Here is a 259,816-nt window from a genome sequence, read left to right as displayed (position 1 = left end):
ACTGCCCCCCAAACACGTTTCTACAATTAAGCTAAGCACAAATGGAATCGGGTCAATGAGAGAGGGTTCCCGTGACAAAAGTGCTTGTTAACTAACCTGATGACCTGAATTTGATCCCCTAGGCCTCCATGATGGAGGGAACCAACTTCTGAAAGTTGTCCTCTGACCTTCACAAATGCTTCATGTTACACGGGTACACACACGCACATGTGCACACACAAATATGTAAAAATTTTAATTAAAAAAAAAAAAAACACATGCAATGGGTGAGCTGTCAGCGGTTTTGATGGTCAGTGTTCAGAAAGAACAATTGCTACACCATGATGCCTTTTTAAAATTATAGCTATGACCTTTTTCCCCCAAAATACAATTATTAGATGTTTTATTATGTCAGGCTTATAGTCACCTATAGATATTCATCTGGGTATTACTAAAATTAAAAATAAATCAAGTAAAAAAGATTTGAAAAACTTTATTTACTAGCCACCAAAGGAGTCCTTTCTCAAAAACCTTTCTCCTAGTCCATGCTGAAGGATGACACCAAAGTAGTTTGAACGTTGAAAGTAATTAGAAAGTAAATGAAAGCCTGGCAGTGGTGGGGTACACCTTTGATCCCAGCACTTGGGAGGCAGAGGCAGGCAGATTTCTGAGTTCAAGGCCAGCCTGGTCTACAGAGTGAGAGAGTGAGTTCCAGGATAGCCAGGACTACACAGAGAAACCCCGTCTAAAAAAAAAAAAGAAAGAAAGAAAAAAAAAGAAAGAAAGAAAGAAAAAAAGAAACAAAACAAAAAACAAAACAAAACAAACAAACAAAAAAACCACACACACACAAAAGGAAATCAAATCAAATCATTCTTAGGGCTTGTTGATGGAGTGATGGAGACAGGCAGAAGCCATGCATAAGATAAGAAACGAGACCTGGGAAATAGACTGGTTTTCTGTGATGTGATGAGGGGATCAAACACATGGCCTCCAGGCTTCACCACTGAACTGCAACCTGAACCCTGCGTGTGTGGCTTCTGTCTCCGATGTATCTTAGCATTAGTTGCTGTGAGCCCTGCTCTGTGTGGTCACCCATCCTCTCCATGTTCCCCTTTCTCTATGTTCAAACACCCACTTCCTGTGTGGTCTCCACGGCCAACTGTGTACCCCTCAGCAGACTTCCTCCTGTCTCCTGAGCGAGGGGAGCTCGGAGTGCACAATTCACACTAATCTCTCCTTTACCAGTTCAGTCCTCTGTCTACTGAACATCTGTGATAGCAACTGTGTGGCCCCCGGGGCTCCCAAATCTTCTAACGTGAGATTCCATTTCATGTTTGTCTTAGTTAGGGTTTCTATTGCTGTGAGAGACACCAGGACCAAGGCAACTCTTATAAAGGTTGATATTTAACTGGGGCTGGCTTACAGTTTCAGAGGTTCAGTTTATCATCACCATGGCTGAAAGCATGGTAGCTTACAGGCAGATATGGTGCCGGAGGAGCCAAAAGTCCTACATCTTGATCCAATGGCAGCCAGGAGGAGACTGTTTTCCACACTGAGTGGAGCTGAGGCACAGGAGACCTCAAAGCCCATCCATTCCCATGGTGCCACACTGCCTCTAACAAGGCCACACCTCCTAATAATTCCACTTCCTGGAAGTGGAACACACAAATCTATGGGGAACATACCTGTTAAAACCCCCACAATGTTCATGTGGCTAAGTATGCCACACAAAAATATATTGACAATTTAGGCACAGGTCATTGGCCTTACAGAGCATGCATTTGATTGCAATGGATCAAGTCTTATGCTTCTGATGGTGTCCAGAGTGGCCCTTGACATGAACCATTAGAAACGCTGAAGAGAGGGCATGGCAGCCTTGAAGTTCTAAGCCGTGGTTTATAAGGGTTGAAGACACCCAAATGACTGGGCCAGCTCCACAGTCATTGTATAGCAGGTGCTGAGAGCACGTGGAGGTAAGATCGGTGTCTCTGGGCAGGGCATGATGACACATGCTTTTAATGCCTCTGTACTCAAGGGGCAGAAGCAGGCAGATCTCTGTGAGCTCAAAACCAGCCTGATCTATAGTGAGTTCCGGGCTAGCCATGGCTACAAAGTGAGACCCAGCCTCAAAATAAAACTATGAAAAACAGATGTCTTAGTTTGGGTTTTATTGCTGTGAGGAGACACCATGACCCCAGCAACTTTCATAAGGAAGCATTTAATTAGGGCTGGCTTACAGTTCAGAGGTTCAGGCCATTATCTTCACGTCAGGAAGCACGTCAACACAAAGGCAGACTTGGTGCTGGAGAGGTGGCTGGGAGTTCTACATTAGGATGAGCAGACAGCAGGAAAAACAGTGACCTGCTAGGCCTGGTGTGAGCTTCTGAAACCTCAAAGCCCACCCCCAGTGACACATCTCCAATAAGGCCACACCTACTCCAACGAGGCCACACCTACTCCAACGAGGCCACACCTACTCCAACAAGGCCACACCTACTCTAACGAGGCCACACCTACTCTAACGAGGCCACACCTACTCTAACGAAGCCACACCTACTCTAACGAGGCCACACCTACTCCAACGAGGCCACACCTACTCTAACAAGGCCACACCTACTCCAACGAGGCCACACCTACTCCAACGAGGCCATACCTACTCCAACAAGGCCACACCTACTCCAACAAGGCCACACCTACTCTAACGAGGCCACACCTACTCTAACAAGGCCACACCTACTCCAACGAGGCCACACCTACTCTAACAAGGCCACACCTACTCCAACGAGGCGCGCATATGTGTGTGTGTGTGTGTGTGTGTGTGTGTGTATAAGTGTTCACGTGTGTGTTTTCTGTGAATGAGTGTTTTGCCAGCATGCGTGTATGTGTACTATTTCTGGGAGACTGAGAAAGAGCATCATGTTCCCCCCCCACCCCCGGAAGTTGTTTGTGAGCCACCATGTGCATTCTGGGAACTGAACCCAAGTCCTCTTCAAGAGCAGCTCCTAACTGCTGAGCCATCTGTCCATTCTTTGACTCTTTTGTTTTGTTCTAAACACCCTGTAAAGCTGAAAAAGGAAGGGCGTGTGACAGATCATAGGAAGCCTTGAAGCATTTGTACTGGAAGTAATTCCAGCCTGCGTTTGTTAAATGAGTCAAGGAGGTTACACTGAGGTTCAGAGAAGAAAATACTATAACTTGTGCTTTAGGGAAACTTTCCTGAATGGTGGAGATTTCAAACCAAAGGGAAAGTAGGACATAATTGTAGAATGTAGGGCAAGCCACGCCGAGTTCTGGAGTCACACAGTAACTGAAAATGGGGAAAGATAGAAATTTAGAAGAACTTAAAATAAAATGAGTTATAGTGTTTGGGGATAAGAGGTGGTGGGGGAGGGGCATTCATGATTACTGAATTTCATAACCTTGGTTGCTAAGAAAATAATAACCATTAAAAGAGTAGGGGGAGTGATCCTGGGCCAGAAGGCTGAAGATCAGATACTTTTTTGTAGTATAGGGACTGTCCAGGTGTTCAGCAGTCTCTATAAATTGGCTAAGTTTTAGAAACTATGCTTTGTGCTTCCCATAATTTCAGTTAACTCAGTCATTCTGGATTTCTGACACGGTTGAAGATTTATAGTCTCATAGCCAATCCCGGCTATTTACTTTGAGAGAAAAGATTTGAGAGGATGGTTTTCAGCTGACATTCATTCTAAAGCCAAGAATAAAAGCCAGGTTCAGAACTAAGTCTTTTAGTTAGGAGAGATGACAGAGGTTCTGGTTAGTCAACAAAATGATGGACTGGGTATTAGGTCTATCTTGTACCTCACTGACACAAATTGGTATAGTTATGCTCTAATTGTATTTTGAGAGAAAAGTTTTATTTTAACAGGAAGAGTGATAATGTAGGCAGAGCTAAGGTGGGAGGAGTAAAAAGAGGAAAAGGAATAAGGAGAGGAGGAAGAGCTAGGAGAAGGGGGGGAGGGGACATGGAGGCAGATGGAGTGTCTCTGCCAGTCAAGATAGTTGGTATATCTAGGTTGCGTATTGGGTTACATTTCTGACTGTTTGGACATCTGGTTATTGAGCATTACCAAACTTATAAAGCCTTTGATTAACATTTTTTAAAAAGTTACTAATAAAAAAAAAGAGTAGGGGGAAAAAAAACCTGTGAGAAACACGACGGATTAAACGATGTCTTGGCTGTCGTATGCCAGCCCTGGGGTTGGACTCAGGCCTTCATGCATGTGCGTTATTCGGAGCTTTGTTGAAGCAATTTTTTATAAAAAAAAAATAATAGTCTAACAAGTTGATGCAAAGTCTACATGCAGATTTCAAGAAGAGTGAAACCAGAGCTACAGGTTTGAGATTCTTTGGCACAGAGGTGGCAATGGGAAATAGTTCATACAGAAAGAAAAAAGAAGAATGGGCGGAGAAAGAGCCTTGGGGGGTCCAAGGCCCCGCCCACCCACTCCACCTAATCTCATCTGACTTCTGCTGTTCAACCAGGCAGGTCCTAGTTAGTATTTAGACAGAAGAGCCTATAAAACATTTGGATTCTGGGTCCAAAAGTGGCAAAGGAATCAAAGAGACGGTCTGAGAAAAAAAAAAAAAGAAAAACAGAGATAGGAGAATCAAAACTGTCCAAGGTCAAGGAACCTAAGGACAAAATTAATGCCAAGGTGTGAGTTTGGCCAAGTCACCATAAAGAAAGACCAAATCACGAGTTAATACATAGAAGTTTGCTGTCTCAGCATTCGAAAGATAGAAGTCACCATCAAGGTTGTCTTCTTCTTTCTTTCTCTCTTTCTCTCTCTCTTTCTTTCTTTCTTTTTCTTAATTAAACAATGGGTATTTTTCTAACTGTGTATGTGCACTAGTGCGTGTATACCACTGCATATGGGTAGGGGATGGTTATCAGGACCAACTTTTGGAGGTCAGTTCTTTCCTTCCACCATGTGCGTCTTTGGGGCTCGAACTCAAGTCCTTAGGCTTGGTGGCAAATTTTTTTTTTTTTTTTTTTTTTTGGTTTTTTGAGACAGGGTTTCTCTGTGTAGCCCTGGCTGTCCTGGAACTCACTCTGTAGACCAGGCTGACCTCGAACTCAGAAATCCACCTGCCTCTGCCTCCCAAGTGCTGGGATTAAAGGCATGCGCCACCACTGCCCGGCCCGTGGCAAGTATTTTTAAAGCCTCTCTCCTTAGCTTGTAGTTGGCTGTCTTCTCTACTGTGGTTCTCCTTGTACGTGCATCAGTACTTAGCCCCTCCTCCTAGAAGGAGACCAGTCATATTGGATTAGACTTTTGCAGTGGATCTCAACCTTCCTAACGCTGGGACCCTTTAATACAGTTCCTCATGTTGTGGTGACCCCCAACCATATTTTGTTGCTACTTCATAACTGTAATTTTGCTACTGTTATGAATCATATTGTAAGTATCTGATATGCAGGATATCTGATGTCCAACCCACAAGGGAGTCGAAACTCACCCTTCAAAGATCCCAAGTGGTCACATTGTGATGTCCCTGGGGTTTGGAATTCAACGTGTGAACTCAGCAGGGGACACATTCAATCCACAAGTTATAATATCTGGGAAATCCTCTCCATTGCAAGAACATGGGAGAGACTAGTAACAGCTAGGCTTTCCTGCAGAGACTGTTGTTGGGCCAAGTCATGAGTACTTTGCATAAGCTGGTTCACTGAACATTTGCTACGGCACGAATATTAATCGAGGGTTCGTGTATCAAAGGCCAGATGCCCAGTGCAATGACTAGATCATGAGAGTTCTAGTCTTGTGAGTGAATCCATCCAGTTTCAGATCCATAGCTTTCAAATTGGCTTTCAGAGGTGGGCTCTGTTATCCATGTGATATCCATGGCTTCCCCATACAGAAAGTAAGATGTCCTCCCTCAGGTGCCAACTTCTTGCTGACATAAAGACAACCATGCCAACGGACAACAGGCTGAAACCTATAAATCGTGAGTCGAGATGAACTTTTCCTCGTTTAAGGTGATTAACCTCAAGTGTTTTGTCACCGTGACAGGAAGCTGACCGCATAGCGCCCAACACCATGAGGCAGGCACTATTTAACACCATCTTCACGCAGAGGAGGGCACAGAGACCCCGAGACACTAAGTAACCACCCCACTGATGTCATGCCACCCCGAGAGTAAATGCCAGAATCTGTGTGCTCACTTCAGTTCCCGAGTGTACTGTCCACAGCAGAGCTCCAAAGACAATGACTATTCACATTCATAGGTATAAGGTAAATTATGGCTGCCAGAGGAGAAAGCAGAAAAAAAAAAAAAAAACTATTAGATGCTCCTAATGCCCCTATTGAAAAAATGATTTAGATAAAAAAAAAAATAAAAATAAAAAAAATTTTAAAAATTAAAAAAAAAAGAAAGAAAAATGATTTAGAATTTCAAATATATGCATTTACCTCAGTTACCTTTGGGACTGAGGTTCCCCAAAGGTGCTGTAAAATGCAAAGAAAACATTCAATACCTCACTTAAAATGCTTAAAGATTTTCTTTTGACTCTGTGAACTCTTCTGACGCTGGCTAAGGTTAAGCACAGACCTGAGGAGAAAACAGCTCACACACAGACAGATACACAACAAAGAGAGACACTCATACATGAACCTCAACATGTATGCACAGAAGTAAAGTGAGAAGGAAAAAAAAAAACCACGCTACTGGGCAGGAGAGATGGCTCAGTGGTTAGGAGCACCTGCTGCTCTCTCAGAGGACCGGAGTTCAGTTCTTAGCACACACATCAGGAGGCTCACAACCCGTGAGTCTATATTCAAAACATTAGATACCTTCTGCCAGCCTCTTTGAGTAAATACACACACATATGAATGAATGAATGAATGAATGGATAAATAAATAAATAAATAAATAAATAAGTAAACTTTAAAAGATAAAATAAACACAGGTATCAAGAGCTCCAGAGAGAAGCCTGGAGCCTTTTACTCCCCCCAGAAGAGTACTTGTTACTTTTATCAAAGACAGAAAAATTCTCAAGAGACTAACACAGAAGTTGGGAAATGGTTCTAGAAAGGTTTAAGACAAGCCTCTCGTCAGTCGTCTTAGATCCCTCTTTTTTGAGAATGAAAGGCACATAAACCACGCTGGGCTTGCCTGAAGGCTAAACTGAAGGACAGAGGTGAATGCCCAGAGTGCAACGTGGTGGCCTTCCTCCTTTACGCCATTCATCACCCATGGGGAGCGCTGATTGGCTGAATCACGTTCAGTCTCTCACTCTCACTCTCACTCTCCCCCCCTCCCCCAACACACACAAAGCATCTAATTGGCAGAATCCTGGCTGGATTTCTTCCCTGTTTTCTCCAGCTGGAGGCATCGACCCTTCAAGACTCCAAGGCTCCTATTCCCAAATTTAGGAATTAGGAAAACAGTTTAGTATTGGGGGGGGGGGGGTCTGTTATAATTTTCAACACTTATTGCAAGAAATGTTGAAAGGTTCGATGTCATGAGATTCCTGAATTAGGAAATTAATTAGCTGGGCATAGTGACCTGTGCCTTTAACCTCAGCAGAGGCAGGCGGATCTCTGAGTTCGAGGTCAGCCTGGTCTACAAACTGAGTTCCAGGAAGGCCAAGTCTATTTCACAGAGAAATCCTATCTCGAAAAACAAAACAATTGATTAGCGTAGGTCAAATATTTTAAAATGTATTGCCAGTGAGATGGCTCAGTGGATAAAGACGCTTGCCAGGAAAGCTTGGCGACTCGAATTAATCCCCAGAACCCAGGTAAAAACGGGAGAAAACTGACTCCATATAGTTGCTGGCTGTTTCTCACCGCCACACACACGCGTGAGTGTGGATGCTCACTGCCGCACGCATCATGCACACACATAACGACAGAAATAAGACTTAAAAACGTTATTTTTTTTTTCCTCAAACAATTGCAGATTTTGGTTGCAGTAAGGCGATAAAGAGAGGAGTGACAAAGAAAGACAAGGCCATCAGCGGACGGACGATAAAGGCAAAGGAAGAGGAAGCAATTCTAAACGATGCCTTACGTCAGACCCACCGAGACTCGGGATCCCAATACTTACACAACTCCTGGGGTAGGTGAAAACGGAAACCTAGACAGGAAGATGTCCCAGCTAGTCTAATGCAACCAGGAATCCAACAAAGATCTTCCTGACCCTAGACTCCGGGATACCCACTAAGCCCCAGCCCCGCGGGGACCATGACACTATGTCACATAATTGAAGCTAAGGGGCAGTGGGTAGGCGGTGTGAAAACTTTGGCAGCAATAAAAAGTTTCTGAACAAACAAGAACAACAAAGCCAACCGTGTATCAAAACTGAGATGTTTTCTAGCAGTGCCTGCTCCTGTTACTCTGTTTGACTGCCCTGCAGCCTTGATTCTGAAGTCACACGGGGAAGCACATTGCGCATGCGTCACCCCTAGCATCACCACTGCTGTCTTAAACAGTTCAGTCCAGACTAGAGTGTTGAATGTTACTGGCTGCAGTGTTTTATTGGGCCTAGAAAGTTTTCTGCTTTAATCCCAGCACTTGGGAGGCAGAGGCAGGCGGATTTCTGAGTTCGAGGCCAGCCTGGTCTACAGAGTGAGTTCCAGGACAGCCAAGACTACACAGAGAAACCCTGTCTCGAAAAACCAGAAGAAGAAGAAGAAGAAGAAGAAGAAGAAGAAGAAGAAGAAGAAGAAGAAGAAGAAGAAGAAGAAGAAGAAGAGAGAAGAAGAAGAAGAAGAAGAAGAAGAAGAAGAAGAAGAAGAAGAAGAAGAAGAAGAAGAAGAAGAAGAAGAAGAAGAAGAAGAAGAAGAAAGAAGAAGAGAAAAAAAAAGAAAGTTTTCTGCTCTTAGGAGGAACATAAATGATTTAATTACAGAACACAAAGCCTCTCCTCCCTACGACACCTCTTAGCAGGTAACAAATTAGAGCGGTTTTTTTGTTTTTTGTTTGTTTTTGGTTTTTGTTTTGTTTTGTTTTGTTTTTGCTATTGCATTGCTTTAAAAGGCTTTATTTTAAAACGGTCTTGGAGTTGCTGATTTGAGTTTCATTTTTAAAATTATTAAATAAAGTTTCTTGTGAGACTAGGACAGAATTTCCAACAATTTCTGAATGGTTCTAACCACACTCTTGGGATTTTTGTGCTATGGATTTATGCAAAACGGCACACTCAGCTATGCCAGCTCTAACATCAAACTTTCAACTATGAAAAATGTTGACGATGCTCTGTGCCCTGCAGAACCAAATACTCAGCTAAAACATCGTTCTTGATTTAAAGCTAAACGAACATCTCGTTAATATACAAATTCCCTTTAATCGTGAATAAATGGAAAGATTATATGAATGCCAACAAATCATTTAAAAATACATTTCTGTATGAGTTATTATCGCTGTTTGATGTGTATGCCTATAGACCAAGGGTCGTATAAAAAAAAAAAAATCCCTCAGCTATAAAGCAGAAACCAATAGTTCCTAAGAAGAATTGTTGGGTACATGTGCACAAAAAAAAATAAATACAACCAAAAAAAAAAAAAAAAAGAATGAAAAAGAATACACAGACATACATGTCCATGTAACCCAAATGTATGTGTATGCAGGTGTTACGTCTGTGTCATTAAAAGAAAAAGAGGAAAGGGGGAGATGTAGCAGGTTTTGGAATGATGTTCAGGTTCTCCAGCTGGTCTCTGTGCTAGGCTCCGAGAGTCCGGATGTCAGCCTTTCCTGTAGCCACAGGATGTCAGTTTTGCACAGCTCTCGGCAGCATACCTGCGTGTGGGTGGCTGTGGATCTGCACACTTACAAGGACTCTCAGGCCAGGTGTGAAGCCAGAATGGCGAAGGTCTTCACCACTCAAGAACAACGGGGTAAAAGAGTGGACTTAACAGGGAAGAGGCGATCTCTTCCCTCTGCGGTGAGAGTCACTAGCTTACAGCTTGGACTTCTCAAGAGGCCAAGAATTCTGTCTTCCAAAGGAGAAAATGTAATTGTGCCTACGGTTTCTCTTGTCAAGTCTTTGTTGTTGTTGTTGTTGCTGCTGCTGCTGTTGTTGTTTTCCACTGTGTAACCAAAGCAAAACACAGCAACAAATTTTGCAGTAATCTTACTCCAAGGAACAGCCAGGTTGCTAAGAAACTAAAAATGATTGGGTGACTTTATCACTGCATGTGCGCAAATGCTCATGGGCATTCAAGAACACATGCGGACATGCATTTGCAGGCCAGAGGACAACCCCAGGTGTCATTCCTCAGGGGCTGACTGAATCCTCTCCCCAGCCCTGGATCGCTATAATTTTTAACTGCACATTTGCAAATGCTCTTATGCATTGCCTTATATAAACTGGTATGCAAACTGGCTTTGTCATGGGTAACCTCTTCTACAATCAAGCGCAAATTAGTACTGGTGCCATGACATATCTGTCTGCCTTCATTCAGTTAACTGAAAGCCCACCAAGACAAACTGCTCATAGGTGGCTCTATTGTAGCTATTTAAATCACAGACATCCCAATCTGAGGTTTCTCTGGGCATTGAGCCCAAATCAATTCTGTGATGCATGATCTCTTACATTGTCTTATTGGATGCTTTATAAATTCTTATCCTATTGTCCGGGATATTTCGGTAGATCAAAATATAAGAATGGACCAGCATGGCGGCACGTGTCTGTAATCTAGGTATATAGGAGGCTGAGGCAGAAGATCAGGAATTCAAGGTCGTCTTTGATTATACAGTGAATTTCAGGCTATTCTGGTCTGCATGAAACTGGGTCTCAAACAAAACTCTGTGTGTCTGTCTTTGTGTATGTGTGTGTGTGCATGTGTGTATGCGCGCTTATGTGCAGGAATGTACATGTATGCTCATATTACATTATATTTTTATCTAGCTAATCTATAATCTATCTAATGTATACAGTTATACTGCTTACAACCGCACATAGCTGAAGAATTGACTTTTTATTAGTTACAATATGAGAGCCAAAATAGACAGGAGAATTTTCTGGCCTCTATGGCGGGTCAGAGACCATCTGTTTCCTCTGTATTTAGCTGTCTGAACAGTTGGACTTGATTTCCTCTGCATAATGCTTAACTTTTAAGACCAAAAAGTTTTATCTAAGGATGGTGCACAGATGTGCTGCATCACAAATTTAAACAGGCATTTATATGCGCCTCGGCTTTGCATCTGAAATAGCTGGTGGAATTTGGTCTAGAATTATATTTTTGGAACATTTAACCCATGGTTGTCCCCAGCGCCATTAATATGTCATATATTCTAGAATGGTGGGTTTGAAAAAAATATGGTCAGCTCATACAAACTGTAAAAGCAAACAAAATTATTTAGAATTAGTGCTACTAGTTTTCTGTTTTGTTTTTTCTGGACTTGGGATGTACTCAGTGTCAGAGCACTAAGCTAATATGGTCCTGGGGGGCGGGGGGGGGACATTGTCCATGTGTATATTCTGAAACGCTAATAATGATTGTTTTACCAAAAAAAAAATGATATTTGATGAGGTCTGTATACAATACAATACATAAAGACTACTGTTGCATACTAAATAAATGATGTTTCTGAATAGCATGTGCGACCTATATTTCTTGGTATCCATAGATTATTACCTGTGGTGGTTTAAATGAGAATGACCCCCAAAGGCTCATATATTTGAATGTTTGGCTCCTAGTTGGTGAACTATAGAGAAAGGATTAGGAGGTGTGGCCTTGTTGGAGGAGGTGTGTCTTTGGGAGTGGGTTTTGATGTTTCAAAAGCTCACACCAGGCCCAACCTGGACCTCTCTGCCTGCTGCACATGGATAAGAGATAAGCTGTCAGCTACTGGCCCAGTGCCATGCTGGTCACAGACTCATCCTTTGGAACTGTAAGCAAGGTCCCAATTAAATGCTTTCTTTTGTAAGATGCCTTGGTCATGGTGTCTCTTTACAGCAATAGAACAGTCACTAAAGATACTACCAGGGCTGGAGAGACTGAGTTAAATTGAATGCTTATCAAAGAGGAATCACAGGTCTTGAAGAAATCTCAAGCAATACATGACAATATCATCAGAGGTGGAAGGCTTACCATTCTCCTGAAAGGATTACCTTCACACATTTAAAGATGTCTTCTGACCAGGAGATGTCATAGTGTGTCCTTCTTAAGCTGGTTGGACGTTTAGTCTTTTGAAGAAGTTGCCTTGATCCCCACCCCCTCCAAGTTACTTTCCCTTAGAGAAGCCTTCGTTTGGAATGCTTTTGCATCTATGGTTTATGGTGTGGACTCTTCATACACATACAAGCTCCCATCAATCTCCCCAAATGCTAAAAGCTTTCAAAACCACTTGTCCCAGTAAGAAATTTAGTGCATTGGTAAGAACGTAATGCATTGCCATCCACTAAATTCCAGTCTGGGGGACATTTAGTTATCATACCACTGAGAGAGATGACTCCAGTCTCGACGGCTCCTCCGTGTCCTCTGTTCTGTCCTGACTTGTAGACTGTTCCTCAGTCCTGGCTTAACTCAAGCTTTCCCGTGATTAGATTGGAGTTAGGGGCTAGGGAAAAGCTTGCAGTGGGATGGATATCCCTTCTTATCACAGTTCACCAGGGGACTATGATTTATCACTACTAATATTAACCTTGACCGTATAGTTTAGTGTTTACCAAGTTCTTCACTGTGAAGTTACTCCTTTTAAACAATAGTGACACTACCTCCAGGCTATCCATCCTCAAAGGATGAAGAATTAGGACTCTTCTTCTCTTGCTCATTCATTCATTCATTCATTCAGGCAATCTCAATATTTTATATTTCAACTCCTGTATAATTTTATTTTGGGTTATAATCCTATGTTTGGGGTCTTGTGTAGTAGCCTGAGATAGCCTTGAGCTCCATACGTAGTCAGGGATGGCCCTACAATCCTGCTTCTTCTGTCTCCCTTTGTCAGGTACTGAGACTCTAGTCATCACACCTGGCTCGGAGTATAATCCAGTTCTGTATCACTAATTTCATTTCTTAAAATATTCCAAGAATTGTGAGGTGGTTTTAGTAGGCAAAGTGCTTGATGTATAAGCATAGTGGGAATCGGGGGCCCTAGAACCCTTGTGAAAGCCAGGTCCAGTGCTATACATCTGCAAACCCAATACTGGGAGGTGGACGCAGACAGTTTTCTAGAGCTCGCTGGCCAGTCAGGGTAGCAAAAATGGAAAGCTCCAGGTTCCAAGGACAGACCTTGTCTCCAATCAATCAATCAACCAGTCAATAGAGTGATAGATGAAGGCACCCAGTATCAACTCTGGCCTACACACATGTACACCCAAGTACATACACATGGGCACCACGCCCATACACACATAAAATGGTAAATTTCGTCACAGAGTTTTCGTGTCTGGATACAACCTACTTCTATCACATTTGACTCAGTTACTGGGAAGCCCTGCCTTGTGCTACTCACCTTTGCCTTCCTTGCCTGGCATTCTGCAGCTAAGAACAGACATGGGGGCCATTCCCTCCAATTGAGTCCTGGCTTCATTACTCGATAGCTGCACGCCCTTGGCTCAACACGTTTAATTACCGATGCTTCAGTTTCTTTGGTTTTTCAAAAGTGTTGTACTCTGGAGGCTGAGGTGGATGCATAGCCACAGACACAAGACTGGGTCACACATAGAGTGAGTTCCAGGACAGTGCCCGGAGAATAAGATGTTCTTGTCTAAAAAAAGAAAGAAAGAAAGAGAGAGAGAGAGAGAGAGAGAGAGAGAGAGAGAGAGAGAGAGAGAGAGAGAGAATTCACCTAGCATTGATCAGATGAGTTTATACATAAAGCAGTGCCCTGCTTATAATAAAGTGCTAAACAACTGACTTTTTAAAAAGTCTAAATCAGCCAGGCAGTGGTGGTGCACGCCTTTAATCCCAGCACTTGGGAGGCAGAGGCAGGTGGATTTCTGAGTTCGAGGCCAGCCTGGTCTACAGAGTGAGTTCCAGAACAGCCAGGGCTACACAGAGAAACCCCGTCTCGAAAAACCAAAAATATCAGTAGCCAACAGGAACATGATGACTAAGTTTTAAAAGTGTTTGTAAAAATATTCAAAAATAATTATACTACATAAAGAAAAACCATCCCAATATGAACAAATAAAAACCCTTTATTCATTTAGTATTTATTCTCCGAGCATCGGCGTGTTTCTCTGTGGCGAACCTTTAGCCGCAGTTTGCTGGCACTTACCCCACCCTTCACGTGCAACATGAAAGGCACCCATTTCCCTCTTCCTAACCAGTATTATCAGTTTTGGCTGCACACAGTTTCGTTATGTTGGAAACCTGATTTTTTTTATTATTATTATTTTATTTCAAGTCTGATCTTCCTTTGGGTGTGAAGGGTTTTATTTTCCTTTTTTTAAAATTGAACATTATATTTACATTTCAGAAGGGTGTGAAGGTTTTATTTTACTTCCTAGCATTCCATCATTTTAATATTTCCAGGGAGAAAACAGTGCGGCTGTATTGGTATGCAGCTTTGGCATTTTAGGAATATTTTAAATCTTTGAAGTGACAGTTCCTTTAAAAATGGAAAAAATATCTGAAATATTTAGGCTCGACAAAGATACAAATGCTGTGTCCTGAACCATCATTTATATTTATCTCGTTCGGACACTATGCTTTCTTAAGCAGTCCAGCTGAGGGATGGCTCCGCCCACAGTGTGCCGGGCCCTCCTACATCAAGCATCAATCAAGAAAAGAGTGCACAGATCTCCCTAGTACGCAATCTTTCGGAGGCATTTTCTTGATTAAGGGTCCGTCTTCCAAGATGACTTTATCCTGTGTTAAACTGACAAATCAACCAGCTCATGGACCTACCTTTTTCAAAAGAAGCTAAAGGTCACAACTGAACATACGTGTTCTGGATCTCTTACTCTGAATGGCCTAATGTAAAGCCTATGATGGAGCTTTTTAATGGTTCCAAGAGCCTCATTACAGGACAAATTTGGGAAAACTGATATAACCTACGACCTAATTCTATATGCGGAAATTAAGGCCCAGGGAGAAGACGACCCAGCCATTATGGAACACACTTGGCACCTACTTTTCTAGGGCACTACGGAAGCACAACAAGAACGATCAGAAAAATGGAGATGGGGCCGGGCGGTGGTGGCTCACGCCTTTAATCCCAGCACTTGGGAGGCAGAGACAGGCGGATTTCTGAGTTCGATGCCAGCGTGGTCTACAGAGTGAGTTCCAGGACAGCCAGAACACAGAACACTGTCTCGAAAAACAAACAAACAAACAAACAAACAAACAAAAAAAAAAAAAAAAAGAAAGAAAGAAAGACATTGTGGGACTACCCTTACCACATCATGTAAACCTACCTAATAAATCTCCTTTCCTTTTTTTCAGTGTGTGTATGGTGTGGGGTGTGTGTGTATGTGTATGTATGTATATATGTTAGTCAGGGTTCTTTTCAGAAAAAGAACATATAGAATAATAATGAATCCATCTATTTTCTAACTATTGACCAATCAATTTATTTATCTAATCTATGTATGTATGTATGTATGTATGTATGTATGTATGTGTCTATCTATCTATCTATCTATCTAACTATCTATCTATCATCTATCATTTTCTATCCATCTAATCTATTTTTCTATCTAATCTATTTTCTATTTACCTATCTCATCTATCTATCTATCTATCTATCTATCATCTAATCTATTTTCCTATCTAGTTATATCTCCTCTATCTATCTATCTATCTATCTATCTATCTATCTATCTATCTATCATCTAATCTATTTTCCTATCTATTTATATGTAAAATCTATTTGTTAGAATGTTTTACAGGCTGTACTCCCCCTGAACATCTATGCTCCTGTGTCATCCCCTTCCCCACATCCTGCATTTTCGTGTTTATAACCCCTGTGTTAAAAAGTAAAAATTATGATTTGATAATAATAAAAAAAGACAAAAAAGAAATGAAAAGAAAAGAAATGACACACAGTGTCCCCCTGGCTTTGCTGACTTAGCTTCTGACAATCCATTTTCTTGTTCTCAGAAATACTTTGAATTATAAAATGTTATTGTGGTTTTTGTTAGTATGCTGGGCAAAATAATTTTTATTGATTTCATTTTAAATTTCAAAGTTTGTAATGAGTTAAAATGTCCTTCAACATAATTATAGGTCATATTTATTTTCTTTTTTTTTAGTTTATTTATTTATTTATTTATTTATTTATTTATTTATTTTCTGTGAGTACAAGGTTGCTGTCTTCAGACACACCAGAAGAGGGCATCCGATCTCATTACAGGTGGTTGTGAGCCACCATGTGGTTGCTGGGAATTGAACTCAGGACCTCTGGAAGAGCAGTCAGTGCTCTTAACCACTGAGCCACATCTCCAGCCCCATATTTATTTTCATATTGTAAAATGCAAGTTAATCTGTTGAACATTTTTTTAAAAAATGGATTCATTTTGAGAATTTCATATATGAGCACTGTATTTACATAATTTTTTCTTTCTCTCCTTCCTCCCACTCTTTCCAACCCCCAATACTGTTCAAATACATCTTATTTAATTATTGTTCATATATGTATGTATATATGTATACATGTATAAGTATGTATGTATATACAAATACTGATAAATAAAGTGTTTTGGGGGAAAAAAAGAGAATGTTTTACAGGCTGTAGTCTGGTCAGTCCAACAATGGCAATCTAAGAATCTCGTAGTTGTACGGTCAATGAGACTGGATGTCTCATTGGTCTTCTGTATATACCAGAATCCTGAAGAAGCAGGCTCTAATGGCAGTGAAGGAATGGGCTTGCTGGTGGGAGTGAGAACAAGCAGGCAGAGAGCAAGTTTCCTTCTTTATGTCCTTCACGTAGGCTCTCAGCAGAAGCTGTGGCCCTGATTAAGGATGGACCTTCCCACCTCAAAAGATCTGGGTTAAAAGTGTATCTTCCAAACCCAAAGATGCAGATTAGAAATGGGTCTTCTCAGCTGAAAAGATTTAAGTAAGAAAAAAAATCCCTCACAGGGGTACCCAGCCATCTGGGTTTTAGTCACTTCCAGATGTAGGTTGACAACCAAGAATAACCATCACAGTGTGTATAATCAGTTCTGTTCATTTAGAAAACCCTAGCATTCATTTTTTTTCATTCATTAGTTTATTTATTCACTTTACATCCTTATCTCCTGATCTCAGGCCCCCTCCCTCCTCTCATCCCAGTTCCATCCTCACAAACCCCTCCCCCCAAGCCCCCATGGGTACCAACCAGTCCTGGCACATCAAGTCACAGCAGGACTCAGCACATCTTCTCCCACTGAGGCTACACAAGGCAGCCCAGCTTGGGGAAAGGGATCCAAAGGCAGGCAACAGAATCAGAGACAGACACTCATTTTTGTTTTCTATATTCAAATGGAAAGAAACTGAAAACCTGATAACCCAGAACTATGTGATACTCTTGCCAGGGTCCTGTTTTTAAGAAGCAACAAGAGCTTCAAAGGACATTGTGTGTGTGTGTGTGTGTGTGTGTGTGTGTGTGTGTGTGTGTGTGTATTTCTGTCCTTCTGTCTGTCTGTCTGCCTGCCTGCCTATCTTTCTGTTGCATGCATGCATGTTTCCTGTGGATTCCTGTAAGCATGGGGACAGTGTCAGGCATTCTCCTCTGTCAGTCTCTGAGGTCTTTGCTTCCCTCAGTGTTGCTCAGTGTTGATGTTAAAGGCAGGCATTTGACCATACCTGGCTTCTTTACATGATTGCTAGGAATTAAATAGCTGGTCCTTATGCTTGTGAAGAAGTTGCCACCACTACAAGATGCCTATGGGACAGTATGAAGGCCATTTGTAAATTAAGGTTATTTAGTAATTAGTTAAAACTATTTGTTTGTTTGTTTGTTTGTTTATGGTAACCTCAAGACTTAGGAGGCTGAGGCAGAAGGATTGCTATGAGTTCAAGGCCAGACTGGGTGTCATAGTAAGTTCTAGGATAGCCTGGACTTACAGAGTGAGACCCTGTAGCTCTGGTACAGGGTAAGAGTTTGAAAAGATAGAGCTTTGCTTTGTAGAATTATCATAAGTGAATCTTATTTGTCTACATGTACTCATCAACTATCGAGAGAGGTATAAGATTATTTTTAGAAGAATAATCTTTAACAAAACAAAGCATTTGCCTCTACTCTAAATGTGCTATGGGTAAGCACATTTCTACTCATTAAAGCATCATTCCCAGTGCAGGAATAGGTGTTGAGCAATCTTCACACTTTACTATTAATTCTATAGCATTGGGGGGGGAGGGGGAGGGTTGGGGTGAGGGTTTAAGGCAGGAGTTTGGAATCAGGTATTGTGGAGGAACCTTGCTTATTTTCTAGTTCCCTGACAGACTCATGTTTAGCTAGTATCTTTATATAGCCCAGGCCCATCTTTTTTAAAAAATGCATTTTTATTTTATGTATATGAGTGCTCTCTCTCTGCATGTACACATGTACACCAGAAGAGGGCATCAGATTCCACTATAGATGGTTGTGAGCCACCATGTGGGTACTGAGAATTGAACTTAGGACCTCTGGAAGAACAGCCAGCACTCTTAACCACTGAACCACCTCTCCAACCTAGCCTAGGCTTATCTTGCACAGGGATGGTGTCACCCTCAGTGGCCTGAGCTTTCCGGCACCAAATAACAAGAAAATCCCCCGAAAGTATGTCCCCAGGCCAATCATCTAGGCAATTTCTCAGTGGAAGCTTTCCTCTCAGATAGCCCCTAGCCTCAATTTGACAACAATAACTAGGAGAACACCATTCCATGCTAACTGGCAAAAACATTTTCCTTCTTTTTTCCTCATTAATTATTTTATTTATTCACAATATCCTAATCGCTGCCCACCCCACTCATATTTTCCTCCTTTTAAATTTGACTATCTCTCAATCAAAACAAATTTGGGAAGTTATATTATATAGACATTTCTTTTAGTTATCTTTACTCCTTGTATTACATTACATTTTGTTTGTTTTTTCAAGACAGGATTTCTCTGTGTAGCCCTGGCTGTCCTGGAACTCACTCTGTAGACCAGGCTGGCCTCGAACTCAGAAATCTGCCTGCCTCTGTCTCCCAAGTGCTGGGATTAAAGGCATGCACCACCACTGCCTGGCTTCTTTTGTTTTTTGATTTTATGTAGCCCAGGCTGGCCTTGAACTTGTTATGAAGATGAGGATAACCTTGAACTCCTGACATCTGCCTTTATCTCCAGGAGCTAGGGTCACAGGTAGGGTATATGACTGTGGGTGTGACGTTATTTTTCGAGACAACATCTCCTTGTCTTTCCTACCCCTCCCATGGCTTTCCTGTTGGGTTCACAGGCTTAAGCTACACATTTTTTGAAGACAAACTCTCAGGTGCTTAAGTCAGCATCAAGGAGACAAACACCTAGGGAGAAGATGAAGTCTGCTCCTCTGTTTCCCAGCATCCAGCATTGCATTTGTAAGAGTCACTCAGAGGGTTTTGTGTAGCTGTAGTTCAGTCGTCTACCGCTTCAGACAGACTAATTCCACTGGCAGATTTAAACAGAGTAAGATTTTTATTGCTGCATTTCTTTAGTTCTGTGTTAGGAGTGGGAGGTAAGGGGTGTGAGCAGACAGCCTGCTGGAGTCTGATCTCACCTTGCACCATACAGTTTCTAGGAATTTAACTCAGGTCATAAGGTCGAGTAGCAAGCTTTACATGGTGTTGTCTCACTGGTTCCAAGATAAAAAAAAAAATTTAATAAGAAATTCAGAGAGGCAAGGCAGAAAGGGCAAAATAGTTTAAAAAGACTGAGATGACAAACAATCTCAGTGTGTGTGTGTGTGTGTGTGTGTGTGTGTGTGTGTGTGTACATGCCACAGTGCACACACATAAGGAGGCCAGTGGACAAACTCTGGTCTGAATCCCTGCCTTCCATCTTGTCTCTGTTTGGGTGTGGTGGCACATTCTTTTAGTCTCAGCACTCAGAAGGCAGAGGCAGGAGGAGCTCTGTGAGTTCAAGGCCAGCCTGGTCTACACAGGGAGTTCCAGGACTACAACGAGAGACCTTGTCTCAAAAAGACAATAGAAAACATGAGATAAAACGTCTGTGTTGTTCATTGCTGCACAGGTCCGGCTGGCTGACCTAGGAGCTTCATGGCAGTCTCTCGTCCCTGCCTCCCACCTGCTGTGCTAGGAACATTGTGAGTATAGAAATGTGCTACAATGCCTGGCATTACGCAGGCTCCAGGGATTCAAACTCAGGTCCTTATAAATGCATGGCAAGTGTCTTATCCACTGAGCCATCTCCCTAGCTTCCACAATCCCATTTTTAAAAGGAGCTGTTTTTCCGTACAGTATAAAGTTGGCATGGGGGAAAGCTACAGATCAAATGGAGATAGAATGTGGTATTATGTCTACCCCAGAGAACGCCAGTGGATCTTCAGACAGCCTTACAGGAGATCCTGATGTCTGAGCTTCTTTTCTTTGTAAGATTAGCTGCTTTGGCTTTTGAATGGGGTGAGAGCAAACCTTGGGTCCTCTGTGTGTTAGGCAAGTACTTTCCAACGAGCCACCTTCTTCACCTGAGACCTGGCTTCTCCTGAGCTCTTATCTTCTTGGTAATCAGAGTCTGCTCAGTGGGGTCTCCTAGGAGTGATTAAGGTAAAGCCCAATCTGGTTGGTGATGCTTATTACTGAGTCAAAATGAGTGTTTTGGCCTAAGGTGTTGGTGCAATGATTAACTGGAAGAGAAGTAGTTATGGTAATGAGAGACTCCAGTTTGGCCCAGCCATGGAAGTTTTTAAAGATCAGCATACTAAGCTTCTGAAAGACCTTTTAGATGATAAAGTTTAGGAAGTGTGGATTAGGTTACCTATTTATAATAACTAAATACATTATTTAACTCGTTTGGTTGCACAAGAGCCAAAAAAATAAAAAAATAAAAAAATCCCAAGTTTGATGAAGGGAGGGGGGATGTGTTCTCTTTATTTAGAATTTCCGTTTATATAATCCTTGATCCCCTTGAGAAAACAAGGGATATTAAAATATTGAAACCAGTTCATCTTGCCTTACACAGAGTTGATTCACTAGCATAACATAGGACAACGGTTCCTTCCAAGTCGGTTTCCATTGTAGCTACTAATTCTTACACACCTCACTGGAAGTGGAGGTCATAAAAAAATAAACAAAATCGTATCACATTACCAAAGAAGTGCAGGCTAGGAGTAGGATTATAGGTGAGCTTCTTAGTTCAGTTCCACCTGCCTACTTCCGACTCAATCCTGGAGCTTCAGCAGTCTACAAACTTCCAGCGGGTATTCCAAGTCCTGACCTTTTCAGTGAGCTGCACCTCGGCCAAGTATCTCTAATTTCTCAACTCAAATCCTATATCAGATTCCCCTGTGGACTTCCTCATCCCCCCTTACCGCACCCCCACCCCACCCCAGTTCTCAGAGTTTCTTTCAACTGCCTAAAAACTTGGACGGATCCCAGATCCCAGATTCCTCCTTCTAGTCCCTCGGCCTCTCCCCTCCTAATCTAATCAGTTGCAAATTCCTGCCAGGTCGTTCCTTTTCATCCCCCAAAAGCCTCAAGTCTAACCCTAGCTCTTGTCTATCTCATGTGTACACTACCACTGCGGCCTCCATAACTGGATGGCTCCAGTCAGTCTTGGGTTCTTCACGCCAGATGCATTTTTGAACTTGGGCTTGTCCATTTCTTTCTACAAACACGGCCGGCTGAGCTTGTACATTCTGGCATCACATCTGTTCTCTAAGCAGTCTCAGGATCATTTACCTGCTGCAGAATTCTCTGATGGGCTTTTTCTGACCGCTTCACACTTGTCGTAACCTCTCTTCATTAAGAGCTGTGCTGTTCTTTTGACGTGGAGCTAGTATTTAGGAGACTATGTTGGTCTTTACATTTTCTGTCGCCTGTCCTTCAACTGCAGAATGCCACTAAAGTAATCTAGCGAGCATCTTTTTGCCTCTTGGTTTTTCCTCTGCTTAATATCTCCTTCCTTTCAGTTAAGAACCTGTGTTGTGCTCACCTGATGCTTTGAAATTACTTCCTGTATATAGATAAAGAGACTCAATCAGTAAGGGGGCGGGAACTTCACTGATAGCACCGGAGTGGGCTTTTCTGTTTGTTTGGTGTGTGTGTGTGTGTGTGTGAAATAAGTTCCAATACACATCTTTCGTAAACACGGTTGGGAACTTCAGCCAGTGATAGGCAGCTATCAGTGAACTGGGACTGCTGGATTCAAATTATGCATATTTCAAATTCAGATGTACTCACGATTTTTGAAGTATTTTTTTTTTTTTAACATTTATTTATGTGCTCCCTTACTGTATGTGTGTATCTCTACATTCCTGGGTGTGAAAGCGGGCATGTGCACGGAGATCAGAGGACAATCTCAGGTGCAGGTCTGTGTCTTTCACCTCACTTGAGACAATCTCTCTGTTGTTTTGCTGCTATGTAGGCCAGGCTAACACCCAAGAGCCTCCCCCCTCTTTTTCCTCCTTGGAGTGCCGAGAATGCTCAAGCTAGCTATGTACTTGGCTTTTATTTTTGTTTTTTGAGACAGGGTTTCTCTGTGTAGCCCTGGCTGTCCTAGAACTCACTCTGCAGACCAGGCTGGCCTCACCACTCAGAGGTCTGTCTTCTCTGCCTCCCGAGTGCCAGGTTTAAAGGTGTGCCTCACCAACACCCAGCTACAACACTTGGCTTTTAAGAAGATTCTGTGTATTCAAACTCAGGTCTTTACATTTGTGTGGAAAACACTTTTGCCCAGTGAACCACCTCCCCAGCCATCTTTTGTAACAAGTGCTACCACATCTGATTTTATACTCTGCTGGAAACTGATCTGGGGCTCACCAGTTTAGCAAGTTACCACTTGGGCTATATCCCTTTGTGTTTGTGGGCTTTGTTGTTGTTATTGATGTTGCTTTGTTTTGTTTTCCATCCTTCCTTCCTTCCTTCCTTCCTTCCTTCCTTCCTTCCTTCCTTCCTTCCTTCCTTCCTTCCTTCTGTCCACCACCTACTAGTTTGCTTATTGCACCACATCCCAACAGACTATTAACACTGGTGAATACAAAACTAGAAGAAAAGGCAAGTCTCAGGGCCAGTGAACAGACTCTTTGCTGGTCAGTCCATGGTAACTGGTATCCCCAAGCAGCCTGAATACCTTTCCTGGCAGACGATCACCAGAAACCAAAACGTGCAAACTGAAACGTGCCCATCTCTAGAAGGGGATAATCTGTAAATTTCACAGATATGAATATAAATAAAGTCTTATTGCTTAACCCTCAGGGAGTCCCCAAAGGAATCATAGGAACTCATAACTTGATCCTAATAAAATCGGACTGGAGAACTGCCACCTCCTCCTTTCTGTCATTTGAACTGCTTTTGCCTAACATTTCCTGTGCCAGTCAACAGAAGTGAGCCTGTGTCTTCGGGGCTTTGTCAATTTGGCATTTCTTTTCGAAGTCTGGCAATTAATGGGACAACAAATGCCACTGACGCTGTGAGCCACTTTGGATTCTTGAGTAATAGTTATACGGAGGGGCTCCTGTGGAGGATTCATTCCAGGGAAGCAAGTCAGTAAGAGTGGAGCACATTCCTGTTACTGTGGAGTTGTAAGGTGTTGACATGCTCGCACAATAAATATTTTCAAATTCTTTAGGGGAAAGGAGAAACCCACTAAGGAAGTCTCAAATTAGGATAGTTTGGATTAGTCGCTCGTTACATTTTGGCCATGTGAATGGGCCAACATAGAGAATTATACATTCAGTAGTGTAACAGGTTAATTTTGGACAGGATCCCTCTACCCACTGAGGACCAGGACCTTGACTGATTATCTTACTGTTAATGGGCTGAGGCAGAATACAGGCTAGGAAGCAGAAACTTCCCTCAACAAAGCACAAAACTTCGACAGGCCTTGGTATTATGGGGAAGGCCTAGAAAGTGAGAGGTTTCTCTTGGGAACTTCTGCCTCTCTCTGGTTGTCCTTTCCAGGTGGACTTGGCTTTCCAGTTGCAGGGGATTTCAAGTGTCTGCTGCTGCACAAACTGTTTCATTCAGAATACATTCCCTTCCTCTTCTTAAAGTCCCCTTCAGGCCCCTTCTGGAAGCTTGATCCAAGGCTTGGTTCTTACAGTCTAGCTCTATTCACAAATGCCCAGACACAGAAAATGTCCTGCCCAGTGCCAGGTCCTGAAGTTATTACACTAGCAGGTATGGTTAAGGGACTTCAGACCGAGAGCTGAAGGCCTCAGCTCCGGGGGGCCTTTCTTCCTAAGGTGCTGCTATTTCGAAAGAATCTGCTTAGAGGCCTGGAAGAATATTAATAAGGGTGGTGTTGCACACCAGGCTGTAAAGGTTGGGGACAGAAAGGCTCCACCCCAGAACGAGGACAAGGGACATTGAAAGCTTAGTGCCTGGACCCTGCCAAGGCTTTGTCGTCTAGTCTGACATCCGGCTCCTACTCAGTGCAGACCAGCACTTAACAGCTACATAGATAAATGTGAGAGAAGATCTACATCTCATACCAGATGGACCCTTGATCTAGCAAAGTGTGGCCTCCCACTCCCGCCTTGGGCTCCCTTCGGAGGAGGGATTATTAACACCTTCTGGGCCCCCGTGCGTCCGGGACAGGGGTGGAGAACTTCCCGGGACAGGGTTGGAAGGAAGGGACTAGATATTGGACGCAGCCATGTCCCTTGGACTTAAACCCAGAAGGGGACGCTAGATGCACAGGGCCCTGACCTCGCTGGTGCAGCGCCCTGACCCAGCGAGGAGGCGCGGGTCATTCGGACCCCCAGGGCCCGCATGTGGCGAGTGGCGGCAACAGTGGCGGGGTGGCCTTGTCGCTTCTAAAGATCAGGCCGGAGTTGCCCCGTGGGCCACTGGGGCGGACATGTCACAGCACTCACGGATAGGGACCCGCCTTTACTTTGCTCCCTTAGGCCCGCGAGGTCCCTGGTGAGGTCACCGAGGGCCAGACTCTAAGCAGAAGGCTCCGGGGCGCCGCGGCCCCGGACACGCCCCGGACACACTCCCAACGCTTTTGCACACTTCCCCACCGCCGGGAACAGCCAAGGCACGGGGCGCGGCGTGGGGGGTGGGGGTGGGGGCGTTCTGTGCCCTTACTGTTTGTTGGGACTTCTTCCCAGGACAGCATTCCCCACCCTTTCCTCTCGAAAGTCTTGTGGTTTCCCTAGAAGACGGAAAGAGGTTGGGAAGGTTGCAGACTTTTTTCTTTGGCTTCTTTTTTTTTTTTTTTTTTCGTCCAAAAACCCTCTAAATCCCCAAAGGGTCTGGCCGAGAGGGGACACCTCGGGTTGGAGAGGAGGGAGCGAGCTGTGCATTCCTTCGCCCTCCCGCCTCCCACCTGGCCTCCCCGCTCCCCTCCCCCGCGCGGGTTCAGCCCCGCGTCCCGCCGCGGCCGCCCCGGCAGCTGCAGGGTTAAGCTCAGGAATGTGGCGGCGAGGAATGTGCATGCAGATGAGGCGGGCGCGGGGCGGGCCGGGGGCGGGGCGCATGCTAATCGCACGCAAATGAGGAGGCCAGTCGCCGCCGGGCTGTTGCTCCGCGGAGCTTCCCGGATCCGAGCCCAGACGGCGTCGGCCGGGGCACCCTGGGCGCCGCGACCCTCGGCGGCCACAGGGGGACGGGGAGGAGGAGGAAGAGGCGGAGGCAGCGGCGGCAAAGAGGAGGAGGGCTCGCTCGCCTGTTCCGACGCAGACATGGTGGACTGATCCCGGGCAGGGCTGAGAGCAGGGATTCCCGAGGCTCCCCCGCGCGTGGCCCGCAGTGCCCCGAGCCCCGCACGCCCCTCGCCGGCACCCGCGTTCCCGCCGCGCCCCGCGCCCGGTCCCTATGGAGGCGCCGCTCGCCGGCGAGGCCGCCGACCATGCCTAGGAGGGCCGGGAGCGGGCAGCTGCCGCTACCCCGGGGCTGGGAGGAGGCCAGGGACTACGACGGCAAGGTTTTCTACATCGACCACAACACCAGGAGGACCAGCTGGATCGACCCCCGGGACAGGTGGGCGGCCGGGCCCCGGCCGGGTGCGGGGACCCGCCTCGGGAAGTGCCGCGGCGGCTGTTGTCTGGGAGACCTGGAGGGCGCGGGGGGCGTGGGGCGTCGCCGGCCTTGCACCCTTGAGGGACTCCGGGGTAGGCGCAGGACCGTCGGCCTAGGCGCGGCTGTATCTGCCCGCCAGGCGCCCCTTCTTGGGCCCCATTGCCCACTGCCTTCCCCACGCCCCTCGGGGACTTGTAGACACTCCCTGTCCCAAGGGAAGGGCCGCATTGGGCCCTGGGTTGGCACCCTAAGTCCAGTTAGCCGGCTTAGGGTGGGGGGCACTTGAACCTCTTTAGACCTCCGGTGTTCTCTTTAAAGTTGCTCAGATGGAGGGGGAGGGCACCTTTTGACCTCCGAGGCACGCTGAGTTCGGGGCCTCCCGGAGGCCTAAGTGATGGTGAACAACTAGCCATCTGGGCCACCTGTGGCATCATCTCTCCAGCCATACCTACCTAGCTCCTGAGCACTGGCTGCAAGCGTTTTACTAGGGCGCACCCTGAACCTTGCCCTAGGTCTTGAATGTGGAGAGGGGGGTCCCACTTCTGGCTCGACCTTTGTAGTTTTGCCCCTACCATTTTAAAAAACACTCTTCTGGAGTTTTGCTTCTAACCGTAGTTCCTCACCTGAAAACTTGGTCAGATTTTCTTGTGAAGTGGCATGGAGGCTGGGACTGAACGTGGGCTACAGCCACAGGTAGCCCAGACTTGAAGCTTGGTCTGGTTTAGCCCGGGTTCTCAATACAAGCATTTTGTTCTTACCTGGAGATCTGAACGAAGCAAACAGACATCTAAGAAGTTTAGGAGCTGAAGTTTAGGGGCGTGCTCACCAGCGTTCTGTTTCTCAACTTTCTCTTTACTTTTAGGAGGAACATTTCTTAGGATTAAAGTTGTTAGAGAGCACGGATGGTCTCACACATCTGGCTAAACTCAGCACTTGGGAAAGGAGGGTCAAGAGGTCAAGGCCAATTTGGGTTATTTGAAATCCTGTCTCAAAAAAAAAATTAAAAATTAAAAAATAAACGTAAAGAAATGCTAGGGAGAAATTTTACTTGTAAATTTGAAAACTGTCCATTAAGGAGGTATTTTTGTTTTGTTATATTTTTCTGGACTGCCTCAGACTGTTTTGTAGCTCAGGCTGGCTGGCTGGCTTGGAACTCATTATGTAGCACAGGCTGGTCCCAAAGTCACAGCAGTCCCCCCTGCCTCAGCTTCTCAATGCAGGAATTACAGGTGCCAGCCACCATGCTAGATTAGTTCCTCGTTGTAAATTTAAGTAATATCTCTTCAGGGATGCCCCTGCCATTTGCAGTTTCAGCATTTCTGAAGAGTCCTATGGGTTTTTTATGCAATGTGGTCTGAGAGGTTGTAGTGGTTTCAGGAGCTTTTCCTGTTAAGCCCCACCCCCCTCTTGTTAGTTTGAAACACACTTTTCTATTTGATATCCCCAGGCACTCATTACCTACAGCCATTGTATTTGAAAGCTATTAAAAAGCAGTTATAAGAAAGTCCTGAATGACATAAATTTATGGAACAATCCTTGTTAAATTATCCATGAAGATAGGGTTTAGGTTTCCCTCTCCATGAGGAGAGGCACCTGTGCCCAGGCCCCACCTCCTCACACACACCCCACGGGCTATTGCTGGCTTGATGAAGGTTATGACAGGAGTCACGCCTCCACATAGTCTCTCCAGGCACATTAGCTGTCATAAACTTCATCATGCTCCAAGCCTGTTACTTATACGGCTGCACTTTGTAACTACTTAACGGACAGTAAACGGTGGTGCTGATGGTGCACACACAACAGTGGTTTGTAGGGCACCTGTATAAATATTTGACTTTTACAGTTGGGCCGCAGTTCCTCGGATACTCCGAGTCTCAGGTTCACTGCGGTGTAGGTGTAAAAGCTTACACTGTCTAAGCACTTCACAGCCTGTAGTCCTGTCGTCTGGTTTGTCTACTAGGGAGGCTTTTAAGAATACGCAGGGGCTGGGTGAGGCAAACAGAAAGCGAAGTTACATGATTTGGCCTATCTGTATCACTGCTGTCTTACACGAGCCAGATGTGCCGTTTGCTTCAGACTGGAATGGTCTGGCAGGTACTATGGATGCTGATTTATCAAGTCTTATGTTGAGGACCAACAGATTTGACTAAGACAAACTCTTTTTCAGTTTTTCCTTGCGGCTGCTAGGCCTTTCAGTACTTGAGGATATACACGGGAATTATTAGAAAGATTTCTGAATTTTGGTATGAGAACTTTAGAAGCTATTCTGTGACACCAGCCACTGTGATAGGTCAGTTTAAATTATGTTTTCTTTCAGTGCAGCTAAGCAATAGTGAGTCTTCCTACACAGTGTTAGAACTGATTAGAGAAGGTATTTGGAGTAACTACTAACTGTCGTTAATTTTGTTACACAGCCAACATGGAAAGAGAGATGTTCCCCAGGTCAGTAGGGGATGGGTGGATTCTTCTGCATGGTCAGATTACAAATCCCGAAAGAAAAAGGAAAAATGACCCGGGATGCTGTGTCTCTGCAGTGGTGTTGGGTCGTTAAAGCCACTTCACTAAAATGGTTAGAGGGATTCACCCATTCGCCGCTGTTCCTTTCATGCCATGAAGAGTGAGCACTTTGCTTTTGATAGCTCATCAAGAGTGGTCTAGGATTTCTGGTTGGACAGAGAGTTATGTTGAGTGAATGGGAGGAGGCTGGAGGACTCCACAGTGCCATAATTTCATCCAAGGAGTAGTGGTACTAACTAGAGCATGGGGCATCAGCCGTGTTTCCGGATGCTTTAGGCCTTTGGAGGTAGGTCACATTGTGCAGGCTTTGCTGTTGTGTATCACACTACTCAGTTCTGTCAAGTGCTCAGCTGAGTTTCTGAGTCAACTCTAAAATGTGGGTGATGCCATTCCCTCATACAATGTTCCCAACTCACGGTGAGGGCCCACAGCATTATTAGTACGATTTGCCCTGTAACATTGTCTTTTCATTTAATTAAAAAAACAACTGTGTGTATGGGGGCCTCTCTGTTCCATGCCTGTGTAGTGTCCTCAGAGGACAGAAGAGGGCATTGGGCTCCCCTGGAGTCGGAGTTACAGAGCTGCCACGTGGATGCTGGCCCTAGGGGCCACTGGGAAAGGGTTGTTCGACCCCCAAAGAGGTCTCAACCCATTGTTTGAGAACTGCCTCTCTGAAGCTTGTACCTGGTGCCTTCCCCTCTTACTTGCTCACTACCAAGAGTCTTTGACCACACCACTTGGTGTTTATGGTATTATGGTGACCAAATGCGCTGGTGTTTTAAAACACTAGATTCAACACAGGAGAAAGGACAGGAAGGAAGGGTTGCCTCTTTCAGTAGAGGGTGACATGAACAGGCAGGGCTGTTCTGCATTCTTCTCAGCCCTGCCCTGGATGCTAGCCAGAGATGCCATATTTTTTGTCCACTGAAGCTTGCAGGTTGCCACACAAAGGAATTCTGTGTTAAGACTGATGGAGCCTAATCTGTAGCTTATGACTAGGGTGGGATACAGAGCAGCTTGCGGCTTGGAGCTGGAGAGAGACTTGTATGGGTGGCGGTGGGTGACTGAAGGAGGAAGGAGCGCCCGGCCCGCAGCATTGATGTCAGGTAGACGTGTGTCTTTCCACACTCAGTTGCTGACACGTGATTAGGATCCTGGGAACCCAGAATCTTCTTTCAAATTGGAGTAATTAAGTAAATGGATCAACCCACTGCTAATGTGTAAATTTCAAAAATACAAATTCTGCATCACTGTCTTAATGGGTCCTTTGTGTGTGGTGAATGTGAACCGAGTGTTGGTTAGGTCAGTTAAAGGCTAAACTCAATGAGAGTGTACGTTGAGCTACTCTCCTATTTTAGTTTTATTGGGAATACACACACACACACACACACATCCTGAGCTACCAACAACCAGAGATAATCAATTTTCCAGTTGGATTAGAAATAATGAGAGAACTGAGCTGCTACATTTTGAAGAATAATATAAATATGTGAATTACTTATAACAGCAAAACCAAAGAAAACCGAAACGAGCAACCCACTGTCAGCTCTGATCGCCGGAATGATAGCACCATGGTCATGGTTGCTGGACCATGTTCCTTCCCAGCAGGGTCAGCATCTGCTGCCAGGTGATGCTGAGGAGGAACTGACTGGGAGTGGGGTTGGAGATGGTGGAGAGGTTGTTGAAGGAGTCTGGGTTTTAATCACTTGAGGGAGTGTTAACTTAAACCCAACTCTGATGTCTCCCAGGAATAACCGTAGAAATATTTCTTGTTTTCAGGGGGATCAGCACTAATAGTTGCTTGGTGCATTTGAATGACTAAGGTTTCTTCTATGACTTTAATGGTCTGTAGTCTGCAGCTTAATTTTGCTGCAAGATTCAGGACAATAGTTGGTTTTTCAAGAAAGACTGTTATTTATAAACAGGCTATTTGTTTTGAGCTGCAAATTGCTAAGTTGTCAGCTCCAGTCAGCCATTGTGACATGTGGTCTACAAGCAAGCTGTATTTAAATTTAATGAGAGAAGCCTGGTGTACTGAAGAGTGTGGAAGCTGCCTGCAGGCCCTGCTCTGCCTTGTAAATGGCACTTGCTTCCTTTCCTGGGTAAAATCCTATAGAAAAGGAGCCATTCTCTGTGTAGGGGTGTGACTAGCTTCATCTTGCTCCTGTGGGAGTTGGGGACATAGCAGGAAACAGAACTACTGCCCTAATGCGTGGATTACTACACAAAGAATGTAAATCTGTGTGTGCTGGTACTGTAAACATGACTGAAGTTGGTTGACTGACTTTTGTTAGGTTTTGGACTTAATTCTTTATCCACTTCTGAAATTGAAAAAATTACCACATACCTCTAGTATGTGGGACAAGAAAGAAAAATTTAAAGGCACAGGGTGTAGGCAAAAAATTATGAAAGTCTATGAAAATGTAAATGCAGAATGTTTTCACCATCTTGAGTGTTTTCTTCTTAGTCATTTTTATTGAGATAAAACAAACCACACAAAATTCGCAATTTTAGCCAAAGTTTACAATTTAGGGATTTGTTTTTTTTTAGGTATATTTGCACTGTTAGGCAACCGTAACTACTACAGTATTCCTGGACCTCAAAATGACCCCCTACCTATTAAAAACTCCCTTCCCATTCAACCCCCCCCAAGGCTTTTGGCAGTCATTGATCTACATCCTGTGTCTGGTTTCCCTGTGGACCTTGGTATAGACAGAGTAACACACTGTGTGTCCATCCCTCTGCCACTGGCCTCATCCACCTAGCAGTGTTTCCGAGGTTCCTCCTGTTGGCCTTAGCAGGCTCTTCATTCTCTCATGGCCCACACAGCAATTCTAAACTTGGAACCCTTTCATTATTACTGTTACTATTATTTTAGAGGGCTACAATGTCAGATTTGTCATCTTAATGTAAATACAATTATTTAGTTGTTTTTCATATTGCAGTGTTTAATATCTTAACATAGTAGTTCTTTAAAAAAAAAAGTATTGTGGTGGTGGTGCACACCTTTAATCTCAGCACTGGGGAGGCAGAGGCAGGTGGTCTATAGAGAGTTCCAGGACAGCCAGGGCTACAGAGAAACCCTGTCTTGGAAAACATAAACAAAACAAAACATTATTTATGTGTGTGTGTGTGTGTGTGTGTGTGTGTGTGTGTGTGCTGTGTATGAGACCAGTGTGTGTCAAAGATTGTGTGCTGTGTGGGTATAAGACCGTATGTTGGTAAGACCGTGGATACTGTTTCTTGTTTGTTTGTTTTGTTTTTTGAGACAGGGTTTCTCTGTATAGCCCTGGCTGTCCTGGACCTCACCCTGTAGACCAGGCTGGCCTCAAACTCAGAAATCTGCCTGCTTCTGCCTCTCAAGTGCTGGGATCAAAGGCGTGCGCCACCACTGCCCAGCAGTGGACACTGTTTCTTGACTAGGAAAATCTATATCAGAGACATTTCAAATTCTTCTTGGTTTTGCATTTCTTTTTCTTTTCTGACTGAGATGCTTTACTTATTTTTATTTTATTTTATTTTTATTTTTATTTAAGAAAGGGTCTCCCTGTGTAGCCCTGGCTGGCTTGCAACTTGCTATGTAGACTGGCCTGCCTTCCACCTCAGAGATCTGCATGCCTCTGTTCTGGGATTAAAGGTGTGTGCCACCACACCTGACTGAATGATTTGAACTCTGACATTGTAGAGTCATTGTAACCAGTGTGTTAACCAGCTTGGCGTCTGGGACAAGAGGAGAGAGAGGTAAGTAAGAGTTGGCTCTAGGTCAGCCTGCTTATAAGCTAGTTTGCACAGCTATCTAGTGAAAGGAAGTTTGAAGCCTGGCCTTGATATTTCCTCTGTATTCTTTTAATTCAGCCTAGTGAGTACCACTCCAACACATGGGGTAAACGCTCGGGGAATTAAGTGTAGAATATCGATTCAAAGCACACATTAAATTTTGTCTTCATGTCAGATGTGCTTGTTAGGAAGTATGTATATGAACCATACCATGAAACAAACCGTGTATCATATATATTTATGAGTTTGTTCTAAATGAGTTAAGAGCTACTTTTTCTACAGAGCCGTTTATTAATTAAACCTGCCTTATTATAATTTAAAATGTTACAAGAGACCTGCAAACGTTACAGCACACTCAGATGACAGAGGTCACCTCAAGAGCCTTGCATGCTGTCAGTGTGTCTGTCACCTCATCCCCATTGCAGCCCAGCCCAGCCACAAGGACACCCCTTAAGTAAGTAGAGGGGCCTCTTGAGAAACTGTCAGAAGGACCTGAGGGGACATAGCACTAAATGTGATTTGACATCTCAGGACAGAAAAGGGAAAAGCTAAGAAATGTGAGGTCTTGGCTGGGAAAAGTCCCGTCGTAGGCACAGAGGCACAGAGGCACATTAGCTTCAGGAAATGTGCTGAGCTTCTGGGAGGAGCCACGTGCGGGAGCATGGCACCATTCTGAATCAACCTTGTGTTTTCCTGTGTATCGAAAACACCTTTGGAAATGGTTTATTAAAATATTAAAATTTCTTTAAACAGCTGCCTATTTATTTATTTATTTTTATTGTTTATATGAAAAGTGGTGGTGGGTAACTATGGCCTAGAGCCGAGTCCTGCCTGCCCTGTAGGCTTGTTTCCATGCAGCCCTCCCGCCAGCCAGCGTGGGCTTCGCACCATGAAGAGATTGTGAATAAGTAGGAGTAAAGAATTGTGGCTCAAAGATAGTTCCCAAAGCCCCAGGGGCGTGCTCTGTAAAGGAGAATGATGGGATTCTTACATTTATTACCTCTGCCACTACCACTACTACTATTATTATTACTTATTTTTTAAGATTCGGTTTCACTTTGTAGTCTTGGCTGGCATGGAACTCACTATGTAGCCCAGGGTGGCCTTGAAGTCACCTCAAAAGAACAACCTTCTTGCCCAACCCAAGCCTTAAAAATATTTTATATAAATATTTAAAAGAAATATTAGCCATTTATGATCACCTGTTTTTTTTCATGATCATTTATTATACAAATGATTTTTAGATACTGTAGAGCATGAAAATGTGCCCAGGCCAGCACAGAAGCTAAGTTTGAGGAATTATCTCTGTCTTGGATTGGTTTTCTTGCAATGAGATGAAACACATCACTTAAAGTTTTCCATAATCCATTTCTTTTGGGGGTATCTGGAAACATGGCATCCAAGTTTTGGCTTGTAGAGTTCATGGACATTGTTGCTTGCTAATACTGTATATCACTTCATATGTTGCCTTGAAACCAGGTGCTGTCCTGAGAGCCTGGCTTTGCAGTACAGGCCTGAAGTAGAGACTATTTGTATGGTATACAGACAAGGCTTATTTAGTTTGGTAAGTTACCAAATGCTAGGCATTTATCAGATTATTTTTTCTTTTTCTTCTTCTTCTCCTTCTCCTTCTCCTTCTCCTTCTCCTTCTCCTTCTCCTTCTCCTTCTCCTTCTCCTCCTCCTCCTCCTCCTCCTCCTCCTCCTCCTCCTCCTCCTCCTCCTCCTCCTCCTTCTCCTCCTTCTCCTCCTTCTTCTGCTTTTGTTTTTTGAGACAGGGTTTCTCTGTGTAGCCCTGGCTATCCTGGAACTCACTCTGTAGACCAGGCTGGCCTCGAACTCAGAAATCTGCCTGCCTCTGCCTCCCAAGTGCTGGGATCAAAGGCATGCGCCACCACTGCCCGGCTTTCTTTCTTCTTTCTTCTTTCTTCTTTCTTCTTTCTTCTTTCTTCTTTCTTCTTTCTTCTTTCTTCTCCTCCTCCTCCTTCTTCTCCTTTTCCTTCTCCTTTTCCTCCTCCTCTTCTTCTTCCTTCTCCTCCCCTCCTTTTCCTCCTCTTCTTTCTCCTCCTCCTTCTTTTTCTTGTATTGGTTTTGGGAACAGTCTGTAGCCTAGATTGGCAGCCGGCTTTCTGTGTAGTTGAGGATGACCTTGAAGCTTTGTTTCTCCTGCTTTCACTTCCAAGTCCTGGGATGGTGGTGGTGTTGATGATGATGGTGATGATTATTTTGTGTATATTTGTAGGTGTGATGTGCATTTGTATATGTGTGAGGGACTAAAGTTGATGATGAATATTTGCTTTTCACCTATTGAATCAGGGTCTCTCACTGAACCCAGAACTCAGCAATTCCAGGTAGTCTAGCTAGCCAGCTAACTCCTGGATCCTGAGAAAGTAGGCTCTAAAGCCAATGAAGGAATGGCCTTGCCAGGAAGAGCAAGGGCAAGCAGGCAAAGAGCAGGTGCTTCCTTCCTCCATGGCCTTTGTACAAGCTCCTGTCAGAAGGTGTGTCCCAGATGCAAGGGAGACTTCCTAATGAAAAGGTCTGAGTTTAGGGTAGGTCTTCCCATCTCGAATGATTCAATGAAGGAGAATCCTTCATTGGTGAACCTACCTGCCTTGGCTTTTAGTTAACTCCAGATGTAATCAATTGGGTTGACAACCAAGAATAGCCAGCACATCCAGTTTCTGCTTTCTGAGTCCTAGGATGCTGGGCAGTCAGTCCTCCATGTCCACCTGCTTTCCCGTGGGTTCTGATCCAGCCTCTGGGCCTCACATTTACACAGCAAGAGCTTGTTACCTGCTGAGCCATCTCCAAGCCTTGGCCCCAACATGGATGTCAGAGGCCTGTCCTTGTGAGTCTGGTCTCTTCTTCCACTGTGGGAGTACATGCAGCACCAGGCTTGGGTGTCTAGCAGTCTCACTGGCCCCATTGACTTTAATTTGTGAGACAGACCCTCTCTCCATAGTTGCAGGCCACTTTAACTCTTCATTCTGCGGCTTCACCTTCCCTAATGCTGAGAGTGTGGATGTGCCTCACCTCATCTGTAAAAAGAATTATAAATAAAGTTACAGAAAAAACATCCAACAAAATATCAGATTTCAAAGGCACAATAGCAGTTCATTGTAGGAGGTATACATACAATATTATGTCTTAATATATGGAGATGCTAGTTTTTTTAGGATGTGTATGTGAGGGATGAATGAGTGTGTGTTTGTGTAGACGTGCATGAGCATGGGTATGCATGGGTGTGGAGGCTGGAGAGCAGCTTTGGCTGTCCCCGGAAATACTGACCACCTCTTTTCCGTTGTCCTGAAGCCCCCCAATTATGCTAGGTTGACTGCTTCTGAGCTCCAGGGATCCTCCTGACTCCGCCTCCTTGGGGTTGAGATTCCAAGTATATATTGCACATAGCATTTTATCTGTCAACTTGACACAAACTAAAGTCATCTGACAGAAGGGAACCTCAGGTAAGAAAATGTCTCTGTCAGATGGGTGAAGTGGAAATTTCTGGTTTCTTTATCAACCCAGTTGTGTTACATGATGTTTTTCTGGAAGCTGTCTTGTGAGAGGGCATGTAATGCTTTCCTGAAAACCAACATTTGAGAGGGCGCGGGATGTTAGAAAGATCATAAATGGAACCCCACAAACACTGAGAAGATGCTCTTGTATTGCTATGCCAAATAACTCCTGGTATTCTGGCTGATTTTGGCAGATTCTGCTTGTATTGAACTGGACTGCTGGTATCCTGACAATGAAGGGTGGTTGCTTGGGGGTGATTTCACGCTTCTAAACAACAGGTCCACAGCATCCTTTCCTATTAACCTTCTTCTTCCTCTTCTCTGGTTGATGGGTTAGAAGTCAGTTAAGATCCCTAAATAAAGTAGGTTTTGAATAAAAGTCTAAGCCCCTAGGTAAGCCTTTAGGGCATTTTCTTAGTGATTGATTGGAGGGACCCAGCCCATTGTGGGTGGTGCCGCCCTTGGCCTGGTTGTTCTGGGTGTTATAATAAAGCAGGCTGAGCAAGCCATGATGAGCAAGCCAGTAAGCAGCACCCCTCCATGGCTTCTGTATCAGCTCCTACTTCCAGGTTCCTGTTCTGCTTAAGTTTCTGTCCTGACTTCCTTCAGTGATGGACTGTGATGTGGAGGCATAAGATGAATAAACCCTTTCCTCTCCACATTGCTTTGGTCATAGTGTTACATCATAGCAATAGTAACACCTTTAAGACACATGGTTTCTGGCCACTGAACTCAGGATCTCTTGCTTGCAAAGCAAATGATTGACCTTCTCGCTCTAGAAGCATTACCTTCTTTATGGCAGATTGGTATTATTTATAAGGTCACAAGCTAGTGATGATCAAACAAAAGATAATCCCATGTAATAACCTTATTTATTATACAGAGATAAAACTTGTTAGAGTCAAGGGTGCCTGTCTCCCAAATATACCATGCTTGTAATTTTTTTTGTGTATTGTTAGCTCTGCTTTTAGTAAGTGATTCACAGTTCTAAAAGTGTAATAGTGAGACTATCTGGGGGCTGGAGAGATGGCTCAGTGGTTAAGATCACTGGCTAATCTTTCAGAAGGCCTGGATTCAAGTCCTAGCACCCACATGGCAGCTCTTAACTGTGTGGAACTCTTGTCCAAGGGAATCTGATGCCCTCTTCTGGCCTTTGAGGGCACTGCATGCATGCGTGTACAGTTGTAGGCAAAGCTCCTACATGTAAAAAAACAAGTGAGAATGTTTGGAATTAGAACTGCCTGTGAAGTTGCATGTTAGTACAATTAGGCGTTGGGAACTGGTTCTTCACCCCATAGCTTAGGAGGAGTTCAGTATAGTCTTCTGTGCTTGCACTTGTGCAGGGACTTTGAGTGTCCTGGCTATGCTGGTTGACAGATCTGAATGTGAACATCGGTAGTAAATGTTGAGCTACAGAGTTTTGCTATAAATTCCTGTCTGAAATTCCGCCCAACTAACAGACTGTGGGATGTGTTTTGGCTCTTTATTGATGTTTCTCTGTCCTATAAGAAGGCTGTTTTATTAAGTGGCAGTGGTCCTCAGTAAAATTTAAAACACTGTAGGCAACTTTTACTGCAGATTTGAAGGACACAGTTTCATTTAGTATAAAGCTTCAATCTCTCAGTTTCCTTTGCAGGTTCAGTAGAGATGAGAGCTTAGGGTTTTTTTCTCCCTTGAAACTGAAGAGAGTGGCTATGTGGGATCTGTGGTGTCCACGGAGTCAGTGGTCATCAGTCTGTCACTGCACTGGCCCAGGAGAGGTTTGGGCTGGTCAGGAATTCTGTCCCACGCTGCTTCTTTTTCTTGTCTTTTTGCTGATTATCCAGGTATTTGAATTTGGTTGAAATAGGTGTTGTATTTACCTTCTCTTTGCTTCCCTGTCATTTCTGCTGAGTGGCATGACTCATGACACTTGTGTTAGCACGGTAGAAGTGTCAGCAGCATCTGACTGCCAGGATGTTCAGCGCCCTGGTTTGCTATAGGTCCCCAGAACCAATGTGGGCGTGACGCAGCCCTGCGCTCAGCTGTCTAGCAGGAGGAGGTGTGGAGATGCATTCTTGACCTCAGAAGCGAGGATCACCTGCCACCTGCTTGTCTGCATCACTAATGATTTCTCAGAGCTTGTTTGTGTCCATTGAGAATGGAGTCCTGTTTTGGATGTGTATATCCCCTTCGATCCTCTTTAGGTTAGCTGTCCCCACAGGGCACAGCACTGTAGATGTTTGTTTTCATACAGAACGACATATAAGCATTTCAGGGACCCGTTCTCAGATTTTTCCAAGATGCAGGCATTTGCCCCTGGTTTAGTTTATCTGACATAACCCCATAGTCATTCGTCAAACATGTCTTGAAACCATTACAAATATCATGAGGAAACAGTGCTGAATAAAATAAGTAAGGTCTTTCATAGATTTTTATATTCTAATTTGGGGAGGGCAAAGAAATTATGATATCCTTGGCAAAGGCGGAGGCTTCATTAGAAGCTGCTTTGAGTTGGGAGATCCTTCCTTTTTAAGGATATATTTAATTAAGATTTTTTTTGTTTGTTTTTTATTTTTTATTTTTTTTGGTTTTTCAAGACAGGGTTTCTCTGTATAGCCCTGGCTGTCATGGAACTCTGTAGACTAGGCTGACCTCGAACTCAGAAATCTGCCTGCCTCTGCTTCCCAAGTGCTGGGATTAAAGGCGTGCGCCACCACTGCCTGGCAATTAAGATCTTTCGTCCACTTGAAGATCTTGTGGGCACAGGCCTAAGAAAGGGCCAGAGGAAGTCCCTGACCAAGGCTTAGGGTGTGATAGCTTCTAGGAGTGTGTGGCTATTTCCATATGAACTAGGTCAAGTTCAGCATTTGATGATGGAGCCTCACTAGCCCTATGTTAAGTGTGCAGTAGCCCTGTGTACATATAAAGAACATGCCTTCACTGCAGAAGGGTCTGCTGGGCTGCCTTCTCCCAAACAGATGGGGCATTGATGTTGTAAGAAACTGAAGGGAAAGGCTGTGAGTGACTGGGGCTGAGACTGAGGGAGAAGAGGTCTGGCCATTTCCGCCTTGTACAGCATCACACTTTTAATGCATTTTGGGAGTTTTTAAAACTTGGAGACTTTTAGTTGGGTAGGGAGTGTTGTAATCCTGCCTCTCAGGAGGCAGGAACAGGATTGTTAGTTCGAGGCCAGCCTGAGCTACAGGTATGTTAGTGGTGGAGTTCTTGTCTAGTTTGGACAAGGCCCTGGGTTCAATCCCTAGCACTGAAGAAGTTGGGAAGATGTATGTATGTAAAGAAAAACAGCACTGAAGAAGTTGAGATGGTACGTGATGAGACTTCTGTGTTCTGTACGTAAGGATGGCTCAGGAGGTAAAGGCACAAGCCTGAGGATCCAGCAGCCATGTAACTAACTCATTTGTAACCCTGGCACTCCTACTGTGAGGTGGGAGCCAGAGACAGGAGCAAGAGGTACACTGCCTGTGGAAGATGTGAACCAACCTCTGAAAGCTGCCCTCTGACCTGCACATGCGCGTCACGGTGTGTGCATGCCTGTGCGTGTGCACAGGTGAAACAGACAAATAGTCACTCCTCCCTAGAGAAGGGATCAGGATGCTACTGTTGGTGAGAAATTGTTGGAGCTTGGATTAAAATGATGGTTTTTGCAACAGGAAGCAGTGAATGGATTTTTCTATTTTTAGGTTAAAAAAAAAAAAGGAAAGAGAAAGAACATGTTAACAGTGTAGGTCCTAGAAGCCTGAGGAGGGGTGACAGGGACTTCTGTGACTTACTGATGGGGAGAGACGAGGGTGGGGTGGGGTGGGGGGGTGGTTAGCTTGTACCTGATTGCACTGGAAATCCAGAATTCTTTTTCAGTTGTGTATATCTAAGGTGTTCAAAAATGACATCTAGTCCACACCTGGACATAGGGTCTGGAGTTTTGGAGCTGGCTCAGACCTGGAGATACATAGCATTTAAAGCTGTTGGACCTTGAGCCATGTGTCACTGTGTACGTGTGTTTTGAAACTGTTCTAGCCAAGATGGCTTAATTTTTTTTTCCACTAGGAACATACACCTTATACTTACTGAACACTGCTGTGCTAAAGATGACGACGATGACGATGTTAATTAAATACCATTTACTGAGCCCTTCACGTGTTATCTCAAGGTCTATGAGGGTAGGCACCGTGTCTTGTTCACTGTTACATTTTAGTGTCCATCCGTGCACAAGCTCTTCCTTTATTAGACAAATGAAGCCTTTGATAGCTCTGTTATCACCCTCTGCTGTGGTTTGAATGAAGTTTGAGTTTGTCCTCCACAGCCTCAGGAGGTGCCTTAGGTCTTGGGGGGCTTGCCTTTGGGGGGTGGGGGGGATTAAAGTTCTCTCAAGAGGGAACCAGCTTGGCCATCTCTGCCTGGGGGGCTTCTTGCATCATGATGCCATCTACCCTCAAGGTCTTCACTAGAGCTGAGCAGAAGGGCACCACGTGACCTGGAACCTCAAGACTTTCTTGATAAAGTTAGCCAGTTTAGAATATTTTGGTATTATAAGAAAGCACTTCGTTAATACACCCCAGCCTAGGAATGGGAGGCTTACAAGGTTAAAGGACGTGTCCTAAGGCATGAAGCTTTGGGCTGGGGGGGCAGAGCTAGGCTTGGGAGTTTGACTTCAAGGCTCTGCTTTAGCCACATGCCATCTACAAACATTCCCTGGACAGCCGTTGCCCTCTTGTCTGGGGCTAAGAGTCACAGCTACCTTTGGGGACTTAGTCTGAACTTCATCATTTGACCTTAACTGCCCCTAGGACCTCGCAGGACCTTAATTGTTCGACTTGATTCTAGCTTCTGTGATGCGTACAGTGTTTGCTACCTCCGACTGAACCCCTGTTTTCTGTTTGTTCTCTAATCTTCCCAGGTTGAGCGGGTAGGTAACAGTTAGTCAGATCATACACAGCATTACTTGTTACACCCCGCTCAGGACGTAGAGCAGGATAGCCTGGCGGTAGTAGTTGCATACACACTGCTAATTTGATTCTGTCCCTTGTGCCTTATTCCAGTGTTCTAACTTCTGAGGCTGAGACCTGACAGGCTGTAAATCCTCTCTATCCCCGTCATCTGGCTCTAAAACCCCTCTGCCCTTGGGCTGTAGCCTCCGCCCTCCACCTGTACGCCCTCCAGGCTCCACTCTCAGGAGCCCTGTGTGAAGGAGTGGGCCTTTTCTGATAAAGGCAGGAAAGGGCTGCTTGCAGGTTCTCCCTTTCCTGTGCAGCTCTTTTCATCAGTTTCAAACCTGATCTGATCTGTTGTATGAGCGAGCCTGGGTTCTACTACAGATGTGTGAACTACAGATCTTGATTGGAATTGCTTTCTACCTGGACTCTTGTAATTAGTCCTAAATCTTGGGTGGGGCGAGTGGTGCCGGCAGGGTAGTGTCAGTTTACCTCAGCAATATCTCAGTGCACCTTTTGGTGTTTGTGGTAATTGAGCAACATACCATATATCTGCTTCTATTGGGGCATCTAGGAGTCCCAACGCTTCTACCTTCTACCGTTTACTTCCTCAGAGAGCCTAGTTTGTGGACTCTAATTAAGCGCTTAGATTATGCATGCAAAAATCTTTTGTTCCTGTGTTGCTATGAGCAACAGTTGGGAAAGTTAACCTTCCCTTTCAATAGGAGGTGTGGACAAATGCTCCGTGTTAGCAGAGTTTACGAGTTTACGAGACTCGTGAAGCATTGAGTGTTGCATCTGTAACAGTCTACTGAGCAGTTCGACCATAGTTATGGGGAAGGAAGAATGCAGTAGATGTGAGTAATCACGGGACAGATTGACAGAACATTCCTAAAATACTATTCAAATGAGGCAAGACCTTGCTGGGCTCTGGCTGAGTAGCCAGAGAGTGAGTCTTTAGCTGCTTGTCTGACTGGCTTTGTTGTTGTGTCTAAAAGCCCTGCTCAGTGGTTGCTGGACAGGCCATGACTTACCTGGAATCTGCCTGACTTATTAAATAGTTTTTTCCTTCTTTCCTTCTCTCTCTTTCCCACACTGCAGCTTGAACTGCCTCCACCATCCGCTCTACACTGACCGACCCTGATGACTGCTCGGAGTTGTTGGGATTCTCTTGTATGCTTTGTTTGCTTGTTTGTTCCATTTCTTTTGAATTAACTGTTTACTTACCTAAATTAGTGGCAGTATTGAAGAACTCAGATTGACCCATTTGAATAAACGTCTAGAACAGTGGTTCTTAACCTTGCTAACTCTGCAACTCTTGAATACAGTTCCTCATGTTGTGGTGACCCCTGACCATAAAAGTATTTTGTTGCTACTTCACAACTGTAATTTTGCTACTGTTATGAATCACATTTTAAATATCTTATATATAGGATATCTAATATGTAGCCCCCCAAAGGAGTAACAGCCCACAGGTTAAAAACCACTGCTCTACAGCTTTTGAACACCAAGAGGTATTCATGAATTCTCTCTCCAGAAGCCACAGAGAACTGGGCTAGGCTGTGGAAGTGGGCCAGACAAGGAAGGCAGAGAGAGGGGATGCTCTGATGTAGGGGTTTCCAGTGACAGTGTAATTATTTCTCCCTCCTCAGACAGAGTGCTCATGGAAGAGGAGCCCGTGCCCTTTCCCTGTGTCCTCTCCTCTGCCCAATCTCTTGGGTGCAAACCCTAGAGGATAGGTGGGCATGCCTTGTGAGGGACTCTGCAAGGGCCTCCATGGGGAGTGCTCACGATCACACCTGTTTTATGTCAAGTATTTAAATTACATTTTTGTATATCTTAACAAGATTCTATCTATCTGTCTGTCTGTCTGTCTGTCTGTCATCTACAAGGGTAATCTTAGGTTATGCTTCATTGCCAATTAGGCAGTCCATCCATTGATGGTTGTTGATGTGCTTTTAAGAAAGAGGACCAGGATGGAAATGGAAACATCTGATTTCATTCCTGTGCCAGACATGACCCTGCAGCTGTAGAGAGGAAGCCTCATCTCTGCAAGTTTAGAAAGGAAGTTTGGCTACTTCATGATATAGTCATTCCAAGTTAACTAGTAATTTGGAGATAAAAAAGCAGGAAAACCAGTTTTCTTTTCCTGGTTTTAGGTCAATGAGGAATCAGTTGGAAAACCAGGTATCTTTAGAATTTTAGGATCAGCTATGTGAAAGGGTGTTTATTTGTACATTTTACTGAAAAATATCCTGTGTTTGTGTTCATGAAATGATGGCATACAGAATGACATATTATGAATTGATAACAAAGATATTTAATTCTGAGATACAAAGATCCCCACAATGGTTTCATTTGAGTTAAAACTAATGCATAAAGCCATATGTTCTGACATCTATAAACTAGTGATTTTGAACAAGGAATTTTTATTACTGGCTCTTCTGGGAGGAAATAGAATGAAGACTGGGAGAAATTGAAGTTTATATAATAGCTCTGGAGGCCACTTGAAATGATTCTATACATAATTGTATTGTTTAAAAAGTCATAAATTAATAGAACTCTGACTTTACATGAAGTAAAATGTTCAAATGTTTCAAGTTTGAGTGCAAAAATATTTAATATTATTTAACTTACCATGACTTTATCTACATAGGAATTGTTGTGAGGTCTCTGGGGTAAGGTAGACTTGAATATCTAAAATGCATTAACATTCTCATAGCATTGGACATTGAGCCTGGGCCACATGTGGCAGGCCAGCGCTGTGCCTTGAGCTGCCACAGTTCCTGAATCACAGGTTAACAAGCGACAGCGTAGGAGAGCATGATGGAGTTGTTGATGAGTTAATCCCTTGTGATGATGGTTGCCCTACTGTAGAGGCACAGAGGTGTCTGTGGGTGAAGATTGTCAATGGAGAGAGTATCTTTAGTACCTATGTCTTTCTGTTTTGCTGGGCTAAACTAGTACCACTTGGGTACCTGGTTTAGTTAAATATTAGTCCAAGGGAAAAGTTCTGTGCAGCTGAGGATCATCTAAACTGAAAATACTTTGCTTCTTTTTTCCCAGTGACATGACAGTTCTAGAAAATTCACATTTTAGTTTCCATAAGTAAAGTTTTATAGTAACTAAGCCTGTTCATTCATTTCCAGACTGCTTGTCTTCCCACTGTGATGGCAGAGTTGAAGAGTGACCGAAAACGCATGGCCCACTAAGGCTAAATGAGTCCTCTGGGTCTTTTAAAAGTAGCTTAAAGAAGGATTTATTTTGGCTCACAGTTTGCAAGGTTATAGTTCATTGTGATGGGGAAAGCACGGCAGAGGTCATGGCAGAGTGTGCGTGTGCGTGTGCGTGTGCGTGTGTGTGTGTGTGTGTGTGTGTGCTTGCTTGCTCGAGTGTATGGGCACTCACATGGCTCCCAACTAGGAAGCAGAGAGAGCCAGAGGGAAACAGAGGTGTTTTCTCACCCCAAAGGCCCACCTCAGTAGCTTGTGCCACAGAGAAGTCTCAGACTTCACAAGCTTGTGGAGGACATTTCAGAGACAAACTATCTCAGTGAAACCTTTTTGAGGAACTGCTTCTCCTAGAGCCCGGCTGCCTGTAGGCAGTGCATTCTGCTGTGCTGCCTTAGCCCCAAGTCAACCATTCGCCTCCTCGGACTCTTTCTGGGCACCTGAGTTTTCTGCCCCATTGATCAGCAGGTCTGACTTCATTCATTAACAAGCTCTCAGACCAGCATCCTCCCTGGGATGGGAAGACAGGTTTGTTGGAATGTTGAGGGCACTGTGTGCACTTTTTTTCTGTCTGTGCTGGTAAGTTGTAACCTCCATGAAAGTGAGAATGGAGTTCTCTCTCTCTCTCTCTCTCTCTCTCTCTCTCTCTCTCTCTCTCTCTCTCTCTGTGTGTGTGTGTGTGTTTATAATGCTGTCACTTAAGGGGCAGGGTCTCTCACTGAACCTGGAGCTCACTGTTTGGGTGAGGCCTCCTGGCCAGCAAGCCCCACAGGTCCTCCTGGCTAAGCAGTGGCGGGACCACCGGCGGGTTTACTGTAACCAGCCTCATCTCTCTTAATTCTTACCACAGCATCTTGGGCTGGATATGTTCAATTGCTCTAGCATTAGATTCCATTAAAAAAAAATCTGCTTAAATTATTTCTTCAGACTGTCCTGGGCTCTGAAGCTCTCCTCCTACCACAGCACAGGGAAATACTGCTTTTCCCACCCCCTCAGAAGGAAGATCCTCTATCATTCCAGTGAAGACAGGCACTTCCAGCCACTCTCTTCCCTTTAAATGAGTTTTAAATTTATTATTTTTGAACTGGTGATAGCTACACAGGTGACACAATTCAGACAAATAAAATTACGCTGCTGTGAGGTGGAGCTGGTTTCCAAGTGTCCCCAGGGCTCATTCCTATGGCCTTGGCCTCCAAGGGGCTGTTGAAAGGTTTGTGTCCTGGGAGGTCCTCAGGTCAGGGGAGGCTGCCATCTGAAGGGAGTAAGGTAGTTCTTGTCAGACTGGGTATCTGTGTTAGAGCTGGAGCCCTGCCTTCCTGTCTGTCCCTTTCTCTTGCACAGGCTCCTGCCATTGTGATTCTGTCCAGAGGCCCTCATCAGGCCCAGCAGTTGCTAATGTCCCTGAACTTGCAGAACCCTGAAGTGTCTAAACCACTTTTCTTTATAAAGTTTCCTAGGCTCAGGTATTTTATTAAAGTAACAAGAATTGTACAAACAGATATGTTCAGTGAGAAGAGCTCTTCCATGGCTCCTGGAACCCACTTCTCTTCTCAAAGAGAACATGCAAGTTAGCTGTAAAAGAAAAAAATTGAGGTCTTAGAGATTATATGATCCATTTGTGTATACATTTGCCTTTTAATAGCCTCATTTTGTGAGTGCACTGAACTTTTTAAAAAGAGCTTTCTCATTTATGAACATTTCATTCATTCATTCATTCATTCATTCACTCATTCCGGGGATTGAGCTCAGGGCCTTACTCATGCTAGGCAAATGGTAGGCAGCATCCACCGGGCCTAAGGACCTCCCAAGACAAGAGCCTTTGAACAGCCCCACTAGATACCCCAAAGCGCATCCCCACTGGAGACCAAGGCCATGAATGAGTCCTGGGGAGACACTGAAAGCGGCCCCGCCTCGCAGTGGCATTCTGCGGCGTCACCTACACAGCTATCACCTGTTCAAAAATAATAGAGAGATTTAAACTATCTCCAGCCGTCCAGTTTGTACTTTGTCAGTCCTAATGATAATAACAGAGCTCTGTTGACACTAACGTGTGTCTCTAAACTGCAGATCTGTTTCTAGTCTTAGATGAATGCATTTTTAATTTTGATACATTACTTGCTTGCAGTTGCTTTACATGGAGTTTGTATCAATTTATAATCCCAGTGACCCGTGAATGAGAGCTTGTTGTCACACTCCACTCAACAACGTATTTGGAAAGATTTGATGTTTGGAATGGATATGAGAAATACAAATTGATAGTACAACGAAATATTATTTTTATCTTTTATGAAAAAAGTGAGGTTGAACTTTCTCTCTGCTTGTTAAAAATCATTTATTGACAAACGAAGGAGGCAGAAACTTGAGGCCGAGAAGCCGCTTGGTGGGCTCCCAGGGAAGGGTCACTACCATCCAGCTGTTAGTGTAGGACACAGCTATGGCAGCGGAAGGGTGGGTAGGACACCTTCATGAACCTGTTCAGAAAGGCAACCTGGAACAGATTGAGGCTGATGGCCTCCCCAAACTGTAGGACCCAGCTGGATAAAGCTGGACTGAGTTCAGGGGCGGCTTGTCCCTGCCCTGGAAAATGGAGGGAGTGGGAAAAGCCCCGGCTGCCAGGGAGAGAGGTGTAGAGGTTAGTAAAAACTTGGCCCCAGAAGATGCGGGATGAGCTCCAGGAAACTGGTAGTTATGATTACCGGAGGAGACTTGGGACCCATAGGAAGGATGAGGTAAGCTGGCAGTCCTGTTGTAGCAGGCCGAATGAGCAGATCAGACTGATGGGCAGGACCATCTGAGCGCAGCTAGGGAAGAGGATTGCCAAAGAAGACAAATCAAAGGAGGCAGAGACCCCCAAAGAGCTGGCTGAAGGAGTGGCCGCCAGTCCACCAAAGATGACTGCTGCATTGGAAGACAGGCATGGAAGAGGAGCTGGCGTTCAGGATGGATGCTGGGCTGTCTCTGTTTCTCCTCTGTCTGTCTGGGCTGCTGGGAACTGACTTTGGAACTGAGTTGGTCTTTAACTAGAAAGTTGTTCTCTCCTTTCCCTCTCTGCCCTCCATCCCTCCTGTCTTGCTGACCAGCCTAGCTCTGCGGAGGCTGAACACATTTGGGAACAACACTTAAGGGACTATGGGCAGCATGTCAAGTGTCTTTAAAAGCATGTTGTGATGTGCGCGATGTGTAATTACGTTTTGTTGCTGTCGTAGTCTGATTCCTTTCTGCCTTGGGAAGGTAGCTTTTCAGCCTAATGCGAAGTTCCTCTGCACAGTGGAGGAAGCGGGGATGGAGCTGCCTTGCTGAGTTCTAGAGAGAGTCAGGCAAAGGCTTCACCCAGGGAAACCTCTTTAAACTGTACCAAAGTACCAACCAGTCAAACCTGCAGGGGAATCCAGGAGGCATTAGCCTCCCCCAAATAGAAATAAAGCAATAAAACACTGCATTGTGAAGGTTTTCAGTTGTAGCTATCTTTAGACAGCTTTATCTTTTGATTGGTTGATTGATTGATTGATTGATTGAGGTACAGGCATAAAGTGCTTTGTCCAAAACAATATCTACAATTCTTCATGTTTCTAAATCTAAAGGTAAATGCCAGAAAAGCATTACCTAAATCTTGGTGATATAGACACAGATTTTCATTTGTCTTTGCTTTTAAAGTAACATTAAGCATGTATTTTGAGTATTTCTGTATGCCTCTCCCTATATAGTTATTTGTGATTTAAGCCATTGATATGGTAACTTTCAGTAGTAATGGACTTTCTAACTTTGAATTTGGATCTGACGCGCATTTGGCTCTTTAGAAATGTATAGCTAGGATCTTTCGATTGTAGTGTTAATATTTAATACACCCCTGCCTCAGTGCCTTGGACCAGTTGTAGGCCTTTACCCCTGGGCTAAGTCCCAGGCACCTACCTATCGGTAGGACCTTATTGAGAACATTTACAACGGAGTTTCTCACTCCACGCACCACTCCTGGGGCTCTGTCCACCAGATCTTGGTTGGAACTCAGTAATTTGGTTCTTTCATCATAGCTGGTTCTGGAGTAGTCCACCTCCTTAGAGGTGGGTGGCCCTTGCCGTTGGGTGGAGTTGGTGTCCTGAGTCTGTTTCATCTTGCACTTGGTTGGGATGTGTGGGGCAGTTAGTCATTCTTGCCCTTTACTGTGTGGGCAGTTCCCCGTTCTCATTTACACTCAGTTCATCTCTGGCTTTGCCTTTCCCCGTTTCTTATTTAGATTACTTAATTGTTCAGTTACTGCATTATCTTTTCTTTTCTTTTCTTTTCTTTTTTTTTTGTTTTTATAGACAGGGTTTCTCTGTGTAGCCCTGGCTGTCCTGGAACTCACTCTGTAGACCAGGCTGGCCTCGAACTCAGAAATCCGCCTGCTTCTGCCTCCCAAGTGCTGGGATAACAGGCGTGCGCCACCACTGCCCGGCTTGCATTATCTTTTCTTAAAGTGACCACCATCTCCTGGAACAGCTTCTGTTTTTTCTTTTTTTGAGTTAATGATTTTTCACTTTTTGCCTTTGTTCTTTCATTCTGCGTTGATTTTCATTTTTATTTTTAAAGTTTTTGAGATAGGGTCTCTCTTTGTAGCCCTAGCTGGCCTGGAAGTCACTGTGTAGACCAGGCTGGCTTCAGACTCAGAGCGACCTGTCTCTGTCTCCCAAGAGCTGGGATTAAAGGCTGTGCTGGGCTGGAGAGATGGCTCAGTGGTTAAGGGCACTGACTGCTCTTCCAGAGGTTCTGAGTTCAATTCCCAGCAACCACATGGTGGGTCACAACCATCTGTAATGGAATCTGATGCCTTCTTCTGGTTTACCTGAAGACAGCTACAGTGTATGCATATATATAAAACAAATAAATAAATAAATAAATCTTTTTAAAAATATAAAAAAAAAATAAAGCCTTGTGTCACTATATCTGGCTCTCCACTTTGACTTTCAGTTTTTCAAAATTTAATTAATGATAATTTGAGATTTTGTTTCCATTATTACACTGTGTTCATTTGTATTTTAATTATAAGGATGATTTACTTGTTTAATATGAAAAATTAGCCTATTGGATTTCAAAAAAAGTTTTTTTTTTTTAATTATTATATGTGTATGGGTTTTTTTTTTTTCCCCTGCACATATGATTGTGTAACTGTATGTTTGGTGCTGGGAGAGGTCAAAGACAGTTTTGGATTTCCTGGAACTAAAGTTACAGATGCCATGTTGGTGCTGGGAATTGAACCCAGTCCTCTGGAAGAGCAGCCAGTGCTCTTAACTGATGAGCCACCTCTCCAGCCCTTTTATTGTATCTTTTTAAAGACTTATTTTATTTTCACTTGTGTGTATCTGAAATCAAAGAGCTATAATTGGCTATTATGCTGTTAGTACTTGGTGTAAAATCTTGTCCATCTGGTTCACACTGGTCCCTCCCTGCTCTCACACAGTGTCAAGCCCGTAAAGTGTTCAGTGTTCAACTAAGTGTGCCTTTTTAGCAACTGTTTGAATTTCAAAACAGAAAACCATGTAGTCTTTGTGGGTGTTTATTTATCTTCACATTCCAGAAGAATTCACTCTTGTTTCATGTTCTCCTGTCCAGGTTAGAAAGGAGCAGGGTCCTGGCTTCCTCGGTGCACAGCGCACACAGGCTGACTCTGCTAGGAGTGTACACTGCTCACCGGTGAGATAGAATTGTGGTCTCCAGTGAGACCAGGCCGTACACTTCTGCAGAGGTGAGGCCAGCACTTGGTGGCCCAGGTCTGTTTAGGGTTACCTGGCCTGTGAACCTCAGGTGTTGTTCCTCAGAAGCCACACACCTTGTTTTTTGAGACAGGGTCACCTTCTAGGACCTGGGGTTCCCAGATTAAGCTATGGTGGCTGGCCAGAGATCTCTAGATTTCTACCTGTTTCTGTCTGCCCAGAGCCAAGATTAAAGCACAGTTTTTAAGAGGCTTACAGAGACTGAACTCAGGCCCTTAGGTACTTAATCATCTGAGCCATCTCCTCAGCCCCCCCAGTGGCATTCTGCATTAGGTACAAGATTGCATGGACATGGCTATGTGGTGTGTCTGGTTACCTTGTGGCTTCTGTAGGTTCTCAGTGGCAGTATCCACACCATGGTGGTCTTTCTTCAGAATACTGGCCCACGCTTGTCTAGTCAAAGAGTGGCATCCTCCGTGTCTGTGGAACAAGAACTCTCCATGCTTTCAGGCTTTCTGTTTTCCCCACCTGAATCTATTCCCCTTCTGTGCCTGTAAGACAAAGTGTTATCTTCTCTACCTTTCTCTTAGGTCAACTCAGCTTTGTTTCCCTTAAGCTAGCACACATCTTGTCTCTCTGCCTTTCATGATGCCTGCTGACAGTTCTGACATGTGTGGATTAGTATGTTCCTCAATGTGAGTTTGTCTCCTGCCACCTTTGGTTTTTGGTCATTTATCTCACCACAGCATTATATACAATAAATTATATCTTAATTAATATGCTACATGCGGAGGCATACCATGTTCCTCGGCTCTTTCCTGGATGCCGCTTCTTTTGATTGCTGGTGAAAGACATTGCCTTGCTTTATTTTGTACTGTACATTTACTGCTTTTGAGTCTTATAACAAAATCCTGGTTTTGGGGGTTGCCAAGATAGCTCAGTGGGTAGAAGTGTTTGTGGTGCAGGGCTGCGTTCTATCCCAGGAGCCCAAAAGACAGGTGGCACGTGTCTGCAAGCCCAGCACTTCTATGGGAGAAACGAGAGAGACCCCATCTCAGCAAGGCGGGATGAGAGAGCTGACTCCCTAAAGGTGTGTGTGCCACAAGAGTGTGTGTGCGCGCGCACACACACACACACACACACACACACACACACTACAAAATAGAAAAATAACCCAGTACTAGGAACATTTGATACATTGTATTTATTGAATGAATTAGTGAATAAATTGATATATTTTTATCCTTCTTTCGGTTGCTTTCAGGATGTTCTGTATAGACATATAGATGCCTTCTTCAACAGCATCTTTAAAATAACCTCACCCAATAGACATGGTTCACAGAGTCTGAACATCATAAGCATTTTTATCAGGCACATTTATTAGTGATTGACTGAATTGTCTATGTACATGATTACCCAGTGGAAGTAGAAAGAAAGAGATTTGAAAGTTTGAATTAAAGTTTCTGCTAAGGTGATCTTCTATGACCAGAGGTGTACGTTCTGCTTTTTCTTATGACTCTATACCTGGAAGATCAGGTTGGGGACACCAGTTGCCTGGAACTAGTTTGGAGCAAGGATGAAGGGTTGGCCATGGGGCTGGAGAATCTGTGGGAGGTTCTGCGCTGTTGTTTCACTGGGAGTGTGGGGGCATCTTGTAACTAGATGATCGTATATTTTACTGTCTGGACTAAGACTCTCCAAGGATAGAAAAGGACATGTTAAGGTTATAGGTGTAGACTAGGATTAGCTAGAAAATGGAAACACATGGTCACCTACTTAAATACCTTTAAATATTTGGAAGTCTGTCATGTGAACAGAAAACTAGACCATCTCTGGGAGAGCCAGGACCAGAGGACTCAGAAGCAGGCTTCCTTGTAGCCCTCCAGTTGTTGGAAAGTGGAGGGGTCTTCCTTACTGAGTGAGGTGCTTTTTATTGCTGTGGGTGCCAAAGCTTTGCATAGCTCCCTCCTAAGGCCTGGTGCTGTGCAGGTAAGGTGAGCCCTTGCTTGATGAAGGTCAGGTTCATCAGATGTTTGTTTACGTATTCTTTCCAAACGTTAATATGGATGCCTGTTTTCTTGTTAAGTATAGTTCAGCCTTTCACGAACTCCTGGTCTTGTACTACTGAAGGCTAGGATTCACTTCTCTGATGGCTTTTATGAAAGGCCTGTCTCTCCAGTCATCTGATCTCTTGTACCAGCTGCAGCATTTGCCCATTCTGTATTATGTATAAGCCCTTCCTCCTCATTCAGTGGAGTGCATGGCTGTTTTTTTTTTCTTAACCCTTTCACCACCTTCATTCTCTGTTCTTGTCTAGAGACATTTATTTATTTATTTATTTATTTATTTATTTATTTATTTTGGTTTTTCGAGACAGGGTTTCTCTGTGTAAGCCTGGCTGTCCTGGAACTCTGTAGACCAGGCTGGCCTTGAACTCAGAAATCCACCTGCCTCTGCCTCCCAAGTGCTGGGATTAAAGGCGTGCGCCACCACTGTCTAGAGACTTCTAAATGCAGGTTCTGTGCCTTCTGCTTCCCTGTATGGTTTGTTATCAGCTCCTTCTAGTCTTATATATCATTCTGTGTTACATTTATTTACCATTTTTCCTGCTAAACAAAACAATGTTTTGCTTAATGTCAGAACAAGCTTTTGAATTGAAAGGGATATAAACTTTGGGTGTGTCTACTTTTTGCTGTAGGTAGCCTGGCCATTCCTTGGCTTCTACCAGGCACCTGATCCGTTTTATTCTTTGCTACTTTGTTTATTTCTTGGGAGACCTCCAAGAGGCAGGTGTGACTGTTTCTACTTAATGAGGAGGTGTAAAAAGGTTAAATGATGTGTCTAAGGTGACCCAGTTCATAGGTGTCTAAGCTGACTCCTGGCCCGGGTCTCCGAATGCACTCAGCTCACTCACTCAGCCCGTGTCTGGGTGCTGGCAGCCTGCCACACATTGTGCCCGTTTCTGTCTGCTTCTCCAGATCAGAAGACCTTCCCCTACAAATGCACATTCTAGTCATGTGGGCAGTTCTGTTCTTCCTTGGTATCAAGTTAGAGTTAGCTGCTACCCTCCTGGAGTTGGGACTCTAGCTGGTCAGGACACAGTCTAGGAGTTCTGCTGGAAGCTTCATGAGTATCTAAAGGGGGTGTAATGGCAATGTGTTAAGTGGCCCCTGAGCTCCTCCCGGAGTCAGGGAGGCCCTGCTGGGGTTCAACAAGGACCATTTCTCTCTGGAGAGATGGCGAGTGGATAAAAGTATACTGTTCTAGTAAAAGGCTGAGTTTTGTTCCCAGCACCCACTTCAGGTGGCTCACAACCACCTACAGTTCAAGTTTCAGAAGATTGTCATCATCTTCCAGCCTCTTTGGGCCATGAAAACACACGCGCTCGTGAACACACACACACACACACACTCACTCACTCAATTTACAAGCAGACATTAGATCCTAAGAAATAAAGACGAAACATTCACATGGAAACTTGAGGATGGTAAGAGGGATCTATACAGTGGCTTGAACAGGGTCAGAGGGAAAGAGCCTGTGGAAAATCTGAGTAGGGAAACCTTCACGCCCTTAAGAGAGGCCTGGGGGCAGACAGCAGGTGGGCGTGATGTCAGATTGGACGTGTTGGCCAAGTTATCAAGAGCTTGATGGTTTATCCTTGAAGCAAGACACATCTTTCCGTGCTTTTGCTTTTGTTTATTGTTGACTGTGTTCTAGTTTCACTCTGTTGCTGTGATAACACACTATCCAAAGCAACTTGGGGGAGGAAAGGGTTGATCTGAAGATGATGAAGATCTTCTGAAACTGGAACTGTAGGTGGTTGTGAGCCACCTGAAGTGGGTGCTGGGAACAAAACTCGGCCAGTTACTAGAACAGTTCTAGGTCCCCATTCATCAGTGAGGTAAGCCAGGGCAGGGAGTCCAGCAGTAAGTTGAAGGCAGAAACCAGGGAAGAATGCTGCTTGCTGTTTCCACAGGCACATACATGCATAGCCAGCTCTCTTAGTGGGCCCAGGACCAAATGCCTATGGGTGGTGCTGCCCACAGTGGGCTGGGCCCCCAGCATCAAGTAACAAGGAAGACAGTCTACCACAGGCATGCCCACAGGCTTCTCTGCTTTAAGCAATCCCTCCATTGAGGCTTTTCCTCTCAGATGACTGGGATGTGTCAAGCTGACAAGTAAGACCGACCAGAACACTAGGTAGAACAGTTACATGACTTGGTATTCAAAAGCTGCTCACGTGTTCAGCAGTTTACAGACTTCCTACCTCTGTCTCCTTTGCCTTACTTCCATTTCTTGTGTGGCCTTCTATAGCACTTTTATACACTGATTATTATACACTGATTAAAAAACCCCAGTAGACTATTAAACAGATAGTTTTCTTCACTTCTTTCTTTTTTGTACTTAACATTTTGGATACCATTTCATGTAAGTATAAGATTTATTTGATTACTTTTTATGGCAGTATTATATTCTCTTTTAAGTATGCACTTTATTTAATTTATATAACCAGTTTATTATTATTTAATTTATATAGTCAATTTATGTGAAATGGAAATGAATCGATGAGAAAGGTCTAGTCTAGTCTCTAGATCCCAGTGAGAGATAACTAATAAGCCATGCCAGTAGCTTGGAGAGTAGTAATGGAGGGGGGCAGGAAGTGGCTCTATAAAGAGAAATTTAACATTTAGACCCAAGGGAAGTACAGACTGCTGGGCCAATAGGAGTGGAAGTGGAGAGTGACTCAGGCTTCCTGGTCTTAGTATTTGGGAGATGCTGATGTCACCTGGCAATATGAGCTCAATTTTAGACATACTGAGTTTAGGATATTGTGAGGTATTTGGATGGAGGTGTACAGGGGTCATTTGACATGAAGTTCAGAGCTCAGACAGGATACAAATTTGAGAGGTATTATGGCATAGATAATGTATGTTTATAATAGTAGTAATCGAATTTTGGCTCAGCTGTGGATGTGGTGGAGTGTATCAGGAAGCATGCCCTCACTTGTTTTTAATCTCCAAGAAAATTATGCACAATATAGAGTAGTTATGAAAGTCTACTGGATCAGTGTGTAGAGGTTGTTCTTTATAACAAGAGTTAGCACACTCATTTGTTCAGTATTCTGCCAAGATGTTGGCTACACAGCTTAGCACAGCATCTTTGTCGTGAACCCACAGCGGATTGTGAGTCCTTCAGTCCTGTGTTGAGTAGTGAGGCACACACTGTCCACTTCTGTAGGGCAGTGCTCATGGGAGGATGTTTGTGTTTGGAGTTTTCCTGAAGCAGCCTTTGTCTACAGTTTCTTCTCTTAAATACAAATCATTAATTTCAGAAACCTGTTGTTATCTGCAGTATAGTTCTAGGCTACTTTATTAAGTAACTCAGTGTTGTGACACACACACACACACACACACACACACACACTTACTTACAAAAGTGTTTTTAATCCCTATTTTTCCAAGAACGAAACTTTAGACCCAGGACTTGTGGTTAAAATATGAGAAACTGCAGGGTGTGGTATCTCATTCCTTTAATCCCAACATTCAGGAGGCTGAGACAGGTGATCTCAGTGAGTTTGAGGCTAACCTGGTCTATATAGTTGAGTTCCAGACAAGCCAGGGCTACTACATAAGGAGTCTCTGTAGAAAGAAAGAAAGAAAGAAAGAAAGAGGAGAGAGGGAGAGAGAGAAGGAGGGAGGTAGGGAGGGAGGGAGGGAAGGAAAGGAAAGAAGGAAGGACAAAAAGTGTGCATGTGTTTATGAAAACATTACACTTACATGTACATCTGCATATCTGCATATTTGTGGTTTTGCATATGAGTGTGTATATACACACACAAACACACACACATCTTCCTCATGGACTTATAAAATATAGTTGTGCTTTTCTGTTAGTCCTGATTTTTTTATAGCACACAGGAGGAGACATGGTGGGCTAGAGGCGTTTAACTGTCTGCTCCTGCCCTGACCTGTATTACTGAGGAAAGGTGGGAACAGAAAGCAAGAGCCTCACAGGGGTGAGAGCCTCACAGGGGTGAGAGCCTCACAGGGTTGAGCCCCTGGCTCTTTGAGGGCTCGCAGGGCCAAGCATATGAAAAAGCTGTGTGGTAGATGTACAGCTTAATCGATGGACTCCTTCCATCGAGACTTCAAATTTAATAAAGTACTTCATTTAATTAAACCTCATTAAAACTGAATTCTTTCCCACAATTCAAGCTAAAAAAGAATTCATAAAAATCAGGCATACGATTTGGGATGATTCTTGACTCAAGACGACATACAGAGTAAATGCATGGGTGGTAGGTGTTCAGCGTCCACCATAGTCACTGGACAACTATAACTTAAGCCTCGGGAAATCACTGTCTCATTGAACATGAGCAAAGCTAAGCCCTGATGATATAGTGTGCTCCCTAGACAGGAACTGGAAGCCCCAGCACAGTATGACAGCCCTGTCAGCAGGTGACATAAGACACCTTTACAATTCAGGCCAGTATTCCACCGAAGGGCTTTTTTTTTTTTTTTTTTTTTTTTTTTTTTTTTGAGAGGAACGGTGACATACCCCTTTCAAACAAACTGACATTCCCACAACAAATACTGCTCAATAGGAAAAGAACAAATCACATCTGCATCAGGGATGAATCTCTGTGCATTCTGCTGTGTTCCTGAGCCCCTGAGTCCTTTCAGATATGTCTTCCCCCATTACCCATTTCTCGCCTCCATAACTCTTTATGTCCACGCAAAGGACACATGCTGATGCACTATCTCAGGCTTCTGCCACCTTTGTAACCAGCGCTTCTTCCCCTGTTAGGATGCCTGGTGTAGGTAGACTCACTCCATAGGGTACAATTTAATATAGATGGCAATCTTGAAAAGCTCCAAGATGGCCATGTGGTAGTAGCAATTGCTTTAATCATCTGGAGGCAGAGGCAGAGGATCTCTGTGTGTTTGAGGCCAGCTTGGTCTACAGAGTGAGTGAGTTCCAGGATATCCAGGACTACACAGGGAAAAAAAAAAAACAAAAAAAACCTTGTCTCAAAATCTGCAAATTTAAATGTTGACACATTAGAATTTGATAATATAGTCTGCATATATTATATATCAACTAGTAAAACCCTAACATTGTCCTTGAGCAGGGTATGAAACCCAAGAGCAATGCGGTAATGTGGATAAGGGCCACTCAGGGGTCCTAACGGCCCCTCCCCAGAACAGGAGAATCTATGTCAGTCAAGATCCAAAGTCCTGGTTCTTCCTTGGGATTGACTAACACCAGCTTGGGACGAGTCTGTAGGAGGAGCAAGAGCAGGGGACGTTGTCTCTGTTTCCCAGTAGGACTTGAGTTACTGCGTCATTCTTGACTTGGCAATGGAAAAGAATCTTTTTATACCAGAACTGTGTCTTGTGGCTAAGGCTGACTGACTGCAGGCTCTAACTAAAGTGTGTAGTCTTGAGTGGAGAAGCAAGTTGGTAGAAATACAGGTTCTGCTTCTACAACTGTTGTCTCAGGTATTTGAAAAGGTCAGTGATGTCAAGAAGTGGCATTTCGTTCCCTTCCCCTTAAAAGTTCTTTTGTGTAGTCACTATGTGGCATCTGGTTCTGGACCAAAATGTTATGTTTCTGATATAGCCGTAACAAATGAGCTCCTGTACCTCAAAATCCTACTGAGGGCAGGCTGACTGCTAACAACAGGGCATCTAGTCAGTTCCCCGTCATGATCTTTACAGTATGTTTGGGGGTTGGGGGGGAGTGAGTGACTGGAGAGCACTTTTCTAGATACAAAGGGAGCACAAATGGACTCTTCATTGTATGTGAAACCTGAAGCTAGACAAATGATGCATCATGGGCTCCCCGATTTGACGCCTGACGTCCTGAGCACAGCTAGTACTGACTGGCTTTGGATGAGGGTAGTGTCTGTCAGCCTTCCCTATTGAGAACCAGCTCTTCCCCTTTTCTCCTCTCCGTACCAGTCCCTGGTAGAAAGCCACTGTGCATTATGCCCAAGGACCCTTCCTCCATGGGGTGGAGCACGGGCACTGAATCAAAACAGAAGACAACGGAAAGCAAGCATTATAAGAGCTTCAAAAAGTGAAATCCCAAGGAATGAATTTGACTAAATATGCATAAGGGCCGTGCTCTGAAAATGCCAAAATGTTGGCTAAGAAATAAACTTATTCAGAGGAAATTCTGAACAAGTGTGAGGTGGAGGCTGGCACTGGGGTGCAGCTGAGTCTGGGCTGCTTGTCCAGCAAGCACAGGCCTCTGGGAAACCAGGCGTGGGAGCACACGTGGGCTGGCCTACCATTCGGAAGGTAGAGGCCAAAGGTTCAACAGTTCAAGTCATCCTCACCTGTATAGCAAGTTTGAGGCCAGAGTGGGATACCAGAGGCTTTGCCTCAAGTAGACATGTAGGTGGACGGACAGACAGATACATAGGGAACTATCATTGTGAACTGGAATAATAAGCATATTTAAAATGTCACTTATTACTTTGTCCCTCACTGGCTTCCTGAAGGCAAGATGTGTGACCCAAAGACCCACTGGAACTACCCTCAAAATTGGGCCAGGGCTGCCTCAGTCTCCAGAGTATGGGCTGATTGTGTATGGGCTGCCTTTCCTCAGGCAAAGGGCGTGGACTTGATTAAGTTGGACTGACCAACTTTTCTTGAGTGGGTTCTCACCCTAGTGAAAAGCATCATGCTAGTTTTTGTTCATCTTAATAATAAAAAAGGTGATACCTTCCAAAAGGTCATTTTTTCCCTAAAGCGATTTGCTTCAACTCCAGTGAAACTGTCAGCACAGGGCTGTGGGTGAAGCCCAGTGGAGGGCGCTTTCCTAGTTTATGAGAAGCCTGGGTTTACTCTAGCACCTCAAAACCCCCAAACACACCTCCGAACAGCCTCAGGAGTTCTTGTACATAGGGACGTGCTGATACTAGGATTTATGTGAGAATCAAGTGTCAGTAAGCTGGGCCAGAGAGAACGGTTTGTAAAGGAAGGTACGGTTGCAGGGTTGGACTCTCCAGCCGTGACTTGGCATTTGAGAAGCTGGAGCAGTCAGGAGTCTCCAGGAAGCGATGTGTCCATACAAACAGAAGATGTACATGTAGTTTATGAGTTTGGACCACACAGCTGTGCAGTGTGGCTTGTACAGATTGACAGTTAAACAGACATGTTGACATCATGTACAGCCATTAAAACAAGATGACGCCAAACTCCAAACACGGAATTATAAAAAATGGAGAGAAAGTATTTATGGCCTCACGGTATAAAATGTGCTCAGATATGCCATCAGATGCCTGATTCTGTTAAAAACTTTAGATTTTCGCCAGACTTCTACTGACTCTTTAAAGTCCTTATACACTTTAGAGAATTTCCTTGTAGGGTCTTTGTGCTCTAAGTATCTTCATAGTTTTTGGCCCTTTTCTATTCCCTCCTCCCTACTTCCCTCCCTCCCTCCCTCCCTCCCTCCCTCCCTCCCTCCCTCCTTCCCTCCCTTTTTTCTTCCCTCCCTTCCTTCCTCTCTCCCTTTTTTCCTATCTTTATGGAGTTACATTTTGGTTTTTAGAATTATTTTATTATTTATGCATATGAGTGTTTGCCTGCATGCATGTATGTCTGTTTACCATGTGTGTGCCTGGTGACCAGAGGTCAGAAGAGGGTGTTGGATCCCTTAGATGTAGAGTTATGGGAGGTTTTGATCCACCATGTGGATACTGGGAATTAGACTGAAGTCCTCTGGAGGAGCAGAGAGTGCTTTAAACTGCTGACCCACCTCTCCTGCCCTGAGGTGTTGGTGTTTTCCTTTTAAATGCATATCAATTCTTTTTTTTTTTCCATTTGTTTGTTTGTTTTGTTTTTTGAAACAGGGTTTCTCTGTGTAGCCCTGGCTGTCCTGGAACTCACTCTGTAGACCAGGCTGGCCTCGAACTCAGAAATCTGCCTGCCTCTGCCTCCCAAGTGCTGGGATTAAAGGCGTGCGCCACCACTGCCCTGTGCATATCAATTCTTAATTGCGGTCGGATTTAGCCAACCTCTAATTTATGATTGGTGTTCCCCCCCCCCCCAACCTGGCTTAAGAGTCTTGTGTTTTGTATTTTATCTTTCACATTTGAGTCAGTAACTCTTCAGGACTTGGTTTTAAGTGTTGCATTCTGGACATAGTGACTTTCTTTTCCTGCTCTGTGGCTCTTGTTTCAGTACAATGTACTGAAATGCCTAGCCTTGTCACTGGGAAGAATGGTGTGCTCCAACACCAGTTTCTGTGAGTGTTCATCTTTGTGTGTGTGTGTGTGTGTGTGTGTGTGTGTGTGTGTGTGTGTGCGTGCGCGCGCGTGCGCGCGCGCGCGTGTATCTGCCTTTTTTTGGTTATCATTTCCTTTAGTCTGTTTTATTCAGTCTTTTACTAATGGCATATTTTCTTCAGCATTTCAGTTTTATTAATCTTGACATTTGGTAGAGAAAGTCCCCAGATCATTGTTGTGAGGACATGAATACCATTTATAAATAATGATCCTTTGTTCTTCCTTGCTCTCTCTTATTCTTTTATTTCTTCTCATTGCCATACAGTTCTAGCTCAGAGTCAGAGTACAGGGTTGACCTGAACTAGAAATAACGGGCATCTTTGTTTGGTCCAGACCCCACAGGGCGTGCTGTCAGCCTACACAGGTATTTGGTGGACATCCATTACCAGGTAAGGAGGTCATCTTCTGGATGCGATGGTGATCCACCGTCACATCTGTCACCCATTTTATTGGCAGCTTTGATTCAGCTGATCTGTTACCAATACATGTGTCTGTCCCAAGCCTCTCCTGGTCTAGGAAGGGGCCCCTGCTCCAGAATCAAAGCAAGCTGTCAGGACTGCCATTCCTTTCTGTTTGTTGGACACCATGGGGCAGTTTTAAAATAGAATAAATGGTTACTGAATTTTATCATGAGGTTTTCTTAATTTTTTATATACTCACAAGTGTGTGTGTGTGTGACCCAAGTAATAATAAATACATCAATTCATATTCCAGTGTTAAGCTAGCCTTGCATTCTTTGAAAGAACTTGAATTGGTCTTGAGTTACCAGTTTTTGTTGTTAGGTTTCAGCTCACTAGTGCCTTATTTTTCCACACTTAAGATGCCATTGATATAAGATCTAAGATCTATCCCTATCGCAGGTTTATGTCTCTCTCTCTCTCTCTCTCTCTCTCTCTCTCTCTCTCATCAAAGTAGCTATTTATAAGGTGCCATTAATAAGATGGATTCTGGTTTCAGAGCTGTCAATCAGGAGGTTTTTTTTTGTACTTTATATTTATGAACATTTGCTAGTTGTCAGGGTTTGGAATTTGTGTGTGTGTGTGTGTGTGTCTGTCTGTCTGTCTGTCTGTCTGTCTGTCTTTGTATATATGGGTATGCATGCTGTATGTGGAGATGAGACGTCAACCTTGGGAGTCATTCTTCAGGAGCCCCCTTTCTCCCTTGACCAAGTGCCACTGAGCCCACGGGCACACTAACCAGGCTAGGTTGGATGGCGAGTGTACCTGGGGATCTGCCTGTCCCCAGCGCTTCAGTTCTGGGATCACAGGCACATGCCACTATGCCTGGCTTTTTACATGTGTGCTGGGACTTAACTCAGGCCCCAAGCTTGCAAAGGCAGTCACTGTACTGACTGAGTTACCACCGCAGTCCCTGGCCACCAACTCTGTGATCCTCTTGCTTCATCCTTTTGAGCTAAAAGTGTGTTTCACTGTGCCTGGCTGTGCTGTTTGTTTTCAATGACTTTGTTTTTTTGTTTTTGATTTTGTTTTTGGAGACAGGGTTTTTCTGTGTAGCTCTGGCTATCCTGGAACTCACTCTGTAGACCAGGCTGGCCTCGAACTCAAAAGTCCGCCTGCCTCTGCCTCCCAAGTGTGGGGATTAAAGGTGACTTTGTTTTCATTCTTTCAAGTCTGACTATTTTTGTTCTTTCATAAAGGATTTCTTGAATCAAATTCTGTAGTTGTGCATTTTGTCTTTGTTATTGTTTGTTGTTACTTGGTCTTTTGTTTTTTGTTTTCCATGATTGAAAATAAAATCAAGGTATAAAACCTGTTTAAAAATTGTATTGTTTGTACTAATTATTGCCACCTTATTGCTTAAGTTTGGGATGGTCTTCTCCCTGGCTGTCCTCTGAAGGCCTAGGGAGGTTCACTATTAATTTGTTCCTGAGTGAGAGCCTGGTCTTTGCATGCAAACATAGTGGTAGGACATTGCTTCTAGGTGTCTCACCTTGCCTGCACTCCGAGTGGGGCCCTAGACTCATTAAGAAAGCTCATGCTTACCTAGTTCAGGGGTTAGCAGACTGGTCTATCAACTAGATTTGACCCAGGGCCTTCATTTTTTGAGTGTCATTTTAATGGAACTCAGGAGTACCCCTTGTTTTATATATCCTGTGACTGCTCTTGTTCTGCAGCTGCAGCACTAGATAGCTGACAGCACTCAGCAGGGAAAGCTGAAGGTACCTGTGTGGTGAAGTTTGTTGTCTTGTAACTAATTTACTGACATCTTGTTTAGGTGAAAACCTTCTTTCAGGCCCTGCACCTGTCTTTCTACTGTCTCTACTCTTTGAGCTCCTGACCCAAATCTTTTTTCTTGCTAGCTCAGAGACAAAGGTTTTAATGCAGTTGGGAATGGTCTCAGTGAATGTGTCTCTACTGTGGCCGGGGACCATTTTTTGCCAAGTGGTTGGCAGTATGAGTTGACTCAGTGGTACCTCCTGTCCCTTGTATTCTGACTTAGAGCAGACATGGGATGGGGAGCGTGGCTGCTTACTGAAGTTGGGGTTCATCTCAGTAGTGCAGGAGTCTGATCGAATCTGCTCAAGAAGACAGAGGAGGGCCTCGTAAGGATGCTTTTGCTCCCTTCCTTGAGGAAGTTTCACTATTTAGGAGTGGCTCAAAGTTCTCTTTCCTCTCTCATTCCCATATGAGCACCGTTAGCAGAGTGAGGACCGCCTTCCCTTGGTGGTCTAGTTACCTGGAGGTTTGCATTTCATCTCTGGCTTAATTGACTTAATCTCTAGGCTAATGGTTATCACCCTTCCTAATGCTGCGACCCTTTAATACAGCTCATGTTGTGATGACCCCCAACCATAGAATTATTTTTGTTGCTACCTCATAACTGCTATGAATTGTAATGTAAATATCTGACATTCAGGATATCTAAAAGGGGTCGGGACCCACACTGTTTGAGATATGCTGCTCTAGACTAACTCAGGAGTGAGAAACGTAGGTTCTGCAGCTCAAATCTCAGTCTGTGCCTCCCTTTATTGAGAGGAAGCGTGAGTGGAATTCAGCAGCAGCCTTTGATTATGTGCTGTGCTGCCGGGTTACAGAGCCGGTGCCTGATGTAGAAACTTCCGGCCACTTGGATGTCTAATAGCTGTCATCCCTACAGTGTCCAAAGCTGAGCTTCTGGTCTATCTCCTGCTATCTGCTGTTTATTTGTCTTTAGTAAATATCTATTTTACCAACAGGCCAAACCCATTTCTGCTTGTTTATTCCCTGTTTCCGTCAGCTGAAACTCCTGAGTGATGACAGAACCAGCCCTCTGCGCAGGCGGAGGGGGCACTGTGGGGACTAAGAAGGGAACACTGTCATTTTAGCCCCTGAGAATTTTAAATTTGCTTCTGAGCTTGGAACTACCCTGCCCCAACTGGGAGGATCTGTTATGCCAAGTGTATGTATAGGGACATTCACACATTGTGTGCCTCTCATAGGCCAGTTCTGAAAACCGTGACTTATTTTGTGTGTTCTGCACACTCCCCCCACCCACCTCGTGCACATAGATACTCAATACATGAGTGGACTGTCGGGAGTAGGGCTGTTCAGGAGTACACAGCAAGGAGACCCGACCTGACTTAGAATCATCTAGGTTGCTGACTAAGAGTGGACATTCTGTGCCTTGCCTAAGACCCACAAAGTCAGGGTTTCTAATATAGGGCTGGCATCTTCTTTTCATGCAGACACTGCGGAGTTTGTTCTTTGCCTGGCTCTTGCTCTAAGAACTTGAGACGGTTACTTTGGGGAGACTGTAGCTAAGGGGTGCAGGCTGAGAAAGACAGGAACAGATGTCCTGGCTATTTGAAGGAAGATTTAGATTCACACAGAAGTCCTAAGTGTTGTGTTAATCTGTTTCCGTTGCTGTAACAGAGTCCTGGTGTCTGTGTGAGCGAGAGCAATTCTCTGCTGTTTCTTTTTATAAGGACCTCATCCTGCTCCTCCAGGGACCCCTCTCATGCACTAGTTTAACTTGGATTTCATCTTAAAGAACCAGTTTGTAAACGGTCACATTGAGAGTTACAGCTTCAAGAGGGAATGCGCAGTTCAGGCCACAGTGTCTTGCTGCCTCTTAGGACAGCTGTAGCAACAGTGCATAGTAAAGTACTGTAGCTCCTGAGTATCTCTTAGGTAGGGTCCCTTTTCACTTTTGAAACATTATTTGTGTATATGTGTGTCTGTGCATGTGCTTGTCCATGTGTATACTACATCAGACATGTGGCAGTCACAGGACCACCCAAGGGAGTCTTTCCTTCTACCTTTTGGGTCCTGGGGATTGACAACTTAGTTTGGCAGGCTTGGCAGCAAGAGGCTTTGCCAGCCGAGCCATCTCACCAGCTCAAAGTCAATTTTTTATACATAATTTCCCACTAAGTGTTAGGTTCCCATTTGTATTGATCTTGTTTAAGGCCCTTCCTTGGTACTTGTACACATGCCGGTGTGTGTGGTTACCTGTTTGTACACCTTTCTGTGAACTGTGATGTGTTTATCATGTAGGAGTACAGTTGATATCTTCATGAATTATAAGTGATGTCTAGACCTTTCTAAATAAATAGATAGCAGGTATTAGTTATCCATCTACATGACACGCACTGCTGGTGGGCTCAGAGACGACGTAGAGTTCATCAGAGCAAGGCCTGGCTTCATAGTATGTGGATTACAGTAAGGGAGTGCACACCTAACAGGCAAGCTGAGACACAGCACAAGGTGTGCTGGGAAGGGAGATGCAGAACAGGCCAGATGACTGGAGCAGGCCTCTGTAGAGTGGAGGGTGCTGATTTAAACAAGTGCTGAGGAAGGATGGGGATCCGTCAGGGAGGCTTACGGGACAGGTGGGGAGAACACCAAACACAGGCCCCTATTGGGATGTTCTTGGGAAGCAGTGAGTGTTTAGAATCGTAGATTTGGACGTGCTCAATATATGTTTGGTATTACTGTTACACAGCTGAATGAGCAGAGTAGATTTAGTTAAAGTAAATATACTGCCCCAAGTATACTTTTTGTCAGGACATTCCTTCTGCAGAGTTCTGTCTTACTGTGTGCCTGTGAATGGGTTAGTGTTGTATGGCACTGACTTTTTACCAGAGTATCTTAATGTGAAGAATAGTGTTTGTGTGTGTGTGTGTGTGTGCGCGCGAGTGTGCACATGCACATAGGCTCTTTTAGATAAAGAACACGATTTTTCTTACTCCATTTCCTGCTATCCTGAAGTTCACTGAGTTTTGTCTTCCTTTAAGAAATACGTGTGCACTTATTTTAACATTGAAATGATGTGTAAGCGGTGACTTGTGGAGTTGCTCTGCGAGTTCTGTGGATGGATCCTTTGCCCTGGGCACACTCCTGGCCTGCGTCAGTGAGGAGCCCTGTGGTGTGTGTTCTGGCTCAACATTCAGCAGCAGGCTAATGGTACCCAAGGGGACTGGGTGTGGGCTGGTGGTTTTACAGTTCAGTATCCTGGAAGGCAAAACACAGAAATGTTCAGCTGCCTTCCATAAATTATATATAAAGTCAAAACCAAGAAAATGTTATTTTCTTCCCAGGATGAGCAATACAAAGAGAAGCATATGAGAATTCAGTGTCCAGACCAGAATGAGCAGTGAAATTTGTATCGTCATCAGAGGAGAAAAACCAGTTGTAAAGTATAGTGAAAATCATCTCTTCAAATCACGCTTGTATTTGGTTTTGGTATTCTTTAGCAGGCTGATTTTGGCTGTGTCTTATTGAATTAATATTAACATCAAGTTGGTAGCCTCTGATTTTAACGAAGACTTCATTAATATTGAGTGAGTGACTTGGGCCTGACATCTGGGGTCAGAAGAGAGCCATCGCCACCACATTTAACAGAATACACCGTCGTGGGTGGCATGGGCATGCATCCCGTGCCTCTGTGCGCTCCACTTGCATTCTGGTGTGTCAGTCTGCTGCCCCAGAACCCTGCCCAACAGTTCTCTCGGGAAGTTATTACTAATTGATTAGAGTTGCCTGGAGATGAATCACACTTGGTAACTTCATCTGCTAAGCAGAGAGGAGCTTCATTTGGATAATTGAGAACTGTTTATAGAGTAGTGAGCGCTATCATTCTCAGAGGTTTATACATTTTTAATAATATACAAACATTTCTGGGCAGGTGTTAATGACACTTTATTTCTAGATTAGTAAACGGAATGCATTTCAAGTTTTTACTGAAATTGAGAATGGTGTATATTTTGAGTTAAGTGATGATGTTCCATCACTTGGTGTTCCTAGCTTAGGCTATTTCTTAATAGTAACACTGAGCAGCTAGGGAATGTGCAGGCAAGGCTGGCACTCGGGGATGAAGAGGGACGCTCTGGAAGTTTCTCCTCTACACCTTAGGCGTGGGAACAGCTGGTAGCAACTGCACATCCTTGGAACCAGTATCAGGACTTTCTCCTCCATTTGGATGACCTCATATCTGAAAAGGAACACAGATACATTCCTTTTAAATGGTAGGCGAGTTGGTTCATTAGTGCTCCATTGGTCTGAATCAGTTTCCTCTGCGGTTCATGTAGACACAGGAAGGAAATGCTGTGAGAGGATGTGAGGCAGGGATTTGGGGAAATGGGACTGTTTAAGTGCAGTCATGGCTGACTGTTTACCAGGAAACCTTACTCTTGTATCTAGTGTTCTGTTCTAGAATTTCAGTTGCCAGTTGGGGAAAAAAAAAAAAGCTACAAAACACAGAGCATTGTGAGGAAGATTGACAGTAAGATGCACGTGCTGGGGTCAGGAAAACTGCGTGGCATTTATTTCAAATCTTGGAGCATTGTTCAGTCATTCATATGCAGGTTAGATTAATATCTGAAAGCAATAATTAAGTCCATGACTGCCAGCACTAATTGGAGAGAGAATGCATGATCCCAGATGTGGTTTCTTATTCCTGATATGTCTTACTAATCAGGGTTCTGGTTTCTGTTGTTTTCCTACTAATTGTTTGTAGCAGGACAAGATTTGTTTAATGAAGCTCATTGTTACGTTATTAATTGTAATTAGAACATAACACCCAAACAAACACAATTATCTCCAGCAATTGGCAATGAGAGTTGTCTCAATGACATTGTTTTTAAACTCTTTACACTTCTCCTTTCTTTTACAATATTGGCTAAGCTGCAGCTTTGCTTAAGTGACAAGGTCTGCCAAGAGTCAAAGCCAAGGGTGTATGGCAACAGGTGAGATGCCGAGTGTTTACAGTCGCTCAGTGGTTTAGGTGGAGAGAAGGAAGGGTCAGTTAATTGAGCATGATGTAGTGGTTTACAGCAGGGTCTTAATCTTGGCTCTGCTCAGCACTGTGCAGCCCTGTATAGCAAGGTGCTTGCCTCTTTCTCCCTCAGTTGTTTGTTATTTATAAAACACTTAAAGTTACAGCTGCCTCATAATGAGAGAATATAAGTAGCTTAAAAAATTCTTGTTAATATTGATTTTCAAGCTATTTGGAAATAAATCAAAACGTGTGTATGTGTGTGTGTGTGTGTGATATGTGTGAGTACAGGTGTTGTAGTGTAAGTATGGAGATCGGAGAACAATTTAAGAGCCTGTTCTTTCCTTCCACCATGATAAAGAAGGGTGTCTTATTGTTTCTGCTGTGCTGTGTGTTCCAGGCTATCTGACTGGTAAGCTTCCAGACAGTTCTCTCCCACACCCCCATAAGATTCTTAATAATTATTTGGAAAATTTTAGGCAATTCTAATATCTTCGTAAATGCAGGCCAAAACTACCTGGCTTTTCATATGGATGCCAGGATCAAACCAGGCTGTTAGGCTTGAGCACCAAGTATTTTTGCCCGCTCAGCCATCTTGCAGGTCTTAGACTATTTTTTAAATTTGTTATTGAAAACAACCAGGTTAGCAATATCAAAGAAGTGTAGAAGTAATTATATTAAATATTTAAAAATAGTATTCATGTATACCTTCTGATTCTAATTTATAAATGCATGTTTCATATAATTGGAATGATAACATAGATAGATAGCATTCACTATGGGCAGCTGACTATGACTTGTCAATCCTGGCCAGATGCTGGGTAGGCAGTGGGTGGGTACAGGGGTCCCAGCTACAGCCATGTGGGTCCCTGAAAAAGAGTTGGAGCTAAACCCCGAGGCAACAAGGAGATCTGACTGTAGTGAACATGGGATTCTCATAGTGTAAACATACCTGTTTGTAGGCAGAGGAGCTGGCCAGGAGAGATTCATTGTTGGAAAGGACTTTTTTTTTTTGGTCCAACCCCTCAGGAAGTTGACCCAACATGGCAGACACTTGGAAGTAAAAAAGAATGGAGGCAAGTGACTGAGAAGCAGCAGCATCAACTTGTGCCCTTTCCTAGGTCAGTGCCCTCCAACACTAAGGTTGTTAGGAAATTGTCTGAACTTTGCTGACGGTTTTCCTTGCTCTCCCCGGGTGGGTGCCACAGCTTTCTGGTCTCCACTGGCCCACAGGTCCTGGCACTGCTGGGGGTAACACTGTACCAGACTCGGTTCCTACCCATGCTGTTTTAACACAAACAGACATGAGATAGTTCTCCTGTGGTCCCAGGGACTTGTGTCTGAGGTTAGCCCCAAGAAGCACTCATATTGGCCAGTTTGCTTGAAGCTGAACATCAAGGCTTTGTTTGTTTGCTTTTGTCGAGGTAATAGAAAATCCATGCTGTCATTCTTACTGTATTTCTCTAGAAGTCATTGTGCAGCAGGGTAAAGCTTTTGGTTTCGGAGGGGCTCTTTGCACAGTTTAGATAAAGACCACTTTGTCTTTTATCATTGAGTGTTACTATAGGTATTAAATTCAGTGGGACCCCAGGAACACAGCAACTTCAGAGGCTTACAGTTGCTTGCTAATTTTTTTTTTTTTTTTTTTTTTTTTTTTTAATTACTTCTTGCTTCAAGACTATAAAAAAGATGCTGGAGTCTATGGCCATACCACTCTGAATATGCCTGATCTCATCTGATCTCGGAAGCTAAGCAGGGTCGGGCCTGGTTAGTACTTGGATGGGAGACTACCTGGGTATACTGGGTGGTGTAAGGGAAAGAAAGAAAAAAAGAAAGAAAGAAAAAGAAGGAAGGAAGGAAGCAAGCAAGCATGCATGCTGGAAACTAATGAAATTGAACATGTTTCATGTTTGGGATCATGGAACATCAGAAAAAGAAGTTTCTGGCATGTTCCAGTTTAAATTTTGCTATGAGAGATTTTGAGCAGTTTCAGACATAAGGACACCATGAAAGCATCTCCAGGCGAATGGGAGAGCAATCGTGAGACAGGTTTGTCTCTGGAGAGACCGGCGTTTGCCACGGTTACATGTGTTGCTCTCTTTGTTCAGTGTCAATGGGGTTGGTTTTATAGTATATAGTGATTGTGCCAAACAGCTCGTGTACTGAGCAGCTAAAGCACTAACATCGCTGTGAGAGACGTTGGAACTCAGTGACACGTCAGCTCTGCCATGGGTGATCTTACAGAAACCACCTTTAAACTCCGGTTCACCTCCCCGAGGACAGAAGTGGTCATACTGTGTGTGGCTCTCCTCCAAGCTTTAGGGGTACACCTTCTCAGTTCATCTAAAAATACCTGTTTTAATACTTTTACCAAATGGTGACTTTTGGGAAGATAAGATGGAGAATATTAATGGAGAAGATTGTTCAAAAGGTAACCAAGGATTAATCTGGTGGTATTATTTTTGTATCACTCCTGATGGATCTTGAATTTTAATCAGAGTAAGAAGCATGTTTAATGTATTTAAATTAGGTCAGATCTTAGGCATAAGAGTATGGTTTGGTTTGCATAGCCTCTCATTTAATATTATATAAGGTATTGTATATCGAGCTTTGAGACTCTGATGCTCTTGGTTAAGCTAGCTTAATGGTCACTGAACTCTGTGTTTCTGCAGACACTGAAGGTAGTAGGTTTCCCTCCCTCCCTCCCTCCCTCCCTCCCTCCCTCCCTTCCTCCCTTCCTTCCTTCCTCCCCCCCCCCTTCTTATTTCTGGCATAGGTTCTTGTACTGTATGTAGCCCAGGCTGTCTTGATCATAGCCTCTGCCTCTGGACTGTACTGGAATGACAGGTGTGTGCTGCTATACCCAACGTGGTTTTTTTTTTTCCTCTCTTAAATTGATTCTGTTGTTCAGAAGAATACATTCACTTCTTTATAAACACCTTCACTGTAGCTCTCAGCTATTAAAGTCATTGTCCATGTTTATATAGAACGTCTGGTCCCAATTTGAACCTCAGCCAAGCTTAGCATGGCAGTGAAGACCTGAAATCCCAGCACTCAGGAGGCTGAGGCAGCAGGTTTAACAGAGGCTAGCAAGTCTTACACAGTGAGTACTAGGGTAGCCTGAGCTATGTAGTAAGGTTGTATCAGTTTGGTTTTGTTGCTATGATAAAAGACTGCAACCAAAAGTGACTTATAGTTCCCCTGGAGCTGGAGTTACAGATGGCCATGAGCTGCCTGACGTGGGCCCTGTCAGCTAAACTCAGGTCCTCTGTAAGGGCAGCAAGTTCTCTTTGACTGTGAGCTGTCTCCAGCTCCTGGTCCTCCCCTTCTGCCTGCCACCTGGGCTCTGATTACACTCAGTTCATCAAACTCAGCAGCAGCCACTCTTACTCTCTGACCAATCTCTCTGGCTTTAAAGTCCATGTTGTAAGAGTGAGTAAGTAAATAATCAAAATAGTTATTCAGTAGCCTTTAAAGTAGACTACATCCCAATCTGGCTGTGTGCAATTAAATTACTGTATTTGGGTTTTTAGGATTCATAATTTGTTTGTCCATTTTAGGAACATATTTGTTGTAGTGTTCAGAGTAGGAGTTGGCAGAGAAACTCCTGGTCTTGCCGTGTAGGTCCAGGCTAGTCAGTCTCCCTGGGACCAATTTCTTATACAGAAGGAGTCAAAGAAAGTGACTGCCTTAGATTGGGAAACTGTACTTAAGTCTTAAGTTCTATGCCATTCTAGAAAATCATGATTCCCAGGGATATGCTAAAATGACTCTGAAACCTTTGGATGGAAATAAGGAGCGAGGAAGAGCAGGACCCAGCACGCAGGTTTCTCACACAGGGTTTGCTGTTCATTTCATAGTGGCTGCATCATCCTGAGAGAGACTTCCTTACTTTGGATTAATCCAGTGACCATTTTAAATGGTTGGTACTAGGTTAGGATGGAGCTCACTCGATCTGTTGTCTATGTCAGCATGATCTTCTGCTTATAGAATCAAGGAAGGTAATAGAGACGCTGCCAACAGCGGTATACTCTTCAGCCTGTAGTGGGCAGTAGCTCAGAATTGCTCTGGTGTCCTGGCCTCTCATACAGACCACAGACCTCAGGCTTCCGAGGACTGCCTTTGCTTTTATAACTTTCCCCAGACTTTCATTTCTTTGATGTCTCTCCCCTCACAGCTACTGTATCCCATTGTGCTATACCAACATGTGCATGCACACCTGCAGGACACGCATAAGAATGCAAGGACAAAGGAAATCGAATGACCAGAAGGAATATCATATATTCCTGTTAATGTTATATGTTAATGACACAGTAGTTAACGGATATTCATAAAGGGAAAAATAATTAGGACTTAGTGGCCATCCATCCATTCATCCATCCATCCAATCACCATTCATCCATCTATCCATCACTCTTATATTCTAACCACTGTAGAAGGAGAGATACCTGTGCAGTGGGCCTTAGGATGATTAGGGCAGAGCCAGGCAGGTCAGCATAGACACGGCAGCTAGTTTTAGCAGCAATGAGATTTGAGAACAGGTAGAGGATCTTGGATGTTGAAGGAAGAAGTCTGATCCTAATTCTTAATGTTACAAACACCTTTAAAATGGTTTTCATGAAGGGGTGGTAGCATGGAAGAAAGATTGCAAGACAGACTGACTGGTTGGAGGGAGATAGACTCGCTTGAACAGTAATAGCGTGACCTATGGGTGATGATAATGTCTGTGTGGAGTGCGGTTATTGAGATAAAACTGTGTTTAAGAGTTATTACAGTACGCTTTCCTCTGTCAGAAGTGGGCACTTGCGAGTAATAAGATGGACTTTGAAGTGTTATGTAATGTGACCCCTCCACTCGGTGATCCTTATGGGTGCTGGGGAGCTGCTTTCAGTCATTGACACAGCATGTCTTCTGAGGGTGGGCTAAAATAGTCTTTTCTTGAGCTGGCTGGCAAAGTGATATAAATCACAAGTTTTCAACCTATAATTATGGACCCAAGTTCTTTATATGTTTGTTACTGCTGTCTGAGTTCAGATTTAAAATGGTTTGGTAATGTTATTTGTGAGCGTACAATTCTTGTGTCATTTGTTACCCTTCAAGTCCTAAACTGACAAAACCAATTTCATTAATCCAGCCAGGAAACCAAGAAGGTGTTTTAGCTTTTAAACCTTTAATGGCCTTTCAGACAGGTGCCTGAGGATGTGCATCTCTGTGGCTGAAATTCAAGCATTCTAGTAGGAAGTGTATGGGCACAGTGTGGCAGAAATGTTGACCATGCTGTTCGAGTTACATCACCAGGTTTGATCTGAGAGACTTGTCTGACTGTTGGAGAGTTATGTTAACACTGCTCCAGCCTCGGGAACTTAGGCAAACCTTCCACAGTGTCTCAGAGGCAGTTCAATGGCCACAAGTTCCTCTAAAGGGGCTTCTTGGACCTCATTTATTCTTGAAAGCTCCAGGATGAAGCTGTCAGCATCCAGTCCAGACTTAAAGGGAGTGTTGTAACTTGCCAGGGTTGGGGTTGAGGGGTGAGGGCAGGGCAGTAGGGGGCACTCTCACCCCCAGGCCTACAGCAGGAAGGAAGTGACCTTACCCTACTTGTACCTTATACTTTAAAAAAAAAAGAAATAAACACCACCTCTCAATCAATGCTTTTAAGTTTAAACTGCAGTGTGCCTGCCATGTTGATACCTTGCCAGGTTTTCACTTTCTTAGTACATTTATAGAGAGGTTTGAATGCTTTGTTGAAGATTCCCAAGGGTCACTGAACAGTGCTAGTGTTTTCTCATTAATTATTAAGATGACTTTGTACAGCGTGGCTTGCAGTTATTTGAGCAGTGCTACCGTGTAAGACAAGTGTTGCTGATGCTGACTGCCCTTCAGCAGCCATGTCTGCTGCTCTGTCATCTCATCCTATCTCTAGTCCTGGAATTCAGTGCCAGGGATTGCACCTGAGGCCATGCATCCTATGCAAGTCCAGTCTGGGCTGTCTCCCCAGCTCCTTCTCCTGAACTCTTTAACAGCCTCTGCTAACATTGTATGCCACTCCTGAACTCTAGGATTTTGCACCTTCTCCAGCTGTCCCTTGTCTGGCATTGCCTCTGTTTCCCCGGATGTGGTTCCAAGTTACAGCCCCGACAGCTGGCTTAATTTATAGGAATTTAAGTTATCAGGCTGCAAAACTACAACACAACCTAACCAGCACCCCGTCCCCCGTGCGTGACTTCACACAGGCCTCTATTCTCCTTGCTATATAAACATCATGAGTTTTTCCCTTTGTCTGGTTAACATAGGTCCCTGGTTTCCGGAGCGAGTTCGTGTTACCTTCTCTGCAATCCAGGTCTGATCAAGGTCTTTTCCTCTTTCAATGTATTCACCTGTCTTATTTCAAGGAACCCTTAGTATTCCCATGTTCTAGTCTCTTGCTCTTTTCTAGAGTGCTTTGGTGAGTGGGATGGCCTCAAAGGAGTGAGCTCTTTTTGCCAGTTTCACAGTAACAGTCCTTAAGGTATTATGGTGGTTTGTGTAGGGACAAGAAGAGGAGAGAGTGGCACTGGAAGCTGTCTCCTCTGGTGGCTCCTTCCACGAGGACATGGCGGGGTGCAGGAGAAGGTGCACAGGGTGAGCAACAAAGGTCAGTGCCTTAGGAGAGACTCAGTGCCCACTGTGAGCAGAGGGGGTGGGTGACTGGTAGCAGCCAGATGCTTCTTCAGTCTGCCCCAGAGCTGCAAGGCTGACCACCGGCAGTGCCCTGGAGCTGGGGGGTTTGTTTCTACCTGCATGGAAGGCCTGAAGCCAACAGCCACAAGGACTCCTGTGGCATAGTCCTTGTGCCAGTGACAATTCAAACAAACAAAACCTACGTACTTTATGATAGGGAGGATATAGTACTTTATTTAGGTAACCTGAGGATCAGTCATCTCTGTGGCTTACATGGGCCAATCAAATGAGGAAGCCGAGCGCTAAGCTAGTGTTTCTGGAGCATACCATGTCAGTTACAGTATGTCTCTCTTTTTTCATTTTGTTTTCCATTTTGATGGCTTGACCTGACTAAAGTTAGGGCCAGTGACCCGTTACTCTGGAAGCACCCTTGTCTTATGTTATTCAGTAAGTGGATGGTACTCAGTTATTAAAAATCAATTTAGATATTTTCCATTTTATGAAGAGATGGTATTTTCTAGGTCGTAATGCAGAAGTGATTTATGATCTCACTTTTGAGTGCCTTATAATTTTATAACTTAATTATAAATAGAATTGAATCATCAAATAAGGTGGCAGGTGGGAGTGGCTTGTGTTAATGTTCCAGGATGTATTAATTTTAGATAAAATGAAATTAGTATTCCAATGGACAGTTGAACCAGGTTTCTGAATTAATCTATTCAGTTGGGATTGACTCAATTTAACAAAACGGTACTTTTAGAGTTTTTGCAACTAATGAGAAAATGGAACTGAAATTAAAATTCTTTTATAGTATGAGCAAAATAATTTCTGTGAGCAGCAATTAAGAAGGTCTATAGAAGAGTCACATTTGCTCTAATGTCATTTTGTCAGATTGCATGAATTTTAAGCTTCCTCTTACTTTATTTGGAGAATATGTGACTTTGTACATACAGTATGCTGGGTTACATGATTGTGTACCTTTTTTTGTTTTTTTTTTTAAAGTGATTAGCACAGTTAGAAATCTGAAAAGACAGAAAGTTACAACAAAGCCAGTGACTCCTTTTATTTGCTCCCTCCCTCCCTCCCTCCCTTCCTCCCTCCCTCCCTTCCTTCCTTCCTTTCTTTCTTTTTTCTGTTTTTTAATCAAGAATATTTTAAGAAAACTTTTAAGCCAAGACTACCCTGGGAAGGAAACCTTGTAGTCTGCTTGTCTTCAGAACCAGCGGAGACTTAGGGCTTCGTGGTGGTGAGGGTCCCGGAGTGGCTTGGGCTAGGCCAGCTTGATTCATTCTTATGAAAATACTCTTGGATGGAACCAAGAGCTTCCTGGACATCAATTGGCTTCTGGGGACATGGGCACAGGCCTTCAAGTGAGAGGCTGACTTCATGAAGCTTGCTGTGTGCCGGTTCTGTGTGACAGCCTGCTGTGTGGTGTCCCCATAGCATGGCCACTATAGTAGTCTGTCACAGCCATAGAACTCTGTAGAAAAGGTGTGTTTGGGGCATTTAATAATGCCTCTGATAGCTGCCCCAGGGGTGGGCACACAGACATGAGTAATCCAGAGATTCGTGGCTCCTTGGACCCTGTACCAATTCTTCACCTCTCACACACTTGAGGCCTTCCTGGGCCTGAGCACTTTACATTCTGTTCCTTGCAGCTTTATATCAGTGGGGTAAATGCCTGTGGGAATTCAAACCCTGGCTCAGCTAAGTTGACTTGAGGGTAGGTCAGGGAGTCGGGTGGGGTAGTGGAGGAAGGGGGTAAAAGGGCCTCTTCTGACTGGAGTGTTCACCACATTCATGTCAAATGTCAGAAGGGCCGCTTGATCTGGGTTTGGTGTGTGCAGAACAGAGAGCTGAGTTGGTGAGCTTTCTTCTTTTCCTCCTAAATTCCACCATGATAACACCAGAAAAGCATGTTTGACCTGGGTGGCACTAAACTGAGCATTAAGGGTCAGGTGCTGGGCCGGAGAAGCTGCCTAAGTCATCAAGGTGACGTGGTGGCGATTCTGTGTCTAAGCAAACCAAGGGATAGGTGCGCTAGTTTTTATTAGTAACTAAAGCTTAGCTTTTTAAAGAACACAACATTTAAGGCATGGGTGTGGAAGGGGCTGTGGGGGAAGGAAATCTCAGCAGAATGCTTTTAGATATTTCCTGTTGTATAACTGCTACATACTTGTCATAACTTGGGATGCCTAGCAGATGGGAGCGGAGCCCACTGAGGCTTAGACTTTATCACAGTTACAAAAAGTATAGAAACTTACAGGTAGTAAAGGAGCCTTTAAAACTGGCACAAAAGAAAAGTCTTAACTTTTCCCCCAAATCCTACATCTCTGTATTTGAATATGGTATACAGAAGTACATTTGGCTCCAAAGTAAGTATTTGATTTTTTTTGTTTGTTTTTTTTTTTTTGTTTGTTTGTTTGTTTTCGAGACAGGGTTTCTCTGTGTAGCCTTGGCTGTCCTGGAACTCACTCGGTAGACCAGGCTGGCCTCAGTATTTGATTTTTTAAAATTGCTTTTGTTAGCTCACAACTTTTAGTCAAAACTGTATTCATTGGACCCACTCCAGCCAATAAGATGCCTTGTCTATAGTGTCTCCAGAGACCTTGATTCTAATGTAGCAACATTTTCATGGGTGCTTAGGAGGAGGAGTCACAGGGACCAGACGGCTTTTAGAATCTGCATTTAGTCTATAGTAAGTTGGATTTTGTGTTAGAAACAGGAACTTAAAAACTAAAGCTTTCTTTGTCTAAACTCCCCTCCCCAGTGAGCACTCTCTCTCCAGCTGAGTCAGCTTTTCAGTCCAGCGCCGGGAAAAGGACCACTGTTGAAAGCTTTATCTCAAATCTCCCTCATTTTCAACAAAGGAATAGAAATTTGGAAAGATTTGGAACATTTGTTGTAAATATATATATATATATATATATATATAATATTTATTTATTTATTTATTTTTGTTTGAGACAGGGTTTTTCTTGGCTGTCCTGGAACTCATAGAGATCCTCCTGCCTCTGCCTCCCAAGTACTGGGATCAAGGGTGTGCTCTGCCACTACCCAGTATAAATATTTTCTTTAGATAAATGCCACCCTGTTCAATTCATAACTACATTCCTGGATGGATCAAGATTGGGAGAGCTGGCGGGCAGAATGTTTGGGTTCCAGAACCATCTGTCCCTTGATAGCTCACATTAGACGGACAGTCTCTTCCTTTCTGTGGACTGTAGTGTTTTGTACAGTGAAAACTCATTATCTCTACCTCATAGACTTTTGCGTGCCGGGGAGTTAAAATCAATGAATGAAACAGGGCTGAGCTGGTGGACTTCAGGATGACCAGAGGAATGCTTGGTCCAGTCAAGGTACAAGCTCACCTCATTTACATGAAGCTTCCAAAGTTAATTCTGTGAATATTTATCCAACATTTCTGGTATTTGGGACTTTGTGTGCTCTGGAGGATTCAAAGATCCATGCAGACAGATCTGAATCCCTAAGGGTTGTCTCGAGTACCTAACTAAGAGTGGTCAGTAGCTTACAAAGGATACAATTTAAGTACCTTGGGATCCAGGGAGTCAAGGCTGAGTTGGAGTCATCCCATCCTTCTGCCCCTAGAGCTAATGTTCTCCGAAGCTCTTCTAGATACAGCAACATAGCTTGTGGAAGCCTAGAGTCAAGTTTATCCTGTACTTAAATGAACTCTGGTCATGGTTCCAAGGGGTTGGTGATATGGTTGTGTACATCATATGTACATTTGTTGTGAATAGTGAACACAGGACATCACCAAAGGAGACGGGTCTTTGAATTAGCCAAGGAATAGAATTCCTTCTTCTTCTTCTTTTTTTTTTCTTTCTCTGTATCCCCGTGTATATGGTATATGTACATGTGTATATACACGAATGCATGTGTGGACGCATGTATGCAGGTACCCACGGAGGCTGCAGGTCTTCCTCAGTTCCTCTGGCAACTTACTTATTGAGGTTGATCTCTCAGTCAAACTCAGAGCTAGCTCTTAGGATTAGGCAAGTCTCCCTAACCAGCTTGCTCTGGAGACCTTGTGTGTCTGCTTTCTAAGCTGTAATTACAAGTGGGCCACCAAGCTCACCTCACAATAGTGTGGGTTCTGAGGATCCGATCTCCATTCTTTGTTCTTCTGCATCAAGGTCTTTAACCACTGAACCATTTCTTCAGCCTCTTGGCTCCTGTCTGTAAATGATGCTGACTGTCAGAAGGCATGACTGATTTTCTGAAGTGAGGTACACTTAGAGAATCATCCAATGCTTTAATATATATATATTAAAGCATTGAGATTCAACGTAATGCTGAGTCACAGCATGACTCAGACTGGGTTAGGCAGTACAGACTTCTATACACACAGTTGAAGTATGGTAGAAATAATAAAATTGTAGTAGCAAGTCAGGTGGAGGAGGTTTGTTTCTACGACATCAGGATTTGATGGGTTTTCTGTAGAGCCATTACATTCCCACTCTTGGGCAGCTGTGTTTTATCCTGGTATCTCATTCCATAGACATTCCCTCTCAGGGTCAGAGTTGTGCTAGTTTGGATGATAAATTATGTAGCCTAAGAGTTAGTAGGATTTGAATGTGTGAACGCAGCAGAGCAACTGATGATAAAGTACTGTAAATTAAACACATGGGCAATAGGCAGCTCTGGGCCTCAGGGAAGATGTTTTCAGGACAGTAAAGGAATCACTGGGGATGGAAATTGGAAGGTGAGTTGAGGTCAGAGTGTGAGTGTCCTGAGTGTCAGATGAGACATCTCACAGTTTATCTAGTTGGCCACGAGTGATATATATATGGTTTTAAATGATTTTAAAAAGATCCATGTATTTCCTGCCAGAAAGGGCTCTTTTGGGGCACAGAGGTTTAAAACAAAATTGTTAGAACCTACTGCTAATTAAGAGCCATTTAGATTTCCATTTAAGTCAGTGAGAAAATACAACATAAATTACTGCAACCTGAAGTGAACCTAAGAAATCATTAAGTTTTCGAGCATGAACTAACCTTGGGCATTTGAATCTAATTCTATTGTTTCACGGGTGAAAAAGCCGACAGTCGACATTGTTAAATGGCAGAACGCAGGAAGCTGCAGAGATGGGGTGTTGGACCCTCCTTTGACTTCTGCAGAGTCGTATCTTGGGAACTCTGGTGCTCACTTTGTACCTGGTCCAGTCAGTGTCTCTGTGTGTTGGCTTTGCTGTGAAGTATCGGTTCTACTGAAAGAATGGTGAATCTAGATTCTGAGAACAGTGGGCATGAAGAGAGTCTGTTGTGTAAGATTCCTCCTGTGTGTCCTTGAGTGCCCCAGTGCATGCTGGGAGGTAGAAGTCATTAAGTAGAAAACTAGAAAACAGAGGCAGATGTTACTCCCACACATGAAAAAGGCTTTTACATTTTGGCATGTGTTAAAAATTTTCAAGATAAAAAACTACCTTTAGCTATGGAATCATATTTTGTGGCATGAAAGAGAAAGTCTGTATGTTATAAATGGAAATAATGAATATAGCAAAATGTCCAATTGTGTTCAAGCCTATAAATTAGCATGTGAGGGATTTATTTTACCATGGCTACACTTGTTTAAATATGTTTCTATAAAAGTTTTAAGGTTTGAAGAAGACTCCACAGGTATAATTTATGTGTTTTTAGGCTTTCGTGGATAGTATTTTACCATTATTTATTAGACTCCCCTCCCATTCCTCTTTAGATTCTGTCTCCACGGGCTGAACCACACAATGGACAGGACAGTCTCTTAGTGTTTATCTGTGTTTTAAAATTATATTCAAGGGTTGATTTCCCAGTGTTAGGGCTTAAAAAAATTTTCCCCTACTTGTGTGGGTGGGGGATACATGGGTATGTGGAGGTCAGAGATTGACATCTGGAGAGTTTCCCTTTTTTGCTGTTTATAGTATTTTTTCCAACAGGATTGCTTTGACTTGAGTCTTTTGTGCTTTTATATGAATTTTAGGGTGATTGTTTTCCCATGTCTGTGAGGAGTGTCATTGGTATTTTGATGAAGATTGCATTGAATCTAGATGACTTCCGGTAATATTTCCACTTCCCAGCGTGACATGCCTTCCCATTTTCCAGTTCCTTTACTTCCTTCAGTGCTTTGTATTGGTAATTTGTTATTGGTGGTGTCTTTAAGTTCGTTGGTTAAACTTATCCCTAGATGGTGGTGGTTGTTGAGGCTGTGAATGGAATCTTCTTCTTAATTTCATTCTTAAAGAGTTCATTATGGCCTGCATAAAGCTACTTATTTTGAAGACTGCTGCTTTGCTAAATTTGCTTATTGGTTCCAAGTGCCTTTTGGTGGAGGTCTTCGTATGTAATCACATTGTCTGAAAATGGGGTAACTAATCTCAACCGTTCTGGTCCTTTTTTCTGGTCAGATCCAGGGATTAACTGCCCTTCTTCCCAGTAATTTACTTTGGCTAGTGATTGAGAGCAGATATGGTGTGTGTCCCCTTCCCTCCCGTTTCTGATGTTCTGGTTGGAGATGTTACACACCTAAGATGCAGTCAGCGATGCCGAGCCGTGCTGTGGAGGCCCACTGCCTGGAGAGGCGTCTAGGACAATGCTGGGCTTGGCTTGAGGGAGAAGGATATGAGATCTGGAGGTTTGCTGCAGCCTGGCCTGACCTTCATGACACATACAGCTGTTAGTCATGTTGAAGAAGGAGACACAAAGAACCGTGTATAGCCGTGTACTACAGAGTGTGATACAGCTGTTAGTCATGTTGAAGAAGGAGACACAAAGAACCATGTATAGCCGTGTACTACAGAGTGGCAGTGCTCAGGCACAGCCTTTGTATAGTCAGGGCACTCCAGCAGCTCGCCTCTCCTCTTGGCCTAGTCATAGTCAGCATTCCATGGTACATCTCAACCCGTCCCAGCCTGACAGATGTCAGCCCATTTCCCCGAAAATGACGGAAAGGGAACCAGGGAAGCTTGCTCTCACTGAGTTCACGTTGTCTCCATTTTTTGTTTTTAACAAGGCACCTTTTCTGTGAGCTGCACCAGATGCTCGCCTGCAAGTCTACATGCCTCTGGTTAAGCCTCTGAGGAGAATTGATTCTTCCGTTTCTGCCAGCTCTGTTGGGCTGTTATCTAAGTGTCTTTGAGGGAGTGCTTCCCACGCACACCCACACTGAAGTCTTTGATGCTGGAACCCCATTTCAGGCTGTTGCAGTGGGAGCTGATCTGCTTCTGGGCTTTTTCTTTGGTGACTTGGTTTCCTCATTTTTCTGGTCTGCTAAGTCACTTCTCTGCCATTTCTCTCTGTCAGCCCTAATTAAGATGCTCTTGTCTGCTGACCCCCTTTATCCTTTTGTATTTATGTTTTTTAAAATTTTTTAAGTTTTTGTTTATTTTTATTTCATGTGTATGAATGTTTACCTAACTTGATTTACTTCAGTGTATCATGTGTATGCAGTGTCCTCAGGCTAGAGGAGGTCACCTGGTCACCTGGGACTAGAGCTAGTGACAATTGTGTTTTTTTGTTTCCTCTCAGAGGGTTATTTCCCTTTATAGTTCAATTAAGCCAGGTGGTGAATTAAAGGTGGTGAATACCTTTAATTCGAGTACTTGGGAGGCAGAGCCAGGCGGATCTGGTTTCTCAAGGAGCTTCTCAAGGAGCTTCGAACTGGTCTATAGAGTAAATTCCAAGACCGCTGTTGCAGGGCTGTTGTACAGAGAAACCCCATCTCAGGGAAAGATTCAGTTGAGACAAACACTCAGTTTGGCATTCCTGTTTCATCTGAATAGAGCAAATTCTTAAGCTATGTATTTTATGTTGTTTTGATTTTTTGTTTCTATTTAATTTTGAACATACTTGTACCTGTAGAATCTGCTAACTTACTACAAATATATCCCTGATAAGGCGGAGTTGGTGAAAGCCCTCGGGGATAGAACATGGTTTACTGTACACTGATGATAGGGGTTTCTTTCCTAACTCCTGTACTACTGGTCTAAGACTGGGCAAGGCACTGCTCTCGTGGTTCATCAGCCTTTAGAGTAAAGGGACAGTGTCCGTGAGCAGTGATGGAGAGTTATTTTTAGAGCTCACCCAGCCCAGCCTGTGTCACCTTGTCCCCTTTCCAGCACTCAGCCTCATGACTTTTGTTTGCCTCAGATCGAGTCTGAGGCTAAGCTCAAAGGGCATGCATTTTTGTTTATGACTAAGGGCTGATCTCTGAAGTTATCAGACATTCCTCACATTCCATATGTCTAACTTTTAGTGCTTGGCGGATCTGGTGCTATGCCAGAAGAAAACACAGGCTAGCGAGGAGGAGGGAACACCACCAAAGAGTCTCCACAGAGGTAGAAAATGCAGCCATATGTTTAACTAGCACAGCAAACGTGTGGTATGGAATTGATTTGTAGCACGTTAATGCCATTCCTTAGGCTGCTTAGGAGCATTGCTCAGTTTTCTGATATTTGAGTCTTGAAATTCCGATCTAGGAGCTTTAGAAAATCCGTGATTCTTTCCATCTGTATGCGTGTTGTGCTCAGGGCCAGCGCACGATGTCTTAGTAAAATAAATACTTTCGAAGGCTAGTAAGTATGGCGGGAATGACTTAGTGTGACTGATGGGAGCCTTGAGTACTTGTGGTCACCGGAGCCGGACACACTGAACATGCTGAAGGAGGGCCAACTGCTGCTTTGTCTGCCCAGCACTGCGGGAGATGTGGCGTGCGGGGAGGAAGACAGTTTCAGCGGACACGGAGGGTTCTGTGACAGACAGCGCACTTGTATTGGTCCGCACTGCTAAGGTCTAGTGACCCCTTTCTTATATAGCAAGTCACCTGAAGATTCAAATTAGGAAGTACTCATGTCAACCGTCACATGGTCCATTGATCACTAAAATGTGTGGTAAAAACTCAAATCTGTCTTGGCCAAATATTACATATACTACAAAGATGTCAAATTGGATTCTAATGTCAATAACTTAAAATGCAGATTTTGTAAGTATCCCAATCAGAAACTTTAATCTCTCAATCTCCCTCCCTCTCTCCCTCTCTCCCTCTCTCCCTCTCTCCCTCTCTCCCTCTCTCCCTCTCTCCCCCTCTCCCCCTCTCCCTCTCTCCCCCTCTCCCCCTCTCCCCCTCTCCCTCTCTTTGGTATTCATCAGGAATTAGGGAAAGCAAATAAGAAGAATGTTTCCTCATCTTAAGTAAGGCATCTTATATAAAATATGTGTATAGATATTCTGTAGAATCTGGCTATAATTGAATTATATCTAAATTAAAAGAAAAACTTTGTCCAGTGTTCCTAAGAAAACCAGTAATGTGTAGACATCCAATTTCTACATGTCGACAATCTTTGAAATAGTAAGCATGCTTCTGGATATGCTTTTCGTCCAGCATGGGTGGCTGCAGGTGTGCAGAAGCTGTCTGACTCGTTTACCTTCTCACAGCTTTCTTTGGAAGAGTCAGACTGGACTTAATTGTCTAGGAATCTGGTCTGATGCCTTTGTGGCCCACAGTGCTGGAGTGCCTGGATGGACCAGAGGTCTCTGCTTCAGGTTGCAGGCAGAGCACTGAGTGCACACTTCCATAGGGACCAGTTAGCTAGAGTCCTGTCAGTGAAAGATCATGCTTTGCTAACTAACCAGCTAGACCTCTGATGTATCTGAGCACTCTTTTCAGAAAGAGAGGTTTCATGGCCATGGCAACCCAAAGCTTTCCCCAGTCCAGCACCTTGTTCTCCTGCATAGTTTGTGCGTGTGTAGCTGTGTGACAGACAGGTGCCACCTTTCTGAGGTCACCTTTACATCAGACAACATACCAGTCTGTCTTTAACCTAGAGCTTATCCAAGGCTACTTGATATGGCATTGTTTGAAGTTCCCATCAGCACCAGGTTGTACTGCAGAGACCAAACAGACAGTGATCTCACGGGAAGGAAGTAAGTTAGCAACATCACAAGGCCAAGGTGCAGCACTGGGTGAAAAGTAAACCCCAGTGTGTTGCTTATGTACAAAGCAGGCTCCATGTAAAGTCCAGAGACAGGTACTTGTTATAGAAGGTACATCCAAGGAGAAGAATGTACATAGGAACTCGAGTATTTGCCACAATAATGCGGTGTTTTACAAAGAAGGTGCAGTCTAGTAATTTCCTGATAAATTTTAGTGCTTGTTTGTTTGTTTTTGTTTTGTTTTGTTTTTTTGACTATGTATCCCTGGCTGTACTAGAACTCACTATGTAGACCAGGCTGGCCTCAAACTCACAGAGATCTGCCTGCCTCTGCCTTCTGAGTGATAGGAGTAAAGGTGTGTGACACCATGCCCAGTTCCTACTAACATTTGCAGAACAAGATTTAAAAAAATGTTTTCAAGAGACTACAGCTGCTGTGTGGAGAAGCGAGCACCGAGAGACTAAACTTTGGTGGCGTTCAGCAGCAGACACACCAGCGGCTTTGATTAGCGACGTGGTGGTGGAGAGGCAGTTGTATGAACTGAGGACCAGCCTGTAGGACTTTGATGGACTCAGTAAAGGGCTGTTGGAGGGGGGGCAGCCTCAGTGCCTCCTGGGTGTGACTTGAGGATCTGAGTTCCTGCTGCTGCCATTTTCTAGGATCAGATTGCGGGCACAGATAGAGGTGAGGGATGGGATTTTGGAGGGGGAATCAAGTGTTGTAGTTTATGTGAGTTCCCGTTTGCTGTGTAGTAGGCGGTCCTGTGGCACTGTCAGGTACAAACAGCTGGCGAGTTTATTGTTTTTTTAATTTTTTAATTTTTAAAATTTATTTTATTTATATGAGTACACTATAGCTGTCTTCAGACACACCAGAAGAAGGCATCAGATTCCGTTACAGATGGTTGTGAGCCACCATGTGGTTGCTGGGAATTGAACTCAGGACCTCTGGAAGAGCAGTCAGTGTTCTTAACCGCGGAACCATCTCTCCAGCCCCTATTGTTTTTCTTTAAGGCATATCACTGATTGGTATCATCCCAGAGATGATGAAGGCTTCCTCAGCAAGGCACTGAAATTAATCTTAGAGATCGAATCTTAAAGGACAAACATGCTGAAAAGGAGAACTGGGCAGAAGATGGGAATGGGAAGGAGAGAGGTTGCTGGTGCAGGCCTGTTAGGAGAATGGGCTTTGGCTGCCTGGGTCGTAGGTTTGCTGGGCTTTCCTGGACTCTTCTGGCTGTTCAGTCGCTAGTGTCAGGGCCCCACACTGTGGGTGTCCTGCTCCTAAGCTGTGAAATGGTGGAGCACTCTCCTTTGTCATCTTTTATTTTTCTGTTAATGAAAGTATCTTGTTAGAACTAGAAGTTTTCTTTCTTCCCCAATGTTGGGTATTTGTAGAACACTATGTCATTAATTTTTGCTAACCATATTAAAGGAATCTTAGAATTATTAAATTGTAGTATGACAGGTAATGGCCTAGACCAGGAAACTTTCTTGTAGGCAGGGTCGTCGGGTGAACTTTGTGTATGAAGGGCGTCCATGAGTGTGGACCCAGGCAAGTAGATTTCCTTACCTCTGAAGACAACTCCCCTTTTAACAAATAGGGAGTCTTCAGGTAGGTAAAAGAAAAATCAAGGGTTTATTTTGAAAATATTGTTCTGTTCTCAAAGGAGGCCAGATTTGTAGCTCACTTCCTGAAGAGTTTCAGCACATGGCTAGACAGCAGCAGTGCAGGAATTCCTTGGTGCATGCCTGGGGGCTCACTTTATGTCAGTCTGGGAATGAATTGTTGGTTTGTTTAGAACTCTTTCTTACACTGTGCCGTGTTACTTGACAATGAGGATTGCTTTGTGTTAACCGAATTTACTCACCTACTTCTTCTCCTCATAACATGTCATTACTTGAATAATTTTCTGACAGTGTCATAGGAAGATGCAACAAAACATAATTTGTTTCCAAAATACATGTGTGGGTGCCACTGTGGAAATGCCATCCACTGTAGATGGTAACCACCAGAGGCTGCCATGTACAGGACAAGGGGTGGACACCTGCTCAAGTCGTATAGCTTGGTGTCATGGTAGCTGGAGCTTGCTTTCATCTTTAACGGAGTAGCTCTCCCCCGGCAGCAGGCATCACTGCACAAGGAGCTCAGAGCTTTGTGGAGAGCTTGTTAATGAGAGAGCTGACACACTGGATTTCTGGGAGAGGAACTGGATATTTTTGCATTGCCAAAAAGTTGCAGCAGCTTCTGGCCAGAGCAGTTGGATTGAGCTTCCTCAGTTCCCTGCTACAGTAAAAACAAACAAACAAACAAACAAAAATACAAACAAACAAAGAACAAAAGAAGAAAATTAAATGTTCATTCACAGGCAAAGTAAGTTGTAAGTTTTATTTAACCTCACAATCATCTGTAAATTTTGTTTTTTGGGTGGGATGTCTTAAAATTATATGTATCTGTTGACTGTATATTTGTGTGAGTACGTATGTGTTGTGATGTGTGTGCAAGTGTGTTTGTGATTGTGTGCCTGTGTGTGTGGAGTGCACGTGTGGAGGTCAGAGGACAACTTGTAGAAGTCAGATCTTTCCTTCTACTACGTGGGTCCTGGTATGGTTCTCAGGCCTTTGGTCACCGAGCCCCGTGCTATCTATCCATCGTGGGTACAGAGAACCAAGGTTGCAGTGGAAAGTAACTCATGATCATACATTTTCCCCATATTTCTTTTCTTGTGTCCTTTTTGATAAGCCAAGGAGAAAATACTTTCACCTCACAAATCTTGAATACCTTTCTAATACTTATCAGTGACCCCATTGGCAGGAGCAAACAGAGCAGTGCCGTGAGCTCGGGTCCCTGATGGTTCTATAGATTGATTTCGTCTTCCTGGTATTCACTCTTAGTGGCTGTGCTGGTAAAGAACTCGAGTGGAGGCGGGTTAAGGAACAGAGCCCGACATGCTTCCAGGTCTTGCACAAACTCCCCCTGGCAGGTTTGCATACTTGCCCTCTTTTCCTCTAGTCGAATTTGTCACATGTACCTGGACTTATCTGGAATTAATTGTCATGTAGAGAGCTAGGATTCAGCTTTTGTCCTCACTAACTGGCCAGCCAGCCTTGCCAGCAGTTAAATATAGCCATGCCTTTGTCACATTGGAGATAAGTAGTATCTTCATGAAATACTTACAACTTCATGAGATTGACATTCAAAATGTGTAAAATTCTGCTGTAGATACAATTGTGAGATGAAGCCAATCAAGTAGTGTAGGAGCTGCCACCTCACTACAGGGGGCACACACACAGCTCAAATCTGACCCCCAAATGCTTCCAAATCTAAACCCCTGTGAGCCTCGGACAGCACCGCAAGTGAAAACTCCCACACTGTAAAATATCACTTCATGCATAAAAGTATTAAAATTATTATATATAAAATTACCTTCAGGCTATGTGTAAGTTGTATAAGAAGCATAAATGAATTTTACGTTTCGGTTCGGGTCCTATTTCCAGAATAGCTCACAAACTTGCAATATTAAAAACAAACAAACAAACAAATAAATAAATAAATAAAGCCAGAAGCAGTCTGGCCTCACTGGCCTCCTCTATGAGTAGTAATGAGATCTCCCCAACTCTAGACAGTTTCCAGGCACACACATTCTCTTCTGTGGTGTGGGGAACCATCGAAGAGGAAAGCCCACGTGCAGGAGAACATCTGTGAGAATTGCATTTTATTTTGTTCTTTAATGTGCATGTTGTATGTGAGTATTCATTCCCGTATGCATATGTAGGTGCACATGTACTTGTGTGTGCATGCATGGATAGTCCAAGCATCCAGCTCCTTTAAAATGAGTTTTCTGCTGACCTGGAGCCTACCAAATAGGCTAGACTGGCTGAGTGAGCCTCAGCCTCCTTTCTCCAACCCTCCAGCCCTGGGATTCTAAGTGCAAACCACCAGCCATTCTCAGCTCTTTTTTTTTTCCCCTTAAGGTAGGTTCTGGGAATTGAACCCAGATCCTCAGGCTTACAAGACAAGTGTTTTACCTTCTAAGCTATCCCCTCAGCCCAAGGATTACAGTGTCTTGGCACCAATATATGTTTAAAAGGCACATCTAACACATTGAAGTTTGCAACTAAAAAAAAAATTGACATTTTTTTAATTGTAAAAATGTGCATATTCTTTGTTCAGCTACTAGGAATTTACCAGGAACTTTATGAACTAGGAAAGTACCACACTATTACAGTAACTCACTATGGGAAATGAAGGGGCTTTAATAATAGTGCACACTGTTGGTTATGTAGTGTTTATAGTGAGAGTACATGGTGGTTTGACTAAAAATGGCTCCAGTAGACTCATAGGGACTGCCACTATTAGGTGGCGTGGTCTTGTTGGAGGTGTGTCACTGTGGGGGCAGGCTTTAAAGTCTCAGATACTCAGTCTAGATGCAGTGTGACAGTGTCTTCCTGCTTGCTGCCTTTGAATCTGGATGTAGAACTCTCACTACCTCTCCAGCTCTGGAGGCTGCCTCTCCCAAACTGCAGCTCAAGGGCACTATGGATCCCATTGGGGCAACCACAGGACCACACAACTTCCCGTCTCTACGGACAGTCTTGTTATGCCTCCTTTAAAGAGGCTGAGAGATGTCTGTCTGCGTGCTGCCATGCTCTCCACTCTGATGTTAATGGACTAAACCTCTGAAACTGCAAGCCAGCCCCAGTTAAGTGCTTTCCTTTATAAGAGTTGCTGTGATCGTGGTGTCTCTTCACAGCAACGGAGACCCTAACTATGAAAGAGTGTGAAGGAGGCATTCATGTTTTAAGCATATGGGTGCTTTGCCTGCCTGTGCGTCTATGCTGCTTGTGTGTGCCTGGTGCCCTCAGATGCTAGAAGATGTTGTCTGGTCCCCTGGAACTGGAATTACAGACAGTTGTGAGTCACTATATAATGTTGGGAATTGAACCTGGGTCCTTTGGAAAGTCTATCTGAGTTAACTATGTAGCCATCTCTCCAGCCTTAAAGGATGTATTTTTAAAATCGATTCAAAACAACAGTGTATATATAGCTTATTTAGTATGATCTCAACTTGGTAAAATGTATGTATTTTTATTACTGTACATATGTATCTGATTATTTACTAAGCACAGCCTCCTGAGGAAGCATCCTGTTGCTGAGATTACTCAGCTATAGTAAGGCTAAAGGGATTTTTAACAATTCTCCTAGCTCTGCAGTTTTGACAAAAGTCCCATAACAGGACTGTCTCAAGCGAGACTGGAGGTTTGTGTGGTTCTGTTGTTGGCTCGATGGGATCCGTAGTGCTCTTGAGCTGCAGGCTGGGGGACACACAGCCTCACGGTGGACTTCTGTTTGGATAACAATCCCTTAAGAACCCCTCTTCCTTTTACAGACATTCCTACCTTCTTTTCTGGCATGGCCACTTACATTCTCAAGCCATTTTTTCAAAACCAAGTAATCTGACAAGCAAATAGTCCCTGGCTCTTAGCAGGGAGCAGAGTTCAAGTAAAGTGTTTGCTTGACTGGTTTGCTTTCCTCAGCAGAGTAAAAGCGCTAAAGAGAGAAGAGAGAAACTTACTAAGGTGCTGGAACATCCAAGATGCAGGCTGATTCATAACGCAAGTGTAGTAAATAAAAACAAATCACAAATTTAACGCAGTACTGGAAGATTTCCTGTCCCAGTTGTCAGGCAATAAATACGTCAGCCTAACGCCAGCCTTCATAGAGTTACTTGCTCAAATGCACTTACTATTAATGTATACAGATGGATCCCTTTAAAAAATAACAGAGCTACATTATGTAGCCCTGGCTGGGCTGGAACTTGCTATGCAAATCAGGCTGGCCTCAGACTCCCAGGGACACGCCTGCCTCAGCCTGCTTCCTTCCAAGTGCTGGGATTAAAGGATGTGCTACCATACCCAGCTGTAAATGGACATTTTTGAAAAGTATAATGTATAATCCCCCAGCCTCCTGTCATTTATTTAATCAACATTTCTCCTGTCCTGACTATGCTGTGAGGCAGGCTCTGTGCTCAAGGACATCAGGCAAAAGCAGGGCTGAGGGGAGCTTGGAGCGCAGAGCATGCTGGGGGCGATGCCAGGTAGCACAGGGTTCCTGGAGTCCCGGACAGTGGAACAGTATGGCTGGGTGAAGTAAATCAGCATGTGTAGAAAATACTTTATTATTATTATTATTATTAGTGTATATGGGGGGAGAAAGAGCACACACACACACACACACACACACACACACACACACACACACACACACACAGAGCTTTCTTAGAGATGAAGAACAGAGCACAGCCTTTGGGGGTTGGTTCCCTCCTGCCAACATGGACCTGCTAAACCACCTCACTGGCCCAATTCTTTTATTTTTATTTATTATTTATGATAATTCTAAGCCTTGCATGTGAGTGAAAGTAACCGACTTTTCCGTTTTATCACCGGAACTGCGTTTCCTCACTGAGGCGAAGCAAACCCAAACGAAACCTCCATAGCTTAGCAGGCTCGACACACAGCCTCGGTGTTATTGAACTTGGCATCTCTCTTTATTATTAGGGATGTTGAATGTTTCCCCGTTTTTAGTTATTTATTGTCTCTTGTAAAAGGACTTTATTCACTTGGCGTCTTGGCTTTCTTATATGCTTGTTCCTACCTTCTAAAACAACTTACTGAGGCAGCGTTTGTGTAACGTGGATTAACAGTCCTTATGTGAGCAGCACAATGACATTTAATACAGCCACCCTAGACTGCATTCAGAGTGAAAGATTCCTGCTCCCCACTGGAGTCCATAAGGAGTCTGTCTGTCCTACCATCTCCTTGTCTTCTGGGAACCAACCATTTACCTGTATTCTGCTCTTATGGATTTATGGGTTGGGTGTTAATTTTATGTGATGGAATCATGCAATCTTACTTTTTGTGCTTTTCTTTCACTTAGTGTTTCTTTTTAAAATTATTAGTTTAATTACTATATGCAAAAACTTACCCCCTTTTTAAAAACATACACTATTGTAAGCACTGAAGCGTTTGTCAGTAGTATATCTGGTCCCCCAAACAACAGCATAAATGGGGTGCTGTTCCAAAGGCCTGCCACTTGCAAGTATTGCTTTTGCAGAGGGTACTGCTGAGGTGACCACATAGCTCGGCCTTAGGTGCAGAGGGGAGGCTGGCTAGAATGAGCAGTGCTTGGAAGTGACTGGCTGAAAGTAAGAATGGGAGGTTTGCAGAGAGGCCCTGTTATGATGGGGGACTGAGTGTGTTTCTAGGTCAAAGGGCAAAGGTTAACTAGCCTGTCACAGTAACTTCCCATTAGCAGGATGGCACCATAGCTGTCTACTTGATTTAGATTATCTGTACCCATATATATATATATATATATATATATATATATATATATATATACACACACACACACACACACACATATATATATATACATATATATATAATTCTAATCTGATGGTTTAGTCTTTAAACTTTGACATCTATAAATATATGCTTAGTGGTTTTACGTATGGGGAGAATACAGCAGAATTTATGCTATACAGATGCAGAAAGTAAAGCATAAAATTTCCTTTTGAAGTAACACTGTAAAGAAGATTTTGCATTAACTTTTTCATGACTGAGAGCTTCTGAAGGATAGGTTCTCTGAGTTTATAGTCAAATTTATACCTACAGATGTAATGTACTTACAACAATGACAGTTAAATAAGTTCTCACTGACCAGTTCAGAGGGAAAAAACCAGAATAATTTGCAAACTAACCGACATCACCACAGCCTGTGATCATAATACACTACCTAGAGCTTTTAGGAGTTTTTCTCATAATGAATATATGTGTGTCATACTCAGGCCTACATTTGGTGTCGATTTGGTACCAGGCATAAGGTCTGTCTCTTGTCATTTAAGCTTGCCTTTCTTTCCATCTCCTCAACCCTCATTTCTTCACGCTGTCTGCCACGTGACAACCTGCATCCAAAGTCAGAGAAACAAGAGTCCTCGGGTCGAGTTGGGCAGTAGCACAGTTGCTTCAGGCCAGACAGGCATTCTCAGGGAGCTGGGCGCACACCAGGTCATTTTCTTTGGCATTAGATCTTTTGATATTGTATGTAATTCCTTTATCAAAAGAAAAATATTTTTCTTGTCAGCTCATTGGCATGAGGTAGATTTTGAGTTCAATTCTAAAACAAGGATTTTTTTAAAAAAAAAACTCAAATTGTGTTCAGACTTACTCCATGATTTCACAGTAAAGTAGACAGATGGTTTCATTTGAACACACTCTTTTAACATCTCTGAGACTCATTTAACTCGACCAACAGACTGAGAAGTTTACCGTTCACCATACTGTCTAGCTGTTTCAGTTAGGGTTCTGTTGTGGGAAGTAAAACACGAGGAGCAAAACAAGTTGAGGAGAAAGAGTTTATTTCAGCTTCTGTCCACGACTGAAGGAAGTCAGGACAGGAACTCAAACAGGGGAGGAACCTGGAGGCAGGAGCTGATGCAGAGGCCATGAGGAGCGCTGCTTACTGGCTTGCTCCATGGCCGGCTCAGTGTGTTTTCTTGCAGCGTCCAGGACCACGAGCCCAGGGGTGGGCTGGGCTCTCCCAGATCAACCATCAATCAGTCAAGAAAATGTACCACAGGCTTGCCCACAAACCAATCTGTCAGGGACATTTTCTCAATCAAGGCTCCTCTTCCCAAATGACTCCAGCTTGTGCCAAGTTGGCATAAAACTAACCAGCACAATTAAAATGTATCCCTCTCCCCCATCCTTTTGAGGAAAACCAAAATACTAAAACCATATCAGGTACTGGGGCTCTTATAGCTTACGTCTAAGGACAGAGGTTTAAACCTACATCTCTCCTTGGTACATATGTTAAGCTCTTAAAAGTCTAGGTTAGGCTCAAACTTTAGTCTACAGTAAGTAGAACTACCCGGAGCACATATGTTGCTAGGACCCAGAGTTTGTAGATTTACCTTAGAGTGCAAGACGTGTGTTTCTGTTGCTACAGTCGGTCCTGGGGCACAGTTCAATAGCATGAGGATTTGGACCGCGAGTGACTCAGTGCCACTTGGGAGTAAATGGGAGGATTCATGCCAGGTTGTATCAGTAACCACTGATAATGGCCTAGAGAGTGTTCTTAGGTAATCGCTTTCTGTTTTCACTTGAATCCTAGGGCAGGTAGTTAAGTTGCTGGAAGGGCATGTGGATTAGGGGGATTACCACTGAGAGAGAGAGAGAGAGAGAGAGAGAGAGAGAGAGAGAGAGAGAGAGAGAGAGAGAGAGAGAGAGGGTTGGGCGGTTAGGAAGATTTACGTCTTGGCTGTATTAGAGCTGGTTGCCCTCAGGATTGACTGTGCCATTCAAAGGCCAGAGCCCTCAAATCCATGTCTAGATTTCATGCCACAGGGAAGGTAAGTGAAGAGGTGGCAGGGTTTTGTGTCCTGGAGGGACCATTGTAGTTGGGAATTCTGAGATTTCCCAGCATTCTGAGTAGACAAGATCTTTGCTCTTGGATGGATGACATGATCTGGGAAGTGGCCTGTAGAGATCTTCGTTTCTCTTCAGCACAGGGAGAACGGATCGTGGGTGATTTCATATGTGAGAGCCAGGCCAGCGCTGTGATGCCATACTTGATCAGAAGACGTGACTGACGGTAGCTGCCCTGAAGCAGGGCATTCCTAGCCTGCCACAGCAGCCTGCTATGGCTGCATGAGTAGCCAAGGAAAATCCATGAAGCAAAATGAGGGATGTGATGGGAAAAGTCAATCAGAAACTATGTCTAAATCTATGTTCTGCTGAAAGAAGACTATGTCATTTCCCCATCGGTTTTAAAGAGAGAGGTAATGAGACAGAGTCAGTCTTGAGAAAATCCTCTTAAGAGAGAAATCCTAAGGCATTTTGAAAGGTGAGATTATATTGATATATGACTACTGGATGTGCATGGTTCCATCAGAAGTGTGTCCTTTCAGGAAGGATTTATAGCAGACGTCATCTTTAGACATATAAATCAGTCAGAGCATCCAAATCCGAAACTAGGGTAGCCTGAGATATGTATGTAAAGAAAGTAGTCAGTCAGTCTGTCTGTCTGTCTGTCTCTCTCTCTCTCTCTCTCTCTCACACACACACGCACACACACACACAAATGACATTTAAAAATAAATTTTAGATGCGATAATACAAATTCTAGGAACAATCAAGAACTAAAAGAAAATGTAACTTAGCTGTTTAACTTGCAGTAGGGATACTGACTTTTTTTTTTTTTTTTTTAAATATTTAATGTATGAGTGCTCTATCTGCATGTACACCTGCATGCCAGAAGAGGGCATCAGATTCCAGTATAGATTAGATGGTTGTGCGCTACCATGTGGTTACTGAGAATTGAACTCAAGACCTCTGGAAGAACAGACAGTATTCTTAACCAGTGCATCATCTCTCCAGCCCCAGGGTACTGACTGTTGACATGTCTGGTTTGATGGACAAATCACAGTGTGTTTCCTCTGGTTTGTTGTAGGTTAACGAAGCCCCTGTCCTTCGCTGACTGTGTTGGGGATGAGCTGCCATGGGGCTGGGAAGCAGGGTTTGACCCTCAGATTGGTGCCTACTACATCGATCACATCAACAGTAAGTGGTCTTTTTGGTAAAATAAAGTATATTAGAAAACAAATCTAGAAATCTGCAGGCAAGTCCTACAAAAGGATAAATGTTTTACAAAGTAAATCGCCTTATTTTAAACATGTGTTTTCTTAATGTCTAGCACTCAGCTCCAGGGCCCACTTAAGCACTTGGGGTGTATATGAAAAACTTTGCATGGAGAGAGAAGGAAGAGGGTGTCTGGGCTGTCTGCTGGGCAGGCGATGGGTCTAGAATCCTGTATAGGTCAGTGGGGCTGTGTCTGTGGCCATCGCTGCTTCTTTCTATGACCCTGACCCTCCTGATTGCAGTTCTCTCATGCTTGTCTCTAAACACACATATGACATGGTGTGTTAAAGTCTGAGCTGGGGTGACCTGGCCTGGGTGCAGGGGTGTGCACACACATCAGTGGCTCAGGAGTCAGCAGAGCTGTCTGGAAGCGACCAACCCCTTTCCTGTTTCCTCCCGTGTGCACAGTTGTTTCTGGCTTGTTGGGGAGCTTTTGCTTTAATTGCTTTTAGGTATGTCAGGGAGTGTGTGTGTGTGTGTGTGTGTGTGCGCGCACATATGCGTGAGTGCAGTGCCTGTGGGGTTCAGAAGACATCCCCTAGATCCTCAGGAGCTGGGGTTCTGGGCAGTTACAAGATGAGCCCTGTGGGATGCTGGGAACCAAACTTTGGTCCTCTGCATGCACAGTAGGGCTCTCAATAGCACTGAGCTTTCTCTATCCTCCAGCCATACACTTCTTGGGTTGTTGTTTTGTTTTTGTTTGTTTGTTTCTTTTTGTTTTTATTTTTTATTTTTTGAGACAGGGTTTCTTTTTGTATCCCTGGCTTCCTAGAACTGGCTGTGTAGCCAGGCTGGCCTCAAACTCAGAGATTTGTCTGCCTCTGCTTTCCTGAGTTCTGGGTCTAAAGGTGTGCACGACCACCTGGTGATACAGTTTTAAAAAAATACATACTTGTAGTATTTTTTTCTTCATTGTGTATATGCGACTACATGTTTTCATGAATATTTATTTCTTTATTGAGCCCTTTAAAAGGTTACTCAAGTTGTAACACACAGAAATCAGGATGGTCCACTTTATTTCATTTAAAATTGTTTCATAGATTTGACGGAGCCCATAATTAATTGATAGCCATCAAAAGATATATAGACAGTACTATCTGATATCTTTAGTACTATCTGATAGCATTATATCAATACCCACCAGTGACAGTTGGTAGTGCCCTATGTAGGTATGTGATACATTCTTTAAAATATATAATGTATCTTATTGTATGTGTGTATGAATGCTTTGCTGCATGCCTGTGTGTGCATCGTATGTGTACAGGTGGCCACAGTGGTCAGAAGACATCCACTTCTCTGGAACTGAAGCTTTGGATGGTTGGGAATCGCCATGTGGGTACTGACAGCCAAGCCTGGGTCCTTTGCAGGTGCTCTTAACTGCTAAGCCGTTGCTTCAGCCCTACATAAGACATGTTTTGAGAGGCCCCAAATAACTTATATTAGCAGGTAGGTGAGATTCTTACAGGGAGGTGGGATTCAGAAGCAGAAGGAACAGATACTCTAAATCTATTCTAAAGAGCATGTGGACAACAGCACACAGTTCATGTGTGTGCACACATGTGTGTGCACATTTGATACTTAGATCCCAGTACCTTGTGCATGTTAAACCATTGTGCCTTGTTAAAGTTAGCTTTAACTTTATGGGGTTTTTTAAGTTTTACTTATTTTTAAGTAAATTTTTATGTGTATGAGTTATTTGGTCTGCAATCTCTATATCTATCTATCTATCTATCTATCTATCTATCTATCTATCTATCTATCTATCTATCTATCTATCTCTGTGTTCCATTTGAGTGCCTGGTGCCAGAAAAGGGAGTTGAACCCTCAGGAACTGGAGTTGAAGATGGTTGTGAGCTGCCCTGTGGGCGCTAGAACTCAAACCTGGGTCCTTTGGAGCAGCAGTCAGTGCTCAAAATCACTGAGTTGTCTCTGCAGCCAACTTTGTATTTTTAAAATATGATTTTCTTGCTAGAGTAGTATTATATACTACTAATAACATGTATCACCTGTCTGTCCATTTAATATACAATTATGGTTTATTACTGGCTAACCATCAAAGGATATACTGATTTTAAACAATATGTTTCATCTTTATATAATTGCAAATACACAATTCACTACAATATCTGAAATAGTTATTTCACTTTGTAGTACTTATTTTAGATGGATAAAATTAGCTTTCTTTCCATCAAAGTAATATCTGGGAAACCAAAAGCCAAATACTTGTCCAGGGCTGAGACAGTCGTATGTAGCTCTAGCTAGCCTAGGACTTGCTAGTTAGACCATGCTGGCCTCAAAAGTCACAGACATAAGCCTACCTCTCTGTCCTGAGTGCTAGGATTAAAAGTATTGGCTACCACACCCAAAACTTTAGTGTTTATTTTATGTTTTTCAATCTTAATATATAAGCACTGAAAACTCTCACAATGACTCTAAACCAAAATCACAAAAGAAGAAATAAGTATTTCTCTCTGCCCCTCAACACTCCTTCTGGGTGTGTCCAACCTCTGCCTGCCCACATGGTCCCCAGGATAACCGTGAATGAGGCCCAGCAGCACCAATCATCCCTTACTTAGACATTGAGGTTTCTGTGTGTGTGACTTGTTTTGTTTTGTGTTTCTTGAGTACAAATCTTGTAGATGCTACTGTTGTGTCTTAGGATGTAAAGAGATTTGACATGCATGCATTTCTCACAGATGCAGTCCCTTACAACCATGGCCTTCATGAATTTCCAGTTTCTTCCCCACTGTTTCTCGTTTTCTCAGTGTCTACACTTGCTGGGGTCACTTGAGACACCACAAGATGGTGACAGCTCTGGCCCCACTGTAATCTTGACTCTTTGACTTGTCGCCAGGGTCCTTCCTTCCTCCTGGCTCCCAGACGGTGTGGGATCTTTCTCCTGGCATCCTTTTCAGCACCTGCTTTTTTCCTTCTAGCATTTCTCTTGCCTCCCTTCTTTACCAGTGCCTTCTTGTAGGATTTCTGGAAGATTTTTTTTTCTCTTTTCATTTTGCAGATCCTCACGGGTGGTAACTTCAGTTTCTTCTGTTAGACTGTTGACTGCTACACTTGTCCCTTGAGCCTTTCAGAATCCTGGATGTAATATTTGCTTTCCGTTCTGCCCATTTGCCTCTCTGTTTTCATCCCCTGGTCTGTGCTAATACTTCATGAAAGGTTGTGCAGTAGACATGTGCCTCCTTGGTTGGCTTCTGTTCTCTGTGTATTGGCCTAACTCTAGCCCCAAGGCCTTCCCTTGTGACTGGTCTGTTCAGATGCCTCTGCTCCCAGGACGCTTCCTGCTGCACTTTCCACTGTTCCCTTCCAGTGGATCAGGTGCCTGCTCCCCACATTTCCATAATACTTGGTACAGAGGGAATTTAAAAGCATTGTCATCTTGTACTTGTTTGCATGTCACGAACCTTCCCCAGATGGTTAGCATCTTGGAGGCAGTGACTGCATCTCACGTATTTATCCTTGGGTGCCTCGTCTGAACTCATGAAGGAAGAGCTGTGTTGTGTAAGTCACAGAATAAAGCTGACTCCTTTCTCAATAAAGGATTAAAGTGCATTTCAGGCACATGTTATACTTCAGAGAGAAACGTTCTAATCTACAAAACCTTGATTATCAGAACATTAATTTTTAAGCCCACCACTTTGCTTTATTATATAATTGTAGCCCAGTAGCCCAGTGAATATACTATTCCCTGAGGCAACTGAGTTACCCGAAGTAAGTAGTTTCCTATCTGAGAAGGAGCTGCCTGCTCTCTCATTAATCTCCAAGACATTCCTGCAGAGCAGTTTATCAGGAGCAAATGGTGTTAGTTCTTTATAACAGCTGGCCCACGCATATGTTATGTTTTGACACTGTATAGTTTCAGCATTATTTCCTCTTTATTTAGATAAAAAATGAGACAAGAAATGTTTGGTTGCTAAATAATATTGCTGCAAAACACTCTTATATATTAGCAGTAAAGGGTATGACCTTGTCAGTGAAGCATCTCTGGGCCATGTCTCACATTTGCATTTTGCCTTCTTAGTGGGTGTGTGGGGGACATAGGCAGTAAGGACAGGATGTTTGCGGCTACCTAGAAAGTATTCGATGTTTGTAAACTTTTGATACTATTACTATAACCAGAAGGAAGTGACTCTTACAAGATTAATTAATTTGTATGTATATGTGTGAACCTGCATGAGTTTATGTGCGCACCATGGATGTGCAGGAACCCGGGAAGTCAAGAAGATGGTGCAGGAACTGGAGTTACTGGAGGTTTAAGCCACCGTGTGGGTTCTGGGCATCAAACCCAGGTCCTCTGGAAACGTAGTAAGTTAGCACTAATCCCAGAACCGTCTCTTCAGCTCCAGAAGAAAAGCCTTTGATAGCTCAGTCCTACCCTAACTTTATCCTTTTAGTAATTGAAGTGTTGTTAATATACACACAACTGAACAGATATTGCAAATGTTTTCAATGAACTTTGACCAACATGTGATCCTTTGTAACTCTTGCCACAAACAAGACAGAGTATTTCTATCATCCAGTCAGCCCTTCTTCACTGCTACAGTGTTCAGATTTATCACCATAGCTTAACTTTGTCTATTCTAGAAGTCACTGTAACAGGATGTTGTTGGGTGTGATGTTTGTTTTGTTTTCCTTCTCTTCCTTGTGCTACCTTGCCTCACTGGAAGCAGATTCTTTTACTTGAAATGTTTTAAAAAACAAACAGAGACCCACCCCCTGCCACAAGCCAGTGTGACCACAATGGACAAGCATGTGGTGGAGAGATGGGAGAGAAAGTGGCAGGACAGTTTGTTCACTGTGGAGAGAGTCAGAACTGGAGACCAGAGGGAGATGAAGGACAACCTGATGTGAGAGGCCTGCTGCCACCTAAGGCCATGGTGATGTCCAGGCTGTGCTGACACCGAGGGCTGTGTGGCCCTACAGCAGTAGGGTTCCCCGTCGATGTCCAAGGCACCTGTTACCACCAAAGGCCATGCTGATGTCCCTGCCACCTGGGGCCATGTTGCTGTCCCAGAGCTACACAGAGGTGGCCCTTCCCTTACAGGCTATGGCATGGAGAGCAGCCCGAATACCTTGCCCAGGTAGCATAGTAGAGCTGGCCTTGGGGGTGGGGCATGGATGAGCTGGCCCAGAGGGTATAAGCATGGGAAAGATGCCCCCACACATACACCCCTCGGCACCTGTGGGGCAGGAGAGCTGGCCCTATCCCTCCTCAGTGACTGCTGCACTTGGAAGAGTGGCCCTGAGCGTCACCTGGGTAGAGCTAGCCCCAAGGGTGTGAAAGCAGGAAGGCAGTGCTGGAGAGAGAGCTCCACCCCACCCTCACCCGGGCAGTGCTGGAGAGCTGGCCCTGGTGGCACAGGAGCGTGAGAGCTGACCGGCTAAATAACTCAGCTACCATGGCAACCACGGGATATCCGAGAGGAGTCCCAGTGAGAATCCAGTATTGATGGCGTAGCAGAAGCCAGAGGACCTTGAACCAGACCAGTGACTCATTGCAATGAACATTGGCAAGTGAAGCTGTTTGAATAAATGGGTATACTGTGTGACACACTGCGACACACACAGCTTCCATGGCGAGATGTTTTGTTTTGTTGTTTTTATTTTTTTGTTTTCTTTTGGGGAGATGTTACAAGGGCAGAGTGGGGATATGGTGGGACTGGGAGATGAGTGAGATTGGGGTGCATGGTGTGAAATTCACAAAGAATCAATAAAAAATTAAACAACAACAACATACACAAAACCAACCAACCACAAATGTGTACTAATAATTAGGGCTGGAAGGAAGGCTCAACAGGTAAGAGTACTTACTGGTCTTTAGGGAACTGGGTTCTGTCCTAGCAGGCATGGAGGAGCTCACAACCACTTGCAACTCCAGTTCCAGGAAATCCAGCATCCTCCTCTGGCCTCCTGTGTGCTTGTGGTACACATGCACACTCTCAGGTACATACACATCAAGTCAAATAAAAGAAATATTTAAAAGTAAGCTATCCTAATGAATTGAACAAAATAAAGTGTATTCTACACTTTATAAGTATACTCAATAGGGAACTCATATTCAAAACATCTGAACAGTTTTCCAAAAGTCAATGTTAATGAGAAAAACTATTTCAAAATAAACAACAAACTAAGACATTTCATGAACACAACAGTGGCCTCCTTTATATTCATCTATGATGTCAATATACTATATTCCTTTTATTGCTTATTAGAATTCCATTTACACAGCTATTCTGACATTGGAATCGTTCCTGGGGCACTGTTATGAACAGGCTCCCGTGAGCATTGCTATAGAAGGTTCTCACTATCTTCACCTGTGGTGGCAAGCGCACGTGCGATGAACGCTGTGAATGCTGTACGCGGAATCCATGCCTTGTGCAGCCAGGCAGAGTGCTGCCACTGAGCTACAGCCCAGCTCATGACCACATTCGAAGTGTACAGTGCCTTAGTGCTAGCTCTGCACATTGCTTTGAGTGCAATGGACCTCTCGAAGGCTAAACTATGGCCCAGTTGTGTTTGTGCCCCCATTCGTTGCTCTCGGCAGCCACCATTCTTGCCCGATTAAGTAAGAGTTTCACTCCGTCAGATACCTCATCTACTTTTTTGAAGTAAAAATTTGTGATTAAACTTCCCCTGTGTCATCTGTAGCCCAGGGCAGGATGCCCTTAATGTTGTAATCTTGGTGACGGTCTAGGGTAGGTTTACACTGTGTTTCTGTTGCTCGTGCATCAGGGGATGGACGTTGAAGCTGCTTCCAGCTTTAGTTATTGGGAATGATGTTGCAAGGAACATGGGTGTGAGAATTTTCTTTGGGATCCTGTTTTCGGTTGTTTTGGATAAACAGCCAGAAGTAGAATGCCTGAATCACAGCTCTGGTTCTAATTGAGGAATTTCATCTGCTTATCACACCCAGTGCCAGCAGTGCACCAAAGTCCTCCCAACCAGGCATTCGCTCCTGGCTTACCCAGCGCGACTCTCCTAAGGGGGCCCGAGAGACTTTCCTGGAAATTATTATAATTTCCCTGGAAATTAGAGATGTTAAACATCCTTTCTATGTTTATTAGCCACTTTTGAATATCTTCTTTGAGGAAATGTCTTAGTTCTTAGCTGGGTTGTTTGGAGTTTTAGGAATTGTCATGTGTTGTGTGTGTGTGTGTGGTGTGTGTGTTCTGTTCATGAGTTCTTTATCAAATACATGCTTAGGAGTACTTGTTTTTTAAGTCTTGAATGTACTTATCTTGAGAAATGGAATTTTTATTTCCCTTTTAAGTGTTAAAAATTAATCTGTATATTTGAGGTTTTTGAAGGCAGTCTAACTGTTTCCAGAGTGGCCTTGGGTTCCTGGTCCTCCTTCTGCCTTAGCTTCTGAGCGTAGGCTTCTGTCCTCAGCACTTCTATATGCAGCTCACAGTGGTCTGTAACTCCAACTCCAGGAGGATGGGACTCTTCTACCTTCTGCAGACACCATGTGACCCGTGCTCACATGCAAAGACATGCCATATACGTAATTTAATAAAAATAACAAAAAGTCTTGATTTGAATTTTTGTTTTGATGAAGTTCACCACATCACCCTTTTCTTTCCTTCATGGTTGGTGGTTTTGTGTCCTGGCTGAGAAATCGCTACCGGTGGTAAAGGTCTCCCCTGATTGCTGTGTGATCTTTCTTACATGTGTGTGAGGTTGTTCCGGAGCTATCAACATTTTTATTTTCCACACTGAAGTAGTTTAGAGCCAGGTTGACATCAGTATGACTCTGCTTTGTTCCGTTTAGCTGTGTTCCCTGTGCTCTGGCTAGGATGCTTCTCCCCCCCCCCCCCCCCCCGCACCCCAACCATAACTGTGAGCGATTCGTGAGTCACAGTGAAAGACCTCCCACTCTTGATTACTTTCCAGTGTCTAGTGGTGACTTTAGATCATGCACATAGTTATATTTACTTTACAATCAATTTGTTAGTTTCTTCCAAAAGAGCCTGTTGGACATTTGGTAACTATCTCTAGGCAAACAGGGAAGAGTGCTTACTGTGATGACACCAGGAACATGATATAACTTGCCAAAAGGTTTTACTTTCTTGGGGTTTTCAGAATAGAGGTTTTTGTTTGTTGTTATTTTCATTGAATTCATGTAGAAGTTTTTATTTTCTGAATACAATCACATTAGTACAATGTAGTCAACTCGTCTGTACATAATTTACATATACAATGTATGTACATTTTAAGTATCCTGTCACCTCAACCAAGACAAAGACATTTTTAGTCACAGGGGAATTTTGTCTTTGCCACTGACAGTCAATCAGCCTTTCTCCAACACCATGGGAATCTTTGCCACTAGAGATTAATTTTGTCCTTTTTTCTAATGATGCCCAGGAATGACATTTTAGGCCATTCACATAGTGAGAATAGGTGCTGTGTGGTCTTCCTGCTTCCAAGTACTATTGGCTGTGTGGTTATGTGTGCGGATGGATGTTTGCACTTGCTTGTTGTGAATGAACTTAGTGTGAGCTGCTTCTTGTAGACAGACACCACCATGAATAGTGTAAAGACCCAAGACATGTGAGCCATAGTGAACACAGGGTGCCTTTTAGCTGAAGTATCTAAATGGTCCTGCAAAATGCCTTTCAGTGCCGTCCTCTGTCTCGGAGACTTCCAGCTGCTGTCTGCCCTTGCGTTCTCATCCTAAACTCTAGTTAGTGCAGGCATATGCGAAGTAAGCCCTTGTGTAGTTATCCTTTGCGGCTTCCTGCTGGCTAATGATGTCAAACATCTCCAAGTGCATTCCTCACCATGGCTGTGTGAATCTGTGTGCACACATGTCTGTGTATGTGAAGAATTTGTCCATATATTTTGCCCAAGTGTTTAGTGACTTGTCCAGTTAATGTGTTGCTAGGGAACTCTTGTGCTTTCTAATGTGTTAGACGCTTTGGAACCTTTTTCTTCTTTCTGTGGCTTCTCTTTTCAGTTTCCTTGCAGCAGATTTGAAGAGCTGAAGATTTTGGATTTTGGATTTTAAAATTGCCTCCTACCTTTTGAGTCCTAAGAAGTCACGTTTTCCTTTGAGAAGGTGTAAAGAGAATCTCTTTCTTGTAGAGATTCCGAGAAGCTCGTACAGTTAGATTACTGCTCCACACCAAGTTATTGTCTGAGTCTGTGTGAAGTAAAATTGACGTCTGTTCATCCCAGACCATTTCTCTTTTGTGTGTTTGTCTGGTTGCATGTATCTGTCTTTCTGTCTTTATACTGATAGCATATACTCATAATTATAAGGCCTTCATGTTTTGAAATGGGTTGATGTATGTTCTTTAATTTGGCTCGTTATTAAAATTATTTTTCAAAACTTACAGATTTTTTTAAATATTTCTGTGTGGATTACAGATGTAAGAATCTTAGTTAGCAATTTATATTTTAAAATCCTGAGTTTTTTGTATTGGTTGAGTCTTCCAGTGGTAGGGTGTCTCTGTTCAGCTGCTGAATCTGCTCAGCTTTCAGCCAGCCTTTGCTTGAAGAGGGCGGTTCTCCTTTGCTGTTTATCCCACCGCTCTATGTCTGAGTGCTGTGGTCGAGAATACATTTGAAACCTTTACTTTACAACTCCCTCATCACTCCATGATTTTGTGTGGAAACTCCTCATCCTTCCAATAGGGAAACTTGATCTTTTCTCTACCAGTCTGCACTTTTCTTCCTCCTGATTTCTTCCCCTTCCTTTATGAGGCAGATCTATTCTTCAGTCACAGTCCCTGGGACTTTATATGTGGTGTTCTCATTATGAATGAGTGCAAAATTAGTAATCGGATTATTCAGTTTTTCTCGAAGTGACTTGTTTTTTTATTTTATTAATGGAATGTATGTATTATGCTTATTTTTAGCATTAAGTTAAATTGACAGTAATTGATAAAAATATACAAATGTTTTCAGTGTCCGCTGGTATTTGGCTATAGGATCCTATAGAAGCCCAACTCCCATGCACACACGTATGCTGGGAGGGGATGGTGGGTGGGTGGGGACTCAGACAGAGACAGAGAGAGACAGAGAGACAGAGATTCACTGTGTATCCCTGGCTGGCCTGGAACTTATTATGTAGATCTGGGTAGGCTCAAACTCAGAAATTTGCTTGCCTCTGCCTCCCCAATACTGGGGTTAAAGGTATGTACTACTACACCTGGCCTTAACCCCTTTTATAAAGTGGGCTAGTATTGGAATATAACCTAGACAACTTCCTGCATGCTTAAAATCATCTCTGGACTACTTATAATACTAATGCAATGTCAGTGGTTATTCTGCTATCTTCTTTAGTCAATCATGACAAGATAAAAAGGCTGTATGTGTTTATTAAAGATGTCTGTTATACAATACTTCATCTATAGTTGATTGGGTCGGTGGATATAGAACCCATGGATATGGAGGGTTGTCCTATCCCTTTTGTTAATTTTTTTATTGGATATTATATTTACATATCAGATTTTATCCCCTTACCCCATTCTCCCCACCACCTGATGAACCCCCTATCTCCTGCTTTTATGAGGATGTGCTTCCACCTGTGCCCCCACTCCTACCTCCCCACCCTCAAATTCCCCCCCCCCCCCAACTCAGTGTTCAGCCTTCATGGGACCAAGGATCTCCTCTTCCACCTATGCCCGACAAGGCCATCCTCCCCTACATATACAGCTGGAGCCATGGGTCCCTCCCTATGTGCTCCCAGGCTGGTGGTTTAGACCCTGGGAGATCTGGTTGGTTGGTATTGTTGCTCTCCTCATGGGGCCACAAACCCTTTCAGCTCCTTCAGTCTTCTCTCTAACTAGATGTACTTTACTTATACTGAGCCAAAATTTGTATCTTTGTTTTTAAGGAATACTGATCTTCTGTTTTCCTCTCTGGTGGTAATTCATTCTGTGTCCTGTGTATCTGTCTGCGTCTATGTATGTATGTATGTATGTATGTATGTCTATGTATGTATGTATCTGTTTCTCTGTTTCTCGCTTCCAGCCCTGAAATATGGTCAACCTTAGTAAAAGCTCTATGCATGTTTCAAAATATTGTTTTGCAATTATTGAGACTATTTTCATCCCATGAAATTTAATTTGAGAACTTATTTTTTCTTCTGTGATTGTTATTTATTTTTTTCATTTTGTGGTCTTCCGATATTTTTCTAGGACTATGGCCAGTAATTATGACAGGTCCTGGAGATGCCTTCACATGTGCGCCACATTAACTTACAGTCCCTGCTAATCCCAATATACAACTATCTTGAGAGTCTTTTACTAATATTTTTTTCTTTATGATCTTGAGTAAAAAGTTTTTTTTGTGTGTGTTTTACATGTCTCATTTGTTTTTACTTTGACAGACATCTTGTTGACAAAAGGATATAAATGTTGAATTTTATTTTAAAAAAAATTAGATTTAAAAGAAAAATATGAGCAGGTAGCTGTGGAAGCCAGAAGGAGGTTGTGAGCTGTCCAGAGTTAGTGCTGGGATGGACCTGTGTCCTCTTAAGACACCAGCTGTCTCTCCAACTGTGGATGCTGTTCTGTGTGAATCCAGCTGTCTCTCCAGCTGTGGATGCTGTTCTGTGTGAATCCAGCTGTTTCTCCAGCTGTGGATGCTGTTCTGTGTGGATCCAGAAATCTCTCCAGCTGTGGATGCTGTTCTGTGTGGATCCAGACATCTCTCCAGCTGTGGATGCTGTTCTTTGTGGATCCAGCTGTTTCTCCAGCTGTGGATGCTGTTCTGTGTGGATCCAGAAATCTCTCCAGCTGTGGATGCTGTTCTGTGTGGATCCAGACATCTCTCCAGCTGTGGATGCTGTTCTGTGTGGGTCCAGACATCTCTCCAGCTGTGGATGCTGTTCTGTGTGGGTCCAGACATCTCTCCAGCTGTGGATGCTGTTCTGTGTGGGTCCAGCTGTAGTCTCTCCAGCTGTGGATGCTGTTCTGTGTGGATCCAGCTGTCTCTCCAGCTGTGGATGCTGTTCTGTGTGGGTGAAGACTTGGTCTTGCTGTTCAGGTAGTTCTTCTGTGATTTAAGTTCTTATATTGAGGGTCTGTAGGGGAAGAATTATTCTATCTCTATACTTTTGTCTTTCTATTCCTTTTGTAGCTTCACTTCTTCCTTGTGGACTGTGGCTGTGACAGCGTCCTTTTTTTTCCAGTATCTGTCTTATCTCAGCATTGGCCTTTATTAATAGTTGTTGACCTGGAAGAGTAGGCAGTCTCTCTTTTCTTTTTCTAAAAAGGTTTATGTACTTACTATGTGTATGTGCTGTGCCTGAGTTTGTGTGTATACTCCCACCTGTACTGCCGGCAGAAGCCAGAAGAGGACAGGAGCAGACCTGGAGTTAGAGTCAAAAGTGGCTGTGAGCAACCAAGTGGGTGCTAGAAACTGGACCTGAGTCCTTTGGAGAAACAACAAGTGCTGTAAACTGCGGAGCCACCTCGCTAGGCTTCTTAACTCTGTATGTTAAGTAATTTTAATTAGGATCATGGACACTTGAGTATTCTGAGACTGTGTGCACTTACCTTTTAGAGAGTGAATGTTTCAGTGGGTGATGAATCTGTGCTTGATTGGCAGGCTCTGTCCTGTCTTCTATGAGCTTTTATTCTAGGGTCATTTTGGGTTCCAAAGCCTCACAGACTGTCTGGGTCTGCCTTGCACATGTGTCACCCACAAGTGGCCTGAATCTGGTAGCTGTCTATCCTGTCAGTTCTCGAGTTCCTTGTGGTGTTTATTCAGTGAGTTTAGTAGTGAATTCATGGCCAGATCTGAAATGTCCCTTTCTGAAGTGTGTCCTCTTTCCCATATTTCTTTCTTGGAAACTGCAGCTCCAGCCTTGCTACACTATCTGACACTTTACATGTGTGGGTGTATATCAGGGCAGTGTGGGAATGATGCTGAGGTGGTGTCATGGTTAGCTTTAGTGGTTAGCTTGACACTCTAGGAAGAGGGAACCTTAACTGAGCAAACTGCCTCCATCAGAGAGGCCCAGGGGCATGTCTGTGGGGGAAATTCTCTTTATTGCTAACTAATGGTAGGGCCCAACCAACCGTGGCCCAATCCATCCCTGGGAAGGTGTCCCTGAACTGTATGAGAAAGGTCTGGAACAGGAGCTTAGGAGCAAGCCAGCGGGCAGGGTTCCTCCATGGTCTCTGTTTCTGTTCTGATGAAGTGTGGCCTTAAGTCAAATAAATCCTTTCCTTCCTCAAGTTGCTTTAATTCAGTGGTTCTCAACCTGTGTGTCTCTACCCCTCTGGGGGTTGATGACCCTTTCACAGGGGTTGCCTAAGACCACCAGAAAAACAGAGATATTTATATTATGATTCATAACTGTAGCAAAATTACAGTTATGAAGCAGCAACAAAAATAATTTTATGTTGGGGATGTTGTAATAAATATTTAAGCTCAATCGAGGGTTTTTTTTTCTACCTTTCCTTTGATCATTCGGTTCTCAGATAAAAGACACAAAACTTTTATATTTTTGACAAGCTTTAATCGGCACTGGAGCTGGGCAGACCCTCTATTCTGGTATTTCTACAGTCCTGCCAATAACCCCATGATACAACTTGCCATGTTTCATCTGGGCCGTTCCTACTCAGGGTGGCTGGCACTCATGGCTGATTTGCATGGTCGTTTACTCCATGGCATCTTGTCTTCTCTCTACCTTCTCTCTCTTCCTTGTGTTCTCTGCCTCAGACCCCAAGCCTTGGAACCGAAACTCTGCTTGCCTCTCTTCTGCCCAGCTACAGGCTGTCAGCATGTTTGTTCAACCAATAGTTTTAAATTAAGGAGCAAGGTCATATAGCATCACTTGATATACACGAGGATTCTCTCATCCCTGAGGAACCAGTATTTAGCAACAGACCAGCTGTCCATGTGAGGGTCTTCACGACGAGATCTGTGTTAAAGGGTCACAGCATTAGGAAGGGTGAGAACCATTGCTCTACTCAGTGTTTGATCACAGCAAGAGAAACCAGACTATAGCAGATGGGTTGCTGGCCTGAGGTTTCTGCTTTTTTTTTAGGGCGGGCCCCAGGAGACTCAAACATTGTCTGGCAACATCAGCCCCCTGCCCACACTCTTTAGACAAGAAGTGGATTTTTGTTTTGGAGTCTTTCCTCTCAAATCCATTTGTAATCTTGTGAGATCCAGGAACCAACAAGAAATATTACAGGCAGGAGTTACTTTCGTGTTTTTTTTTTTTTTTCCCTAGTCCTTCCTCTTGCTGTTCAGTCTTCCTTTGATAGGCTTTCTGGGTTAGTTGTAATCTCTAGGAATGATGGGTAGTATGTGCTTCCTCCACGTTACCTTGAAACAGGTTCTAGGCAGCACGTATTTTGCTGGGATTTGAAGAAAAGTTCTGGTATATGTATGATCTTTTATATAATGCTGTCTCTCAGAGGAGAACATTAATCTCAAACCTTTCTGTTGCTTCACTGTCTGCATCCTTTAATCTCCCAGATAGACAAACTGTTATTTAGAAGGAAGAGAAAGTATCGATTTTTAGGTACTTAGCATAATCAAGTAGAACCTAATATAAATGAGACAGATGTATTAGGATCTGCCTCTGCTATGACACCGAGGCAGTGGTAAGTAAGCACCGTTAGAGCCCTGTTAAATTCATTAAAGCACTGCTGTGCTAATGGTAGACCTTTATTGATGGCACCCCTTTTAGTGGCTAAGTTTCCTCTAAGCTGTTGGGCACCTGAAACAATTCGACTCTCTGACTGACATAGTCAGACCCTTCCCTGATTTAGTGGAGCACTACCAGCCACGTGGTGCTGGCCAAGTGGTCTGTGGGCACCGGATAAGTTGACCTTCGGGACTGACTTGAGGAGGCGGTCCTCTAACCACAGCCGCTTGCTGCTGAAGCACAGTGTTGGCTCCAGAAGCCTAATTCCTGCTTGGTCTTTTGTGAACTTGACACAGTCAGGGTTATCTGGGAAGTGGAATCTCAGTTAAGAAATGGTCTCTATCAGGTTACCTGTAGGGACGTCTGTGGGGCATTGTCTGTTAATGATTGGTGAGGGAGGGCCTGACTCACTGTGGGTGGTGCCACTTCTGGGCAGGTGAACCATGAAGAGCAAGTCAGTAAGCATCATTCGTCCATAGCTTCTGTCCACTTCAGCTCCTGCCTCCAGGTTCATGTCTTGAGTTCTCTCCCGACTTCCTTCAGTGCTGAAGTGTGGCCTGAGAGTTCTAAGAAGAAATAAATAACCCTTTCTTTCTGAAGGTGCCTTTGGTGTTGGTGTTTTGTGACAGGAATAGAAACCCTAACTAAGGCAAAGCACCCTCCTGTGCCACCTTGGGGTGTTGCAGTATTAGGCTCCTTAGAAGAATTGCCTTAAATGGACTTTTTAAAAACTACTGTATTTTTATTAGTTGTTTGAGAAGTGTGTACAGGCATGTGATGTATCTCAGTCATATTTATCCCTCCTCTTCTTCTCCTAACTCCTCCCAGACCTCGCCTCAATCTCATGCCATTCTATGCTGACTAAATATTCAAGGGTGTGGGAGCATCTGAGGGAGCCCACCAGTGGCCACACCCTTAAAGAAAACTGACTCTCCCTCCCCCATAGGCATCTACTTGTCAATAGCTGTTTGGTTGGGGATGGGAGCCCCTCGTCCATCCGTCCGTGCTGGAATGTTGTCTGCCTTGGTCTCTTGCAGGTCTTGTTCAGACACCACAGTTGCTGTGAGCTCATAAATGCTGCTGTCCTGTCATGCCCAGAAGACAGTCTTGCCGGGGTCTCCCTCCCCTCTGGCTCTTACAGTTTTGTTTCCTCTTCCCCAGTGCTCGTTTATGGCGGACACAGACGCCTGTGCTTGATGCTTGTGATGAGCCGTGCGTTGTCCACTGTGCACTGTGTGGTGGGGCTCTCCTGTGAGGTCTGAGAGTTACACTCATCTATGAGGATAGAGATAGGACTTTATGGAGAGCAATCATTCAGCAGCGCAGTGGTAGCAATGGTTTATGTTGGGGCCCATGAGCTTCCTGGTCTTGGGTTCTTGGATTTACAGTACCAGGCATGCTACCTGTACTGGAAGCCCTCGATCCAACCAGAGAGTGTGCGATCACCTTCATAACCCGAGTCATCTTTTTGTCTGTGGCTCATTAGTAAAGTGACTGACTGGTCTGGCAGCGTGAAGGCTGGGAGTGGAAGCTGCAAAGGCAGGGATGGCCTTGAGAGCAGCAGCGACAGTGGCAAGACGGCAGCCGGCTGGGAAATAACTGGAAGAACTAACAAAAGCTGTCACTGAAGACACACACTCTGTGTAGACTCTGCTCAGTCAGTCACTGTATAGACAAAGGATTAAGGATGTCAGTACCATAGCATGGAATGCTAGCCACTGTGGGAGCTGAATCATTCAGACCACCACAAGCCCAGGTCTTGAATACTCTGGGACCCAGGTCGTCTCACTCATTCATGGCTAATGTCCAGTGTGGGCCCATTCAGCAGGGGTAACCTGCTACTGGTCACTGCTGCTGATCACCAAGACAGCATCTAAATGCAGGAATATTGGTAGTTCAGGCCCAGAGCACTGAGTCTCATACTTAGTACAGAGAGCCTGTAGTCTCTGGCGTCTGAAGCCTGGAATGATTGGTTCCCAGCTCTCTAGGCAGGGACACTGTCAGCTTCAGCTGCTGCCAATGCACCCCTGTATTTGTTACTTTCTGTTGCTGTGATAAAACACAACAAAGACCTTATTCGGGGCGTATAGTTCTAAAGGCATAGAGTTCATAATGGCAGACCAGAGAGCAGGCACACGGGCTGGAGCAGAAGCTGAGCACTGAGGAATTATACCTCAAGCTGCAAACAGAAAACACAGCTAACTGGGGATGGTGTGTGGCTTTGAAACCTTAGAGCCTGCCCTCAGTGACACACTTCTTCCAGCAAGGCCACAATTCCTGAGCCTCTAAGCATTGATAACAACTGGGGACCAAGTGTTTAAGTGCCTGAAGCTCATGAGGGACATATCATTCAAGCCACCACAAGCCCAGGTCTTGAATACACTGAGACCTAGGATGGTCGGCACTTGAAGGTCTCCTCACCCACTTATTCACGGCTAATGTCCATGCATAGCAGATAGACCTGGTGGCTGGTGGGCAGCGTGGTGGGAGATGCTAAGTTGAAAGTGTGATCATTTACATACTCCATATACTTGTCAAATTTGGGGACTTACCGTTTTTCTTCCACCTAGATGTAGATTTAACATAGGTCTTCCTCTTTCTGAACTTCCAGATTTCTGTTCAATTTTTTAAAAAATTTCTCTCTTTATTGTTAGACTTATATTCCATCTGAATGTTCCCAAACTTTGTCATTTCCAAAGTTGTAACCTCTCCCTGCCTCTCAGTGTGTGCCTCTTTATCTGTCATAATGTTTTTCTTTATAATTACTATCAAACGCCTGTCTTGTCTATGTTTGCACCGGATTATCTTTATTGTAATCAAACTTTGCCCTTAAGAAACTTTAATTAGTCTTCAAAACCTTAAAAACGATCACTTACCTCTCTATATTATCTCACACACATTTTGGTCCTTACGGATACTAATTGGAAAATAATTGAGAATCACCTCATTGTTTCTTCATGATGCTTTTCTCATTTGCACCTTTGCTTTCTTCAATTCAGCCTTGAAGCTTACCTCATGTTTATAAAAGCAGCTGCACCGTGACAAAGGAAATGGGGATGAGAGAAAATCACTGGTTCACAAGACCTGGACTTCACTAACTCTCTGGATCTTGGCTGTCGATCTTTTCAGTCCATTTCCTATGGAGGCAAACATACACACGCCTGGAGTTTTAAATTGGGTTCCACATCCAAGTGCGGTTACAGTGTTTTATAAATGGCTTCCTTTAATTTAGTTTGTATCTTTGATTCCAAAAGGTTTCCATGCTGTCATATTAACCCTTCTGGCAGTGGAGCCTCACGTTTCTGTCAGGTGATTTTCTAAAATGTAGTTAAGATCCTTGCATGCGTTTGCGTAGATTCTTCTGTCACACACTGTTGCTTACAGAGTGAGTTTCCCACTTGATGTGAGAAGAATTGGCATTGCACCGATAGGGCAGGGCTGGGGGTGGGTAGAGCCGGGGGCAGGTAGAAGCAGGGGCCAGGTAGAGCAGGGGGCAGGTAGAAGCAGGGGGCAGGTAGAAGCAGGGGGCAGGTAGAGCAGGGGGCAGATAGAGCAGGAGGTGGGTAGAGCAGCAGGCAGGTAGAAGCAGGGGGCAGGTAGAGCAGGGGCCAGGTAGAGCAAGGGGGCAGGTAGAGCAGGAGGTGGGTAGAGCAGCAGGCAGGTAGAAGCAGGGGGCAGGTAAAAGCAGGGGGCAGGTAGAGCAGGAGGTGGGTAGAGCAGCAGGCAGGTAGAGCAGGGGGCAGGTAGAAGCAGGGGGCAGGTAGAGTAGGGAGCAGGTAGAAGCAGGGGGCAGGTAGATCAGGGAGCAGGTAGGAGCCCCTCTCTTCTGAAGTGTGCCCGTGCTGTCTGCAGAAAGTGTTAGCTGACCTCAAAGGTTGACTGCATTAACAGGAGAAAGATAGCCTGTGTCAGAGTTTGGGAACCGGAGACAGAAGACCGTATCTAGAGCCAAAGGCTTCAGCAAGCTGGAGAGAGAGCATGGAGCTTGGTCAAAGAAGAAAGGATACTGTCTGGCCTGTGTGAATCAAGACTGGAGAAGTGCAAGGGGCTAGGTCCTGCACTCTCTAAATTGCTATATAATTAGCCATCCTTCTCCGATGAAGATTTGTGAGATTTCTTTTTTTGTGTTTACTCTGTGCATGCTGATTTCCTCCAACATCTTATTTTATTTAGTCATCTAGTAGGTGCTTAATAATTGTATGTGGAACAATGAGAAACAGGTAAAATTTGCAGATACTTTGTAAAATGAAAGATGAGACTTGTTCATATTTATTTCATTCATTCTTGTGAACACAGCAGGAAGAATAGAAGTGCGTTGTAGACAGAAACAGTATTCTCTGAAGTGTAATGTTGTCTTCCACGATAAGGTTTTGTGTTTCCTATCTGTAAAGTCCCACGTCTATGAAACTGATAGGATGTGAATTCTCTTGAGGTACATGATGTTTTAAAGCATGTAGTACATTACTTCTTTAATATAGCAGACAACATGCAAATTACAGTGCATTATGATATAGTGATCTCCCAAGGCCAGTAGGTCTTAATAAAAAATAAATAAATGCCACATTTATAAAGCACACTTACTTTCCTTGCATGTTTACATTTAATAAATATTCTTTTCAAATCTGTTCAGCAAATATAACAGATGGAGATGAAGCCCCGTCTCGCTTTATGAAATCTTCGAAGGTGCCTTTGGGAGTCCTCTTTTGTGGTTCATATTTGAATAGTGCGGTATTTCAGAAATATAAATGTTTCAAGCCAGTCTGCTCGAGTGTTTCTCCAGACTCATCCAAAGCACATTATTAGCGTACAAAATACTAATAACTTGTTGTCATGTGCTGTTGTTTGAATTCATTAATTTGAGTGTCAGTATTGTTGTATTTCATGGCCTTTCCGCTGCTGAGAAATATTTATTTAAGTATACCAGTTCCCAACTATGGGACAAATATGACTCTCTGAACCCAAGGATGCCTGCTCACTTTTCTAATTTAAACATTCACATCTTTGCAGCTCTTCATTTGATATTGGTTTAATAGTTACATATCTCACAATGACAAGTTACTAGTATTTGTTATCTTCCAGTTCCTATAGGCCCCAATCAGGTAAAGCTTAGCTGTCCTGGCTGCAGTTTTCACACTCCTATAACCAGGGTACCAGGCTGCAATCACCCCTGGGCGCTGCTGGAGAAGACTCTGCTCTAAATTCAGGCTGTGGCTCTTGGCAGTATTCCTTGCTGCTGCTGGCCAGAGGCCTTCTCGCCTTTCAGGGTGAGCTTCCCCACTGGGCACATCATGCCATGGCAGCTGGCTTCCTTGTGGTGGTAGGGGTGGGGGTAGAGAGAGAAAAGGAACCCAGTGCAGCCCAATCTAGAAGTATGGACTCTTCTGCAGCTCAAGCAGACTTTAGGACCAGAAATTCCTATTTGTTATGCAATGGGTTCTGTGCTTTGAGCCTAAGGACTGTCATGTGAATTAAGTACTGTTAGAGTAGTAAAGACCCGTGTTACAATGAATATATACGTATACAATGGAGTACTTTAGACCCTCACTGGGTGAGCTCTGCCTCCCATCCTTATTCTCCAAATGGCTGCTTGTGTTGTTTTCTCCTTGAAGATTCTGTCGGGAGGGTCTGCCCTTTCAGGACATGTCCTGTTGGGACAGTGGCTGTGGGATGTGTAACCCCTAGTAATTACTTGAAATGTGCATCTTTTGTGTACTTAAATCCTTTTATTTTTAGAATAAGTATTCAAATCTGTGCTTTAGAGAAAGCTTAGCTTTTATTAGCCAGTGACTATGAAGCAAGAGTTGTAAGTCCAAGGCAGTAGTTACATAAGGCAGTAGTTACACGTCCTACTGAGTGAGGCCTTTCTGTGCATCACCAGGGCCTCTTTTAGCTCTAAGGGCCTTCCCTGTCTGAACTGCTTCAGTTTAATGCCATACCTTACATCTGGAGGCCAAGTCACACATTCCCAGGAGAGACAGTCCTGTGGGCCAATAAACACCTCCTCAGTTCTCTCTTAAAGTTTTAAAATTTATTTTATTTTATGTGTATGAGTGTTTGCCTATGTGTGTATATATGTGTGTGCACCATGTACAATTATGTCTGTGTATGTGCACCATGTGCGTGCCTGGTGCCCAGATCAAAAAAAAAAAAAAAAAAAAAAAAAAAAAAGTTTCCCCAGAATTGGAGTTACAGATAGCTGTGAGCTACCATGTAGGTGCTGAGAATTGAACCCAGGTCCTCTTGCAAAGTGCAGCAAGTGTTTCCGATCACCGAGCCAGTTTTCTAGCCCCATGTGTCCTTAATGCCCTTCATCTGAGTCTTTAAAAGTATATGTAATCAGCTTTAAACCTTATTTATTAAAAGTAACTTTTTTCTTCTGCATTCCAGGGAAGGAGGAAGGGAGGGAGAGAACTCGTTAGACAAGCACTGCCAGTGATCTCCACTCCTAACTCCTAGCCCCTCAGTCAACTTTGTTAAGGTGTAGCATACAGTGAGTTGCATCTGTTTTCAATATACAGCTCATGAGTTTTAACAGGTATATATCACATAAGCTCTGTAATAACCAAGAGATAGAATGTTACTGTCCCCTAAAGAAGACATTTGTCCTCCACTATAGTGAGTAGCATGGCTGCCCAGGTAGCCGTGGGTCTGTTTCTGTCTTTGGTCTTGATTTGCTTTTGGTCAGGATTTTGTATAAATGCTTATACATACTGTTTAGGGTCTGAGAGTCATGTTTATTGTTTATATCTTTGTATATAGTCTTTGTCTACTGTGAATAAAGCTGTTAGTAAATTCTTTTATTCAGATATTTCTATTAAAACATAGTCTCGTAGTTCCTGAGTAAATAGTTGCTGGATCCTGGGCTGTGTGACAATAAGCTAAACAGCTTATGAAACAGTTACCGCGTAGAACATTTCTCGCCACAATGAATGAGATCACAGCTGCTTCACATTCCCGCTTGGACCTTGGTACTGGCACTTTTAAAGTTTGAGCTTTTTTTGTTTTGTTTTGTTTTTTTGTTTGTTTGTTTGTTTTTTGAGACAGGGTTTCTCTGTGTAGCCCTGGCTGTCCTGGAACTCACTCTGTAGACCAGTCTGGCCTCGAACTCAGAAATCCACCTGCCTCTGCCTCCCAAGTGCTGGGATTAAAGGCGTGCGCCACCACTGCCCGGCAAAGTTTGAGCTTTTAAAAATTCATTTTTATTACTGTTTTGCCTGCATGTGTCTGCCATGTGAGTGCAGTGCCCACAGAGGCCAGAAGGGAGTCTGTAGCTGAAAAATGACTGTGAGCCACTGTGTGTGTGGTGGGAATCGAATCCAGGTCCCCTGTAAAAGCAACCAGCTTTTATGTAAAAGCACGTAGCCATTAAGCCATCTCTCCAGCCCCATAAATTGTGATCACTTACAATGTGTGACGCTGTTGCTTCATAGCTTAACATGCACTTCACTGGTGAGGAGCCTCTTCGCCTCCCCTCTAGCCAAAAGTGTCCATTCCTTTGTGACTTGTAATGCGGGCATTTTGAGGAGGCCTCTTAGCCGACCTGTACTAGTCTCCTTGAGGATTCACAAATGCCACACTGCCGTGTAAGCTGCGTTTGTCCCACAGCCACACACCAGCACATGGCCCCCGTATTTGGCAAATACATTTATTATAAAATAAAAGGGCTATAGTGACCCCTCCCAGGGCCCATGTTTCATTGGCCGGGGTTATTACTGGTTTAGAGAATTTTACGTCACTAATGGACTTTCTCCTCAGAGCAAGAGCAAGGCGGCTTCGGTATTCAGTTTTCTACTCCACCACAGAGTTATTGATATTTTTGGTAAAATATAATAAAAAATGAATTCATAGAAAAATAACTACTGCCAGGCAGTGGTGGCGCACACCTTTAATCCCAGCACTTGGGAGGCAGGGGCAGGTGGATTTCTGAGTTCGAGGCCAGCCTGGTCTACAGAGTGAGTTCCAGGACAGCCAGGGCTACACAGAGAAACCCTGTCTCGAAAAACCAAAAAAAAAAAAAAAGAAAAAGAAAAGAAAAATAACTACCCACAAAACAATGTAAGTCTCAGTATTAATAGATTCAACAGATTGTAATCACTGAATGAAATTGCTATTCAGAATTAATATTCTTTTGCCTTTTTTTTTTTTTCTGTCTCTTTATTTCTGTAAATTTGAGGTCAGTGGTGGTCTGTGGCCGAGGCCAGGCACAGTGCTCATGCAGTGGGAAGAGGGCAAGCATCCTATGTTAGGACAGTGGAAGTGTGGCCCTTAGAAGTCCATTCGGCTCAGAGTATCCATGGCCCTGGAGGCTGATGAGTTTAGCTCTTGTTTTGGGGGGTAATGGGGAGCCAGAGAATTCCCAAAAGGATGATCTGATGGGTGACATCCGCATGAAGGGCTTATAGTTGCAGTCCACTGTTGTCAGGGACTGTAGCTGAAGAGACAAGGGATGGCTTTGGAGTAAATAAAGGAAACAGCCATATCTAAGTTTTAGACATATCACTTCTTAGAAGTTTCCAGCAGAGGCTTTAGAGGATACAAGAATCCAAACTAGCTAGTCCCTCAACGAATCATCCCACACACAATGAAATCTCAACACAAATTCCCACCTACTGTTTTTTCAGAAACCACACAGATTGAAGATCCGAGGAAACAGTGGCGGGGCGAGCAGGAGAAGATGCTCAAAGACTATCTCTCTGTGGCCCAGGATGCACTCAGGACACAGAAGGAGCTGTACCACGTGAAGGAGCAGAGGCTGGCGCTGGCCCTTGATGAATATGTGCGGCTAAACGATGCCTACAAAGAAAAATCAAGCTCTCACACAAGCCGTGAGTACCATTCACACCCACCACTGAGGGTAGGATGGAGAGGTGACAGACAGTCACTCACTCCTGTGGTTAAATTGTGAGCCCTTTCCCTCCTAGGCAAGAGCTCCTCCAAGCCGTGGAGACGAGGGACACCCACCCTACAGATTGCTCAGGGAAATGCCCCACCCTACTCGAGGTGCAAGCTCCCCATTTGGGCTTGGGTAAACCTTCTGTTTCTCCTGATGCTTCTGCCTGGTTGCCTTCTGTTTATGAGTAAATTTCTCTGTCAGAACAAGCAAAGGAGGCCAGAGGTATCTGCGCTCTAGAGCCAGAGTCACAGATGGCTGTGAACAGCCCAATTTGGGTGCTCAGAGCTGAACTCATCCTCTGAGAGCAGCAAACACTCTTTGTAGCCCAAACTTGAGTCATTTAAAGGGGACTCTTGCTCCCGTTGTTACAAGGGGGTACTGCGACTATTGGAACTCATCCTTCCGTCTCCTCTATTCGTGTGTCGGTCATCTGGAGCAGGCCTTATTTAAAGAAGCAGCTCTGATGGGCTTAGAAGCTACAAAGCATAAAGTTCTTTAAGGACCCAGGTTCCTTTGCAGTATTGTCTTTTGTATCCTGCGGGCTGGTTTTGGTTTTTAGTGTGACAAAGGCTTATAGCTCTGGTGGCTCATGCCAGTAATCCTTGCATTTGGAAGGCTGAAGCAGGAGAATCACTGCAGCTTTGAGTCTAGCCTGGGCTACATAGTAAGACCCTGTTTCAAAAAATAAAATAGATTTGAAGTAAGCATGAGAAACTATCTTCTAAAAGAAAAAAGAAAACCAGATCCATAAAAGAACATATATCTTGGCTCTCTGTGTGTTTGTGTGTTACCGGAACCAGGAAGGGCCTCATGCATGCTGGGCATGTGCTGGACCACACACTTCTTATTTTAAAACAGGCTCTCACTTAATTGTCTAAGCTGCCCTTGAACCTCCCCTTTAACTCAGGAAGGACTTGATTTTGCAGTCTTTCTCCTCAGCCTTCTATCTAACTGGAGTTACAGGCCTGGCGATGCCAGGTTCAGCCCATAAGCCTTACTTGTAAAATCAGTAAATTCTAAGCTCTTACTATTATGCAGTTTATAAATAATATTTTTCTCTCTCTTAAAGTCTTCTCAGGGTCTTCATCTAGCACTAAATATGATCCTGATATTTTAAAAGCTGAGATCTCCACCACGCGATTAAGGGTAAGATTGCTTTTATTGTAGTTTGTTATTGAACAAGTGTGGAGTAGCTTCAGGTCATGAAGGAAGCATGTGTGGTTATCTTCCAGCTTTGTCTCTGAAGGAACATCTTCACTCTGCCCTGCTGGGTAGTCTTTCTCCTTTGATTGAAGTTTGGATTATTATGGTCTCCCATCCAAGTTCTAACCAGGCCTAACCTTGCTTAGCTTCAGAGATCAAATGAGATCTGGTACCCTCAAGTAGTATGGCCATAGACTGAGATTACCTTTGCTGCTGATGTTGGCTTTTCTTATTAGCTGTTAGTGTATGCAAGGGAAACCTTGCATCCTGATAATTTACTTTCCCTCTCTGTCTCCTAAGCTGCTTTGTTCTTTTATCAGATGTCCTGGTATTTAAAAAGGTGCCTGCAGCTTCCACTACCTAGCCTGTCTATCATTCTTCCTCAGGAAGGATTATTTCCCAATCATTGCTTTAATTATTTTGATCAGGCTGCTAAATACCAATCTGGTTTATCCCTGATGAGGGGATCATATGGACTGTTCATGAGCAAATTACCTCATATTTAATAAATACCAGGGTCATGAGGCATATCCCCATCATAACTGCAAATGCTGCTGTGCGTCCTCTCACACATGGTCCCTCACAGCCATTCTCCCTGGAAGCCACACTTGTCTCGCTAGCACCGAGCCTAGTGCCTTCCTAGGCATTTGTAAACTGGAGTGCTCCCACGTACACGGCTCCCCCGCATGGTTTCAGGACTCATTCACATTCACGGTTAGTTACTAAGGACTGCTTGGGTAGACAGCGATCTCTGTTGTACCACCGATGTGCGTCCGTTTATTCCAGGTTCCGATCACTAATAACTAGGCCTGTATGTACACATCATACATATTTTGTGATGCAGACGTGTACACTTTTTTTTTTTGAGGGTGGGGGTTGGAGACAGGGTTTCTCTGTGTAGCCCTGGCTGTCTCAGGACTCACTCTGTAGACCAGGCTGTCCATGACTTCACAGAGATCACCTGTCTCTGCCTCTGCCTCCTGAGTGCTAGGATTAAAGGTGTTCACCACCAAGGCCCAGCTACATGTATCCATTTCTGATAGAAGAGTGGGATTGGTCTGTCAGAATGAGCACATCTTTTAGTAGGACTAGCTTAGCCGTCCAAGTACTTGCCCAGCGCAGACCTCAAAACAGACAGACTGAGCAAGCAAACCCGCCCCCTGGATATTGCCAAAGAGTTTTAACCACTCTTCTTCCAAATATTTGTGTTAAGGCTCGAAATGACTTAGTACATATGACTTAGTACATACGACTTTTTCTTTCTCCCGTAGATGCTGACTTTTTACTGTCATGTGTTTCCAAATATTTTTCTTCCTCTTGGGGAAATCATAGTATAGTATATTGCTTCATTTTTAAACACCTGGAGATGTTTTAGTTTTATTACTTATTTCAGCTGGATTCTACTTACGTGTGTTTTTTTTTAAATGGCTTCATTTGTTTATTTTGGTTTCTAGTTCTTTGCCCACATTCTGCACATTAATATGCATTTTTTGACCAACATAGCCATAGTACTTTATATTTCCATACTTTGGTTAATCCAGTGCTTGGTTCGTGTCTTTGGGGTCCTTGGGTCTAGGCTGCTTTTCTGTTGGCGTTTGGTCAGTTCTTGTTCCTTTCAAATGCTTGCTTTTAAGCCATACAGTACATGTGTGGAAATAGAGAGATAACTGTAGGCTTTGTTGGTCTTGCAGTTTCCAGAGCATTCAGCTTTGCTTCTTGTAGGCATTTAGGTCAGGGGCAGATGATTTCAATCCAGTCAGAGTTGGAAACGACTGTAACTCAGTCCTTAGCCCTAAGGGTGGTCTGTCTCCAGTTTACCCTGGCTCTTATGCAAAGCTCTCAAGTTGCCCATGAGCCTGTGAAATGCCCCCTGCAAACCTCATCAGCTTCAGTGAGACTGAACTCTCGGCTGGGCTGTGTGGACCTGACTACCTGTTGTTCTCCAAGCCTCAGTCGCTGCCTTCGCCCACCTCCTCTGATGGTCCTCAGAAAAGACAGCGATGCATGTGGTCAGGCCTCCTTATGGTCAGGCCTCTGCTCCCTTTACTTTTGGGGCCTTTAACATAAATTCTATGGCCTTAGTGGTTCCCCAGTATCTTCAGATAGACCATTGGGTTTGGTTTTCTTTACAATGTATGCAGTTGTTCTTTAAAAAAAAAAAAAAAAAAAGCACGAGAAAAATCCCCGTGTGGGTTCATGTGTGGCCTGAGGGTAAGGCTTAGCCAAGGCCCTACTTTCAGGGCCCAGGACAAAACAGAAACAAGACCCAAAGCCCAGATCCAGGGTCCATATACCGGAAGTCTGGATTGTCTTCCTTCATGTTATGAAAGCGTGTGGAGAGGAGGTGTGTGGGGTCCTGTAGTACATGCTCTTTAGGTGTCCGAGGCCCCTTAGCCGGTCACATTGTCTACGGTCCCCTATACATGTTTAAGACTACCATGCAATGGCCTCAGATACTTTGGTGTTGTGTCTGCATGCCATGTCTTATGTCACTGCGATTTATTTCAGCTAGATAACATATTTTTAGAACAGGGAAATGAAGGTATTTTTGTTAAGACTCTTGTCAAACTCTACCATCACTTGAGTGTGACTTTTAGGAAGGTATTACTGTCTTTGGAGATGTTAACCAGTTTTCATAATTATCTTTTATAACACAGGTCATTGCCACAGTAGGCTACTGTAGTCTGCACATTTAAGGAAGGAAATAGTCAAACTTTGTGAGGAGTGGCTAAAACCAAAAACATATTAAGGTCCCTCATACAAATAACCATTAAAAGGATCTGTCAATCAGGACTCAATCTCAGGAGACCCCTTAGTGGTCACATCTCCAGACCTGTCTCCTAATGAGTCTTTGACAAGGCTATGTTATGCCAGGATTTCTGGTCTTAATAAGGGGCAGTATATATCATACCTGCTTTGTTACCTTGGGACTACAAGGTGAGTCAGAGAGATGCCCTTCTTGGAAAGGTGCTTCTGTGAAGAAGAGGACTTGAGGCACCATCTGCCCCTCCCTCACACGTCCCACCCTTGCTTCTGTCACTGGCACTGATGGACAGTAAAATGGGTTTTAGAAGCCATCAGACCCTGGATTGTGCTGCTGCTGCTGCTGCTGCTGTGATGCTGGAGCTGGAGCCTGAGCCAGCACTCACTCTGCCTGGCTCTGCTGACTCTTGAAGCACTTGGGAAAGGAGATGGGTGTCACTGTAGAGTCTCTGTGGACAACCTGGCTTGTCTGGCTGGCCTACCGAGCAGAATCCCTGTACACAAAAGCCCCTTTCATAGAAGGTAGTAATTAATGAAAGAACTAACTCCACTGCTCTGGACACCTACCACACTCTGTCAAGCCACACTGACAGGTTTTAGGGTAAACAGGCACCAGTTCCATACATCAGTGTAAAAATATTAGCAAATTACTATGTTGCTTTTTCTGGGGGATATATAGACACCTGTTCACCCCAGGTAGAAATTAACAGGCCAAAGAAACTACCCTTATTTGGTTCACCCTGGTGATACAAACATGGAACACCATGTAGGAACATGGTGTTAGTAGGAACATGGGTGAGGAATTACTTACTGAAGCATGGGTGACGACTCATGTCACCTGGAGTCCCATGGGCAGTTAAATTTAAAGGTTTGATTTGTAATTGTGAATAGAGTTGAAATAATTAATATGAAATATTTTACTTTAAGTAGTGTTCTAAATGATGTAATAAAATTATAGTAACATATTTGATATAAATCCCTACAAATAAGGATTGACTTTTGGCTACACATGAAAGATCTTTGTATTTGTATTTTGTATAAACTTTAGCTTAAAGTGAGGGTGGTGGTACATGCCTACGATCCCAGCACTTGAAGGCCGAGGCAGGAGGATTGCAAGGATTGTAGGTTTCAGCCTGCTTAGGTTCTACAGTCAGGCTGGAAAATCCAATAAGATCATTACACACACACACACACACACACACACACACACACACACGCCCACACATGTACACACACACACACTTTGTCTTACATTCTGAGTTTCAGATGTGGCTGACCTTATTTCAGGATGAAGGAGTAGTCACACATAACATGTGCTAATTTGTAACCCCAATGTTTACATTAGATGGTTCATTCTTAGGATGTTTAGATCAATTTGTTTATTAGTAGTTGGTGTTCAGCTGAAGAATACAGTATAACTTTCATAGTGATTTGGAATGAAATTGAAAATTATATGAAGAAAAAAAAGAGGAATCTGGGAAAAATTGAGAGAAGATTGCCCCGAGTAAGCGCTATGCTCATGCCCTGCTAGTAACTTCAAGGTGATTTTATAGCACACTCGTCACGTTCCTAAAACATCTGTGCCCCCTTAACCCTCAAAACTTCAGTCCCAGACCTTGAAACTATATCAGTCATATCATGTACTTAATGGTATTTTATTTCTCTTTTTCTCTAATGATTTGACTTCTTTGTCTAATTTTTAAGGGCGCTGCAGGCTGAATAACAGATGCAAATGAACGTCTTCATTGACGCTGTTGTTGAGGGATTCTCCTCTCACTTGTGTGAGTCACGAGCCTGTCCACACTGACTCTCAACACCCTTAGTTGAACCATGCTTGGAGTGATTGGCAAAATTAAATGCAGTTGACTTCTCTAGGAAAGGATATAGTCTGAACAGACACAGTATTGACAGGTGGAGAAATCCATTTGTAAATGATCAACTTCGATGGTTTTAGAAAGCCTGGACAAACAACCGGGCAGAACAGGAAAAATAATTTAAAGTAGACTGAAGGGAATTGTTTTAGATTAAGACACTTTATCGGCCCTAGGGAGCCAATACGATTGAAATGCATTGTATGCTTGTCTGACATTATAAAAGGATAAATAAAAACGTAGTTTAAAACTTTTTTTTTTTAAACCAAGTCTCACCATGTAGCACTGGCCAGCCTAGAGCTCACTATATAGACCAGGCTGGCCTTGATTTCATAGAGATCCACCTGCTTCTGCCTCCTGATCTAGGATTAAAGGCACACATCATCACACATAGATTAAAACACGTTTTTAATAGAAAAGATTACATATCTTTTGTTCCCAGTAGTCTTTTGTCTGGTCTTACATGTTGTTTATTACGGTTTTCCTCTCATGGTACCCTTTCTAGTTTTGTGACACACAGTCCCCATCTACATACATGCTAGGCTCTACATAGAAGAGAGAATGTGTAATGTCTGTCTTTATGAGTATGGGTTCCCTCTGTACTAATTCAAGATCTGTCAGTTCTCCCGCACATGTCATTTCTCCTTGTAGCTGAATGCAGCCCATTGTGTATGTGTGCTACATTTTCTCGGGCCTTTGTGGATGGACGTCCAGGCTGCTTCTGTCTCCTTGCTATTGTGTGTACTTTTACTGAATTGACAGATGTTTCTCAGGATTGACTCAAAAGTGAGAAAGAATTAAAAGGGAAAAAAAAAAGGTGTGTGTAAGGAGGGACTTTTTTTTTTTTTAAAGCATAAAAGAGATGAAACTATCACTTCCAAAATAGCAAATATTATAAGAAACTTATACTTACTACATTTAAAATTTGAGATGAAATGAAAAAAAATTTTTTAATTATGGATCAAAATTGACTCAAGCCATGTGGGGTGGCACATGCCTTTAGTCCCAGTTCTTGGGAAGCAGAGGCAGGTGAATCTCTCTGCTTGAGGCCAGCCTTCTGTATATAACAGGTTGCAGGCCAGCCAGAGCTACATGGTAAGACTCAGTCTTAAAAACAAAATAAAACAAAAGGCCAACACAAAACAAAACAAAACAAACCTGCATTGTACAAACGTTGAGATTTCAGAGAAAGAGGATTAAACAAATTTAACAGCAAATTGTGTATCTGGCTCGGGTGAGAATTTTTTAAAAAAATGTATATATCAGGTATATAAGCCTAGATGCCAAAATCCTAAAGTAATTACAGCAACATTTAAAAATAATATATTATGACCAACATGGGCTTCTTCCTAGGAATGCATAGCTTAACATCTGAATATGATTTACTTAAAATAGTAACACAGTAATGGGGAAGAACCTTTCCAATGGATAAGTTTGAGTTTCTACTCATGTCTTTAAAATTGTGCGCGCGCGCACACACACACACACACACACACACACACACACACACTCCCACACACACACTTGTACCCTGATTGCAAGTGTTAGAGGGCACCTCGTGGAGTCAGTTCTATTTTGTGTGTGTGTTTTCCAGGAGTTGTCAGGCATGCACAGCAAGCACTTTCCCCTCTCTACAGCCAGTCTTTGCGCTGTCTTAGGTGTTCAAGCTGAGCAGCAGTGGGCACTACTAAATACAGTGTGAGCAACAAAGGAGACTTGGTCCTCTTGTTATCCAGAGATGATGAGGTGTGGTGTAGATTGGGAGCAGGGTAGGGTAGCTGAGAGATTCCCAGGAGGAGCAGGGTGACGGTTGCCCTTTCTTGTCTTATAGAGGGGCTTCCTGTGCAACGGTAGAGTGACCGTGAAAGGGGAAGGGACTCATTAGTAAAATACCACTTTGCTCATTATAGCTTTAATGCTGCTGGGTTCACCCCAGGGGCAAGCCTGGGAAACCTGCCTGTCTCCCGATCTTTCAGAGGCCCACAGGTTTCAGATTTACTTCTCCTCCTCATCATCCTCTTGAGTCTCCTGCGTTTGAAATAAAACAGCACACCAGGACTGGGCCAAGTGAGAAGAGCTGCTGAGGTCTCCAGCCATATGCACTCAATCACCGTGTCTTCCTAGTTTTTAGAAATAACTTTGAAGTTGATTTAAAATGTCAGTGACTTTAGCTTAGTCAGTAGAGAAAGCAGGAAATGTGCAAAGGTCTTGAGTCTCTTGCCTCTGACTTCACACTATGCATTGTGAGTTTGATTTCAAGGAAAGCTATGTATAAAATGGTTTTTATACATATACTCTGACTCTGCCAACTCTGTTCTTGTGGATCTGTGCATGTCATCAGGTCTGGGCCAAGGAATATGGACACTTCTAAGTTGGAAGAAAAGGCTACAGGTTTCTTGTAGCCCAGTTTGGTGTAACTCTAACTGTAGCTTTAAAACTTCTCCTGGGTCCTGGATTGCACCCTGCTCTCTGTTAGGTTCCCCACTGCTCTCTCTTCAGGTCCCATGCTCCTCACATACATTGTAAACATTAGAATTATGTCGCTATCATGCATAATTGTGAGAATTGAAGATGGGAGTGGTTGGTATTATGCCCAGAATAGTAGAACTACCTGTTACTGCCTCCCTGGAGAGCGTGTGCTCAAGCCTGTGCTAGAGCATGTGAGAGAGCGTGTGCTAGAGCATGTGAGAGAGCGTGTGCTACAGCATGCGCTAGAGTGTGTGCTACAGCATGTGAGAGAGCGTGTGCTACAGCATGTGTGAGCGTGTGCTACAGCATGTGTGAGAGCGTGTGCTACAGCATGCACTAGAGCGTGTGCTACAGCATGTGAGAGAGCGTGTGCTACAGCATGCACTAGAGCGTGTGCTACAGCATGCACTAGAGCGTGTGCTACAGCATGCACTAGAGCGTGTGCTACAGCATGTGTGAGAGCGTGTGCTACAGCATGCACTAGAGCGTGTGCTACAGCATGTGTGAGAGCGTGTGCTACAGCATGCGCTAGAGTGTGTGCTCGGCATGCAGACAGCATGGTCTTCCAGCTGGGTGCCTTGGAGTAACAAGCGTGGTAACATGCTCTCCCATAGCTAGTGAGGAAAGCTGAATGGAAGTCCATCCACACAAAGCCAAAGAACAATTAGAATGTCTGGCTAGAAACCAGACCTGTTCTCATTAGTCAATATAATGGGAGTGAATTGTTTCACAATTAAGAAACAAAATCCATTTGATTTTAAAATCGATACTTGGGAAGTAAGAACCATTCAGGTAATGTACCAGACTGCCTAAGCTAGGAAGGTTTGTTCTTACAGCCAGTGTTAGGTAAATTAAAAAACGTGAGGCCAAGGCGGCTCAGGTTAGCCTCCTTTGTCATTGGTCCATACACAATAAAATCCAAAGGTCAGGGTGGTCAGAATTAAATTTAGATTTTTAAAATTTCAGCTTTTATTATGTGTGATAGGAACATTTAGCACGAGCCTAACACATGTTGAGTATACAGTGCTGAATTGCTAACCACAGGTGCACTGTTGCACAGTGGAATGCGTTATTTCCCACTGAACAGCAGCTCCCCGTGCCCTTCCTCCAGCCCCCGATGCTCTTCTTTCTCCTGTGAGTCTGTGAGTCAGCTTACACGGCTTGTGTAAGTAGAACCGTGTGCTATCCTTCTGTGAGTGGCTTTCTTTTCTCAGGGCCCATCTGTGCTGACATATACCACAGCATCTTCTGACTGTTTTGTGAACCTGAATGCTGTCTCATTGTAGGTACACAGCTTATTCCCTCTGCATTTGTCGGTGGCTGCTTGGTGTCTTCACCTCTTGGTCATCACTGTGGTGAATGTGAAGCGAGCTAGTATCTCCAAGACACAGACTATCTGAAACATGTAAATTGATCTGTCGTTCTATCCTCAGTGACTCTGAGGAGGACACTTTTTGTCAGTGTGTAACACTGATTGGCTTAATTCAGCAGTTTTATATGGTCTCAATAAGTCTCTACCAACTCGCTTTTCAAAAGTAAAGAGAGTTTTCAGCCCATCTCTTTGAGTTGTTACTGACTTTGTGATATGCTTTTTTGTTTTGTTTTAAATTGAAGGGTTATTGTCTTTTTAACAAAAAGTACGAGCATGTTGTCAGGTTCACAAGCACACAGGGATGAGCCGCTGATTACTCGTGCCTCCTTTGACGTGTGAATGGCTAGTGTCTCTCCCATGCTCCATGAATGTTCTGTCAGTCTTTGCTCTTCACCACAGCTTCCGTTCCAGGGCGTCCACCTCTGTCTCCATCAGGTACCCCCACCCATCTCTTTCTTCTCTGCATTCTGATAGCACTGGCCTAACTTCTAGAAATATAATTACTTGTATTATTTTCCATGATAAAATATAAGTGGGTACAGTGAAACAACAGATTGAACTTAAGGCATAAAATACTGAATTTTAATTAAAGTACTGTGTGTTTCCACAGAGACATGACTTCCACAGCACCTGCCTTTTCTTCTGACCTCTCACACACTCATGATCCCCCCCTCCCACTCTTTCTGTTTAGTTCGTCTCTTCTCCAGGGTTGCTGGATAATGAAGGTATTTGAGGCTTTTACTGTCAAGGTGATCTCATGTTTTGTATCATCTGCATGTCTCCACGTCTGCTTTCTTTCTCTAATCTAGACACTTTGTGAACATCAAGTCCACATGTTCCACATGACTGTAGCATCTCCCAGATTGAGCCCTGCTCTTTGGGAAGGTAGTTTCCTCCTCAGGGGTCCCAAGCCAGGTACTTGAAAGGGATTTCTGCTACCTGTTCCCTTCCCCAGCACACTAAGTCCTGTGGATTTCTGCCTCATCCGAGCTCTGCTCTCTGAAGCAGTTGCCCTCATCCCAGCGCACAGGAAGCAGGAACCACAGGTCCCACTGGTCCACCAGGGCAGTCATCACTGTGATCCTTGAGCATCACAGAGCAGTGCTTGCTGTGAAATCCCTCCCTGATTCCTGTGTTAGTGCACTTTCCCACTCGAAACACCTAACCAAACCAACGTGGGCAAGAAAGGATTTACTTACCTTATACGAGAGGGCAGGGCAGGAACTCAAGGCTGGAACTGAAGCAGAAGCCTTAGAGGAACACTTCTGACTGGCCTGCTCTTCGCCCTCTCCTGGCTCACTCAGCCTGCTTTCTTTCACCTCTCAGGACCACCTTTTTAGGGGCACTGCCCATCCCAACCTGCCGTTAACCTAGAAAATGCTCCACAGACACTCGCTCCTATTGCTGGTCTGATGGAGGGGAAGCATTTTCTCAATTGCCATTCAAGTTCACACACACAAACACACACACACACACACACACACACACACACACCCCACCCAGGACAGTTCTCGTTGCTCTTAACACAAGGCATTAATATTCAACATGGCTTCAAGACTACATCTCTGATCTTTTGTAGCCCAGGCTTCCCCTTCCTTGTGACCCAGCAACAGGAGCCCTCTTTAATCCTGAGAATCAAGTGGCTTTATGATCTGAGCACTTGTCTAACGCTGAGTGCCTTCCCTTTCTACCGAGAGCACACTTACTCACCCTCATACCCCACCTAAGGGCATTTCCTCAGATGGCCTCTGTCCAACCCCTCACACCAACCGGAGCCCCGGAGCCCCGGAGCCCCAGACCCCTGTGCATCTCATCACACGCTGAACTTTTCCTCTGTGTTTGTAAAGCTTCTTTTCACTGCATGAGTATTTCTACAGAGCCCAGCTCTTCTGTGCTTTAGTAAGGACCCTGGGGCAGGATGAGTCAGAGACTGCTATCTCTGTCCATGCCTCAGGCCCAGACCTGGCCACAGGACAGAGTCAATAAATACTTCAGAATGAGAAAAATAAATAAAAAATAAAACTCCAGAAACACATTAAAATATGGTACAACAGAATTTACTTTTTTAAAAGCTATCACTCGATGCGTGGAAGTGAGTTCCTGCTGCTCATGTGAGGGCCTTCACTGAATTGTGACTAAACTCCAGGCAGGTGCAGCTTTCCTCATCTGTCAGCCTGTCACATCATTATTGCCAAAGAATGTAGCAGATTACAGGAACAGGGTTTCTATCAGTGTGATGACACGTTTTTATTAATCACTTAGTTTGCTTAGAACCCTTGCAGATGTTTGGGATGTCTGTGGTTTCATGCAGCCTACTGTCCCCTGGCAGGTGGCAGGCAGAGCACCCATGCAGCTGTTGAAGAATACTCTGGGGTAAATAAAGCAGAGCAAGGACTAGGGAGAGTGATCTGGGAAATGCTAATGAGAAGGTGACATAAACTAACTCAGAGACGTGTGGGAGGAGTCAACCTTGGGAGGCTTGGGCAGCGCCTCAGGCAAAGTGTGATAGCATGTGTGAGGTCCCTGAGGCGTGTGTCAGTGGGCTTGTGTGAGAAACCAGGGCATAGCTGGTCACCCAGAGCCCAGTAAAAGAAGAGGAGAAGTCAAAGGTATAGAGTCCTCATGTGACCCTGACTGGCTGCTTAACACAAAGCAAAGATCAGGATGCTGTCCAGTGTTGACAGTGTTGCTGAGTGAGTGACTGAGTCGTGGCAGCTGTGCACGCCACTGATAATTTAAATGTAACTCACGGACCCCCCCCCTCCCCCCCAATGTTTGTAACGGAGAAGTGGTAAAAGGTTTGTTAGCTTGCTAACTTCTGAAATAATGTGCTGTTACTAATTCATAAACATTAATGGCCGCCCTGATTTCTCTTGCAAGGTTAAAAAGCTGAAGAGAGAACTCTCCCAGATGAAGCAAGAACTTCTCTATAAGCAGCAAGGCTTTGAGACGCTGCAGCAGTGAGTATTAAATGCTAAAATTGACTTTACAGCAATTCAAAGCTCCCTAATTAAAAAAAAAAAAAAAAAGATAGACCAATGGCATAAGGCGCTTCTCAAAGAAACATAGAAAGTAAAAGGCTTAAAGCTCTGGGCCGTGAGTCCAAAGGCAATCAACTTACAAAAATACTTGGAAAAAAATCTATATACTTTGAAAAGGTCTGAACTTTTTCTTAATCATTGAAGATGAGCCAAAGAAAACCAGAGTGAAATTTTTAGCTTTGTATCCTGGACCACTGCCAGCCTTCTCAGATTGTGGTATCAGGCTGCCGCAATGGCTGGACTGGGTGGCCTGGACTGGAAAGGCTCTGAGCTCTTCCTGGGGTTCTGTCCACCTTCCTGTCAGTCCCAGAGACCATGTGGGGTCCAGCCTGATCCATCACAAGGGAGTCAGAGAAGGTGAGGCTCTGCCAAGAAGCCTGCTGTTCCTCATTTGCCACATTCTTGGTTTTTTGCATTCCAGTTCTAAATGATGGTGGGCCGCTGGGGTAGCTTTAAGATGGGTCAGATTAAAGAAAAGCGTAGGTAAGAAAGGGTGGCCATTTCTGGAAGAGCCCATGCCATTCCTAGCCTGTGGAAGCTCCTGTTTTCTCTCCCAGTCACTGATCCACAGATACCTCATGGAAAGAAAGAAGCCTGTGGTTTTCATAGGCATGTGACCACAGAGGTGTCCTCTGTGGTATTCCACTGCTTTGTCTGTCCTCTGCCTGGGCTGGGCTGAATTCCTATGGCTTCCGCTGGCCAGGTTCATCCTTCCCACAGCTTCCTCAGCAGTGTCGGCAGTGCAAGGCTAAGGCAGAAGCCACCTCTGGAAAGTGCCCAGCTGCATTCCTTTTGCCAATGAAATCCTAGTCTGCCTTCCCCTCTTAGGAAATCTGCTGCCATCCAAAGCGTTGCTTCACTAAGGCAGTGACTGTCACTATGAGCTGATTGCTTTGCGCACTGAATGGTGACTTCCATCTTGTGAAACCTGCTCACACACCCACCAACCCCCCGTCTGCAGTCAGACACATGGCTGTGGTCTCAGAGGTGTCTTGTGATTCAACCTTCTCGTCTCCGACAGTCGGGGCATTGACGCTCTAGGTGTGTGCATTCTAGTGCTGCTCAAAGTTGACTGTTAGAATAAGCAAGCCTCAAGCAGCACCTGCTGCAGCTTCCATTCAGGTCTGTCTGTCTGTCTGTCTGTCTGTCTGTCTGTCACTAAGTCTCCTGTTTAAACTTGGAGCGGCTTCAGCTGCTTTCTCACTAGAACAATCTAGATGTGTTATTTAGTACTCGTGTATCAACATAAGCAGAACTTCGTAGGCAGGACATCAAACACACTTTAAGTGTCACAAAATATTTATCCATATGTTAGACATTTTCAGACCTGTGAAATTATGTCATGTGTTAAAGGTTAGTCAAACTTGCTGTGTTTGTTGTGTTAATGTGACAATAATACTCAACTGTTTCAAGGCAGTGGGTTTGCAAACACTTTTCATGGGACTCTAAGGCATCTATTTTGTTTGTTTGTTTTTTGTTTTTGTTTTTGAGGCAGGGTTTCTCTGTGTAGCCTTGGCTGTCCTGGAACTCACTCTGTAGATCAGGCTGGCCTTGAACTCAGAAATCCGCCTGCCTCTGCCTCCCGAGTGCTGGGATTAAAGGTGTGCGCCACCACTGCCCGGCAGTCTAAGGCATCTTTAAGACTGTCAGAAACATTCCACAAGAAAACAGTAGACATTTGTGTAGAATCTGGGCTTTCTTTGAATGAACCAAGAACAGAAAGACGCAACATCTAAGGACGGGGCCCTCTCCTGGTGCATCCTCGTTGCTCTTAGGTAAGGACGGGGCCCTCTCCTGGTGCATCCTCGTTGCTCTTAGGTAAGGACGGGGCCCTCTCCTGGTGCATCCTCATTGCTCTTAGGTAAGGACGGGGCCCTCTCCTGGTGCACCCTCGTTGCTCTTAGGTATGCACAAAGAAGTTTCTTTCTTCTGTTATCACCATCCGGCTAAGACACTGGGAGAGCTGGCGGGACCAGAGAGCAGACTGATAAACCTCACTGTTCACTCTATGAAAGAGTCTATCTGCCTCCTGCCTGCCTGCCTGCCTGCCTGCCTGCCTGCCTACTTTTTTACATAAGTGGCTGTGTGTTGCAGCCAGCTTGGCTCTACCTGGCTTGAGACAAAAGACTTAACAATGCCCGAATAGTTACTATGTTGTGGCCTGCTCCCCTCTGCCTTTCAAAGGCTGGTATTGAAGGCATACGCCACCACTGCCAGGCTTCAAACTGCCGCTCCAGTCTTCGGGTCAGGGTCTAGAGAGAGAGAGAGAGAGTGGGGAAGAGACGCAAGGAATGGAGACAAGACAGAGGTTCTGATCAAGTCTCAAGTCTTTTATCTTTTTTATTGAAGGGAAATCTGGGGTATTTATACAATTTTGCCACGCCCCTTGTAGGCACGTGGATATGACATAAGCCTTGGAGGCGTGACTAGCATGTGGATAGCTGCTTTCTACCCGCTTTCTGCTAAAAGTCGGCTCCCAACAGTTGTGAAAGGGAAAACTGAGTCGAATCCCGCAGCTTTCTGTAACATTTCACTTCACCATAGAGTGGGATGTTTTTGTTTGTTTCATCTTGAATAATGTGATTTATCTTTGAGGTTTCATTTTTACTTGGTACAACTGTTTTATGCTGGATGAACAAATATCTTTCTTTCTGCCTCTGTTTTTCCATTTATGCCCTGAGATCTGACCTCGGCCTAAACAGTAGTGTGACTTGTGCCTAGGTGGATGTCAGGAAACCCCTGCACTGCCTCCCCACATGGAAATGATAGCAACACTTAGCCAATCAAAAGGACATGGATCCCCCAGGAAAATCTAGCTCTAAGGCACACTTTCCAGAGAAAGCACCCAAGTGAAAATCTTTTTCAGATATAAATGGTTTAAAGTTAAAAAAAAAATAGAAAAAAAAAAAAAGGTCCTTTTTGTTTAAACATAGAAAAGTAAAAGTATGGTGTGTCATTTTAAAAGCAGAAGGCCGCTAGCCCTGTGGCTCTGTAACTAGAGCCACCAAAAATTAGTAAGCCACCAAACCATGTTCACATTTTTATAGTCAGGTCAAGAGAGGGAGTAAGACCTGGAGAGAAAGGAAAAGGTGAACAGAGGGAGAGCTCCAAACAGAGCAAGACAGCCCAGAGAAATCACGTCAACAAGCAAAACTCAGAACTGTAAACTAGCTGTCAGCCCTAACTGCTTCTTGTATTCAAATGATTGTGTTTCTGTATTAAGGGCAGGCTTTACCTTTTCATGCCTTTCCGGGTAGGAAGAAATCACTCTGGGCTTTGGACATGGTTTCTGTTGCATGTTAATGTTTTCATAAAACACCAGGTTGTCTCCAGTTTTTGTTTACTTGCTTGTAACTTATAAAGTGCCTTGGTTGTAAATGCCAAGACAACTCTTCAAACAGCAGTTCTGTCATTTAGTGAGCCTTGGCCTGGACTAAATTTGTATATATAATTCTTGGAGGACCCAAAGATTACTTTGATAAATCCCTTCACAAATAAGTGACTATTCTAGACTTGTATTTATAAGATTCCTCAGCCATGATCCAAAACGTTAGGATAGTCACCTATTGGCTGTTCTGTGTGACTCTAAAGTTAAATTCGCAGCAGCGTTCTGCCTTTAGTTCTTCATTTGGAAAAAGTGACAACGGGATCTCCAAGGCCCTGTTCCTACCCTAAGTGTGTGTGTGTGTCTGTGTCTATGTACATTTGTGTGTCTGTAACTGTCTGTTTGTGTATCTGTGTGCGTGTATGTCTCTGTGTTTCTGTGTCTCTTTGTGTATCTGTGTACTTGTATGTCTGTGTGTCTCCATGTATATTTGTGTGTGTCTGCATGTGTGTGTGTTTAATTCTGTGACTATTTGTCTGCACTTCATTATCAAATGACCTTGTAATGAAGTTTTTATTTTGTTAGGCTTTTAAAGGCTTAATTGCTTGTTCAGTAGCATAAAATATTTACTAAATTAGTACTCGGGGAAATGTGTTATCTACAGCTGTACTTGTTTGAGGTAACTTTGTTTGGCAAAGTGATTAATATGGCATTGTGTTTTATTCAGATTGCACCTTTCACATTGAAAGTGCATATTAATTATTAAGTGGCCTAAACCAGATGTGCTCAGAGTATATCTCTTCTGATTCAGTGCCTGCCATTTCTCTGGAGGGTCTGTTGATAAATCCTGAGCGGGTCTGAGAAGCTGTGTAGAGCTGAAGACTGACGAAGCAGAGGCATTGTCCATAAGGAACCCAGACAAGATCGTAACTGGAGAGAACAGGATGCAGAACACCGAACAAGCCCTTTAAAAGATGTAGAAAGTGAGGTTGAGCCCTTCAAAAACAGTGATTCTTCAGATCCTCCAGCCAGCAATGATAATGATGTAAAAGGACGTCCATGGGAACGTGGCACAGATTAACTCACCGAAGAGCCGTTTGCTCAGTGCACACTGGCAGAGCAGCTCATTTATCCTGTCCGTCTGTCTTTCCTAAATTCACAGTCATTCAGCATGGCAAGGCATTCCAACTCAGTTCATGGCTTTAAAAAATACCTTTCAGATATTTGACAGAAATAAGAGACCACATAATCCAAACATTGTAGGAGATTCACTAGTCCAAATAAGCTTTGTGGAGCGCTTACTGAGGCTCATGATGCTGCCTGTGCTGCCCGGCGGCAGCTGTGGTGCTTCTGTTACTACAGCGTTGTCCCCGCCAGTTTCTTTCTTGGTATAGAGAGAAGGCTGAGTGTGGTAACGATTGGGTTCCGCTAGCGTCAGAAGCAACCCAAATGTGTTTGTGCTTGAAAGTGGTCAGGAAGGGACAAAGGTAGGGTGTAGTGGATAGAGGTTGAACCCAAGGGCAAAGGAGAGCACTGAATCTGTGAGGTACTGTGTGAGAGCAATAATGGAAAGTCATCTGCTGAGGGGGCACCCCAAACCAGCGGCTCCTGCAAAGCCATCTGCTGAGGGGGCACCCCAAACCAGCGGCTCCTGCAAAGCCATCTGCTGAGGGGGCACCCCAAACCAGCGGCTCCTGCAAAGCCATCTGCTGAGGGGGCACCCCAAACCAGCGGCTCCTGCAAAGCCATCTGCTGAGGGGGCACCCCAAACCAGCAGCTCCTGCAAAGCCATCTGCTGAGGGGGCACCCCCAAACCAGTGGCTCCTGCAAAGCCATCTGCTGAGGGGGTACCCCCAAACCAGCGGCTCCTGCAAAGCCATCTGCTGAGGAGGTACCCCAAACCAGCGGCTCCACAAAGCCATCTGCTGAGGAGGTACCCCCAAACCAGCGGCTCCTGCAAAGCCATCTGCTGAGGGGGCACCCAAAACCAGTGGCTCCTGCAAAGCCATCTGCTGAGGGGGCACCCAAAACCAGTGGCTCCTGCAAAGCCATCTGCTGAGGGGGCACCCCAAACCAGTGGCTCCTGCAAAGCCATCTGCTGAGGAGGTACCCCAAACCAGCGGCTCCGCAAAGCCATCTGCTGAGGGGGTACCCCCAAACCAGCAGCTCCTGCAAAGCCATCTGCTGAAGGGGCACCCCAAACCAGCGGCTCCTGCAAAGCCATCTGCTGAGGGGGCACCCCAAACCAGCGGCTCCTGCAAAGTCATCTGCTGAGGGGGTACCCCCAAACCAGCGGCTCCTGCAAAGCCATCTGCTGAGGGGGCACCCTAAACCAGCGGCTCCTGCAAAGCCATCTGCTCAGGGGGCACCCCAAACCAGCGGCTCCTGCAAAGCCATCTGCTCAGGGGGCACCCCAAACCAGCGGCTCCTGCAAAGCCATCTGCTCAGGGGGTACCCCCAAACCAGTGGCTCCTCTGCACTTGTTTATTTCTTTTCCCTTGTCTCCTCCTCTCTTCATAGAATTGATGAAAAGATGTCCGGAGGCCAGAGTGGGTACGAACTTAGTGAAGCCAAAGCCATCCTGACGGAACTGAAATCCATCAGAAAAGCAATCAGCTCAGGAGAAAAAGAAAAGCAAGATCTGATGCAGGTATGTCATGGGGCATCTGTGTCTGTCTTCTGAGGTCTGAGAAGCTCCCCACTCATGCTGGTCATGCCCACTGGACTGTTATAGGCGCTGAGGCACACGTGGAGAATGAGTTGGTTCCCAGCTTCTGGTGTCCTTTGTGAAGGCTCAGTTGTCTTTTCAGACTGAGTAGAGTGGAGCTGGAGCCTGGAGGAAGGAGTTGTGTCTGAGCACCTCGCCCTCTAAGTGCATTAGAAACTTCTTATGTGCTCTAGACTGTCAGGGCTCCCCTAACAGTGACCCACCCAGGGTACATGAGTGTTTTGCTATCATCAGTAGGTAATGGGTACGTCCTGGGGTGGGGGATGTTGGCCCAGCCAGGGGACAACCACAGTCACCTCCAGGAGAGGTGCTAGTTGATCCCCATTCTTGTCCTCGTCCTCACTGCAGTTTCCAGGTCTTACTCCTGGCGCCTCTCCCTGTCAGAGCCTTGGCCAGCCGGCCGGATCTTCACCACCTTTCTCTCTCTTTTTAATTCCTCATTATTATGAGAAACATGAAGAAATTGGGCGTTCACCATCATCTGGTCAGCTGTAGACTGCACCTTTGAGTAGTGGTCGAGCCAGCAATGATGCTCGTGTTTAGAACACAACCTCACCATTTAAATGTGACATTCAACTTCTGCGGGTTGCTTTCCTGTTGTTTGCTGCATAAGAAAAATACTCTTATATCCATGTGGCTTTTCTGTTTTGGATTTTCAAAATAACTTGCAAGAAGTGATCTGATGGAAAAGACAGTGGTGACAACAAATCCTTGGGAGTGTGGCTGGTCCTTGCTGAATGCCTCCCTTAATCCTACTGATGTCGAGCCGCACGGCCCTGGTTATATATAGTCCACAAACTATAGTATAGGAAACCTAGTAAGGTACTCAAATCACAGAGCCAGGAAGCAGTAACATGGAGGTGTAAGCCCAGCTAGGCTTGGTGTGTGGTGTTTTATAAACAGATATGTGACAGCCTTAAACACATGTGACACGTGCAGAACCTTACTCAGCATTTCATTGCTGTGCACAATTGTCCTGCTGACTAAACTGGCAGTTTCTGAAGTGCACATGATAGTTCTGTCACTGGAACATGGTCAAACCGAAGCCTATAGTAGATCAGGTTAGGACAGCCCTCTTCTGAACGCTTTGGTCTTGTCTACAGGTCAGGTTGAATTCTTTTGGCTACTAAAGTACATAGAATAATTAATTAGCAGTTGCTGAGATCAGCAGTAGAGCTGGAAGTGAGATCAGATATTGGTTATGGCTTTTAAACCCATTTGAGCTCAATAGCAAATATGTTACATTGAAATTCAGTAACAGTTATGTACAGCTAAAGATAAACACATAAACTCAAAGCCAATTCCACAGTAATATTCTTTCTCTTCATACTGGTAATGTGATCCGAGCTTATCCTCTAGTATCTTCCATTCCTTTGAGACATATCAGTCACAAGCTACTAATTGATTGACTATGTCACCATCACAGTTAAGACAAAAAGTTACTATAATCCATAACTTGATGTGTCTCTGAGAGTTTTATCACATGCACAGGCATGTGTATAGTGTATGTTTGTTCTTATGAAAGGAGAAAATTAAATATCAGATCTGAGGTATTTTTCTCCTTTCCTTCCTCCTCCTCCCTTCCTCCCTCCCTCCCTCTTCCTTCCTTCCTCTTTCAACATTATGTCCTCTGTATGTTATGTAGCCAAGCTGAACTAGAACCTGCTATTCTCTTTCCATGCCTGAGACTGCAGATGTGCACGTCAGATCTACAGGCCTCTTATATCTGTTCTCCTCGGATGGAAATCCTAACCATTAGGTTAAATATGCCTTGTTAACAGTAGCAAATTGATTAGATGTTCTTTCTGCTACGTTGACGTGCATCCCCTCCTTCTCAAGTTAACCCAGTGTGCAGTCTGGGCAGCCATGAAAGGCATGTAATGTACACTTGGTTATTCACCTTGCTATCAGATGTCAGTCACCTCCACAGGCAGAGCTGTGCAGTCGGCATATACATGGACTCAGATGAGACCAGGCTACTCCTTAACAACTTCTGGGCTCAGTTTCCTATTCTGTAAGATTCAAGTAAACTGACTCATCTCTTGAGTCTTGTCTAGATATAAAGTAGTATAACTATACCCCTCCAAATGGAAAGATGTCTTACTGTATATCTAAAATGAGACATTACATTATAAATATTGAATGGCTCCATAATTTCTATAATGTTAAGTGAGTAGTTCTGTATTAGTTTGTTCTCTGTTGTTATAGCAAAACACCTGAAGCTGGCTACTTTATAAACTGAAAAAAAAAAAGGCTTCTTTAGCTTACAGTTTCAGAGGCTGGAAACCCAGGAAGGTGTGGCCCTATTCCTTTTCAGTCTTTTGTAAAGTCCTCACGTGGCTGGTGTCACAATGACAGGATTGTACCTTGAAGAGTTTGATGGCAAGACAGGAAGCCAGACCAGTTTAGAGACCAGCCCTGTGCTTTCTATACCAATGTGCTCTTTTGGGAATGAATTATGGTCTTTTCAGAGTTGTGTTAATATTGTACTGACCCTTTGCCTTCTATTCTCTGCCACTTCTGAGTATCATCACGTTGAGAATGTAGGGAATGCATACGAACCATATTCAAACTATAGGAGATCCCTATTGAAATAAGAGTCACTTAATAAAGTCTTAAAGAATAAGAATCGAACATACTGTATTACATTCAAGGCCAAAGACTAGAGAGTTGGGCAGTTGTGTTCTTGCTGCTCTTGTAGAGGACCTGAGGTTCATCCCCAGCACCACATCAGGTAGTTCACAACTACCTGTAATTCCACTTCCAGATCAGAGGCCCTCTTCTGACTTCCATGGGCACCTGCACACATGTCACACACACACAAATACACACACACAAACACACAGTCTCTCTCTCTCTCTATATATATATATATATGTATATATATAATGTTATATATATATTATATATGTAATATATACTATGTAATATATATATATATATATATATATATATATATATATATATATATATATTACATTATATTACAAAGTAGATTCTAGTATCCACAGGAGAAGGGAGGCCATCTTCTGAATCATCTCACATACTTCCAAAATCATGTGCTTTTTTTATAAAGTCATTGTTTTCATCAGGACGGCTCCTGCCACTCAGTGACACTGGAAATGGGCTGCACACTGCCTTTATACTTAGGAGGTGCTGTGTGCTTTTTGACAGAGTCTTGCTAAGCTGCAGGAGCGATTTCATTTGGATCAGAACATGGGCAGTTCCGAGCCAGATCTGAGATCTAGTCCTGTGAATTCTCATCTCTCTCTGTCCAGACAGACCCTTGATGCCGGGTCACAGACAAGCATTTCTGGAGACGTAAGTGATCAGAGGTCATCAGCTGCCCAATGCAGTCCCTGATACCCCAAGGGAGGACGGGTGGAGGGGGTAGCAGGATCGATATAGGGGATGAATTAGGTGGTGTGGGGCATGTGGGTGGGGGTTGGTAGTGATGGGATGGGGCTCTGGAGGAGGAGCTAGAGACCGGTTAAGTGCTTCACTCTCCAGATGCGTTTTAAACATCACAGCCTCACCTTTTCCTGTGAAAGTGTCAAGTGCACATAGTTGGAGCTTTCTCCAGCTGAATTTGCAGATACATTCTACTGAAAAGCTAGAAATATATCCACAATTAACGTCTTGCTGACTCCGTTTACAGCTGTGTGAATTGGAGTCGCTCCACATGAACATTAGGGAGTAAGAAGCAGAAAAGGTTAAAGCTAGCAGGGAGGGCTGCAGAGCCGCACAACCTGTAAGAGGTATTCTGTTCTGCCTGGGGCTCCTAGCACCCACATCAAATCGCTCACAGCTACCTCCAACTCCAGGGATCTGACACCCAGATCAGCCTGCACAGACACCCGAACATGGGGCACACACCCACACATACATCCCTATGCATGGTGGGTTTTGTCTTTTTTTTTAAAAAAAAATAAATTGTTTTTATAAATTTGATGTTGATTAAGTATTCATGAATTATAGCTGATGTTTGAAAATATTTACTATAGTCTGGATATCATTATTCCCCCTGTGTCGTGAAACTCCACTTCCAAGTATTTCCTCTCGTTGGGTTCCCAGTTGCGTTTACGCCTTTTAGATGCGTGCATGTAAGGAATGGTTGCCGGCAGAGCGACTTCCATGTGAACATTAGTTCCTGAGGGCCTTTAGTTTACATTTTATGTCATTATGAGTTAAATAATGGAAATTTTGGTAAAGAAATCAGTTCCATTTCGTCAATTTCATTGACCTATATACCTTTTGTAAACTCTCAGATACCAGACACATTTACCTGATATTTTTGCCTTTAATCTGTGGGGAAGGTGGTGCTAAAGTTCCCCTCCTGAGTTGTCTCCAGCTTTTCAATTACTCGAGCCTCTTAGAAACAAAAGCAGTTTCCTTCATTCATTAGCAGAGTTAATTGACTTTTTTCCTTCTGTTTTTACTAGATTGGGGTGAGAAGCAGATCAAATTTAGCTGAAAAGGTCAGGCTGAGTCTCCAGTATGAAGAAGCCAAAAGAAGGTGAGAGCCGGAAGCTGTCTCCCTATGGCCGTGGGCTCTGAGTCTGGTCTGTTTCCAGGATTAATTTCTGCCACTGTGGTGACATGTGACAGAGCATGTCACTCCCTCCCATTCTCCCCAACCTGCCCTGGGGGCTCTAACCTGTAAAGGCAGCTCCCTCTTTCCTTCCTGCAAAACTGAACAATAAGGAGAATTTTATTTTATTTTTAATTTTTATTTATTTATTGGGTTTTTGAGACAGGGTTTCTCTGTGGAGCCCTGATGACCCTGGAACTTACTCTGTAGATCAGGCTGACCTCGAACTCAGAGCTGCCTCTGCCTCCTGAATGCTGGGATTAAAGTCATGCACCACTACGCCCAGCTTGAGTAGGGAAAATTTAAGGAGAAATGTGGGGATAAATGGTTCCTCTCCCTCCTGGAAGAAAAGTTTTAAGATTGTATAATATTTCCAATTGAAAGGGGGACGGTTGGGTCCTCAGACGGAAACCCCTTGCAGTGGCCTGCCCTGTGCCTCTGCTGGGACTTTTCTCTGGGAAGCTTTGTCCTGAAGGTTCCCTACCGCTTCCTGAAGGTGCTGCTTTGTGTGTCTGTTCCCTCTGACAGGCCAGGGAAGGAGGAGGGACTCTCTACTGTACCTCATCAGCTCTTACTAACCTCATGCTCCTTCCCATCTTATTAATTTCTTGATTCTGCAGGGGTCACATGGCCCTAATATAAAGGTGGATACTCAGATTATTTATAAACTATGGCACACCCCACTTTTTCCTGAGGTGGAGGTCATTCTGATACCATTGATTTTATTCTTCTAAGAGCCTAAACATTGATTCATCATTTGGGAAACACTAGGAACTACTACGTCATCACACACAGGAGAGCAAGGGCTTTATCTTGTTCCTCCTCTCAGAGTGCTGTGTCTCCTACCATAAGGAGGACCATCAGATGTGTCCAATCTTACTGCAGATGATGGAGTTTTAAAGCAGTTGGCCATAGGTCTTAGAGGTTATCTGGCTCTCAAAAAGTGAAGTGAATATTACCACAATATTTGCTTCTGTGTCAGCCAGAGTTTCAAACAGTACTTGGGTCTTCAATTTACTGAGTAGAAACCAGGCTTCATTCCACAGATGATTAACCACATGACCTTGAATGAGTCCCTTGGTCGTTCTAAGCAGCATTTAACTCAGCGAATTTTAATGTCTTTAAACTTCCCCTGACAGATTTTAAATGTCTTGAGGGTCGGAAAGATTTTTATATTAGCCTATCTCCTTTCCAGGAATGGAACTGGGGTTCTGCCTCCGGTAGGTTTTGAGGGCTGATCTTTGGTGTGGAGACCTGGTAACCTGGCCACTGTTCCTGGGCCTGGGTGACATGTTCCGGGGTGACATGTACTCTCACTGTGAGCAGTTCAATCCTATAACGGCCAGAATTCCTTGGTTATGCTGTGGACAAAGCCCGAGATTTATGCCTGGTTTTCTGAAGGCTGATGATCAAAACTCAGAATTAAAGTGTGCTGGGCCTTGCACCATGGCCTCTCGTGGACTTGACTTTGTTGCTTTTGGGTCACCTTGAGTGACCTCTAGAGTAACTGGCCGTTAGAGTCCGTTAACTCCAGAACTTAGGTAACATTTCCCTTCCTAGGTCTTGGAAGTCTCTCCACATTCTCTGCGTCAGATCTGTGTGCCCTTTTCAAAATAAAACCCAGTGTCTGCCTCCTCGTGTGGTCTTGAGTAAGAGACACCTTTCTTCTCTCTGCTGTGCTGCTCCCAGCTCAAATGGCTACTTTGAGCATATCAAAACTTAGTGCATTACTTCTCTGCCACTCTGCACTGGTGTCATTTGGAGTTGGTTTTAGGGTTACTTGTGATGCTGACCAGAAGGGGACCCACGAGGGATTTTGCATAACAAGGGAGGAGGTGAGTTCTTCTTTCCTGAACCCGTTTCCTCCCGGGGCTTTGTCTTATATGCTTAGTGAAGCTAATAATATCATGCTTATTTAGCAATTTGATGATTAATTTTCCAGTGCAGTGAGACAGTTGCTTATGGTTCGTGGTTAACACTGAAGAATAGCTGATGTTACACCCATCGTAAGCAGACAGTGGGGGAAAGAGAAGCGCACACTGCGTGTGTACCACCTAGGATAGCTTCTGTCATCTTAAAAGCCACCGACAGAGACCCACTGCACGGGTGCAGCCCCACTTCACGGCTTTGTTTCCGGTTGTTTTCATAATAGTTCTACTTTTCTTTATAGTTTCTTCAAAATAGGAAGAACAAGTCCAAGCCCCTTTGTGTTTTTCATATGTGCTATATGCTGTCCTGTAGCCCAAGCAAACATGGTGGCTTATGTAGGACATGGATGTCTGTCAGTACCAGCTGTGGCCATAGTTATTTGGATCTTGCACCTTCTGGCCAAGGAGCCACTGGCGTTCATCTTGTGAGAAGTCCTGACCGCCTTCTCAGTGCTGCAGGGCAAGCCATTCATTCCAGAGCTTAGCGTTGGTGCTGAGTGGGAGTTACGTAAACCTGACCATCTATGACTAGACTCAGACACGGGGAAGCTGGGGGTCGGGCAGAATTGTGATGCTGGACACTCTGCTGTGGCACTTCCCCTGGTCTTCCTCCGTCCATTCCTCCTTCACTCAGTGGTTGCCACACCAGCCACCTTTTCTTCTCTGGATAAGGCCCAGTGTGCCTGCTCCGTGCAGCCAAACAACCAGTACAGAGGAACATAGGTTGGAAGCCATAACCCCCGAGACAGTACAGGATTCCTCAATAAGTAATGCTTGCCGGGCAGAGGCCCGTGGAGGGGAGATGTCCCTGGAGGGGAGATGTCCCAGTGTGAAGCTTGGGGAAAGGGGACTGGGAGGAGCCATTGTCCTTGGTGATATGAACCTTAATGAACCGAGTCTGCTTTGATCTGAGTTGACCAAAGCGCCACTGTTTCTCATGTCTTCCTTCTGTCATCTACTGATAATCCTCCAACTTCTGCCCAGCTCTGGGAAGTACCATTTCTCTGGGGGATGGAAGCTTTACCCAGAAGACTAATTTTCAACAATGGCATTTTGGGGCACCCTAACATGCTGGTGTGCTTCTCAGTGTAAGCTTGTAGGTACCCCTCCCATCACGACACACACACACACACATACACACACACACACACACACACACACACACACACACACCAGGGATGCCCGCCTGTGGCACTCTGCTTTAGATGCTTTTGTCCACCTGATCTGGAGTGTGTGGCTATTGCACACACTGCTACTCAGGGATACGTAGATTGCAGTAGCACCCAGACAAACCTGGGCTTGGAGTCTCCTTTCATGGGAGTTCTGAAAGCTTGTGTCTTTTCTGTCTTTTAGCATGGCTAACTTGAAAATTGAACTGTCAAAGTTGGATGGTGAGGCCTGGCCTGGGGCCCTGGACATTGAGAAGGAGAAGTTGATGCTGATTAATGAAAAAGAAGAACTTCTGAAGGAGCTGCAGTTCATCACCCCCCAGAGGCGCACACAAGATGAGCTGGAGCACCTGGAAGCCGAGCGCCAGCGTCTGGAGGAGGAGTTGATGGCTGTTCGGGGCTTGCCGAGCAGGGCTCTGGCTGAGAGGTTTGTTTTCTTCTGGGAACAGGGTGACCTAGGCCTGTGGTTGTGTCTTACTAGTGACGAATCCACAGGTTTGGGACTCTAAATAGCTTTTGTTGTTAGTAGACTCGGAAACAACGCAAGAGAAATGTCTTTTTAGAGCAGAGATGCATACCCTCCTATGCCCTGAAGTATCATATCAGTTCCTCTGTGTCTGTTAGAATGTGAAGGGCTCGGACAGATGTGAGTAACTAAGCAATGCTGACATTGACGTGTCATGATGTGTCAATGATGACACATGGCATCATTGAGCCAGTGTGATGACAATAGCTATAAACTGTTGCTCTCTGATGAAGACAACCTAGACTGTTCCAGAAAGGGAGCCTTCCAGGTCTCTCTCTATACTGACAGGAAGTCATATGTTTATTGCTTTTAATTTCACAAGGAAAGGAAAAGACAGCTTGCTCTCTTTGGTATCTTAATCAGTCACAAGATGTTCCTTGCATGTGGCTTGTCAGTTGAAACCTGCTTCTGAAGCAGAGGCAGTCATTCTGAGCAATTTTTTGATTTTTCTGTGGGAAGGTGTAAGAGTTATTTATTCTAAAATATCCAGTTCTGCAGGCAGATGGGCAGGACACGTGTGTCCCCTGGATGTGAGCACACCTGCGGCAGAGCCCTGTGCCCACACTGTTGCCGCTGTGACAGGGTACCTGTTTGGTGGCAAACTGTGGCCCTTCAGATCAGTGTCCATCACAGATGTGTCTGCCCCAGAGCAAACCCACATGTATCTCAAGAGACCTGGAGATAAGTTCAAACACCCACCCAGAACCCAGTTTCTCTTGCCTTAAATCCCCATTTCTCAGTAAATATCTCATTTTACACGTCAAAATATTTTGAAAGTGTGGGAACAGTGGGGCAGGGAGGGAAAAAGCTGCCACTCCTGATTAGGTCTTAGCCTGTGAGCAGTTTGAATTAGCAGTTTAGGGGAGTCATGTTGATGGAGACAGCACAGGGCTGCAGCATCCTGGTTTTAGGGAGCACAGCAGGTCCCCAAGGCAAATCCTCTGACGACTGCACCTGCTCATGCTCCCTTGTTGCCTGGTCTCTGCTTCTCGCCCACTCCCTTCTTCTGTCTAGTGCTGATCAGAGTTTTAACTTAAGGTGTGAAGAAAGGCTGGGCCGGCATAGCAAGTGCCAACAGGCACAAAAGAAAGACAAACTCTGGTTTTCTTTGTATAACTTAGATTTCCAGTAGAGAGTCCTCAGTGGATGGGATGAAGCCGGTAGCCTTGTGAGTTCCCCAGGTAAAACACTTGAGCATTTACATGTACAACACTTACTAAATGCCATGCATTGTTCCCTTGATGTCCCAAGGGCTGGTTCCAGGACCCCTCCCTGATACCCAAGCCTTTATTGCTCTGTACAATTGTGTAATGTTAACAAAAAATGTGCACATGTCCTCCCAAGCTTGAACACTTTCTAAATTACATAGGATTCCTAACACAATGCAAATAGCTGCAATACTGTGTAGCTTACAGAACAATGGCATGCTAAAGGTCATGTGATCAGTACAAACCCAGGGTCCTCCCTGAGCACCATGATCCATGGTTGGTTGAGTCTTTGCTTATAGAACTAGGGCGGTGGAGATGCGTGTTCCTGCTTACCTTGCATGCTCCGGCTGAGTCTCCGGTGGGAGTCTAGAAAGGCCTTCTGCTCCGCCCCGGCTCTGTCCCAGGAGAGTGGGACATGCTCATCTGATCAGCCTTTACAGGCATGGCATCATGCTTGCCACTTTTATTGGGGATGGTTTGCTCCTCCGCTTCTATACTTTTGTTTGCACACATAATGACTGTCACATCTCTAGTGGCAGGTTGGGACTCATCAGAAGCAGAAGCTACATAGCCCTTACATAAAATAATGATAATATTTAGTGAGAAGCAGCCGTGGGGTTTGTGCCATATGGGGAGTAGGCAGAGTGGTTAGCTGCTCAGCGTGTCTGCCTAGACTGGATAGTGGCAGGGAGGGGGGTGTTTATCATTTGTGTAGTGTGCTGACTTTCTGTGTCTTTTCTAAGTCAAGCCACTTCCATACTAAGTAAGTGCATACAAATGTCCTTTCAGTGTCTCTGGTCAAGGGCACACGCTCATCTCTGTGCTGCAGTGATGGGGGAGGGACTCAGACCTTCCTGTCTGATCAACTTAGCTCTATGTCTCTTTGGTTTTCTTTCTCATGGCTCTTCCATGATCAGAGTCTTCTGCTGCAGCAGCATTGGACCAGGCCCTCCTCTCCCCAGGCAGATGCCGCACAGCAGGGCCTGGCTCTTGTTAATGCTGTTGTCCTCTGATCCTGTTCCAGCTGAGCTCAGGACTCTGCGCCCTGTTGGCCTCCTTCTGTACCCCCATCCTGCCCTTGAACCTTGACTCAGAGACTTCCTGTCTAAGCTACACCTCCTGCAGAGCAGGCAGGTGGTGTCCAGAAACACCCTAGAAAAGAGTTTTGTCACCAACACCACACCCTGGCTTTCTTCCTGCTGCCCACATGGCCACCAAAGAGAGCTCCTTGCTGCGCTGCCTTAAGCTTTCTTGTTTTCTATGCTGTTGTGGGTTCTTCATTATTTCAGGGATAGGGGTGACTCAAACTATGGTCTCAAGACACTAAACTCACATAATTCTCAGCCATCCTGTGTGTCCTGATCCTGGTTTCTGCTGCCAATTTAACACTGGCAGTGAGCCCCACAGGAGTGGCTGAGGTTGCCCTCTAGTGGTGATTAAGAGTATCTGCACAGGCCAGACTCATTGTGGGAGCCATCAGGGCAAAGGAGAAATTGTTCTCCCTTTCTGTACCCCTTCCGTACACTCACCCACAGCATTGGCATTCCTTAAGCTGACAGATTTTTGCTGCTTCCCACAAGCTCCAGGTGTTTACCTTGAATTGCCGATGTGCCTGGATTTCTTGAATGTTGCTAAGGCATCTGAAGATTATTTAAAACAAGTGGGCAGGGGTGTGAGTGAGTGAGTGCCGTTCATTTTAGTTTAGGTTTTACTGGAAAAGAGACTGTTTGACTGGGTCGCTGGCATGGGTGCTTTCCCAGGTGCAGAGCTGTGAGTTCACGGGAGGCAGTGCACATCTCCTTCTGGTGCTGAAGTGGAGGCAGAAAGAGATGACAGCCTGACAGGCTACCAAGGGTACCCAGAAGGGAATGAAGAGAAATGGGGTGTGTATGGGAGTCTCTGGGGGCTGGGGTGAAAAGCCCCTTTCTGAATGAAGAAACCAGAAGGGCAGCACTGTAAGGAGCTCAGACATCAAGGTGCAGGAAGAGGACCGTGTTCATAATTCCCTGGGAGGAAGGACCCCCAAGAGTCTGAAGAAGGCTGCCCGTACCTGGCAAGCTTGATGATTACATTAAGGGCAGGAGCTGCTGCCCTACTAAGGTTTCTGTGGCTTTTCAGGGTTCCTTTATCTAGTGACTCCAGCAAGAAGTGTGTATAGAGGAAGAGGACCCTCTTCTGTCCTCTGTAGGCAATGCATGCATGTGGCACAACCTACACAGAGACAGAGCAGCCATACACATAAAATAAAAAGTGAAAATAAGTAACGTAGAAAATGATCTGCAAGGATACCAGATATCAACATCAACCTCTGGCTACATAACATAGACACACAGACACCATATAAACGCATGCGCACACAGACACATACACCATACACACACAAACATATACATACACACATACCATACACCCTACACACACACACACACAAACACACAACTCACATGAGTACACATGAGCACAAAACCCAGCACCACACTTGAGCCAGCCTTTAGGAGCTGGCAAATCTGACGCCGAGCGTGGAGAACATGAGAACATACCCGTGTTAATAAAACTGACATGCAGTGTGTGTTTTGGCAGTGTCTGGGGCTTCCTCCAGACTTTCGTGTCTTCTGACTCAGTTCTTTACGTTTATTTTTCTTCCTGATTGAATAGATTTGTTTAAGAGATTTCAAAAAGTAGCTGTTCTTCTTTAAATGCAGTTGTAAAAGTTGTGAAAAACTTGATTGTGCCAGTGTTATAGAAAATGGCGAGAATTTTTCATTGTAACATATAGTAGAAATCGTAGACATGTCAAAGGAATGGGTACCTATAAATAAAATGAAGTTGGGGAGATTTTATTTTTTTTTCTCTAAACCAGTGTGGCTAATTGTGTTAGATCCTGACCTTGCAGGGCCGTAAGCAAGTGTGGTTGTTCTGTGGTCTGCAGAACACTTTCCCACGCCTGAGTCCATGTGATCCCGTTAGCTGCCGTATCAGGTAGACACAGCGGGACCGGAATCACCATTTACAGGCGAGGGAGGTGAGCCTCGAGCCAGTGGCTTGTCAGAGGCTCCTGGGCTCACACGCTTGGTACCCCAGGCCAGGGCCCAGGCCCTGCCTTCCTTGGATGGAGTCTCAAGTCCCCGGCTGATGCCACTCGTGCGTTTTCCTTGGCTGCCTGACCTGTTTTGAAAGGAGTTTGTTTCGAGATAATCTGCTCCGAGTGATAAGGCCGGATCGGGCTAGGAAGGCAAATGGCTTAGCCTTCTGTAATGGCCAGCGCAGCCCACGGCAACACTGTGGGGGCAGTCTCTCTCAACTGTTAAAGCTCCCAGGACGTTAGCAGTGCCATCGCCATCCTCGAGCGTTATTTTACAGCAGTGCCGGACAAACTCAGTACCTAAGGTGGCCCTTCCCACTTCCGTTATTATTGCGACCTAATGGTTTCTAAATGAGAGGCCCACAGACCTGTAAGATCCTCCAGTCTTTGCTTATGCTTTTGCTGTGCTTAGTGTTGCTGCTGTGATCTCCTTGTCATTTCTCCGTGACTGGGGCTGAATCTTCTACTGAAGAAAGTTTCACTGTCAGCATTGAAAATTTTCCAAGGTCTGGAAGTGGACGTAACCCCCAATTGGTTTATCATGGCTGCCAAGCTTTGTCCCCTCTCTCTTGGTTGTTGTGTTCGCTCTTTACCCAGGTCAAATGGGTGGTCCCGCTCTTACACAGGATTTAGGGATACTGCGGTTCTCTGTTGCTTAGTCTGGGTTTCTATCATTTGAAAATTAATTTCTTTGGTTTTTTTCCCCTAGATTGAAATTGGAAGAGAAAAGAAAAGAGCTGCTACAGAAACTTGAAGAAACTACCAAATTAACTACTTACTTGTATTCGCAACTTAAAAGGTAAGCTTGTTGTGTTCTTCAAGGGAAACGTTTTCTACAGCACCCAGGCACGTCCACAGCACCCAGGCACGTCCACAGCACCCAGGCACGTCCACAGCACCCAGGCATGTCCTGGGTCCTCTTTAGTTGGCTTTTAGCTGCTTAAGAGTAAACAAGTAAGTAACACCCACTCAATTAATGTTTGAATCACCAAATTTAGAAACACAGTTTTCCCTCTAAATTCCATATTTATGTTTAGAATGCATTTTGAAATATCCTACAGAAAGAGGGTTTGCTTTATCTGTCACTGAAGACTTGAGAAAATATTATATCACTGCCATTATCCCAGCTGTTGCCGAGGGAGCTGGAAGATGCACCGTGACATCGCTGTTGTGACTTTGTCACGCAGCTTAGCATGTCACTCTCGCACTCTGGGTGAGCTCTGGCTCTGTGGCCTTTATAGGTGCCTTTCTTGTAGCCACAGAAGCTGCACTGACACTCTCAGTCTTGATCAGTATTTTACAATATGAAGTTGCTGTGGAAAGTTCTGCAAGCTGATTTACAAATAGGTATTTGATTTGGGTTTTTATTTAAATTCTGCAAAAAGTGTATCATTGACAGTGGGGACAATAATCTTACTATGTAGCTCTGGCTTGGCCTAAATTTGATATGTAGACCAGGCTGAACTTGAACTCACAGACATTTTACCTGTTTCTGCATCCTGAGTGTTGGGATTAAAGGTGTACACCACTTTACCTGCCTGTATCATTAAATTTTTTGAAGTGGTTGTTTATGTATATATGTATGTATGCATGTATGTATGTATGTATGTATTTTTGAGACAGAGACTCTCTGGGTAGCCCTGGTTGTTCTGGAGCTGGCTATGTAGACTAGGCTGGCCTTTATCTCAGAGATCCTTCTGCCTCTGCCTCTAAATTTCTAGGATTAAAGGCGTGTGCCACCACTCCTGGCACCGTGTGTCATGTATCATTTAGAAAGACCAGCATTGCTAAGGTGTATGTGGAGAGCCAGGTTGGTGACAGTAATGTGTGGGTAGGGAAATCTTTGTTCCAACAGTGAGTTCCGCTGCCCAGGCTATAGGTTTAGCACTTGGGCTTCTCTCTTTCCTTTTCTTCTGGAGTCTGAAGGAGCCAGTGGGTGTGGTTATGTTTCTTGTGGAGTGCAGAGTTTACAGTATGCTGTTCTCCTGTTTCCAGCCTCTCCTCCAGCACACTGTCCATGTCATCTGGGAGCAGTCTGGGGTCCCTGGCCTCTAGTCGGGGCTCTCTGAACACCTCCAGCAGAGGATCACTCAACTCCCTCAGTTCCAGTGAGCTCTATTACAGCAGCCAGGGCGACCAGATGGACACAGATTATCAGTATAAACTGGACTTCCTTCTTCAAGAGAAAGGTGGTTACATTCCTTCTGGACCCATCACCACCATCCATGAAAATGAGGTGGTCAAGTCCCCCAGCCAGCCTGGCCAGAGTGGACTCTGTGGGGTGGGAGTTACAGCAACCAGCCACACTCCCCCACTGACGGAAGCCTCCAAGTCAGTGACGTCCCTGTCCTCCAGGTCCTCTCTTTCCTCCTTGTCTCCTCCTGGCTCCCCTCTGGTCTTGGACAGCACATTTCCAGGGTCTTCCCATGACACCTCTCCACACCAGTTCACTGCCGACTTTGAGGACTGTGAGTTGAGTCGCCACTTTGCTGACATTGGCCTTGGTGAAAATCAGGTCTTGCTGGATTCAGATTCGGGAGGAGCATCCCAGTCTCTCCTTGAAGATAAAGGCCTGGATGAATGCACCGGGGAGCTGCTGTATGGAGGAGTAGCAGGTAAATGTAGACCCTCGCTTTCCTACTACCCCCGGCCATTCTAGGAAGGACTGTGCTACTTTTTTTCATATAAAGTATATGGTTCTCTTCTTTCTCTACTGTGTTCTTTAAGGAGTATTTATTCTATACCTAGACTTTTTTCTCTGTCAAATATAAATGACCATTTCAGACAGGAAGATATATTTAGCTCAGTGGTATTGGGGTATCGACCCCAGGGCGTTGCACATACTAGGCAGCCTGTCTACACTGAGATGGTGCAGTCTGTGGAGAATGAAGATCTCATTCAGATCCCTGTCACCAATGTGACAGCCACGCTGCAGCGCATACCTGGACTCCCAGGACTCCCTGGCCAGGGCCAGGTAGGTCTGCTGAGCTCTGTCACATTCCGTGAGAGACTCTGTCCCCAAAAGTAAAGTGGAGTTACTGAAGACACCCACTGTCAACTGCCAACCTAGCGTAAGCACACGTTTACAAACTGTGCACACAACCAAATCCGTGTACATACTCCAACCACACTGCCTTCCTCTGTAGTAGGCTCAGCCCTCAGTGGTGCTCTGTGGTCCAGGATGCTCTGTGGGAGGCAGATCCCTAGGAGGTGTTTGTGAGCAGTCCACACCTCCACCTGGAGCCTAGTTCACAAATAGCAAAGAGATGAGGCTGTTCTTTCTAAAATTGACCCACAACAGAAGAAAACAAAGTCAATTAGCATATTTGCTAATTACCACGAAGGTCGGTGTTTAGCTTGCTGGGGAATTCTGTGTAAACAGGTTTTGCTTTGTGCCAGACTCTCCTTCTGCCCTAGTTACTTAGCAGCTGCAGCTCAGTGTCCGGCATTGCTCTGCCATCTGCTGGCGGCTCTCCCAACTGCAGCTCCCGGAGGAGATGGCCAGGGCAGGGGCTGCGTTGTGAGGATGGTCCACTCTATTGGTCTTGAAACAAGGGAACTCTCTGCTCCTGCCAGGCAGTCGTGTTCAGTCAGTGTGCTTCAGTGTGGCCTCTCATGCAGAAAGGATGGCCTCTGTAGAACTCAGTCCTTGCTGTTTTAGGAAGGTTTTTTTTTTTTTCCTTTGTATGCGCAAGTGTAGGAATCCTACATATTAAATGATTGCCTAGTTGTAATCTTTAAAGATGAATACAGCTTGATACAGGGCTTTCTGACAGTGACGGCTGGAGTGCTGTGTTCTCATTAGTAGCCTGGGGCGGAGCTGGAGTGGATGAAGCCTTTGTGTGGTTTGTATGCCCTCTTTCAGGGAGGTGCCAACATTACAGGTTAAGTACCTGTACAAAGTAAAATACCACACACACTTGCACATAGACACACGGGAGAGCTGTCCTCACAGCGGCCTGTGTAAGAAGTACAGTGGAGCATGCCTGTTCTCTTCAGGACTCTAGGGCTGTTTCAGCAAGCATGCTACCCTGTCTTCCAGACCCATTCCTCCTCTGCGCAGTCCCCCCTCACAGAATGTGGGAGGAGTAACACCAGGGGAGCCTGCCGGGCACACACACTGGTTATGACGATGAGAGCTCATGCACACAGGCGTGCAACACTGCCCACAGCACTGCAGGTTGGGGACAGAAGAGGAAAGCCCAGTGCTTTGCACATGTGCCATTGTGAAAGCCAGCGCTTTGCGCATGTGCTGTTGTGCTTGTGTGTTTTTTGCCTTTCAGGCCATGACACTCCTTGAGCATCTTCAGCTGACTTTGCCCTTTTTATATTTGGAACATTCTCTAGTCAGTATTTCTAAATAGCCTGTTGTCGTGGAGAACCCAGTACCTCAGAGGAAATGCCCAGAATGGGGGAGAATCCCAAAAAACTTCAGCCCAAGGTCCATCACAATGATCCTGAGTCCCCAGTTACCAGTTACCCCCACTGCCTTCTTGCTAACACTTGAGTTTGCTACCAGCTGTGTGATGACCTTGTTGCTTGAGACAGGTGCCTGGAGGAAGAGACCATGAGACCTTTTTTAAAGAAAATACCTTCAAATGTCACACAGCACTGTTGTTTAAAAGGCACTTAGGCCTATGTTCAGTGACAGAGTGCTTGCCCAGGACACTATGCCCCAGGATCCATCCCCATACCTCAAGACTTGAAAAAATGCACAGGGGGACTTTGTGTGCAGTGAGCTTTCCATTTCCGGTCTGAATGCAGCAGAAGGCGTTGCTTTCTCAGCATCCAGGCTAACTGTTCAGGGTGCCAATGCTTGGCCTATCTGAGGAGCATTGTCCCACTTCTTAAAGGGAGGTGCGCTTGGAAGGACACTGTTTCTGAGGCCCTATATGGTAAAGCCGAATCCAGTTTGCTCCTTTGCACCAATCCCTGCTTGAGGACAGAGACCAAGATGGAATAACTATAAAGTCTTCCTACAGTCAGTCTCTGTCATTGTCAAAGTCAGTTTTCAGTCTGCCATGGTTATTCCTGGGGGTAATCAATAAATCATGTCGTCACCTTCCGCCCTCATACAGGGGGCTGGGCAAAGAGAAGGCACTTCATCAAGGAAAAAGCATTCCTCACTGCAGAAATAAAAGAGAGAGTGCAGCAATCAATCCTGTAATCTGAAGCCTTAAAACTTAGGCATCTTAACGGGATGTAAAGTCACGACTCAGAGGGGGACCGAAATGCATACCAATACCTCTCCTTGGGCTCACTCACTGGAGGATGAAAGACTCTGTTCTTACAGCTTATTACAGTACAGAGCAAGCTTTAAATGAATGCTCCCTGTTCCCTGCAGGATGCTGCCGTGTGAATATGAGTTAGAGATAAAAGCTCTAAGTGGTAGCTGGTGCTAAGGATTCAGTAGCACAGAAAAACAAAAGTTGTTTTGTTTTTTTAGTGATATTATTAGCTGGTGAGGGTTCCTGTAATTCAAAGATGTTTTCTCTTTAATTTCTGATAGAAGAGTAGCTGAGACGGAGCAGGCTGTGTAGAGAGGCGAGAGCAAACTCTTCAGTAGCTGGACTTATTCAAGTACGAACAGTTTGAGTGTTTGATGGGAGCGCATGCACGCTTAGCCAGAGTTTGTAGTGTCTCGTGAAAGCCTGAAGCAAAGAAGCTGGGAATACTGGGAATTATGTAGCCCTTGCCTTAAAATAGTTTAGGGCAAGGACCTGTGGGTCAGTGGGTTTACGGCAGTTGCATCCAAGACTGACAGCCTGAATTTCGTCCCCAGAACCCACATGACGGAAGGAAGGAGAGAGATGCTCCTTCAAGTTGTCCTCTGACCTCTACATGTGCACCTACACACTCTTGTGCACACTTGCTTAAATAGATAAACGTGCTTTTTATTGGTGTCTAATGTGGGTGGGCCTTGACAGCTAGCTCAGTGGTTAAGAGCAGCTGATGCTCTTGCAGAGAACAGGAATTCAGTTCCCAGGACTCACATGGTGGCTCACAACTGCCAATAACTCCAGACCTGAGGATCCACTGCCATCTTCTGGCCACCATGGGTACTGCATGTACATGATGCATTTCTATAAATGTGGGCAAAACATTCAATACACATAAAATAAATCTTCTTAAAATAATTCCTTAGACAGAATCAAAAACAGTTTTTTCCAAGTAACCAAATTCTAGACCCTATAAACCACAGCATTCCTCTCACCCATCTGTGAGGCAAATTGTACTTTGCGTGTCTATGGTGTGAGTATTTTATACTTTCCTCAACAAGAAACTAATGATGTTACCACTTTCTCCACCTTAGATGTGGAAAAGTCATTACTCAAAAGAAGAGGACTCCATCTGCGAGGAGACAAGACTGCTCGGGTATCTGCTGCCGCCTCTGACGAATCTGTGGCTGGAGACAGCGGCGTCTACGAAGCCACCATGAAGCAGTAAGGAACCAGCAGGGTTACATTCAGTCCCTGCATGCCTGTCAGCCAGGCTGGTGCATTCTGTAAGGTGAAGCAGTCCCCTGCCAGAAACATCCCACCACCATGGAAATGGCAAGCAGACTGGTATATGGATTGGCAGCTGACCTGGTGATTGGCCAGTGCTTGTTGGCACATGAAGTACCTTATGTACATGTCTGAAGCCCCTGAGATAGTGGGGTAGCCTCTCGGGCTTAGGAATGCCAGGCACTTGAAATTTGTTCCCTAAGCTCGAGTCAGACCTGATTCTTGTCCAAATCAGCAGTTCCACAGGAGTCAGTTCCACAGGGATGTAAGGCAAAGTGTCCCCATAGTCAATGTCCCCATAGTCAGTGTCCCCATAATCAGTGTCCCTATTAACTGAGTTCACCTGCTACTGGTTCCTAGGCCTGGTGAAATTGAAGACGTTCCCTACAGTGAAGAGGATGTCACCATTGTGGAGACTGCCCAGGTGCAGATAGGACTCAGGTAATGCAGGTGGGGTGGGGTGCCTGGGTGTGGTTCCTGTGGTTCCTCTGTTTGACTCTTTGTCTCTTTTGGCAGATACGATACAAAGAGTTCAAGTTTCATGGTGATTATAGCACAACTCCGAAATCTTCATGCCTTCTTGATACCTCATTCTTCAAAAGTGTAAGTAAAGTCAGTACAGGAAACAAATTAAGGACTTAAAAGTTCCTACAATGATTCTGCTTGTGATCAAACTACTCATCAAAATGAAGACCGGGGGCAGGCATGTGAAGAGATGCTAGTGGGTAGGTGTTCTGGCCTCTCTTCCAGGGACCCCACATTTGTTTTCCTAGCAACCGCATTGGACAGCACCCAATAACCTCCTGCAACTAAGGCTCCAGGGTGCTAAAACCCTCTTGCGACCTCTGCAGATACCCGCACAGGGATACGGACAGATACACACAATTAAAAATGAAAAACAAAACAGATCTTTTTTAAAAAGTGAATATACGGGAGAAGCAGCTAGAAGATTTTGTGTGTGACCCAACAGTAGCTAAAGTGAAGCAGAGAGTGGGGAAAGCAAACAGGGCTAGGTCCATTCAGAAGACTGCTGCTGAGGCTGGGCGTCAACACTTCGTGCTCTCTTTTTCACCACAGGCCATGTGGGGGCCTGACCAGGGCCTGATTGCTGAGAATCTGGTTTTAATTTTTGTTATTGTATAGCAGTTACTATTATTGGTTTGGAGAATTTTTTCTGATGTCGCACATGAATATGTAGTGATTAAGTTAAGCCTCGTCACAGAGACATTTTATGTTTCGTGAAAGCATGTGCTTTTAGCACTCCATGCCTGCTTCCAGCGAGTAGTGCAGTGATGCACAGTACAGTGTAGCCAACCAAGTGCTCTCCACTGCCCAAGAGGGCCGCCTTCTAGAGTTCATAACCACCAGTCCCCTCTAGAGCCAAGAGCCAGCATCCCAAAGACTCTAAGAAGGGCAAGTGACTGCATGTCTGCCCTGCATTTGAACCTCCTCTCTGAACATGGCAGTACAGGAATGGTTTGGTTTTTTTTGTTTTTTTTTTTTGTTTTTTTTTATATAGATTTATTAATTTATTTACTTTATGTATATAAGTACAATTATAGCTGTCTTCAGACATACCAGAAGAGGGTTTCAGATCCCATTACATTACAGATAGTTGTGAGCCACCATGTTGTGGTTGCTGGGAATTGAACTCAGGACCTCTGGAAGAGCAGTCAGTGCTCTTAACCGCTGAGCCATCTCTCCAGCCCAGGTGATTGTTTTCTTAATGGCCATGTCTTCTCAGAGGCCAGGACTTTAAACAGAGTGTGTAAGAGTCCTGGGCATTTTCCCAACAGGGTTTGCATCTCCATCATCCTGGGGAGAGGGTTGGGGTGTGCAGAGGCAGAGCTACAGAAAAATAGACTGAGTGGCTGAGCGTCCACTGACAACCATCAAAGCTGGCATTAGGATCTAGGAGGAGAATGGGCACAAGGGACTTCCTGAATAAAGCATGGAGACAGCTTCATTAACAGGGTTAGCAGAGAGACTGGGCGTCAACACGGTGGCCAGCATTTGGGGAAGACAGGCTTCATGCTATCCACCATTCGCAACTCCACAATCTGTGATACCAAAGTATGTTGTCAGTGGCTCCTTAGTGAACCAGGTCAGAGTAATAGAACTGTGGGGACTGAGCACTGAGCATGCCACACCCATGGCCAGCTGTCCGTCCGTCTGTCCTTCCTTCCTTCCTTCCTTCCTTCCTTCCTTCTTCCCTTCCTTCCTTCCTTCCTTCCATCTTTATTTTTAATTATTTTATGTGTATGAATGTATGAATGTTTGCCTACATATATGTCTGTGCACCATATGTGTTTCTGGTGTCCAAGGAGCCACTGTGTGAGTGCTGGCAACCAAGCACAGGTCCTCCACAGGAACAGAAAATGCTTTTACCTGTGGAGCCATCTTCTCAGGCTCCCTTCTTACACACAAGTGTTCTTCCTCAGCTACACGGGTGACAGTCACCCTCACCTCACGAGAGGTCCTAGGCCACCGGTGACAGTCACCCTCACCTCACGAGAGGTCCTAGGCCACCGGTGACAGTCACCCTCACCTCACTGGAGGTCCTAGGCCTTCCTAAGCCCGAGGGTAGCTCAGGAGCAGTAGTGGCTCTCAGCCAGCTGGTGTGTTGCATATGCTTCTGTTACAGCAACATGTAGTCGCAGTTGCTTATCTAATTGTTCTGAACTTTCCTGAGATGTAGCAACATTTTCTTAACTTCATGCATAAGCCTGAATGCTGATACTCCAGAAGTATCAACCGTACACAATACTCTGCAGGCTTCCGAGACTTGAGAGGTTTTTGTTTGATTTTATTTTCCTTCCTTCCTTCCTTCCTTCCTTCCTTCCTTCCTTCCTTCCTTCCTTCCTTCTTCCCTCCCTCCCTCCCTTCCTCCCTCCCTCCCTCCCTCCCTCCCTCCCTCCCTCCCTTCCTCCCTCCTTTCTACTTTCTTTTTAATTCCTCTTTTCCTTTTTTCTAATTTTAAACTTCATTATATAAAAAGCTACAAAGAAAAAACATCATTAACCAAATTTCACCAGACCCAAAGACTATGTGATGTGACAGAAGCTGTGGAACTTCACTCTGGGTTTATATTTTCTATAGCAAATATATATTTTATGATATATTTTCATTTCCTGCCACCAGAAATGAAAGCTCCACAGCAGTTAGGACTTCTGTCTTCTTCGTGTTCATTGTTTACATTTAGTCCTTCCTCTTCCATTCATATTTAGCCTTTCTCGTTTACCTTTCTGCCTTTTAGACTGTACCCACATGTATATGTGTTTCATATATACATGTACTGTTGCACAGATTCTGCATGTCAGTGAAAATGGGGGGGGGGGTTCTCATAGTGTGTGACTTAATACTAAATATTCTAAGTTCATCCACTTTCCTGAAAATTTTGAGACTTTATTTTTCTTATATTAAATAAGTACTATTTATCTCTAAAAAAAATGCTTTTAGCTTTTTGAGACAAGATCTCATATGTTCCAAGCTAGCCTCAAACACCTGAGCCTCCTGTCTCCTCCTCCCAAGTGCTGGAATTGAGGCCACGGGCCACCATGCCTGGCTCTAGAATTTTATTTTACTACTAATTATGACAAATGTTGGTGTTCAGCTGGTTGGTAACAGCCACATTATTCTGGGACTGGCTCAGGTTTGCCTGGCTTTGGAGAGGTCTCTTCTGGCAGAGTGGGCTGAACAGTGCCCTCGTCTGCTATCCCTGTGCCCTACTTTTTTGGGGCGGTGTTGGGAGGGGATGGGTTTTCAAGAAAGGGTTTTCTGGTTAGCTCTAGCTATCCTGTAACTCACTCTGTAGACCAGGCTGATCTCGAACTCACAGATCTACCAGTCTCTGCCTCCCAGGTGCTGTGCTAAAATTAAAGGTGTGTGACACTGCAAACTGATGGAAGAGGAGGAGGAGGAGGAGGAGGATTAACTTACTCTTATTTTAATGTGTACGGGTGTTTTGCCTGCATGTATGTCTATGTACCACATGCATGCCAGAAGAGGGCATTGGCCCTCCCAGAACTGGGTTACAGATGCTTGTGAGCTGTTCAGGTTCTAGGAACTGAACAGGGACCTCTGGAAAAGCAGCCAGCGCTCTTAACCACTGAGCCATCTCTCCAGGCCCTGCCTTCACTTCTGAAGCTCATCAACTCTGTCCTGTATGATGTGGAAAGATTTTGAGATGAGCCAAACAGAGGGATCTGGTATAGAGCAGCTGGAACCTGAAGGGACTGATGTCCTTTCCTTCCGTTTGACTCTCTGACGACGTGTTGCTTTTCCATGAAGGCAGAGGGGAAAAAAGACGCCCCTCTCCAGAGCTTGCAGCCCTCTGGGGGCACTGGGCCTTTCATCAGCCGCCAGTGGATTTCTAGTGTTGGGTCTTTGTAATTAATGTTGATATAAAATAAAAAATAACATGGAATTTTCAACTATGGGATTGAATTTATAGATTTTTTTTTCCTAACTAGAAAGAAAAAACTGACATATTTTAGAATATAAGTTAGACAAGAGTATGAATTAAAAGGGGGAGATTTCATGGATTTCTGTTTCTGGAATTAGGAGGGAAATACCTCAGGCTGCTTCTGGGAACTGTGAGTGTTCATGGAGTCACTGCTGTCGCACACTTTGCTCTGCATCTGCGCAGAGTGAGATCCTCTGCGAGTCTGTCACATCTGCGCCTTCAGAGATGCTAGACAATGATAGTTTTGAACCGCCACTTCATCTGTTTCCCATCTTGTTAACAGTACGCTGCTCAGCCTTTCTTCCTCTCTGTAGGGTAATATGTTCCGTTCCTAGGGTCACTCATCCAGTCTCAGTTTGGTGCTCAGAGTGAGGGTTCTTTGAGAGAACATCTCTCGAATCCACGTCAGCATGTCCCCACCTTCTCCAGCTCAGAAGCAGCTTACTTTTGAGTTGATGGATGCAGGGAGGTTCATCCTTTGCGACTTCCTCCTTGTTTTCCCATAGTGCCTTTCCTGTAGTCTCGTGGTGATAGCAGGCTGGGTTTTTGGTGTTCAGTTTGGTTTTGGGCGCAGTGGGCACGGCTGGGTTAAGAACAGTGCCTGCAGCTAAGCTAGGACCCATCATGGCACTTTGATCTGATAATGCTGTCTCCTCATTTTCTTTCTTTTGTAGCTAATTGCAAATGACAGCTGCGAATCCACTGTAATGGACATACCCGTGAGACTCATTCTGTGCTTACTCTTGGCAGGTATTTTAGGGTCGCCGTGCTTCCCTCCTCGGTGGATGTCAGCTGTCTATTTCGAACAAAAGTCCACCCACCCACTGAATCTGTGCTGTACAATGATGTGTTCAGGGTGGCCATCTCCCAGGCAGCCCTTCAACAGAAGACGCTGAGAGTCGATCTCTGCTCAGTCAGTAAACACCGGAGGGAGGAATGCCTGGTAGGCACCGTCGCCATCATCCTGATCACTCTCACATAACACCACGAGCCCTGTTCTGCAAAACCTTTCTCTATTTCCACTTTACCAACAATGGCTACAGCTCTCTTTTTTTTTTTTTTTTTTTTTTTAAATGTTTATTTTTTTATTTGGGAATGGGTGTTGGTGTGTACATGTGCCAAGGCACGGATGTGATGGTGAAAGGAATGCATTCTCTTCTTTCACCATGTAGGTTCTGAGGATAAAGCACAAGTCATCTGGCTTGGTGGCAAGCCCCTTTGCCCGCTGAGCCATCTCGCCAGCCCTGGTTGGTTAGTTGGTTTGTTTGTTTGTTCTAGAATGCTTTTCCTCTCGTTCCAGATTTTTAAATTCCACTTATAAACTCTAATGTTCTGTAGAGCTTGACTTTTTGTTCTTCGAATGTGGCCATCACTGTGGAGCAAGTTTGCACTTTCCAGTGCTGGGCTCGTGTGGCATACTCTCTGTATTAAGCTTCTTTAAGCCTGGAGCAATATCATGGAAGTTTGATGATGGAAAATTCAGTCACCTCCATTTTCTGATACATAGCTGCCCACAGTGGGCTATGCACCTAGATGCTGGAGCTGGGCATCGAACTGTCCCGGCCCTAAGTCACCGATCCAAACTGAATTAAGTAGCCAGGTGGTGGGGGAAATGCACACCTTTAATCCCAGTACTCGAGAGGCAGAGGCAGGGGGATCTCTGTGAGTTTGAGAGCAGTGTGGTCTACAAAGCAAGTTCCAGTACACCCAGAGGCACACAGAGAAACCCTCTGTCAAAAACAAAACAAAACAAAAGCCACACACACACAAAACAAAGGAAAAAATTAAAAGCAAGCAAGACACTAAGCGTGTGGTTTCTTTATCCAGCCCACGTGCCCTTCCATTGTAATGGACATAAATTGCTCAGCACAGCGCGACTCAGCTGAGTGAGACTGACTGTATCAGTTAGGTCAGCATCTCCCTCTGGGTGCAGGGCACAAATGCAGGCATCCAGCCAGGGCACACATGGTCAAAAACGGCTGGGTTTGTGTGGTCCCGCACAGGACGAGCACATATTTAATGATGAGCACAGGGAAAAGGACAAGTGTTTTGTTTGTTTGTTTGTTTTTCATTTTTTGTCAGTACAGTAGATACCATGTGTAATACGTGTCAGAGGCTCCAGTAAACTTACTAAGTATGTTACGGAGTATCCTCGAAGAACCAGTGCGCTTGAGTGAGACTCTGACTGTGAGTAGGTGGGATCTGAAGTCGATTACTTTGCCCCCCCCCCTTTTTTTAAACATTCTAGTGACCCACAGATCCAAAGAGAACTTGCGAAATTATTGTTCAAGAGCAAAATCGGCATCTCTGTCTTTATAAGCAAGTTATTCTTCTGACATATTAAGAGGAATGCTTTGGTTTCAACTTAGTCATTTATCCTTTTTTTTCTCTAAATTTAATTCCACATTCAGAAAAACCTGTGTGCTTAGTTATTGGAGAAATTGTTTGGGAAATTTAACATTACAAAATAATCCCAAGATGGGCAGTTCGATTGGGCATTATCTCTTACTGAGCCAGAGCTGAAGATATAAATACGTCCAGATTTTAAAACCCACCAGTGCTGGAGGGAAGTGGCCCCGCAGATCAGGTGCCCTTGCGCATGCGTGAGTGCCGAGGCCTAGACCACAGCACCCATGTAGAAGCAGGACTCAGTGGTGCATTCCTGAACACCAGTCCTGGGGGCTAGAGCCTTTGACTCCAGATTCAGTGAGAGACCCTGCCATTCCTAAGTAAATAAACAAGTAGTGAGGAAGAAATTGAGGAAAATGTCTCAAAGTCATCCTCTGACCACTGCACACACACTCAAGAACACACAGGCGCACATGATCACACACAGGTACACAAACACATGCACATGCATACACACACACACACACACACACACACACACACACACACACACACACAAACACACACAGCCTGTCCTTATGTCACCAGTGGTGTGTTGCTTTAAGACAAGCTCGCCCAGTCATTTCTTGTCTTACCAGAGAACAAATACTAAGTTAAACATCTCACTTTTCTCTCTCCCTTCATTTCCCATAGGCTGGGACGCAGATCAGCCTGGCGGATTTACCATTTTCCAATGAGATTTTCATGCTGTGGTATAATTTGCTTCCTTCCAAGCAAATGCCTTGCAAGAAGAATGAAGAAGAAAACGAGGAGCTCGGAGCTCAGTCAAAGCAGCCCAGGCTTGACCCTGTAGACTTGGTGAGTCCGCGCTGGGAGGCGCTGATGTGTGCCGGGGGCACAGCCCCTGTTGGCTCCCATCATCCCAGGAGAGGTCATTTTCAGCTTAGATTCAAGTAGAACTTACCTCCCATAAAATACTTGAGGCTTTGTTGTTTAAATGACCATGGAAACCTTTGATTTTAATTTATTTTGTTCATTAAGATCATGTATTTGATGCCACATTTGAAACACTTTGTCTTGTACGTCGTCAGTTTTCGGTCTGGAGGCCTGTTAGTTTTCCATCTTTAGCTATCAATATTCTTAAATAGCTTTCTGCCCTAAAATTTGTTTTAACTAGTAGATGGTTTATTCCCTACTTACTGAGAAGTTTGCTGGAACACAAGACTGGGCTCTCCTGTGGATGTCCCACGTTTGCTTGCCAGTCCTCAGCTGGTGCTTCCCCATGCTGGGATCACAAGTGTTTCACTGCTGCTCCCAGACTTTGAGTTGTACTGGGGATCAAACTCAGGTCCTTGTGCACCGCAGCCACCTTACCGACCGAGCCATCCCTCTGCCCTCCTATGATGAGCACTGAAGAAGCCCCTCCTCATCTCCATTTAGGAGAAATTTGAGAGAACATCAACACTAATTCCTTAAAAGTCTGGTGGGTCCACCCACTACCTGGTCTTTGGTTGAAGATTCAATGTCTTTATTCGTTCTGACTCTCAGAATTTTGGTCTTGAATTTGGTTTGGTACCTGTCTTTTTAGGAGCATCTCATTTCAACAAGACCATCTTAATGTAGCTCACATTTAGCTGTTCTCTCATCATTGAGTTCATATCTGAAAGGTTGTAGAGACGTTCATCTGTTAAAAGCTAGAGGTCTGGGCTCCTTCTCCAGCACTGTGTCTGCCTGGACACTGCCAAGCTTCCTGCCATGATGATAATGCACTGTAATGTAAGCCAGGCCCAATTAAATGTTGTCCCTTGTAAGAGTTGCCTTGGTCGTGGCGTCTCTTCACAGCAATGAGAACCCACAAAGACTATGGTGGGAAGTGGTCCACTTGGTAGCTGAGATGGTGTCCATCTGGCTGATGGGTTGGTTTCCAGACTCTGGCTCTAAGTTGGGACATCTTTACTAATTATGTCAGATTCCTGGAGACAACCACTAGCTCAGGCTTGGCTTCTTAAAGGAGCACAGTTAGCTGGCATTAATTCGTGAGTTCAGGTCGTTTGCACTTAGAGTTATTATTGAGAGGGATGTGTTGTTTCCTAAGGTTCTGTTGGCAGCAGCTGGATGATTAGGTTGTTTGTGGTCTCCCCTCCCGCACCCAAGTGTTAAGGTTCACTGGTTTGCTCTGATCATGTGATTTATTGCTTCCCAACTCTCCCGGTCATTTGTTTCTCACATAAAATGTGTTAATGTGGATAAGACTGTCTTCTTCCTCTGTGCATAATATTTCTCAGAGCTCCCACCATGGTGCCATGGTAGTGAGGTTGTCAGGAATGCTTGTGTGTGTGTGTGTGTGTGTGTGTGTGTTACTCTCTCACCAGTGTTGAGAGAGGACTGTGCTTAGTCTTGGTGGACAGTTACTACTCTCCAGGTTTATGTCATTCTGGGTTTCCTGGGTGTGGTTTGCTCAGCAGAAGGCTGATGTTTCCGCCCTTGCATGTGGGTTGGCCTTTTTCCCTTACAGCTTTTAGTGGCCCTTCATTTTGTTTCATGAGTTTTTCCCTTTGTGTGCACATATGTTTTGTGTGCGTGTGTTTATTTGTGTGCAAGTTCCTGTGCACTCAAGTGAGCATCCATGTGCAGGCCACGGGGCAGCCTCGGCCCCCACTCTCGGTGTGCTTCTCACTTTGCTTGTTGAGCCAGGACCTCACTGGCCTGGACTTGGCCAGCTGTCCATATGGCCATGCCTCCCCAGCACCCGCACGGCAGACGAGTGCTGCTGTGCCCAGGTCTTCTCACATGAACATGGGTTCAGAGACTCAAATTCAGGCCTCATGCTTGCAAGGCAGCCACTACGGCACGGACTGTGCCATCGCCCCAGCCTCTTCCTTGTATTGGTACCGTGGCTTAAGAGGGTTCCTTCTTTTCTGGCCATGTCTGTTTTCAGTTCTAAATGTTTCTTGTGCTTGAGATCTAAAGGATTAATATTTTAAAAATAAAAATAAACAAGCCATAAGATGAACTAGAAAGTACTTTGTGCTTTGCCAGTGAATTTTCTGGTTGGAGAAGTGTGGTTTCTCCTGCTCCTCGTACTGTGGTTTTTCCCGTTGTTTTTCTAGTCAGACTCCACAGGTTGTGGCAAAAAGGGCTCTGTTAGTCCAAGGAGTTCAGCCAAGTCCAGCCACTGTGCCTGCAGAGAAGTCCTGTGGCCAGGCAGTTTTCTGACTAACCTGTCTTACCTGTGTGTCTTCTGTTGGTGGCTGTTTATCCTGACATCTCTCTTACTCATAGGACATGGAACTGTAACCTGTCATCTTGCCACTCGCCCAATCTAAAGTGTTAAGATGGTCCACACCCTTTCTCCTCCCACCACTGGAAGGTTTTCTTCTCTGACTTGCAGCAGCTCTACTCCTATGCACTGGTGCACTTCTCTTTGTGTTCTGCTAGTAGAATAATCTGTAATTTCATCAGTTTTTCTTTACTATGTGAGTTGTAGAAGTTTAATTGCTGTCTCTGATTAACTGCGGTGTGTGAGTCACTGTAGGTCTTGCGGTGTGTGAGTCACTGTGGGTCTTGCGGTGTGTGAGTCACTGTGTGTCTTGCGGTGTGTGAGTCACTGTGGGTCTTGCGGTGTGTGAGTCACTGTGTGTCTTGCGGTGTGTGAGTCACTGTGGGTCTTGCGGTGTGTGAGTCACTGTGTGTCTTGCGGTGTGTGAGTCACTGTGGGTCTTGCGGTGTGTGAGTCACTGTGGGTCTTGTGGTGTGTGAGTCACTGTAGGTCTTGCGGTGTGTGAGTCACTGTGTGTCTTGCGGTGTGTGAGTCACTGTGTGTCTTGCGGTGTGAGTCACTGTGGGTCTTGCGGTGTGTGAGTCACTGTGGGTCTTGCGGTGTGTGAGTCACTGTGGGTCTTGTGGTGTGTGAGTCACTGTGGGTCTTGCGGTGTGTGGAGTCACTGTGGGTCTTGCGGTGTGTGAGTCACTGTGGGTCTTGCGGTGTGTGAGTCACTGTGGGTCTTGCGGTGTGTGAGTCACTGTGGGTCTTGCGGTGTGTGAGTCACTGAGGGTCTTGCGGTGTGTGAGTCACTGTGGGTCTTGCGGTGTGTGAGTCACTGTGGGTCTTGCGGTGTGAGTCACTGTGGGTCTTGTGGTGTGTGAGTCACTGTGGGTCTTGCGGTGTGGGTCACTGTGGGTCTTGCGGTGTGGGTCACTGTGGGTCTTCCTCTGGTGTCTGCTGTTTCTTTTGGCTTGTTACCATAGTACAATGCTGGCCGTATCAAATGAGGGACTGTAAAAGTGCCAGCTGAAGTATTCTTGGGACGAGTCAGTGCTCTTCTGGAAGTCAGATGACAACATGGGAAAGTTACCCGCATCACCTGGGGGTTTTGAATTCCAAGTTTTCTCTCTCCAGGGCCTTTGGAGGCATGAGGTGTCTGCTTGCTGTTTAGCTTGCTAGCAGCTGGTTTTGGCTTTCCCTGTGTCTGGCTCTGTAAGATGCAGCTTAGGAAGGGAAAAGCCTGAACAGAAATACCCTGGGTAATGTAATATGGGCCCACCTCCCCGCTCACTCATGTCCTCCAACCCCTTTTATGTGGACTGCCTCGGTCACTCTGAACGCCATGCTGGTCTTTTCACACTGTGGGTTAGGGGGCTGCCCTTCTAGGCAGCCCATCTGTTCAGCCTGCAGGCTTCATGCCTAGGTTGAAAAATGCCTTTAGAGGAAACACTGGCAGTGACGGTCACCTCTCTTCTATCTTTGCTCTCCCTGGGACCTCAGCCCACCAGCATGATGGCCCCTGATAGCCGTCTTGGTTTGTAACATCTGGAGTCTGTGTTTGTTTTTGGTTTCATTTTGTTCAGTTTTCATATTTGTTCTCAGCAGGAGACCTGGGTCTGGTACAAGCTGCTTCTTCACAGCTGGAGATGTGAGTCTGCATCCGAGGAGTTTCTGAATCATATTTGGAGTGTCTGGTGTTAACTGCCATATGGTTTCCATTCTGCAGGATGCCGTGTCAGCCTTACTTGCAAGAACTTCAGCTGAGCTGTTGGCTGTGGAACAAGAGCTGGCCCAAGAAGAGGAGGAGGAAGGACTGAGGCCAGAGCAGCAGGGTCCAGGGGAAGATTGGTAAGCAGCCGCTGCCTTTCTCTGGGGGGACCAGGCCATCCTTGGTTTCTCTAAGGGACTTTGGGAGCAAGCACTTTGTAGGCCCAGATCTTAGTCTGGAGCTGTGGGATCAGGGTGAGCTGCCTGAACCTCTCCTTGTCATTGGAGAGTTAGAGGAAGAAATGGAGAGACTGGCAAAGTCAGCCCCTTGGCTGGGCTCCTTCTCTTGCTGCTGGTAACAGTGCCTACAGCGTTCTATGCATTTGTTTTTTGTTTTTTTTTTGTCTGAGCTGTTCATGTAGAAAGCTATGAAACCTTGTTACAGAACAGTGGTTCTCAGCTTGTAGGTAGGGACCCCTGGAGTCTGAACAACCCTTTCACAGGGGTCGCCTAAGACCAGATATTTATGTTATGATTCATAATGGTATCAAAATTACCATTATGAAGTAGTAGCAGCAAATAATTTTATAATCGGGGGTCACCACAACATGAGGAGCTGTATTAAAGGGTCACAGTATTAGGAAGGTTGAGAACCACTGCTGTAGAGTCATAGACAAGGTAAAATTAACTTATCCTCCCACCCACCACCCCCACCCACCCACCCACCACCACCCCCGGTGTCATTCAGGCAGTACTTGAGCAAAGTTGTTATTACCATTATAGTATTGGTCTTGGGTTTCTTCCTCTGTGTCAGCAGCCCATCCTTTAAGGATGCCAGGTCTGTTATGTGTGGTTGGACTAATGTTAGCATTTACATACTCACGTTTATGTATATACATATGCAAAGATAAAACATGTTATAAATTCAGAGTGACAAGGAATGTCATAAATGTTACCATAGACATTTGTAAGGAAGGACTACAGCAGTGATGTACAAAGGCTCAGGGACACAGTGGCTAAAGCCAGCGTGGGAGGGGCGTTCATAAGGTTTGTCCTAGTGTCTCTAAGCATCAAGCTTTTCTACCAATTCAAGGAATATATTTAGTGGGTTTAAAAGAGGGACTTTCAGTTCAGTGTAGTCATTGTTGGTTCTCCCTTGTGTTCCTTTGATGACCAGACATTTAATAACCAGTCTGTGTCACTCTGCCAATATGTCACCATTCTAATTAAGGCTTGACACTTATAAGTCAGTGAAAAGGATTCTTTCTGGTCTTAGGTCAGGAAACTCAGCAAAACCTGCCATGTTCCAAGCCTTTACAGTACTGCTAGGTTATACATTATGTATAACCTGATCAAATACTTTAAAAATATTTTTTGATATTTTTATTTATTTTTATTTTATGTGTATGGGTGTTTTGTCGACATATACATGTGCTCCATGTGCATGCAGAAGAGGCCAGAAGAGGGCATCTGACACTCTGGACCTGGAGTTACAGAGGGTTGTGAACTGCTGCCCAGGATCTGGGAACTAAACCTGGGTCCTCTGGAAGAGAAGCTAGTGCTCTTAAACACTGAGCCATGGGGTCGTGTTCTTGTCACCACCCACATTCAAGCCCTGGCTTTTGTTAAGGAGGAGCATGTGAGGCCGTGAGTCATCTGATAGCTCTCAGTAACAAACCGTCTACACAGCCCTGCACCTACCTGACAATGAACAGTTAGTAATAGGTAATCCTCAAGTCTGGGCTAAGAAGAATCAACTGTTTTATGACGAATTCTACAATGAATTAAATAATATCAAGCTATTTTATAGTGAATGCCATGTTTTTACATGCTGAAGTTAAAATGTGTCTGTGGTCCTTGGATATTTCTGTTGAATATCTGGAGACTTGGTCAAGTTTCATAACCTTAACACTTTTGTAGTGGTGATTTTAGTGGTGATTTTGCTCTGGATTCCTGAAACTTACAATGAGAATCTTTTTTTTTTTTTTTTTTTTTTTTTTTTTTTGATCTCCTTAAAGAGCTTCCAGCTGTCACAGTGTGTCCTTAGTCACATGTATGACTCAGTTTCTTATCAAGTAAATGGATTACTACGCCTACTCACATGACATGGAGTTTGCCTGCCACACTGAAAATGACTCTGTTTTGTTTTGCTTTCACTATAGCTTAACGATGCTAAGAGAGGCCTCTGATGGAACTGTGGCTGCAAAAGAGCCTGGGGTTCACTTGGCAGAGGGCAGTCGCTGCACAGAAGACCCGAGTCCATGCACTAGGGGGCCCAAGACAAGCCAGTGTAGGAAGGAGCATGCTGAAGTCCCTGGTCAGCCAGCAACCGGAGTCCCCACCCTGGTAAATTGCTACCCCTCCTAAAGCAAAGCCACTGTGGGGGCCACCCAAGGGGTTACGTGTTTTCTCTTCTTCTTCTTTTTTTTTTTTTTTTTTTTTAAATTAATTTTTCCCCCTTCCCTTCTCCCTCTTGCTCCGGACTCAGGTCACTCCAGCCTAAAGTACACTGAAGCTGTCTTCAGACACCCATAGGAGAGCACCAGATCTCATTATAGATGGTTGTGAACCACCATGTGGTTGCTGGGATTTGAACTCATGACTTCCTGAAGAGCAGTCAGTGCTCTTAACCACTGAGCCATCTCACCAGCCCACTTGTTTTCTCTTCTAAATCAGGATTTGGGCCCCAGAGCTGACTGAAAGGCTTTTATAGGAATATCACCACTCAGCATTGAAAGCACTTTACAATTTCACATGGCCCAGAAGATTAATTTTTCCTTTTTACTTGACAGAAACAATACTCACTCCTTGATATTGCTGAATGTTCTGTGAATGCTTTTTAAAAGTATTGTCTGGGGTTAGAGATGTAGCTGAATTGGTACAATACTTACAGCCCTAGGTTAAATCCCCAACACCGCATGAATAGCACAGAGGACACATCGCTATCATTCTGACACTTAGATACAGGTAGAGGGTCATCAGCTGTGTAGTGAGTTTATAGGTTGACCTGACACACAAGGCCCTATCTCCAAAACAACCAACCAATGACAAAAATAATTAATTAACTAATTAATTAATTAAAACAAATATTTTCTGATCAAGGTGTGGTGATTCCTGTAATCTTAACCCTCATGAGGCTGATGCAGGAGGATGATGAGTATCAGGCAAGCCTGGGCTCCATGGCAAGACTCTATCTCAAATAAATATTGTTTCTGTTATGGATAACGTAGGGGGCAGGGACTACTTTATGATATCAAGTTGCGAAGTCTATTTCAGTATAAAACATGAAGTAAGAATTCAGAGTTCACATTGGCTGGCTGGAGTTCTAGCAGAAACCAGTTCTGAAAGATGACATTGATTTGGTTAGGTCCAGTTGGGGTTTCCATTGCTGTGAAAAGACACCGTGACCAAGGCAACTCTTACAAAGGCAAACATTTAATTGGGGCTGGCTTACAGGTTCAGAAGTTCAATCCAGTGTTGTGCAGGCAGCCATGATGCTGGAGAAGGCACTGGAAGTTCTGCATCTTGGTCCACAGGTAGCCAGAAGGAGACTGACTTCCACAGGAGAAACTTGAGCATAGGACCTCAAAGCCCACCCCCACAGTGATGCACTTCCTACAACAAAGCCACACCTACTTCAACAAGGCCACACCTCCTAATAGTAACATGTTCCATGGGCCAAGCATATCCAGACCAGCACACCTAGGGACCATGGGTATGAAACAGGCAACCTGACCCATTGGGTGAGAGATAGATCAAGTGCCAGCATCACCATGGCATTCCCCCAACAAGACTGTAATGCCCATTAATCCTTAAAGAGCATGGAGATAAACCACTTAGAGAGATGGGTTTAGGGAACAGCATCTGATTTATTGCATGTGAGCAACTACTTGTATAATAGAAACGTGTTGACTGAGTGGTTAACACATTACCTCAGATTGGATACTGAGTGCTTGCTCACATCACCTGCACTGCATGCATGTCTATGCACCATGTGCATGCAGTGCCCACAGTGGCCAGAAGAGGGAGTCAAGTCCCCCTGGAACTAGAGTTGCAGACAGATGTGAGCTGCCATATGGGGCCCTACAAGAGCAGCCAGTGCTCTTAATTGCTGAGCCATCACTCCAGAAGGTATATTGAATTTTTAATATTTTTTTCATTATTGTACCTTGTTCTGACAAAGAACAAGTTATTGTCAATTTAACAATAATACATGTCCAAGTAGGACTCTGAAGTAGAAAGCCACCTCCCCTCTCTCCTTTCTGCAGTATGGTTCTCTGAAGGACAAGCCTTGCTCACCGCACTAGAGGAGTCTCTGCTTAACTTTAGATATTTGGTTCACTCCTCAGAAGAATGGCACCCAAATGAACATGCACCTGCCTCCTCCCGATGAATCTCCAACTTTCATTGCAGGTCGATAAGGAGACGAATACCGATGAAGCAGTTGACAGCAATATGGCAGTTCGCCCTAAAGACCGTAGTAACCTGAGCTCTCGACAGCATCCATTTGTGAGAAACAGTGTGATAGTGCGCTCACAAACCTTCTCCCCAGGCGAGCGGAGTCAGTACATCTGCAGGGTAAGGGACAGTGCTGCTGCTGAGGTGCCAGCAATGGTGGCCACGCCCCCTTCTGCTGTGATGAGGCGCTGGCTGTCTAGCCAGTGAGTGGCCGGCTAATAACCAGAGACTGTGCACAGGCGCTGCAAATCTGACTAATGACCAGAAATGCTGCAGAGCGGGTGTACAGTATCATACCCTGGGGGTTCCTTGAGTTGGTTTGTTTCCCCAAACACTCATGTCTTGCTGGCCCTAATGGAATTTACTTGGCAAAGAAGTAGTGTAAGGATTTAGATGCTAAGAACTGTTGAACTTCTATGTTTAGGAACATAAAGTAACTTAAGATGTATTTTGCATATTTCGTATGCATTTCTAACCATGTTAATCTTGCTGAAGAGAAAATGTGAATTGGATTTTACAACAAAAATCATGTTCTAAGACCTCCAGTCTCCAAACCAGACTCAGTCCTGTGAAGAAAATTACAAGATTTACATCAGTTTCCCAAGTTCTATTTCATGAATTATTTATGAATCACAGCGAATGGATTTAATATTACATACAATAAGAGAAAGAGAAACTTTTTAATTTTTGAGGTTATTCGGGCAATAAAATACTTTTATTGAGCACTTTCCTAGAAACAAAGACTCCACCCTCTTCTGTTTTGCAGAACTTTTGTTCTGTGAATGAGCCAGATCATAGCACTGGAGAAGCTGAGGTGCTGGGTGCTGGGTGGTGGTACCTGTGCTGTTTCCTGTGTGCCACGGGAAACAGAAGAGCAGGCTGAGGGGGTGGAGCAGGCAGGAGGGCTCTGGGCAGCCTTTGCTGATGAGGTGACCTTCTGCAGAGCCAGGAGAGGAGTGGGCATGCATATTCTGGGCAGGACAGGCTTAGTGCTGTCCTCTAGAGAAACAAACCACCTGTGAGCAAAAGGACAGAACTCGTTTCATCATTTAAAACAACAAAAACAGTTACCTTTGCATAACAGTCTTACCTGTGTTCAAAGGCAGCACTTCAAATTAAGCAGATTAAGTTCAGAAAACCGAAGAGTAGGGAAGAAATTACTTATGAAACAGTTCCTTTAAAATTCAGCTCCTGGGCTAAGGATGCAGCCCAGTGTTTGATCAGTTCCATAGTCTGTGAGGCCCTGGTCTGACCAGCATGGAAGAGAAGGGGAAGAAGCAGCTAGCTCACATGGCCTCCGCTGCCTGCCTTATCCAGTGAACGTCTTTGTTGTCACTGCCACCAGCCCTGTTGGTTATTCAGTGATTAATTTCTTTCCCTTTTGTCTTTGGTCACCAGTTAAATCGCAGTGACAGTGACAGCTCAACCTTGGCCAAAAAATCCTTGTTTGTGAGAAACTCCACTGAGCGGCGCAGTTTGCGGGTCAAAAGGGTACGTATTCCCTGAGCCAGCCTTGAACACCATAAATTCCAGAACAGTTGGGTGTCGACATTGCCAGCTCTCCGGTGGACTCTGAAGCCCCTGCAGCTGCAGCTCTTAGTCACTTAGCGTGTTTGGCCCTGGTTTGGAACCTGTATGGATGGAAACTTGTTTGCCAGTTTCCCCTGTGTCAGTGAGCACATTTCTAATGGGGGCTTGGATGTCTCCATCTTGTCCAGCTCTTGAGTGATTGTGGGAGAATTTAAAACCAGCACCTCTGTTGGGTTAAGTGGGGTCCCTAGTCTGCACTGCCACAGAGCTTAGGTGGCTCTGGGAGTTTGACTGTGCACTGGGCAGGCTATGGGAAGCCCCGGGACACTGCTCCAGGGGTGGGGAGCGCAGTTTGAAGTCTCAGGGACAACTGGAGCTGCCTCGGAGGTGCTCCGGCCTGCAGGGAGGCCAGGGCTCAGGCTCTTGGACACCCAGTCACCTCTGGGACCTGCAGAAGAGCTGAGAACCGATTGGAGGCCCGCGGGCTGGGGAGAGGGGGAGAGTGCTCTGGCTTGGTCGGTGGGCGGCTTGGCTTGATGGAGGCCGAGACTGGGAGTGCTGAGAGTCCGTCTGCAGGAGATTAGATGCACCTCTGTAGGTGAAGGCTTGTTCCGTGGCGCCCCACAGCATATCCCTATTAAGAGGCAGTCTACTGTTTAAAGCATTTATTGTCATGGTGGAGAGTGATGATGAGTGAAACTGTACCCTGTTTTCTCAGGACGGGCTTGAGGTTAAATACCTTTTCAGGAAGGATTGTCTGGGAAGGAAAGCTTAATTGGCTAAGCCCTTCAGGCTTTTAGGTACCTCATTAAAATGGAGATTTGTGACCACGTCCTCTACCTGTAGGAGGGCTTCAGGCGTTGCCCTTATGTGACTGAAGGCTACAAATCTATGGAGGGCTGCAGCCTCATGTCAGGAGCCTATGTCCAGGAACCAGGCAAAACACCTGCCGTCCCTCAGGGTCACCGGGGTTTCCAACCTTAGCCCAACCAGGAATCAGGCTGCCTTTCACGGTCCTACACACCTCCCTGAGGGAGCAGACATTCTGCAAAGGAGTAGCACAAGGTGCTTTGTAGAGTTTCTGGGGGAAGAAGGGAGTGTCTTTTTATGGCAAATTTTATAACTTGGATAAACAGTTATTCTTAGGATTAAAAGTTAATGTGGATAAAACAGTTTTTTCTTCTTTTTACATCCCCTGTCTTCCGAAGCAGCTCTTACTTTTAGGGGATGGCAACTTTGCCATTTTAACCAGAAGTGTGGAGATGCTGAGCGGAGCTAGGTTCCTCGCAAGCTTAGCTGATAGAACTCCTTTAGCTAGACAGAGGTGGATCCTGAAATAGTGCTTAAGTTAGGGATTTTAGCTGGTGTTAGGGAAGGCAGATATGGTTTCGGTAAACTGAGAAGCTGGTGTTCTGGTTTAGGAATCCCTTTGTGAAAACTATGTAGAGGTCTCAGTGCACACACAGCAAAGGTTTACCTGCATGGCCATCACAGTGAGTGGCAGCGTCAGAGAGGACCCCTGGCAGTGCTGTGCGAGCCCTCCCCACACTGGCTCTCAAGCCAACCATGCCCAGCTCCTCCCAAGTTAGTGACAATGCAGCTACGTTGAAAATGCTACAGGGAATATTCATGCGGTATAAAGCAAAAAGGCCTACAAGTCAGTGCTGCCCTTTCTCCTGGGAGAGAGCTCATTGTTGAGCACTGGTTGCCAACACAGCACTGCACACATGTCCTTCTCCATGTACTTTTGCTGACGTGTGCATGTGTCTGCGTGTACAACATACATGTGCATACCACTGCATGTATGAAAGTCGGAAGACAACTTTTGGGAGTTGGTTCCTCTCTTCTGCCTTGCTGAGACAAGGTCTCTCATTTCTGCTGCATCTGCATACTCTAGCCTAGCTGGCCTGTGAGCTTCTAAGCAGTCCTTCAGTCTGTGTCATCCAGCTTAGTGTATGAATGAGGCACATGCTACTACATGCATACTTGGGTCATGTGTCCTGTGTGGTTAGCATGTTTACTCGGGAGCCATCACCCCAGCCCGGGAAAGATTTCTGACCCTGAAAGGCAAGTCGTGTACTCAAAGCATTTGCATGCCTAGGTGCTTCTTGCCAAGCTGTGCATGTGTTATGTTAGAGAAGGCAGGGATTGAATCAGGGAAGCCTAATAACCATGTTACATAACCTAAATATTTAGTGTTGAGAGATATGTTGGGCAAAAAGAGGGCACAGAAGACAAAGCTAGTCCAAGCTGGGCGGTGGCGCCAGCCTGTTATGTGGCATTCTTCCTGGGGAGAGGAGAGTCCATGTCTATGCATCCCTGACAGGGAACCAACAGATCAAGTGTGAGTATCCGCACCGTCCAGCTCTTTAACCTTGGAGAGAACTGCTTCAGAACAGGGCTCATAAATATTCTTAGGTACATGGGAAGCTGACTAGTAAGATTGTAGGTTCAAAGACAGAATGCAAAGTGAGTCTGAGGCCAGCTTGGGAACTTGGCAAGTCTGCCTTGAAATAAAAAGAAGGCTGGGGTGTAGCACACTGATAGAATGCCTAGACTTATAAGGTCCCAAGTTCAATTCCCAGAACCATTAAAGGAAAAATAAGTATTTCCATTTGGGTGAGGTCTCAGTATAAATGAGTCAGGGAAAGGCCCCCTCATTTGCATCTGTTCAACCGCCATGGTTGTTACTCTGGATCTCCAAGCTAAAGCACGTGCACCCACTCTTAGGCATCCCACACCTTCCATCCCCCTGTTGTGAATCCAGGCAAGAAATCCTCTCCTCACAGTCCTCATGTTATCTTAGTTTAAATTCTTGTCCTCAAGTAGGTCTGCCTCACCCCTGGGTACTCTGTCTCTCTGCCAGCTCCTCATGGTGGGTAAGACAGGAAGTCACAGCTCACTGCTCCACACAGCCTCTTGCTGCGTACTCCCCTGAGCTCCTGTCTATAATAAACCTGCCTGCAGACATTTACTCCTGCCTGCCCTATTCCTGATAAACGGGCAGGTGGGCCCTGGGGAAGACCGCAGTGGGCAGGAGCTGGAGTGTAAACATCTGGACTGCAAGACAGACTCAAGATCCAGTGCTCACTGCCGGTCCTCACAGCTGTGGCTGCAGAGGACTGAGCTTCAGGGCTGTGTGTCCTGAAATGGAGGGTGTATATATTTTGTAATGTTTTTCATTCAGCATGGGCTGTGGTATCCACTTAAAACTGTGTTATCATTTATTTATGTATTTATTTATTTATTTACTCGGGCAGGGGCCACCTCATGCATAGAGGTTAGGGAACAACTCTGAGGAGCTGATTCTCTCCATCTATGCTGTGGGTCCCATGGACTCGGGCTGTCAGGCTGAGCCATCTCACCAACCCACTTCTTAAAATCTCTGTACTTTAAAATGATACAGTTTTATTTTACCCTCAGTGACCAGTTTGTGGCAGACTGGTTCAAAACCAGCTCTGCTGTTCTCACAGAATTCCAGGCTAGTGGAGTCTCTTTCTCTGGCTTTCTGCTGTGTCCCCAGCAGGAGGCAGAAATGTACAGATCTCAGGGCACCTTTGACAAGCTTCTGCTTAGAGGTGATTCTTTTCCCACTGTCCGGGCTTTGGCCAAAGCAAGCCATGGGTCCAGTTTTGCCTCCTGTCGTGTGCAGGAAGGGCAGAGATAGTAACAGGGTCTCGGTTGTCTCCCTCTGCAGGCAGTCTGCCAGCCCACCCTGAGGAGGACCGCTCAGGAATGCCCTGTGCGCACATCTCTGGACCTGGAGCTGGACCTGCAGGCCTCACTGACCCGCCAGAGTCGTCTCAACGACGAGCTGCAGGCTCTGAGAGGCTTACGGCAGAAGCTGGAGGAGCTGAAAGCTCAGGGACAGACTGACCTGCCCCCAGGTGTGCTGGAGGACGAAAGATTCCAGAAACTTCTGAAGCAAGCAGAGAAGCAGGTACGAAGAGCTCTGGGTCCCCCAACTGGGTGGGGCTAGTGCACCTGCACCCTTGGGGTGGGTGGCACCTTGGAGGAAGGTCCCAACTTAGACATCTTCCCATCCTTTTATAAGAACTTGGGGCATGGCCACCCTACCATCGTAGTGTCTGCTGTGGTAGTGGGTGTGCCATCAGGCTGCAAACAATAGCACCCAACCCTCAGGTGGCTCTGCAGCCTCTGACAGGAAAGGAGCCCCTCTACACTTCCTTGTGTTTCAGCCAGTGGTACTTAGTATTTAAGTTTCAGCACTTTACAGATTCAGTAGCCACAGGAGTTATAAAGACATTGCTAATTTTAATGTTTTTAATTGTTACTTTCCTGGCTTAAAGAAGATTACATTTCACATAATGGTATATGTTTGCCTTTCACCCAAAAACTTGTAGAAAATAAGATTGAGTCACTGAATAAACAAATAATTGGTGATTCTGTTTGGGTTTGGGGAGTTTTTTGTTGTTTGTGGCATCTCAGTATGTAGCCCTGGCATCTCAGTATGTAGCCCTGGCTGACTAGAATTTGCTATGTAGAACAAACTATTCTCAAAGAAGTTCCCCTGCCTCTGTCTCCAGAGCACTGGGATTAAAGGCAAGTGCTATCACACACTGATTATATTGTTAGGGGTTTTATGTTTTTGTTTGGGGGGGTTTTGTTTGTTTTTGAGACAGCTTCTCACTGAATAGCCCAGGCTGACTTTTAAGAATGCCTTCACTCTCCGCCCCTGGGAGGCAGAGGCAGGGGGATCTATGTAAGTTCAACACCAGCCCGGTTTACATAGTGAGCTCCAGGACAGCCAGGGCTACCTAATGAGGCCCTGTCTCAAAACAGAAAAGAGGACATGTAATCCCCCTGCCTCAGCCTCCCAAGTGCTGGGATTACAGATATGTACCATCCTGCCTAGCAAAAATCGAATCATTTAAAGTGATTGTTTCTAATGTGTGACCTAAATATTACTGAACCTGCCTAAGTATAATATTGACTTATGCTCAGGGTTAAGATTTATATTTTTGCTTAGAAATCTGTATTCATTTTTACATGTAATCTTCAAGAAGAGCTTTTCATACAGTTGATATGTTACAAGTGCTTAAACATTCTTTCTTTTAACGTAATCCTTAGGATAGGAATCTGAAGTACAGACGATATCTCCTTGATGTCTCTGATAAGAAAGGGTCCCCCTTAACTGATTAGTTCTTGGAACTGGAAGGCTCGGTCCCACCTGGTGGCAGTGTTGAGAAGTGACTGGACCACAAGAACGTTAAGATCCTCAGTAAAAGACTTCCCAGCTGAAGGAGCTATTGGAAGGCGGAGGTCTAGCTGGGAGAGGGAGTCATGGGGGAGCCTTTGAAAGGCCTTCCTTCCAAATGACCCTCCAAGCTCCACCACACACTCTTTCCACAGTTATCTCCTGCCTCCATAGGTGGGTTCAGATGCAGCAGAGCCCCTGGCCTGGAGAAAGCCAGCCTTTCTCCCGGAAGGTGCTCTCTCAGGAGAAAGCCAGCCTTTCTCCCCGGAAGGTGCTCTCTCAGGAGAAAGCCAGCCTTTCTCCCCGGAAGGTGCTCTCTCAGGAGAAAGCCAGCCTTTCTCCCCGGAAGATGCTCTCTCAGGTGTTTTGCTATAGCAACAAAAAGCAGCTACAATATTGATGAGGACCAAACAGTCCAGACAAATCTACCATTTACAGTCATTGGATGCCTTAAGCACTATATGTTCACAATTTTAACAAACATGTAGGAAAACAGAAGAACTAATTAAGAAAGGAGATTGAAAGGTCCTCTGTCTCTCAACAAAATGACATCAGAAACTTAAAATTACCCATAAAGAGATATCAAGTCTATATATAAGTTCCACCAAAATTTTAAAGAACGTCCTCCAACAAGGCCACACCTCCTAATCCTTCTAATCCTTTTACACAGATCCACTCCCTGGTAACTAAGCATTCAAACATATGAGCCTGTGGGGGTCGTTCAAACCACCACAGACACTCAGCACTCTTCAACATTCTAGCAACAGCTGTAGTCAGCACCCTAAGAATTGTAAGGAAGGGCTGGAGAGATGCTCAGAGGCGAGGAGTGCTTCCTGCTCTTCAGGAGGACCAGAGTTCAGTTCCCAGCACCCGTGTATGCTGCTTATAACTGCCTGTGACTAAGCTGGGGGGGGGGGGCAAATCCTGTTACTCACATGCATGTGCCCACCAACAGATACATACATATACATAACTAAAATTTAAAACAATAAAAAAAATTATAGATACATGACTACGGCAGTATTGCAGCAAAACGTCACTTAAAGAATACATGGCAGACTTATCAATCACTAATACAGAAGAGTTACTAGTTCACAAGGGGTTGTCTTCCTAAGATGTACCATCCAGTCTATTTCCAGGCAAAATACCTATTTACTTTTTTATGGATGTTGAAGAAAAAGAAGGGAGGGGATTCACCCTATAGTATAGAATAGAATAGAATAGTATAGAATAGTATAGAATAGTATAGAATAGTATAGTATAGTATAGAATAGTATAGAATAGTATAGTATAGAATAGTATAGTATAGTATAGAATAGTATAGAATAGTATAGTATAGAATAGAATAGTATAGTATAGTATAGAATAGTATAGTATAGAATAGTATAGTATAGAATAGTATAGAATAGTATAGTATAGTATAGAATAGTATAGAATAGTATAGTATAGAATAGTATAGAATAGTATAGTATAGAATAGTATAGTATAGAATAGTATAGTATAGAATAGTATAGTATAGTATAGAATAGTATAGAATAGTATAGTATAGTATAGAATAGTATAGAATAGTATAGTATAGAATAGTATAGTATAGTATAGAATAGTATAGAATAGTATAGAATAGAATAGTATAGTATAGTATAGAATAGTATAGAATAGTATAGTATAGAATAGTATAGTATAGTATAGAATAGTATAGAATAGTATAGTATAGAATAGTATAGAATAGTATAGTATAGTATAGAATAGTATAGAATAGTATAGTATAGAATAGTATAGTATAGTATAGAATAGTATAGAATAGTATAGTATAGAATAGTATAGTATAGAATAGAATAGTATAGTATAGAATAGTATAGTATAGAATAGTATAGTATAGAATAGTATAGTATAGTATAGAATAGTATAGAATAGTATAGTATAGTATAGAATAGTATAGAATAGTATAGTATAGTATAGAATAGTATAGAATAGTATAGTATAGAATAGTATAGAATAGTATAGTATAGAATAGTATAGAATAGTATAGTATAGTATAGAATAGTATAGAATAGTATAGTATAGTATAGAATAGTATAGAATAGTATAGTATAGTATAGAATAGTATAGAATAGTATAGTATAGAATAGTATAGAATAGTATAGTATAGAATAGAATAGTATAGAATAGTATAGAATAGTATAGAATAGTATAGTATAGAATAGTATAGAATAGTATAGTATAGAATACTATAGAATAGTATAGTATAGAATAGAATAGTATAGAATAGTATAGTATAGAATAGTATAGAATAGTATAGTATAGAATAGTATAGTATAGTATAGAATAGTATAGTATAGAATAGTATAGAATAGTATAGAATAGTATAGTATAGTATAGAATAGTATAGTATAGAATAGTATAGAATAGTATAGTATAGAATAGTATAGAATAGTATAGTATAGTATAGAATAGTATAGTATAGAATAGTATAGTATAGAATAGTATAGAATAGTATAGTATAGAATAGTATAGTATAGAATAGTATAGTATAGTATAGAATAGTATAGAATAGTATAGTATAGAATAGTATAGAATAGTATAGTATAGAATAGTATAGTATAGAATAGTATAGAATAGTATAGAATAGTATAGTATAGAATAGTATAGAATAGTATAGTATAGTATAGAATAGTATAGAATAGTATAGTATAGAATAGTATAGTATAGAATAGTATAGTATAGAATAGTATAGTATAGAATAGTATAGTATAGAATAGTATAGAATAGTATAGAATAGTATAGAATAGTATAGTATAGTATAGAATAGTATAGTATAGTATAGAATAGTATAGAATAGTATAGAATAGTATAGAATAGTATAGTATAGAATAGAATAGTATAGTATAGAATAGTATAGAATAGTATAGTATAGAATAGTATAGAATAGTATAGTATAGTATAGAATAGTATAGAATAGTATAGTATAGAATAGTATAGAATAGTATAGAATAGTATAGAATAGTATAGAATAGTATAGTATAGTATAGTATAGAATAGTATAGTATAGTATAGAATAGTATAGTATAGAATAGTATAGAATAGTATAGAATAGTATAGAATAGTATAGTATAGAATAGTATAGAATAGTATAGAATAGTATAGAATAGTATAGTATAGAATAGTATAGAATAGTATAGAATAGTATAGTATAGAATAGTATAGTATAGAATAGTATAGTATAGAATAGTATAGTATAGAATAGAATAGTATAGAATAGTATAGAATGGTATAGAATAGTATAGAATGGTATAGAATAGTATAGTATAGAATAGAATAGTATAGAATAGTATAGAATGGTATAGAATAGTATAGTATAGTATAGTATAGAATAGTATAGTATAGAATAGAATAGTATAGAATAGTATAGAATAGTATAGAATAGAATAGTATAGTATAGTATAGAATAGTATAGAATAGTATAGTATAGAATAGTATAGTATAGAATAGTATAGAATAGTATAGAATAGTATAGTATAGAATAGTATAGAATCGTATAGAATAGAATAGAATAGTATAGAATAGTATAGAATAGTATAGAATAGTATAGAATAGTATAGTATAGAATAGTATAGTATAGAATAGTATAGAATAGTATAGAATAGTATAGAATAATATAGTATAGTATAGAATAGTATAGAATAGTATAGTATAGTATAGTATAGAATAGTATAGTATAGAATAGTATAGAATAGTATAGTATAGAATAGTATAGAATAGTATAGAATAGTATAGAATAGTATAGAATAGAATAGTATAGTATAGAATAGTATAGAATAGTATAGTATAGAATAGTTTAGTATAGTATAGTATAGTATAGTATAGAATAGTATAGAATAGTATAGTATAGTATAGAATAGTTTAGAATAGTATAGAATAGTTTAGAATAGTATAGTATAGAATAGTATAGAATAGTATAGAATAGTATAGAATAGTATAGTATAGTATAGAATAGTATAGAATAATATAGTATAGTATAGAATAGTTTAGAATAGTATAGAATAGTATAGTATAGAATAGTATAGAATAGTATAGTATAGAATAGTATAGAATAGTATAGAATAGTATAGAATAGTATAGTATAGAATAGTAGTTGGGAGTTATTAAGATAGTCAAGAGTAGTTCAACAGTGTGGAATTCGGAAGAAGCGAGAGACAGGTGTTCTCTCAGTCAGTGATTCTAAGCCTTCCAAATGCTGTGACCCTTTAACAGTCCCTCATAAAACTGCTTTTGTGGTGACTTTATAACTGCAATTTTACTACTGTTTTGTCATAATGTAAACATCTGTGCTTTCCGATGGCCGTGACCCACAGATTGAGAATCACTTTATTAAACAGAGCCCGGGAATAGGCACACTTGTGTGAAGAACAGTGCTGTGTAGTGCAGGAGACATGTCAGTCAGAGGACAGAGGGTGAGAATGGGGATGTAGCTGAATGGCAGAGCATTTTATGGCGTCCATGAGGACCTGGGTTTGATTCCTGCACCAGGAAAGAGTCATGATGGCATTCTGTCTCTGCTCTGCATGTGCTGTTTTGAATAAGAATAGCTTCTACTTATTAAACTCTACTACTAGAATTCTTACCATCAGGGAGTGGCACTATCGTGACCGGTCAGGAGGTGTGGCCTGTAGGAGGTATGTCACTGGGGATGGGCTTTGAGGGTTCCTTTGAGATGGGTTTGTGGATGTTGTAGGTGCTTGCTTTTGTTCTTATCGCTGGCTCTCTCCCCGTCTATGGATTAAGTAGCTCTTAGCAGTGCTCCCAGCTATGATGACAATGGACTAAGCTTCTGAAACTGTACACCAGTCCCCATTTACATGCTTTATCTACATTCTGTTGGTCATGGTGTCTCTTGATAGCAATACAACAGCGACTAAGACAGCATGTAAGAGTAAGCTCCAGGTAGAGTGTGGACTTGAACATAGAAGGAAAGTTAGAACCTACACTGATGGCAGAAATAGGACCACTTTCTCTCATGCTGACTGGGGGTCGCTCATGTGTGTCCTACCTCACAGGAGCTAAGGCTGGGTAGGGTGATTATTGAGAGTCTTGAAGGCCCAAGTGAAGTGGAACCCCTGTGGGCTTCTCTAAGGGGTGCTATTTGAAGGATGGAGTGACCTGATTGTGTATGTCTGGTGCCCAGAGTGGGAGGCTCCTGCCAAGCCCAAGGCCAGCCATTATCCCACAAGACAGAGGGACTTTGGCAAATATAACTAGCATCTCTGGCTGGTCACAGAACGGGATGAAGGCTCCTTTCGAATGTTTGTGAGTCTCAGTGCGCATTTTCTGGTGCATAAACATTGTGTTTCACTCTGGTTCTGTGGGGTTTCTCCTGTTGTTGGATTGCTCAAGATTTAGCAAGCATTAAGGTGACTCATCTCTTTCCACACCCATGATACCCTTGGATTTGTCCATAGTCTAGTCAGTGCTTGGAAAATGGATATATAAAACCCAACAATCAGTGAATTCAGAACCTTGAACACCTGTGTTGTAAAAACTGAGTCTTGTAATGCAAAATGGTTGCTCTTGGTGCCCTCAGCCTAGGTGTAGACTCCAGGGGCCTCGTGCAGACCCTGCTTCTTTGCTTTTTCCATGTCATAGTGTCCTATAAGTCCCCTCTCTTTGGTGACCGTCTGTATGGGTTCCTTCAAGCTTTGCCATCTACTTCCTGTTCTGTTGCCCCGCCCACTCAGACTCATGCAGTGAGTGCACCTCCACTCACTGCTGAGAGGATGAGAGAGGCAGACAGATGAGGATCTGACACCGGGGACTGTGGTATGAGCACCCGCAGTCCTCCTTGCGCTCGGGGAGGGGGTGCTCTGCGACAAGCTCCAGGAATATCAGTCGTGAATTTTCCTAACATCCTTGTGTAAAGCAGGGTGCTGTCCTTGTCCCTCTGTTCTCATGAACTGCTCTGAAATGGGGACCTTCAGGTACTTTGTTGCCAATCTCTCAAGATGTCAAATCGGGGAAAGTAATGGCAAAGGAAGAACAAGAGTGGCCACTTAGCTTCCCTGGTAGGGTACCAGTGCCTGAGTCCCCTTGTTTGTTTGGGTTTTCCCTGTATCACACGCTAGCCTGTTATGCAGTGCCTAGAAATGTCAAGCAGACCTGCAAACATGATAGGAAATTAATATAACTCTATGATGAGTGATCTCTTTGGAAAGACTGTTACCTGCCATAACAATTTGTGTGATGTAGAGGCAATTCCACCTATACCTCCTCATTAGTAGCATTTTGTTATCTGTATCTCGTTTCTTTATAACACTGGTACAGGAATACCACTCACGGATGAACCCCCAGTGCATGCTCAGCACTGGCCACTGTAGAGAATCTCTGGGAGTGTCACAGGCCTTGTGATTCGGTAGTCACAACACTGCCCATAGCTCGGCATGGCTGAGGGTGGCTCCCTTGCCAGCAGTTAGCTACAGCTGTGTTGCATGTGTTTTGCTCACAGAACAGGTCCCATGCATGCACCACACAAGGTGATCTTCTCGTATGTAAGGCAGAATCTGATGGCTAGAGCTCAGAACTGCCTGGAAACCCTGGCGATCTTTCCTTTCCAGTTTGAATTCTAATGCTCAAGGAGAGGCTAGAGATGTCGAGTGCTTGCCCCACCCCCAGTACTGCATAAGATGGGCATGAGGATGCACACTTTAATCCCTCCACTGAGGAGCTGGAGGTGAAGGGCCCTGGCCCCATTCCATTCCGAGGGGTGAGAAAATCAAAGATGTAGTGGCTAAGATCTCCTGTGCTTTCTTTACCAGGCCTCCCATTCCAGCTTGGAAACTTGTCTTAAAGATTGACACTTGAGACTTCTCTTCAGAAAAATGTTATCCTCGTTGATAGAATTGGAAATAGAAACACCGACCCTAAGGCATGTGTGCCCTGACTGGGCAGATCCTGCAGTCTGACACCCCTCAAAAGCCCTGCCCCTTAATGGTGTCACAAGGACAGTTAAATTGCAACTTGAGTTTTGGAGGAAGGACTTCCTGTCACAGCTGGTGCCAACCCCTCCACACACTCTGTCACTGCTCCCTCTGAGCGCCTGTGACCACTTTACAGCAAGCAGCAATGCAGGGCTCACACAACAGGGCCCATTTATACTGCTTTAAAAATGGCTTGAGTCCATGAGCACAGAGAGGTTTTGTGTTTACTGTTACCAACTCTGTGGGTGGATAAACCTGTATCCTGTACTTTCCCCCACATCTGAAATTTGTAATAAACAGCTCTGACAGTCCGGCCTTTTGTTATGGCTGCAGAAGTAGATATTCACCACAGGTGAATCTTCTTCCCCTCTTCTCCTTCACACCCCCTGGACAGTGTGCTCCTAGACACAACAGCCTGCACGTGCGCACACACACGCACACACGCGAACACAGACACACACAAAACAGCCCTTTCATTTCCTCCATCCGCTGTGGTGCTGGGGATTGGCAACATTCTCCTCAGGTCATCAGAAAGTGCCTACCAATGACCCTGTCATTGGCCATAAGAACTATGCGTCCTGGAGAAGCAGTGCTTAAGTCAGTGGCAGACGCTGGATCTGCCTCCTCCATCAACTCTCAGGATCATCCTCCATAACTGTCCTGATGGCAGTGGAAAGCCTTCTTTATAGCTTATAATAAACCAAACGTTAGTGCTCTCGGACTGTACTTCCCCTTAGGAAGAAGCGAGAAGCCAAGGGCTGTAAACTGGGACTGTTGTGTTCCCTGTTTTGTCAGGCCCCTTAATGTGGCTGTGAGTGAGATACTGGGCCTTCTGCAGGCCAGGCTCTCATCATGTAAACGGACAGCTAGTCACGCTTTCTGGAGTCTGAAGCATAGAGAGTTGCCAGTTGTCCTGAGCCAGAGGAGAGGCAGAGGCAGGCTGAGGGAGGACCCTGTTCTTCCTAAGAAGCAGAAATTTCTGTTTCTTCCTCAGGTTGTCTCTCTGGCAACATGCCAGAGTACCTGGTGCTAAAGGGTGGTGGTGTTTTGTTTTAAAAAAAATAAAAATAAAGGAATAGAAAACCTCCAAGTGATACATATGCTAACACTTTTGAAAGTTAGGCTAACCTGAAATAATGCCAAAGATATTAATAACTAACACTGTTGTCCTCTTCTCTAAACTCCTGGGTGCTCTCACTGTGGGGAGAGCAGAAACTTGAGGAGACTCCATGAGGAGGGGAAGGTGGCTGGGAGTCCAGAAGCTGACTGAACTTTTCGGCTGCAGACAGCAGGCAGTGTGTCCGTCACCTGCAGTGAAAAGAACACTTCTTAATTTTTATACATATTACACTCTCTACCCTTTTCTCTCGTCTTCCTCGTTCATTAAACTTCATCTGTTTGTCACAGCTCTGCCCTGCCTTCTGTTAGACTGCAGCCTGTAGGAAATGCTCACAGGAGACAGGAGATTGAGTGAGGGGCTGGACTTTAGGTGGATTGACTCATTCAGACTCCAAACAAACCTTTGAAGTACTTACAAAGACACGATGGCCCAGGGCTAGGCAGGCCCCTTGCCCAGACTTTCAGCTAGGAAATGAGCAAACGGGAATTTGAAGTCAGACAGTATTGCCCCAGAGTCTGCCCTCTTTGTCACTGACATAGACTCTTCTTACTGAAGGCCTGCAATATGTATTTGCTGATTAGGTCACCAAATGAACAAGATGTGGAAGAAGTCATGAATGAGTAACATTACTGGTCCGTGTGTGTGTGTGTGTGTGTGTGTGTGTGTGTGTGTGTGTGTGTGTCCAGCAGTAACACAGAAAATGAGTTTCAGTAAAGTGTTAGTCAGCAGTGAGAACTTGGTTCCAGAAGGCTCTTAAGGGGAGGGTGGACACTGAGAATGTTCCCGTGTAAAGGTCTTTAAGCACTACATGTGTGTGACTGCTTAGGTCGGTTGTACACTATTGAAGCTTTTTAACTGGCTCACAGAGGGACATAAGAGGAAGGTAGAAAGAGTTGGCAAGTGTATTTACCAAAAGGTTGCCAGTTCAATTTCTTAAAAAGAGTGCTAGTAGTTTTCAGATTTATGTTTTGTTGTTTGAGTTTTGTTGTTGTTACTTTGGTTTGGTTTTGTGGTTTTGAGAGTTCTTAGATTTTCCAGATGTAACAATCTTAAATGTGATTAAAATGAACTCACCCTGGATCTGGTGGTGCCTCCTCCCTTTGGCTTGAGCTGAGTGTGTGGGCGTTGTCTCTGCTGCCCAGCAGACGACACCCTTGACTGCCTAGCTTGGCCTCCCAGCTTAGCCTTGTGGCGTGTCTTCAAGTTTCAATTTGTATTTCCTTTGCCAGGCTGAACAGACAAAAGAGGAGCAGAAGCAAGACTTGACTGCGGAGAGGTTGATGAGGCAGGTCTCCAAGGATGTGTGCCGGCTACGGGAACAGAGCCAGAAGGAGCCTCGGCAGGTGCAGTCCTTCAGGTAAATGGCTTCACAGGACCAGCTACATGGTGTCCCCTCATGAGCTCCATCCTGAGGTGACACCCACTGAGAGGTTCCAGACATAATAGAGTCTGCCTCCTCAGAACTTATCCTGAGCTCATCTCATTGAGAACGCTTATTCCAGGATTTAGAAAGGTACACAAATGTTGCAGGTCTTTGGGGGTTTTGTTCACCCATTTTCTGGACATTCCTTGGGCACCCTTCTTCTCTCTCCCCACACATACACCTTGAACCCTACAGTACAGCAAGAGAATGCACACACACTTCCTACCCCTAAAGAGGGCCTCCCGTCTGAGAAGACAGTCCACAGCCACCGCAGTACCATGTGGAGCCTTTATGGGCTAGGCAGGCATTCCTAGAACATATAGAAGAATCTCAGTCTGTGTGGGCCTGCCGTGTGGGCACCAGGTCAGCACAGAGGAAGGCATCATTGGAGTATGCCGTGGAAGGAGTCCATCAGGTCTCCAGGCACTGGCTGTGGTAGGTGTGAGCCACCCAGCACGGCTGTGTGTAGCAGAGCTGACCCAGGCAAGCTTGTTAGGTAGAGCAGGACTCAGACCCCACACCAAAGGATTTCAGTTGTGGCTCTGGGTACAGAGGGAGCCAGGCCTCCCAATAGGGATCCTGTGCGAGCGGGTATTCAGTGCACAGTGGAAAACGAGACTGAGGTGGAGAACCGAGGAGAGATGAGTCTCAGTGAGGACTTCTGCATCCAACCTGGGTTAACCATGCTGTGAGACAGCACTGGCAACTCCAGCTCGTGGACAGTCAAAAAACAACCCAGAAAGCGGGGTTAACGTGGGAAGTTATCGCAGCGATAAAAAGGAGGAACCTGCAGGTGCAGTGTGGTGGCTCCCACGGGGAGCAAGGGATACTCAGAGGGTCAGACCTGTGTGGTCCTGTAGCTGAGGACTGGCAAGGACAGACTGTTGGACACTGAAACAGAACAAAAAAGAAAATTAACATGTCCCCAGATTGTGACACACAGGCCTCAGAGATCATGTCAGATGACGGACAAGTGGTAGGAGGGTCACAGGGAAAGGCTTACCTTAGTTCTGGCGTAGGTTTCCATAGAGAAGTCCTTAGCTTCTGAGTTAGGCCAACAAGACGGTTCTGCCCACAAAAGTTCTTAGAACCAAGCATGATGACCTGAATTCAAAACCTGGAACCCACACTGGAGGAGGAGAAGACTAATTCCCACAGGCTGTACTCTGACTCCACATCCCTGCTCACCTGCACACACTCACACACTCCCCCACGTGCACATGTGTGTGCACACAAATAACTACAAAGAAATGAATGTAAAAGGAAATGTAAAAAAAAAAAAAAAACGACCTTTTAGATTGTGGAGAGAAATCAGAAGAAAGTCTATGTGGAGGCAGGAAAGGGGGCTCATGGCGGGGGGGGGGGGGGAGGGGCTTTGAAGGTGGGACCCACTGAAGATGGGACAAGGGGGATGAGTCCAGCAGCTTCAGTGCAGGCACAGGAAGTGAAGGTGTTGAAGGTCCTGTTTGTAAGGTAAAGGGCTTGGGTTTCCCTGCCCAGTGAGCTAGACAGCCACTGTGGCACTTGCAGGAAGTGCTGCTCCACCGTGCTTTAGCTGTGGAGCACAGGAATCAGCGTTGTCAGCTGTGGAAAATCTTACAACTTCCCCTTGTTAAAACCCAAAGAATGCAGAAGCATTCCTGTTCCCCATAAGAAACCCACCCGTCCTGGTGTGGTGGCACACACCTCTTAGCCCAGCAGCATGAAGGTAGAGACTGACAGAGCTCTCTTTTTAAAAAAAGGAGAAAAACAAAGAAAGAGGCCAACCCATTGCTATCACAAGGCAAGTGATGGGCAAGCGCGGTGGGGTAAGGCACACCATGAGGGGACATGTGGCACCTGTGGGAGCCACAGGTGGGGCCCAGGCTCAGCCCCACACAGTCTCTTGTGTGCCTGGGTGTCATGTTGCTAAGGTGAGGCTAGCCAACAAGGATTCTGTGCAACTCTAAGGCAGGCGTCAGCGGGGCTTGTGGCTACCCAGATATCCATCATGACCACACTGTCCGCCGTTTCTAACATCCTAGCTCAACGTGTAGGGAACGGAGCCAGGCATAAAGGGCGCTGTGTGACACGCTTCCTGTTAGCATGGATTCCACAAGGTCTCTGGGAATTTCAGGCCAGGGCATTGGCCCTTTTGCATCTTCCCCTACCCTGGCTTAGAACTACCAGATCATAGCCTAAGATCCACTCCTGGAGGATTACGAACACTTTTCAGTTGGAACCTCTGAGGGGAACTTACTAGCTTTGTCTGTAGAGGATTTACAGCCAAAGGGGCTGTAATGTGCTATCAGCTTTAAACCAAGGAAGACTCAGCCTGGAGAGATGGTTCAGAGAGAAAGGGCCTTTGTTACCACACCTGATGGTCTGAGTCCAATCCCCAGGGTGCACCTGGAGGAAGGAAAGGACTGACTCCAAGTTGTTCTCTGACTTCCACTCCAACACTGTATGTAGGATGTGCACCCTACACTTACACTAAACAAAAAACAGCTATAAAGAGAAAAATTACTAAAACCAAAGGCTCTTGTGATTGTGTCTGGGGTTGTGAAGACAGCCTGTGCCTCTCAGAATTTCCAGGATCATATTTAAGTGGTCTTCTCCCTTTCTCCCTTCAGGGAGAAGATTGCCTACTTCACACGAGCAAAGATCAGCATCCCATCCCTGCCGGCTGACGACGTGTGACCGTGTGGCTCAACACTGCTGCTCAGCTGCTCGATTTCCAAGGGAGGGTCAAAGACTGAACTTTTATTTTTTGTTGTTTTTATTTTTTTGTTGGGGGCGGGACTTGTATTTCCTGTAACATAACTGTCAACTCTTGAAGAACTTCCGTTTCACACCAGTTTCATCAGGTTAATTTGTAAAGTACTTTGAATGTAACACTTACATGCTTTGAAAAGAAAAAATCACATAACAAAACTGGGGTAATCTGGTCCACAAGTGTGTGTGTGTGTGTTACCACTGGGCCTCCCCGTAGGACAGAACACAGGTGACATGTGCCCAGTGTGTGCCCGCTAAGCCGACTGCAGCAGGCAGCTGTCCCACAGCCTGTGTAGCTGGTTCCACAGCATACCCTGAGCTCGAGAGCCACACTCCATCCAAGTGAACTCAAGTGAGCATCTTTGAGCCCACCCGGAACACTGCCCAGTCCCTTCCATCGCCCACAGCTAACCACCTTGTTTGTGTAAAACTGTGTCTTTCTGCCCTTTTAAACGTGTCTAGAGAAAATCAGTGTATGAAAGCTAAGGGCAGGAGTATGAGAGGCAGAGGTGTACTCCGCTCTAGGGAGCAGTGGTCGGGGTGTGGGGGCAGCTTTCAAAAACACTGAGATCCAGCAGATGCTTGCCTGACCACTGCTTCTATCACAGACTGAACCTGCAGGACTTTGCATCGGTATCCGGCCTGCCAAGGAGACCGGGTGGCCCTGGCCTCTGATGACAGTGCAGGCAGTGCAGAGGGGACACACCCATATCCATTAGGGAAGGGCTGTGGACACAGCACATCATAATGAGACCAAACTTACCAAACAGAAGAGAGTTTGCCATCAGGTTTTTACACTCACTAGAAATTATTTTGTAGGTATCATCTTCAGGGGATTCTGTCATGGATGCATAAAAGGTAGTTGGACACAGAAGCAAAGGATGTGGACTGGATCATTTAATATATATATATATTCTGGATGAACAAGCAAACTTGACATAGAAATTGGTCAAAGTGCCATGTTCTCCAGGCTCGGTTTTAACTTCCCAGACCCCAGGCAAACTTCTTTAAAAAAAAAAAAAAAAAGAAGAAGAAGAAGAAATAGCTTAGACAGCATAAACGTGTTAAATGCTTTTTTAGGTAATATAAACCACACTCACTTACTCTGTCATACTGGAAGAAGCCGTGTTTTGGTGAGCCATCTTATATAGCAAGCTAAATTATTTTTATTTTTTTAATGCAAAATAATTTTATAGGAATTAATAGAAGAAAGGCAAGAAAAAAAATCTGTTTTAAAAAAGTTATGTTCTGCTGGAATCCCCATTAGTAAGGATTTTTATTTTCTAGAATCTATGTATATTTTAGAAAGTTCATTTTTATCAGAATCAAAGTTCATACTCAGCCAGAATTTCATCTATCAAGTTACTGCACCTAAAATATAATCATTTTCCCCTAAGTGTTCCACAGCTTATCTCCAGCTTCTCAGAAGATGTAACTGGACAGGACACTACTTGGAACTAAAAGAAGCCTTGCGTCGGGCTGAACACAGACCTCCCATGCTGCCCAGTGCCCTGGAGGCGACCGAAGGAAGGGGCATGCTGTCTGTCCTTCCTGGTCAGGGTCAAATTGAACAGCAGAGGTTGACTTAAGATAGCTCTAAATGGAGGCCAGCTGTCTTCAGTGTCATAGTGTGACCCGTGAAAATGTTCATAGAATTTTGTGTAGTTGTACCGTACGATTTTATTTTCTTCATTTATTTATTTACGGTCTTATTTATGTTATGTTTAATATATAGTTTGGATCTGGCCATCTTAAATGTTGGGCTTACAAGAGGCTATATTGGAGTATTTACAGCTTTATGATCTTCATCAGATTTATTGCTAACTTTTTGTAATACAAAAAGTGTCAGATGAGTATTAAAGAAATAAAGTGTGTCTCAGGCTGGTAGTTCAGAGTTGTGACTAAGGGACTTTGGTTTTATTTTATAAAACATGCTGATGTCTAACATGAGAGAAACTATTCATTCTGATAGGATCCTTTCTCCATACTCTGAAAGTCAGCAGTAGTGCTGTGGACTTACAGCAGCTTTTTGTAGGTCTGTCACATTTGTATTGACCCAAATGATTAAAGAAAGAAGAAAAGTTTTTACTAACTTGATCACAAAACCATATGGACAAATAAAACTTTTAATATTATTAAAAATATTTTTTAAACTTAGAATTTACTCTGCACAGGGTAAAAAGAATTTAATATTTAGCTCTCAAGTTTAGATTATCAGTATATTACAATTGTGTGTATCAGACTCAAGTGTTACAGGTACAAAGAGAATATTAACTTGCCAAATGAACAAAGTTTAGCTGAGTCTCTGTAGCATACAGATTAAATACATTTAAACTTTTCTTGCTGTGTATTTATATTGTATTAAAAATATGAGATGCTCAGGACTGAACTAAATATTTAATCAGGTTAAATTCTGAATATGTTTCTGTTTTCATTTGTCCTATTTGTAAAAGTGTGCAAATACATCACCCAGATTAACCCCCGTTGCTGCACCGCCATGTGTCTGTGGATGGAAAACAAATTCAGTGGTTTTCTTTTTAAAACAATACAGATTTCCTAATACTGCATTTTAATGTTGCTTATTGTTCAGTTAATTTCCCTGATTGGCACAAATACAAGAATCTACTTGAACCATGTATCAAGCAAATATAAAATGTTCCATGAAGAATTCCTCAAGCCAGAAATTTGTGGTGAATAATTCTTGTTTAGACTATATCCATAAATGAGAGGAGATATTTTCACTGCCCAAGGGAAACACGGAAAACTGGTGGTATGTGGTCCCCTGTTACACTACCTGAGCTGAGGGTGTGCTCCAAGAGGAGGCAGCCGGCCCAGGAGGCACTGTGCCCACAGGCACCAGCCCTGCCCTCTGCCACCGAGCCAAGGCGAGCAGGACATTCCACTGTGCAACACGGCACAGAAACAGGAGGGCTTTTATGTGGCAAAATTCTACCTCTGAGATTGCCCTGCTCAGCTCAGAGGCATGGATGAATGTGTCTGATGTAGAAAGGTCTCTGAAAAAGAGGTGTCCCCTCTCTCACCTCTGAGTCTAAGGATTTTTTTAACTGTCATCAGTTGTCACATATTTTAAACAAGTATTCACTGAGACCTTAGCTTCCTACGTTACCATAGACACTGGAAAGTACGTAGTCTGCAGTCACATCTGTTTCCCAAATGATTGCTCTCGATAACAGAAGTGATCAGATAATGTTTTATTTACTGATGCCCTGTGTGCGCACAGTCACAGCCTACTTTAAAAGTTTGGCAAAGCTTATACACAGTAATGACAGACTCCATCCATAGGTCCTGACTCACTTGGCCTCCATATAGAAAGTAGAAGCACTTTTCTCACTTGTAGAAAGAAATTGTGTCTGAGGAGGGTAATAGCCACAGGAGGGAAGTATGCATTTCAGAAAATCAAAAGCACAGTCAGTAGAGGTGATTATAGCAGGAGAGCCTACCAAGTCCAGGTGAGTGAGATCAGAGATGCCACTGACCCCTCGAGCTTAGACTTCTGGATTGGCTGGTTTTAGCTCCAGATGCTGCTGGTGGTCTCGAGGTCCTGGCACTGCATAGTGGCCCGGGGCTGGAGGAGCTGGCCTGGAGCAGACTGTACAGTGAAGCACACACCCTCCAAGCACCAGGCAGAAGCCAGCAAACCAGCCCAGGAACAGGGCCTCCCCAAACTCCCACCTGGGCACAATGTCAGGCACGGTCTCATCCCAGAACTCCTGCACTGTCACGTGGGCCACCCAGGAGACAGGCACCAGGACCATCACACCCGAGGTCCAGAGCAGGATCCCTCCCAGGATGAGCAGTCGCTTCTTCAGACCCTTCTGGGTCTCTCCCAGCCTCAAGCAGTCCAGGCCACAGCCAGAGGCCAGCAAGCCCAGCAGCCCCAGCCCATTGGACAGGGACATCAAGATCCTGGAGACCTGCAGTTCTGCTGGCAAGGCCAGGAAGGAGTCAAAGTCTTTGCATTGCCTCCCGACTTCCTCCTGGATGACGCAGGATTTCCAGAGCCCCGTGGTCCAGTTTTCCATCTCGTTCAGCTCCAGGTTGAGGTTCTTCCAGTGTGGCAAGTAGTTCGTAAGGCAGGATAAAACCCATCCCAGCAGGGCGAGCAGAAGTGCAGCTGACTGCGTTGCCGTGCGGAACACTAAGCCCATTAGAACGTTCTGTGAGCCTGAGCCAGCCCAACTCCTGCCCCACACTTGCTGTTAAAAAAAAAAGTGTGACACTTCTCACTTGCGCTCAGACATGGTTTTGCATTGTGTGTATAGGAGGACGCTTGCCAGATCTGCTATTGTTTTGAGTCCATGTTGAAAAGGTTTCAGACGTAGACAGGGAAACTTATGAACCAGTCATGCTAAGGAGTGGCCCAGGGCCGTGTTTGTGTCCTGTGGGCTCAGTTTTGTGCAGAGCACTTGGGTCAGGCAGTGCTAATCCTCTCTTTGTGATGGTTTACCTGGGCTTTCTCGTTCCCATCGTTCCTAACAAGTCAGAGAATTAAGTCTGAATGTGAAAAAAAAATGTTTAATTGAAGGTCTGGGTTCAACTCCTCCTGCTGTGTGCTGTGCTAATTACACCTGTCAGATTTTCATCAGTTAAATAGCTCTCACATTTCAGTCTGTGTGTTATGATAATACTGGGTGTTACCATCACTGGGGAAAGAGAGGTTCAGAGAGAAGTATTTCTTAACCAAATAAATCAATCTTATCAGAAATCCCTCTAGACTTGAAATCAGGCCTGTTTGGAAAAGTCTCTTTGGCTACACTGATCTGGAGCTCGTGAAACAGTGTTGGACAAGGGCACCTCGCCCTTCCCTCCACGCCTGTAGTAGGTTCACTCACGTGCATAAGCCAGAAGCAGTTGGCCTGCTTTGTGTGTGGGGGGGGTGGGGAATTTTTGCTTTTTGCGTCCTTACTGAAATATGCTTTCTCGAACTGTTAACTACTCCACCATACAGCTCCACTTCTGTCCTTCTTAACTGGACGCAGGATTTTTCATTCTGACAAATGCACGGACAGAATCTAGATTTAAAAAAAAAAAAAAAAAAAAAAAAAAAAAAGCCCGATTAAAAATGATTTTTTTTCTCTGTTTTCTTTTTCTTTTTAAATTTGAAGCTTTTGAGGAACGAGATGAGAGCAGAGATTAGTTACTTGGTAGAAGCCCCTGGTGTTCTGGTGGTCCATCCAGAACACCCAGAATCATCCAGCCTCCAAAAAACCTCAATGGTTCACCGGGCTCTTGGGAATATCTACACACAAAATGCTTTTGTTTAAATAGCAGACCCACAATGGAAATGACATTTGGAGACGGGCTTAGCCTGTGGCTCCTCTAATACTTAAGTGCAGATTGTCATTATTCTCTTTAAGAAATGGAAAGTAATTATCCTTTCCAGCCACGACAGCAACACAGCTTCCCCATGAAGTGAGCTCATGGAAGCACTAGACTATTTTTGGACAACCCCTAACATACACGGGCTTAAATAGCCAAATCAATGACAGGGTTTTTTTTTTTTTTCACACATAGCTATGTAATGTTTGTTATAGTAAATTCCTTATAGACTTTCTTTCATTCAGATTTGAAAAGTAAATTTCTAGTATAGAAAAAAAATTAAAAGGAGTTATTGAATGAAAAACCATGAGTAGTACGATTGAATTACATAACAACACAACAGAGACCTTTTCTGTAATCGGCTGATTAAGGACACGACTCGGCCCTGCTGGTGGCTTACACTTTAGGCTGTGTGGTTCCGTTTTCCAGGTATGAACCGTGGTCTTGAGGTCCTGCCACTGCATAGTGGCCCGGGGCTGGAGGAGCTGGCCTGGAGCAGACTGTACAGTGAAGCACACACCCTCCAAGCACCAGGCAGAAGCCAGCAAACCAGCCCAGGAACAGGGCCTCCCCAAACTCCCACCTGGGCACAATGTCAGGCACGGTCTCATCCCAGAACTCCTGCACTGTCACGTGGGCCACCCAGGAGACAGGCACCAGGACCATCACACCCGAGGTCCAGAGCAGGATCCCTCCCAGGATGAGCAGTCGCTTCTTCAGACCCTTCTGGGTCTCTCCCAGCCTCAAGCAGTCCAGGCCACAGCCAGAGGCCAGCAAGCCCAGCAGCCCCAGCCCATTGGACAGGGACATCAAGATCCTGGAGACCTGCAGTTCTGCTGGCAAGGCCAGGAAGGAGTCAAAGTCCTTGCATTGCCTCCCGACTTCCTCCTGGATGACGCAGGATTTCCAGAGCCCCGTGGTCCAGTTTTCCATCTCGTTCAGCTCCAGGTTGAGGTTCTTCCAGTGTGGCAGATACGTGGTAATAACGGCTAGAACCCATCCCAGAAATGACAGAGAAAGCCCCACTGATTGCATGGCCGTTCTGAAAATGAGAGCCATCAGGATAGATATTAAAGCTCAGCCACTATATAGGATCTGCTGTCCTTTGTGGTTGACAGTGATAGAATGATCCCGAGTATAAGCTTTGGTCATTAACTCTCTGGGCACTCTGAAATACGTTTTTGTTCTCGAATATAGTGTTTCATGTAAAGGGTGAAGGACTCTGTTAAAAAACTACGAGTTAGGCTCTCTGATAAGGATTTGATCTGTTACCTTCCAATTTGCCTGGTAAAATTATATCCCCAATGCTTGACGAGTATAAGTCTGAAGATGAACAAAGAGGTCTCTATGACCCCTCACCCTAACGTACAACAGAAATCTTTGTGCTTCAATATGGATTAATTAGATTTTAAGTGGTGATAAAAGGCCAGCTCTCTCTACAACAGGACCTCATTGTAATAGCTGCATCTGGGATTTCAGGGATGCAAAACAAGGCCTTGTAAAGAAAGGTAGATTGTTTCCCTATAATCTCTATTCTCTTCAGACATCCTTAACCTACACAAGAACTCACCCCAGTGTCACGGGGACTCAACTTGGGACTTAGCAGTTCGCTGCGCTAATTAAAATGTAAAGGACCCCAGGTTGGTGCTCAAAGAAACTCAGTGAGGAAAGGGGCATTGTGGGAAACTCTAACAATGTTTGGTCCATCCTCATTAGAGATGCTGGGTAAAGCTGCTGTGTCTCAGGGAGCTGCTCACTGAGCAGAGCTGAGCTTTCCACGCCACTTCAATTGAAAAGGCAGAGGAGCTGCAGGCATGAAGGCGCCTGTCAGTTTCAAGATGAAAGTCTGGTATGAGAGTAATAGCCACGCTGGGGCTGACCTTTGAGGCTTCATCTTGTTGTTTTGGCTCTGGCCACACCTTGAGAACATACCTCAGGCGAGCATGACCCCCTCAAAGAACACTGGGCCTCCCAGGCCAGGACAAAAGGCCGCATGCTCCAGATTCTCAGTGCTGTTCCATCGCTGGCAGGGCCCAGTCCCCCTCTCTGAGCACCCACACCTACAGAGCACATGGGATCCTACAGGCGAGCCCCTACCCTGGATGAATGTAGCTCACTGAAGCAGAACTTCAGGCTTCATGGTGTACAAGACACTTCAGGACCAGAGAAGATCATTCATGACACTGACACAAACTCTAAAACCCAGTGTGGCCACTGAGAGCCTTAGTGTAGTTTTAGAGGGTGGTGTTTGGTTTTGTGCCTTCAGCTTAAATTTTCAAGATTGTCAGCCTAAAGGTGTAACTCAGTGGTAGAGTCCTTAACTAATGTGCAAAGGGCCCTGGATTCTATCCCCGCACTTCAAAATAAGGTTTGCCAACACAGGATTTTTTTTTTCCTTCCTCAGTGCCAGGCTCAGTCCCTGCCCAAGCTCTCTCCAGTTTTGCTCTTCCCAAAACTAGTTCCCTTCCTTCAGAATCCCATAGGCTAGATTGATGTCCCCAGTGTCGTGAAGTATCACCATGAGTGTACATAGAAACATATGGTCCAGAAAGGGTTGGCACTGAGCCTGGGACCTGTCACCACGAGACGGATAAGATGGGGCTCAAGCCTTCTCTACAGAGGCTGGCAGGACAATGAAAGTCCAACAGCAACCGTTAATGAGGAAAACACTGATAGCACATTGAACCAGTCTTCTTTAAGCCAGGCAGTGGTAGTGCATGTCTTTATTCCCAGCACTTGAGAGGCAGAGACAGGCGGATCTCTGAGTTTGAGCTAGCCTGATCTATAGGGCTAGTCTCAGATAGGTGACCAAGAACAGTGATGTAGTCCCATCCACTGCCCTGTGGGTTCTTGTTTGAGTGTGGGAAGAGCATTGGCAAACAACTAAGTCAGAGGGCCAGAGATAATTGAGGGGAGAGGCAGGCCAGATGGCACAGTGGGTAAAGGCACCTGCTACCAGTCCTGATGATCTGCATTCAGTCCCCAGCTCTCACATGGTATTAGGAGAGAACCAATCCGTGGAAGTTATGCTCTGACCTCCACAAATACGCAGTGGGGGTGTGTACACCATACACATGCACACCCATATAAACAAATAATTTTTAATATCTTTACATTTATTTTATCTTATTTTTATACATATGAGTGTTTTGCCTGCATGTATGTCTGTGCACCACGTGTGTGAGGACAGAAGAGGGTGTAGTTGTGGGCCACCACGAGGGTGCTGGGAACTTGGTTCCTCTAGAAGAGCCGCCCCTGAACCATTTCTCCAGGCCCAGAGTGGGTGGACGAAGGGTCCTAGGGTCCTTCTTTGTGCCACCTGAGACCCAACCACAACCAAACTGTCTACAGGCAAACAGTGTCTGGGGGCCGTGGGCAGGGCCCAATCTGTACTCCCACTGATGTAGCTGACAGTAGAGTAGAGATCCCACTGCAGGGACAGGGATGCAGGGCGAGCAAAAGCACAGAGCATCAGGACAAGGGCACAAGATGGCATTGGAGAGCTTAGATCCTGAGGTCAGAGGAAAGGCACAGCCTCCTGTCGTCAGAATCATCCTTTTTTAAAAATCCTCCATGGTTGGTGAGATGTCTCAGCAGGTTAGAGCACTTGCCAACCTGAGGTCAGTCCTCAGAACCCACGAGGTCAAAGGAGAGAATCCACTCCTACAAGTTGTCCTCTGGTGTCCACACACATGCTGTGGTTATGCTTACACACATATGCTGCATGATAGATGACAGGTAGATGATAGATAGATAGATAGATAGATAGATAGATAGATAGATGATAGATAGATAGATGATAGATAGTAGATAGATATGATTGATATAGATGACATGATAGATGACTGATAGCTGATTGATAGATGGATGATAGATAATTAATAAATGATAGATAGATATGATTGATGTAGATACATGATAGATGATTTGTTGATAGATAATTGACAAATAGATGATAGATAACTAATAGATTGATGATAGATATGACTGATATGGATAGACATATTATAGATGATTGATAGATGGATGACAGATAGATGATAGATAGACAGACAGATATAATTGATGTACATAGACCGATAGATAGATAGATAGATAGATAGATAGATAGATAGATAGATAGATGAATGATAGATAGGTAGGCAGATGGACAGATATAAAAATAAAAAGTAATTAAATAACAACAATTGTTCCAGCTCTAGAGATCCAAGCAGATCAATCCACAGAGTGTGCTCCAGCTCTGGGCCAGGTTACAGGCCAACAGTTAGGCACAAGAGAAAGGTCTGTCATGGTTGGACGCCTGGGAGGAAGGATGCCCACAGAGGAGGCAGCTTCAGGAAAGGCCATTTTCTGCCTCTCTGGCCAGCACCTTGGGTGTGTGCTCACCACAGGATCTGCCCTTTCTCCTTGTCACTTTGACATGTCAGAAAAGACAAAGAGATTCGTCCTGCCAAACACAACTCCACTTGATTAAAGAAAGCCATAGTTCCAGAGACTGAAGCAGGAGAAACACCTGAGCCCAGACATGCCAGGTCAGCCTAGGCCCGACAGGAACATCACCCTATCTCCAAATAGGAAAAGAAAAAAAAAAACACCTATATTTTGTTTAAATATATATTCCTATTCTAGTAACTAGTAACTCTCAGCTCACTCATAAGGTCAAAGCTCCTGGTACCTTCATAGGCTCCTGGTACAGCCCTATGCCTCGTGTTTTATATGTGCTCATCAAAATGTTTGCACTGTGAATGGATTTGATGGATCCTTCTAGAATAAGAACAAAATGTCAACACCATGGATGCTGTGCCCAATGCCAATGGCCTTTCATAATGATGATGACACCAGCTGTCCCTGCACATCTGATGATATCAGCTGCAGTGGGGCAGGGAAACCTACTAAGGCCTGTTGGGCTACAAAGAAGAACATCCTATTCCAGGTGGTGGGTGTGGACATTCCTGAGGTCTAGGAAAAAGACTAGACCACCACAATGTTTGCAGGGTCCAGATGAGATTTTTTTTTTTTTTTTTTGAAATTTTCCACAAGGAACACATAGGAGTCTCTTAAGGTGAAAAAGAAATTTTTAAAGAAAAAAAAGAAGAAGAAGATAATTGTCTTAGGGTTTTACTGCTGTGAAAAGACACCATGACCAAGGCAACTCTTATAAGGACAACATTTAATTGAGACTGGCTTACAGGTTCAGAGGTTCAGTCCATTATCACCAAGGCAGGAATGTGGCAGCATCTGGGCAGGCATGGTGCAGGAGGAGCTGAGAGTTCTACATCTTCATCTGAAGGCTGCTAGCAGAATACTGATTTCCAGGCAGCTAGGATGAAGGTCTTAAAGCCCACACCCACAGTGACACACCTACTCCAACAGGGCCACACCTTCTAATATTGCCGCTCCCTGGGCCCAGCATATACAAACCATTACAATAATCTTTTGGGCTAAACGCCCTTCTGTCAATAATCATTACAGGTAGCAACTGTGAATACCCCTTTTGTGTGCCAGACACTGCACAAAGGCCTCGAGTATCAGCTATCTCAGTAGCCATTTCAGTCAAGCAATGGGGAGTGTTCCAGAAGCAGTGAAGTCTGTGATGCTAGGAACTGATCTCAGGGACTTAGGCATGCTGTGTCCCTCCATTTATAGGAGATAAAACTAAAGCATAGAAGGACCAAGTCTCTTACATGTGGTTCCAGAGGCATCTACAGACCTCTGAGGCACAAGAATGACTTCTCAGAACCCAAAGGTGACCTGGAATGTCCCTTACCTGTGTTCGAACGTTGTCCTTCCTAAGGAAGCCACCCAAGGAGCTTTTTCCAAGTGTGCTTTGGGTTCTACCGTATGGGAGCTGGTAGGGTAAGAACCCTGGGTGATGGGAGCTGGGAAGGAAGGCAGTGAGAACCTTGGAAGATGGTTTCTGCAAGCATCTGCGGTGGGAGCATTCCCACTGTGGTCCATCTCAGATGGCTCACTGGGAGCTAGGAACAAGGGCACAGTAGCCACTGTTGAGAATGTTTGTCATACAGAGACCATGGATATAAATAACTTCCAGCCATACAGCAAGATAAAATGAAACAAAATAATTAAGAACTGATAAGGGGATAGTGTGTGTGTGTGTGTGTGTGTGTGTGCCTCCTTTGAGACAGGGTCTCTTATTAGCCTGAAGCCCACTAATTGGGTTACCCATGGCTAGCCAGTTGAGTTTGAGGCATCCTCCTGTGTCTACATCCCCAGCACTGGGATAATTTACATTTTTACATGGGTTCTGGGGCTGAAACTCAGGTCTTATGCTTATGCAGCAAGAACTTTATTGGCTAAACCTGTCTAGGCCCAAGATGTGATAAGTTTTGAGACTTAATAAATATCTTTGTTTTTAAGGTAACATCTACAAGTTTATATATAACTCAGTATTTAATGATGGCTGGTGTTCAACAACCATCTCCCAGTATCCTAAGACCTTCAGCAGCCGGTCAAGATGAGACAGACCTAACACGTCCCTGCAACAGGCCCATGTGCTCAAATCCGTATCACCGGGAAGCTAGGGCAGGATTCTGCAGGTTAGAAAACTTCTTCATGAATCTCAAGCACACCAAACTTGGCCTTGGGACACCATGGCCCTTAGGCTCGCTGCCTGGAGCTGGGGTCTCAGAATCCTTGGGACACGTTGGCCAGTGTACTCACTAAAGCTAGATTCAGTGGCAAGCCAAGGGCAAAATTGGCTCGTGGGTCTCAGCCAGTGCCAGGGCAAAGGCAAGGTTGGCTGGTGGAACTCTGGCAGCTCCCAGCCTGTGACACATCCTACCTGATTTGTGTTTGCTCTCTCTAGGGTTATCTGAAACAAACTAGGTTCCCAATGGCCTGCCTGTTCTGGGCTTCCAAAATGTGCCAGCTTGTTAGTGGTTAGGAGAAAGAAAAAACACATATACGACATTTAAAGTCATTTACCTGCTACTTGCATTGATTAGTTCAGTTATAGCCAGTCTGTGTATTAGTTCAGTGAGATAGATAGATAGATAGATAGATAGATAGATAGATAGATAGATAGATAGATGATAGAATGGACGGACAGACAGACAGACAGATAGGATGGGTGGATAGATAGATAGGATGGATAGATGGATGGATAGATAGATAGATAGATAGATAGATAGATAGATAGGATGGACAGACAGACAGATGATAGAATGGATGGATAGATGGATGGATGGATAGATAGATAGATAGACAGATAGATAGGATGGATAGATAGATAGGATGGATAGATGGATGGATGGATAGATAGGATGGATAGATGGTGGATGGATGGATAGATAGATAGATAGATGGATGCGGCATGTATACATGACGAAATACTTTTTGCTTTAAAGAATAAAATTCCAGGGCCAATGAGAAGGTTTAGTGAGCCAGATGGCTTGCTGTTAAAGTATGAGTTCAAACCTCCAACATCCAAATAAAATTCCAGACATGACTGTTTGAGCCCTAAGTGCACATTGGAGGTTACTGTATTTATTTCATGATACAAACACCATCATCACCTCCATTTGACCGACAAGGAATAGGAGATTTAAATAGGGTGACTTACCTGGCTTGGGGACATTATAACAAAGAGGCGAGCCCAGGCCTGTTTGCGTCCAGCCTTAATCTTTTGCACCGTTGGTCTTTGTCACAATAGCTTCTCCAATTTGTCTTAAGGCTTTGCTTGCTGCCTGTTATGACGAGTCCTTGGACCAGAGACAGAGCTCCAAGTGTGTCCTCCAGCAGTGGGCACTGACATTAGAGAACCGTCTGCTGGCTTTGTGGATGTAAAGTTAGAAACCACAATGGAAAAAGGGCTTTAGTGGGGGATTATGGGAATTGTCCTAACCTGAGACACCGTCTCCACCCATTCCACAAACAGAAGTGAAAAGACCTCTCACTCAGGATTAACTGGGTTCTTTACCTTGTAAATCCTTTCTAAATATTAAGTTCTCTGAGTTCTCTGGCTAAGCTAACTTCTAGTTAACTGATGGGGAAATCATCACAAACCAGGTCGGAGCAACATCTCTCATGGAGATGGGTGCCTAGTGACTCACAGAATCTCAGAAGCAGCAGACACCCCAGACATTACAGCAGCCCCCTCCCCTGCCTTCTAAGAAGCCGAGGCCTGAAAAGCTGGTTGGAGTTCAGGGTCAGGACTGAGCTATGGCCTCAGAACTTAGATTCCTGGGCTCTTTCACAGGTGTGGGCTCAGCGGGAATCCACAGTCCCAGTTAAGCCCTGGTCACCACAGTATTTGTCCTTTTCCCGAGGTTAGAGGTTAGGTTGGTTTCCCATGCAAACCAAGCACTTGTCACATGCTGGAAAGTATGCCAGGAATCGGGGTGGAGGGCTGGAGGAACGGGAACACCTGGTCCTGGACAGCACAAACAGGAGGCAAAGGCAAGGCCATGATGGGCCCCACCTGGAGCCACCACAGAGCACCCACATCTTTCAGATCCATTCTGCTTCAGTGTCAGCCTTGGGGGCCTTAGAGTAGCAAAGATTTCCCCAGCCAGAATTGAACACTAAGGACTTTAGGAAGCTAAAGGTAGATTCTGAATTTGTATCATTCCCCACGCCGAGGGGCACTGGGCCCCTAAATGCACCGGAATCATGCACCTCTCAGGAGGGCCCACTGCATAGATGGTGAGAAAACTACCACCGTCTGAGCAGCTGCATGGGGCACTCATCTGATTTTTTTCATGTTAACCCAAAAGACCCGCTCTAGTGTTGGCAGTCAGTTATCCAACAAGTGTTTATGTGCTTGGGAGAGGGTGCATGTGCGTGTGAACATACATGTGAACATGTATGCATGTGAAGGCAAGAGCTGTCCCTCTCCATTCATTTCGTGCGACGGGGTCCTTTGCTGAACCTACTCCATCCGTTCAGTCAGGCTCATTGGCCTTCACTCAGTGAAGCATTGCTCACTCCAGCAATGCTCCTGCCTCTGCATCCTCACCGCCACTATTGAAGCCCTTGACACTGGTGCTAGAGCTCTGAACTCATGTCCTCATGCCTGTGTGGCAGACACTTTACTGACTGGCCACCTCGCCAGTCCCCTCCACAAGTGTTTCTTGAGCTGACACAGGCCAGGCCCTGGGTCTATGGGGGCGGGGGAGGGGAACAGATCTGTCACATCCCTATTTTGTGTCATATACAAACAGTTTTGGTAGAAAAAAAATTGATGGCTAAAAAAAAAAATCTATAGGAAATGTCTTAGTTAGAGTTTTACTGCTGTGAACAGACACCATGACTGAGGCAACTCTTATAAGGATAACATTTAACTGGGGCTGGCTTACAGGTTCAGAGGTTCAGTCCATTATCATCAAGGTGGGAACATGGCAGCATCCAGGTAGGCATGGTGCAGGAGGAGCTGAGAGTTCTACATCTTCATCTGAAGGCTGCTAGCAGAATACTGACTTCCATGCAGCTAGGATAAAGGTTTTAAAGCTAACACCCACAGTGACACACCTACTCCAACAGGGCCACACCTCCTAATAGTGCCACTCCCTGGGCTAAGCATATACAAACCATCATAAGAAAGAATTTAAATGAGTGTCTATGAACCTTCATATCTGTCCTAGTTGACTAAAACCCCCATCATAATGCAGCCTAGAGTCACCTGAGAAGGGAATTCAATTGAAGGATCTCCCCCCCCATCAGATTGGCCTATGGGCATGTCTGGGGGTAGGAGGATTGTCTTGATTGCTGATTGATGTTGTAGGGCCCAGTCCACTGTGGGTGGCACCATCCCCTGGGCTGGTCATCCTAGAATGTATAAGAAAACTACCTAAGCAGGAACCTACAAGGGAAAGACCAAGCAGAACCCCTCCATCATTTTTGTTTGTTTACTTTTTATGTGTATGCACTTGTGTGAGTTTAAGTGTTCTATATGAGTATAGAATCCCGAAGGACAGAAGAGGATTCAGAGTCTCTAGAATTCGAGTTACAGGTGGATATAAGCCACCATGCGGTGCCGGGACTTGAACCTGGGTCCTCTAGAAGAGCAAGTACTCTTAACCACTGAGCCATCTTTCCAGCCTCATCCTCCATGATTACTGCTTCAAGTTTCTGCTTGATTCCCTGTCCTGATTTTCCTCAATGATGGACTATAACCTGAAGCCATAAGCCAAATAAAACCCATTCCTCCTCTAAGTTGCTTTTGGTCAAAAAGGTTTTATCACAGCAATAGGAGGGAATAAACAGGACTCTATCCTGTCAAGCACTGACAGCCATACTTGCAGGCAAAGGAGAAGTACTCTTTTAATTGCTTCCTGACTCACCAAGCCTCAAAGATTCTGGAACATACTAGAGGAATTCAGAGTACATGCCTACTGACCTTTCTGGGGGGATCCCCTAAAATAGCACACTGGCCCAGTGCTGGCACGGGACTCTGGCAGTTATGTAGTTCTACACAAAGCAATGCAGGGCCGTCTGAGTTAGGCGTGGGAGGGGAGCGCGGGTCTCCCATCCCCATCGCGGTTCATTTGAGCGCGGGTCTCCCATCCCCATCGCGGTTCATTTGCCGCAGCAGGAACACCTGCATCTGCAGACACAGTGTTCATTGTTCTCACCACAGATCGCTCCATTTCTTTCTCTGGAAAACTGTACACACGGGAGGGCTGAGGGCCGAGATTTTCCATCTTCCATATCACTGCAAAAGACACCGGGCACTGACCCTTCTCCTACGAAAATTCACTGCCTAAGACAGACCCGCTCCCTATTTATTCAGAGCAACAGACTCCTCCAGCTACGGCGGGGGTGGGGGTGGGGAGGTGGGGGGTGGGAGTGGGGGGCCAGTCATTAGGGCTAAGACCCACCAGCCACAGAGCCAGAAAGAGACACTGGTCCATCTGGGCTGTGTTCCTTTGCTGTGACCAGGGAAAGAAGCAGGTTAGAAGAAGGAAGGCTTAATTACTCTGGCTTGCATTCTGAAGGGACACAACCCATTGTGCTGGTGAAGGCAGGGTGGCGATGAGGCAGCGGGGCAGTAAGTGAGGGGGCTCCGTTACATCTCAGGAGATCAGGAAGCGAAGCGCTCAGGCAGGAACCTAACCAAGATATGACTCACAAGTCCTGCATCGATGGCCCTGTCTGCCAGCTAGACCCCACAAGGAGCGTCTCCCAGGCTCAGAAAACAGCGCCACCAGCTGGAGACCAAGTGTTAAAAATACATGAGTGTGTTGGGCGAGACATTTCACATTGAAAACGTTACTATATTTTAAAATGGTATTATTCAAAAGCATTACAAAGATTTCCACATACCCCTCCAAGCCTCTTCCTATAGCACGAACTGATGTAAGGGGATTGTAGGAAGTTGGGCTCTAGAATCAGAAAATCCTGGGTTCAAAGCGTAACTCTGCAACTCACGACTAAGCAGCCTTGGGTAACTTGACGTCTTGTCTCCTGATCTATCATAGATAATAAAACCTAAGTATTCACAAGGTGACTGAGAGTGCCGGTGGCAACGTGTAGAATCTCACAACATACATCATTTGATAAATAAGGTGCTATTTTTACCTCGTAGATTGTTTTTCCAACCCTCCTTCAGGGAATGTGAAACACCAATGCTTCTGTAGTTGCGATCTTTGTTACTGTGCATAACCTGAACGAGACTCCCTTCTCCGAGATTTTACACAATTTGATTCTTTGAAAATTGGGGGATTTTGTGCCATGGAAGGGGCTTGGCAGGCAAGCTTGGCTCAATAGCAGGCCATTGTTTCTCCCGAGATACAACTGAATGGCTCTGTCTCCCACACCCCTCTCTCACACTGCACAGCCACATGTTGCTGACTCACTGGTCTTTAGTAAGGTCAAAGAATAACAGGCTCTGGTCACTGAGCACGGCTCCTGCAGCCACTGGCCCATCTGCTCGGCCACAGCTAGAGCTGAGAGGCGGGGTGCAGACACGGTGCTTTTGGAAGCTTTTACCCAACTCTTGTGGTGGAAGAAAAGCTGTGGCTAGCCAGTATCAGCACGAAGACTTCCATCAGCATACTCGGGAGGGAAATATTCAGTCTTAAGGGGAGACAAATTTATGAAAGAGATTACAAACCTGAAATACTTTATACCTATTCCTGAATGTTCTTGTTCCCATCTACTGGTCCATCCACTCATCTATTCATCCACCCACCCATCCATCCATTCATCCATTTATCTGTCTGTCTGTCTGTCCATCCACCATTCATCTATCCACCCTACTCTACTATTAATCCATCTACCCATGCATCCATCTATCCACCAACCAGTTTATTTTCCCATGTGCCCTCCATCCATCACCCATTGATCTGTTCATCCACCCAGCTACTCACACATCTAGAGTCCATCCGGCTTCTGATCCCCACGCCAGTCCATCAGTCCCTTATTACATTAGTGTGCCTGCGTTGGGTACTAACACAAGATGAGCATCCTTCATTCAAAAATCTGAAATCTAAAATGTTCCAAGATGACACCCCATAGGCTCATATAGTTAAATGCTTGGCCCCCAATTGGTAGAGCAATGTGGGAAGGATTGGGGGCGTGGCCTTTTGGGGGTCGTATGGCCTTGTTGGAGGAAGTGTATCACCAAGGCCATGCCCCCCGCTCTCCTTCCCTATCCCTTTTCCTCTCCCCTCTCCATTCTTCTCCCTCTCTCCACCCCTCTCCCCCTCCCCATCTCCATCTCTATCCCTTCCCTCTCCTTCTCTCCCTCTCTCTCTGCCTGCAACCTTCAGCTGTGAACTCTCAGCGACTTCCCCAGCACCATGCCCACTTGCCTGCCACCATACTTCCTGCCACATGAACCAGTCCCCTGAAACTGTAAATAAACAATCAAATGCTTTTTCTAATAAGTTGCCTTGGTTCTGGTGTCTCTTCACAGCAACAGAACAGTAACGAAGAGGCACCACGAAGTATGAAGTGGAGAATTCCATACTTGACCTCGTATGATAAGTCTTACCCAGGACATGAGTGCAATGAGTATGTTGTACTAATTTACCTTTAGGCTCGGTATATAAGGTATAAATAAAACACATTAACTTCATATTTAGATCTGGGTCCCATTTTCAGAATTTGAAAATTCCAAATCAGGTGTTTCTGCTCCCGTCTATTTGGAGCAAAGCATCCTGGGTCTGAAATCTTCACAACAGGCACATGATTCATGAAGGACTGGAGACCTGGGAAAGGGGGTCTTCACTGACAAGTGGCTCATAGACCTCTCACGTGAAGAACTTGCCAAAGACGGCACTGTGGAGGTGCTTTGCTTTGCCAAGCATGCCAGGTGAAGGGGTTCACTTTGCAGGGGTGGAGAGGCAGAGCGGGAGCTGCACTCATCCCTGCATGGTTTCTCAGAGAAGCCCTCCAAAGCCAAGGGAACTCTGGGCTGAGCCCGGTTTCCCTAAGCATTGAACTTTGCAGGCTATGACCAATCTCTTTTCAGAAAGGTGTGTGACCAGATGAATACAGACAGTTCTTGGAGTCTACCCTCATAGAGGAAACTCAGGGAGCCTGCATTCATTGAACACCAACTGCATGCCTTACACACGGCTTACATGGAATAGAAGCTACTGCCTGAGGGAAGGTAGCAAATCTACTTAGGCAGCTTCATTGTTTTCTGAATCTGACCTGCTACATTCTTGCCTGCTGGGATCCCTATAGAGACCTGCTGTGGACATCTGGTCCTGGGCTGACGTGACGGATCTCAAACCACAGCACTGACAGAAATGTCAGCTAAAACAAATTCCCATCAGACCCAACTTGAAAAGGCTAAATAAAGCGCACGACTGGTGAGCGTCAAGGAAGTCAGCACAGTCGGGCTCCGCTGCTGGCTTGCTAGAATGCTTTTACTTTCTGGAGAAAAGTCACACAAGGCTGACAAGATGGCCTAGCAAGTGAGACCACTTGCCACCAAGCCTGATGGCATGAATTTGGTCCCCAGGACCCACATAGTAGGAGAGAGCCGCTTCCTACAAGACAATGATTGACAGCAGAGGAGACCTATAGCCAGAGGTGGCATCCAGGCATTAGCAATTTCTTTTGGGTGGGGTGTTTTGAAGCAGGGTCTCACTATGTAGCTCTGGCTTTCTTGGAACTCTCTGTGTAGGCCGGGCTGGCCTCAAACTCATAGAGATCTGCCTGCCTCTGCTCCTTGAGTACTGGGATCAAAGGTGTGCCACTGTGCCCCACTAACACTGACATTTTCTAAACATTGACTTATGATGTCTGCCTTACAGAACACGCCTGCCTTGCATACATCACTCACACAGAAAGCCCTTGGCCCTTTTCTCTGAGCTGTAGGCTACTGTGACACAGAAGGGGCAATTTGTCTTCTTTCTGTTATGTGCAGTACCCAGCAAGAATAGACAAACTTGGGGCCGGAGAGATGGCTCAGAGGTTAAGAGTACTGACTGGTCTTCCAAAAGGTCCTGAGTTCAATTTCCAGCCACCACATGGTGGCTTATAACCATCTATGATGAGATTTGGTGCCCTCTTCTGGCTTGAGACCATATATTCAGGTAAAACATGTATATATAATAAATAAATAATTTTTTAAAAAGAATACACCAACCCAAAGCACAATACCAGCTTTGCTGAGCTATGTGCATGTGGCATACAGTCCATCTGCTTAAAGTTAATACACAGTGGCATTTATATATTTCATTTGATCAGTTACCACATATAGTCGACTTCAGGGCATCTGCAGTACCCTGAAAATAACTCTCCGGTCTTCAGCCAATGTTCCCAGATTCACTCATCATTCCCCAGTCTGTGTGAGCACTTCTCTGTCTCTATGAGTTTACCTGCACTGGGATCATATAATGGGGTCGTACATTGTGTGTTCACGTTTTTGCATTTGTCCCTGTCAGGGCAGGTACATCTCTCATTCTCAGCAATTATATAGGTATCTGTTCATTCATGGTGCCACAGAAGTTCTGCTCAGTTCTACATCTTGCCTATTCTAGACGTTGCGATTGCACTGGTCTTTCTTGTTCTTTCTTGCCCCAGCCTTGACTGCTCCCCAACCTTTACCCAGTCCTTGGGCTCTGCTCTTTACTACCTTGTAAAACTTGTATGGACTCACCTGTATGGTCTTTTCTAGCTCTCTCTCCCCGCTGTTTTGCAAGGACTTTGTTCTGCGCATGCTCTGTTTCTTAGACTACGCTAAGGGTCAGGAAGGGCGTCCAGTCTCCCTCTGCAGACAGGCTTCATTTACATGTTAATCTTCATGTGGCTTTTCTGTTCCCACTCCCCCACCACACTGAATTATTTCATGTATCAAACGCTACTAAGCTCAGTGAGTAATCTCAGACTAATATCTGAAGCCCTAGGGATCCTCCATTACCCACCACCTCCGCCAGCAACAGTGCCTGGAAGATGAAGGGCCAACTACAAGATGAATGACTTCGGAGGACAAGCATCAGAATATAGTGAGAGGCAAACAGGCGTGAAACGTGCCAAACCAGAACACCTACAGAACCGTAAGCACTGGATCCGGTTCCTGTGACCATCTTGTCTAAACCCACAGGTCGCTCCTATTTGAAATATCATTTGTAATCAACACATGCTGCTGTAAATGCAGCATCTCTCTTTTTTATGGAGTTTAGGTGAAGTGGAATTTATCAGTTGCAAAGCACCAGTGATGCTCCAAACAGAAAGGAGATGGGTGTTTCACTCATCCGAAGTGTTACGTTAAGTCTTCAGTGTGTAACACATCCTTTGCCCTGATGAAGTCTGGCACCTTCTGCTACATTGTAGGAACACAGGGAAATAACTTAAGGACACAAGTGTTTGCAGACTGCACACATTTATCTAAACCCCAGGGGACCGTGTTCATGGAAATGCTATTCATTTTGATTGCATGCCTGGGACAACAAAGCAATCTAAAGACAGCAAGGCAGGGGAGCTGCTCATGAGTATGCCTCAATATTGCATTTCTTGTCATAAAGTAAATTCTAAAATTGTGCCTGTTTTCAGGGCCCATAAACCTGAATCTGTCTCTGCTTGGTACTTGGTTCTCCAGCCAAAGCTGGAGGGAAAAAAAAAGATAAACCAGAAGGGGACACATTTTTCTACCAACAAAACAAAACAGGAAAGTGTGTGTTTATATTTATAAGCTATGAGAGCTGTTTTACAAATGGAGGTAAGGCATGGATGGATGGATGTCTCTGTCTCACTTTTCTTAACCCTATTACCTACCTGACCCCTGTGAGTGTATAAGTCTGTGATGTCAGCATCAGGAACTGTGTGAGTTTGACTCCGAGGCCTGAGGCAGACAAGAACAGTTAGAGGGAACACATTTGAGTTTACAGCTACCGCTGATTTATACATACGCCTGTGTGAGATGGAGGCCAGGGATGAATAAGTTACATTGTAGAACAGCCGCCTCTTATCACACAAGATCAGGCTGGTAGTTAGTCATTTAAAGGAAACAGTTTCTTACTTCAGGGAGTGATGAAACATAATCTATGTTCACCTTAATCATGCTGTTTCTCCTTCAAAGACATAAATAACACTCACCAACTAATCTTTCAACATCGGCCAGGCCTGTGCTGAGAGCAGCCGTTCTCAACCTTCCTAGTGCTGTGGCCTTTGATACAGTTCCTTGTGTTTTGGTGACCCCCCCCCCAACCATAAAATTATTTTTGTTGCTACTTCATAACTGCAATTTTGCTACTGTTGTGAATCGCAGTTTAAATATCTGTGTTTTCCAGATGGTCTGAAGTGGCCCCTGTGTTTCACCTTTCCCCAAGGGGTTGGGACCACAGGTTGATAACTGCTGACGTGGAGGATGGCCCTCCGATCACCGCATGGCTCTGTCTTATGTATAAAAGCCTCACGTCAGCCTTGCTCCTACCATTTCTCCTCCTAGGTTCAAGGTGGAAGACAGATGGAAGGCATTCCAGCAATGCAGGAGCAGAACATGCCAACCTGTTTTTTTAAAAAAAAAAAAAAATATTGCTTCTTGCTGGGCGAAGGAGGCACATGCCTATAATCCCATCACTCAGGAGGCAGAGGCAGAGGCAGGCGGATTTCTGAGTTCAAGGCCAGCCTGGTCTACAGAGTGAGTTCCAGGACAGCCAGGACTACACAGAGAAACTCTGTCTCAAATAAAAACAAATAAACAACAACAAATATATGTATATGGATATACATAGATATATATTTCTCTTCTTTGTCTCCCACCACTTCCTCCTAAAAATAAACATTAATTTTATTTTTTATTTATGTGTTCGTGTACTGTGTGTTTCTCTACATGTACATGCTTGTGTGTATGGCTGCCCACTGAAGCTACAAGAAGGGCATGGAGTCCCATGGAATTGGACTTTTATAGTCAGCTCCCTAGCATGGATACCAGGAACTGAACTCAGGTCCCGTGGAAGAATAGCAAGTGCTTTAACCACTGGGCTATTTCTCCAGCTCCATTTGTGATTTTTCTTTTTTAATAATTGGTTCACCGACACCTAATATGAACGTGATTACAAGTGATTCCTCTTAAGCCATCAAATGAATTTCCTGTAAAACAGCTCTTTAGTCATACCCGTATTTGGTCCGTGGATGTGATATTTAATGGAGTTACACTCTGCCAAGGACGGGTGGGATATACAGATGCAGAAGCAAGCATCGTAGCCCTGGACGGATGCACGGCTTAACTGGCCAGAGCAAGGCAGCCACGGGGCAGTCCCTAGGTGATCACCACATTGGGCAGAACTGGAGTGTCAAGAAGTCTCCACTGTGTGTGATGGGGAGCTCTGGCTGGGGCAAGGTGGGTGGAAAGGCACATCCTAAGGATTAAAAATCCCAAACTCTAATTAATTTACCTCTTCCCTAAGGATGTGACTTCAGGAAGTCCCTTCCCTTCTCTGGTCTTGTCACCTGCCTCACCCACTGAAGGGACAGAAAAAGAGCCCCACGACTGTGCTTCCTACTGTGCCAAATGAATAGATCCATGAGCTCCCAGGTCTCTGTACCTACTCTTATATGCATACCTCAGCCTATTGTCCCCTGTAAATATACAGTATGTGACTGTAATGAAGCAGGTGACATTTCTGCTTAGAGAGCTACTTCAAATATTTTACACACTGCCGTTGGGAAAAAACCCAAGTATTTAAAAACAAGAATAATTTCTCTCTTGTGTATGTATAGTGTCAAGTATCAAATCCAGGACCTTGCACACACAGGGAAATACTCTACCACACCGACCTAGCCTTGAAAAAATTTAAATACCTTCTTCTAATGGGACACAGAATCCTTTCACCCATTAGGATGAACCTGGACATGACCACACCGTGTGAAAAAACAAAATCCTAGGAAGGAGAGAATTCCTTCCCATGGGATGTGGCCTGTTGCAGGCTGGCATGTAGAAAAATCAAAGCTGAGATTGCAAGTTTCTGCCTTCTGTTGTCTTCAACTCTTTCCTATCTTGTGCTCAAAGAAAGCCCAGAGTTTAGATCCTTCATGTCTGTGTCCATTTTGTGCAAAGTGCCTGGCTTCTCCAGTCCTGAAACTACGCAGGACAGGGCACTGCCTTATTTATTTATTTATTTATTTATTTATTTATTTATTTATTTACTTAATACATATGAGTGTTGTGTCTTCATGTATCTCTGTGCAATACATGTACCCATGGAGGCCAGAAAATGATATTGGGTCTCCCAGGACTGGAATTATAGACCAGTATAAACCACCATGCTGGTGCTGGAAAGTAAACCCAGGTCCTGGGGAAGAACAGTCACTGCTCTTAAACACTAAGCTGTTTCTCCTGTTCCAGGGCTCTGCCTCTTGATCTTCACGTAGGCAGATCGTAGTGAGGATAATTCCCTCATCAGTCTGGAAGGTGAGAGGAAGGAAGGGCACAAACTTTTAATAAGTCTAGGCCCCCTACACAGTAGCTGGTCACCTGATGAGATTCTGACAGATTTTGAAGTGATACCACACAGAGCAGATCTCATCGGGTGTGGAAGCTGTCTAAAGATCAGATTATCTACTGAGGTTCAACTCTGCCGGAAGCACCTAAGGACTTCCACTCTAGCCCAGGGTCTGTCCAGCATCAGAGCCAACACTGCAGGGTGCACACTTTAGTGTGGAGAAAGCCAGCCCCGCCCATGTAGCTGAGGACCAAGTGTATGTCAGAGCATTACGACCCCTGTAGGCATGAGATTGTCAAGCCCTCGATTTTTGGTCCGAGCCAACAAATATAATTAAATCAGCTCTGTCAAAGCCGAGATGAAGCTTTTCTTCTTTACTGGGAGGGAACAAAAGCAGGTGGTGGGTGGCTGCACAGAACACAGTCAAATTGCTCTGGGTTTTCAAAACGAAGCATAAATGTCCGCTCCTCTTCACATCATCAGGAGGGAAGCCTGGGTCCAATTATAATGCACATAATTTTATGGTTAGACCACACTCACAGACTACTGTATCATGTGTTCACTTTTTTATTTATATGTGTGGGCAAATTCTTACTCGTTCACACAGGTCATAGGCCTAGATATTACCAGGCTTTTAAATGTACTCTTATTTTTACTTTTATTTCCACTCTTTCTCTTTGGTTATTTGCATTTCACTTTCTTTTATTCCTGTGGTGTGTATGTGTGTCTATGTTTGTGTGTGTGTGTATGAGTGCCCGTGTGCATGCAAGTACATAGAAGCCAGAGTTGGCATTAAGTGTCCTCCTTGGTACCTTTCCACTTTATTTTTTGAGACAAGGTCTCTCAGTGAACCCGAAGTCCAGTAGTTTGCTCAATGGCTTGGCCGACAACCCCCCAGGATCTTCCTGTCAACATCCCTACCCCCAGAGCTGGGATTACAGGCAAATGCCACCACACTGGGTTTTTTATGTGGGGGCTTGGGATGTGAACTCTGGACCTTGCACTTGCATGGCTGGTATTTTACTAACTGAGCCATCTTCCTAGCACCTTGCTGTGTAGGCCAGGAACTCTGTATCCTCCTAGTCCAGCCTTCCCTCCAAACACCAAGGTTACAGGTGCAGGCTGCCACACCCTGTTTGTTTGTTTGTTTACTTTTTCATATACTGAAGTAATACAGCATCATATTATCAATTTATTTTATTTTTATCTTTTTTGTTGTTATTGTTGTTGTTGTTTCAAAGCAGAGTTTCCTCTGTGCAACAGCCCTGGCTGTTCTGGAACTCTCTTTGTAGTACAGGCTGGCCTTGAACTCACAGAGATATGCCTGCCTCTGCTTCCACCGTGCCCAGCTACAGCAAAATATTTTTAAACATTCAACCCCTTTTAACTGTGGAAAGTACAAATAGATTAAAACAAAACAAACCCTGTCTTATCACAGAGAGCACCATTGTGGACATATCTGGATGTGTAGCTTTCCTGAAGAAAGAGAAAGAGTAAGAGCCCACCCACTTTTTATGTTCTGTTCCCCTTGTGTGTCTGTGTTTACACGAACATCTTATGACTGTGCCAGACATCAGTTGCTTGCCTGTATTTAATGATGCTCACCAAAAGAAGCTGTCCATCCAGCCCTTGGGAAAGCAAGCTTCCTTGGAAGAAGGGTCTTTGAAGCTATAAGAAAGGTGAAAAACTCCTAGATTACTGGTGTTGTCCTCAAACCCAGTAGCATTAAGAGAAAATGAGGAACAGCTTGAGAGAGAGCACTTGTTCTTTCAGAGGACCTGGGTTCGATTCCCTGCAGGGCAGCTCACAACCATCCGTAACTTCAGTTCCAGGGGAATCCAACACCACTTCTGTCTTCCATGGGCACCAGGCACACATGTGGCATGCGTACAAGCAAACACTCACACATATAAAATAAATGTTTTTCTTCTAATGAGAGGATCAACTGCAGACAGATAAGAAGACCAGATTTTTCTTAGTCTACTTGATGTTGAGAACCTCACAGACTGCGTAACTTACAATGGCCAGACACTTACTTGGCTGAAGTTTCAGAGGTGAGAGGTCAGGCCTGAGGGCACACTGGGTTCGAAAGGCCTTCTTGCTGTGTCATTCCATGGTGGAAGGGAGAGGCAAGCACAAGAGAGCTTCCAAGACTCAAAGCTCTTTAATAGTTTTTATTAGTTTATTCATGAGGACAGAGTGTCCTAGCCATCACCTTTCTCAAGGCTTCACCTTGTGGGGCTAGAGTGATGGCTGAGCAATGAGGAGTGCATACTGCTCTTGCAGATGACCCAAGTTCAATTTCTACCTCCAACGTCAGGCAGGTCACAGTCCCTGCAACTTCAGCTCTGGCTGACTTGTAGCCTCTGGCCTCCAAGGGCACTGGTCCTGACTCACCCACAAACATGTAATTAAATAAATAATATCGCATAATACAATATAAACATAATATAAAAGCCCAAGAAATGCCACAGCTTGCTGGGAGCCACCAGGAGCAAGGAGAAGGATGTAACACAGAGTAAGACCTGCCAACACCTTGGCTTTGAGCCTTAGAATTAAGGAAGAGCAAATTCTTATGCTTGAACCTCTGTATTTATGCGAAGTTGATGAGGGAACGACACAATATTCATGCCCTGTCCCCAAGCTCCCCAACTACTTATCCTCTCTCTCCTCATCTGCCCTCTGACCCTGTGAATATCGTTCATAGGGTCCATGCCCCTTTATGGGTGTTGTTAGCTCAGAGACCAGCACTGAGAGATGAGGGGGAGGGAGCATTTATTTCCCCTGGACTGTGACCTGTGAGGTACTTGGATCCCCCAATGGACTGACTGTTGACAGTTGGTCACTCCTCTCAAGTCTTTGCATGACTCTGTCTCTGTCATTCTCTGTCATTTGTCTGTGTCTCTCTCTGTCTCTGTCTGTCTCTCTGTCTCTGTCTCTCTTTTGCTTTCTCTCTCCCCCCCCCCAAAAAGGTTTCTCTGTGTAGCTCTGGCTGTCCTGGAACTAGCTCTGTAGAGCAAGCTGGCCTCAAACTCGGAGATCCCTCTGCCTCTCTGCCTCTCTCTCTGCCTCTCTGCCTCTCTCTCTGCCTCTCTGCCTCTCTGCCTCTCTCTCTGCCTCTCTGCCTCTCTGCCTCTCTCTGCCTCTCTGCCTCTCTGCCTCTCTGCCTCTCTGCCTCTCTGCCTCTCTGCCTCTCTGCCTCTCTGCCTCTCTGCCTCTCTGCCTCTCTGCCTCTGCCTCTCTGCCACTGCCTCTGCCTCTGCCTTCCAAGTGCTAGGATTAAAATAGTGCTCCACCATCATCCGGCTTGACTCTTGTTATACATTTGGTGACCCCAGTCCACTTCATGTCCCTTTGGTCCATGGGCTGATCATAGCTCAGTTGTTGTTTGGCCTAAGCTGTTGCTTTGTCTTTATGCTTCCAACTCTGACTGATAGCTTAAATCACTTTTTCCACCATCTCGTTAAACTGGATCATTGTGTGGCATACCACTAAAACTTATTCATAATGTACAGCCTAATTTAACCACATTTTTGCAAATATGCATACAAGTTACTTCAGCTTTTAGCTCACAAACGGGGAGCACCTTTGTCATCAAATCATTTGGCGTAACCACAATTCTTTAAGATGAATTTCTAGGAATAGACTCATTCGAACAAATAATCTAAAATACCAATTATTTAATGTTACTAGTTAACCTCGGGTAGTTTTTCTGTAGTAGTCATTAGTAAGTTTGACCAGAGCTCCTGACACATAGTATGGCAAGGTTCTCCTGCAATGCTGTATTAACTTATATTCCCAACAATAGAGGACAAAGAGTCTTGCTTGGCATGAGGTCCAAGGTCCAGGAGTCCCAGGCTTTATTACCAAATGTGAGTCTGTTCATTGTGAGTGGAGACATGAAATCTCTCTGAGCGTCAAGGGGAGCTTTCTGAAATGGAGAAGGATCTTAAAGGAGAGGAAAAACAGGTGCCACCCTTTCCAGGGCTATCAGGAGGCATGTCTCAAAGTCCTTGTAATGGATGGTTTAGGTCAAAGACAGGGTGATTCCAATTAAGGAATTTTAGTAGCAAGGAGAAAGCAGCTGCTGGGTTGGGTAGGTGAATGGCTTTTATTGTCTGAAATTAAAGCAGCAAGCCCTTCAAATAGAGAATGCATTGTTCAGAAGAACTGATTAAGAACGCGCTGGCAATAGACATGGCTGTATATGGGAGGACTGTTCTAACTATAGAGTTTGTGATTTAGCCCATGACACTGACCTTACCTTGAGTGAATTATGATATTTTCTGGGTCGCGGCCACATGATCTCTCAATGAGCTGACCTCATCCTGATAAAATAATCAGTTTGGGTTCGTCATCACCATCTATCTGGACCGACCGAGGAAGCACAGCAAAAGGGTAACTGTGCAACGCTCAGGTTTAATCTCATTAGGAGGGTTTATGACGAATGTAGAGGAACTGGATCACCGTGAACTGCTTCCACAACCGAGTCTGCAATCTCAGAGTGGCTCGATGCCACTTGAAAAGTTCTTATGCCTAAAATTAAAATGTACTTGCTGGGAATGGCAGCACTGGCGGCTCTGAAGCCCTCCACACTGGGTACAGAAAGAGTTAGACAAAGGTCCAGAGGGCTCTCATCAGAGCTACCATGCAACCAGAAAGGGCAGTTTGAAATTCCAAGGAGGCAGTTTGTTCATTCATAAGATTTAAGTCCTTTGAACAAAAAAATTAACATCCATTCAAGATAAGAGAGAAAGAGAGAGAAAGAAAGAGAGAGAGAGAGAGAGAGAGAGAGAGAGAGAGAGAGAAAGGAGGAGGAAGGGGAAGAAAAAGGAAAGAAAGGATTAAAAAAAGAAACTATAGGAAAGAGAAGTTGAAATAAAATTTGACCCCCACACCTCCAGTGCTAGGGATTGGACGTCAGGCAAACACATAGCACTGAGATACATTCCCACCCATAAAATAAAATTTAAAAAATCAAACCTACCATTCTAATGACTGGCTCCACCCTCAGAAAGAGTCCACCCTAGGGCTTGGGATATAGTCAGTCCAGTTGGTGGAATGCTCGCCTAGTGTGTTTGCTACCCAAGGACCCGTAAACCAGGCAGAGTGTGTGTGGCCGGTATCCCAGTGTTGGGGAGCTAGAGACAGGAAGTCTAGAGCTCAAGGTCACCCTCATACGTGCAAATTTGAAGCCAGCCTGGAATTCAAAAAATTCTGACCCCCAAAAAAGAAAGAAAGAAGAGGAGGAGAAGGAAGGGAGGGAGAGAGGGAAGAAGGGAGGGAAGGAAGGAGGAGGGTCCATTCTAAGTAACCATGACCCATGCATGTCTTCTCTTTTCTCATGACAAATCCTTGCCTTTTAAAAAGCCAAACCTGTATGTTTTTCCAGTCTCTCCTTCTCTTAGCTTTTCACAATCAGGTGGAACTAGATAAAAGCCCTGTGGAGCCCAGTCATCTCCTATGCTCACTTCACCTTCTTATTCCTCGGTCCACCCTATTTGGATCTGAGAAACGAACTTGACCTGGAGGGCAGAAGTTCTGATTGGGTGACCTGTGACTAAGACCCCTGTGTGTGTGCAAAGCACGCGTGGTATGCAGCAATCTGAAGACCATCTAGTGCAGAGGGAAAGGACATTTCTCCCCTAAAGTGTTCCAAGGACAGGTGGAACATATTATTTATGGTTTGGCACAGTGAATAAATACCTACCCTGCTATTCCACAGTTTATCCCAAGGGGGGATGAAATAATGATTGATCAACAGGAAAAAGAACATCATCAGAGGAGTCCTGTGTGACTGTACTCCATGCCAGTGACCCCTTCCCTGGCCTGCCCTTCAGTCACAATATATAGGTAGGTATCAAGGTCACTTGAATAGGGGACTGTCTCATGTGTGAACACAAACTGAAGTGTCTTTCCTCACTGTACATTCTAAAACTAACATCAAGAACAGCATCTTCCAGCTTGTGTCTTTTCCCTGTGCATCCATTCCACCCACCTGCAGCTTAGAGACACGGGCTCAGCAGTGATAGATGTGCGTGCAACTGTCACTGTGAAACCCACTGTTTTGTCTGCTAACTAAAGGGACAAGTTGTTTAAAAAACGAAGCAAGCCTAGGGAGGTGGCTTGGTGGGTAATGAAGGCCTGCATTTGAATCTCAAGTGTCTTAGTTAGTGTTTCTATGGATATGACAAATGTGACCAAAAAGTAAGTTGAGGAGGAAAGGGTTTATTTGGCTTACACATCTGTATTGTAATCCATTATTGAAGGAAGCCAGGACAGGAACTCAAACAGAGCAGGCACTTGAAAGCAAGAGCTGATGCTGAGACCATGGAGGGGTGCTGAATCCTGGCTTGCTCAGCCTCCATTCTTATAGATCCTGGGACCTCAAGTCCAGGGATGGAACCACCCACAATGGGGTGGGACTTCCCCTATCAATCATTAATTAAGAAAATGCTTATGGTTGGATCTTATTCTCAACAGAGATTTCTTCCTTTCAAATGACTTAAGCTTGTGTCAAGTTGACATAAAACCAGCTGGGACATAGACATAGCAGTTAACTGTAAGGCTTGAATTTCTCACTTTAATACTTACTTGTGTCTTACCTTGAAAACGTTACTCCAATCTTTTATGCCTTCGTTTTCTAACCTGTAGGATGAGGCTGCTACACTGAGGGGCTGTCGGGAGGCCCACGGAGATAAAGCATGTGAAGAGTTTCAGAATAAAACATGGCTCATGTTAGGAACTAAGTACAGAATCTTATTTGTCAAAAAATGTTGATTTTTTTAATCTCACCAATGGCCTATCACAGGGATACGGTTCCAGCACACCAGGTGATCAACACCGGCAAGCAAATGCATGGGCAGTCACACGAGTCCAGAATGATAAAGGGAACCCAAATGAAAAACAATCTTTCACTAGAGGAAGAAAGAAGAGAGAAGACCCCAGGGAACAGGGAACATTTGCAGATGGCTCTGCATGGCTGGCCCAGCTCACCAGAGACTCCTTGGGGCAGAAAGCATATACAGTCTAGCCAGGATGGATCTTTTCTGCCAAGCTGAGGGATTTAAATTTCATCCTAAAAGACAAAAGAATGTCCTGAAGGAGTTTTAAATAACCTGGCCTCAGAAGGGTTAACAGCCCAGCATCCAACCGCCCACCCTCGTCCTTACCATAGCTGAAAGAAAATGGACTTTGCTTTCTTCTGTGGTCTTGAGAATATTTGCAAGATGCTTGTGAGGGTCTTGAATTGTGACCCATTTTTCCAGGAACAGTCCTTAGTATTCTGTGGAGGTGACTGGCTGATATTAACTGCTGGCTCTTCCTGCAAGATAACCCCCAAACCCTGCATGTGCACCCAGTTCCTTTTCACTAGAACAATAGTTTTTTAAGGAGACCCCCACCCCCACCCCTACATCGGCTGATTGTATTTCTTCGCCTGCAACCCGTGATGTAGACTGGAATTAGCTGGGTCTTTTGTAGCATTTGGAGCAAACCACTTGGCCGGGCTGTCTGGCCAGTGTGAGGGTAATCAGCAGATTTATTTGAGGAAATATATTTATGGTACAAATGGCTGTTCCAAATGGGGCCATTATCTGGCCTTTTCGCTATTGCCATAAATGTCCCTCTAGGACATGGATGTCCCCAGAAAGTCCATAGTGTTTCCTGGACAAGACTTTGAGGCTGTATTTATGCTTGCTTCGATAGTGTGTTTTGAGTGCTTAGCCACAAACTCTTTGCTGGATGCTCCATGAAATGTTTTCAGGGAAGTCAAAGGCAGGAAGCAAGGGGGGGGGGGGTAAGATTTGTTTAATTGTCAGGGGACGGCAGAATGAAGCCAGTCCTAGATTCATAGCTTGGGACACAAGAGAGTAAATGATAACTAAATGCCCTAGGGGAGTTTCAAAGGACACCAGCTTCTTTCTGGATTTGGGGGTCCTGTCTACCAGAGTGGGGCATCTGCCCTCAGAGAGAGGCTGTAAGGATCAGCAAGGCCCACACCTCTCCAGGCGAAACTTCTCCAAAGACTGTGTGGTTACATCTCATTCAGAGTGGAAACTTTTGGTTTCCATGGCTCCAGAGTCTAGTCTGCAAATAGACGTTGGGACATAGATGCTTTGAAATTTCTTACAAAATTCCTGTGCCAAACCCTAAAATACTTTGCCATGTGTCCTGGTTTAGCTTCTCAGACTCTGAAGCTTGGACAGAAACAATGGGAACAGACTCTTAAGAAACTGACCCTTTCACATCTTGAGAAAAAGAACCTTGGATGTGCAGCTATAATCGTGTGTATACAGAAATGCAGCAACTACCACACAGGTGTGGCTAAAATCCCATATTTGCAAACATTTAAGAAAAAGAGGAGCACATTATTTTTTCAGAAGAAGTTGCTGCATGATTCTTACATGTGAGAAAAAATGTGTTATTCCAAACAGCACCCTGGCTTAAGAAAGTGTGTGTAGGGGGTAGGAGAGACGGCTCTACAGTTAAGTGTACTAGCTGCTTTTCCAGAGGAGATTCAATGCCCAGCATCCACATGACAGCTCACAACCATCTATAGCCCAGTTTCAGGAGGCCCAATGCCCACATCTTGCCTCCATAGAGACCAGGCATGCAGCTGATACACAGATAGACATAGGTCTGTACAAAAAAATAAAAAAATAAACCTCATACACATAAAATATATAATTTTTTTAAGAAAAAGAAAACATATGTGGACTTTTGGGTGGAAAAGATTTATTTCTCTGTCCAGACATTGGCAAAGATCTCGAGGAAGGCTGTCTGGACATTAAAGGAAGAGGTAGCCTACAGAAGGTTAGAGGAGTTTAACAGCGAACATTAGGTCACCATTATGCATTGTGTGTGTGTGTGTGTGTGTGTGTGTGTGTGTGTGTGTGTGTGTGTGTGTGTGTTTGTGTGTAGAAAGAGAACAAAACATGTCTGATTTGCAAGTTTTAATTTCAAGTCTTTCCTGGGAATGAAACTGGCAACCATTGCTTGCTATCTTTTGCATTGTATTCTCAGACTGTGTGTTGAGTCCCCAGTCCCAAGTAAATATTTATCAACTGGACTGTTAAGGAGGTAATTAAGATGAAATGAAGCCATTAGGGTGGGGCCCTTATCCAATAAGACCAGTGACCTAAGAACAGGAAGGGACCAGAGGCCTATCCTCTCTGCACACACTAAGAGTCCTCTGCAAAGGCAGCAAGTACTCTTAAATATAAACACTTTTCCAGCTAGAACCTTACTTTTTTTAAAAAAAAAAAAAAATACACACTACAGAAAGCTAAAGAGAGAAATTAAAGCCTCATTTCTTACTGCATTGCTTTTACAAAAATGTCTTAGAAGATGTGATTAGAGTTGTAACTGAGTTTAGTTTTCTACAGGCCTGTCATGGGACTATCTTTCCTTGTCAATGAATATCCACATTGTTTTTAATGGTTTATTTACCTTTATTTTATGTACATTGGTGTTCTGCCTGCATGTATGTCTGTATGAGGGTGTCGTGTTCCCTGGAACTAAAGTTACAGACAGTTGTGAGCTGCCATGTGGGTGCTCACAACTGATCTCTGGTTCTTTGGAAGAGCAGCCAGTGCTCCCAACTGCTGAACCATCCCTCCTGTCCTGGAAGATCATTTTAAATGGTTGCATGCCATTATATTTTAGAGATTCCTACAGTTTATTGCATTGGTCTCATTTATAGACATTTCAGCTAATCCCAGAGGCCAGAATATTCTTTCTGTCTGTGCTTTCATAGCAATGAATTACTCACAGATGTTTCTGCCTACTTTGCTAACACCCTATTTATTTGTAAGAAGATCAAACAACAACCCTAGCAGCACGACAGAATTAGGCTCACTCAGGGTTCAATTCAAATGTATAATAGCAAAATGCTATTTGCATAATTGCTTGAAGTGATGCCCAAGTCTCACACTTTCCAGAAGATTGCTCAGAACTTGAACTTGATCTTCTATAGCCTCCTCTGTCCAAGCATCCCCAAGTTCACCATGTTCTGTGGTTCGTTCCATTCAGACACGGCTGCTCCCGCCCGAGTCTTCCCGAACAACATCCACCACTGTGTCTGAGAGGTCAGGGCAGACAGCTTTGCCAGGGTACGAGTTCCCTAATGCATACCTGTTCTTCACTCTGTCAGAATAGAAGGCACCCTTTGGAAACTTTGGGTGGATAAGATGAGGAAATGATACAGCCAACGGTGAGTGAAGATTCAGTCCAGGAGACCCTGAGGAGCTGACTTAATTAGCCATCCTAACAATTACACTGCTTAGAAATCCATCTGAGAAAGCAAAGGCTATCCATTCACTCATTCAACTTATATTTACTGGTGCCTAGTCTGTGTGAGGCCTGGTACCTAGGGATGTAATCGGTATCTGTCATCACATCATGATTTTAAGTTATGTCTGTTTCAGTTGTTACATTAGCAGACTTGAAAACCTAGCCATTTTCCAGAAGATTCTATCAAAAGCAAAACCATAGTCGGAGCCTGTGCAGTGGCTTCTTCACATGCAAGACTGGATGGGATGAACAGCACTGAGGTAGTGGGTCTCTCCTTACAGAAGGGTGAAATGGTGGTACAGCTGTCAGCTCAGCTCAGATGATGCCATCGAGTGCCAGTGTCTCCCATGCTGGTGGAACGGCAATATACTGTGTGTGCAGAGAATAACTCTGTAAAAGATCAAAAATCTGCCTGAAGAGAGGAAGCTTGGAGGGTGGGGGGAGGGAATGGTGGCAGGGCGGAGGCATGCCTTTGATTCCAGTACTCTGGAGGCAGAAGCAGGCAGATCTCTGTGAGTTCAAAGCTAACCAGGGCAACATAGTGAAAGCCTGTCTCAAAGATCTCTCGCTTCTGGATGTCTAGCTTTTGAATATTGGCTATACTTTCCCATATTTCCTTTTTGTTTGTTTGTTTGTTTGTTTGTTTGTTTGTTTGTTTTTCAAGACTCTGTGTAGCCCTGGCTGTCCTGGAACTCACTCTGTAGACCAGGCTGGCCTCGAACTCAGAAATCCACCTGCTTCTGCCTCCCAGGTGCTGGGATTAAAGGCGTGCGCCACCACTGCCCAGCTCCCATATTTCCTTTTTGCTTTTCTTTACCAATGTGCCTTTTTGAAAATACTAACCTAGGTCTTTTTTCATGGAGACGTGAGGGAAGAAACTCCATGTGTGTTTAGGATAAACAGTCACCAAAGACAACACAATTGGCAGAGGAATCAAACCCATGGGACTACAGCGGATTTCTTCTTTTGACCACCATCAATCCCCCCCTCTTCCTTGTTTTCTCCTCCTCTTTCCTCCTCTTCCTCTTCCTCTTCCCCTTCCCCTTCCCCTTCCCCTTCCCCTTCCCCTTCCCCTTCCCCTTCCCCTTCTCCTTCTCCTTCTCCTTCTCCTTCTCCTTCTTCTTCTTCTTCTCTCCCTTTCCCACTTTCTAGTTTAAGCTGAAAAGTGTCCGATCTCCTGAGACCTCAGCAAGATACTATGTAGAGCCAGAAGTTTAGACCTGACTCCAAGGGCTGCCACCAAAGGGACTCACCCACTGATAACAGGGATTTCAAGAAGGCTTTACCCTTCCAATGCAAGAAAATTATAAGCAACAGCTCTCAGTAAAGACATATTGACCAGGCTAAGCAGACTCCATTGCCGGAACCCTGAGTTACATTGGAAGGGAAATATCTTGGGTTTTAAAGTAATTTCACCATAGTTCCTGTATTACAGTGGTTCACTGTGGATTTATAAATTAATGCCCCACCCATGATTGGGTTGTTTGTACTGTCTCTCTCTCACACAGGAAAAGATTTGGGGCTTCATCCACAGAGGAACCACCTAGCATACCCAAGCCTGCAGCAAATCAAACTCAGTCTACCCCTGGGCTGGTGGCTTGTGGAGTCAGATGACTGACAGAGCATACAAATGCCATCAGGCCGCCTGGTGGGCAGGAGATCAAACCACAGCTTTGGTGTTTGTCCTCAGAGCTGGCAACAAATGATTGGAAGTCAGAGAAAAATACAATTGTGGGCGAGTTACTGTAGTTCGACAATCCCCATTGTTTGTTTACTGCCTTTTATTTTTAGACTTTAAGATTGTTCCCATTGTCAGTCCCTCTGGGCATGTGTACAGTAGCAATAATGTCACACAGCCAGCGAGCTGACAGCAGCCAGGCAGCTCCAGAAATATTTTTAAACCAATCGTGACTGTCACTTTCTCTCAGATCAAACCTACAGTCAAAGTCCATACTTTTGCTGTTGTTTTTCCTTGTCAGGGAAGGTGAGACTGGGTTTTGGATGGGGGCATCGGTACGGCTAAGAACAGAACTTAACTTTTGTTCTGTCCTTCTTATAAGTTGCTAATTCGTTTTTCAAGGACCCAGTGTAATCCTCTCTGCCGTGAGAGAGCCGTGCAAGGCCTAACATGATCGCTCAGATGCCTGGGGAAGACTAAAGGTTCTGGAAGCTTGCAAGCTGAAAGGATGGATGCAGGGAGCAGATGAAGCAGAGAGAGCAAGCATAGTTTCGGGAATGAGGGGTAATAAAATTTGCACCCTAAATTTTTATTGAGCAAGAGATATGACTTGAAATTGTCTTAAGTTCTGTAAATAAGACCGGGAACAAGACAACTGAGGCAGTGATTTGGCACTTAAGGTCATGTGCGTGGTACTGAGAAATGAACATGCAATAGAAAGAGGAGACCAAAGACTCTATGGCTCCGGATTCAGGCGAAGGTTGCGGGACAAGCTTGCGTGTGGGAGCAGGACTTCTGGGTTGAAACCTGGAGGGGTCCACCTAGTGCTGCCAGCCATTGTCAGAGAAAATGCTGTGCAGTAAGCCTAGAAGAGGTGCTGTCCACGGTCTAACCCATTGACTCAATAGCCCAATGCGTGAAAGTGGAGTGCAATCCCTAAGACGTAACTTCAGGGAGCAGCCTAGAAGGTAGTGGAGGCTCCTGCAACGCTGCTGTCATGGGTGCAACCGAATGCCTGTCTCCAGCAGCTGCGCAGTGAACGTGCACAGACAAGAAACCCTATACACTGGGTGCTTCTGTGAATTATTTTGGGGGTGTCTGCTATTAGACATATTTGACGGCCCAATGAAGTGGTTTCTGTTATTTCTGGATGGTGTTTTTGGACAGTTTAAAATTGCTTGCGTGATTCCAAGTAGCAGCTGTGTAGGAGGGAAAATCACATCCCTTCGCCAAGGCAAATCCTCAGTTCTGGACTGTGTGGCTCCTCCCAGTTCAAGACTCCTTTCCCTGCTGAGACCCCATAGGTTCCGCAACGCTCAGAAGACAGACCCCAGCAGTCCCTCCAGCTGCCAGTTACCTGGCAACCGTCTTTTGTGGGTCTGTAGAGTTACCAACACTCTACCATCTGTGTCGTTGAGAAGGAGCAGAGGGTCACCGCATCGCCGCCAGGCTCACAATATTGTCCTGCTCCAGAACTTCCGTCCTTCTGGCTATGGCGCATGATCTTGCTTCCGGCCCCTCAGTTCACACCCATGTCATCTGAATGGCTGCTTGGCCAACAGTTCCCAACCTGGCCTCTCAAAACCTCATCTGTGGAGCTGGTAGAGACCAAAAGCTCCACATGTGAAGCCCATGCCAACTGTGCTGGTAAATAAAGTGAGCCACTGTGTCTACCGAGCAGGTTTCCCGTGCGCCTGCGCTCTCCTACCCCAGCAGGGAGCTGCTCTCCTTCTTATGTTGTCAACCTTCCTTTTTCTTGTGCACTATTCTCCAGTAGAGTCATCCTTCCTAGGTTAAAAAAGGAATCGTGTATAGTTTCCAAGGCCCTCGTGAACAGAGCATTTGTTTGGAGTGCCTGAAATAAGGACTTAACGGAAGCCTAAAAGCCGAAAAACAGGAAGAAAGACATCAGAAGTAAATTGGGTGCCAAGGTAAAGCATTCAGAAATCTAGAGTGTAAGCAAATGTGAACGTTACCCAGTGAACTTTCAGGAACAGATGCAGATATTAAAAGTTATTATACTTTTAAAAGGAAAACAAGTCTCACAATAATACATGGTACCTCCATGCCTAAACTCGTCTCCATCACTGAGCCTAAAGAACAACTAATGATTTTGTGGTCTAAATATGAAATGCCCATCGTGTCTCCCTGCGAGCTCATACACTGGAGGCTTGGCTTGCATCTGGTGATGATCCCTATTTGGAGGGTTCTGGAAACGTGGAGCCTTGCAGGAAGAAGTTACTGTGCTGGTTGTAATTTTGAAAGCTCTCTATCGGTAAACAGCATCCTCTTCTACACACCATGAAAGTCTTTCTCATAATGGGTCTAGATGCATTAGAGCCAAACAACTATGGACAGGATTCAGCCCTCTGAATCTATGAGCCGGAAACAAACGAACAAAAAAACAAAACTTTTCCTCTAAGTTTCTGTTGGGTGATTTATGTCCTCCATAAAAGATGTCCTCCCACCGCCATGAGAACACAAACTAGAAAGCAAAGCAGAATTCAGAATGTACCTTCCCACACTGGCTATCTGTACAGCTCCACCTCACTGGGCAGTGGGTGCCTAGAATCGCTGTACCTAGGATCTCTGAAGAACAGAAGGTCGATAATTATGTAGTTCAATAAGAAGACCCACTGACCTGTGAAACTGTCCAAAGGTGTCGGGGATAAAGTCACAATCATTTCAGAGATTACGAGACATTGCTGAAGTTAGGAGATACTGTCCTGTTTGTAAATAGAAGCATTTGTTCGATTTTGGAGTCTCTCAACAGAGCATGTGAAAGAAAGAAACCAGTGTGGTTTGTAGAAAAGCTCAAAATATCCAGTTTAAGATGAGAAAAAACAACCCATTGACTCACAGGGAAAGCTTGTTGGCGAGGTAGGCAGAACATCACCAGGAGACTGCCCAGGCTCCGCAGGCCTTGATCTGCTCCAGGGAAGCAAACTATTTGGAAGGAAATAGGGTTCTATGGGTGCAGCTGAGGAAGAACAAGATAAAGGATGCTTTGGGGGTTTTGGTTTTGTTTATTTTTGTTTAAGACTTCGGCTCAGTAATTCAGAAAACAAAACAAAACTTTAACTCGTAAAAGTCCCAAAATGTGTGTGGAGCAGAATAAACTAACGTGCTTTTGGATTGGCATTGATGATTTAGAAATGATGGGACTCTTTTGGTTAACTTGTACATGTGTGTAAATGTTTTGCCTGCACGTATGCATGTGCATCCCGTGCATGCCTGGTGCCCTCATGGGTCAGAAGAGGGTGTCAGATTACCTGGATCCAGAGACAAATTATTGTGAACTATTACGTGGACACTGGTAACTAAACAAGGATCTCTCTGTAAGAGCAATGAGTGCTTTTAACCGCTGAGCCACCGCTCCAGCCCCCCAAACTCTAGTTTTAAGGAGCTAGATGTGTTTAGATTTGGAGAACTGACATATGAACTCATTCAGGCAAACAGGTTGGTTCAGGAGACAGAAAACTAATGGGGTGGCAGAGTTCGCCCTCCATCCCCCATCGAAGCCTGTAAGAGAGATATTCCTGGCTCCATGCGGAGGTGGGAGAAGGTGGGAGGGGGGAAGATTCTGCTTGTAAAGCCTGTGGGGGATTTTAAAAGTGCGAGACACAAGAACAGAGTGTTTCAGAAATGAGAGCGACACAGTAAGAGAAGCATTGGAAGACAAGTGTTGGGAGTGAGACCAGTGATGAGCTGAAGCTACAGACAGAGTCCTCCGGGAACCAGGAGGAAAACATTAAGCCAGAGAAAATGAGGGGAGGGGCGGTGGGGGATGTTTAAAGTTTTAGTGGCTCTCCAGTTCCTAATGACTCTGATATGATCAGAGAAATAAACACAATCTACTCAAAATGCAACTCAAGGACAGGCTGGGAGACGGCTTAGTGGATAAGATGTTTGCCTCAGAAGCCTGAAGACCAGGGATCGCCAGAATCCACATAAAAGTTAGGGAGTCATGGCAGCTCACCTGTAATCCAACACTGGCAAGTTGAAAACACAGGAGCCACAGGGCAAGCTGGCCAGTAAGACTGCCTGAATTGTGAGTGCCGGGTGCAACCAGAGACTCTGCCTCCGTAAAAGAAAGAGGAGAGCAAAGAAGGGAGACACTCAATGCTAACCTCTGACCTCCACGTGCACACGCACACACATGTGCCCACACACATGGGGGAATCTGCATACATGAGCACATGATAAAAGAATTCAAGACCCAGAAAACATCAGATCCAAAAGGAAGGACATTTTCCGACGTTTTCTTTTTGATGACGACTTTCAGTACCAGGATCAGAAGGATGATAATGTAATAAAATATTCCCGACAGTGATAAAATGGAAGAGTCACCTCCAACGTCAGAAAACTCACGGGGCGGGGGGGGGGGGGAACCCTGAAAACTACACAGCCACAGGCAGTTGCTGGTTCTTCAGTACCCGCAGGTACCGGTCCAGAAGATGCTTGTGATGTGGTGATGGGAAGTACAATGGCCATATCCCTAGTCCCTCCGACCCCCTTTGTTTTCTTTTTAAGTGTACCCAATCCATGCTTGCTCTTCTCCTTGGAGCCATGTCTCAAGGTCTTCCTGCATATATCTGAGTGGCCACTGAGAATGCAGAAGTTCAAGGATTAACCTGTCTGACATTTCACAAGCCAGGAGGCTTCCATGATACATCGTTTCCCAACTCTGTCTGCTAAAATCTCCCCAGAAATATCTGTCTTTTTTTTTTTTTAACGTACATAATGTCATTTAACAGATTGCATTAAGGAAAAATGGGGGCCCTTTGATCTAGAATGCAGTTGTATACATGGTAAACGTTGGACATTTATATTGACTTGTTTAATTTTGTAGAACACTGCGCTATTCCCAATTGCTGATTCAGGACCCCAGGAGGAGTCCAGTACTGATTTACCACATCTCACTGCTGTGTACATAGTTGAGGAGTATCTCTTGGTTGCTATCCCCAAAGGCAAGTAAATTTTATAGCCTGAGCTGGATTGAACCTGGAGTAGAAGCTTAGGGAGCCCCAGACACCTGGGGCACTGTGGGCAGCATGGAAGGAAGTACAGGGAGCGTCACAAAAGAGCCTGATGTTTACTAACTGGTTGAAAAGTATTGCTTGAGAATTCTTGGGCAAAGCTGGGCATGCCAGTGCACACCTTAAATCCAAGCACTGAAGAGGCAGAGGCAGGTAGATCTCTGTATTTGAGGCCAGCCTGATCTACAGAATGAGTTCTAGGACAGCCAGGGCTACACAGAGGAATCCTGTTATCAATACATCTGCTGCAACTCAAAAAAGAATCGCTGTGCAATACATAATCTGTCAGTTCACGTTAGCTCACATACTTCACAAACAGCATAATTCCCCTTTTCTTTTGACTTTGTTCATACTCAGAATCTCTTAGCCCTGGAAATCTTCTAGAATAAGAAGATTCCTCTAGAATAAGAATAACAAGAGGGTAGCCGGGCAGTGGTGGCGCACGCCTTTAGTCCCAGCACTTGCGAGGCAGAGGCAGGCAGATTTCTGAGTTTGAGACCAGCCTGGTCTACAGAGTGAGTTCCAGGACAGCCAGGGCTATACAGAAACCCTGTCTCCAAAAAAACAAAACAAAACAAAACAAAACAAAACAAAAACAAAACAAACAAACAAAAAACAAAACAAACAAACAAAAAAAAAAAAACCAAAGGGTGAAAAGATGTCATCATTTCTTCCTAAGGATGAAAGGATGTCAATAATTCATTTCTCCTCCCATTTTTATCATTTGCCCATTTTGTCATCTTACCCAGAACCACTTGCTCTGCCGGCTACAAGGGAGCCTCGTGTTAAGTGAGCGCTCAGCAGCCATCTTCTACTTCCTCTTACAGGGACTGCCGGTGAAATTACTGAAAGATCTTTATGTCCCCTCATAGAACAGGTCTTGAATTGACTTAATGAGTAAGGGAAGGATGGAGCAGAAGGAGGTTAACTATATGGGTATTTATAGATGTTTTGGTGTCCAGAGTCCACGTAAATAATGTATCACCTCCCTGTGAACATCAGCTCTGCCGTTTAGCTCTTTAAATACAAGTTAGCAGGGGCTCCAGGGAGAAAGCGCTGCCCAAGCTTAATGATCTTTGGAACTCCAGGTCCTCAGGACCCTGCAGGGAATTCCTGGAGTGCATAAGTCCTTAAGCTGCAGGTCTCCTGTGCTGAACAGTTTATAAAAGAAAACGGAAAATGAGTCTTCTCTCTATAAAACAAAAACTGGAAACAGGTAATGAATTCCTTCAGAGTAAGTATGATAATTGGCCTGCAAACTCCAGGCTTTTAAACATCCAGGGGGTAATTTTTTTTTTTTTATAGTAATACAAGCAGAAGCCTTGGCCAAGACTATCAGAGGAGGCTCAGTTTGTTCAGGGACCCACAATTCCCACTTTCCAGTATGCTCACCAAATCCACTGAGTATCTAACTATAAAACCCACCATGGAAATACGCATGCATACGCCTCCATGTCTACCGCATCTTTGCCTCTCTCGGCTCTTCTTGAGATCCTGGATCAGCACTCGCCTAGTAAAGATGTTTCCTGTGCCTCCCCACCTCTCCCTCCTTCAAACAAATGTGTTTTATGAGATTCAGCTACAGATCTGACTCTCCTCTCCATCCTGGCATGCCCACCTTTGAAATTGCCACATCACTTCCTTTCTGCCACTTCGTAAGTTCCATATCCCCCCTCCACTCCACACCAGCCATCTGCTTCCTCCTTTCTCTGCTGAGGTACATCCTGGGCTGACATACTGAGATCCCTCCATGATCATTGCACCCAATTCTGTGGGCTATGGGGCTAAGCACCTCTGGTTCCAGTGTTGTCTGGGTTTTGGGTGACTTTTGCAGTTTGAGCTTCAGTTGCGTTTTCCTCGATGAGAGAGCATTTGGAAGACCAAGTGAGTTAGGTTAGGAAGCAGCCAGTATGTACACAGAAAATTAACTTGTACTTGATGAATAAGATCGGCCCCTAACTGTGTCTGGTGCTTAGAAGGTACCCAGGAGAACTTCTCTGCTTCACTTCCCATGATGCTCTCCTCATCTAGAATTAGAGTTCCTCATTCCCACCCCACACTCTCTCCATCCAGGAGTTTGTGAGGGGTTGGTTCTGATGGTGTCTCAATTCAATTCGGCTCAGAAAAAATGCCACCTTCCCAGACACTGAGGGTCTCCGTCCCCAGCTAGATTTTTGATTGGCAATAAAGAATTGCTGTACAGCCAGTGGCTGGGCAAAGGGAGACGGAGCAGGACCCTTAGATTTGCACAGGCTAGAACGAGACCCTTAGATTTGCATAGGCTAGAATGTGAGAGAGGAGAATTTCCATGTTTTGGAGGGAGACAGATCAGATTTAGAACTGCAGAAGGAAAATCATCCAAAAAGCAGATGAGAAGGAATGGGACCCCAAAAGAGTTGCCCAGAAGCACCTTGTGCAGCAAAGACTCCGGTGCCACCCAGAAGGAATAGGGCAGCAAAGATAGATCACAGCTTTCAAGGGCATTGAGTCAGAAGTACTGGAGGGAAATCTTTGATAGCCAAGTGGAGAATTAGAACTGCCGAGCCTTTGAGGTAGCCAAGGCATTTCAAAAATAAGCGTGTGTGTGTGTGTGTGTGTGTGTGTGTGTGTGTCTGTGTGTCTGTGTGTCTGTGTGTGTGTCTTTCATTCACGGATCCAAAAAGTTCCTGGGTGGGTGGCTGGAAGCAGGTGACTCGTCAGGAACACAAAGCAGTGTAGCCAAAACTACCACTACAGGGTTCACAGATTTTATTTCGGAGACTAAGTAGCAGATGTAGTACTTACTCAGCCACACAGTCTTGGGCACACAGTGTGGATGACTATGTGACAGAAATGGAGCCTAGTTATCTGACTGTAGAGGCTCAGAGGTTAAGGGCATTTCCTGTGCTCTTTCCCAAGACTCACATAGGGTGGTTCACACTCACCTGTAACTACAGCTCAAGGAGAGAGAACATACCTCTGGCCTGCTAAGCACCTACACATAGGTGCTTCAACATACACACACACACACACACACACACACACACACACACACATCTACACACATACACACAAACACATATACATATATATGTATATATAAACACACATACACAAGAAACACATACATGCACATATGCACAAATACATACACACTTAAAAGTAAAATCTTTTTTAAAACATTGTAAATAAATTTAATGAGTTTAGGGGGAAAAAGGAGATTGATTTAGTTAGGGTTTCCACTGCTGTGAACAGACACCAGAACCAAGGCAACTCTTATAAAGGACAGCATCTCACTGAGGCTGGCTTACAGGCTCAGAGGTTCAGTCCATTATCATCATGGTGAGAAACATGGCACTGTCCAGGCAGATACGGCACTAGAGAAGAAGCTGAGAGGTCTACATCATCTTGATCCAAAGGCAAACAGGAAAGGACACCCCCACCCCCCTGCAGCAGCCAGGAAGAGGCTTTCTTCTGCAGTGGGTGTAGCTTGAGCATAGGACTTCAAAGTCCAACCCCACAGTGACACACTTCCTCCCACACACAAGGCCACACCTCCTAATAGTGCCACTCCCCGAGTCAAGCATATTCAAACCACCACAGAGGTCTACTTTTTAAAATGACACATACCACTATTAATTGATGTATAATTTACAAGGGGAGATATTAGCCACGGGCCACTTGACCTACCCCAAGTCCCTCCCTTCTTTCCTCCCCTCCCTTTTCTCACTTGGAAATCTAGCCGCTGTTAATAACATTCCTCCTAGAACCTATGACAGAGGCCATGGTTTCCTAAGTCTCACGTGACTATGGGCAGCGGCAGTAAACTAAGATGAATCCCTCCATTGTCAAAGGTTTCTACGTCTACTTGCTGACTCAGGAGCACCACTATTCTGTAGCACCATGAAGAAGCCCTGGGCATGCTCAGAGAGTGTTTGTCTATGCCCCACTGTGGGGTGGTGAACTGCCAGAGGAAGCCTGGTAAGGTTGAGCTGGGTTGGAAGCCTAGGGATCCAAAGGGGAGGTAAGACCTGCTCCTGACATCAGACCCCTATCACTTGGCCACAGCCCCACATAGATCGAGTTGCGACCATCAGTCATGTAGGGGCAGTGCCTCCAAGCCCCTCCACATGTCGATGAGGCATCCCTAACATCTCAGACCAAGCCAATAGGAAGCACCTGCTGTCAGACCCCAACCCCAAAACGGTATATAAGAATCTATCCAGAAGGAATAAAGATATATGAGAATTACTGCATTACCTGAGAGTATCTGTTGCATACGAGTGGTAATACTTCCTGGGTAGAGCATGCTCTCCCGAAGCTTTTGCAGCTAGAAGCTCCCGTGACCTCGCTTGCTAGCCAGCTCTCCTCCAGCTCAGCTTGGTGCAACGCAGCCAGTGCATCGACTTGGAGCAACACCAATGTCACCAGAGTAGCAACACCAGAGTAGTGGCAGCAACAGCACTTCCCTGCTCATTTGTGCCCTTTACCCTCTGCTTGAACGAACACTTCCTCGCCTCCCCACCCCCACCCCCACCCCTCAAAAGACCTCAGCAGATGGCATCCGGTGCACTGATCAGCATCCCACCAGCTAGCTCTGGGACTACAGCTGGGGCCTTTACTGTACCAACAGTAATTGTGCTGTCCTTAGGGGACAAATGTTTCCCAGGTGATGTCACCCGAGTTCTCACGATTCCAAGTGGGACAATAAACTATCCCAAAGGGAAGCATATTCTGTACTATCGCTTCAGCCTGGGTATTTTATAACATGTATTAAAATACAGAAGTTGAGAGTCAGAGGCAGGCAATCTCTACAAGTTCGAGGCCAGCCTGTTCTACAGAGTGAGTTCCAGGACAGACAAGGTTACCCAGTCTCAAAACCTAAAAAAAGAAAAAAAAAATAGAATTTTTAAAATAAAATTAAAAATGTTGATTTACTTTTTATAAACTGATTTTTCCCCTCCCTTTGGAAACACCTATGAGGGAACTGAGTAAGGCATAGGCTAGAGTAACAGGTACACACACACACACACACACACACACACACACACACACACACGTGCGCGCTTCCTGAATCCACAATCTTTGTGCCCAGTTTCTTCTTTCTCTGGGGAACTATCCAGTTCTGTTCAGTTGCCATACATGGTCTCCAGTTAGTACTCAAGCAGAGCGCCTGCCTGGCACATTTCTTCGCCTCTAAGAAATACAACTCTGTCAGTCCTGGACTGCTCGTGTGTTGTAAACAACAGAAAACTAGTTCATGGGGACTCCGGTAAGTGCTTCTACGGATAAGCCATTGGGATATGTAGTTACAAAAGGCTGTTTTTCAAAAACTGGCAATGGCGGGACCATGATTCCCGGAAGCATAAATATACAATCATTAGGAATGATTCAAAATAAGTCAGATGATCATTTAAAAGATTACTTAAGTATCTTGTACTATGCCAGTTTCTCCCCACCCCTCCCCCAGAGGTCTGTTGAAGTGATGATTCTGTACACTATGTGAAGACGTGCCTCTGTCCTTCCTTGCCTGCCTAAGGCACCTTCTGACTGGTTAAGATAAAAAACCTATGACATATAGCAAAAGGCAGGATGGTAAGGTGAGACATCCAGCAGAGAGAAAGGAACTCTGGGAAAGAAAGAGGCATGGGAAGATTAATCAGAGATGTGGAGGAACTTGGACATATGAAAACTGAGAAGTAGCCAGCCACATGGCAGACATAGAATAGTTTAAGCATTGCAAATTAATATAAACCTCCATGTTATTATTTGTGACCTGGGTTGGGTGTAGATAGGCCCAAGGTTACAGAGGGCCCATGCTGTTACCTAGCACTCCTCCTGCCTCTGTCTCCTGAGAGCTGGGATTACAGGCGTGAGGCACCACACTTGACTTTCATTCACACTCTTAACAAATGAAAGCATCAAGAACCTTAGTTTGTCCAGAAGGATCAACAGACTATGATTTTGAAACCGCCGTTCAAAATGACTCAGTTTGCCTGGTACTTCCACCAGCAGGTGCGAGACGAAGACCCAGGGGCATAGTCACTGACAAATACTACCCTGAAAAGCCAACCGGAAGTCATATTACCCGACCGGAAGTCCCTTGGGATCTTCTGCTCTCATTAGGCCTCCACACAGAAGTAGTGTGAAAGATGCTGGAAGATGCAGGAGCTTCCAGCAGCTAAAAACCGATTGGTGGACGAGCCTCGTGACCCAAGTATGACACCATACGCCCCCCTGAACCCATACAAGAGGAGAGAACTGACCCCTGCACTTGTCCCAGGCTCCCACATGTATTCCGTGGCACGCATGCACACCCGTGCACACACAGGGATAATAAATAAATGTTGAGAATCTTGTTGTTACTGTTTGAAAGAATCCAATATAAAACCTCAGAAAAACAGGCTTCGGGCACCCAATACCACATAGAATGCCCACCCTTTCAAAGGCTAAGGAAATGCAAATCTGGGTTTATCAGCTTTTCCCCAAAAGCTAATAACTGGTAAGTTGCAGAGCTGAGACTGAAAACCAAGACTTCTTAGTTAAAAGGAAATCAGAAGGAATATAGCCAAGAGTAGACGGAATGATGCCTGTGACCCAGGAAGAAATTCACTCTAAACTTAAAGGTAGTATGCAGCTTTCTTTTTCCACGAATATTCAAGTGATCCTGCGAAGTTTCTTTGCACACACCTGGATGACACTCCCAAGAATAAACCCAGAGGACTACTACTGACTTAAGGGGTAAGAGGGGAGGGACAGTCCTCTGCTGTAGGCATTCCTGCCCCACCTGTATAGTGGCAAGCTTGCCTTGACACATCCTGGCCTGATTCATATACTTGCACTCACTAAGATCTGTCTTTGCCTTGGATCCTTTGCCACTCTGGTTCCCGGAAAGAGGCACTGCCAAAGTTTATTGATCCGAATCCTGCATTCTGAAATGTATTGATCCGAATCCTGCTCAGCTGGGAAGGAAGAGGAACATACAGTTTCCATGTGCTATTTAACACCCCTGGCTAATTAAAAGGAGATCACCATCCATCCGCAGTGGTGGGAAATGATCGGAAGGAGAAAGAACTGTTTGGTGTGTAAACCGTGCTTCACATTCTGTCAGCCCCCCACTCCTTTGCGTCTCAGGTCAGATTGCATCTTGTTTGCAGATAGTCTGGCTAGGTAAGTGAAAGCCATTTGCACTTCTTGTCCCTAGATAGGAATAGAATAAAACCCGAGTGTGTTCTGTGAGTACAAGAGGGCCCAGTGCAACCAGACGTTACCAAAAAAACCAAAGTTTAGCCCAAGTAAATCTGACTCCTGGTGACAATCAGAGTTTTACTTTTTGGCTTTAAAGTTGGAAGCAGGGGCCAGAGAGATGATTCCGTGCGTGAAGTGGTTGCCACCAAGCCACCTGGTTTCTATCCCCAGGACCCACATGGTGGGAAAAGAGAAGCAACATTGACCTTCCATGAGCACCGTGTGGCATCCGTGTATGCAAGCACACACAAGTACATACCTACTTATAGAATAAATAAAGAAATATTTTGTTTGTTTGTTTTTTAAACTTGACACAAGTTTAACTATTAAGTTTTAGTCCTGTCTTGGACTTTATTTTTCCCTTTTTTTATCCTTCAGTGATCTCTCTGAAAAATAAAAGTATCATGTCTTAGTCCTTAGGAGAAGGAGTCAGAGTCCCCGATCCCGACTTACTGATAATAATGGACTTTTGGGTCTTTAATACCCATCTTATCTTGCCTGTATCAGCAAGAAACTGTCCCTCAGGACTGATGAGATGGCTCAGAGGTTAAGAGCACTGACTGCTCTTACGGAGGTCATGAGTTCAGATCCCAGCAACCACATGGTAGCTGACAACCATCCGTAATGAGATCTGATGCCCTCGTATGGGTGTCTGAAGACAGCTACAGTGTAGTTACATTTAATAAATAAACCTTTGGACTGGAGCAAACAAGGCTGGAGCAAGAAGGAAAAGGGAAGAGGGGAAATAAAATAAAATAAAACTGTTCTCAATCTCAGTGGCAACAAGAGCCTCAAGGACCTTGAAAATAAACCCTGGAAAGTGGCATGTCATATTGGCCCCAGCATCATTGTTGGCTCAAAGTAAAAGTCCCCCTCCAGCTATGTCCACCTCATCTCGAGGCCTCCCAGTCGTGGGTGCCTAATTCTGGGACCTGGCCTGACCTGACCTGACCTTGCTTCTCTCTCTTACTTTGGCATATTTACCAAGTTTTTCATTCCTTAAAAGTATAGCTGTGTGTGCTGCCAACAGCCTGAGCCCCTGGCTGAAGCCCAAGGAAACCTCTCGGCCACCCCCCGCAACTGCTCAGTGACCTGAATACACCCTAATGTGATAGGACAAGTGATTAACCCCAAGACAGTATGAATCAGTCTCTCCAAAGGCAACAGAGACAAAAAACCGAGAGTGTATACCCCTTCTCGGTTGCTTTCGTCTAACCAGAAGTGGTTCACCCTTTCATCAACACCAATTAAAACTTTCTGAATGCACAGCAGTATCGTGGCTTTGGATTAACCCCATCTCGTGCTTTTCAGAAGTCTAAGCAAGCACACAAGAATCAAGACACGACAGTTAATTAGCAAATATTTAAGGAGTTCCTCTTCAGCCACAGCATTTTGCTAGGTGTTTGTAGATCAGAACTCAGAAGCTCAGCATCACCATGGAATAGAGAGTGTCTGCTTCCAAAACCGCCAACCCTGCCCCCAGACACTCCCTGTTCTCCTAGCATAATGAAGTTTCCAACCAGGAACTGTATCTGCCTTCCAAGGAGTGTCTGGGAACATATGTGACTGTTTGTTGTTTGCTTTTGACTGTTACAAACCAGCATTTATTGGGTTGGTGTACTGGGATATTAATGCATGATGGAGTTCCAGTCCGTTCCTCACAACCTAAATATTCCTTCTCACTCAGAATGCCAATAAAATTCTACTGAAAGCTGACAGAAAAAAAGCTGTAAAAATTCTCACGGCCTCAAGGACACCTTGCTCCACGGCCCTCCTCCACACTGTGGGGAAATCCTTTTTTGGAGGGTGGGTAACTTGTGGAGAAAGCAAGGGTCAGGTTAATGCAAATCCAGGAACTCCAGAACCCCAGAGAATTAAGCCTCAGTCTGTTTTGCTAAAGAGGAAAGCATCAGGTCTTGCCTGGTTGTCATCAAGTTACCTCTTTTTGGAAGCACTTCAGCAATATTCTACGTTTGTCGAATTATTTGGCACTTGTTTTCAGCTCAGCAATCGCATCATCACAATTATATTCTGAAATTATTTTTCTTAAGAAATGTGACCAATTAGAAAACAGAGGAGCATGAAGAAGGAGAGGACTCCAGTGGCCTGCAGAGACCCCAGCACTGCCTGCCCGAGGTATCCTCCGATGACCTGAATCATACCCCACTCTCCTGTAGAATGCTAGCATCCAGAAGGCAGTGAAGGACAGTCTAAGCCAGTGAAGGACAGTCTTAAAACACCGAGGAAATGAAATAAACTATGAGTAGCCACAGGTCAGGAGGAGGAGGAAAAAAAGTATGTCAGAGACAGGGTGCCGGTGAGCTCGAGCCACTTGCAAGGCAGGGCAAGGCATTTGGAGAAGTACATCGAGACGGAACCAGTTTGGAACAATGCTTTTCCAGACCTGATGGATGACCTCTGAAGGGGTCAGCTGGCTCCAAGGAAGGCAGAGGAAAACTCCAGGATTTCCTGAGGGAGCGTGAGCCAAGTCTTCATTCACTCACCAAAAGGATTAAGCCAGTTTCAAGAAGGAAAAAAAATAAGAGACACCCGGATGCCAGAAGAGATGGTTTAGGGACTTCTCTGTCAGTGTCTGGGCAGGAGGGAGCTAGCTGTCTGCAATCTGAGCATGCTGTGGTCTGATGGGGGAAGGGATGCAGAGCTGAAAAGGCTGGTGTGGTCTTGGAGCTGTCCAAAGGAACTGGTAATATAGTGGGGGGCCGTTTCAATGCAAGTCCTACCCCTCCTGCAGTGTGACCCTAGAAAGGGGTTTTGATCTCTCTTAGGGGCAACCTCCTCATCTTTAAGTGTAGGTATCTACTATTGTCCACCTAAAAAGACAGGAAATGGTGAGTAGACATCTCAATGCTCAAGTGTAAGTGGTCAGCTGAAAATAGATGCTATTAGTCCATTTCCTCCCCACAGTGACACTTTATAATAGCTTCTCCTGATCTAAATTAAAACATAATTGCACTCAGTTGTTCCCAAATATGTGGCCTTTATGTGTATCTTCCCAAAGAAGTGGTTACAAAATAGGATACCAGAAGCATTGCTGTAAGATACTTTGTCATTTCATCATTTAGAGTTATGCGGTGACAAAGTTGCTTTGAACAAAAAGTGGAATGGTTTCTCTCATTCAAACTGAACAAAACACAAAAGTGGATGTGGCTGGCCTTAGAAATATGGCTATATTTGTGGTTCAGACAATAGCATCAGAACTTGGTTCCACTCTCCCCTCTGACCTCTTCTTAAAAGAATAACCCACTTACCAAGGCATGTGGCTTCAGCATCCTGACACTCGATTCAAGTCCTGAACAAGGCTCGGGACATAATCTGAGGATATTGATCCGTCTTCCCAAACAATCATGGCAGCGAAGGAGATCCAGTACTCTGATTAGCCGGGGTCTCCTGTCAGACCCTGACCTGGAAGAAGAGCACTCGCTAAAGTACAAGCATGAGGAAGAGGGAGAGATGGTCCCAGAAGGAAATGTAGCGTGAATGGAGACCAGGAGACATAAGGATCAACTCCCAGTTCTTCACACACCGTGGAAGCAACCTGGATTCCTCCAGGGCTGGCCAGACTATGGTCAAGTATTTCCCACTTACATGAGCCATATGTCTCTGTTTGGAATTTCTCAGCATGAAGTCATGACCTATATCTGGATCACATAAGATACTGGTTAAACATTTAGGTTCTCAAGTCGTACTCAGGACCGACTTTACTGCCACTGAACTCCAAAGATGGACCTAGAGAAACAGCCATTCTGAAGAACATAATGAAAGCCAAATGGAAGTGGGTCAGGCAACCAAGGGGGAAGAGGAAGATGAGGCTGATGGGAGATGAGTTAGAAAAGGGCAAAGAAGGAGGAAGTCGGGAAGGCAAAAGAGAAGAAAGAGGGGAAGCAGGGGAAGAAAAGATGAAGAAGGCAGAGAAGAAAATCAGGAAAAAAGTTGGAAGAAGAGAGGAGGAGGAAGAGGGTGAAAGGGGGTATGTAGAGGACAGAAACGTTTAAAAAATAACTGAAGCCAGGCAGTGGTGGCGCATGCCTTTAATCCCAGCACTTGGGAGGCAGAGGCAGGTGGATTTCTGAGTTCGAGGCCAGCCTGGTCTACAGAGTGAGTTCCAGGACAGCCAGGGCTACACAGAGAAACCCTGTCTCGAAAAACCAATAATAATAATAATAATAATAATAATAATAAATAAATAAATAAATAACTGAAGCCAGAATTCTAGGGCATCAGGGCCTGTGGTGACCAGGTCCTGTAGTCTCTGTATAGTCTCTGATATTGTCAATCTCATGTAAAGAACATTGAAATACGGTAGCAGGCTAAATTGTTAAAACAAAACACAACAAAACAAAACGAACTTGAAGAAAAGCTTCCTTAGATTTAAGACTGAGTTAATCTGTTGTCTTTATTTTATTTACTGAGGCTGCCCTTCAGTGTTCTTCCCAGGACACAAGTCACCTCTTTGTCCTGTGTGTCAGCACTGTAAAGGCTACTACCTCATTAGTCACTTCTCAGCTGACAGTCATCAGACTGTTGCAGCATCTTGGTGATTTTGTTCACGCATGCTCCTACCCATGTCTTTGTGATCCATTTCCCTCCATCTCACCCGGTAAGTATTAGGTCATCTCTTATCATCATAAGAAGAGTGAGCAATGAGGCATTTTGAGAGGCCACAGTCACAGTCACGTAACTTTACGACAGTATCTCATGTGACTGCTGAGGTATACTGCTTATGTCATTGGGGTTAATCCCTCGTCATGACTCACACATTAGACTTTATCATAGATATGAATATATAAGAAACTACTGATTTATAGTTTGGTATTGCTGTGGTTTCAGGTATGCACTGAGGGTCTTAGAATAGCTTCCTTATAGATGCGGGGGTTGGGGGGGATGGAGGGAGTCCCAAGTACAACAGCATGAACAATACAAACCAGAGCAGCTCTAACCAGTCGGTCACAGGGCAGCATTCCAGATATGCCATTTAGAACAGTCGACACTGTTTTTATGTCCTTTTTACAGCTTTCCTTTCTGCAAGGGTGCAGTTCCATTTCATAGCAAAAATTACTGCCAGACACGGGCCTTATAAGGTAACTTTACTGCTGCTCTTTCCCAAGTGACCCTGTCCCACACACAGCCCAAGAAGGCAGTGGTCTTCTTTGCAGCAGCCATAGGATAGGCTCATCTGCAGTACTTAACGATGGCTTTTACTCCCTGGCTCTACTGTGGCTTCTTTCTTCTCTTTTGTGCATTTCCAGGTCATGATCTCTCCCCAGGTGTATTCTCTTGTATTCAGCCATATTAAATCTCATTACACCTGCTTGTCTTCCTACCCTTTTGCCAAGCCAGACTTAATCCATTTTCATTCTTTCTCCCCCTCCCTCTTTTCATCCCTCCCCCCTCCCTCCTTCCCTTTCTCTCTGTGTTCTTTTCTAACCTCTCTCCCAAAGAGATTTAAATGTTCTCCTCTGGCATTTTGACTATTTAAGCCAATGCCATTCAAAGAACAGCAGGTACCAAAAGGTCACTTTGAACTTTGTGTGCTTTTCATGGAGAGCAAAAGGTGAAATTCTCATATCAAAACTCTCCCTGTACGGGGGAGATGCCCCATCCTCCCCTGTAACGATGAGAAGTCAAAAGCAAAAGAATTCTGCGACCTTAGCCAGGCAAGCGGATCTTTCCAGCCTCCCCACGCTGCATAGCTGCTTCAAGTACATTTTCTTCATCAATCTAATGCATAAATTATGGCTTAGGCCACATTCCTCAGACACAGTCCCAAACACAGAAATCACAAAGGCTGAAATTGCAAATTCAATTGCAAAAAGAGCTGGGCATGGTGAAACACACCTTTAACCCCAGCACTCCAGAAACAGATGGATCTCTACGAGTTCAAGGCCAGCCTGGTCTGTATAAGGAGTTTCAGTTCAGTCAGAGTTACAAGATAGACTAGAGACCCTGTCTCAAAAAAGAAAAAAAATGCAAAAGAATAAAAGTTTTCAAGTCCAAGATCCTAGTTCTAGATGAAATAAATAAATAAGCAAAACTTTTTTTTTTTAAACAATTTGAACCAAAGACTTCATGTATGCTTGATAAGCACTTTGCTGCTGGGCCGGGGTCCTTTGTTTAGTTTTTAATAATTTAAAAAATTTTTAAATTATAATATAATTACACGGTTTCCCTCTTCCCTTTCCTCCCATGTAACAGCCCCATTCTCTGGCCTTCTTTAATTGTTGTTATATATTTCTAAATATGTAAATACAATCTGTTCAGTCCATATGATGATATTCATATGTCTGTGTTTTCAGGACTGGCCATTTGGTACTAAATAATCAATTGGTATACTTGGCCCCAGCTGAATAGTTCTTTAAGACCATCACTTGGCGTTGGTGTGATGGCTCTGGGTAAAAGTGCTTAGCCAAGACAGGCAGTGGTGATGCACACCTTTAATCCCAGCACTCAGGAAGTGAGGTAGGTGCATCTCTGAGTTTGAGGCCAGCCTGATCTACAGAGTGAGTTCCAGGACAGTCAGAGCTACAAAGAGAAACTGTCTTGAAAGAACAAACAAAATAAAAGTGCTTAGCCAAGGCTGGTGACCTGGATTCCATCCTCGGCTCACACAAGGTGACAAGAACTGACTCTGCAAAGAAGTCCTCTGACTTCCACATGCATTTTGGGAAATGCACATGCCCCCACTCATAAATGAATGTAACTAATTTTTTTTTCAATTAAGAAATTTAAAAATATTTGTTTATATTTTTCTTTTAATTATTGTGGTGTTTAGCCTGAAATACAGGACCTCCCTCAGGTAAACAAGCTACAGACCCAGCACTACATTTTATTTTATTTTAAATTTTTATTAGTTGCATTTTTTTCATGGCTTTAAAAGGTTTATTGTCATGGTGGAAAGTGGATGTAGCTGTACCCCGTATTCTCAGGGCGTGCCTGAGGTTAAATATCATTTGTAAGGAGTAGGGTCTGGGAAGGAATGCTTAGTTGGTTATGCCCTCTGGCCTTTAGGTATCTCATTAATATGGAGATCTCTTGAGGCTCTGAGGTCTGTAGTCATGCCCTCTACCTGTGCTATGTGACCTAAGGCCACAAACCTTTCTTTGGGAGGGGCTGTGGATAAGTGAAAGGAACCAGGGCCCAGGAGCAAGGCTGAACACCTACTGTCCCATTAGGGTATTATCTGGGGTTCGAGGCCTGTGCTCGACCAGGTACCCAGCTGCCTCTCACAGCCCAATGCCCCACAACTCCTCTTTTTTCTTTCTTTCTTTCTTTTTTTTTTTTAAAGGAGGGGCATCACTGGAGTGACTGTGTCATTTGTAGTGAAAATTTTGGATGAGGAAGTCAAAAGAAAACAGTACACAGGCTGTACTGGGTAGCACGATTAAGTCACAGGGTAAGGAGAGTTGAGGGTGGGGGTTGGGAAGGCAAGGGATCATTGTCATGGGTTGTACAGTTTGAGGGTAATAACATCTAATTAATCTAGATAGACATTATGTTTTCCTTACTAACATGTAAGTTTCCCCAAGTTCAGTAGCCGTTTGACTTTGGCAAGAGAGTTCATCCGTAGCTGGAAGGTCTAGGTCTGTCTTCTGTAGGATTCAGCATGTGTCTCTGGATCTCAGCATGTGTCTCCAGAGTCTTCAGTCAGAGGAGGCGTCTGGAGGAAGGCAGCTTGGTGTCCCAGGCAGGTTCCAGGAGATGGTTGTCTCTGCTGGATTTATGGGAGCACCTGTAGATTGATCACAACAGGGGAGCAGCACCCCTGCAGGGGGATGTCTGCAAAGGATGGGTAGCAAGCATTAGGCTACTTGGGAGCAAGAACGTCATGGTCTGTCATCACGATCTTAGAAAGGCAAGGGTGTTTGAGGAAATTTAGTCCTGGAAGGCACCTTTGAGTCTGTTTTGGGTAGTGTCCTTGAGTTCGGTGTCCTTGAGTTCCATGGCGTGGTTCTTCATGGGTGCCAGTAGGGGTACTCTTGAAGCTGTTTTTGTCTGAATCCTCCACCAGTTGCAGGGCTGTGGCTCATGCATAGGTATGGGTTCTGTTGGGCTGAATTGTGGTTCCTGCGTGTCTGTCACCCCAGGTGGCTGGAACCATGGCTCAGGGAGCAAAAACACTGGAATTTGACTGAGTTCACTCCATGGGGCGCCGGGCAGACACTGGGCTATGAGAAGCCACCAACCTCCACCCGGGAGTGGAGAGGTCTCAACCTGGAGTCCTGTGGGGGCAGAGCTCCTGGGTTGGGGGTCTCCGGGCCAAAGCAGCTAGATGGAGACCGGTGGTCTCTGTCCTTGGGCTCACCACTGGGAGCTGCAGAAGAACTGAGATGGAGGGCATACGGGTTGGACCAGCCTGCAGCCAAAAGGGACAAGAGGGAGAAGCTCCAACATCACCCAGTGGGTGAGTCTCTTGGTCACTTGGCTGGGTCATGGCTGGCTCGGCTAGCTTGCTTGAGTTGGCAGGCCTCCGTGGCTGCAACACAGAGAGGTCCTCCAAGGGAGATTAGACTTCGGCTCAGTAGTCGAAGGCCACCTCCACGGTTCTCCTCAAAGACACGAGGAAGTCCATGGTTTTAAAAGGTTTATTGTCCTGGCAGAAAGTGGATGTAGCTGTACCCCCAGTTGCATCCTTTTTAACTCTGTATACATGTGTGTCCCTGTGTGTGGGTATGCTCACATGAGTACAGAGGCCAGAGGCATCAGATCCCCCTGAGTTACAGATGGCTGTGAGCCTTAAGTGAACTTTGTGGGAGCTGAGAAGCAAACAGATCCTCTAGAAGAACAGTAAGTACTCTTCAACACTGAGCCAACGCTTCAGTCCGGAGCTCTGCATTTTTAAAGGGGAATTTATTTGAGAAACAAAAATATAATAGAACATTTCATGGGCTGCTTTATATAATAAAATAGACAGTGATAATAACACAGAAACCATGAACAGTCAGATATACTAACAACAGTTGGGTGACTATTCAGTTATGAGCAGATGAACCATAGTCACAGAGGAGCCTTTATGTCAAGAGCCAGGCACACACACATACCACTATGGTGGTAGTTGTGTGCCTCGGACTTTATAACTGTGGTCATCTAAGATACTGTAACAGACAGCTAAGCATGTTTGACTACATAATCAAAACCACCATAAAAATCATAATTTACCAGAGAGTTGAGATCTTGAGAAAATTTATTTTCCTCAGATGTAACAAAAGGACATTGGTTTTTTGTTTGTTTGTTTTTTGTTTTTTAGAGCATTTCAGTATTTTTTTATGTACCTCCATAATGCTTTCACACCAAGTCAACAGCCTGTGATAATTCACTTGCCTGAAATCAAATTTGCAAAAGCATATAAGAATTACAATTCTCTCCAAGCCTTTACACCTCAAAGTAACTTAAGCTTGTTATATTACCATTGTAGTGTACCATTGTATACGGTCAGCAGTGGAAATAACCCAAGGATAAAATGCATATTAAAGCAAATTATTTTTTTAAGCAGTTCACAAAAATCATAGAAAAGAAAAAGGGGTGGGGAACCTTTCCTCATAAAAAATAAGGAGACCAGAGAAATGTGATATTTTGAAGAAATAAAAACAAAACAAAAAAAGACTTTTAGAAATACAAAAAAAAAAAAAAAACCTTGCACTTTTAAAACAATAGATTACAGTTAATTACAAAGAGGGAAAACATTGAGAGCTGACCAAACCCATAACCAATGAAGATATTTTGAACTTAAAGACAAGACAGCTGCTCTTTTGTCTTAGAGCATTGGTCTCTGTGGAGAATATGCTGACATTCATTTCCCCTGTATGAAATTCTCCTATGATCTGATAATACACATTTCTGCTGGATTTCTTGTCTCTTTTATGGTCACTGTGTACAGAGACTTCTTCCAGAAGCACATATACAAAACCACAGCTTTGGTGTAACCCACACAGCATGGAAGAGTGACCTATTGTCCTCTCAGCCCTCTGAGAGAGGAGCCTCAGTGTGTGTCAGTCAGTGGCTCCCCTGCCATCTAAGAAGTTAATTCAGCTTGAATATGTTAAAAGCCCCTAGGATTTTACCAGCTAGGAACTTGTGTTTCTCTTCTTTAGCCAGAGGTACAGAGGTATACACGCACAGGCATGCACACACACACACACACACACACACACACACACACACACAGAGAGAGAGAGAGAGAGAGAGAGAGACAACATACAGAGAGAGACAGGCACACACATATGTACAGAGACAGAGAAACACTCATAGAGATACAGATACACATATGCACAGAAACAGAGGTAGAGAGACACACACACAGAGAGACAGACACAAACACATGCATACACTCACAAAGAGACAGAGAAAGACAGATACATACACACACAAACACACACATATGTGATAACTGGGATTTTCAGGATTTGGCCTTTCACAGTTTCAGCATCTGGTATTTTTATTTATCTTTCAGGGTTGTGATTTGATTTGATAGATTTTAGATTTTTACAAAATTTGAGTTTTTAGGATTTTAACATTTACGATTATAGTATATCGTATTATAACCTTCATTATTATAATGGACACTAATAAGTAATGAGCTATTTACTTGGATCTTTATTTCTTTACAAGAATCCTCAAATCACACATAAAAATAGCCTTAAAGAAAAACTCAGGGCTGGGCATGGTGGCACTCACCTTTAATCCCAGCACTCAAGAGGCAAAGGCAGGAAGACCTCTGTGAGTTCAAGACCAGCCTGATCTTCATAGTGAGTACCAAGACAGTCAGGGCTATGTAGAGAGAGACCCTGTCTCAAACCAACCAACCAACCAAATAATCAACCAACCAACCAAAACATAAACAGATTGTAGTGGCATATGCCTTTAATCCCAGCACTGTGGAGCCAGAGGCAAGCAGATCTGTTATTTAAAGGCCAACCTGATCTACGTGGTGAGTTCCAGGCCAGCCTGTCATGATGATGACAGAAACAATGGAGGCTGAATTCCAGCTTTCCTGCAGAGGAATTGCTCTCACATTTGCCCTCTGACCTCTATGCACCATGGCATGTGCGCATGTGAGTGTACACACATACAATAAAGAAATCTTTGTAAGATTTGTTAAAGAAATAAGCCACACAGACACAAACAGTTTCCCTTATTTTAGAGGAACAGACAATTAGCAAATCTCTGAGACAGGGAGTAAACCCACAGTAGAAAATGCCAAAAGAATATGAGCAGATGAGTTGCCTAAGAGAAAAACTACGTAGCTAAATGATGCATGCGTGTGCTGTTCTTCCTCAAGTGGGCTCTCGGTCTTAGAAGCAAGACCGGTACCACCCATTCAGCACCCTCTATGACCCAAACCTCACTCTTATTAGGCACATGAGACCTCTCTGTCCCCAGCTCGTCACCAACCCTGGCTATCCTGGCCACCTATTTGGGGGTGAAGGCTCTGGAGTTAGAGCCTGCTCTGGAATTCTTGTTCTCCCCCTGTGGATATATACGGTTGCCTTGGGCAGGACACTGAACTCTGCTTGAGACTGGCTCAGAAATGGACTTACAGCAGCTAATCTCTCCTAGTGATAGAATGTTCTCCTCGGGAATAACTCCACATATATGGTACTGGGGAGAAGAGCAAACTAGTTGTCTCTGTTGGTTTGCTGAGTCTGCTTGTTTCGGTGTGCAAAGGCACAGCAGGCAGACATACCTGCAAACTTTTCATGAACTAACTCTTGGTGGTTCACAAAGTTCAGATTTATCCCTTCCTATAACCCCAGCCTGGGAAGAGAGCCATGGAAAAAGACTGACAAAGGCACTCTTGAATTCCCAAATAGTGAATGAAGGACACACACACACACACACACACACACAAACACACAGAGAGAGAGAGAGAGAGAGAGAGAGAGAGAGAGAGAGAGAGAGAGAGAGAGAGAGATCTTATTAGCATTGCTCCCACAATCTTGTTGAAAACTATCCCTTCACACACACAGCTACTCTTCAGCTCCCTTGGGCATCCACCCAGTAAAGTTTCACAGTCCCCAGATAGCATTTCACAGAGCCTGAGGCCTGTCTTGGAAACTGCTCAAGACAGCAAACTGCTGTTCTCTAAAGGTATGTGGAAGAGTCAGGATGCATCTTTGAAAAAAAATGGCTGCGATGAAATTTCAGGGTCTCTTGGATCCCTGGCTTGGGAGTAAAGCCGTGAGTAGCTAAGACGTCAAACATCTTTATTACACCTGCTGCTATACAGAATGCCTTAGGAAGAAAAAAGGTGTTACAGGGAATACTTGACTCTAGTAGAACTCCAGTGCTATTCTGGTTCATATCCAATACGACAATAAAAATGCAGCTCTCATCCATAAATACAAAATTCCCCAAACCACTGGGTAGGCCCAGATTCTTGTCCTCAAATGCAGAGATTCTTCTTAACTCCAACCATCCAGATTTGTACACTGGGTTATTATAACTCATCGAACATCCGTGAGTGAGTATATTAATAGAATTGTAAAATATGAAAGACATGCCATGGATAATGGGTATAGCAGGGACTCATATACACACAGATTTCTAACTTCATATAGAGGGGTGTGTGTGTGTGTGTGTGTGTGTGTGTGTGTGTGTGTGTGTGTGTGATATAGGAGGCCTTAGCTCACTGTGGTTGATTCTACCCCTGAACAGGTGGTTCTAACTTATGTAAGGAAGGTAGCTAAGTGAATTAGCCAAGTCTAACAGTCTCCATAGTCTCTGCTTTAAGCTCCTGCCTTGCCTTGAGCTTCTTTCTGCCTTGAGCTCCTACCTTGGCTTCCCTCGTTGATGGGCTATGTCTTAGTTAGGGTTTTATTGCTGTGAAGAGACACCATAACCACCACAACTTTTATAAAGGAAAACATACAATTAGAGCTGGCTCAGAGATTTGGTCCTTTATAGTCATGGCGTGAAACATGGAGGCATGCAGCTAGACACAGTGCTGTTGAAGTAGCTGGGAGTTCTACACTGAAATGGGCAGGCAGCAGAACTCTAGGCCTCGCTTGAGCACTCAAAACCTCAAAGCCCACCCCCAGTGACACATTTCCTACAAGGCCACGCCCACTCAAACCAGGCCACACCACCTCCTAGTTGTGCCCCTCCCTATGGTGCTATGGAAACCATTTTTATTCAAACCACCACTTGTAAGATGAAATAAATCTTTTCCTCCCTATCAATTTTTGCCAATACTTTATCACATCAATAAAAAAAAAAAAACAAACTAGGGCAAAGGGATCCTAACCTTCTCGATTTATTCTTCTTTGATTTATTCTCGTAACTATCTTCTACAAGTTGCCTGTTAGCCTGGTTCCTAGGAGCTGTGATATTGAAAGGAACAAGCAAAAATGGCTGCAGATTCCCTGCAGAAGGATCCAGTGGGATCACTAGGAAACTTTCCCACAAGCAGATGCAAGGAGCAGGGTGGGTGAGATGTGACAGAGTTTAGCTGTAAGAATGACAGCAAGATTCTGAAGTTAAGAAAACAGGGATCCTGAGGTCAGATACTGCGTTTGGTCATGAAGACGCAACAACCAATTAAGGTAAGAAGATATCATATTAAGATAATAAAATAAATGTGTGACCTTGGAATCCAGAAAGTGGAACCAACCAGTTACTTGGGATCTGTTGATGTAATAAACAAATATAAAGCCGGGCAGTGGTGGCAGACACTTTTAATCCTGGATCTCTGTGAGTTTGAGGCCAGTCTGGTCTACAGAGCGAGTTTAAGGACAGCCAGGATTACACAGAGAAACCCTGCCTCAAAACAAAAATCAAAACAATAGTAACAAAATATACAGAATATGCAGGCTTAGTGGGGTACTGAGAAGGAGCAGAGAAACCACGTAGGCATAAGGATAGATTAAAAAAAATTTTTTTAGCTACTAACACAGCTACTAATTTTTCTACACTCCTTAATGTGTGTGTGTGCCCACAGTCTGTCTCTCTCTCTCTCTCTCTCTCTCTCTCTCTCTGTGTGTGTGTGTGTGTGTGCCCACATGTGTCTCTGTCTCTCTCTGTCTCTGTCTCTGTCTGTCTCTCTGTGTGTGTGTGTGTGTCTCTGTGTGTGTGCCCACACGTGTCTCTGTCTCTCTCTCTCTCTGTCTCTGTGTGTGTGTGTGCCCACACGTCTCTCTCTCTCTCTCTCTCTCTCTCTCTCTCTCTCTCTCTCTCTCTCTCTCTCTGTGTGTGTGTGTGTGTGTGTGTGTGTGTGTGTGTGTGTGTGTCTGACTACACTGTGGAGATCAGAGGATAACTTGTAGGACTTGGTTCTCTCTTTCCACCATGAGATTGAACACAGGCTTGGCAGCAGCACCTTTAATAACTAATTTATTGCTGGGTTTTGAAAGAAGAGTTTGTAAAACAGAGAGTAGATTGGAAAGGGGCTCGGGCATTATGGGAAACGATATATCCAGTCTAATAAAAGATGCAATGGATTTGTCCTTTCACAGGAGATGGCTCAGTTGAGAACGTGTACTCCTCTTGTAACGGACCTGAGTTCAGTGCTTGCCCACGCTGGGCTGTTTACAGCCACCTCTAACTGCAGTTCCAGGGGATCTGACACCTCTGGAGTCCAAGGGTACCAGCATGTCCTTGTGCACGCCCCCACGCATATGCACAATTTAAAATAAAATCAACCCCCCCCCCTTTTTTTTAAAGACATGAGGACTATTTTTAGCCCTGAAATCTAAGTCTGTCTTCTTGGAGACGCTGAAATGAAGAGAAACCGCTAAATCTGAGCCTTCAAGCCCCATGTTATCTCTTAGGGAGAGTGCGTTTGCCATTCAAAGCAAGTAGTGACGATGGAATGCGGCCACGGTGACCCGACTCTGACAGTGAAGGAGATGACGCGCTGGGTGCCCAGTACACCAGAGACATGCACCAAAACTGGCCTGCGTGACAGAAACTGTGTGCCAGGAAAGGATAAACTGCGAACTTCTGGTTTATGATCTTCCACGGGGCTTCCTAGACCTTGAAACACACCCACTACTCACCAAACAGAAAGTAGCACCAAAGGGTCCAGTCACGAATGGGGCTCCCTGCCAGGGCCCTCACCTCTCACCAAGGGCAGCCGAGCAAGGTGTGAATGCCAGAGACCCACGGTTTGCAACAGTCATCCACACTTCCCTCCCTTGGGCAATCACACAGGCAGGCTGGACCTGCTCCTGCCTCTGCCCCTTGGGCCCTGCTACAGCCATTCAGCCTCCACTTTGTGAAAGAGAATGGCTTTCCTCCAGCCCCAGACAAGAACTCTCTGTCCTTAATCCTCTATTTGTTAATTATATAAACACTGTGTGTGTTTCTGTGTGTACCAGCGCATGTCACTTCCTTTACTGAAAGAGCATGTGAAGCGTTCGGAAAACGCCAGAGGCACGGAGACATCCCAAAGCAGAGCAAGGGATGCTGGGCAGAGGGCAAATTCAAATCCACCATCCCGAGGGGCTGAGACAATATGTGATAAGTAGTGTATATTATCACAGATTCAGGAGGAGCCTAATCTGGCCAGGCATACTCTCATCTCACACTTCTGAGGACCATGCGAAGGTCCCCCCACCCCTTCCCACGGACAGGTACAGAAACAGATCCACAGAGAATTGGTGGGGGGTGGGGTGGGGGTGGAGGTGCGTGGGGGCTGGATTCTGTTCCAGGAACAAGGAAGAATGCCATCCAGGCCTTTCTAGTTACCAGGCAGCCTGCCACCCAGCCTCCAGAGGCAGTAAACACCAAGTGCACCCTGAGTCTCAAATGCTCATGTGTTCGTTTTTCTCTTTGTGACAGAATTCTTGACATAAAAAACTCAAAAGGAAGACTTATTTTAATTCCCTGTTTCATTGGTTGCAGTCCAAGATCAGCTGGATACACAGAACTGAGCTCGAGGAGCGGCAAGCATCATGGAGGTAGAAGGGTGTGGCAGAGGCTGCTTACCTCATGACATCCAGGAAACAGAGAGGCAGGGGAGGGAGAGGGAGAGAAATGGGGGACAGGGAAAGAGAGGGAAGAAGGAAGAGGGAGGGGGCAAAGAAGGGAAAGGGGGAGAGGAGGGAGGGAGAGGAAGGGGAGGGAGAGAAAGGAGAGGGAAAGGGGAGAGGAAGGAGCGGGAGGGAGAGGGAAAGAAAGGGACAGGGAGAGAGGGAGAAAATACCCTCTTCCCAAACATCTTCAACTTTCCTTGTATTTGAGTAACCACTTCATAGACATGAACCATGTGAAAATGGAGGCATTTGTTCCTTCCTTCCTTCTATCCAGTCTCCCCATTTACACACACAAGGCAAGCTGCCCTGCCCCCGCCCTTAATACCCTCTGAGACCACCTTTACTGCCACACCCAGTGTATTCTCCTAATCTCACAGGTACTTCTCAAGTCAGTCAAGCTCCAGATTAAAACCATCACAACCTGTGACAAAACAAACAAACAAACAAACAAACAAACAAAAAACAAAACCAGGGTTGCAGGGTTTCAGAGTTTCTAAGTTACCAAAACTGTTTCTAAGATTGAAACTTGACAGATTGAAAACAATGTGCCTCAAAATCTGGCTAAGAAATAGCACAAGATGGAAGAATAGGGTGTTAGCTCCTAGTTGGAATGCCTGGGTAAGCTGAGCAAGGTTCAGGATGGGAAGGAGCACCATCAAAGAGGAGCACTGTCAAAGAGGAGCACTGTCAAAGAGGAGCACTCTCAAAAGGAGAACTCTCAAAAAGGAGCACCGTCAAAGAGGAGCACTGTCAAAGAGGAGCACTCTCAAAAGGAGCACCATCAAAGAGGAGCACCATCAAAGAGGAGCACCATCAAAGAGGAGCACTGTCAAAGAGGAGCACACATTTATATCTGTAGCTCCATTTCTCACTCCACACCTCAACTGTCAGTCTCAACTTCCCCATTTCTGGAGTTCTCCACTATGACAAACCTGTCTCCCTTCAACCTTGACACAGTAACCTAAGTACAAATCTCCCTGCATCCAGTCTTCCACTGTCATGGTCCCCCACCCCCAGCCCCACCCCCGTGACATCTTTCTCTGGCCCCTGTAGACAATGCTCCCTCATCCTACTTGGGCTCCAGCAGCCGACAGTATCCCTGCTTCCTACCCCACATGTGGACAGATACCTCAACGTCCCTTCCAGTCCCCAACTTTCAGATGCCCCCACTCTACTGTGCCCCAACTTCAATTCAAATACTAAGAACAAATTTACTCATGTGAGAGAATTTACTCAAAGACCATAGATCTTGTAATACAAGTTGCTAGATGACTTTCCAAATTAAAAAAAAAAAAATCCATGCAAATTTATAAAGTAGCATTTTTAAAAATCACATTTGAAAGTCTGTTTAAGCATGGGTCTTACTCATCTTTTCAATTTACCTTCTCTTTTGATTCTTTCTCTATTAAGTATGCCAAGGTGAGACAAGGACAAAAGAGCCATCTGGTCTACTTGCCTCACCTACCTCGGACTCACGCACCAAAATTATTTGAGGCAAAGTCTTGGTCTAACTAGTTGGTGAACTATATGTACAAGCATTTTAATCCATCCTCACCTTTTAAAGATTTGTTTTTGTTTTTGTGTATGTATGTGTGTCTATATGAATTTATCACACATATATGAGGGTATCTGAGGAGGACAGAAGAAGATGTTGAATCCCCTGGAGCTGGAGTTATAGGCAGTTGTGAGGAGCTCAACCTCCGTGGTAAAAATGGAGTTCGGGGCCTCTGGGGGAGCAATGAGCACCACTGAGCCATCTCTTCAACCCCTAACCCCTACTTTTTAGGTTTCAACACTGAAACTAAAGAGTGACTTGCTAAAGGTTTTGGGCAAGAGAGTCCAGCACTTCCAGGGGACCTGGTTTGATTCCTGAACCCACATGGTGGCTCACGAACATCTGTAACTCCAGTTCTGGAGATCTGATGCCCTCTTCTGGCCTCCATAGGAACCAGGTACACAAAAGGTAGAGAAAATACATACAGGCAAAATATCAATACAGGTAAAATAAAATAAAACTCATTTACATTAAAACATAAGTATTAGCTGGGCAGTGGTGGCACACGCCTTTAATCCCAGCACTTGGGAGGCAGAGGCAGGTGGATTTCTGAGTTTGAGGCCAGCCTGGTCTACAGAATGGGTTCCAGGACAGCCAGGGCTATACAGAGAAACCCTGTCTCAGAAAAAAAAAACATAAATATTATTTTTAAAAAAATATATAGCAGAAAACAGAACCCTGGTCAACAGAACTCCAAAGTCTGTGGAAAGACTGATAAAAATCCCGGATCCCTCCAGCAGAGATACTTCAAGAAGACTGAAGCACAAACTGGCCAGACACTTCACAAAGTCATATGGTAAGTTTTTGGAAGAAGTGATATCTTGAAGGAATGATCCCTGCTTCCCAGGATGGGCTGACATTCTGGATTCTTTTGTCTCTCCAAGGGGAAAGTCCTTGAACATGAAAGTCTACCTTATTCACTGGAATTGACAAACTCCCTGTAGGTGAAGGTCATGCTGAACTCCAGGTTTGAGGAGGGTGAAGGAGTGTGTGTGTGTGTGTTTGTGTGTGTGTTTGTGTGTGTGTTTGTGTGTTTGTGTGTGTGTGTGTGTGTGTGTGTGTGTGTGTTAGGAAAATTAATGCCGCCGGGCAGTGGTGGCGCACTCCTTTAATCCCAGCACTTGGGAGGCAGAGGCAGGCGGATTTCTGAGTTCGAGGCCAGCCTGGTCTACAGAGTGAGTTCCAGGACAGCCAGGGCTACACAGAGAAACCCTGTCTCGAAAAACCAAAAAAAAAAAAAAAAATTAATGCAATGCTTGCAAAAGAAAGATTCTATCAGGGAGACATATCTAATCGGTGTGATTGCTGCTGTGGTCACTGACTGACCTACTCTCTCTCTGCCGGTCTCAGGGCTTGGTACATTTCTGTCCTTTGTAGCCTATACCATTGGAAAGAATCGCTTCACTGACTGCACAATACTCTCTCCTTTAGTATGTAACTATGAAAGGTATGGTGTCACTCAAGGTCACAAGCTCAAATTGGTCGGAGTCTGGAAAGAGGCGAAGTCATTACCTCGTATGGTTGCTTAGCAGGGTTGAGCCAGCAAATTAGCGACTTCCATTGACCATCTGCTACACTGATGCGCTACTCTAGTTAGCATCTCAGCTCAGCTCTTGATCACCAGCCTCAGAGAAAAATGCCAGGACCGTGTGACCATGGATGTCCTTTTTTTTGCTACCTTTGACACAAATCAAACCAACTAAACCACTCCAATGGCGATAGTAGTAACAATCCACCTGCAACAATAACGGAAGAGGGGAGAACTCCTCCTTGGCCTTGACAAGTCAGCTGCCATGGGCCCCGGGCTCTCACCCTCGCACTGACCCATGAGCTCTCGCATTTCTGAGCATTATTTTCCTTTGACTCAACCATTCTTTGGCCCTCAAAGGGGAGTGTCAGACTGCTTAAAACTCCAGCACTTGCTGTCTCCACCCTCCTGGGAAGAGCAATGAATCAAATTACTGACAGCCATTCTTTTCCCTGTGAGCTTGGCTTTGGCTATAGGGGAAAAGTCTTAAGACTGGGGTAGAGAAATAAACAACATGAGGCCATGGTCATAACCCTTGTGTGCTCCACTTTTGTGACTGCTATCCCCACTCCCTGAGTCCTAGCAAAAAGAGAGAGAGAGAGAGAGAGAGAGAGAGAGAGAGAGAGAGAGAGAGCCAATAGTAACAAGGAAAGTAAGGGTGCCATTGGAAATGTGACCTACAAATTATTTTTTTTTTATTATTGACATAAGATCTCACTGTGACCCTGGTTACCCTGAAACTCACTCTGTAGACCAGGCTGGACTTCAACTCATAGAGATCCCCCCTGCCTCCTCTGCCTCCTGAACACTGAGATTAAAGGTGTGTGACACCACACGTGGCCTCCTTTCTTGATTAAACAAATTAGAATTTGTTACTGAGCCAACCAATAGGGTGTAGAGCAAATCAAACTCCCAGTTAAACATACCCAAAGCCTGGCATGGTGATGTTTATGTCTTTATTCTCAGCACTTGGAAAGCAGAGGCAGGTGGATCTCTGTGAGTTCAAGACTAGCCTGGTCTACATGGAAAGTATGTAATGCCAGTCTCCACACATGGACAGTTCCAGCTCCCCCTGACCATATTCTGCACCATCTTATACACACCACCATCACCACCACCATCACCACCACCACCATCATCACTACCACCACCACCAACAACAACAACAATACCCTGATAATTTGTCTTCTTGTCACTTCAGAGTCTTCCTTGGGCCCTGACTCCTAGACTGTGAGGAAGCCCCCAGGCAGATCACAATGGACAA

The 259,816-nt window shown here is 44.6% G+C and overlaps 3 protein-coding genes, 1 long non-coding RNA gene and 1 pseudogene across 7 annotated transcripts; 2 read left to right on the top strand and 3 right to left on the bottom strand.

Moving 5' to 3' along the window:
* Positions 1-25,513: 25,513 nt before the first annotated feature.
* On the top strand, positions 25,514-191,592 carry Wwc2 (WW and C2 domain containing 2). The gene is made up of 23 exons (XM_034520119.2): positions 25,514-25,990; positions 94,298-94,407; positions 117,736-117,939; positions 119,077-119,153; positions 130,566-130,645; positions 136,572-136,701; positions 139,954-140,100; positions 141,222-141,295; positions 144,652-144,894; positions 149,993-150,082; positions 151,279-151,898; positions 155,597-155,726; positions 156,150-156,230; positions 156,306-156,392; positions 161,005-161,197; positions 163,297-163,461; positions 167,595-167,716; positions 169,738-169,921; positions 171,989-172,153; positions 173,432-173,524; positions 177,261-177,503; positions 188,099-188,226; positions 190,905-191,592. Exons 1-23 carry the CDS (start codon positions 25,860-25,862, stop codon positions 190,969-190,971), a joined length of 3,564 nt encoding a protein of 1,187 aa, XP_034376010.1. The 5' UTR covers positions 25,514-25,859; the 3' UTR covers positions 190,972-191,592.
* On the top strand, positions 68,897-69,015 carry LOC117722110 (5S ribosomal RNA; annotated as a pseudogene).
* Positions 191,593-194,409: 2,817 nt separating the features above from the next.
* LOC117721466 (claudin-22) lies at positions 194,410-195,349 on the bottom strand. 2 transcript variants are annotated; one of them, XM_076914132.1, is made up of 2 exons: positions 194,740-195,349; positions 194,410-194,646 (listed from the first exon to the last, which is right to left on the bottom strand). In XM_076914132.1, exons 1-2 carry the CDS (start codon positions 195,213-195,215, stop codon positions 194,553-194,555), a joined length of 570 nt encoding a protein of 189 aa, XP_076770247.1. In that variant the 5' UTR covers positions 195,216-195,349; the 3' UTR covers positions 194,410-194,552. The 2 variants fall into 2 exon arrangements, with proteins under 2 accessions (XP_076770247.1, XP_034376011.1); XM_034520120.2 differs by having other exon boundaries at positions 194,410-195,349.
* Positions 195,350-196,710: 1,361 nt separating this feature from the next.
* Positions 196,711-197,520, bottom strand: LOC117722060 (claudin-22-like). 2 transcript variants are annotated; one of them, XM_076914133.1, is made up of 2 exons: positions 196,970-197,520; positions 196,711-196,876 (listed from the first exon to the last, which is right to left on the bottom strand). In XM_076914133.1, the coding sequence occupies exons 1-2, from the start codon at positions 197,443-197,445 to the stop codon at positions 196,783-196,785; spliced, it is 570 nt and encodes a 189-aa protein (XP_076770248.1). In that variant the 5' UTR covers positions 197,446-197,520; the 3' UTR covers positions 196,711-196,782. The 2 variants fall into 2 exon arrangements, with proteins under 2 accessions (XP_076770248.1, XP_034376900.1); XM_034521009.2 differs by having other exon boundaries at positions 196,711-197,514.
* Positions 197,521-223,713: 26,193 nt separating this feature from the next.
* LOC143434696 (uncharacterized) lies at positions 223,714-234,219 on the bottom strand. Of its 2 annotated transcripts, none has more exons than XR_013104403.1 (3): positions 234,049-234,219; positions 233,002-233,448; positions 223,714-225,929 (listed from the first exon to the last, which is right to left on the bottom strand). It is a non-coding gene; the product is annotated as an uncharacterized LOC143434696 (long non-coding RNA). The 2 variants fall into 2 exon arrangements; XR_013104404.1 differs by lacking the exon at positions 223,714-225,929 and adding an exon at positions 226,624-229,096.
* Positions 234,220-259,816: the final 25,597 nt, after the last annotated feature.

Source organism: Arvicanthis niloticus, chromosome 16 (assembly GCF_011762505.2).
Source record: "Arvicanthis niloticus isolate mArvNil1 chromosome 16, mArvNil1.pat.X, whole genome shotgun sequence".
NCBI lineage: Eukaryota > Metazoa > Chordata > Mammalia > Rodentia > Muridae > Arvicanthis > Arvicanthis niloticus.
The sequence above is the reverse complement of the archived record's forward strand: the minus strand, read 5'-3'. Positions and strand labels throughout refer to the sequence as shown.

What these genes read in the sequence shown, in the direction of transcription:
- Wwc2 (XM_034520119.2), top strand. Translation starts at nt 25,860, where the DNA reads ATGCCTAGGAGGGCCGGGAGCGGGCAGCTGCCGCTACCCCGGGGCTGG. An exon ending in GGCTTGACCCTGTAGACTTG is followed by an intron (nt 163,462 to 167,594) that starts GTGAGTCCGCGC and finishes TCCATTCTGCAG; the next exon opens with GATGCCGTGTCAGCCTTACT. An exon ending in CAGGGTCCAGGGGAAGATTG is followed by an intron (nt 167,717 to 169,737) that starts GTAAGCAGCCGC and finishes CTTTCACTATAG; the next exon opens with CTTAACGATGCTAAGAGAGG.
- LOC117721466 (XM_034520120.2), bottom strand. Translation starts at nt 195,215, where the DNA reads ATGGGCTTAGTGTTCCGCACGGCAACGCAGTCAGCTGCACTTCTGCTC.
- LOC117722060 (XM_034521009.2), bottom strand. Translation starts at nt 197,445, where the DNA reads ATGGCTCTCATTTTCAGAACGGCCATGCAATCAGTGGGGCTTTCTCTG.